At 40.2% G+C, this 284,671-nt stretch overlaps 17 protein-coding genes across 32 annotated transcripts; 10 read left to right on the top strand and 7 right to left on the bottom strand.

The window, feature by feature from the left end:
* Window positions 1-6,563: 6,563 nt before the first annotated feature.
* LOC142395969 (protocadherin 8) lies at window positions 6,564-9,918 on the bottom strand. Its single transcript, XM_075478517.1, has 4 exons — window positions 7,555-9,918; window positions 7,359-7,429; window positions 7,015-7,148; window positions 6,564-6,895 (listed from the first exon to the last, which is right to left on the bottom strand). Exons 1-4 carry the CDS (start codon window positions 9,916-9,918, stop codon window positions 6,564-6,566), a joined length of 2,901 nt encoding a protein of 966 aa, XP_075334632.1.
* A 31,640-nt stretch (window positions 9,919-41,558) lies between these two features.
* LOC142396151 (protocadherin 8) lies at window positions 41,559-45,303 on the top strand. The gene is made up of 3 exons (XM_075478697.1): window positions 41,559-44,044; window positions 44,150-44,348; window positions 44,631-45,303. Exons 1-3 carry the CDS (start codon window positions 41,579-41,581, stop codon window positions 44,942-44,944), a joined length of 2,979 nt encoding a protein of 992 aa, XP_075334812.1. The 5' UTR covers window positions 41,559-41,578; the 3' UTR covers window positions 44,945-45,303.
* A 1,655-nt stretch (window positions 45,304-46,958) lies between these two features.
* Window positions 46,959-49,811, top strand: cnmd (chondromodulin). The gene is made up of 8 exons (XM_075478516.1): window positions 46,959-47,018; window positions 47,166-47,309; window positions 47,773-47,913; window positions 48,029-48,142; window positions 48,256-48,409; window positions 48,840-48,882; window positions 48,958-49,018; window positions 49,584-49,811. Exons 1-8 carry the CDS (start codon window positions 46,959-46,961, stop codon window positions 49,809-49,811), a joined length of 945 nt encoding a protein of 314 aa, XP_075334631.1.
* An 8,225-nt stretch (window positions 49,812-58,036) lies between these two features.
* On the bottom strand, window positions 58,037-60,766 carry ednrbb (endothelin receptor type Bb). Its single transcript, XM_075478696.1, has 7 exons — window positions 60,350-60,766; window positions 60,121-60,233; window positions 59,728-59,932; window positions 59,326-59,466; window positions 59,093-59,226; window positions 58,897-59,005; window positions 58,037-58,201 (listed from the first exon to the last, which is right to left on the bottom strand). The coding sequence occupies exons 1-7, from the start codon at window positions 60,764-60,766 to the stop codon at window positions 58,037-58,039; spliced, it is 1,284 nt and encodes a 427-aa protein (XP_075334811.1).
* Window positions 60,767-61,631: 865 nt separating this feature from the next.
* On the top strand, window positions 61,632-68,104 carry LOC142395967 (glutamate-rich protein 6-like). The gene is given in 13 exon segments (XM_075478515.1): window positions 61,632-61,908; window positions 62,003-62,054; window positions 63,726-63,847; window positions 63,957-64,018; window positions 64,289-64,369; window positions 64,508-64,615; window positions 64,826-64,977; window positions 66,190-66,248; window positions 66,373-66,488; window positions 66,670-66,749; window positions 66,873-67,028; window positions 67,484-67,712; window positions 67,868-68,104. Coding segments are annotated over 13 exon segments (1,731 nt in total).
* A 10,665-nt stretch (window positions 68,105-78,769) lies between these two features.
* On the bottom strand, window positions 78,770-93,740 carry cog3 (component of oligomeric golgi complex 3). Its single transcript, XM_075479567.1, has 23 exons — window positions 93,545-93,740; window positions 93,113-93,259; window positions 92,906-92,967; window positions 92,284-92,449; window positions 91,977-92,051; window positions 91,611-91,703; window positions 91,229-91,354; window positions 89,945-90,025; window positions 89,807-89,850; window positions 89,568-89,694; window positions 89,060-89,151; window positions 88,786-88,925; window positions 84,895-85,055; window positions 83,845-83,953; window positions 83,631-83,749; window positions 83,418-83,507; window positions 82,042-82,162; window positions 81,665-81,753; window positions 81,400-81,534; window positions 80,971-81,046; window positions 80,694-80,821; window positions 79,951-80,049; window positions 78,770-79,782 (listed from the first exon to the last, which is right to left on the bottom strand). The coding sequence occupies exons 1-23, from the start codon at window positions 93,710-93,712 to the stop codon at window positions 79,753-79,755; spliced, it is 2,478 nt and encodes an 825-aa protein (XP_075335682.1). The 5' UTR covers window positions 93,713-93,740; the 3' UTR covers window positions 78,770-79,752.
* Window positions 93,741-96,724: 2,984 nt separating this feature from the next.
* mid1 (midline 1) lies at window positions 96,725-116,669 on the bottom strand. Of its 3 annotated transcripts, none has more exons than XM_075479564.1 (11): window positions 116,385-116,669; window positions 108,832-109,553; window positions 107,416-107,475; window positions 103,378-103,473; window positions 102,652-102,759; window positions 99,970-100,118; window positions 99,745-99,872; window positions 99,037-99,180; window positions 98,331-98,492; window positions 98,014-98,221; window positions 96,725-97,883 (listed from the first exon to the last, which is right to left on the bottom strand). In XM_075479564.1, the coding sequence occupies exons 2-11, from the start codon at window positions 109,495-109,497 to the stop codon at window positions 97,535-97,537; spliced, it is 2,070 nt and encodes a 689-aa protein (XP_075335679.1). In that variant the 5' UTR covers window positions 109,498-109,553; window positions 116,385-116,669; the 3' UTR covers window positions 96,725-97,534. The 3 variants fall into 3 exon arrangements, with proteins under 3 accessions (XP_075335679.1, XP_075335680.1, XP_075335681.1); XM_075479565.1 differs by lacking the exon at window positions 116,385-116,669 and adding an exon at window positions 114,891-114,992; XM_075479566.1 differs by lacking the exon at window positions 107,416-107,475 and having other exon boundaries at window positions 116,385-116,668.
* A 15,662-nt stretch (window positions 116,670-132,331) lies between these two features.
* Window positions 132,332-151,276, bottom strand: LOC142396625 (rho GTPase-activating protein 6). Of its 2 annotated transcripts, none has more exons than XM_075479562.1 (13): window positions 150,928-151,276; window positions 139,627-139,786; window positions 139,371-139,442; window positions 138,310-138,572; window positions 137,896-138,091; window positions 137,669-137,724; window positions 137,413-137,563; window positions 137,141-137,289; window positions 136,162-136,341; window positions 135,490-135,587; window positions 135,074-135,336; window positions 133,652-133,726; window positions 132,332-133,566 (listed from the first exon to the last, which is right to left on the bottom strand). In XM_075479562.1, the coding sequence occupies exons 1-13, from the start codon at window positions 151,072-151,074 to the stop codon at window positions 133,223-133,225; spliced, it is 2,154 nt and encodes a 717-aa protein (XP_075335677.1). In that variant the 5' UTR covers window positions 151,075-151,276; the 3' UTR covers window positions 132,332-133,222. The 2 variants fall into 2 exon arrangements, with proteins under 2 accessions (XP_075335677.1, XP_075335678.1); XM_075479563.1 differs by lacking the exon at window positions 150,928-151,276 and adding an exon at window positions 144,116-144,250.
* Window positions 151,277-162,209: 10,933 nt separating this feature from the next.
* On the top strand, window positions 162,210-189,617 carry LOC142396624 (FERM and PDZ domain-containing protein 4-like). 5 transcript variants are annotated; one of them, XM_075479556.1, is made up of 17 exons: window positions 162,210-162,616; window positions 169,346-169,462; window positions 175,303-175,460; window positions 175,732-175,834; window positions 176,504-176,549; window positions 177,523-177,627; window positions 179,104-179,211; window positions 179,589-179,720; window positions 180,978-181,097; window positions 181,302-181,438; window positions 181,745-181,871; window positions 182,098-182,187; window positions 182,293-182,475; window positions 182,594-182,714; window positions 182,815-183,783; window positions 185,416-186,591; window positions 187,897-189,617. In XM_075479556.1, exons 1-17 carry the CDS (start codon window positions 162,576-162,578, stop codon window positions 189,159-189,161), a joined length of 4,998 nt encoding a protein of 1,665 aa, XP_075335671.1. In that variant the 5' UTR covers window positions 162,210-162,575; the 3' UTR covers window positions 189,162-189,617. The 5 variants fall into 5 exon arrangements, with proteins under 5 accessions (XP_075335671.1, XP_075335676.1, XP_075335672.1 ...); XM_075479561.1 differs by having other exon boundaries at window positions 187,892-187,981; XM_075479557.1 differs by lacking the exons at window positions 162,210-162,616; window positions 169,346-169,462 and adding an exon at window positions 169,695-169,835.
* A 3,765-nt stretch (window positions 189,618-193,382) lies between these two features.
* LOC142396620 (toll-like receptor 7) lies at window positions 193,383-196,833 on the top strand. Its single transcript, XM_075479551.1, has 2 exons — window positions 193,383-193,414; window positions 193,676-196,833. Exons 1-2 carry the CDS (start codon window positions 193,400-193,402, stop codon window positions 196,820-196,822), a joined length of 3,162 nt encoding a protein of 1,053 aa, XP_075335666.1. The 5' UTR covers window positions 193,383-193,399; the 3' UTR covers window positions 196,823-196,833.
* Window positions 196,834-197,265: 432 nt separating this feature from the next.
* tlr8a (toll-like receptor 8a) lies at window positions 197,266-202,611 on the top strand. Its single transcript, XM_075479552.1, has 2 exons — window positions 197,266-197,346; window positions 199,104-202,611. The coding sequence occupies exons 1-2, from the start codon at window positions 197,344-197,346 to the stop codon at window positions 202,191-202,193; spliced, it is 3,093 nt and encodes a 1,030-aa protein (XP_075335667.1). The 5' UTR covers window positions 197,266-197,343; the 3' UTR covers window positions 202,194-202,611.
* A 2,470-nt stretch (window positions 202,612-205,081) lies between these two features.
* On the top strand, window positions 205,082-206,109 carry tmsb4x (thymosin beta 4 X-linked). The gene is made up of 3 exons (XM_075479555.1): window positions 205,082-205,162; window positions 205,553-205,665; window positions 205,750-206,109. The coding sequence occupies exons 2-3, from the start codon at window positions 205,566-205,568 to the stop codon at window positions 205,776-205,778; spliced, it is 129 nt and encodes a 42-aa protein (XP_075335670.1). The 5' UTR covers window positions 205,082-205,162; window positions 205,553-205,565; the 3' UTR covers window positions 205,779-206,109.
* Window positions 206,110-219,836: 13,727 nt separating this feature from the next.
* On the top strand, window positions 219,837-227,899 carry egfl6 (EGF-like-domain, multiple 6). Of its 2 annotated transcripts, XM_075479553.1 has the most exons (13): window positions 219,837-220,069; window positions 221,277-221,383; window positions 221,692-221,784; window positions 221,969-222,088; window positions 222,204-222,323; window positions 223,455-223,589; window positions 223,686-223,808; window positions 224,244-224,306; window positions 224,770-225,012; window positions 226,464-226,538; window positions 226,615-226,710; window positions 226,790-227,052; window positions 227,304-227,899. In XM_075479553.1, exons 1-13 carry the CDS (start codon window positions 219,996-219,998, stop codon window positions 227,409-227,411), a joined length of 1,620 nt encoding a protein of 539 aa, XP_075335668.1. In that variant the 5' UTR covers window positions 219,837-219,995; the 3' UTR covers window positions 227,412-227,899. The 2 variants fall into 2 exon arrangements, with proteins under 2 accessions (XP_075335668.1, XP_075335669.1); XM_075479554.1 differs by lacking the exon at window positions 224,244-224,306.
* Window positions 227,900-229,040: 1,141 nt separating this feature from the next.
* On the top strand, window positions 229,041-231,539 carry rab9a (RAB9A, member RAS oncogene family). Its single transcript, XM_075479547.1, has 3 exons — window positions 229,041-229,279; window positions 229,636-229,755; window positions 229,857-231,539. Exon 3 carries the CDS (start codon window positions 229,896-229,898, stop codon window positions 230,502-230,504), a length of 609 nt encoding a protein of 202 aa, XP_075335662.1. The 5' UTR covers window positions 229,041-229,279; window positions 229,636-229,755; window positions 229,857-229,895; the 3' UTR covers window positions 230,505-231,539.
* A 147-nt stretch (window positions 231,540-231,686) lies between these two features.
* trappc2 (trafficking protein particle complex subunit 2) lies at window positions 231,687-233,702 on the bottom strand. Of its 2 annotated transcripts, none has more exons than XM_075479548.1 (5): window positions 233,468-233,702; window positions 233,100-233,232; window positions 232,699-232,862; window positions 232,026-232,113; window positions 231,687-231,932 (listed from the first exon to the last, which is right to left on the bottom strand). In XM_075479548.1, exons 2-5 carry the CDS (start codon window positions 233,190-233,192, stop codon window positions 231,834-231,836), a joined length of 444 nt encoding a protein of 147 aa, XP_075335663.1. In that variant the 5' UTR covers window positions 233,193-233,232; window positions 233,468-233,702; the 3' UTR covers window positions 231,687-231,833. The 2 variants fall into 2 exon arrangements, with proteins under 2 accessions (XP_075335663.1, XP_075335664.1); XM_075479549.1 differs by having other exon boundaries at window positions 232,699-232,841; window positions 233,468-233,693.
* Window positions 233,697-242,685, top strand: ofd1 (OFD1 centriole and centriolar satellite protein). 6 transcript variants are annotated; one of them, XM_075479544.1, is made up of 22 exons: window positions 233,697-234,065; window positions 234,185-234,388; window positions 234,489-234,557; window positions 234,668-234,692; window positions 234,774-234,881; window positions 234,983-235,119; window positions 235,206-235,379; window positions 235,801-235,907; window positions 236,012-236,131; window positions 236,656-236,729; window positions 236,813-236,904; window positions 237,024-237,213; window positions 237,878-238,008; window positions 238,191-238,302; window positions 238,750-239,472; window positions 239,685-239,841; window positions 239,947-240,032; window positions 240,632-240,760; window positions 240,958-241,121; window positions 241,203-241,388; window positions 241,491-241,561; window positions 241,913-242,685. In XM_075479544.1, exons 1-22 carry the CDS (start codon window positions 233,970-233,972, stop codon window positions 241,956-241,958), a joined length of 3,201 nt encoding a protein of 1,066 aa, XP_075335659.1. In that variant the 5' UTR covers window positions 233,697-233,969; the 3' UTR covers window positions 241,959-242,685. The 6 variants fall into 6 exon arrangements, with proteins under 6 accessions (XP_075335659.1, XP_075335655.1, XP_075335654.1 ...); XM_075479540.1 differs by having other exon boundaries at window positions 240,919-241,121; XM_075479539.1 differs by having other exon boundaries at window positions 234,465-234,557; window positions 235,212-235,379; window positions 240,919-241,121.
* gpm6bb (glycoprotein M6Bb) lies at window positions 242,166-269,466 on the bottom strand. Of its 2 annotated transcripts, none has more exons than XM_075479545.1 (7): window positions 269,305-269,466; window positions 249,162-249,348; window positions 248,266-248,422; window positions 247,929-248,097; window positions 246,915-246,988; window positions 246,719-246,784; window positions 242,166-244,384 (listed from the first exon to the last, which is right to left on the bottom strand). In XM_075479545.1, the coding sequence occupies exons 1-7, from the start codon at window positions 269,306-269,308 to the stop codon at window positions 244,235-244,237; spliced, it is 807 nt and encodes a 268-aa protein (XP_075335660.1). In that variant the 5' UTR covers window positions 269,309-269,466; the 3' UTR covers window positions 242,166-244,234. The 2 variants fall into 2 exon arrangements, with proteins under 2 accessions (XP_075335660.1, XP_075335661.1); XM_075479546.1 differs by lacking the exon at window positions 242,166-244,384 and adding an exon at window positions 244,781-246,287 and having other exon boundaries at window positions 269,305-269,460.
* Window positions 269,467-284,671: the final 15,205 nt, after the last annotated feature.

Raw genomic sequence — 284,671 nt, 5'->3', positions numbered from 1 at the left:
TTTTCAAGGAAGGTGCAATTTGTGCAGCAGCATTACCAGTGCAACACCATGTTATTAGTTTTGACAATTTTCAGTCATGTTAATGTCAGGAAGGATGGAAGACTGCATGCCACCTAGTGCGATGTGAATAACCCATATATCTCGCCACCAATTAGTATTAGGCTTTACTGTAAAGTGACGGGAAACTAATTCATAAATACTGTAGGGACATGAAAGGGGAGGGAAGCCATCCACAGAAGAAAAATAAACTGTCAGTCCCATACAGATAGGAGAACATCAACAGAGGCTTTCCAATTACTTCAAGGTTAACTGTGAAGCACTAATAACTTCAGGGAGCTGAAGAAACAAAACATTGTTAGCTAATTACATAAGCAAGTCATTTAGACTGATTGATGCAACATATTACACTGTCCTCCCTTACTCTCTTATTCTCCATCTATAGCTCCCTCTTCCTAATTTGCTCCTCCATATAACGGAGAACAGCATAAAAGCTGTTTTTCGCTTGGCAGCTGTCTCTGACGGCCCACACTGACACAATGAGACACTCTCCCTACTCAGCTGTAAACCACAATCAACTGGTGAACAACTGGCACAGATTTATCATCATCAGCTCAGGACCAGAGCTCTTATGTGTGAACTGACACACTCGGCAGATAGAGAACTGCAGGCAGCGAGTGCCATTACTGTTTGAGACAGAGGTCAACTACTCTAGTGCCGAGGTGGAAAAGCAGCAGTCAATTCATGCATACATTTATTCAGTGATAAACTGATTTAATATGCTTGTAGGCTCGCATCAGATGAAACATTCTGTTTTTGGATTGCTTTATGTGGAAGCCTTAAGAGGCTTATAGGGAGATGAATTTGCCTTCATTATTTTGTCTTGTCGCCTGTGTTGTCACTGAGGCAACATTGTGTATTTTCTCTGTGGTCATGCAATGATATTTACTGTTAAAAGATTGACAATAACAACTCATCCTCAATACAAGCCAGATGGAGATTGAGCTTATGTTTTTCACGTTAAGATTATTATGCTCACTAGGAATGTTAATTAAGCAGCACACTGTTTCCACCGATTTGCGGATATGATTTAAAGTTGAAGCAAAATGAAAGAATATGAGTTTATTTCCACGTTGTGTGCTCGTTTAGTTCTTGGTTCTTCTTGTTTGAGATAAAGATGAAACAGCTGAATTCAAAGCGTTGGATTATTCGCAGATGTGCTTCAGCTGAAAATGAGCACTCCATGATCTGATTGCTGAGGCCTCTCAAATAGCGCTCATCCTTTGTTTCTTCATCAGACTTGAATGTAACACATCTTTAGCTCTGCAGATGATGCCAAACTGGACCGAGACAATTAAGGGAAAGGAGGCTCTTGACAAAATCAAGTAAACAGGACAATGGTACTGTTTGGTGAACATGTTTCTAAAAGCCCAAGCCATACAATAAAGGAACACGTCTGAAATGGCACTGAGAGTGTGAAAGTACTGCCATATTATCTCCACACTGCATGATGTTACTGTTGAACACAGGCTTCCCGTGGAACTCCATTAAAAACTGAGGTTTTGTAAAAGCACGGCAAGAGCTCATGAATAACCCTGCCCTGCTTTTTCAGAAAAAGACCTTTGAGATCCAGCGAGCCAGTCACAACAGAACCACATTAAACATGTAATTTATTTTATCATAGTATGTTTTTTTTCTTTCACCTTAGCCATATTTCTGCTTTTAAAATTGTGGTCCACAAGTGTAAGTGATGTTTGGACTGTTTGTAATTTCTCCAAGTTTCTATAGCTTGATGTTTCCCCCTAGTGGTATAAAAACTGAAACAGAAGCACACTGTTGTAATTTGGTGCTGCCATAAGCGCCTTAAAGGGCAGTGTCTTCAGATTAATCAGGTTTAATTTTTTTTTTTTGATAATCAGTAAGGGTCTTTGCATGACAATCCATTTGAAGGGGCAAATTTATACATAATGCATAGGGTTACTCCTGACATAATCAGGTTTACTTTCATTTATATTTAGGATTTATTTTAAATTTTCATTGAATTTTGGACATATTTTTGCTTGTCTGATTCCTACTTTAAACATATATAACTTTGAAAATATGAAAAAAGTAACAATATGAAAACATTACTGATGAGGGAGTGTAAATAGATTGGGGAGTTCTGTATCTTATCATCTAGCAACAATTCCCATGAAATAGGTTCCTTTTCATTTCTCTGATCTCTGTGTCATCTGACAGCAGACATGAGAAAGAACATCTTGCAGAAAATATACCAGATTAATCAAATCAAATTACTATGGCCAACGGCAACCTTTAAAAAAAAAAGGATGCGTATACAAAGATCAAATTTTGAAATATTTGCATTTTAATTTGTCTTTAGATGTCTCCACATTGCTAAAACTCAGCATTTTCCTAAAATGTTTTTATCAAAAACTAGGGCTCTAGCCCTATTTCAAACAAGTGATTGCAAAAAAAGAAAATCACACGAGCAAAAAGCCATATGCCACAAGGTGATTGCGGAGTTTAAGGACGACACTGAAATAATTCAGATTCAAGAGAAAGAAATGTGTGCAGAAGCAGCAGCGGTGAACTGAAGGAAGCGCCTTGTGATCACAGTCTGAGTCTCTGACGTTTGTAATCCGGTGGATGGTGGGCATTGGTGTTTGCTGAAACTCGTGCTGGCTGGGAAAGGCAGCCAGTGATATGGGATGTCATGTCAACACATAGGAGACAGGACTATCCTTGAGTGGTTTATTGTGAAAATGTAGATACACAGATGCACTAGCAGTATTATTGCCACTCCACACATTGTGGGACAATGGGTCTGAATCCTTTGTTTGTATCTGCACAGAAGGCATCAGGAGGGAAGGCATAATGGGGGGCCTTCTGACACATTTCCAGGTCAGTGATGGGAACATCCACCATTTGCTGCTCATAACCAGCATTTTTGAGTTTTGTGGAATGCAATCTATCTATGCTGCACATTTTACAGTCCCCTAGGGTTATTTGTGGACTTTGAATTGTTAGTTTTCTGCTGATGAAAATCCAGCTTTTGATGACAGTTCAAAGATCACGTCTCTCCACTGAGCCTTTTCGTGAAATGATTCGGATCCCATAATCGAGACTCAGATTCATACCTGAAAAGTGAAGAGGGGAGAATATTGTTCAGTTCAGATTTGAATACAAATATTCAGCCATTTCTCAATTTATTCAAGGCGGTCGTAAAACAAGGCGTGACTTTTTGACATGTAAATTCCTAAAGTCTGAAGAAATATGCTTGCATTTACTTCCTTATTAAAAGTCAGACGAGATGATTGATATTCAATATGCAGCTTGAAGCAACCAGTTATCTTAGCTTAGATAAACATTCTGGAAATGAGCTGGGCTTTCTCCAAATATAAAAGTATCAAGCCTTCGGTATCTTTTAAAGCTGGCCAACAAACAAAAGAAAAACTTTCTTGAGTCTCCAGGGACTACCTGGACACCCCAGATAACTCTGGACAGGCTACGTTAAGCTAACAGGCTGCTCGATCCATCTTCAAACAGAAAAACAAACTACATAGACATGAATAGGATTGATCTCCTCTTGCTTTAGGCAAGAGAGTAAACAACAGAATAAACAAGTATATTTTAACAAGGATGTGTTACAAAGTCTCTGATAGTCAAAGATCAGACAGAATACAAAATACAAACTCTTGTTTGTGAGTTCTTTCTAATTGCTACAGTTACATGCATGTGATGATATGACTGAAGTAAAAAGCAGGTCTTTGTTGTGCACACGTTTTGTCTGTGTTATGTATTCATAGAAGAAGATTAGAGTGGAATGACAAAGCCCTTGTGATAACATCCTATAATTAAGCAGAAATTGCGGCTTTTGCCCATGCCCAGGCTAAACTTGGTCCAATCAAACTTATAAATGACTCAGCTGACAACTTAATGGTAAATGAACACAAACAAAGCTTCAGCTTTAAGACAAACTGTCAAGTGGAAAACAAATGGTGTTATTTTTCCACACCAGCCCTACAATTCAAAGTATCCAAAAGTCAATATTCGCACTTGGCAGCTCAGACAAAGAAGAAGACAAGATGCAAGAAGTACAAAACATTGCACCGTGCTACAGGCCTGAAGCACCATATACCATCGATTCAGGAGGGCTCCATCTTTACATGCTGCATACACTGAGGGACTGTGTCTCAATCTTGACACACTAAGGGGCCATAACAACGTAATCGCAGGCATACGCATAGCTATTTGTCAAAAATAAACCTAACATCACACATGCAGAGGCTAGAAATGACGTGGACATATCTGACTCATTTGTCAGCAGACTTGTGATGAGCTGAAAAGTAGCTTGGCAACGCTTGCTTTCTATTACCTGGGGAGGTTTCAAATGGGCTGTGAGAGCTGCTGCTGGACATTAATGTGAAGTCCATTTGAAAACAAATTAACATAGTGTCTGCCAACGACAGTAGACGTGCATTTTACTCCAAACTATAAATGAATATACCTCATGGCATAAATTGTCAGGTCAGTGCACAGCTTATTTGACCTACAAGGAGAATATAAAGCAATGACAGAGGGGAACCATATTGTATTGATTGATAAATGCATTTTCCCTCTGTGTACAATTGGCTATCTGTCAGACCTGTGAACATCACTAGGGGCACAAATATGACCTTCTTTCTTATTGCTTGCCTTTTGTACTGAGTGGCCTTGAATCCTCAAGTTAATATATCTGCAATTTTCGAACTGTAGCGACTTTACCGGAAGAATCTAGTGAATAAAAAAAGGAGGAAAAAAACTGTGGTCAGGACAGCTTAGATATGGAATTAGTTTTATTCATGAGGCATATCGTGGTAATGTCTGAGAACTCTGTTTAGTGCTTTACAGTTATGTAAAAAGGTGTCTAATCCACTCTATTCCAGCTTTTATCACAGCTATCAAAAGCTTAAAAAAGCAGGTATTTATGAGCATGCAAATGAGCACTGCTCTTAGCCCCCAATATCTGCAGATGAACAAAAAACACACACATGCACACAGAAAAATGGTTAAGTCTGCCATGAAATTCCTCTGAAAGCTCTTCCTCTGCTTAGAAACGGTTCTATTTTCTCTTTTTGGGCTGTTCCTTATCTGGTTATTATTCAATTTGTAACAGCCCTCTGGTCTTGTCTCATTTTCTTCCATAAGTCAAACAATCATTTAAATTGACCTTAGAAATAATGAGGACAGAATACTGTGACAAAGTTTTGCATGAGCAGGTATTTAAAACTGTTTAAAATCATCATTCCGTGCCACACTTTCAGTTACACAAGTGGGGAACACATTTTGAAAATGTTGATGAAAGCAATATTAAAGCAGGCTTGCACATTTGAAGTTGTTGATGAAAACCCACACACTTCCCTGTGGACATGGTCCCTTGATTGAGAGATGTATGTAATTGATCTTTTTCTTGCATAATTCAGGGTTCTTGAGACCGTGTGTCCTGAATTTGCTTTCAGACATTATAGTTCTTTTTTGGAAGTGCAAGTGAAAATATAAGCGCTTTAAGACAGAAAAAGATTGAAAAGTTGGTCACTGTGTGTGCTCTACAACTCATAACCCCTCTAGCAACCAGTGTTGTTTGTCAACAGTGTTGGTTATGGATTTAAAACTCATCAGCACCACATCAATAAATCATTTAGGACCAGAACAGCCTGCACTTGCCCTGCATATTCACAGTTGAATTAAACTGAGAAATGGTATTCAGCCCTGCAAAATGTGACAGTAAAGCTAGGGAAGCTGATGTCTTCTCAGTGTCAGTGTATTTGAAGGAAGAGTTTTGATGAGCTACATAAAAAATTTCTTATTTCACCTTGTATGTATTCCCCTCCATTTTCAAGGCAGATTAAATCATTAAAGGCTGAATATTTGCCCTTCACTGACAAGCAGGAAATTTGTCAAGCAATCTTATATGTTTCACTGTGTTTTGTACAGTGAAGTAAATTATTTTAAAGAGCAGATACTGATATCACAGCACCCGGGATGATTTTGTCAGAATAATGGTTTATACTTCATGTGGCTCTACCCTCTCATCTGCATTCAAGAAACTCAACTGAACAACCTTGGACTCTTCAAAGCAAGTCTCTCAGGTAATGGAGCAGCGTCAAATTTTACATCTGATTTAGGTCCTGTAGATTTTAACTGGGGGAGGAGTTCTACATGTTTACAAATTCTGGTTGGTGTTAGGGTTTGGGATATTTATCTTATCTCCAAAATTTAATGTTTTTTTATTAAAACTATTCATTGTCAAATCATTAATTTTAATCCCAGCATCATATTTGAAAAAAAAGTTAAATTAATGACATTTTTCATTCTTTTAGTCAGGCTTTTATTGGAAAAAGACACACCAGTCAGCATCATGTAATGCAGTAGGCTGAAATTCAAGTAAAACAACATGAATGAACAATCAATTATATGATAATTCTGTCCATAAACCAATATATGCACTTGTTAGTTAACTATAAAAAGGGAAGTTCTGGATATTTACATCTTATAAGTACATCTCACTCAACTTATAAACAATTTTTTTAAAAGATAGTTGCAACTTCTGATTCTGTAGCCACCGTTACAATATTAGGACCCTGCTGGTGGACTGCAGCACCGCAAACACCAGCTTCATGCTGCTGCTGAGGGAAGTAAGACGGAAGAGTCCCAGATCTGGAGAAGGTCTGCATGCTGCCGCGTGATTTAGGCCAATTTGTGCTGTAACCACAGTCCTTCCTGTTGCCATTAGGATTGCAGAAGACAGGCACGGGAGAGAAGCCTATTGTGTATGCATTGTCTCTGGACACACTGAAGCTCTGTGGTGGTATCGCGCAATAGGTGCCTTGGCAATCCCCAGATAAGCTGCTTGCAGTACCTGAAAGTAAATTGATATGAATTGAAATAAGGGTGAGAGGTTGTTAGTGTAGATATTTACCACCACTTATCCTTTATGTCAACTCAGTTATGTATGGGATTAAGACGTGGAAAACTTACTTTTAAGCCTGGGCTGGAAGGTGCTAAAGTTTTTCTTGCCTCCGTCACCACTGATATCAGAGTCACTGTCATTGAAGTCGCTGTCCCCTTTTCCACTGTCCTTCACGCTCAGCTGGTCGTTGTTGCCCATGCCACTATAATCAACAAATACAGTATGAGCCACGACTACACCACATTAGCTTGATTATCGATCTCCTTCTTTTTCACATGTAGGGCCTGGCTCTTTGCTGCCCATCTAACCTAATTCTACAAGCATGCCACAAGCAACAACTTGTGCATGGCGCAAGCAGACTTTCTGATCAGTGGAAATTTGTTCATAGTGATGCATATCCTGTCTCTCTTACCTCACTTGCAAGCAGAATCTGTCGCCTTGCCACACAGAGGTTGGTTGGAAATGCTTGGAGGGCAGGAAGATCTAAAAGAACAAAGACAGTGACAGCAGAGAGCTTAGTTTCCATTTCTGGCACAAAGATTAAGGCAACACTATAGAACTTCATGAAAGTAAAAATAAAAAATAGTGAAAAATACTAGTTGTCTCACCTTTGTCTCTGAGTCCCCACTCCTCTCCTCGTACAGGCAGGAATCATCCAGTGACAAAGACGTCCTCTCGTGGAAGAATCCTCGCTGGCCTGTGTAAATGTTTGGTTCTGCTGAACTGAGCATGGGCAGAGGCCTGCCATCAAACAGGCTCTGGCACACTTCTCTCTTGCTATCACGGGTTCTCCCCCCACAGCTGACTTTGCATGTGACAGCCACAGCCACTATTGCAATTAACAACAATGCACAACCTCCACTGAGCATAATAATGATAATTAGTGAGCCATCAAAGCTGGAGCCTTCTTCATCACTTGACCGCAGCACAATGACAACTTGGTCTTCAGAGGGCTCTGTGTCAGAGACAACAAACCTAATAGTGGCAGTGCTAGAGAGCGGCGACCTGCCTTTGTCACTCACTGCTATTTTCATTTCCAGCACGTCCCCAATTTCAGCTGTCAGCCATTGTTTTAGAGCAATTTCTCCAGTGTCTTTGCTCATTGTAAACAGCTTTGGGTCACCTTGTACAATTTGGTAGCAGAGCTCGCCGTTCACTCCCTCGTCCTGATCTTCAGCTAACACTTGAAGGGCAAGATAGCCAGAGGGTGCGTTGTAAGGCAGAAGGATATCAGCAGAATGATTTACAAGGACTGGGAAGGTGAAGTAAGGATAGTTGTCATTCTGATCTACAACTCTAATCCTGATTGTTGAGGTGCTTGAAAGAGAAGGGGAGCCTTTGTCATCTGCTTGGATGACCAGCTCAATCTGCTGAAGTGTCTCATAGTCAAAAGACCTTAAAGTATACAAAGAGCCAGAGAGTGAATCTACAGAAACATACGTGGACATGAGGGATCCTCCTGGGACCTCTGAATCGATGAGTTTGTAAGAAACTTTGGCATTCTTTCCAACGTCTGGATCTCGAGCAACAACCGTGGTTATATATGAACCTGGAATGTTATTTTCAAGGACTGAAACTTCATACAGTGACTTACTGAAGAGAGGGCGGTTGTCATTCTCATCTGTGACACTGATAGTGTACTGCCTGACAGTTTTAAAAGGTGGGTTTCCCAGGTCTTCTGCAACCACAGTCAGGTTATACTCATGGATCTTCTCTCTGTCTAAAGTTGTGGTGGTAACAATCATAAAAGTGTCCCCATATGCCTGCTGGAGGGTGAAATGCTCGTGCCCGAGCAGGCTTACTCTTACGTATCCATTGGAGCCAGAGTCTCTGTCCGAGGTGCTGATCAGAGCCACGAAACTCTCTGCGGCCGCGGCTTCTGTGATGTAGGCGACTCCATCGCTGCTGGACGTCATCGGCTTGATGGTGATTTCAGGTGCGTTGTCATTCACGTCCACGATCTCTATCACAACTTTGCAGGTGGATGGGACAGAGTTCTCACCTAAATCTGAGGCTTTAATGTCCAGCTCGTATGACCTCCTCTTTTCAAAATCAACCAGCGTCTTCAGCGTCACGTCACCGGAATACGGGTCAATGTGGAAAATGCGTTCAGCTTCAAATGACAACCCTCCGGCAAACGCGTACAGCACTTCACCATTTATGCCGTCGTCGGGGTCAAACGCATGCACCTTGAGCACTCGGTGGCCCACTGGAGAGTCTTCTTTCACCTCAACTTTCAGAGAGCTGTGCTCAAATATCGGGCTGTTGTCATTAAAGTCCAGCACATTGATATTCACAGTCATTAACCCGGACTTTGCAGGCACTCCTCCGTCAGATGCTGTAACTTCGATGGTGTAGGAGTCCTCCACCTCCCTGTCCAGTTCCCTCACTAGCACCAGCTCTGCAAACTTCACTCCATCCTCCCCATCGCGCACATCAATGGCGAAATGACTACAAGGGGAAATGTTGTAGCTCTGTATGTAGTTTTCACCCACATCTTGGTCGAGAGCAATCTGTAGAGGGAATCTTGACTCCAAGGGAACATTTTCCACTATTTCCAGATTTGTCTCGTTGAGCGGAAAGCGAGGAGAGTGGTCGTTGATGTCTTTCACCTCTATCTCCACATGGATGAGTTGAAACTTTTCCCTGGAGTGGGCCACGATGTCAAAGGTGATGAAGCAACGGGGAGACCTGGGGCAGAGCTGCTCTCGATCAATTATCTCAGCGACACTCAGAAGTCCGTCATTCTCTCTCATATGAATCAGAGAAGAGTTGCTTTCTTGCATGAAGCGGAATGATGTGTCCGACTCTTCTGCCGGATCAATCTTTAAATCTTCAGACAAATTGCCTATCTCGGTCCCAGGTGTATCCTCTTCATGGGTGAAATATCTTGTAGTTGTACAGTGAATGGTGCATGAAAACACAGCAAGCACCACGCACAGTCCAGCTGACGAAATCTTGCAAAATCCCATGTTCGTGGTATGGAAAATGCGGCCCAAAACAGTCATAAATGGTGCAAGCGGTGTGTCACTCGTGCGAGGTCAAATCACATGTGCCTTCAACTCTAGCTGAGGGACTATAAATCCTGCTGTATGCAAATAGCCTGCCCAGTCAACCAATGGCCTTCTAGTGGAGCACCAAAAGGAAAACGTTTGGCGCTGAATAAAGCTGCAGCTCATTCTTTTGGATGCAAATGGCTCATTAGATAAACTGATTGTGGTGCTTCAAATGGGCTGATAAGGCTGTTACTTAATTTATTAAACTGCACATAGCAATTAATTAACTAACAAAATTACTTAGGGGACTGTATAATAGACTATAATATAATACACAGTCGCAGATTAAGTTGAGGTCTACTTGGAAGGATTTATGAAGCGAGTTTGGCACCAGGAGCAGGACACAGACACACGCCAGTGTTATTAGAACTGCTGCAAAAAGTTAACAGGGGCTTATGGCTTCACAAACAATTATTAATGAATGCCAGTCTAGGTGTAGCTTGTCTGTGCTGGTAATTTGTTTTGAAAATGTTAAATTGTTGGTGGAGGGAGATATTCAAGGTAGCCCTGCCATGACTAAAATGCATGGAAAAGCACACACACATCATTAGTATAATGCAATAAGAGTATGAAAAGGAGTGTTAGTGCAAAATGACCATTGTAAAATGATTTTGTAATAGATATTATATTGGCGGAAAACTTTACATTATCATTTTTCAAGTTTATATCCATAAGCAGTATTTATATGTTGTGCATGTGCCTCTTCTGTGTTATTGTTAGGTTATGCATTAGCCTACTTGTGATCAAAGATCATGATACATTTTTCCTCATGAATTCTCATTTTTCAGTGCTCAACTACAAAATAAAAAGAGTGGGCCAAAAATCTTTTTGTTCTATTAGAAAATAAATACATGCTCTTTTTAAACCAGAAGCCAGAAACAGGTTTATGATAGACTAAGACAGAAGCAGCAGGGGATTTTATGATCTACTGACACATAATGTCATTAAAAGATTTAGAAAATCCAGAGAAATCTCTGTTCGCAACAGACGAGGCTGAACACCAATACTTAATGGGAGTGCTCTTCGGGGCCGTCAGCCAAATAAAAACAGGCACATTTCTTCGATAGAAATCACTGCACAGCCTGAGGAATTTGATTTAGTGAAATAGGAAGCTGCCTTTTGAGAGTTAAAGAGGAGAAGGACCATCACACTTGTTTTCAATGCACACTTCAAAACTATTTTATTTCTTTTTTTCTGTGATTGATTTGTGAAGCGTGTTGGATTACATTTATGCTTGAAAAGTGCTATGTATAGTAATTAAATAAAGTTAAAGTCACTGGCAACTTTCACCTCCACAAAGATATTAAGCAACAAGTGCTGCCATGCTGACAAGTCTTCTTCAGGGAAATCCATGATTATTTCAGCAAGATATTGACCAATTATGATCTGCACACATTAAAACAGCTCCACAGAAAAAGAGCCTGTGTGCCATCCAGTCCAGAGAACATTTGGAGAATTTTGGAGAATGAAGACGATCTCACACTGTTGAGAAGCTGGAATCTTATATCAAGCAACAATCGGAAAGCATTTCACTTCCAAAGCTACAACTATCAGTGTTATTAAAAGTAGAAGTGATACAACACTTGGTAAAGATGAGCGTGTCTCAAATCTTGTAGAAAATGTCATCGAGTTCACATTTTCAACAAATAATGAAATTCTCAGATTCATTATTTCATATGTTCTTTTTGCATTATTTCAATCAATACATAATTTAAATTATTTGGATTTCAGTGAACTGTTTGTATATTTTACACAGCATCCCAACTTTTCATGCAAAACCGAATCAGAAATTGATATTGTAACCAAGTGCTTAAGCCTGAGCTAAAACTATGAATATTCATTCCATTCAACATTTTCTGTCCATCATGTTTATTCATTTAAAACATCCCCGATAAATAATTTCCAAAAGGAAAAGCATGAATCTTGTTTTTTTTCTAATGAGGAGCTGTAGACTCTCATCTGCTAAAATAGAGGAGGAGGAATTTTAATGTAATGTGGTTAAGGGAAAAAAAACAACACAAGAATGATTTGATTAGTGTTTTGTTTTGGACACCCACAATGTTAATTGCACATAGACTATCACTGTGGCTATGCATTAGAAGAAAAACCTGCCAGCACAATCAAGATCATCTTCAGTAATAAACACCCAGAAGCACTTAATTTAGCCCCTTCATAAACAGTTCTATTACAGGAGAGATGGAAGTTAGAAGAATAGAGAAAAAATGACTCCCACCCCACAGCACCACACACGCCAGCACACATACACACACAAACACAACAGATCTCACAGTGATAACAGAAGAGCATGAGTCAACCAGACCTTTGTCACCCACATGGCTGATTAGCTTCTGCTGATTAAAAGGTGTCTACAGCCCTTCAAAGGCCTCTTGACACCTCACAAAAGTTTGGGTTAAATCTGTCTGAGCCCCCCAAGAGGGCGCATACAGGAAGGTGTAAAAAAAAAGAGCGCACACAATGAAATCCCAGAGAGACCAAAGTTGTTTCACATCAAGAGGCATGATAAGGACGTCTGTGTTGCCATGCTTAAAGTCTTATACAAGCTCAATATCACTCATTCACTGAATGTGAAAATTGATTGTCTCTGTCAAATAACAGAGCCTGCTATTCTTGGCAAGGCTACCAGGCAGTATTGGAGAAAATGACAACAAAATGCTCAAATGCTGTAGCAGAGTGGACCAATTTAGAACACAAGTTACTAAAAGCTGCAGTACTACCATAATGAACTTGGAACACGTTTCAGTCAGATCACATTACAATAGACATCGATGCTTATAGTTTGTTCTCAAATCCAAGGGGCGCCAAGTCAACAAGTGGTTATCCTATGTGCTAAAGCTTGTGTTATGCCACAAGTCATCATATCAAGTAGTATTTGAGGCTAAACACCAAGGAGGAGTAAAAAAAAATCCAACATAAACTGTTTATGTGGCAGTAGAACCGCCTTTGCAACATACCCTGTGCTACTCAGCTCTCAGTGAGTTATTCTGATGTGGGGCTTGGTAAAAAAAAAATCTATATCTCATAATGTACTCTTCTGTGTTATTTGTATTTGTCCTCAGCTTTCTTCCTTCATTAAAAACAAGATCAAGCTGAATGTAGGAACCCCAAGCCAGCAGGGGATCAAAGACTTTTGGACAGTTACATGCCATTAGCAGACACACAAAGCCTTCAGCACTGCAGCACCATGCTGGCTGGGTGTTAAAATCCAGGATTTATATGGCAACGAGGAGTCAGAAGGTGATGCAGAATTATTAGCCAAATGAGTTGTTTGCCACTAAGAGGATTATGCTTTAATCTCATCAAATGTCTCAAACTAACCACTCTGTGTTTCAAAGTAACAGCTGGTGTTATAATATGTTTGTCTAGCACAGACATAACAATTAAACAAGAAGTCATGCAGGCGGTGATGATGTTCTCATTAGAGATTTTCTTTATGTGATTGAGCTAAGTGCCTCAATATAAAACTTCACCTGCCCGTGTCTAAAGTATTTTTCTAATCAATACATCTCTACAAGGTCAGCAGGGGTAAAGCCACAAACAAAGCAAGGCTAACACAGGAGTGATACTTGTTTGTCACTTAAGTCAGGTGATTAATGCAGATCACGGCCTGATTAAGACGTGTGTGGTGGCAGTAAGAGCCTTACCGCAGATTAATGGGTTTGGCCATCTGTTTTCTCACTGTGGTGATTTTAATTAATGTTAAGAATAATGTTAATCTTGCCTTGGCAGTCAGCATCACAGTAATCACAACAATGTTCAGAAATCAATCTGATATCAGCCATGCTTTTGACATCAATTGGAAGGGCATTTGAAGATTGTGTGTCCTCTGTCTGGCCCGTCTCCAGGCAGAAAAGGCATTTGGTAACACTTGGAGCAGTAATCCTGGCATATGTCACTAGGAACAAATGTCTCAAAAGCCCACCTTTTGGATAGCAGTCACCATGCCACCCACTGCTGGAAAATTCTGGCAGTTTTTCTGTCATGGTTCCAAGCTTTGCAAAATTGTTTTGTTTGGGCTTTGTCCTGTTGAGTTATTACATGACAGACATAAACAATTGCACGTCGAGCTGTGAATTAGTCAGCTTTACTCCTCTGTGCATTTTGTGCACGATGTTTGCTTCCCTTCTTTTTTTTTTCAATTAAATTGCTGCTATCCCTTTTGATTTTTGTAGTTACTGGCTTTTTTTTTTTTGTCCTTCTTTGTACAAGCTTCTTCTGTTATTTCCGGGTCAAAGCCCAGGAAGCGAACTGTAAGGAATGATTCCACCCATGACATGAGCAAAGGACATCTCCAGGCTGGTTTTCCAGTCTGGCTTCACAAAGACGATTGATGTGTGGTAGAGACAAAATATATTCAAGAGCCAGGGAAAGCGACAAGCTTTTGTATGACTGCATATATGGTGTTAAGAGGTCCAACTCATATCACAAATGTCTGTCATACCAGCTTGGTTGGTTTCCAGGGAGACAAGTCCCGCCCCAGGTGGTGGTGACGATAGTACAGCTTATTTGAGAGAGCTGGAAATGCATTCGTGACAAACCCTGTTTGGTGCATCAACTTAACCCTAATGGTTTTAACTAAATCTTTGCCCAGCCGATCACAGTCTGAGAACAGAAGGAAAAAGAGGCAAGAACTGAAAATTAAAGTGACAGTATCCTAAAAATCACAGAAAAGAAAGGAACAGAACGTTTATTCGTTCATTTTTTTCTTTTCATGGAGTTGTTTATGGTTTCAGCTTTGAATTTCAATATATCATCTGCCACCACCACGTAGCCTACTGCATTTTTGAGGGGCTGATTTTAGACCTTTTTTGTGAGAACAGGTTACAGTTTCGGTTGACCCCAGAAAATGAGTAGTTTATGTTCATGAGGACAGAGGATGTTATTAAAGACTTGAGACAACACAAACACATAGTCAGACAGATGTGCACAAATTGATTAAATACAAGACTATTGTTTCCTTCCTTACACCGGCCTCCTCCCACAGTCCAAGAACATGCATGTTAGGTTAACTGGTGATTTTAAATTGACCCTGTGACTGAGTGTTCATGGTTGTTTGTCTTATCTGTCCCTGGCGATCTGTTCAGGGTGCACCCGGCCTCTCGCTCGATGACAGCTTTGATAGGTTAGGCTCTAGCCCCATCCCTGCAACCCTGAATTGGATTAAGTGGGTAAAGAAAATGGATGCACGGATATTTCCTTTCTGAAGTTTGGTCAACATCATAGGCTTCAAAGTCACAAATGTAGATCACAAAAGAAAGGTGAACACAAAATACCATTGTCAGAAGCCTAAATCACCTGTAAGACAGACAAATTTTTTTGTATCATGGTTTGGGCCCGTTTTCCTGGGTCAGAGTAGTTTGCCATCATTGTTGGCACAATCATTTCTGAATTACACCAGCAAATCCTCAAGGGAATCTAATTTTATTTCTTTTTTCTTAATACAGAAATATTATCCGTTTCCCCATGTTTTGTCAGAAGAGATTTAATGAGGCTGCTTAGTCTTAGATTAAATGATGTCATTTATAGATTCTACTTATTATTCTTCCCCTCACAAGACCTTGGATGTTGTTTTTCATTCATCACACGTATTCATTACTAGAGACGCCTTCAACTCATCACCACGTGAAAAAACGGAATGGTCTTCTCAGGCTGTGAAACGTGACAGACAGTCACTGCTGTTCATCTATAAAGCCCTTATTCGAAAGTTCTCATCGTATTTAGACGTGTTGCTACATTGTTGTTCTGGGCCACGTCTGACTACTAATGACCAATTCTATTGAAAGTCCTTTAGGTCTCTACTGAGTTTGGAAAAATACTTTCATGCTCTGTTCTTGTGAAACTCCTTGTAAAGCACATTGAAATTGAATTCCTAAGTAACCCTTGATCAGTTCGTATTAATAATGGAAAATCATCTTTGCTTCTGTTTTTGCATTTGTATGTAATATCTTGCATTTTTTGTGCATCTTATGATATTCATTCATTTAGTTTTGTTTTGAGTTATTTTCTTGATTTTTGCACTTTTCATCATTCTAGTTGAATGCCACTTTTACCTTTTGATCAAATGTTTTTGTATTATTTCTTATGTTGCTTGAATTCGGTGTGAATGAAGGCCAGTCCTTAATGATTTTTGAGTTTTATTAGAAATGAAATGATGAAAGTTAAAAGAAAATTGACATTATAGTCATTTTTACTCTAAAGAAACTGAAAGGGCTTGTAAACATCTTTTAGACCCCGCTGTACTTTCAAATAGCTGAATCGAACGTGAAAGTCATAATAACTCAACGATTCAATTGTACTTTTATTGTTCCCTAGCAGTTGCAATCCCTTTCTTTTCTATTGAGCTTTCAGCAACAAATGATTAAGTTAAAGAGTGAGAAATACATGGTTAAGATGAGAATTCATGTACATAGTTAGATCGACATGTCACAAAAATACATGGTTGGAGAGTCACAAAAGTCCACAGGCTAACAGCTTACACATTTTACTATTCATAGGTCATGATTCCGGTCACGTGAACGCAGCCAGACGGAAAACAACAGCCTAGGGACACAATGCCATCTTCCCTACATTTTGTACATATGGACAAGCGTACCTATTGCACCCTTTCTGAGGGAACTGCACTGTGTGCGGTTTGTTTAACAAACAGGAAAATATTCTGACTTGTCATTAAAACATTTTTCCCTGATGCTAAATACGTCAGTGGGGTCTTTTTGATTTGTATTCATCACACGGCGTCTGCAAATTTAGACAGGCACTGATTTTTTGCTGCTGCTGGAGACTTATCCAGTCATTTCAGGCCACCCCCTTATCAGTTTCCTCATCTCACTTCAACCTTAGGCGCACTAATAAACTGGGGGTATACATGACAGTAGCCTGGCCATGAGGGTCATGTGGAAGGTTTAATCTCAGCCATTTGGGGTGTCTGAGAGGCAGATAAAACAAGATTATCCTGTGCTCGGTGCTGGCCCTTGGTGAAATGAGAGGATGGAGGCATGTGAGCAGCAGCTGTGGAGGTGCCAAATACTCAGACTGGTTAGTGGTCTTTGTGGCTTTTGGCACCTCCTCCGGTGTCACAGGCACAGATAACCCCCAACTGCAGCCCATCCTTATAGCTCTCCAACTGATTGCAACTGGCCAAATGTTTGACATACTGTCCCTAATCACACTTAGCGTTCTGTCTCAATATGCCTCTAAATAGGTTTTATGGCCATATAAATCACATTGGTATTTGTAGCTTTGATGTTATTAGGTCTAGGGTAATTGTTCTTTCTTCCTGTTTGGTTCACTTTCGGCTGCTGCTTTGTAACTTATGTATTAAGATCATTTCAGCAGGGAAGAAATCTCTTTTGCATCAATGCTGAATTTAGGACAAGTGAGGGCCGTCTTAAAAAGATATATTTGTAAAACAAAGACCAATTATGGAAAAAATAAAGCATAACATAAGGAAATCAGAAAAAAAGTCACACTATTTCACGATAAATTAATTAGTCTATTAGGGTAAAACATGAATAATAAAGGGTTTTCTTGTAATTAGATCTCAGTGGACTCAAACAAACCCAGAACATTAATATGGATGCCATGTAAACATGTTTCCAGGATTTCTTCATGTTGGCCACAAAAGACTGAGTCTATTAAGAAATTTGGAAAGACAGATTTTGTTGTTTAAATCTCCTAAAAGCCATGGCAGATCAAAAGAGGCATTAGTATGCAGAGACAAATCATGTTTGGCTAAGGTTCCTCTACCCCCACTCAACTCCAGCCATTCCTTCCTGTGTGGTAACTAATGCTTACTGCCTCACAACGATTGAAACAACAGTTGCTAGCTGCACTTCATTATGCAATAGCATTTTTGAATAAGCAGTGACCATATGTAAAATAAAACAACAATTAAATGATAATAAAAAAAAGATATCCTACTGATGCACAAGAATATCTGTCATTAGAATTTGAATACAGAGAGAATAGACAACAATCTGTCTCATTTTTTTGAAGAAATATCTGCCAATGGATCTTAATGACAAACAAAGCAAAGCAGGTCTTGGAATTGAGGCCAGGCATTTCAAAATGGGGAGTCACCCTACAGTTTTGGATTAAAACCAGGGATGAGAGTGCCATCTACAGGCTGAGACTTTGAGATAATCATAGAAATGACTTGCAATCAACAACAACTCCTGTGATGCTCACATTTCAGCATATTTTCTCCCTCACAAAATTACTAGTTGGTTTTACTTCCCTTTTAAGGCAATCTGTAGTCCTGAAGGTGAGTTTGATTCAAAACAATAGCTGCTCTCAAAATAGTAAAAGAAACAGTTGGCTTGTCCTTGAAATAAGCTCCCCTCCGCTTAGTGTGAAGTGTGGCCTTGCTGTGTGCTTTATATTTTATCTCAGTTAAGGCTACACAATGAATTCCAATCCAATTATGATGACTACTTTACATTTCATGCCTCATATTGAATTTCATCGCCATAAGCTACATAGATGAGGGTCCCAAAAGATCAGCAGGCCTGCATGCTAACCACCAGTGATATTCTGCACGTGGGAATCTGTATGTACATATTTGATGTGGCACATCCCTTTCAAACTTTCACTGTGATTTTCGTTTTCCTCGTCAACGCTAAAGTGGTCGGTGTAGATACAGCTGGGAAGAAAATCTCCTAGTTTCACTGCATTTGCAGCAAGGATGTAAACGCATGTCATCCATATTTCCATGGCATGTTGGCAGTTATCATACCAGGTGAGGTAAATAAGAAATAGCTCAGGAGGCCAGGCTGGGAACAAATTTGATTCTCCCTTGGACAGTTATGTTATTAAAAGCAGAGAAAATAAAGTATAGCCTCCTTGCTTGTGGGTTTGTCTATGATTGCATTTATATATGTGTGTGGGCATCAATGCTAATTTGTTCCTTTTCAAGGACTATAGTACATCTCTCTCCTCCTCCTCGAATACATTTCACGTCTCCAAATTACCATCCTAGAATGTCAGCTTCTCGAAGCAATTTCCTCTCAGCCATTATCTGATGAGTGAGGACGGCTTCCCATTGGCAGTTGCAGATGATGCTTGGGCTGAGCCGAAGCTGGCTGTTAAACGTGGTTCTGGCTCCTAACCAAGCTCCAGTCCACCTGGTCCTGACAGCCCCCACAGGGCTTGCCACTGGGGGCGGACTGTTGGGCCAACTGGCCACTGAGGGGTGTAATCACTCCCTCTGACATATTTGGCACAAGCTCTCCATTTGCACCACAACAGATATCCCTGAATGCCTGTATTGCTTAACCCTGTTAGGCCAGAAGATGGCAATATTGAGGCAGGAGACAAACATTTGAAACACCTCCACACTTTTATGTTTAAAGGACTTTGTTCTTAGCAGTGGACAAATTTGTTTAATGAGGTCATTTTTAGTCATTCTCCAGGGGCCCAAAATAACAAAGAATATCATACTACCTAAAATGGGATGCAAGCACGTAACAAAATATGACTATATTGCATGTTGTCTAAAAGGCATATATTCCCAGAACAACAAGTCTCGCAACCAGTGGCAGTGGAGGTTGATTCTGCATGGAGACAGTGCTCTCTTATTTTTCAGCCTTTGCTCACAAGAGTACACAATTAGGAATGCAAAACTGCAACAAAGGCACTAAAGAGGATGCCCACAATGTGTGTATGTGTGCAAGTGGAGCAGAGAGATAGATTAATGTTGAGGGGCATCAGCTTAGTGAATGTTTTGTTTCCCCACTGTGTGCCGAGTGCAGAGGGGAGTTAAAGGATTCCAATCTGGTCGTCGAGTCCTGCGGTGCGAAGAATGTTTGGAGTATGCTTGGTGATAGTGGACTCCATTACAGGGCTGAGTCTCAGGGTAACCTGCTATTGTGCTGGCAAGCGAGGAGGTTAATCAGATCCTGGCTATATTATGACTGCTTGGTATTTCTAAAGGGCTCTATGAATAGAAAACTGTAAGCTCTCATAGAAATGCATCTGGGCTGTGTGCTTTTTACAGAATATGTGATAAAGAATTGTCTTGGTGTACATTTGAAATGATTTTGCATCCTCCAGCAAAATCAAATGAGTGTTTTATGGAGGCCTAGTTTTTAATTATCTGTGATTAAGAAATTCTCTTCGAGCTCCTCAGCTATGTTTCCCATGTCTGCTTTGTTTGTTGTAAATGGCAGATTAGCTTAATTGATTTTTCAAGTATTAAATTGAATTCACATTGTGAGTCATTGACATCTGTTTGCATAAATTGGCTACTATGTTATCAGTCTCTCCTCATTACAGGACAAGGACATATTGCTGACCATACTTTTTAGCCAATGGTTTCTTTCAACTAATGTCTTTGTTTTTTTCTAAACTAAAGATATCTTATGAGCATTTCCTGATTTAGCCACATAGTGGCTTATTAAAGAAAGCTTTTAATCAGTTAGTTGATGGACTTTGAGTGTCCATCATTCCTGCGTTTAAGCTTTTTCATACTGTACATAAAATAAACCCACAGAGAAAACTCAAGCTTCCTGAAAAGCACAATTTGGTTTATTTGACTTCTTGTCAACTCAAGAAAGTATTAGGGAGGCTCTGACTTGATAAAACCAGCAACATGCCTGCACTCACACACTCAGCCAAAAAATCTTCTTGATTAGGAGGCTGCTGAATAGTGATGTCTGTCTGATGAGCCTGCAGATTTGTGACAGTGCCTGATGTCCTGTATGCTAGATATTTCAGGGTATTATCCAAGGCAGCCACTGACAGGCTTGTAAAAAGACACCAGGAAATTATAATTTCAAATGTTTTAATGTTGTTTTTTTTTTTACTTTTTTTAACATTAATTTGATTTTGCCTTTTTTTTTCTGACTTAATGTTGTTGTTTCATTCATCTGATTACAGCTGAAAGAGCCTTCAAATGTAATTTCAAATAGTGTACCATGAGTCAAATTTCATTATGGAGGCTGCAATTACATTACGCATTTGTGGGATTGAAAATTTGTACTATTACTCACAATCAAACTTGTGGTGTAGCACGACTGACAACAACACCGGAGGAAGTAGGTCTGACTTTCTGGGGGGGGGGGGGGGGCTTCAAACGGGAAATTCAACAGTTTGTCATTATTAAGACAATATACATTAACTGAGATTGAGAGAGCAATCAGTATTCGCCTAATAGGGCGGTTCAAATTTCACACAGTTTGTAGAAAATCTAATTTCTTTGTGAAGGCTCAGAAGCTGAAATTCAACTAAGCTCTGCAGAACAACAGAGCACTTGAACATGAGGAAATGTGTTAACAGGCCAGACAGTCCTGCTCTCGGCAAAGAGGTATTTAAGCATGGTAGATGAAGTGAGATGGAAAATCTCATTTCCATAACAGAACTACAAAAACAGTCTGGCAGAAGGTGTTTTTTTTTCTCTCTCTCTTCTTCTTCATTTTTTATTTCTCTGTTATATTGTCGGCGCACTCATAACCGAGCCAGAGCCAGGGCATCAGACTAAAAAACGTGGAGGGGTGGGCTGGGGTGGGGTTGATTGGCTGGGTGGGTGGGGTTGGTGGGGGTTGAGCCCTCTCTCGCAAAACACACAAATAAACTTGAACAACCTCATGCCTGCACACACACACAGCAGTAGATACACAAGGAAGCAGGGATGCACAAACATCGCTTAGTCTCAGAGGAGCAGACAGTGGGCGCATTATGCAAACAGAGGCTTTGTGTGTATGCTGCCGAACGTGCCTGTGTGCTGGAGTGAAAAACTTTACTGATTAAAAATCAGGAAAAATCACAAACTGTTAGATGAATCTCCCAGGGGCTAATTAGGATGTTGAATCCTGAGCCGAAAAAACGCTGTTCAACAAACGTGGCGATGTAGGTATAGTCATGATCTATTTTCTGAAATATGAGTCAAACGCTGGACGTGTTTGCATAGGAAATGCAAACTATAACTGGTTAAGAGCATTAGTTGCACCGAATTGTTTCCCCCCCTACACACAGTCAATAGGGCATGGTTCCTGTGTTTCACTTGAGTTTGAGCAGTTACAACATTACGTGGTGCTGAGCGAAGTGGAGGGTGTTGACAAAGAGCAGGGGTCAGTCAGCATACAGCTTTCATGTGGAAAGCCAGGTTATAGTGGAGTACATTTTTGCATGCTGGGAGCCGGAAATTAACTGTTGTTAGCTTTTCCATTGTGACTTGTGCAATAGAATGACGAGACGAGGCTGTAGGGCCAAAGATTGAAACGACCCTCCTCACAAAACCGAATAAATATTTAATTCAAGCCAAAGAACGGGCTATCGCTGAATGCTCTGACCATACGCCAAACCCAGAAGATATTAGTTTAAGGGCCTTTTGATCATTTATGTTCAATTTATTAAAGAAAAATCTAAAGCGATTGCTTAAATTTGTCTTTCAGAAATACCTGCTATCAGCACAGTCAGGAGACTCAATTAATATATTCAACTTCACACAGAGACGGTGAGCAGAGGGGGATCTGTTTAATGTTCAGCGTACAGGCAGACTTATATTTTTATATTCAAACCAGCTTCCCCAACCTGAAGCTTTCAGTATATTAGTATACTACTCAATTTGTCCTTGTCGTCCACATGTTAACAAAGCAATGGTGGCACAACAGGACAATCAAGTGCACAGATATATGAGACTATCAGCTTCCATACATAATCCGTTCAAATTCAGTTGCAATTATCCATTGCTGTAGACATAAAATGGAATGCATGTATAGTCAAATTTCTAATATTAATTCATTCTGGTTGTGCTGCAGATACTGTGTACGTTTTACTGACAGACGGATTAACTGAAACACCCATGAAAGAATAAAAGCACGAGTTATATTTTCAAGCATTGTTAAGCCTCTGGAGCTGTGGAGGGATACTATATTTCTCGAGAAAATCTGATGTTTGCAGAGTGTGATTTCACCGGCTGTCTCAATCTTTGGTGGGAGCTCATGTCTTGTGTTAAAGCTGTGTGGCCATCCGGGCACAGACTGAGCTCTGGAAAAAGCCACAGGCAATCCGGCAGGTCAGCAAAGCACACCTGTGCCTAATTAACCTTTGTGCGAGTGTATGTCTGTGAGTGCATGTGTGAGATGGCACAGGAGCAAACCACACGTGTATATGCCGGCGCACAATGCCATCATTAAAAAGAAGGAAAAAAAAAACAAAAAGAGTCCGCTTGACATGAAGAAGATTTGGTTGAAAAATGCTAAAGTCAATTAAAGGTAGATGAACAGGGGAATAAACCCATTTTGTGTAACCAGAAGCTATTTACTAGCATGAGCCTAGTAGCTCTGATCCTAATTCATTAATCTATTAATAGCACAGTATCTGAAGTTGTGTTATGATCAATTTCATTGCTTAAACGGAAGAGAAATCATCAGGTTGTTTTGTGAAATGGTGTTAATTAAAAAGGTGCCTGACACTGACGGGAGATATGCCAATACAAATCAAAACCCTCAACCGAAATGACTCAAACGTGCCGCCAAGCAACTCTTCTCAGTTAGTGCCATCTGCAAGACATAAATGGAAACTGTCTCTGGTGCACCCACAGTCTGCCACCAGGAAACAGCTGAACCAGTTTCAAAATATTAAAACCAGCAGTGTTAAAAAACAATCTAGCAGATAATGATCTGCGCTTGACTGGAAATAAAAGACACTGACAGTTAGACAGGAGTACAGCTCAAAAGTAAATTATTTCACATGCCCTCAGGCTTGTACATACTGTCTGTTTCACAGATATTCACCCAGCCCAGGCAGACACTGGTCTGTGTGTCTCCGAGGCACAGCTCTGGTCTACACCAATCACTACACAAGAACCGAAAACTATAAAGTAACCCATGTTTGATTTTAGCAACATGCTTCCAAACGTTATCCATGAATAAGCTATTGACCTGTTCCGCTCTCTGTTACTGATTTTATGTTGTTGCTTTAAGCTCTCTATAACTATTTGCTATAATGAGTGCTACAGGGACTAATATGATGCTTTATCAACAGTAATTGAGCTTCATTGCGTAAAATCTTAGCTTTTATTGGGAACAAAAATTTTACTTCACTATTCAAGCTTCGCTTCCCATGACTGTGTGATCTAATGCAAATCACTTCCTCTCATGCAGTGGGTGTCCTTCACAAACGGCTTGCATTACACCAAAGGTGTCTTCTTAACATTGCCTTTTCTAGCTTACATAATTCACCCTCTTGACCTTGTAGATCTTGCATTGGTCTTTGAACAGGCTTCCAGGTTTCCAAGAGAGACATGCTATGAGGTTGAGTGGCAAATAAAATTTTAAAAGAAACCACACATCTAAAACGATGAAGCGCTGTTGTGCAATTGACTGCCAACAGATTCAGAAAGGAGTTCAGGTTTCTTATAACAAAATTCTAGAAAACAAGGAGAGGAGAGCCAAATGGATTTCTCTTATTTTACAACTGGAATACAGGCTCATAAATGTAGATTTGCAGCGAATACTTTGACTGGTACGTTAGATTTCTGAATAAATGTTTTATTGTGCAACATAACAACGAATCACAGACCTGGGAAGCTATTTGGCATCCTTATAGTCTGTGAAACTGCTTCAAAGTTTTTGTTTTTGATGAAAAAAGACGTGTGTAACAACGCTCTTCTTGGTTTGCATCTTGGATGAGGGTTCGATGTTTGGTAATCAAGACAAAGCTTAACAAAAATACATCTTTTCTGCAAGTGAAATTTGTACAAAAAGTGACTTTGAATATAAGGTTAGCTGAATATAAATATGTTCAAATCAATTTAAACTTTTACATTTGAATGATGAATGGTTAATTCACATTCCTAACCTGCCTTCATAACCCTGATCCCCAGGTAGATAATTAGTGACCACAATAAAACGGCAAAAAGAAACTGTCTCGTGAGTCAGGACAAAAAGGACAACACGGCCCATTTGTACAATGATATATTTCATGCTCACAGTTTTCTTCACAAAAGTTTCAATAAAAACTGTTCAATCAAAAAAAAATTGATTGAGCTCTCAGACTACACCTCCACCTGCATGAGTCTTCTGCATGTTCAGAAAAAGCATTATGAGCAGAAGAATAACATGGATGCTTGTTATGAGTAGAGACTGCACTTATCTGCACTACTGCAATGCACTGCCTGCTATGTGCTATGTTGACATGGTCATGTTATCATCACCCTCTCATTCAGTTCACCCACCTTTATGTGCCTTATCAATCAGTGAACAATTGTGAAATTGGAAGTTTTGGAGTTGGCAGTAGACTTACAGTAGATATTTGCTCCTGCAATATGGACACCGTCATTTCAGTTTCTTGTCGGTCCCGTAGGAGACCATTCTTTCTGTTGTGTTTGTTTGTTAGCTTCTGTTCTCACACTCCTCATTTAGGTTCAGGCAACAAAATGTTACGATTAGAAAAACATCAAAAGTTGGGTTAGAAATGAAGTATTTTAAAACTCCAAGCGAAAACCTTCATCACGACGCCTGATGAAGTGGGAGAGACTCTGAGCAATTCTGGCTACTATACATATCCCCTGCTTTTAAAAACACGAAAAGCAGCTGGGCTGACCTCACCAATATCTCTGTGTAACAAACCACCTGGTGCATCAGATTACACTGCAGTAGAAAAGAGAACAAAACTGCAACTGAGACCAAAGCCAAATTGGAAAACTTTTTGAGGAGCATTTCTATTACTTTCTCTTGGGACGCTATTACTTTGGTTATGTGGTTTTCAATTTAAATCAGTGGAGACGTTTCCCCATTGGCACAGCTTTGCGATCAAGATTTCCTCTCTAGTTATCAGATATAGTTTACAAATGATGTTTTAGTTATGTGATACTTTGGATGATAAATGTCACGATTTAGGTAATGCATTCAGTTAGGTAGTAGTGTTGATTTTCAAAATTTTGTTTGTAGTTTTTGTGTTTGTTGTTTGTACCTTAGCAACTATTTAAGACGGCAGCGTCGTGACGATAAAACATGGCCATGTTTATATTTTTACAGATCACCTGATTGTCAGTTGACCAATTTGAAGATGTACTTGGGACATCCCCAAGTGTTGATTTGTCTGATGAGGACTGTATGCACTTGAAACTTTACTGTGTCCCAAGGAGCGGTCATCCTTGTGTGCAGACTTGATGTAATTTACTACTTGTCCCGCACCTAGAGTTAATACCACAGATCAGCGTGACAAGTCTAAAAAGACACATGCTGGATAGAACACAAACTTCTGTCTTCTATGAATGCCCTTTGAGTTCGCCACCACTACAGTCCCAAAATTAAAATGAGTTTTTCTTTTTGGATTATAAGACTAACTTGTCAGTCGTGAGACATGAACACGAGCCAATTGGAAAAAAGAAGAAGAGGAAAATAAATAAATGCTGCCACGTCTAAATATTGCAACCTTTATTGTCGTTATTAAATTCATTTGTTTTGCGATTTGGACCAAAGCATGACACATTTTGTTATGAGGCCTTTTATCTGAAGAAAGACTCCCGTCTTGAATGTCTGGCCTCCAGGCTGAGAGCTCCAGAGACAACTGTTGCTTACGGTCTTTCCTCGAAGATTGATGAGAAAAACAAAAACAAAAGATAGAATCAGCCTTAAAGCTGCAGTCTGCAGGATTTGTTGTTGTCATACGTAAAGTCCTAATTTTTGGCATTTTAAGAGTTTACATGATCTATCAGAACGCTTGAAGTTGAAAACGGTGACCTCCGTGGTCGCAAAATGCAAGAAATGCTTATTTTTTAACCGAAAAATAAAAAGTTATTCAAATTCCTGTCCCGCCCCATCAAAACACATGAGAACTCGTGCACGTCTACGTGCACGCCAGATGCGCCTACACGACTCCTCATTCATCAACTCACCTGTCATTTGCGATCATGGAAGACACAGTAAGTAGACTAGCCCGTAATGAAGTTCAATAGTCCAGATAAATAAGCGTGGGGACGAGCTTACCTTGTATCGCGCGTGCACAATCGGTGATTGACAGGCAGCAGAGCCCAGCTCATAACCTGATTGGTTACCTTTTACCGGTCCGGTCTGCAATTTTGTAAACAAACCTGCTGGCTTTGGAGGGACCTAGCGGGACATATAGGGGACCTAGAGAACTCATTTTTTTTTGTATTGGGGTATTTAATGTACTACTTTCAGAATCCCCGGACAGTTCCAGGCATTATGCTTGAAAAAGAGTTGCAGACTGCAGCTTTAAATAAGAGTAAGGAAAACCAACACCCGTAAAGAGCCACACGGTACTCCTGCACACCTGTACGTCAACCAATACAATTTCTCTTGTCAGGCTTCATCTCTTTCTCTAATTCTCCCTCATGTTCCCTGTCTTCTTCTCTTGGTCGAATGTTTCCATACAAACTGCTGTGCAGAGCTAGATGCCACTGAATCTGTGTATTTTGTCAGGTGATGTGGACACGCTGTCAGCAGTGATGTGCTGAATCAAACTGACAGCTCAGACACACAGAGACACACAATGTACAAATATATATATATATATATATATATATATGCATGTATATTTTTAATTACATAATTATTTATTTATATATATATATATATATATATATATAGAGAGAGAGAGAGAGAGAGAGGTCTTCAGTCATGTGGATAAAGGGGTCAACCCAGGCTGGACCGATATTTGTATAAACTTATATCTGTGTACTCTCTGATGCTGTCACTTGTAGATTTCCGAGGAGCACGCAAATTTTCTCAACACCAAAAGACATTTCAAATAAATTCTTCATTGGCCTGTCAAAATGCTTTTCCTCTCCCATCAACACCAGCAAGAGAGCACCGTGATCTAGTATGAAATGGCCTCATTGTGCGGGGCATCAAGGATTCTACGGCTCCATCTCCGGGTGTGCTCTGAACTGTGAATTTCAGATTCAGACAGCCCAAGGCCCAAGGCCATGAGCCGCCAGCACTGCTGAAGCACTCTGTTGCTTCACACATTTGAAATTGGCTGACATGTTTAAATTTGCCGTACCTTTGCTCAACTCTCGTGTGCTTGCTCCGTGGAAACCATGCAAAGCCAAGTGACTCGAGACCTACATGTGTCAGGGCAATGAAGTACTCACCTCTCTAATTTTACTCTGCATTCCTTGATATGCTATACGTGCACATTTTGATGAGATTTACGGTATACGCAGGGGCTGTTAGGCACATCAGCATGTAACGTGGTAATCTGAAAGAGGATATTTGACAGAGAGTTTTTTCATTCAGTCGCAGGATCCCATGATGCTGTAATCCTTTAATATTGCACCAATAACTATTAAGGACTTAATGTCATTCGTACTCTGCTGGGGTTTCACTTGATTCACTCCCGGTTTTCCTGAACTTGGGACACAGCGAAGATTGACTGAGCCCATAAAATCTTTAAAGTCTCTTCTTGTGGGTCACAGAATCAGCAGAGGGAGGATGTTCAGATCTTGTTAAACAGGAAGTCAAAGTAATCATTTCAAACCGTGTCAGTATATCCATGTCACGCTAACCTATTTGGCTTTCTTTGCTGAAACATGAGAAAAGAGGCATGAGGTAAAATTTGACTGTCACAAAGCTTATGACAAAAGAAATAACCTTCATAATCCTGTATGAAGTGAGGATTTTGTTTTTCATCCACATTGTTGCTGTTGATGTACTGAATTAAGGGTTCGTCAGGCAAATGGTCTGTATTCCAGACTGAACTCAGACTAATGCTAGTCACAGTGTGAAAAATGGAGCTCACACTAGCTGAGATGGATGAAAAAACTCCCCATTTTAAGGCTTCTCAAAAATCCTGCAGTTAATTTTTCATGGCCGTACCTTTTAAGAGACATGTCAGTTTGATTTAATGTTTGTCTGACAGTTATTGGTTTTTGGTGTTTACCTCTTATCACTTCAGCAAACTGGGTAGTCCAATTTATACTCTGGATGCACATGAAACGGCATCAAAAATTAAGATCTCGACGCCCTGGAAACATTATAAAAGCCCTCTATAATGCTGCTCTGTGTGTAATTGGTAATGATCTTTTTGTGAGCTTGTGTTAAGAGGATAGCAGCCTTGTTAAAATGTATCAGTATTTTTAATATTCTGTGTTTAGATTAACATGCTGCCACTCTTCTTCTTCCTACAGCCTCATCTGCAGCTTCACTTCACTCAGTAGACATCGGGCAGTTTGCATCAGAATGATGGAAGTGCAGCAAGTAAGTTTTTTGTTTTTTCTCTTTTTTTTCTAACTCCATTAGTGATCCCCTGAGTTTGCCTCTGTCAAGTTGGAATTTTCATGATAAACAACCTAGCTGCAATAAGTGTTCACTGACACACATTCTGCCACATTTGATAAAGAAAATCTTTAAAAGGGGGCTTACAGTAGAGAAATTGTCTCAAATGGTTCAAAGGATTTGAAGTGGAAGAAGAGAGGATTGATGTTTGCGCTGCAAGCCCCTGAGTAGAACTGGCCCAGGGTCTAATCAGAGACCAGCAACGCACCCCTTCCCAGCACCCCCTCCTTCCACACAGCCACAGGATTTTCTCTCACTATTCAGGGGCTGATAGATGAGCCTCTCTTTGTATTTCAGCCATGCACTTTCTTAAATCTCAAAAGCCAATTCATCTTGGGCAAGCGCATAAGGTGGAGGGAGTATGAGAAAAACTTAAAAATTCATTTTTTTCACTCCTTGCCAATACTCAAATGTCATTCACAGCCTCCCAAAACACTTTGTCTCCCCTGCATTAATTGCCTCTGCGCTCCACACGTCATGTGCCTTGACTACCACTGGAGAAGCAGGGGAGATCGTGCCTTGGCTCTTCCCCTCTGTGGCATTCGGTGCCCCTGATGTGCAAACATGACAACGTTGGACAAAATGGAACAACAAAAACAAAACAAATGACAATATTTCATTGGCCATATGAAACATATGAAACATTTTACAAAGCACAATGATAAAAAACATAATGACAATTTACAGTTTTACTTTACCGTTACTGTTTTTTATTATGTCAAGTTTGGGAAATGTCGTCTTTATTTGGTGATTTGTGCTGTTAAATGATGTCACAGCCTCACAAGAAAACATTTATTTGGTACATTTGTCCACATGTCCAAAATGTAGTATTCTAGCAGCTCATAGTTAAAGATCGCAAATTATTGTTACACTATTGTTTCGCATAGGGCAAAGTCAATATCGCTTAGCTGTAACCAATGAGTATTAAGCTGTGTAACCTATAACTGTTTATAACTTTCTTTCCCAAACCCAATTTTTTTCAAGATGTGTACCTATAGGAACATAATGAAAAAAGCATACATATTCAACAACACACATATATATATATATAAATATATAACATGTTAATCTAACCATGTACAACAACTCTAAGTCTGAACTTGAGATAGAAAGTAGAAAACTGAAAGAACTGTGGAAAAAGCTGTTCAAATGAGTGATGTCTTACATCAGCGTCAGTAGGGTAACATCACCCCCCCCACCTTCTAAGTGGTCATGGTCAAAATATTCTGTTTTTATTTTTTATAGGCCAGGTTGCAAATGTGGTTGTGTTTTATTTGAAATTGCTGTGTTTTCGGTTATGTTGTAGTTTTTTGGAGGTGTTATGTCCTCTGAAATGCTTCTGTGTTTTTGAAATGTGTTTTCCCAAACGCCGTGTTTTCTGCTATCTGTCGTGTTTACTGATTGATAGTTTGTCAAAATGCTGTTGTGTTGTGTCTTTAACGCTGCGTTACGGACTTTCTTGTGACATTTTCTGAAAAGCGGTTCAAAAATGTTATGTTTTCTGAAGTGTTTGTGGGTTTTCTGTGATCTGTGAGATGTTCTCTTTTCTGAAATTATGTGCAATTTTGTTTTCTGTGAAGTTTTCATGTTTTCGGAAATGTTGTTTTGATTATGATTTGCTGCTGTGTTGCGCACCCCTGGGTCACAGCCCTTAGTCTCATTCTCCAGATTAGACAGTTTGGGAAAATATCACAAAAAAAATAAGAAAATTCGCTTCTGCTTTGTGGTGAACTGGATTAATCTTTCCTTTTCGGGTACAATGCATTTCAGACATTCAAGCTGAGCAGTTTATCTAAGCTTTCTGTCAAATAGAATTCCAAATTTAGTGGGACAGACAAATAACCAGCGTAATAAATCATCCATTTTTGTGTAGTGAAGCATCAGAGAGGCTGCTGCACAGAAAGGCTGTTTGAAGTTTAGGCACTTTCATTACACACATGTCAACAACATGCCTAAAGTTTAATGGTCATGTTGTAAACTCCAGGGCAAATTTTTTTTTTACACTTCACTTAACAAAATGAAAGCCTATTTTTCCAAGAAGATTATTTGTCAGGCAGAGAGTCAACGTACACCACAGTGTTTTTTTAATCCCACAGCGTCTCACTGTGCCCATGTGTTGAGGGAGAAAGGGTGTCGAGTTTAATTAGCAAATTCTCATGGTGAATGTGGACACCTTGTTGACACATCCATTCCACATGAGCTATTGCTGAATTCTTTGAATGCAATTTACATAATTATACCTCATCCAACCCTGTGAAGCGCACGCCTCAAACACCATGTTGCTCGCAGCAAAAACCGCATGAGGAAATACAGCCATATTAATGCTAGTGGCAAGAAAACACTAAATGTTGAAGCTCCTTCCTCCATCTGCATTGTATTACACATGATGGTCTCTCTGAACAACAGACATGGCCCGCTTCCCACACTCAAACAGACACATTCACATATGAGCACACACATGCATTTACACCACTTTGCCTTAAAACGTGCACAAAAAGAGAGAAACTCCCTTTCTCTCTCACTCCCTGGGAAAGATGACCTACATTCCTACAATGCCTAGCACTTTCTGTGCACATTTAAGTTGATCTATTTTCAATATGCAAAACCCACAGTTTATCACCTCATTCCGAAACATAAATCCTCATTTACATGCACAGTATTGGCAAATGAGACACACTACCAGTGAGTTAAATCAAACAACGCCCATCCTCCCCACAGAACAATGAAGCACGACAGTCTAAATTGCCAGAGCACTCTGTCAGAGCGCTCTTCCAAAGCTCAGCACAGAATTTCCCCCTGAATCATGTCTACCTCATCTAATAACTTTGTTTATGTCTGCTATGGGACATGTCTGGAGAGACACCTTGAGTGCTGGGATATAGCTCTTAGTCCAAACATAAAGTGCAAAATGAAATATTCACCGGCATTATTGCTTCCAAACTCTAGGAGAAGAATCGATAAAACATAACATCTGGCGTTTTCTAAGTTTAAGACATCCAGTGGGGTTTGAAACCCCCCGTGTGACGTTGGAGGCTTTCTTCTCGCATATGAAAACACCAGAGCTTTAGTTTGATGGTTGAATTAATCAGCAGAGAGTATCTTCAGAACCAAAAAGATCTGATGTTGCCTGTGGGAGCTACGGCCATCTGAGATTTCACAGCCTGTATTTAAAAACATGTTTTGAAGAATGCATTTCAACAGCCTAAAATGGGCTATGACAGTCCATAGTGCCTCTTATTTGTAGTTTACAAAAGGCAACCTGCCTTCTTTTCTTTTGCGTTTTTTTTGTTATTTATTACAGTTAATAACATTTATTTCATAAATGCAAAAAACAGTATTTAATGACTTTTAATGACTTTTTAGGAAAATTTCGTAGTCGGTATTTGAAAATTGTCAGCTGATGACTAAAGATAATGGTGGCTTAGATGTCCTCTGATGTGTGGTTTGGCTCTTAGCCCCTCCACATGCTGGAGCATCTTTGGGGAAGACTCCAAACCTCTGTAATGCTTCTAAAAACATGTTTTGAAGAATGCATTTCAACAGCCTAAAATGGGCTACGACAGTCCATAGTGCCTCTTATTTGTAGTTTACAAATACCTGTCTTCTTTTCTTTTGCTTTTTTTTTTACCCCTTTACATACAGCATATTCTCAGTGTCCCGATCTATCCCCTCAGCGAGTAAAACATACTAACTTTGAAGACTTATAAAAATACATTTTGACTCAAACAACCTCACTGCATTGTATATTTAAACACCTATTTTATGTGAAGGTTAAAACCCTTGTGAAGTGTGTCAGTTCAAACAATACAATGGAGCAATTATGGCTAACAAGGTCAACATAAGTAGAGGATACTGGAAGACAAAGGATCCTGATAAATAGAAGGGGAGTGTGACCTCATTACCATGTGAGTCTCAGAGGTAAAAGAAATCCTCACAAAAAGAAATAAAAAAACAGAAAAGAAAGAGGTCAACAGAGATCTGAAAATATCTTTTTTTTCTCTTTTACGTGTATATCACCACCAGAAATAGCTTTTATTCTTATAAAATGCCTTAATGTGAAAAGGGAAAACACGATTATTAACTTTCTTGCTGAAAATTGGTTTGGAAGACTGGCACCACATATATACCTGTCTATTAGGGTGAAGCTACTTCCAAAACTGTCCTTCTCATTTGGGCATTTGTTCATGCAGACCAAAATGGCATTAATTACATTGGAAAAATATATGATATCTAGTATTCATCAGAGGAACTGCATGCAAAAGGTGAAACAGTGTCCATGAAGGTAATGGTTGCATTGTAAAAAGAATGCATTTCAGCCCAAACCATGATGGTTTTCTAATCTTAACAAAGTGATATTTTTACCAAAACACAACCAGGTGATTTAACACACATTTAGCACGCGATTTGTGAAGTAAACGATCACGTTGTAAAAAGAATGTATTTTAAATCAAACCACGATTTTAAACCTGACCAAGAAATGCTATTGCATAAACCCATCTAGGAAGTCTTCAGCTCATGTTTGACTTTATGTTCAACTAATTCACCTATAAAAACAGAAGTGGTAAGGACTGAAAACAGCTGTCATACTGTATGTCGGTCTAGAACACGCACTTCATGCTGTTTGTTTCATGCAAATGATTGAATGTCCTGCATGCAATGATCTATCCTGCGTCTTTATGAGCATCTTGCGGATTGTTGAAAATAAGACCTGAGAAGGACGTCTGTTCTGATGTAGAGATGTGCATAAGTTTTATTTCCCTCCTGTCGCTTGTAGGGGCAGTATTTACAGGAAGCATTTAATGGTCACATTGAATTGTATGAACAAGTAGTCTACATGGTCCTTTCAAGTACTTGATCTTCAAAGAGACAAAACACATCCAAGCAGCTTGTCTTCCCCGTCAAAACAGCAAAAATCTTACAAACCAAAACTCACTAATTAACACAAACTATCTCAGTTTTTTAAGAGTAAAAACAAGTTAGTTCCACCAAAGGTTATGTGTAAAACAGTTTATGGACAATGGGACATTTTCACACCTTTATGTGACAAAAACAAATAGCTATTGAAGTGTTATGAACAGGACTTTGTTATTTTTTAGTTTGGACAGAGCCTGGCTAGGTGTTTACAATACCTGCCTTGATTTTGTGTGCAATTATAACCTAACTGCCTGCCTACTGTTGAGAAAAGATGGAGTAGTATCTCATAGAAGTGAGTTAAATTCACACACCCCTCTGCAAAATATAGAGGGAGAGAGAAACAAACACGTATAGAGAAAGAGAAGAAAGTCTGTCTTCTCAAAGACTCTCAGTTCTTTAAGGCCAGTGATCTCCCACCAGAGCAATATTCAGCTGATCTGAGCTTTACCACAGTGTAATTTGCCCCTGATTTCTAATCTGTGTAAAAGAATGCAAAGTTAAATGCCTCGCACAAATGCAGACTATTGTGGCATTTCTTCGGGCACGTTATAGACTAGAGTGATTAGAGAACTTAAAATGCAAAGGCATCCCTTGAAACTGAATGCATTTACAATCCCATTAAATATGGAATTGTGTCTGTGGGCCAACACTAAATTTGAAATATCTTTCCCTGCCACTATTTTTTTTTTTCATACATTTTCGAATTGTCACTCGCTTCCCTCACTGTCTTTGTGAATGTGTTTGAGGCTGTGAATAATTTGCCAGTAACTTTCATGGAGTAGCTCTGCTCAGCATAATCATATAACATTAATCACAAAGTGTGGGCATTTGTTATGACTGATGATTCTGACAGTTGATTGCTTTTTCTGTGAATAAAAATAGTCATAAATTGCCATCTGCACAAAAATGTAAAATCAAACATTAATGTAAAATGTAGCTTGACTTGACAGCCTTTCACTGCTGTCCTCTTTCTGCAGAAGTGACCTTGAGCTAATGTATTAAAATATAAAATCACATTCTGCTGTCTGAATAAAAACTCAGATATCTTGCTTGAATCTTTGTCAGGTTACAATGGACTGAAAATCCATCTCTCTACAAACAGTACATTTTGTTTTCCCCAGGCAATCTTATCTTATCTATCTATCATTTCACTGTGGTGTACATATTCCTCAGTTTATTGTGGCTTCATTTACATATTACATTTAATTGTAATATGTAAATGAAACCACAATAAACTGGGAAAACAACCATCTACTAAATAAACGTTCTCAATCATAAACAGTCTTTTACTTATAAATTCATATAAACTCCTCCACGTCCCAGTTCAAACTAATGCTGCATTGTTTTATCATAATCCATCTATCAAAACAGCCATTTGACCTAGTTTAGTATCATCCAAAGAGAATCACAAACACTGAATCTATGATCACCTCTATCCTCATTAAAGTGGGAATCAGCCTGCGTAACATGTGGCTCTGCACTGAGCTGAAAGTTAATGTGACTCCGCCAATTCGGTGATCAATTCTTAATAGTTTCAGCTCCTTCTTTTGCTGCACTTAAGTACATTATGATGTTGTCTTGCCACATGTTGTTGTCGCTCATTTGTTTTGACAAGACCAAGTGAAGCATTATCAAAGAGCAAGGATATTCTCTCCTTTGGTGTGTCAGTCTAAATACACTAAGATATCTCAGCAAGCACCAAATGGAGTAATGAGACCAGACAGTCGTATGCAAATGTTTAGGCACCCCCAGGTAAATTCAACATCTTGTTGAAATTTTAATTGAAAAAAGTAAATACAAAGTGTCTGCCTTTAATTGTTATTTATTTCATAAATGCAAAAAACAGTATTTAATGACTTTTTAGGAAAATTTCGTAGTTGGTATTTGAAAATTGTCATTGCTGATGACTAAAGATAATGGTGGCTTAGATGTCCTCTGATGTGTGGTTTGGCTCTTAGCCCCTCCACATGCTGGAGCATCTTTGGGGAAGACTCCAAACCTCTGTAATGCTTCTGAAATTCCCTGAAATGCTGTGTAATTATAGAGTAAAAATCACTGCATATAAAGTGCAAATACATTATGAGTGCTATGAGTGTTTGTGTGAATGGATAAAAGAGAAAACACTTTGTAAAATGCTTTATAGAACCCAGATAAAGATATAAGGTATTATATAAGTAAAGCTTCTGCAATCTAATAACATATTTCTAATCATTTAGAATATGCAAATTTGCTGGATATTCAAGATATGGGTTTAACTAAGTACCTGACTGAATTTTAAGGCAGCTTAAGCTGTACTGAGTGAGTTACCTGAAAATGCTGATAACCAGTTGATTCCGGAGAGCATCTCTAAATATAAAAATTACAAAACAAGCTAGTTTTCCAAATGGGTTTGTTAGCTGGCTAAATGACTCACTTGATGCACAAAACTGCTAAGTGAAAGAATGTGGGCACTACTTCTACTGAGAGAAAGAAGACTTGTGGTGTCGAGGTCAAAACCACTTCAAAATGTAATTTATTCAGCCTCTGTCAAGTTACATGAAAGCAGCAGACTGTTATCGATGTGTTTCCTTGTGGAACGCAAAACTTTACTTTGCTTTAGTAATGCATCCATCCACTTTCTATACCCGCTGAATCCGTCGGTCGGGTCGCTGGGGGGCTGGAGCCTATCCCAGCGGTCAACGGGCGGGGTACACCCTGGACAGGTCGCCAGTCCATCACAGGGCCACACAGAAATAAACAAGACAAACAACCACGCTCACACTCACTCCAAGAACAATTTTAGAGACACCAATTAACCTACCATGCATGTTTTTGGACAGTGGGAGGAAGCCGGAGTACCCGGAGAGAACCCACACAAACACGGGGAGAAACATGCAAACTCATGGCAACACACAGAAAGGCTCCAGCCGGGAGTTGAACCTGGAAACCTCTTGCTGTGAGGCGTGTGTAAAACAGAGGAAGGAAAAAGAAAACAAAACAAAAAGAACTCTCAAAGCTTTAGCTATTTCTTATGTGCTAAAACATCTTAAAGAAATAGCACTTAGAGTAAGAGTAACTATCAGTGTGCATGAGCAAAAATTCCAAAATGGCTGCTGGAAGATTTGGTCAATCCAATAGTTTTAGTAAATGGTTGATATAAAAGAGGGTTCTGCAGGGGACATCGGAAAGAAGAAAGGAAAACCTTATTTGTGGCATTGCTTAAAGTCTGCACAGCCACGTCTTAATTACCCAGTCAAGGTGAAGACCATAAATACCAAAAGTATGTTTTCTGGGGAAAAAAGGAGCATTATTCAACAAAAAGAGCACCAAATAATAAATAATCAAATAATCTGTTAAGCATTGGATTGTAAATGTTCTGCTTTGAGGTTGTGTGACAGTAGAGTCACAAGAAGCAATTGACATATAGGAAGAAAAATGACTTCTACTAAATGTCAGCAAATTTTGGATGAAAATATCAATCAGTCATTCTATAACTGTGGCTGGCTTCCATGGCAGCACAATTATCTATTTGAATGTAAATTTGCGGTATACCCTAGTATTTACTTTAGCCACAAGATTAATTGTTAATTATATGAGTCGTTGTCAACCCACCTTACTATCTGTACAGTAAAATGCACCTCAGACCTCCATTAAAACTCAGAGTCCTGTCATCTCCGGATAAACTCAGAGGACTCTGTAGTTGTTGGGTTTATTAGTGATGGACAAGAAAATGAGTACAGGGAACTGGTCAATATTTCAAAACAAAAGATGACTGTAGATTTTAGTAGGACCAGGAATAAACCAAACCCCGTCTCCATTATAGGAAAAGAGGCGGAGGTTGTTGAGGGAAGTTTACCTGGACAGAAGACTGGACTGGAGGCTGTCTTCAAAAGGGACATAACAGACTGTATTTCATACAGAGGGTTAGGTCCTTCACGGTCTGTACCAAGATGTTGCATATCTTCTGTAAGTATGTGGTTGAGAGTGCAATCTGCTTTGCAGCTATCTGTTGGGGACAGAAACATCAGAGCCAGTCACTCAAAGAAACTGAACGAACTGATAAAGAAGGCTGGCTCTATGTTCGGGACTGCTTTGGAGTACCTGGAGATGATTGTAAAAAGAAGAATGCTGCGCAAGTTACGGAACATAAAAAACAACACTGCAGACCCTCTACATATCCCAATGTGTGATCAGTAAGAGGCGTCTTCATCTACGTTGTAACACTGGACAATACAGGAGGTCATTCCAGCCAGCAGCAATAGCTATGTATAATCACAGTTAATAAAGATTGAATTGAAAAAAAAGAAAGACTGCCAAAAAAATGTAAAAATCGGCCTTTCAGTTAATGACTGAAAAAAGAAAGATCTCAATCTGTTTAAATGAGTTTTGCCGCAGAGTAGCTCTGCTTACAGTCCAAGTTCAAGTGAGACATTTGCAAATCTGGAGGAACTCATAGTAAGCCCACTGCTCCTCTACACTGGATGTCACCTGGGCACTTCGCTTTGGAGTTTTACTGGAGGCTTCCAGATCAACCCAGGCTTACCTGATGAGATTATGTATCCCCAAGTTGACTTGGAAGCAGCTGCGGATGTTCTAGATGGAGCTGGAGGAGGTTGTTGACAACAGGGAGGCCAGGGCTTCTCTGCACCCACTGTTGTTTCTGCAATCCTGAAGCAGAGGGTTTGGGGGAGGACTGGCGGATTTTGGAGGAGGATGAGTGGCTGGATGGATGGATAGATGGATACAAGCACATCAAGGAATGTTGGAAGCCCCAGTGTTAATTGGATGAGAGGATAAACTAAAAAGTCTGTATTTGGAGATATTTTCATTTCAATTACACCAACACACGATGTTAACATAGTTTGTTTCATAAAGTGAGAAAATATAATGTCACAGTTGCTGTCCCAATTTAGGAACGTTAAAATGATTGAATTACCAAACTACCTTTGTCGCTTGCAGCAGCCTCCACTATTTGAATGTGTCCCTGTGGGCTCTACATAAAGTCTCCGATCTGTATTTCTATTGTTAGCAATATTGTATCAGATTATTCTTCTTATTAAATGTTCAAACCGCAGAAAGCTGTGCACCATGGCTGACTAATGAATCACTATGTGAGTGGAGACATGGAGTTGTGAGAAGTTAGATGTAAAATTCAGAGATGAATTGTTAGCAGCCCTCTAACCAGATGCAGAGTGAAAGAATAGTTATGCTCTGTGTTGTTCAGAAATCCTCCAATCTGTACAGAAGCCGAACAAAGATGTGTGAAAATATAATCATACTGCAAAAATCTAATCTCATAAAGTGCACAAGGGATTCGACAGAACATCTTAAAAGAACAAACAGGCATGCACACATACTTGATTGAAACTAAATCAGATCCTTAGAGAAAATCTACAGATTTGTTTTCTAGATTACTGCCAAAATGTTGTTTGCACAGCCAATTCCTGCTACCATATTTCAAAGGAGGGTTGACAGAAATCTGTGCCAACACTTTACTGAGTCAACAGCACTGGGTAATCCTTCGGTCTTGCAATAAATTCAACAAGGTGAGGTGGGTGATACAGTTTTTTGAGATTCTGTCAGAGAAGTGAAGACTCGGCTCTGTGAAGGAATGTTGAGGCTACAGATTGCGGTGTTGTATTGTGTTCAATCTGCGCACATTGTTTTTACGCAGTATGGTAGAAGGCCAAAAACAAACCAAAAAAAATGAAGATTATAGCAGTAAGTGGATCTTGAATGAAAACCATGTGTATTAATGCATTGCTTTTATCTCCCTCTGCCCTTCTGGGAAGGCTTTTCACAAGACTGTGGATTGAGAGAGGGATTTGCTCCCTTCCAGCCACACAATTATCAGTGAGGTCAGACACTGATGTTGAGCGATAAGGTCTGTTTCACAGTCGACACTCCATATTCACCCAAAAGCCACTGGAAGAGGTAGTGATGAGGGCTCTGTGCAGTCTGACCAAGTTCCTCCATGTCAAAACTGGAAACACTTCTTAATGGATTTCGATTTGTCATGCTGAACATGAAAAGACTCTTCCTCAAATTGTTGTGGCTTTGAATTATCTCATTGCCAGAATTGCGTGTTAAGCACTTAGATCTCCCTTAAGAAAAACCAAGGAGCAGCTGCCCAAACTACGAAACAGATGAATGCCAAAAAGGTGTGGGGGCGGGGGTGGTTACATTTATTGACAAGACTGTGAACTTTCTTGTGGTTTTATACTTAAAATGTTCTTAACAGCAACCATGCAAATGTGCTAAAAAATTGATAGATGAATAAATGGCTCATCTGGTATAGAGTAAAGAATGCTGGTTGAATGTTTGATGTGATTTGTAATTATAATATAATATATAGCAGCTGAAGATTGTGTTGTTGTTTTTTTATACCATAAGTAGATTAAACTCCCCACCTGTTACCACCTTCTTTGATAAAGTCATTAGAGAGGAACACCCCACCCTGAAAAAGATGGTTCTACATAATAAGGAGATGAGCTGGGTCATCAGTTGAAAGCTGAGAGTGTGCTGTTTATTTATTATATATTTTCTTTGGTTAACAAATAACAATATGTGTGTGTGAAAGTATATTGTCAAAATTAACCAAAGACAAGCAGGAATCACGATTGCATATGATGAAGATCTTCTGATGTTCAAATTGAGAGCTTTTCAAAGGAGGCTATCCCTAAATCTGGTTGAGACAGTAGTTATTTGGCGATAGCCACTGTTTTTCTTTTGCAGCACATAAATATCAAATATTTCCCAAAACAATTTGGCAACCATCCCTCTCTTATACATCAAGAAATATTCTCACTCGGGGTTGTCTCTAAAAAAATTGTTATTCTCTAGTTAATAACCCCACAAGAGAAACCTTGTTCTGTGCAACAGGAACAATCAAGCTGGTCTCGGGAGTGCGTGTACACATTCGTACACGTGCGCGTACTCATAGGCACACCTTAACGCGTGCATACAAATCATCAAGACAATGAACCCAACATCAAAAGAAAATAAATAAGCCTGTGCTCAATAAAACCACCACTGTGTAATGGCTGTAATAAGAAGATAAACAGTGCAGCAACTTATCTTCAAGCAACGCCAAATATCATTTTGCCCTTTTTTGTTTTCCAACTTCCCTCCGCTCGCTTTTCCTCTTTCTCTCAAGTGTAAAAAGGCTTACAGCTCTTTCTTTTTTTCCATAAGGATGTATTTTTAATTCTAAAGCGCTGGATTGGTCACACTTCGTCTCATTAGCATGAGGAGACGTATAAACCGCGCCACTGCAGGATTTTGAGCTGGCGAGGCAACAAGCGTATCTGACTGGCTGCGCGCGAGGAGTAACTTTCACTTTCAGCACAGTTCAGTTCATAAAAGCGGGAGCTGTATGGAGAGCCAGTTCCAGATGTGAACTGCTCTCAGCTGCGCAGCACACAATGAGGCTGGTCACCGAGGGAAAGATTACTACGAAGATGATAAGGTGCACATTTATAACTTATTGGCACCGGTGGATTTTTATTTTTACTCTCAATCTATTTTTATTTGCCTCATTGGCACAGTCCGAGGGAAATACTGTGAGATACCAGACCAGAGAGGAGGACGCACCCGGTACGGTGATCGGAAACCTTGCCAAGGACATGTCCTTGACTCTGTCTCATTCCTCAAAGAGCAATTTCAGGATGATGAAACAATTCAACGATTCATTCATTAGGGTGAGAGAAAGCGACGGGCAACTCACTGTCGGGGAACGAATTGACAGAGAGAGAATCTGCAGACACACTTCACAGTGCCTGATTACTTTTGACGTGGTTAATTTCTCCAAAGATCGCTACAAATTGATTCACGTTGAGGTGGAAATAAAGGACATCAATGACAACTCGCCAGGGTTTCCAAGCAAGGAATCTATAGTGGAAATTTCTGAGAATGCAGCAGTTGGGTCCCGTATTCCCTTAGACCCTGCCGTGGACGCTGATGTCGGGTCAAACTATATACAAAGCTATCAAATATCTGTAAACAGTCATTTTACCATTGATGTGCTTCTGCGAGCGGATGGGGTTAAATATGCGGAATTGGTCCTAATGAAAGAGCTAGACAGGGAGACACAATCCTCATACAATGTTGAGCTGGTGGCCACAGACGGAGGAAACCCATACAGATCAGGGTCAACAAAGATAACTGTCAAAGTGACTGACTTTAACGACAATAGTCCCGTTTTCGACCAGAATAGTTTCTCAGTTAGTCTGCCTGAGGACGCGCCGGTTGGCACTGTTATCCTGGACTTAAACGCAGTTGATGCTGATGAGGGTTTGAACGGAGAGGTCATCTACGGGTTCGGAAAACAGGTTTCTCATGAGGTCCGAGAACTTTTCCAAGTAGATAATAAATCGGGTCGTCTGACACTCAGGAGCCCCGTGGATTTTGAGGACAAAAGGACCTATGAGCTGGACGTGCAGGCGACTGATCTGGGAGCCAACCCGACCCCCTCTGTGTGCAAAATCATAATTCACGTCACAGACGTTAATGATAATGCCCCAGAAATCAGTATCACCCCGATGACCTCCATCTCGACAGGTATTGCATACATCAGCGAGGCGGCAGACAAGGACAGTCTGGTGGCGCTGATCAGCACCTTGGACAGAGACTCTGGCATAAACAGCCAGGTCCACTGCACGTTATACGGCCACGACCATTTCAAACTCCGACAGGCTCACGAGGACAGCTACATGATAGTTACGGCAGCAGTCCTAGACAGGGAGAGGATTAGTGAATATAACTTGACGGTCATGGCTGAGGATTTTGGGTCACCTCCACTGAGAAAAATCACTCAGTACACCATCAGACTCAGCGACGAGAACGACAACGCCCCCCACTTTGCTAAAGCTGTCTATGAAGTTTCGGTGGTGGAAAACAACGCCCCGGGGGCTTACATCACCACTGTTGAAGCCAGCGACGCGGATCTGGGCAACAATGGAAAAATTACTTACAGACTTGTGGACAGTGTTATCATGGGATCCCCTGTTAACACATTTGTGTCTCTTAATTCCGTGTCTGGCTCCATATATGCGCTGAGAAGTTTTAATTATGAATTAATGAAACAGCTAGACATACACATTCAAGCAAGCGACGGGGGGTCACCACAGCTGAAGAGCACAGCCATCATCAGATTGAAAATAGTTGATCAGAATGACAACCAGCCTTCTATCATAGAGCCTCCCCTTTATAAGGGGTCTGCTGAGGTTTTCCTGCCCAAAGATGCACCTGCAGGTTATGTGGTAACCCAGATTAAGGCCACCGATGCTGATGAAGGCATAAATGCACAGCTGTCCTATAAAATCACAGAGGGGGGGCACCTGGGTTTCTCTGTCAACAAAGACACAGGGAAGGTGCACGTGAGTCGACAGCTGACGTATGATCTCAACGACAATGTCAAAGTCACAGTGTCGGTCAGTGATAATGGATCCCCCTCACTAACCTCCACAGCCGTGATACTTTTCAGTTTTATTGAAGGAACTCTGCCTAGCCTGCCTTCTTTAGCTCAAAATGGCAGCGAGGAGCTCTTTGAATGGGACATGTCTATAGCTATAATAATCGTCCTGGCAGGGAGCTGCTCTCTCCTCCTGCTGGCTATCATTCTCATCACTACCATTTGCAGCCGGCGGAAAAAAGAGACGAGGGAGGGGGCGTTTGATGAAAAAGAAGACATACCAGATGTGGAGAAAGTGGAAAGTGGTCATATTGATTCATTGATTGCCAACCACAAAGGCAAAGCATTTGATACTCATCCATTTCCAGAGGATCTCCCATTGGCCAGCAGCAACACAACAGAGGCAGGCTGTGAGGATGGCAGACAGACCACAGGCATCTTTGAGTCTAACAGCAGGGTAGTGGAGGGGAAATTAAAGGTATGGAGATTTTATCAATTATTCAAGGTTCATTGCACAGTTACTTTGTTGCCTTTTCAGTACGTTGACTCAAAATTTGCATGGATAATGTTTGTATCTTTCTAGGGTTATTCTACACTGCCAGGATATGGGAAAGAAACTCTCAGACCTATAACAATATGGAAAGGCAATTCATTCACAACAATCTCAGCAAGAGATCCCCACATCAGCGGCAAGGACAGTGGAAAGGGGGACAGTGACTTCAATGACAGTGATTCTGACATCAGTGGAGATGTTCACAAGAAAGAGTCGCCACCAATGAACAGTAAGTGTTGTGAAAACTGAAAAAAAAAAGTTCAACAAGCGGATGTAAAGGAGACAAACATGATGTTTATTTAATTTTCCTAGTAACCTGCTTACACTATGGATTGCACACAGTTGCACATCTATTTCCAAGTACTAAGTATTTATTATGATTGATTCAGCTGCACACGAGATGCATTCCGACTGATTTAACTTGAGCTCACTGGAATCTCTTATCATCAAACATCCAGACGAGCCAGCAACTATTCATACTACATCCTGACAGCACTGTGATTTTTCACAGGTCTGTGGGCATGTACAAGCGAGTGCAAAGTGTTGGGACACTCAGACCGATGCTGGAGCCCATCAGCTACAAGGCCCAACACGAGCCTCGCCTGCGGACCGCATCTGTCAACATTCTCCAAGACAGCAACGCTTCCCCGGGACGCTAGAAGGGAAAACTATTACCCAGCTCACCTACCCAAAACCGGCGGTCTGCAAAGTGTGTACGAAAAGGTTCAACACCAGGAATTTGATTATATTCTTGTTGGCCCACCAACACCAGCCAGGATACAGGAAACAGATGAAATATCCATCCCAGAGTATACAAACTCCTAAAAAACACTTATATGATAGATCAAATTGTAAATAAGGGACATTTTGTCTTTGTTCTGTACAACACTTTCACCTGAATTGATTCTATGTTTGATTGTTGCTGTGTTTTGTAGTGTGTAGTGTCTTTTGGCTCATATAAGACTGTTCAGTGTATCATGTGTAATATGCAAGATTTTCTACATTAATAATATATTTTTCATATTGAATTAATGTAAAGAAAAATTTTATTATGAATTTTTAAGAGCATGTGTTACTGTTTAAGGGCATGACTTATGGACATTTAGGCTAAAAAAAAAGGCCTCTTTGCTGTGGAAAACAATCAATTGAAAGATTGTCATGTCTGTGGTAGATTTGATCACATTGTTGCACAAATAAACAGTTAAAAGAAATGCTGTTTTGCTGTTCAGTGATGGAAAAAATGGAGCAATCAGGACTCACTTGTTATGTTATTGTCAGATTACAACCTTATGCCCTCAGGAAATACCCATAAAGCATACCGAATAACCCCAATTAGCCAACTCAATGCATTCCATTTGCCTCAAAGGCTTATAAGCTGCAGTGAATAAGATGTGTTTCTCCAGTCATCACAGCTGAACTGATGGCTGCATAAGCACAAGCCAATCTCATTGTCTTTTCATTGTACACAATGTGGTTACTGCGCCACTTCAATTTGCATGCAAATATTGCACTGCTGATCAAATTCTCTCACAATTACATATTTTTCAAAGGTCAAAGAATCTCCTCACCTTCTGTGATTGCCTTGCAGCTTACCAATTATCCAAAAAATGGGATTTAATCTGTTTCCAAGCAACAGAGGCACAGCGTATTTGAATCTGTTTTCTTGCCATTTTTCTTCCATTTAAGTTAGGATAAAGACCAAAAAACTTTGACTACACAACTACCTTTCTCTCACTACGACGAGAGAAAATTCACAATTAAGCAATGGTTGTGTCTGTGTATTCCACTGTCTGTGCTGCCTACTCGTATGTGGTATGAATATAAAGAGCTAAAAAGTGGACTACTTACAAGTTTAACTACAGGTGAGTGCAATCTTCCTTTCCTGCTGACATGTAGGCAAGGAGCTTAAGCAAATCTGCAGCAGTCACAGAAAAAATGGATGTTACCGTGATGCTTGACAGTTTGTGAACCTTTTAGAATTTTTTATATTTCAACATGAATATGACCTAAAACTGAATCAGTTTTCATACAAATCCCAAAAGTATATATATAGAGTCCAACTAGATCAATGTGACAAATTATGTGACAAATTATGTGACAAATTATGTGACCTGGGCGTAGATGTATTGATGGCATTTTACATCTTAACCCTTTAATGTCCAAAATTGAGAAAAAAAAATTGCATTTCTTTTTTTCGGTTTATCAGGGCTATAAGAGTAATCTTTTCAATGGCATTGAAATGTGACAAAGTAATGGTAGAAAATAAACTCTCACTTTGTATTAGCCCTGCATACCTACACAGGTAGGGGGAAAAATGGCTCTGCCAGGTTTACTTTTACAGATAGAAAAAGATAGAGCGATGAAAATGGGCTAAAAGGATGCTAATCCAGATATGCAGAAAATTCTAGAATTCACACCCTTTATGCACTACAGCATGTCTGATATGCTATTAAAGTGAGTTATTAAATGAAAGCTCTAAAGATATTCTGTGAAAGCATAACTGGCCTACAAGGTTATGTATTTTCCTCGAAACAGTCACTGGCAGAAAGGTCTGACAGCGTTCTTTTTACAGACCAATACATTAGTATCTATAACACATGACAAGTCTCTCACGAGCTAAAAGCTGCTTTCAAATGTCTGTTTTAGTTTGGCACCACAGGATGGCCACCTTGCTTTGGGCAACTTGGAGATAAAGGTAACATTCAGATGAAGAATTTTGCAATTTTATATCAACTTTACGTCATTCACGTTGACTTGTCAAAATAGTCTTCTGGTGGATAACCCGACTCCCCAAAGACAAACAACCAGAGTGGGAATTACAGACATCACAAGAGAGATTATGGAGAAAGTGCAAGGTACAACTCATGGATCTTGCTGTTTTGCACCGTGCATCCCTGCGGTAAGACAGCCTCAGTTTTTGATCAGAATTCTACTTGACATGTGTGACATGTTAATAAAGCTAGAATCCTAAACTTCCAAGCAATGTTACTCTTGTTTTTGTCATTGTTTAACGCTTTCCTTTTCTTTGTGTACTCTGAACTTTAAGGGACAAAGCGTATCCAGCACACCAGCTTCTACTCCAGTCAGTCGTGTGCTGAGATTTGGAGCTGTGGCTCTTCTCGTTGGTGCAGTGTTCATGTTGTGCGCATCCGTGGCTGCTCTCTACCTGTGGAAAGTCAATGATAGGAATGTGAGTGTTGCCAAAAGACTGTAGTTTTTTATTGTATGGTGTATCCTCAAATGGCAAATATCAGGCATTCAATCAGTAACTGAAACTAAATGAAAAAAATCCCATTCATCACAAGTCAGACTTTAGATTTGATTTTCTTTCTGTCTTTAACACACAGAAACTGCAAAAAACGATCTTGGAGCTTTACTTCATCTCATAATAAAATCGTTCCAATGTTTTTTTTGTGGCAAATGTGGGGCAGAGCTCCTCATCAAGGTCTGCAACAACATCTCCTGTGGTGATTTTCTCAAATTCTCAGTGTGTTAAAACTACAAAGGTTTTCCTTCAACAAAAATGTCAGTGAGGGGGAATAATATAATCGACATGAAGCTTGTTTTCCATCTCTGTGATCATGTTTGCAACTGCGTGATTTACATAACTCAACTAATCAGTTGTTTTAATATTTTACTTTGAATGCTGCCAGGTTTATAATGTTCGTTACAGCTTGAACATCGATGGGGAGGTAAAGGAGGGCTCCATGGAAATAGATTCTGACAACAATCTGGAGAGATTTAAAACTGGGAGTGGAGCTGTGGAAGCTGTGGAGATTCATGACTTTCAAATTGTGAGTAAGTCTGGCCCTGATTTTTTCTTCTCTTGCTCAACTGAGACCTTCTATGTGCTTAGAAAAGTAGCAACGCTGTGAGGGTAAACATTGGCATCTTTCTGATTTGGTGCAGGGTATAACTGGAATCCGTTTCTTTGGAGGAGACAAGTGCTATATAAAACCCCAAATTAAAGCAAACCTTCAACTCATGGGAGCTCACAACAAAAAGACACTGATGTTTGACCTGGTATGTGCACAAATTTTGACGCACAATATTGAAAATTGGAGGGGTAAAAAAAGATGTTGCAGCGCTAATATTTGAGACTAATTCAAAGACATTTTCTTTATTTTTCTCGCCAGACAGATGAAATAATGCCTGTGAGGTATGATGCGGGGTTTCTCATATGGGTTGCAGCAGAACAGCCACTGAGGGACACCACATTTTTAAGCCACAAAATTCTGGATCTTTGTGGGGAACGTCCCATTTTCTGGCTCCAACCCATGTATCCTAAAGGTCCTTCTCTTACTTCCAGCTATTTCCCGTTGCTCCCCCCTTCCAACAGACGAAGAAAAAAACGTTCTAAAACTCAGCATGATCTATTCAGAGTGAACCATTGTGTGTGTTTTTCATAGCTTATTAAAATCTTAGCTGTGATTGCTCTTCTTATCTGCTGACACACTTGTAAAATTTACAGACTTGGCTGAGAATTTAGCGAACATCTTGAACATACACTAAATTTAGAATTGAGCAGCAGACCAACAAAGTCTTTTATTAAAAAAGAATGAACTTGAAATATGCAAAGCTGCTTGAGATCACTGCTGCTAATTGAATTATTCAGGACGTCTGAGACAGCTCCAGCTATGTAGGATTGAGCTCTGAGGACCTGTATGGCATCTTGTGGATGTTGACCCAATACTCTTGCCTCTTGTGGATATCGTAACAGATGGGGAGAGGAGAAAGAGAGACATTCAGCGAGCCAAGCGGCAGTTAAATATGGAGGAGCTTGAGGAAGCTGCACGGGAGAGTGAGTCGGTGAATCGCACAGAGCATGACACCTCCAGAGCTGAGGACGAAGAGGAGTCAGCTGCGGGATCAGCATACAACCCTGAAAACCCCTATCATGTGAGTAACAACTTAATCAACAACACTGTTTATGATAAGCAAGACTCCAGAGGTGGTGACATTTTTATTTACTATCCAGAGCCACAGATTGGGCCCTAAAGCGTTCCTTAAAGTAACATTTTGAAATGAGGTTTTGCTGTTTTGTCCAAACTTTTACAGATGACTTCATTACAGCAGCAGCCTGAAGTTGCAAGCCTCGTTAAAATATATATTTTCACACAGATAGAAGCACACAAAGAGGAAACATGTTAACCTGCATTTAGTTTTTCTGTCAGCAGTGGGTGGTACATGCTGCTGGTGCTGCTACTGCTGCTGTAAAGGTGTCATACTGGCAGCTTTAATTACAGGTCGCTGGGGTAAAAGCTGCCATTCCAAATTGAACTCATGAACTGAAGAGAAAACTCCCACCGGTTATAAAAATTCATGTTACCTCAAAGAAATTGAGTCACTTTCTTGGGTGGATGAGATTAAAAGGATTTGAATTGCAAATTAGTATGGATTCAAAAGATAATTTCCCAAACAATTTCTTGCTTTTGAAAACTGATCTTGCTTTACATAACTGCAGCGCAGCGGAGAGGCCAGAGAGGAGAGCGCCATGACCTTTGACACTATGTTGGATCACCAGGGAATCTGCTGCTCAGAATGCCAACGCAGCTACACTCACTGTCAAAGAGTGTGTGAGCCTCTGCGTGGCTACTGGCCTTGGCCCTACAACTACAGAGGGTGCCAGGTAGCTTGTCGGGTCATTATGCCTTGTCGCTGGTGGGTGGCACGCATTTTGGGTCTTGTGTAACACAACAAACTCGACATTTGAAAGGGGACATGTCTTTTATTTCCCCCTGCAAAGGTCTCTTATCTTTCAGCTTCTATTCTGATGCACATGCAGATGCTAATTTTCTGAGTTTGGTAAATACTGCCAAATAGCTACTCCATATATTGTGATGTGCAGATTGTTGAGTATGATAATAAGTACTACAACATTGATAGACTTTATTATTCATGGGCAGTGATTTTTGTATTATGATAGTTAGTCTTAATGCACTGTACTTTGTTCAGTGAAGGGCATTGGACTGAATCCAAAGGCTCAGCAGATCATGTACCTTCTCTGACTTAACAGGCTTCAATAAATTCTAATTACAGTATGTCAGCTTTGATGTTGATGTTTTTTTACATGTCACATCTTGTTCCCATGGTTACACTTGGTGTGTTTCTGATTAAGCTGAAGTGACAGCAACACTTGCCATAACTTCCATTCACAGCTCAGAATCAGTTTGAGGGCAACACAACTTGTGCATTCTGACATCTGCATTGATGTGAACTAATGCGAGTTGAGTGTCATGGCAATGATGGAAAATATTTCCACAAAGGTGACGTTTTTGTTAAATAAATAAATCTGTACTTTTTTTTTAAGCAAAGAGGAGTGGCAGAGTGCTAAGCCACAAAATAAGAGCTAGGCGCTTTTTTCATACATCTGCTTGTGGTGTCAGCTAGTCTGAATATCTCACAATCAAAATAAATCAGATTACAATCTCTGAGGCCATATGCCAACTTTCGAAATAATTGAAAGGAGCCATGTTGTGATCAAGACGATTTCACAGAGGGTGATCCAGGCACATCAAATTACAACAGATGTGAAATTACTCCGTGTCTGCCTCTAAAACTCCATTGAAACACTGAAGCAGTTCAAGGAAGCAGCACAAAGAGATGCTTGTCTTTTTTGCTTGGAGATTTTTCCTGGTTTTCATGGGGGTAGAGGTGCTTATCACATCTGCAGTGCCGATAAGACGGCCTCCGTGCTTCCGTAGGCTATATAATATTAATCCCTCTCCCACGTCTGCAGATACACTTAAAGGAAGGTGACAAGCATGACATATCCAGGACCTCCTGATGGCTCATGCTCTGGAGTGCAGCCGCTAAAAGAGCCCCAAGTACCCTCAAGTGATGTAAATTTGCAGGGGGAGTCCAATTTCCATCACAGTGCTGTCACTGCCATGGTCATTAAACTAAATCATCCCGCTGTGTGTCACACAGCTCCCATTTTAAAGTCCCCTCAATAATGGAGTCATACTTGGAGTGCAGACTGCAGCACAACAGTGAATGTCTGACCTGACAGCAGCTGCAGAAGTTAGCCGAACATTATTTCATCCGTAGAAATAACAGGAGGACAGCATGTATAGGTGTGAGGTAAACTTTAGAATGAGAAATCTTTTTGCTTTTGAGTGTGTGTGTATGTGTGTGTACCTGTAGCAGTATGAGGATATACTCCAAGTTACTCTAACTAAAATTAAAAAATGGTTTGTTATATGCATGTTTTTTTTTTCTTAAGTCTCACTCAAAATATATTGATATAGCAGCACAAGATAAAGAACTCTCAGTTTAAACAAAAGGAGATGAAGCACACAAAGCAAAAAAAGACCCACATCACCACAAGCAGTAACTCAAAATGGCATTTAACTGAGAGGGGAAAAAAACATAGTTCAGAACAACAGCAGTTTTGTTATCCTGAGGCCCTGTTTAGAAAAACTTGTCTCCTTTTGCCATTCCTCTATCTCTTCAGAAGAGAAATGTACCCCCGTTGAGAAGTTAAGACGAATGTGTTGGAGATCAGCTTCAGTGTGCGAGACAGTGTAGCCTTTTTGTTTGTCTCCCCTCTGGAGCCAAGCTTACCCTGGGAGCCCTGCAGGCCAGGGAACAAACAGAGCTTTGTGAGCACCGACCCACTGTGCCCAGCGGCCAGACTGCAATCCTCCACTCCTGTGCTAATAAGAAGCCACAGATGAGGAATCCGTGCAGCTGAGGAGGGAGGGGTGCTTTCTCGCATCCACCTGTGCTTTCATCATTGCCCATCAAAACAAGCATAGGCAGGCGGGGTGCTGTGCACGTTGAAAGCTTTTTCACCAACCATCCTCTTGGCACTAAAACTGAACATAATACATTTGGGAAACCTTAGCTGGTGATTTATTTTGTTGCATGAATTTGTACTAATCAGACCCATTCACTCTCTAGAGCTCTCGGTAAATAAGTCAATAGTCTGTCATAAATTTGCTTGTTGTTGCCCAAGAGACATTAAAAGTGTGAACAGGAGTGTAAAGTGAACCACTCTAGTCAACGTGTCCTACATTTGATTGCATGTTTTCCATTACTTCTAGACATGAATGCAATAAACAGTAGTGACAGTCCATTTTGCACCTTAACTATGAACACAGAAACCCTTTTAGACAAGCTCATTATGTTTGTCTGCAAGAAAGCACTGCAATACATTTATAGATGATGGCGCTGGAGGACCTGTTTCCCACAGTTTTGCACCAGCAGTAACCGCCCAAGCTCCTAACATTTGTCTTTTCTTTTCCTCTGAATGGTCAGAAATATATGGTTGGATGAAGGGTTGTTCTGGTACAAAGCTTAAATGCTTTTTAATCCCATGGTTCAGTGACCACTTGCAGTTCTGCCCAGTACTCTGCCTTCCATTTGCAGGTCCCTCTGAAGTTTTCTTGCCATAGGCTAGAGTGTTTGCTTGCTTCTCTCCCTCTTTCTCAATACTCCCTCCTGTTTTGTATGCAAGTCCTAAATAGCCATTAATCAAATGCCTGTAAGTATTGCATAAAGAAGTGTGACTTGTTTATTTCACTGAGTTAAAACTTCAAATAGTGGCTGAAGACCTGCCTGAATCCAGTGAATTATTTTCAGTGTTATGAAACATTACAGCAATTACTCTGCACACACTGCAGGGATATATATATATATATATATATATATATATATATATATATATATATTTTTTTTTTTTTCTCCTTGTATTGCACTTGGTTGCATGGTGTTCTTGTTGCACTCAAATAGAAAACCTGTAGTGTGGTGTGGGTGTAAATTGGACACAGTGCTGGAATTTGCACAACTGCTTTCATAAGGACATGCTGTATGTGTGACAGTAAGTGCGGTGGAGGCACCCAACCTGCCTAGATGCTGGATGTCAAGAGTTCCACTCAAACAATGGGCAGTATCTTTAAATCATAATAGGCATGGGCTTTGTAAGGATACTGCACAACCCAAGGCAAATATTATCTAGCTGTTTTATGAAGAAGAAAAACAGATCTGTCATAGATATGAAACAAAATGATTTGATTTTACAGTTGAACATACTGGCCAGTGAAAGACCTTGAAAAAAAATTGTTGTAAAGAATACCATGTATTTTTTTTAGGACAAGTAGAAGATAAACTTTTCTTTGTAGCATTACTATAACAAATACTTGCACAAAACTGAGCATGCAGGTTAGTCTGTAGTTAAAAGAAGTGCTTGCAGGCCTGAACAAGCTGTTGAACCTGGCTGATTGGTAGAAAGCATGGCCCCAACAAGACAGCTGTAAGTGGAAACAACGGAAAGGATTATTAAACTCCTTCAAGAAGGTAATTCAACTCAGAGTGTGGGAAGAGACATTGATTGTTCCCAGTCATGGGTCTCTAAAAGTTGGAGCGAGTACAAACAAAATGGGATGGTTGTAACAGGGAAACATACAGGCAGACCAAGGAAGACATCAATTCGTCAGGAAAGAAAACTCAAAGCAATATACTTGAAAATGGAAAATTCCCCAACAAAAGAGATGAAAAACAAAAGAACAGATAAAGAAGTCAATGTTTGTGACCAAACTGTGAGATATTTTCAGCAGGAAAAGCTAATTATATATAGTGATGATATGACATTCTCTCAGTGATGATTCCACATTTTTTTTGTCAGGGTTGTATATGGTAATCAACAACATAAATCATACTTTATCAAAGTTATCATTATCTCTCATCCACATATCAGTGTATTCAGTCTTAAAAGCTATGCCAAATGGGTCAATATAAAAAGACTAGAAATATGTCATGTGTCTGAAGTTAGTGTGGGAAGCTCCCAAGAAGTTCCACATCATCTGGTGGGTTGCTTAAAAAGAGCTAAAGATAGCTCAAAGAAGAATCAAATCAAGACTTCACATCTCCAAACCTTAAAAAAAAAAAGCAAAAAAAAGAAAACAACTCCTACACAAAGCAATGTCAAGAGGCTTGCCACATGAAAGGAGAAGTTGTCTTAAGAGTTGCAGGAAGTACTGACAAAGTTTATGAAGAAAAAAGTGAATGTGTTTTTAATCCTCAGCTGTACGGGCAACAATGAGGGAGCCTGCACGCTTAGATATGTCACCCTAGGGGCAGGCTCTGTACTTAAGGCTTACAACAGCCTCATTATCTCCTTCAACTCACATCAGATCCAAGTAGCAGTTTGTCACAGGCAGGCTCCTCTCTGCCACTAGGCATCAGACCAATTCTCCTGCAACACTACTGTACATAATTGCCATATGGACAGCATTTTGAGCCAGACTGAAGACTAAAAAGCCCTCCAGGCAGATTCCCCAGATAACTAAATGAATATTTTATCTCATTTCCATCTAATTTGCACCGCATTATTATACAGAACTCAAATTTTTAATTAATTGATAGAACGGATCAAACACAGGTTTACACTTTGATTTTTGGGAGCTCTTGTTTTGATAATTTGCATGACTTTTTTCCCATGCCAAGCTTTTTAATCTCTCAGAATTTCAGCATCTCCTTAAAGAAACTGTAATAAAGCATACACCAAATTAATAACTGTCAGTGCACATGAAATGCCTGTCTCGGTTGTGTGAGCAGCTCCAGTGAGAAGTCCTTTTACCTGCCACCCCACTGATTAATTAATTTCACACTGTTTAATTAAATCCACAGTCTGGGGAGCCCGGGCAGCACCGCTGGGAGCTGAATTTGAGCCTTGTGCGTACAAGGATTACTAAAAAGGGTCTGAGACTCCTGCTCCCTCGTTGATGTTGACACTGACGTCACCCTTCTGCAGATACCAGAGCCTGATTGTATCAGTGTCATCTGGCAGTTGTGCGCTTTTCCTGCTGGGGACATGATAGCATGGCACAATTTAGTGACTATCTGTATGCATTTCCTCTAACTAAGAAGAGTTGAGCATTTGACAACAACGTCATCAAATTAGTATTTGACAGGAGGAGCCAATGACGTGTGCTGCTACTGTATGGAAACTTTAGATTTACATTCAGTCAGTTACCTGCACATAAAAATAATAATGACAACAATCATTTAGAATGGAAAACGCAATCTAAAAGCGTAAAAAATAAGGAAAATAAAAAAAAGGGTTGATTTAAAAAATACATGGACCATTTTCTCAATCACAAACGGGAAAAATTGGCTTCAGCGTAAATTAGTATGTCTAACTCCAGTGTCTTATCCAGCGCTGTTGCATTTAACGGTCAAAGCCTCAGAGACACCATTCCTCTTATGTGAGCGCTGAAAGAGGTGCGTGAGTGTGTGACCACAGCAGGAAATATGGCTGTGTGGGCTGGTGTTACTTTCACTGTTCTCTCAAGAATTATTTTTGGCATCCCTAATCACAAACAGACACATTTCAAGTCAGATGACACAAAATTGTCATTACTGTGCAACCTCAAACTAAAACGGCATTTAAAAGTTACGCGACACCATGAACAATTCCGAGAAGAGTGATGTATCGACTGCATGCACAATTTTCTAGAAATAAACTATTCAGGCTTTATCATTACTTTTACAAACCGTTTGATCAGAATGCTTATTGGATTCAATAAAATGTTCAGTGATTTGTATTTTTGTTATGATGGAGGTAGATATCTAAATCTTTAACACCTTAGATCAAGGTGAGATTGAAGTGAGAGAAATGTAACACTTTTATGGTGATAAGGTATAAAGAAAAGAAGGTTTTTTGAGCAGAAAAGCTAATTTACTTGAAAAAGACTTGAGAGAAATTAAAGATGGAGCTACTAGGAAACCATTATCCTCGAGAACAATCATATTCCTGAGCTACAACCTGCCTGGAGTGCTTCAGAAGTACAAGGTGTTATAAGCGCTCAGAGATAGGGTCGACGTAAAGAAGCTGAAACATGTGTGACAAGATTGGGTCAAAAAATATCTGAAGACAGATATTTCAAATGTTTTATGGACAGATGGATGGACCCATCCTGAGTCACTAAGACAGGGTATCACCTCCAGTAAGGCACCATGTGGAGGAGAAGTATTGGTAGAGTTGCTGTTTTTAAGGATGAGCTGCTTGGACCTTTTCAGGTTGAAATTCAGTTGGAAAAACGAACTCTCCAACCTGCTGCCATTTTCTGAAAGATCTTTAAGAAGTGGTACAAGAAGATCGTGATCTTCATGCTCCATCTCTCTTCATCTCCCGAATTAAATACGATTAAGAACTTAAGGGAACAGGATTTGAAAATGACAAAAAGAAAAAATAACTTTTCTCAAAAAAAAATCAAAAAGCTGACAGACCCGACGAACCGAAGGCTTGTGGGAATCATTGAAGATAAGAGTGGCTTTGTTGGGTACAGAAAGGCCCTATGTTACTTTTTAATATTGAAAATGAACAAATTAATTGTGGGGGGTAAACACTGATTGGCTAATAACTGCACATGTATTTTTCTTAGTCTTACAAAACCCAGCTTTCCTTTATTAAGCATTTAAGTGTGATGTTCAATAATATTTTGCATGACTAGAAGATTGTACTTATTCATAGCTGAAATTAAAGCTAAAGACTAAAATTTGCCGCGTAACTGTAATTAAAATAATTGGGAAAAAAGAAAGCAAGGCTGTTATAAAGGTGGCAGTCAGCTTAACGGATGTGATATGGAACTATAGCTTTCTAATTCTATCTTGCAAAAATGATCAGGAAAATGTAATCTTGAAAACCAGTAGTTCGCTGCCACGAATAAAGAAGTTTGGGTAAAAAACAATGTTGACAATTTGAGGCCTTTGTTGTAGTCATTAAATGAAAAACAAAGAAATAATGGACAAAAGAGACTTTGCAGCATTCATAGGCTGTAAAAAATAGGATCGTTATCGAATGCGATTCAATATAAAGGGGTTTTACCTTTCTAAACTTTTGTTAGCATTATAAAAACAACATGAACTTCTTACATCGCACTTTTATACAACCATCACAAACATCTCAAGCATTCATCTGCTTTAACTCCATTTTTACAAACAGCTCAGTTTACTCAGACAAGATCAACTTTTAATAGGCATTCCAGCTCACAGCACCGAGACAGTTTTGCAGACTGATGCAGCATTAGCAGGAAGAACGGTGCTCTGTTTGTGCTTGCCTTGTCCTGTGACAGGAGGACCTATCAGGTGCCCCCCCTTCTTCCGCACCAACCCCCCCCCCCCCACTCCCACCATCGCTCTCTCTTCCTGACCTCATTCTGTCATCTTCATTTTCCTTCTTCCCCACTCTCAGGTCTTTTATAAAGTGTCTCCATGCATTACACATTTAACAATGCATTAAAAATAGGCCACCATCAATCAATTCATTCAGAGGCAGAGACAGAATCTCTATGTGGCATCAATTTGATATGATTCTCAAAGTTCAAGAAGGAAGGGAATGCTATAGACTTTTCCTATGCTGTGAACAGTAACTGTATGAAACTGGAATGAAACTAACATTTAAGAGCTAATAATACAGCTTCTCATAATACCTACAGCAATAATTTTGAGTTAGCATTTGCTTGTTCTCTTGCGGCACAGTGTCTTCCCAGAATCCAGAAAGAGAATTTTATAAATATATATGCAGGCCGTAAACTGTGACAAGATAACTGTTGATGGGTGCCAGGGTTAACATCGCACCCAAAACAGTGATTTGAGAACCGTGATGTATGATACAGGATAGGTACGAGGTAAAATCTGATGTAATGGTTGGAAGTGAGTCAAGCCTCGGGGGCAAATAACAGTCTGAAGAGTCTGACTCCAGGTTGCTCATGCCAAAGCAGATGTTCAACTGACGACAGCATTACAAAAGACGGTGTGATTCAGAAGGTATTTTTTTGTTATTGGGATGGCATGTCAAGGTTGCCAAGATACAGATAGAGCTGCGTTAGTTGATGTTTTGAAAGTCATACATATTTGTTAAAGAAATATTGACAGATCACAAAGTATTTTCACAGTTCCACATGAGTTTTGTTAACACAGTAAGGCGTTAACTGGTGGAGGTGTGGAAGTCTCCTTGTGAGCTTTGACGTCGCAACTCTGCTCTGAGGCTTGATCCTGCATTCTGGACTTCAATGCAGCCTGCGCCTCGTCACGCGTTGCAGCTTGAAGAGGTGGACACCAACTGCACAGACATGCCTGAAGGATCACACGCAAAATTTGACCAGAGCTTAAGACACATTTCTCATGGATTTCACAGGGAGAAAATCGTACTTTAATTTGTGCTATTTACAAATGAGCCTTTAGACGAGCCTTCAATAACTCAGTGAGGGCATGCAAGAGGAGGTCTTGTGGAAAATGGTCCAAGTTGGCATTTATATAAACTTGAGGTTTTCTTTTAATTGACATGGAGGAGGTAATCTAAACCAACAAGTGCAAAAATGGATACATAAATATGACATGAAAACAGAGGAAAAATGTTCCCTGTGGTGTTAACCTGATGTTCAAATAACCTGATGGTCCAAATAAATCAGATGATAATTCCAATATCTACCTCAGAGATTATAATGTAATAAAGACTTAAACATCTTCCCTTAAAAACTGCCTTGAAGCTATGTTTTCTTCTTCCACATGACACATCACACTGATTCAAGTGTCTGCTACATTGCCAAGTGTTTTTTTTCTTCTTTTCCCTTGATGGTGTTTTTCAGACCATTTTCACTTATTACCCCCCTTGGGGGCAGTTGCTGCAGTCTGGGCAGCGGTCTTTTCAGACATGACTCTTTTATGCCCATAATGACACACATGACAGCTCATCCAACATGAACCACAATGTTTTCAACATTCACCAGGTTTGTCTACAACGGAAAGGAGCAACTACAAAAAGCACTCACCTTGAAACATCTCTTGAATCTTTTGCTGACTATGTACAATGCAATTGGGTTGATGCATGAGTTCAGCGATGCCATGTTAATACCAAAGTAGTCGAGGACAAGAAAGGCACTGAAAAGTAAAACGCAGACATTATGAAAATCACACAAAAAACTCCACTTACAGAAAAATAAAGTTATCTCGGTCCTTTGTGCTCACCTAAGTAGCTGGCATCTGTTAGGGTCTTTCTCGTCATACATGGTTGATTTTAAGATTCTGCTCAGGTATAAAGGAAACCAGCACAGTGCAAACACAATCACCAAGCAGAAGACCGTTTTTGCGACTTCTCGCCTCTTTAAAAGAAAAGATAGAATTCACGTTAAACTCTAAACGTTGAAAACATGTCAAACAATTTTTTAAATGTGCCAAAAAGTGGAAGTTTATCTTCGAACCTGTTTGATGTGATCGCCTAATGTATTCTCAGTATTTTTCAGCATCTTCCTGGTCATCAGCGTGTAGAAAACTGCAGTCCAAGCCAGTGGCATGCAAAAGTAGAAGCCAAAGAGCCACCAGTCTTTTACAGCTTTATAAAACTGTTGATTAAACATGACAGAGGCCAACAGGCTGTCAGTGCTGGAGGTGACGTGGTGTTCTGGGGTTACTATCATGCAGCATCCAAGTAACAATATTTCATACATATTTGTGCGAGTAAACAGAAACATCAACTTAGCATCTGATGAAGTTATGAAAAAAAAAGAATTACATCATTATTATCTGTTTTCCTTTCAAAGATGACCTTCTCGCTTGATGTGTTTATTTTATCTGGTAGCTTTGGGTGCACAGCATTACATTACCTGCATGAACTGTGTGGTTTGCATGGGATGAAGCAGACATATTCTCAGATGTTTTTCTTTATAGTCCATTGTTATCATATCAAAGCCGACCACTTCAGGGACAGCCAGCAGGATAGAAATAACCCATATCAGGGTTATTTCAATTGTTGTCCACACAGAAACCCAAATTCCTTTGATTTGATTCCAGTATACAACAGCACGGTATCTGCAAAATCAATGAGAACATGATATAGCTTGGGGAACTTTTTGTCTGTAGCAATGATATATTCTTCCAATTGAAGCACACTTCAAGGACCAATGCTAAACAAATCTGTCTGCTAGATGAAATACAGATGGTAACAAGCAAAAACAATTTTCTCGGAGGGCACAGGACAGTGCACCTTATCTCCTTACCTGTCAACACTCAGAGCACATAAACTCAACACAGTAATCCCTACAGAAGTTTTCTGGATGAAAGGGACGAGTTTGCATAGAGCTAAACCGAAGGGCCAATCCTCCGCCATGAGCTGCAATAAAGACAAGGACATTTCTTTTAAGAAGAAAGAAATAAGAAGAAGAAATAAATAGATTGCAGAGACGCGGGATGCAACAATTTGACACAGCAGATGGGAAAATAACTCACCCTGTATGAGTTGACTGGAATGTCTATCACAATATGGATCAGATCCCCCAAAGCAAGGCTTGCTATGATGATGTTAGGTCCACTTCTCATGTTTTTGTTAACATATATGACTTTAAGTAAGGCTGAATTTCCCACTATTCCAACAACAAACACTAGCACTGATACCATGATATTGACATTTTTGAAGGTGCCTCTAATTCTGGTGGACTCTGAGCACATAGGAGGACGTGGTATTTTTGCTCCTGTTACTTGGGTTGGAAGAACTGAGCTGTTGGATTTCGGCGTTTCCTCTATTAAAAGACTAGGTGAGGCTGTTTCTAAGTGCTCAATTACAGGGAGCGGTTCTGAAAGCTGATCATTGGCCTGTAATCCGCAGAGGATATTTCCAAAAAACAGAAGGAGTGTCACGGTCCACATTGTTGATGATTTCCTCAGAAAAGCGTTTTTGCCAAATACGCACTGAAAACAAGAATTGCAAGAATTAGCATATTTGCCTTTAGATTTACAGCAATGCATTGAGGTGGCGTAAAGCATTCGTCCAATTTCCTTTTCATAAGAAATTAACAAACAGCGCTTACAGGGTGTGATGCAGTGAATTATTCCAGCTTACCTTCAGATGTACACACACACTGTGCAAGAAAGTCGCAGTAAAACCGGGAAAAATAGGCTCTATGTTTAATACACAGACGGACTCTTTGGCGCTGTGCTGTTGTAAATGTTTGAAAACCAGCTGAGGGAAATCAGACTTTTATAGACTAAGGTATTGTTGTCAGCATTAGTCATCGATCTGTCAGTACTGACTGTAATTACTTCCCTCGCTGCATCACCCTGAATGAAAGGATAGTGTTGAAGTGCACCGTCTATTATCACAGAGTGAGATCATTTCAGTCTTCTGTGGGTATATTATGTTACTGTTTTTATCTTCTTGAAAAAAAATTAAAAATAAATAAAAACAAGTCCATTTTCTTTTTTGGACATAGGTGTTTCTAAAAAAACTAATTGTGAAAATAAATAAATGAATAATCTATTATGGAGAGCTTTTTGTGTGCTGAAAGCAACAAAAGCCTCTATCACACTCTAAGACGTCATTTCTGATTAATGTGATGCATGTTGGAAAAGGATCTTCTGCAACTATGTGACATTTTGCATGAAACTGATGTACTGCTACTGCCAGGCAACCAAAGTTGAACAATAACAAATAGGATAGGAATGGAACTGTACAGTATTCAGTGAGTTTCCTCTGGAGATTTTTGCTTCATTTGACATACCAAGTTCTGAAAACATGAGTCTGTCCCCATCCTACCTTGGAGACACTGCCTCTGCCGCTCCCTCTCCTGAGAGTCCTAGAGAAGGTGACTTCTCCCCTCTACAGTTTTATGACAACCTGAAGAGCCTGGAGGAGCACGAGACATGTGACGACAAGAGAGATCCCATTGTTAATAACGTGCCTGACAACAACTCCAGCTCTCTCTTCAGTGCTCAGATCTGTGCTTCACTTGTGACAAATGACCTTGGGAAAGTATGTGCTGGCATTTTTCCCCAAGAGCAGACTGAGAGAAGTAAGTTGGAAATGAAAAAATATGAGAAATGTTCATAGTTAGGGCTGTCTGCAGATTCTATATGAATGCAATTTTCTGTTTCTTTTCCATGTAGGCCAACGGAGAGAATCACAAGGCTCAAGTATGCCATCAATGGAAAAGAATCTGTAAGAGACTGCAATTTGCAAAAGCTTGAGTGACAGACGTAAAGATGAAATGTAACACTCATTAATTCTTAAGTCACCCCTTGTATGTTTATCTTTAGCTGTAATTTATTTTTTTTTTAAATATGATGCTATGACATCAGCCTGCTGTACTGTTCAAAGTTGTTAAAAAGCTTTTCATCTTGAAAACTAAACATTAACTGCTGCTACTGCCTTCTAATTTTTGTCGCCGAAGCTGTCATTACAGCTGTGGTACTTGCAGTGCAAAAACAGCTTTCACATGAAAACTTGTTTTCACATGAAAACATAATGTTTTTTTTTTTCAAAACAGTTTGCAATCGCTACCTCCAATTGTGTGATGTGAAATGTTGTTTAGTCTCGAAACACTTGGATTATCACTGTGCTCTTAGGAGAAAATAACAGCAGCCACTTAATATGGAATTGAATGAAAGATTATATAATGTTGTCAAGATGCATTATATATTCTACAGTGGAAGTTAGATTATGTAATCCACTCCCCTAATGACTGTTACTTTTCAGATTTATTTTGTTGGATTAGTGTTACATGTGCAGTATTAATTAGAAAGCTTGTAACCCATGATTTGCAATAGCTCTATATACCCCCGTGCACTCAGTGTCCTTGTAGGACTGACAAAATATTCTTCTCTTATTGTGTGAATTTGGTTATTTTCTTTGTGCTTGATTGGTTTTTATTTTTTGATTTGTATTCCCTAGGTTTTTCTTCCTGTGCTTCTTTGCTCTATATCTGTGTTCAGGTGTTTCAGTTGTCTTTAACCTGCATTGCATTAGCATTAACCCAACCCCAAATAGGTTTAAGATATATATATATAAATATATATATATATATATATATATTCCTCATTTCCCTTTGTTCTCTACCATTTACTCGTCATTGTTCCCTGCTTCATGTCTGTTTTGCTCACGGGTCTGTTTTAATTTTCTGCTTTTGTATTTCTTGTAAATAGGAGTTCCTGTCCTTTGTGCCTTCTGTTTGTTAAGTGTTAAAAGTTCTTTTGTTACCTTGCTCGCCCTCTTACAGCATACCTGTATTTACATCCTTCTCTGATCTTAATCCTGACAATCCTGTGAAGGACTTTAATCGGGCCTCAAGCTCCACAAATGAAAAAGCACATATACTTTTCTTTATTATTCTTGAATAGGTTTTACTTCCAATCTGAAAGGCATCTTTACTTAGTAGAGGCATTTTTGGGAGTCCAAAACTTCAAACCAGTCATTCAGAAGTCAAGGCCTTCAGATGAGAGGTGAAAACTTTTCAGAAGTCAAGTGGCCTTTTATTCAAGCTGGTTGGATTAGTTTTACTCGCACTGCTGATAATCTACACCAACAGCGACACTGACTCACGGAAATAATAATAATATAATGAATTCAGCGGTCTACCACCTACCAAGCATGAATTAGCACACTGAAAAGTGAACAGACTCATAAATAAGTTGAACGTAAAATGTGCCTGAGTCAGCCAAGGGTCTAATTTTGATAGTCTAACACCACTGTTACGTCTAACAGTTACAGATACACTGCATTATTATAGATATTTAATAAAATCATACATGTGTATATATATTCCATTCAAATGTTTTATCTTAAACTCATTTAAATCAAATTCTTATTTTGCATTTTCGGTCTTCCAAACAGTGTGGCCTTGCCACATTTCATGGAGGTTTGCGGGTTGGATGGAAAATTTATAACTCTGGTGAGCGCTCAAACGCAGACAGATTGGGAGTGGGCGGAGCAGAACCTCTCTTTCAGCTGTCAAGGTAAGCTATGTAATCAGTCTGAGTGAGAATGGGTCAACTGCCCCTCCCCTTTTGCCTCTCCTGACTCGAAGACATCTGTCAGATTCCTAATTATTTCTCTCTGCTGCAGTTCAAAAGGAAGTTGAGGAACTCAAGTGGCAGGTAAAGATGAACATAGACAAGTAACTAACTGTATGTATATGAATAAATTACAGGGTTTTTTTAGGCCATTTGATGACTCTTAACTTTTGAAGTTCTACTCCAGTCAATTATTGTGCCTTTTATTGAACTTATTTTGTAGCTTTACGTACTGATGGTCATATCTATGTTTGAATGTCTTAAATGGACGATGCCTCTCGGTTATACATGTACATATATGTGCATCAAATAATATGTACAAGTCTTTTTTACTAATTTTCTGTTGTTCCATATTAGGAGACAGACGATGACAATACATCAGAGGACTATGATGTACTATGTCTGGGTCTACCTCGCCTCATAGCATACAAGCCAGAGCCTAAACAAACTCATCGCATTAGAAAGGTGCTGTTGACCGAGTCCAGTGCTCGGAAACAACAGTAATGTCATTTTCTTTTTTCATTAGCACATAGTAATAACCACAGGTGGAGGCTATACTATCTAAGGTGGAGAGGTGATTGTGAATCAGTTTTTTTGTTGCAGGCTGAATCTGAAAAAGATTTTCACCTCACTCGCTGTGACTACTGCCGGCAACTCTGTCAGCCCTTCACACTCGGGGAACCACTGGAAAATGAGACTCACTTTGAGAAGGTGAGTGTAGTTTGTTTGACTTAACATTAGTTCATTAGAAATAATGAACTGCTCGGATAACCTTTACAGAGAGACAGAATCACCCAATTTGTGGTTGGGCAAGGTTCATAGCCGAGGAGCGCAGCGAGTAAAAAGAAATTTGTACTATTGAATTCAGCTATTCGGTTGTAAGTGAAAAGAAATTTGTAGCATTGAAATTCTTTTATTCAGCTCTTCTGTTGTGAGGAAGCTAAAAAACTCAGAGACCTCATCCAGGAAGAGAGAGAGAAACTGGCACAGAAAGAGGCTGATAGAAAGATTGATGTGAACTCTCATGCAACCATCAGGGGTGAGGAGATGGAAGCTGCTAAAGAAAAGAAAAGGTAGGTAATCTACACTCCATGTCCCTTTTTATTCTTCTTTAACCTACATGTAACTGTATATCATGGCATACATTGAACAGTGTCCAGTAGCATCCAATAAAACAGCTCTACTTCTTTTTGTGGGGTGATTACAATAGCACTAAATATACAACGCTGTCACACAGCAGATTGTTTAAATTCCCTGTTGGTTACCAGGCTCAAACAGTAGGTCCTTATGCACTTATTGTTTCCTCCACCACTGGCACCCTCTATATTTTCATTACCCCCTACCCGAACCAGGGTTTGAATCCCATTCCTGCTTTTCTTACCTCTTTTATGTCTTCCCCTACCCGAACCAGGGTTTGCATCCCATTCCTGCTTTTCTTACCTCTTTTATGTCTTCCCCTACCCGAACCAGGGTTTGCATCCCCACCCCGCTGTGACTGGTGTGCAGTTGGTGAGAGGCTGAGGTATCTGACTTATCGCACTTACTCTAGCACTAGTTTTGCTCTTAGCTGTTTGGTATTGGAAGGAAATACACTTATGATTTCTTGTGACCTGAAGTTCTTTTGCCTACCGATGTTGAACGCACTTATTGTAAGTCGCTTTGGTTAAAAGCGTCTGCAAAATGACCGTAATGTAATGTAATGTAATGAAACTCCACGCTTCCTGGGTTCCAACAATATTGCACGCCCCCGTTTGCCTTTTAAAATCGCACCATGCCAAAGCTTTGCTTTTGTGTCACATATAATCAGAACTTTTAGATTGCTTCGTTTTCAATAACACATTTAAATGGCTGCAGTTTCCAACATCTTGCATTTTGTGAAACTGCCAAAAGCTATTCCATAAATATCACAAAAATGTTCATAAGGAGGTAAAGAGGTGTAGTTACACCATGGACAATCACACCAGTGACCAGTTAAAACACTCACAAACAAAAGGATTCAACCCCCGTGCAGAAGTGGTTGAATCAATTTGCTGTTGACTGAATATACATGATTACAGGTTGGCATCAACCCACATAAATGCTGTCCTCTACAAATGAAATAGCAAAGTATTGCATTACCATCCCACAATTTCAGTGCCTTTGCTGTGACTCTATGCGAAGAAGACGCCCATCACACTGTTCCATGCAAGATTCAGCTGAAGTATGGGGCGGTGCCTGAGTGTTGGCATCCTATCCTGCATCGTCCCATCTTCTGCAGAAAATAACTCAATCATTGTCTAATTTAGGTTGAGGTATTTGCGACCCCGGAGAAAACCGAGAAAAGTTAACTTGTACGAAAGCACCTGTAAGTATGCAACCTCAAGACTTGTCTAGATAAACAAGTACAAATGATAATGTTTAGTACGTCGCTTTTACTGCCTCTTATTGAGGAGATAGGAATAAACAGATATTCTCCTTTCTCTGCTCAGGCTGTGCTCAAATCAAACCTATAAGATATAGACTGTCAGAAGAGATCAGGGATGAGCCTCGCGTCCCTCTGAGTGGCATGTTTACACTACAGGAAGAGACAGATGGTGGACCAAAAGTATGTTTATGCTTTTGTAATGGCGAGGCTGTTGTTGTGGTCTTTCCCAAACCATAATTAGCGTTTGATCATCCGTCAAAGATGCAGGGAAAAAAGGATAAAGGCGCAGGCACATTGGCTGAGACAGTAGTATTTACCAGACACATTGGCTAATAAATAACTTGGCCATTTTGTGTCACAGATAAAAGAAGTAATCAAGAAGTTCTACAGGAGCGGGAAATGTTTCCTGACCCTATGTCCAGATGGAACGGGTAATGTTTGGTATCCTTTTAAGTCTTGCATAAAGTTGAAGGTAGAGGATTAGGTCAAAATATAAATGAGAGACTACATTTGTGTCTTTTGATAAAAGGTTTGCTCATTGTTAATGACCCTTAATAGAGAAAGTTATCCCTCTGGGAAAGCAGCCATTATAGTATCCTCAGCAGAAGCTGATGACCTCACTTACATAATCTTGGAGGACAAGGACACAGAACCTGGCATCAAAGGCATTTTCACAAATAAAGGCCACTCCACATGCTACCATCCCAATGGAATGATACGGTAACTGTTACTCCATTAAAGTCACGACTGTAATGTAAATGAAGGACTCAATTGGCAAAATTAGGCCTTGCTTCAGTTTGTAAGAAACATGCTTATACACTTTGCAGTGGAAAAATCAGATAAGAATTTTTGCTAAATCATAGTTAAGCTTAGCAAAATCAAACAATAAACCTGGTTGTGTTTTTTCAACATTAAATCCAACTGGAGTACAATTCCCCGTAAAACACATATTAAACTGCTATTTTTCTCAAGAAAATAAGAAATAATATATCAATAACTTGCCATTTAAGTAGCTTGTATGTATTTTGTTACCCTCTGCCAATGGCTAGCTGTTTCTAGGCAAAAACTTGCAAACTGTTGATTTTGTGTTTTCCGCATCAAATACTTAAGACCTCCCAGGTTCCCTCAGAGAGTTTCTGACCATCTGTATCTCCTATCTTCGTGCTGTGTTTAAGGTTGAATCTGACTCCTAATGGAGGTCTCTGCTTCAGTGAGTCAGGAGATCTGAGGAGGCGCTGGAACTGGTTGTATTTTGACCCACATGTGCGTAGCCTCCCCTTCAAGCCTCTCACCTTCACCCTTGGACCCCACATTAGTGTGCGCATATACTCACAAGAGCACATGTATGTCACCTTTGGGCATCAAGAGAACACGGTACGCTTCAGTGTGGGGTCAAAGCTTAAGGTAGGTCAGCACAGAGACACGTGAATTGTGCATGTTGTGATTTGATCTGTTTCTCATGGGTAAAAAACATTTTAAACTGTATGCAGAAATTTACACAAGACCATTAGAAACGCATTTGAAAAGGGTCGCCGTTGTTGCTTTGCTTTTTAATGCAGCACATTTGTCAAGAGAGCCATGACAAGCCAGGGCAAGGCGTTTTGGAACGATATGTCCAAATGAAGAGCGCAGAGATTTACTCTCTGCTTGACCAGATGCAGACCTGCATGTCCCATCCCTCTGCAAATCTGCACAACATTAAACCACATTATCGTTTCGCTGCCCAGAAGCAGCGGCTGAGCAAGCAAATGGAAAAGGAGAAGTCACCCGAAAAGATAAAGGCCCATGCAAATTAAGAGAGGAAATACACAACTGGCTTATCATTTATGGCAGTGCCAGAGTTTACATGATTACATTATTTCAGATCTGTTTACAATCTTGTGCTTAATGTCTTCCACGATTACTTTCAAAATACTTTGAACTATAGAGAGGATTTATAAAAGGTGTCTGATGATGGGGTCACAAAATGGTGAAAATCAGCTCCGTGTAAAATCGAGCACAAGAAATAAATATAGAAGTGAGAAAACCAACTTGTCAGTAGATTGTTTATATGAAAGTGAAAGCTACAATCCCACCACATACAGTCACCAGCACAATTATTCAAGCTCACATAGCATGGGGAATACAGTGGGGACTGAAACATTTTGTTGGTGACTGTAAAGGAATTTACACTCTCATTGCTTGTATAAGAACTTTAGTATCTGAGATGCCCTAATTATAAATCGCTCATTTCCTCAGTTTTCCAAATACAGACGCAAGAGTAGCTGAAACATGTTTTCTACTAAATAAGACAAGAAAAATGTCACCTAATTATAAACACTCTCCACCCAGCTACTCTGTATAACATCCACCCTATCCAAACTCGTCATGGGTTTACTGACAGTTTCATACAGTTAAGCCATCAATCCATATTGGATATTTGTTGATGATACATTTGTTAATAACAAATGATAACAAATTATTATTAACAATTATTGTTAATAATATTATTTCAAAATAGTACATGTTGAAAATTTCCTTATGTTGTTTTCACATTTTTACCACTGATATCACTCCCAAAATTATTAATTTAAGTTGAAGAAAATTAATACAATCTAAGTGATAATGATAAAAAAGTTATTCATTCATTTAAAGAACTGGTAAAATGTCACATTTTCAACTACTGATGTTGTCTATGTTCTATTGTGCATAAAATATTGATTTCTGACATTTGTAAATCATTGCATTCTGGGGTTTTTTTGTTTTTTTTCTGTTTTTTTCCATTTTACGCAGCATATTGACCTTTTTTGGAACTGTGGTCTTAAAATATCATTTAATTATTAAGACTCAAAAGAGACAGACCCGGAAGTAGAAGATACTGCTGATACTACAGTCTAATCATAATCAGCCTCCCGTCGTCATATCATTCTGTGAAAATCACAGTGATTACAAATGAATATAATCACTTTGAAAGATGTGGCCACAAGAAATTGTGGGACAGAATCAGTCCTTTCATGAAGGATGACCCAGTATTTTTCTATGCTTCAGGATGAAATGAGGGAACTATTGAAGCTCCTGTCCTTAACATTTAGATACAGAAATTCGACCTGTTCTTGTCATGGCTGCCACTTCAATAATTCCAGGCAAAAATTATTTTTTAAATCATTTTGAAAGGTTTTTGAAACCAAAAGACTCCCTTGTCATCAGTTGATCCCTCAAAAAATTATAGATGAGATTAAGGTCTGAACTTCACATTGTTAATGTTGTTTTCTCATCAGCATTTTCTTCTTTTGGAATGGAATTTAGTGTATTTCATTGTGCCACAGTCATGTCCTTGTGTCTTGGAAACAACATTTTTTCATGTCCAACATCTAAATTGATGACTAAAATTGAATTGTTTTCATTTTGAGTTATTAAATAGTCACTGAGTTCAACAGTCTTGCCTTAGCAAAGTTAAGCCCTCTTTGGAGGTCTCCATGTAAACCAGGATTGTGTAGTGTCTGTTGGAGAGTCTTGACTCAAGATGTTTTTGCTCACGCTGCCTTAGTGGTGGTTAAGGAAAACTCCTTGGAAAAGAAGATGACATTAAAATGAAATAAAGAAGAAAAGGCTGGTGTAAAGTAAAGTAAGCTCAAATATTGAATCATACAGACAAAGTGGTTAAGACATTGTTTGCTCTTTTTAATTTTGGCTGTTCTTTAGAGCAGGGGTCTTCAACGTTTTTCAGGCCAGGGACCCCCAAACTGATGGAGAGTTGGAGCAGGGACCCCCCTACTATTTATATGGCATACAATTGTGTTTTATATTTAACGGGGCCTAGTGCCATGTATAAACATAGCTACTCTGTTATTGTACATTCAATACTAAGCTATTCAAATAATACACAGGTTAATATATTCATGTTTTTATTTTAAACATGTGCAAGGTACAGGGTGGCCGTGCCACAAACATCTTGCATACAACACTAAGCTATTCAAATAATCCACAGATTTTAACTTTAAACATGCATGTAGATGGGACAATGAATCCTCAAACCATCTGTGGATGGCACACGTTTGCACACAATTTGTGAGAAAAAACAGTTTGAAAAAAAAAAAAAAAAAGAAATGTTGAAAATCGTCTAATCAACCAAAGATTTCGCGACCCCCCTGCAGTACCTCTGCGGACCCCCTTGAAGACCTCTGCTTTAGAGCATATATTTGTGAGTTGGAAGTCGATACCAGTTGAAAAACCCTGGAAAAAAATACAAACCTGGCATTTTGTTTTATGTCTCTCAGGCCTGAAGCTATCTCATTCAGTGACCCGTTCAGATTTTCATTGGAAACTTAACTCACTTTTCAAGTTCATCCCACCTCCTCCGCTTGGTCTCATCCTCGAAAATCCTCAATTTCATGCTTCCAATCAACCTGGTAGAATGATGAAGCCCACTTTGCATGTAAATGCTCTGTACTGTTCCGTATTGTACTGAGTAGTATGCATCTTATATCAGCCCCTGCCTCAGACGATATAAGCACTCAGTGGTTAAACCTTTTGTTTGAAGGTAGGTTCCAGCAAGAGTTAGCAAAAGTGTGAGTCGCAGCCACTTTTCATTGGACTGTTTTACCAAATTGGGTCAGTTCAATGCTGGACCATGAAGAAATTGTGCCTCTAAAAGGGATCAGTTATCTGTTGTGGGATCACACAAGTAACTATATCTATAAATAAAGAGAGGGCTTGACCAGTTTGACTGGAGGAATAGCTTCATCATGTTTGCATTTATTGCATTAAGTTGCACACCAGAGGCCCAGGTCTTGGTAACAGGTAAGATACTGAAACACACCGTATCATATAAATGTACAGTTCAGTGTATGACAGCCAGCATGACAGTATGTCTTCAGCCAACAATACAAACATATGAAAAAAATAACTATTCTACAAATGCCCTTTTGAAGCTTTGATAGTCAAATTTCTTAAGGAGCTCCTTCGTGTTCGGAGTAGGTGGCTGCTTACTTCCCCGCACCCTTAACCCTCAAACAGAGGAGTTTTCTGCCAACAGGGGGCAGAATATGGCTGCTGTGCTTAAGCTAAGTAATATTTGACCAGAGCATGTCTGATCTGTCTAAATAAGACCACAAGAAATTGTGCCAACTTGTTAAAAATAGATATGATGTGTCTCCTTTAACATTGCTGTGTTAACTGTAATGGCTACCTTATCTACACACCTTTGCCAGGTTAGCACCATCCTGTCCCAAAAGACAAGGCGACCTGTCCATTGGTCCAACGAGGCAGACATATAGCCAGTCAACACAGGTGAAGTGTCCCTGTTTTCAAACAGATCAGGAAAATCTAATGCTTAATTTGTGAATCAAGAGGTTTAAGAGGACAAAGAGTATTCTGATTCAGTGGATGTACACTTGCTGGGACTAAGAAAGCTGTTATCACAGAAATGATCACAGATATTTTTCATTTTGTCGATGCATAAGTTCCAGTAACTTCCACTTTTTTTGGGCAATCCAGAAGATGCTTGTTGTTCTCTGGCTACGTGGAAAGAAAAATGCCCCTTCTCCAGAATCACAGCTAAGCACACTCTGCATGTCAGGGAAAAAAATGTCATTGGGATAGGATGAACCACAGGAAAATAAATCAATCATAGCCTACGATTTGTCAGCACCTCTTTTCTTACATAAAACACACTTTTACCGACTGTAAGAGCATTGAGGCTCTGAAGCGAACAGCAACAACTAATGGGCAAAAAGATGAGATTGATTGATTTTACCTGACAGCAAGACCTCCCGTGGCTCACCCTCAGTCCCGGTGTGTGGGCTAAATTCTACTGCCCAGTCAAAAATAACAAACTAGTCTAATTATCAGAAATTGTCCAAGACAGCCTAGAGGATTAAGTGTAATACCAGGAAAGAGAAAAGGTGGTCCAGGGACTCCATATACTGAGCTGAAATTAAACTAGTGCACACAGATATCAAGAACCTGTGACTTGTGACCAACAATATGTTGCTGATTGTCAATATTTGATAAACCTGGTTTCTGATCCCCAGTCCTGAAAAGTTAGCCCTTTGCTATTAGTTTACGGGATTGGTTTTATGTAAAAAAACAGATCCAAAAACTAGAGTAATTTAGAAGCACACCGAATACATGCATAAGAACTATCAAAATGCTTTGAAATTACGATTTTTCATGGATTACTGAGAAACTATTTTTTTTGGCATGGCAAGACATATTCACTCACTTAAAATGCATCATAAATATTTTCAAGACAATCACATTTTCATTTGTTAGTTATATTTGTCCTAAGGACATGAAAACTGTAACAGTGGCTGGAATCCAGTGACCAACAAACACAGAACAGAAGCAGTAATAAGAACTGGTCTGGTCTTTTGACACTAATTTGTTTAATTTTTTCCATAGAGGTTGTCCAAAATACACTGACAAACAAGCAGAATCTGTTATGTTTTTTTTTTTTTTTTAACTGGCAGTTCAGTTTCTGTGAATCATTTCAAATTTACCAAGAGAGTCAACAGAGATGGGAGCTTACTGCACACAGATTGAACTGCATATATTAGACACAATTGTAAACAGTTCTAGATATAGAGACCATTTCAAGTTGATTTTCAGTGGATGCTGTTCCCCCATCCATTACGTTTTCTTTCATGCTGCCAAAAATTTGCAGGCTCGATTTTCATAAATAATCATTTTCCACTCACTTTCCTCAGCAACTCGAATGTCTGATGACATTTTCTCCTGTGTAGCTTAGAGCTTTTAGCTTGCTTAATGGATGTTCTAGAAAAGGGTAAAGATTGTGTTTTTCTGCTACACACCGAATCGAAATGAAACACCAGGATTCTTGTGATAAATAAACCACGTTATTAGCATACCTTAATTATATAAAACAGACACACATCATGGAGTGCATCAGTCTTCTCAGTCCTCATGCATATTCATGCTGTGTCAAAAGATTCCTGTATGTGTGCACTGATGAGACTGATGCTTTTCAAACATCAGTCTAAAAATTCATTTCAGTGCACTTTCAGCCTTGCTTGCAGCTGTTGGCAACATTCATTTTATTCTTTTATAATCTCGTCTCCCATCTAATAGCAGACTTCTATAATGAATAATCAAATGAATGACTTAAAAAAAAAAGGTTAAAAAGAAGAAGAATGGAGATATCTTATATCTCTCGTTTGAAGGATTTTGCAAGGATTGCATAATTAAAGAATATCCTTTAGAAAGGTGAATTACCAGAAATAACTAATCTTCCTAATTGACTTTTCATTCGACCCACTGGAAGACGGTGCAATTAGCTTTATTCCCTGACTTTTACATTAATGAGCTCACACAACTGTAGCTGTGGGACGCTTAAACATCTCTACAGCAGGAATTGCAAATATGGGAAAACACAGGATAATCAGTCTTTCCAAAGCAGATTCTTTGTATAATATTTGCACCATTATAATGATGACAACATATACAATGCGCAATTTTGTATCGTATAGAATACTAAGACAAATCATTGAAAACATCTAAAATGAATCTAGCCTAAAATAAAAATGAATCAAACACCCTCTTGAACGTTTAGTTCGATGGATGAGAATCTAAATAACTGAAGCGCTTACGTTTTTAGTTCAGAACTGGTACATGCTTGCATGATGCAGTGCAGGGACGGCTGCATAGTGAACAGCAGGAGAGAAGATATCAAGGAAAAGAAAAAGGCCAAATTTAAAGAACTTTCTCTCTTTGTGTGTACCAGGGACACAGTTACTCACTGTTCTATGGTTGCTATGTTACACTGGGGGCAAAACATGCTGTTTTTATTTGACCGTTCTGGATCTGATGCAATTTTTTGTGGTGTCTCTGCTCACTTCTGCTTCACAAGGAGTCGAGCGTTTCACAGAGATGATGCAAACACCTGACTCGCCAGGGAAATCAATTAAGATGGACAGCAAAACAAATCCTGGATCTGTAGACAAAGAGAGGTTTGAAAAGAATTGCCAAAAATTGCCAGACCTTTGCCACAGAATTACAGACACTAGACATTGTGCAGTTTAAGCAAAGAAAGTGAGACAAAGAAAAAAAAAAGAAATCGCCTTCATTGAATACAATCTCATCTGCATTGGTTGGATGCAAGACAAATTTGTCTCTTGTATCGGCTGCAACAAATTCAGCTTCACACACAGATTAATCAGAAAACTGAACTTGAATCCAACAAAATGCTTTACGTTGTGTGTGTGCTGGAGTTATCTTTTGAATGGGGTTTGGACTCACCAAACTGATAATGAGGATCTGGTTTCAGCGTAAACTCCTGTGAATTCCTGACAATCTGTGCATTCGATGGGAGACTTGTCAGCAGAATCAGCGTTGGCACTCAGACCGACTGGAAGCACAAGGATGTGTGCAGTCCAGGTAACTTTTCTTCATATTCCATTCTGATGAGCCTCTGATCTTGACTGATAAAGATTGATCTCTTTTCTCCTAATTGTCTGTAGACTGCGAACAGCCAGACCATGAAACGCCAAAGTCTCCAGAGAAGAATTTGGAGTTGTCAAGCGAGCAGCTGGGCGAGTTGAGTCGGGGTCCTAACCAAGAAGAATGTTTGCAGCAACAAGCTCACTATGAGGTATTCTGGCTCGTAAAATGCCTCGTTGTGTGAAGTGCAGCGATAAGAAGTCCCTTACAAAGTCGAAGGTTTCTTTTAAGTTGACTTTATTAAACTAACATTTGAGAAGCACTTTTTCGAGAGCTCCTTAGAAAAAAAAAAAAACTTTGACAGAATTATCACGTGTAAAGGGGCTTTTGTGTGTTTTTAGAAATGCTTTTCTTTTTGCCAAAGAAAATCTGAATTGGAGTTATCATAGCCTTGTCACAGTGTTTTAGTTTTATCCTGTGAAAGATGATACGACATGTTATCAAGAGACACGGAGTTTCGCGCTTTTGATTTATTCACGAGGCACAAGCTAAAGACCTCAAAGAATTTATTAAATTATTAAATGTCTTTGTTTGTTCTCTTCAGAGTGTTTTTAAAAACACGACGCCTGAGCCGGAGATATCCCCAGATAATGAAATGCTGGATTTGCTCGGGAAGAAAATTCCCCAAACTCAGACAGCTTGCCAAGGAGGAACTGAAGAGATTTTAACTAATCTTGACAAGGTATGAAAGAAAATGTCACTTACAGCTGCTTATTTTCCTCCTCTTTAATAAATATGAAACTATTTATGGAACACACCATTAGTTGGCTTTTGTGTTATATCAAAACTTACCTGTCACTGCTGCTGCTTCTTCTAAAACAAGGCAGGCACCGATTTAGCTTTTTGCATATTAATGCAGTATATGGATAGAACACGATTAGCATCTATTCCAGTGTTTTCAGATTTCATCTCCAAGTGGATCAGATGAGTTACCGCACACTGTGAAGAACATTCGCTCAGAGAACTGCCAGCGGGGGGAAAAATCCCCAGTGACCAGTGCTGAGACATTCACCAGTGTTGACCCAAAGGAGGTGAGAGTTCAATCTACGTGGTGCCAATTTATGCAAAGAAACTCATTCAAATTTGTTCATGGTCACTGAATGCGGCTGGTTGGAATGATTATGGAATCAATTAAGGAAATATCAGTGAATTTATATTTTTGCAAAGGATAACAACAAAGCAAGAAGCCAAACATCTGAAATAACCAAGTAGAAATTGTAAATAGTGCCGTTTCAAGCCTTTTAGCATTCTGGCCATGCTTGCACCTCAGCTGCAGGGGATGTTCGTGTCAGCTGGTCAATCACCACATCAAAGCTAAATGGGAGTTACAAGGGGATAAATATGACAAATCCTAAAGATCTTTTGAATCCTCCTACGTAAATGCCTCTTCACGGGGCTGATTACAATGAAATATCCTGACAACAATTGGATGAGCCGTTTTAAACTTCCATATAAATCTCAACGGAGTGCAGACTAGAAAAGGCAAATATTATTGACTTGCGTGACTCTTCTTCGGGGCAACATCGTCAGGAGGTCAAATTATTTGTCTTACACTCTATTTCAAGACTAAATATAGACTAAACTGATTACATTCCCATCAGCCACAAGTCTGTTTTACACACAAAACAAGGTTGGGGAATAAGGTACACATTAAAAAGAAAATACAATGTCTCCAGTTTCACTGTAGAGGTTGTCAAACGACGGCTGAGCCCCTCAGGGTTCAGAACGTGAATGACTGTTTTCAAATTCAACTATCTAGTGGTTCATGTTCCATGATAAGCAATCAAGGCAGACTGGAATGAATGAAAACAGGGCATAACCTTTAAGTCGTACACGATCGAATCATCAAAGCTTCGGAAATCACAAGGAAAAAGTGTCCTTGGCAGCCCAAATGTTCAACTCCGAATTTTACCAAACCAACGCTACCTGGTGATTTAAGGTCCCTTTGAGTCGTACTTATTTTTTCAACAACTTTTTTTTCCTTTCCTTTAAAAATCACCTCTTTTTCTATGCCCGTGAACTCCAAAATAAGATTTCTTTGAGCAACACCTGATATGTCCAAATGGAAACATTTAAAGAGGGGTTTGTAGGGTGCTTTGTTGCACACACATATCCAATAGAAAGAAATGTGAGTAAACAGAGACTGCAAACCAGAATTAATAAGAATTAAGAGTATTTACAGTATTCCTACGTTTACAGTGGCTTTTCTCTCAGTTGATCTGCAGCAAAAAGGCTTGGAACACATCGGCGACTTCACCTAATGGTTCAGAATTTACTGCTCATAAAACTAAGATCGATCGGGGCCCAGCAAAGCAGTTAGATCAAAGGTCAGGATTGCTTGTCTATTACCACCTACTGGCCACGGTTCAATCTTTTCTTTCTCTTTTTATTTTCTCATTTTAATTTACTCAATGTCTAATACCTGATATTCAATGACACTCTGCAGGCCGAAGGGTTTGGGCTCAAGAGAGGATTCAAACTGTCAGACACCTAAAGCAGGTTGCACAACCACAGATGTCATAAGCAGATTACAATGTTCTTTCATTCTTTTGTTCATCCATCTAAGGACACCTTAAACTACATTGCAGGACACAAACAAGCGTATGCCACATCACACGGTCAACTCTTGGATGATGCCGCAGCTGCCAGGACGGAGGCTTTGTTCCCTGAAATAGACACGATGGACTGCGAAAACGTGCTCTCTTTTAATGTTAAAAGCGCAGGACGAAAGGTATCGTCAAATATTCCAATCCCTTTCTTTCAATTCTGCTTCATACAAATTCCCCTACCTTACAAAGGCTAAGAGCATAGAAGGGTAACCGCTTCAAATTAATTGAAAAATAAATAATTCCATGCGGTTCAACAGAGAACAATGCCACTCGTCAAACACTACACCGGTGGCCAGACATTTTCTGTGATCTTCCCAGATGGAACAGGACAGGTGTGGTATCCTTTCAAGCGAATCCAAATTACAGTTTGCTGTACTTGACGTTTGATCCGTTGCCTTAATTACATTTAAAAGCTATCAATCAGGAAGACTGGCCATTCTCGTGGCTGCTGCACAGTCAGCTGACTGGTCTTGTGTGGTGGTCCTGGAGGACAAACATGAGCAGCCTCGCATTCAGGCAGTTTTCACCAACAGAGGACAGGGCACCTGTTATCATGACAATGGCAGCATCTGGTAGGATCGGTCTTAATTCAATATTACATTTTATATCAAAGGATATGTGAATTAGCTTTAAAAATAAAAAATTTGAGTCAGAAATGACAAAATATGAATGAGACCATAAAACCTCTTTGGGGCTTGTTTTCACAAGCTGCCTCTTTCTATTAGGGTCAACCTGACTTCACAGGGAGGCACTTATTGCAGTGAGACGGGAGATTTGAAGAAACACTGGAGCTGGCTGGACAATGAGTATCATGTTCATGCTCCACCCTGCCAGCCATTCAGCCTAACACTGAGCCCCAACCTCAACATCCGCATCAAATCCCAGGAGCACATCAGTATCACGTTCACCTCTGGTAACTGTTGTATACAGCTCAACGTAGGCACAAAATTGAAAGTAAGTTACCATGGCTTTTGGCTTCCGCACGCACGTGCTGCAACAGCAGAGATACAAGAGAGCATCTCCAATTTCAGATCAAATAATTGCCTCTGCTTTGCATATTTTTGCTGTTGCAGCTGAATCAAGGCAAAAGTCTAATGGTGCCGCGACCCCACATGCTTCAGAGGTATCTGAAGGAGAAGAGCGCAGAGATCAATGTCCTGCTCCAGAACATCCAGTCCCTCACCACTTATCAAAAGACCATCAGTCCACGGAAGGTCAAGTCCCAGCAAAGCTTCATCTCACGGATGGAAAGACGGCAGCTGCCAGCGAAACAGCAATCCTCTGCCAAGAAGACCCCCTAAAGCCGATGATGTCCTTCAATGGGCAGTTTCTCATTTGAGTGAAGCGACCAGAACCGCAGTGTCCCTTGAATTTGAATTTGACGACTAAGTGCTTTTTAGAAATAAAGCCAAAGAACATTATTAATCTTTTTTAATTAGAATGTCCATAAATAGAATACCCCCACACATCATTTTTACATGGGACGCATCAAAGCATATGTTACACTACTAATGTCTGGTTACTTTTGTAGCGCTGTGAGGACCAGACACATTCACACATCACGTACGGAACAAAAACTCATTATTGTGCCAGAGAAAAGTGCACACAGATCGAGCTCGTTATAAAAGAAGGAAAGTATAAAACACAAGATTTCTAGCACATTTGCAAGAGTAACAAATACATCCACAGGGGCGTGGTACAGTTTAGGAAAACAGACATGTGGACTCTGCTATGACAGGAGGAGACCTGCTGAGTCAGGTCATCATTGGGCTCCACTGAGTGCGTTACATTTTAAAATAAAGAAATAAAATATTTTGCAGCATTTCTCCCGCCATCCTTCCAAAACCAGGAGGGAAATGTGACTGTCGGCCCCCTTGCTGGCCGTTAGCTTCATGGCTGATGAGCAACAGCTGGGGCAGGTCTAGATGTGCATCAACCGTGTCCTCGTTACCCATCCCACTTTCAAACTAGAGTGCAAATTCTTTTTCTTTTTTTTTTTTTTAATTGCCAACAAGCTGGTGTTAAGAAACACGACTGTTGTCAAAAATCCACTCTTGTAATGGATTTCTCCGACATGAAAGCAACCCTAACCAAAACACCAGTCTTAATTTGTGAGCGAGTAGAACAAAGTGATCGGCTCAGTGCTCCAGAAAGTTTCTTTCCGCCTCCCATGTAGTTTTCGGACTTCAAAATGAGTGCCCAGACCTCTGACCAGAAAAAAACTATTTGGCCTTGTGTGGGATTCTTTTTGCCGCCCATGGTCCAGAAGGCGGCACAGGTGCAGCTTTTCTGGTCGTTCCGCCGACTCAACCTTAAAGCTCCGCGTTATGGCCGGAGCCGGAGCTGCAGCTTCGTGTTGCTATCCCAGAGAGTGTTCACCGGCATCGCTTTGCTGAACATTACTTATTCACAGAAAGCAGTAGGTTAATCTGAAAGAGAGTCACGAAAAAAAATCATGAGTGCTCGCTGTGCCGGAGCTGATGTATGTTATGTGATGTTTCTTTCTCGAAGTTGCTGGCAGCAGTTTTGGATGCTGCAGCAGAATTATGCAAACTATGAAAAGTGCCTAAAGGCTGCGCTAATCCCACAGTACCGACCTGCTCCATAGATGGACATGCGATGATTTGAAGGTCTTCTCCACTGTATTCCTCCTGAAGCAAGGCGTGCAGCCTTTGGAATACCTGCTGGATGTTATTCTGTGGAAAACACCATCATATTACTAAGAGCTGGAAGGTAATTAGACCACATTTCCATCTGGCCTCTGTCCCCCTCGCTGTCTTGTTTCCATGCAACCGCTGAATTTAGTTTCTTTCGCATTCAGTCTCACCTGGCACCTTGATAAACAGTACACAGGCAGCACAAAGATTCCTCTATTAAGAGTTCAATCACACTGACAATTTAGCTAAAGGTGCAATCTCCCTGCTACGTTTAAGCAAAATATAAACCGCAAAGAGTCAATTCTGAAAAGAATTGCCATCTTCCCAAAATTCACCGACAGGCTTCTCACGAGAATATATCAAGGATGAGATCTGACATCATGAGAAGTTTGCTTACATGACAGCAGAGCCCTCAGTACAATAGAGCCATTACATTAATATCTCAGAGAAGAGACAAAAACACAGCGAGTTCAGCTCTCCAGTGATACAAGTAAATAACACTTTGTATTATTAAAAAAAGGGAAAACAGATAGGACCTTGGAGTGCAACAACCCGGCACTCCAGGTCTGTAAATACATTAGCGCACAAATGGATTCGGGGATATTCTAATAGCTTTAACAACGACTTAAAAAGAAACCATGTCGGCACAGTACATGCTGTACCCTAGCTTTTCTGCCACCCACCCGGACGGGCTTGAAGAGGATGAACTCCGTGTCTCTATTGGCCAAGTACAAGGACATGCTCTGTAAAGTGCTTGGCAGCTTGCTCTTCATCACCCGGTAGGTGGCCGTCACTATTTCGTTGATCTTCGCTGAAAAGAGGAGGGGAAAAAATAATTAAAAAAAAATAGTGACTGGAAAAAGACAAAGAAAAACATTGACGTGCCCTCTAGCATTTACTATACGGGTTTTGATGAATTGCTGTGTGATGCTCATGGCGTTGTCCCGGAACAAATCTTACCTGGCTGCGCCCAAGGTTGCTGAGACAGACTATATGTGGGACCGCCCTGGATTGCCATTGTTTTAAGAGCCTCAACCTGAGCGAAAACAAAACATTTCACTTTGACAAACAATAGGATGCACTTTTAGGTCAGCCCATTCACTCGTCTTTCATTTGAAAATAAAGTCATATCTACATTAAAAACAAAAAAAGAAGAAGAAAACAAAAAAGTACTCCGAGAACACAAACATATGCAAACATGCATTATCACAAACGCCGAGCAACTGGATCAAATACCCTTGATGTGAAACACTGAGACCTTCAGTGATCACTAAACAAGCAAAAAAAAATTTTTTTTAAGATTTTTTTCAAAAGCTGAAAAAAAAAAAATTAAGGTCAGGATGTGCCATCTCCGCCTGAGGCTACATCTGCCTTCGCTCCAACAGTTACCTTGGTGAGAAACTCCTCAAGGTTCCCCACAAAGATCTGAGTCTGCTGCTGGATTAACTGCTCGCAGCTGAACTTCAGGTGTCGGTCCACATCCTTCTTTGAGTCAACGTAGTGCTCCTTTATCTCTGGTGTTCCCTGGAGGGGGCAAAGTAAAAGCCTTTAGCCCTATCGAGTGACGCTTCCCTTAGGCAGTGTGCTATCAAAGTATATATGAATGGTGTGTTTAGTATGAAAGATGAAGGAAAAAAATAGATATATACTTTACCTCCAACAGGAATTCAAGTATGGCATTGTGACTATTAAGTCGGAAGAAACTGGGAACAGCCTTAGGGTTCAGGATTTTGAAGGCAGCATCTTAACACAAAGCAGAGAGATTAAATCTGGGCTGGTGTAGAATTAGAGTGCCCTCTAGTGCTGCAAATTCAATTTGTCATGAGCTGAGATGAGGGTGATAGGAGGAGCCACTCTGCCCTGAGAGCCAGCGGTTAATGTACATTATGGTGTTGGATTACAATTTCCACATTAATTGTTGCCAGCCACCAGTGCATGTGATAGGCACAAGTTGCTTAATGAGCATGAAAATGTAATGAGTGGATTTATGGAGCATAACATCAACGTCCCCTCCGCCTTTAATTATCTTACCTCGCGTTTTTTTCAGGTCCAGTGAGATTTCCTTGATGGCAAAATCGGTGTGAAATGGGGCAATCTGTTCACGCATTATCAGCAGGTGCTTGATCAGGAAAAGTTGCCCGTCTATTTGTGTCTGCAGAAAGTGAGAGCACAAGCGTTATATCCACACTGCATGCTGTCAACACAAAAAGGGCATCTGCTGACTATCCAAACTCCAGAGAGCAGAAAAAAAAAAGCACAGGCTTGGTGGCGATAAGGGAACGCGTCTAATTAATAACTGCTGATTAACCACAGCCGGAAGGGGAATATCACTGAGATAAATAAAGGCAGCCCGAGTCATTTATTGCTCCGCAAGCAACTGAGAGATTGGAAAAGGACATCATCAAAATATGGTGAGAACTTATCCCCCTGAGAACAATGTTGCTCCTTTAATTTGAAATGTTAGGTTCAAATATGCCACTTCGCCAAAAATATCGACAAGCCCATAAATAAAGGATGGTTTGCTGATGCCTCTGTAGAGGATAATAGGTCATCTATTAAAACCAGATTAAATACATAAATCTAGTGTCATCAAAGCAGCTTCGTTGTGATCATTATCCCATAACAGAAACCATTCTCTTTTCCTCTTCAGCTTTTTTTTTTTTGCTCCTTACACTGTAATAGCAAGAAATTCGGGAAACAAAATTTGGTGAATCCACCCCCTGCATGAAATTCTCTACACCTGTTCTCTAAACATACCTTTACTTATTGTTCTCCATTTTCCTGTAGGTTCACAGTTACTGATTAATAAAATCCATCAGACGTGTTTAGACGCTCACTTGCACAGGTCATGCATTTCATTTCATGGACATAAATATGTAAATATTGTTTTTTTTCTCCTGAGGACTCTTTCATAAAAGGTGACACTGGTGCAGAATCACTCGGGAGTCCTTTAGTTTGCCTTACAAATAGTTTTTTAACAGATTTCTTGTCATCAATCCTGTCAACGACCATTTATTGATTATATTACAAACTAAAATGAAGATACAGTTTGGTGTGATACAAATTGAATAAAGGCATTGGTTATCTTAATTTTCATGGGGCAAGGTAGGTGCTAACAGGAGCCCATGGCAGCAGTTTCGATGAGTCCCTGTATGCAACAAAATCAACGGAACTGTCACAACGATGAGAGTGAACACGCCAAAATTACACAAAGCAACAGAAAAATATCTCAGTACTTTAGAGATTTGTTTATCTTCTAATCTGCCCCCCCCACCCAAAAAAAATATATTTTTTGGCGCCCAACCTCGAGCATGCCACTCATCCATTTTCATTTTTATCAGAATAAAAAAAGAAAATGAAAGGGGCATATATAAAACCAGATTCTCCGCTTAACCGTGTGTGCCAACCTTGTTTTTAAGGATGATATCAGAGGCTTTAAGCAGCGACTGGATGCAGGCTGATAAGGCTTCTTGAGATAAACCCTGGAACACTGCTCTCTGGAAAAAGATCAAGAGTTGGTGTAAGGAAACAGACGGATAAGAGACGCAAACGTGCTACATCTAAACACCGTGCATCCTGCCGTACAGTAAATGAGCCACTGATAAAAATGAGAGACTCACATCTATACATCTGTAGAGCTTGGACAGACAAACCAGCGTTCGCCTAACGGTAGGATACCACATGCCGTGCAGATCCGCAGGAGAGACAGATGCGTGCAGTCGGGATGCTTCCACGTTGCCTGTAAGTAGTGTATGTACGAGGAAGAAGCATCAGGCAAATTGTAGCAACAATCAATGGCTGAAAAAGCAAGAGTCACAATCTTGAGACACAGACCAGCATTACTGTTATTTCTCCCATCAGCATCTGCAAGTTGTACTTCAGAAAACACCGACTCTTGTGACATCTGCTTCATCTGCTCCTCTTTCAAACTCTGTGCGATTTTCTATTCATAAAAAGAGGAATAAAAGGAACGGGCAGACTGAATACAAATACATGCAATATGTAAGATTCTGTCAAGTAAAGTCCAGGTTTTTCCAAGGCTAGACGACTCAGATAAAATCCAACTTGCCAAAAAATAAAAAATAAATAAAATCTGTATCCAAACGCAAGGACAAATAAACATCCAAATGAATATCAACAGTATTTGGGGATTTGATGTAAAGCAAAAAAGTGCAGAAACAACACATGTTGAAGCTGTTAAAGACAAAACGATGACATTTTCCACAACACGTGCAGATATCTCGCAAAAAGAACAAAGGCTTTCTGTGGCTTTAAATATACATAAAGCTTAAAGCCTTACGACATCTTATGAAGCCGGAGATGGTGTTAGAAGTTGCAAGTCCCTTTTTTTCCTCAGCTACAGAAGAAGTTCACAGGTCTTTGAACACTGAACATAAAATGAAATTAAACTCATTGGGAGAGAAAAAAAAAAAAAAAAAAAGTCAAAAGGGAAACTTGATGTCTCATGAATATCTAAAGAATACCAAAGAAAGAAAAGCCTTTTTGAGAACCTGTGGACAATTGGGAATTTCGGGACTGTCAGCAGTGCTCTGGCATCTTGTGATTGGCAACTACCGTACATTTAATAGACTAAACAACAAATCAACATTTAAATAGATATTGGGAAAGTAAATGAGTCTACTGACACTGACACTGTGTAAAGCTGGTTGTACAGAAGCTGAAACAATTTTTTTTGACACAAATAGCATGAAACAACTCAGAAAACCACAAAATAAATGGATTGAACTGGTTTACATACTCCCACCTCTCACCCAGTGACATCTGGGATAGGCTCCAGCACCCCCCGGTTGGATGGATAGTTCGCAAACTATGCAATGGTGACATTTTATTATTTTTTTTTTTCCTTAAGCGCACAAGCCTTACCTCCATCATTTCCAGTTTTTCAGGGTAAGCCAGGTCACCCGGAGCTGGGTTGTAGCCTAAGATATCAGTCTGGATGTAAATGTGAGTCCTGTAGACCAGCCTCTCCTGAACATCTTCCAGCATCTGCTTCACTACAGCATCAAAGGCGCCCAGCTGAGCAGCTACATAAAAGCACACCGAGGTCAGTTAACGGTTCAACCAGACATCAAAATCACAACAAATATTGGCTTCTATTTTTCTGGGAAATATCATAAATGCGTAAAGGTTCTTCAGGGTCTGAACCATAGACATAGAATGAGAGACAGAAGAACCGAGTAAAAGCCTTTGAACAGCATGTCAAAAGATTTCCCATCATAAAGAAATGATTTAAACATCTGCGGTTTTCATAATGTCATATAAATAAGTAATAATGATGACGATTATCATACATCATCTCAACATATGCCTGTCAGAGGCAGTCTGGCCTTTACTACGGTCACTTGCAGTTAGTGCTGCTTGCTTGTGGGTCTCGTTGTTTTGTCTTCAGTCATTGAAAAAGAATATGTCTGAGGATGAGGTCAGAACTAGAGGCCTGCGCGGGACAGAATTTACACTGTGTGCACTCCCGCCTACCCAACATACCTACCAAAATCTACCGTGAATATTAAGAAAATACATTGTACATATGTTATATGCCACTCCTCACATTTCCATTCTTGGAAGTAAAAGTATATATTTCTAGTTAATATGATTTTAAACACAGCGTGATGGAGCCCCGCCCCCTACTTTGAGTGGATTTGAGCATAAATATCTAAGCCTACAGCTCACGTTACATTGATTTAAATGCAAACAAGTGGAATGAAAACAATATGTGTTATTAATTACCCTACCTTTTCTAAACCCAGAATGTTGAAAATGTAACATGTAATCCAATTATTATTTAAGTAGGTTAACCATGCCCTGTCCCTCGTTGTTGTGCAATGCGCATCTCCTGAATAAAAGGAGAGATGGATCGCGCTTTTGAACTTCTTTTAGTTAGGCTTTATTTCTTCTCAGTTGTTTTCAGCAGCAGGAGATCATTATAGCTTTTATATTAAACACGTTTTTAGTTAGTGGGACTGCAGCTTATCACCGCTCCCGCCCGCTCCCGCACGCTCCCCCACGCTCCCGCACGCTCCCGCACGCTCCCGCACGCTCCCGCACGCTCCCGCACTGGGCACTCCCCCTCCCGCCCGCGCCCGCAATGAACTCTCAAAATGTGTCCCGCGCCGCACTCCTTTGCGTTGGGTCCCGCGGGAGTCCCGCGGGAGTGCAGGGCTCTAGTCAGATCCTGCCATTCATTTGCCTCAACAAGCTTTTTTGTTGCCTCTGTGGTATGTTTTCATGCCTTTTCCATCTGTGAATGAGTGTCCTGTTAGCTTTTGTCCAATTCAGACAGAGTCTGAGCACGAAGCACAGGTCTGCACACTTCATCCCGCTACATCTTTCAGCATGTTTGACATGCCGTGCGCTATGCTTTGAACGGTGAACCTTTCCTGAACACAATCCTCCCTTTGCATCATTATCGTACACGTTCATTTTGATCTCATCTGTCCACAGAGTGTTGTTTCTCAAGCGCGTGGTCTATCTTTTAGATGTTTCTCTGGCTCGTTTGGAAGCACTTGTAGTGTTTTGGAACCTTGAAGTAAATCCTCTGCGTTTACATTCGTGAAGGCTTTCCTTGATCATAGATTTTTGATGATGATTAGCCTTGCTTACCCTCTCAAGAGAGCTCTTGACTTGGCGTTGTGAAGGAGGTTTTCTTCACCAAGGAAAGTATTCTGTAATCACCCACTTTAACGGGCTGTAATTGTATTCAAGGCCGTTCGGGGTTCTTGAGCTTAACCGTGCATTTCTTCTTAAAAATTGTACCTACAGCGTAGCGTGTTTGAGAAATCTTCAAATTTACGCCCTCTCTCTTCAGAAGTCAGCTTCGTTTTTTTCCCATCCTACAGCTTATTTAATGGGTCCTTGTTAGATCGACATGGAAGCCACATACGTTACTGACGCGAGGTGCGAGCCATTATCCTTGTAGGATGCGCGTCTGCTCCGAGCTTCGGTTTACCCCCAAACCCGGTGTTAACGTTGCCGTTTCTAAGCTGCACTTTAAAATAATAGCAACTGGAGAAAAAAAAAAGTTTGCGAATGGGACTCCGGCTGTGTGAGCACATGTGGAGCTCAGAGATGTTAAAAAGTCAATTTTACTGAAACTGCTGCAACACAGAAAAGGGGCGAGATTTTAAAGTAGATACTGTGTATAACAGTGGAATCGTGTAGCTGCAGGGAGTGTACTGCTAATTGTATTTAGCCTGATGATTAAACCTGCTATGATTAAAGCCCGTTACATTTTACAATGATTCGCAGGAAGGGGCATCATATTTGAGCAAAACAGTATATCTTACGTAAATCTTAAGTAAAGCGGATCAAGTAAACCAGAGCAGTATTTCTGGGGAAGTACACATCAAGCTACAGCATAGGCTTTGAAGTTGGGTAAACAGGAACACTACAGGCTCTGTGTACATTGGATGTTCAAGCACAAAGTGCCTTTAATGATGGCCTCACTCAATTGAATCATAGACTTGCTTGGGACACATGATGAGGGCTCGTAATTTAACACATGAAATAATCCAGACCTTTCGTCTCTAAGTTTTCATGAATTAAGCCTGATTTATGGTCGTCCGGAAAAGGCTACGGAGAGCCACGGAGACCCTTCCGGAGATGCTCTCCGTCTATCTATCCGTCGAGGCGACGGAGACTCGCGGAGACCGCAAGGGTTGTGATTGGTCGGTTAACAACATCATTTCCGGAATTACTTTTCCGGTTTAGCTCCTTCCTCTCAGAGCAACAACACCGCCATTTTTGAAAGAGTTTACTGTGTGCTGGTCAACATTTGATCAAAATTATTTGCATTTCAATATTTGCAACTCTCTCAGTCGCCATCGTTCACTGTGAGGAGTGGAACGGAGCCGGAAGGTAAACAATCAATCAACGACTTTCACGATAGACATCGCAAGATTGGTTTGCCTAGCGTAGCGACGCCTACTGATCGGGAGGTGAATTGCCTTGCGTATCCAACATCCCGACGGAGAACTTCGAAAGGTTTAATCGCCTCTGCGAGACCATGGAGTCTGATTGACGGATAGCGACGGAGTAGCATACCGAGGCCTTAAGAAAGAAACACCTGCTAAAGAAACTTGCCGTCGGTCAATATTCCAGCTACTTTTTGTCCCAAGAAAAATGGAGGGTTTGGAAAATGGCTGTAATTCCTAAACGTTTTAAAGACTGAAGAATGAAAGCGGAAAAAGCCACTACTTTGGGTTGACGCTTGCGCACACGGCATCGAAAACCTAGCTCCTTCTCCGATCGCCAAAAAAGAACGAGGTGGTCCAGCAGCCGAGTTCAAACAGTGAAAGTGACAGACTATAGCTAGTGGCATAACGAAGCACAATTCATCAGAAAAATAAGTTTCTTGCCAATTGTACTGTTGTTATAGTACTCTAGTTATGAGATACAAAAACAACAACAACAAAAAAAAAAAAAAAAAACACATCAACACCTCTATGAACCTCCAAACAACCCCACAGGAAGGTGATACACCAGCATTTGGTGGTACAGCTAATAAAAGGAAGCTTGTTAGCTGTTTTCACCCCGTTTTCACAACTTCAAGGAACACATTCAAGCCAACTAGTTAGCCAGAATTAAGGAGGCGCTGTCAACACTTCCAACTAACATGTAGAGGAAAGAAAACCACCTGTTGTAACCTCACCAGCTGTTTCCCATCAGAATTTCACCTTTACAGCAAAAAATATACCTGCACTTAGCACACACTACGGCATAAGAGAAGCTTCGAGAAGAGGAAAAGCTCGAACGTACCATTATTTTGAACGTGGTCCTCCAGCATCTCATTCTTAAGGATGCTGCAGAGCTCAGACAGGGTCTCCAGGTGGATGATGTGGATAATCAGCGGCCGGAGGACGTCGTACAGTGACACACATAGCGTCTCCAGCAGCTCACTGTCAGAGATTTAAAAACTAGTTCAGTCCTTTACAGAACTTAGAAAATGTTAAAAGCCATCGCTTTCTGTTGAAGCTTCAAATTTTCAACAGTCAGCTGTCATCACAGGTGGTGGGAGGGCGGTGCTACTCACTCAAGTTTGAGTGTAGGTTTGGAGAAGAACTCATTGTACAGTTGGTGTTCGTCCTGACACACGTGAACCATGAAAGCACAGCCACTGCGAACCTGCACGAAAACACACACACTGAGCACACACTTGCAAATGTTTTAAGAACAAACACAAATAAAATCATCCACCATTCTTTTTTTTTCTTTTTTTTTTGAGCCGACCTTCAGGTCAAGCCAATTTTCAGAAACAGAGGGGTGTAATAATTCACAGTTACATAGATTAGGTATGACGGAGGGGAATACTAACAACACACCCGGTGTCTGCACAGCAATTCACTTTGGAGCAAAACAGGACAAATCTCTCGACACCGGCCTGAGGTCAGGCTCATTTATCATGTGCGCAACTTTGTGTCTCTTCCAAACACTGCGGAAAAATATCCCCGAGGTCCCACGCTGTTTCATTCTATACAAACCAAAATGTCACCTTATTAAAACTAAAGGGCAGATGGAGCTTTGAACTACTCATGCCTTACCAGAGTACAGTGGTCTTTGATGTTCTGGTTGGTCAAGTCAGTAATGGTGGTTGTGATGCAGGGACTGAGCAGCTGCTCTCTCTGGTCAAGATAGCACTGGTGGATTTCATCGAGAAGCTGATTGTATCTGCTCACATCGAGAGACAGACGGGTCAATTTCGAACATTGGGAAAACACATCTACAGGAGGGAGCGCGGCGCTGTCGCCATGTTCCGGAGAAAAAAAACGATCGTACTCACTCTGGAATCTTCTCCGCCCGCTGCTCAATCTGTTCGATCAGTGACTGGATGGAAGGAATTTTAAGAGAAAATCATCAATAGGAAAAAAAAAAAGAATTAGCTGCATAAATTAAGTTAGTTGTGAATATTTATACTCACTCTAACTTTCGGTGCAGCTGCTCTAAACTTCACATAGTAGAGTGTAAATGCGTTGTCTGCATTAGTCAGACCCATAGGATCCTGATAGAAAGAAAGAAAGAAAACACACACACACGCGCGCACACAATCAAATGCTGATGTTTAACTGCACGTTTAATTCCTATGTTCCAGCATGTCATATTCAGGGTGATGCTGGCAGAAACCTTTTACACTGAATTTGTTTTCATTGGTGTAGAATCACAAGATCAGATCAAATTGGGGTTTTCATGACCTCTGACCCAACAATTAATATCCAAAAATACAAATCAACCTAACGGGGCACCACTTTTTTTTTTACTACCTGAGCCAAGGTATTAGGTTTGCCTTAGTTTTTTTTTTTTTCTCCCTACATTTATTTCCAGCGGACTCGGGGGACGTTAGTAACCTCCTAAGCTGTTTGCAATGTGCAGTTTGATTCCCTAGATGCCATTCCATTTATTTGCATAGCTACGTTTTCTATTATTTACATGTTATCGCACCGTCTACATCCATCCACTCCCAAAGAGTGCAATCTTGTTTTAAACGGAGACCCGATAAAATGGACTTCTGCATTCTTTTATAAACAACAAAACAGCAGCTTAAGTACCACTACAGCGAGCTATATCCAGTTGCTGGTTGCAATTAAAGCCCAAACTAACTCTGGATGTTTAGTTCAGCTCGAGTCAACGTGGCGGAGAGAGAGAGAGAGAGAGAGAGTTTGTTAACAACTCATGAGTATATAAAAGTTCAAACAACCTACAGAAACTTTCGCACAGGTGTTTGCTTGGAAACTGAATGGCGGAAAAGTAACATCCAACAGCTTCAGCGCCGGTCTGAAGAGTATTACAATGCATGAATTGACTCTGTAACTGTAACCTCGCAACAATAACGGTGCAACAGTTTAGAAAAACATATTCCTCGTGTCAGACAGGTAGCTCCTGGAAATGGATCATTTATGATACTAGCCAGCAACAGTTTTTTGTCAATTCAGATAACGATGCCATTGTCTTTTTAGTAAAAAAAAAAAAAGGGTTGAAGAAGAAGAAAGCCACCGGATGAGGGCTATATTCAAATTCTGGCATGTGTTTTCTTTTTCCCCAGTAAAACTGGCATGATATATGCAAAACCCACAAGAAACACCAAAATGATGGAAATTACATGCCAAACATCTCATAATGAAGAGTTGCAGATAGATACACACGCGCTTACATTCCTATTGTGGACCATTTTAAACTTCATAGAGGAGGAATCGTGCGTTGTCCTTACCCTTTTCGTTAACTGGCTGGTGAGATACTGCAGAGTGTTTACAATATGGACCTTCATGAAGTGCATTGCTTTGGAGAGACATTGTTTGAACTTGGCCAAATAAACCGGATAATCCATGAAATTGGGCTGTAATCAACAGAAATACGCAGATGTCAGACATCGTTAGGAGGGATCACATACACTTGTGCGCGGACTATAATACGTTGCAACGACAGCGCAATTCAGATGTTAATACAGACTTTTGGCACATTGGGTATAATAATGTACAACCTATACTAAAAACATTCAAATGCCAACTACCGTCTGCAAAAAGTATCTCAAAAGGGTACAAAGTGTTCAAATAAGATCTGCACACATAAAAAAAAAAGGATAGGCCACTTACATGAGAGGAAACGTATTCAACGCAGTCATCCAATTTGGACAGCATCGGAATAAAACCTTCGCTATTTACAGATAAAGTCGGGGAGTTCAGTTTCTGCAAATATATAAAAAAGAAAAGTTTAGTTTGAAGTGAATTTCAACACCGTCACAGCTCCGTTGCCCATACTTCCGAAGCTGGTTGAGAGACACGTGGGGGGAAAAAATAAATAAAAAGTTTCTGTTTATTTCTTTGTCATCTTGAACAAAAGCTTATATTTTGTGTTTCATAAGCAGGTGCATTTGCATGTAATCAACCATCTCCCTGACACAGGTGCTACATTGTCAGTGGTCGATTGTAGGAAGATGCAAAAAGGGAAGCGCAGCTCACCGTGTTTATGTTTTCCAACTCGTTAAAATACGACAGCTTCTGCTGAATGCTCTCTGCCAGGTCGACAAGCTCCGACTGCAAGGAGAGCAAACAGACCTCAGTTTAAAGCCACGGGTCATTTCGGCTCAGGCTTCCTGCTGAGTCACATTTACCCAAGATTATTCCAAGATCTGTCATTCTTACAAATAAAGAATACATGGGAGAAATCTATATTCTGATAAGCATTTATTCATGGCACTTGGTACATATTATCCACTGATCGGCAATCTGTTTATCATGTCGATAAACTGGCACTAAGTGACATCACCTGCTCTTTTAGAAGCTGTTCACAGGCCTCGTGTAGGGCGCCGGTCTTATTGGACACGAACAGGTACTGCTTCTGAAGGGAGTCCAAGTGCTCAAGAGCTGCATTGACATCTTTCAGAATAGCATCACACTGTTCCTGGTAGCAGTTCAGATCATCTCTGGTTCTCCTAAAGGGAAACACAGACCATTTGTTTGTTTTCTCCAAAACAAGAATACACAGTGAAGGAGGTGAGGATTACAACAGCACGTTGCATTTCAGAAATCAGATCTAAAAAGGGATTGTTTTTTGGCGCAGATTACGTTCGTTGGCTTGCAGAGGCAAAACAATTACTGTGGCGTCACTACTGGCGGATGTGGTCAAAGGCGGAGTGAGAAAGTTTAGCCGACAAAAGCGGCACAGCGTCGTACAGGACTGGGTTGACACATTTGCAGGTGGAGTCTGGGCACTATTTCCACGCTGCATCAAGAACACTGCGTTTACCAGTCCTGCCTGAGTGTTTGTTTCAGACTCACCCTTTTAAAAAAAACTTTTGTCTGACACACCCCTTCCAGAAACAAAGACCCAGCCAATGCACACAGCATGACACCTTAGCTTAAGTAAATCACATAAAAGTTTAAAGCACCTGTATTTCGAGTTGTCATCCTGGTCCATGTTTGCCTGTAACTTGGCAAACCAAGCAAAAAACTAAAGAAAAAGAAGGAAAAAAAGAAAGAAGAAGAAGAAGAAGAAGAAGAAGAAGAAAACGTCTTCATGTTAAAACCGTGCATCTTAATTTGGGAATATAAGTTTGACTGGCTGCATACTGTTCGCTTCTGGCATCGACAGTCACCTGCTGTGCAGTTTCTATCCTGTCACTTTCCATGTCGAGCATCTGAAAACCTTTCAGCAGGACGTCCTCTGTTGAAGCGGGCACAGTCGCTGTGAATGGGGACTGCAAGGACCGAGACGACAGGCTGCACAAGTCCTCAATGGGCAACTGCAACACAAAAACAGGGCTCGTTGGTCCCAAACCCACTAAACAAGCCTTCAACTGAAGCTAACGTGCTGGATAGCTTGATCTGGAGGTGCGAAATGCAAGCAAGCACAGAAGCATAACAGCTGAGATTCCGTCATATATTCTTTTGAAACGTTATCTTAACATGACAGAGAGGTAATTACGTTCACACAGAGGCCTCTTCTACATATACTTAACCTCTCCTTGGTTTTAGACTTTAAGTTAGCATTCTCGTTAGCCAGCTAGCTGTTAAGAGTCCCATTTCACCTCTGAAGGAACGGGGAGTATTTCAGCCGCAGCTCGGATCTCCAGGATAGAGTCCATTTGTTTCTCCGTGAGGGGAGCCGTTGCATCCGTGCGGCGGTCCCATAACGAGAGTTTTTCCCGGGTTTCCCTGTCTGTAAGGTCCAGGAGCGACTGATCTGTGGACGCCATCGTCACTTCAGACAGCACCAACGTCAGCAACAGCAAAACGCAGGTACTTCCTGTTCCGGGAACGTGGGAGGGGTTTGATGAAGGGGCTGGTCCAGAGCTATAGAGTAATACACTGGGCTGGTCCAATCGCAGTGCTGCGTTTCCCTCGTGCTACATGTACCTACAACAGAGTCCTGGGGGTCCAATTCATATTGAATAAAACGTGATTTGAAAGTGGTGGACGGTCACTGGAGGTATTTTCGTACCGTATTTCATTGTTATGCTTTCATTACTTCCACTACACTAAATTTGGAGGGGAATAAACAATTTCTTGCTCCAACATATTTATTTCCCATGCTTACATAAATCTATTCATTCAGTAGATGATGTAGCTTTAAAAAGAACTAGTAGTTTCTGCATTTCTCTGGACAGTTTGCCAGTCATTTTTAGGGCCAACACAGAGGCAAACAACCATGCACGCTCACACTCGTACTTTGGGTCAATTTAGAATCACCAATTCATCTTACATGTATGTTTCTGTTTTTTTGGACTGTGAGTGGTTGCAGGAGTAGAAAACCAGCACTGGCACAGAGAGAACGTGCAAACTCTCCAAAGAAAAGTCCCAGATGAGATTTAAACCAGGAACCTTCTTGCTGTGAGGAGCCGGTGCTAATCACCACCCTGCTGTGAAGCCCATCAAATTTGAAAGATTGGAGATAAGGCTCACAATGAAAAACAGATTTGAGTGTGACAATGTGTGCGATGCGTATTTTATGGACTTTTTGTTACAGCAACACTCAGGAACTCACAAGAGACGCCAGGTCAGAAGAAAGAGAAACAACTTTGTATTTTGCAAGTTGCCCAGTACGCGAGATGCATGCGGCCCACAAAAGAGCTCTGTCCTTGCAAAATCACTATCCGTGCATCATTTTTGTCCTGGAATCGAACATGTTCATCCCTCCTCCAGATTAGACACTTCATGTCAGTTTATCCCGATTCCCGGATCCATCCAGCAATTTTACACAGCTAATATACCCCTCGGAAAGGACTTCTCTGAAAGGAAGTTTACCCCTAATGCTTAAGCTGAACCCCAGTTAATGTTATACTAAATATAAGCTTAAAGAATGATTTTTTTTTTCTCAGTCATTTCATGATCCCTTGATCTGAAATTGTATAAAACTTAACTATATCTCCACTTGTAACATGTTGTTTACACACTATACTTCACTAGTAATAATTGAATATAGTTGTGCATTGTTTTCTGTTTAAAATATTTCCAGATTGTAGTAGTATATAAAAAACTATCATTAAAAATATGGAATGAGTAGAGGTATTAGGTGAATTCATAGCATATTTCCCTGCTTGGATTTAACACTTGGGCTGCTGTAGTGTTCCACACCGTTTTTTTGTGTAGTTTTGATTTTGCATGTTCAAATTACATGTTTCAACATCCTTTATCTATTTTAATTGAATTTACTTTCTATTACGTGTCCTTTCTTGAATATCATAGCATTATCAAATGAATTGGGTCATTTCATCATCGTAGCTGTTTTTCTATGAATTTCTTTAGCTCAATATTTGTGGAAGAGGAAGGCAGGAAAACAGTTAAGTACTGGAACAATCACGTTTTATATGCATTACTTATCGTAACCACAAAGGTTTGGCATTGCATAAGTTAGGGACTCTTGACTGATTGTCACTGATCATGTTGTATTTACTGAAGAGAGACCCGTCATTTATTCTCCATTTGCCTTGAGCTAAATTTACCTTTTGGATTGCAGCTGAAACCCATGATGGTATTATTGCAAAACAAACACACCGAGACAAATAGGCCTCTGTGACAGATGAAATTTCTCAGTGGGACAGAAATGGCAATATAACAGCTAATTTATTTATTGAAAAAAATAATAATAAAAAAAAAGAAAATAAAAATCCAGCAGGTGGAGCCCTGGGGAGCATTTGTCATATATGAAATAGAGACGTTCAGGTCATTGAGTCTGCAAATTTCCTTTGTTTCACAAAGCGTCATAGTAAACGCAAGTTTTCACCAATTCCCTAAAGGTAGCACCTCACATTTATAATCTGCAATCCCTGCTGTCTCTCCTCGTTTAGTCATGTAGAATATAGAGTGGTCAACAACAAAGAGTTTGTTTCTGTAGACCAAACACTTTTCCTTAAAAGTGGGGCAATAAATGTGAATGACTACTTATCGTTACTTGAAGAATCTCTGTAAATCACGGCAAACACTTCACAATAGCTTAAGGATGACAATCTTCTCTAAGATGCTTATGATGTAAAAAAAAGTAAAAACAAAAATAAACGTTGGACCTGTTGGATCTGTATTCTTAAAGTGTTTTTATCAACAAATTCATCACTAAATATATTTATATATATATATATATATATATATATATTTATACTCCACCTATCAATAATTACAATAAATGCATACATATACATTATAAAACCTAGAGAGCTGTTTATGAAAAATCATCTAGATTAGAAATAGGCTTACTTCAAACCTAATCTGTGTAGGATTAAGCAGCTTTTACACAAAAATGAAGACATCTCAAAATCTAGGACTGTGGCATCATATTGAGGAGGAGGTGGTGCTTATGTATTACAGTTTTTGTCTGCAGGGTGTCTCATGGGGAGGTCACAGAGAGTTCAGATTTCCCTTCCTCCCCCCCCCCCCTCATCTCCGTTGAAAGGAGACACTGCAGAAATCAAGCCACATTACTCTGGTACAAAAAGACATGTCATAGCGAATCTTGTCAGAGGTAGTATTTTGGCTCAGTTGTAGGTCAGAGAGGGTCCTGTTCAACAAAAAAAAGAAAAAAAAGTGACACTTCTCTTAATGCTGGTGGTGTTTTCTTTTTCCACCGTGTTGTGAAAACTTGTTCAAGCATGAATGAGAAATCCAAAATAAATGGATGTAAACAACAAGTTTGCATTGTCTGAAATTATCATCTCAGCGAGACTCTTTTGTAGCTATAGCAGCCCACCACAAAGCAAAGAAGGTCACGCAGGTGATCACATGGAGTCACTTTTATTAGATCTCGCCGAAGCAACTGAAATGAAAAAAAAAAAAAAACGAGGCGCAGCTTTCAAACCGCTGTAGTGAGCAGATGATTAATCCCACCTTTCTAAAGCAAAGTGAAACATTTACAGACAATAAATACTTAAAAACTGATGAAATGATTGAGTTCAGTTTAGAAGCTGTGAGTGAAACTGCTCTATCGTTAGTGGATCTACTTAAATGCCGTTTCCTGAAAGCAAGGAACAAGTAAAGAAGTGCTTAATGGCAGAGGTGGCTTAGAAATACAATTCATTGTGACAGCTTTGTCTTATCAAAGTGCTATGACGTAAAAAAAAAAAAAAAAAAGACATTACATTTAATAGTCTATAAACCAATGCTCCACAAACATGTGAGCTAAACAGTCCCTTTGTTACTTGTACTAAAAGGTTTATCACCGTCCTTAAAGGGAGTGGAATAGTCTGTAAAATAAAAAAAAGAAGAAAAAAAGAAACCCTCTTGACCTCACTGGAAAACATTTAAAATTCTGGACAAACTTCTAAAATCACCCAGCAGAGTACTAAACATAATTGTGCAAAGCAAGGAGAAATATTTACAATTGCCTGATTGTAGCTTTTTAAATAATCCCAATGAAATTCAACAAAAGCTTGCTTAAGAATGTAGACCAAGGCTATTGTATCTCATTCGGCTACAGTCTTCTTTTTTTTTCTTTTCCTTTCCACCATCATTTTAAAACGTGGTCATCACAGTTTAGCAGTCTGCTCCTTTTGGATACAAGATGAGAAATTCCAGTCAAGCAAATTCCTTCAGTGGTTGTAGTCCGCCCCCTCTAAGTGATCGGGGATGGGCAGTCCACTGAGGATTGTCAAACATCTGTTCCACACGTTGAACACAGGGCACACGGGCTGAGCGAAGGTGATGTCGAACGTATACAAGTGCTGAGAGCCAACGGCGTCGTAGAAGGACAGAGATCCAGAGTCATAGTCCAACAACACCCCGAGACGCCGCAGGTGTGGCGAAGGCTCGAAAGGAGTCTCCTTACTGTTGTGCCGCACCACCCACGAGTTGTTGCAGCGGGCCAGCACCCAGGAGGCTGAGTTTTTGCCAACCCACTCGTGCTTTGGTGCGGACTTGTAAGCGATCCCCACGGCAAACCTGGAAATGAAAACGAAAGGCGGAAAATAAGACGACAACAACCTATTTCCAACATAGAAAATCTGGAAGCCGTGATAAAAAATAAGCAAAAAGGTTACAGTTACGACATGTAATGTCACATTTATTTTACCATGTGCTCCCGCCTATCAGAGCCTCCCAGTAATGGCGGCCGCTGTCGATGTACACATTTCCTGTGACACCGTAGCTGCTGTTACTGGAGAAGCGGTCTTGACTATGGCTCTTCTTGGACGTTGTCTCGTCCCTCTCTACTGTCAGGTTGTCATGAGACACTTTCAGCTTCCGGTGAGCGGTCTTTGGGTCTAATTTGAATGGCTGACCTTAAAATGGAGCAGAATTCTTTCTTGAAGGTTAGTTTGTAAATTAGATTCACTAAAACATCTCTGATGATTCATAGCTAGAGCAAACCAGTAAACAATGTCGGCATACTGTTGGTTTTGAGTTTCCCTGGTTCACTGCTGCGGTTTCCAGCCTGGTTTATGGCTTTCACGATGAAAACGTACTTGGTGCCACACTGGAGTCCATGCACAGTGTAGTGGTTCTGCTTGATGTTTGGGACGATCATCCAGCTGTCAACAGAGTTACATAAACCTGCAGCGACGACACAAAGATGGTCACTGACAAAGAACGGACAATTCATCACGAACACTGCTAAGTTAGCAGAATCTGTGCGAGTGGTTCAATTTATTGCTGTTATTTTTGACTGATCAAACACAGTCTCATTATCACTCATGCGAGTTTGCATGGAGCACTGAGGCGGAAAAGAAATTTGATTGATTGGGCATGTTGTGACTATTTTAGGGGGATCAATTCAAGCAGCCTGCTTCTCATTTCAAAGCAGAGACAACATCAAACCCTTTGCATGATGTGCATCTGGATGTAAATCCTCTTGACTGGTGTTTTTATGTCCCTTCTGTCACAAAATTACATATTGCTTTGGTAATATTTCTTGTCAGAGCCTGGATATGGATCTGCTCCTGCTGCTGCAACACAATATCATGTTTGGATATTGTAACATAGCCCTCAATTTAAAGGCCCTCACAGGAATCCCTTTCAAATCCTTCAGTGACTCTCAATGTTTTCCAACACAAACATCACACAGCACTCCCGTAAGATAGCTTCATTGCAGACTTACTGACAACATTAGACTGGCTGGTGAAGATGGCGTACTGAAGTTCATATGATACAACAGAGAATTCATCGTCTGATGTCCAGTGAACTGTGATCGCGTCATATGAGGCTGTGCATAGTTCCTCGCGGATTGTTGGTGGATTTGGTGCTGCAAAGGAGAACAAAAGGCTAATGTCGTCCAAAGAGAGCTGAGTGGAATTTAGTCTTCCCACAGCAACATCAACATGACAAACCAAATAAAATATTTTCTAAGGACCAGCGGTGGATAAATAGCGCCATTTATGTGTTTTAGTCTGGCAAGTGTAATTAATATGCTCTCGAGTTCCTCTAGCTATTACTCCTACAAACCCCATGCAGAGTTAAATTCTCGCTGCACAACAGGAGCCACACGTAAACAATCAAACCTGTTTCATTCAGCAGAAAATAAAGCGACTGCAGCCCAGAATAGTGATCGTTTTATTTCTCTGTCACGAACTAACACAGCGAAATATAAACCGCCTGCTTCCATCACAGTTAGTCTTTTAATTGTAGGAATCCATAACTCAGGGACTTTCAGTGCATGCTTTGAATAAAAGACACAAACAAAAATGTATGAATATGAAGTGATAACTCTAAAGTTAGAAATATAAAGAGGAAAACAGTTTAAAAAGAAAAGCAAACGGTCAAATACAAGCTTTGTGCCAACCAACAGAATATTCAGTTTTACACTCACCTGTGAGGTAATCCAAACTTTCTAGCATCTTCTTCTCCCTTGTGAAGTCCAAAGCAAAAGTATCAAAGGTGTCATTCAGGTTAATTTCTGGTAAAAGGATTTGAGATGACGCCGTTGCCATAGACACTCTGTGAAAAAGAATGACAGGCATTAAGGGATTTCAACATTTCTCTCGACTGTATCTCCTGTTTTTGTTGTTCAGGTTGGCCTCCGTGGCTCTCTTACCTCTCACAGATGCTTTTAGCCGTCTGAAGGAAGCGCGTGTGATCAGTCTCCTTGAGGGTTTGGTCAGCCTGAGTGATAAGAGAGGAGGACCTTTCGATGCACTGCTTACAGCTGGCTATCTGTTGCGCTAACTTCCTCAGCCTCACTGCCTGGGCAGAAAATATGATACAGAAAGATGAATATCTTGGTAAATAACCTATCATCTATGAGGAGCAAACCTGCCAGATGTTGGACTGGATTTTTCATGTTGCCAAATTAGAAAATCCTGCAGGGGGAAAAAAAATCAGATTTTTCTGTCATCCTAATCTATACTTGCATTAGAGGTGTACTTGTGAAACATCCTTCATTACACTGTCAGAGGAACCACATCCTCTTAACTGGCTTAGCAGCTGAGAGCAAATTCACAACCTGTCATGAGGCACGAGGTGAGGAAGGAAAGAGTCCTCCTCTGGAGAGGGCCATCAAAGGAAGCAGGGCTGATCTTATTCTCACTGAACATGGCGCGGCTTGCCACCAGCTCTCTAAAGACATCTAACAGGGGAAGAGGGAAGGGAAATAATTCAAAAGGCATAGCGCATTTGCATCAGATTTAGAGAGACAGATGCAGTGCCCCAGAGCAGATTACTGATGGTGAAAACAATAAGAGGGAACACACTGTAGTATACTGTCACAGCGCAAGGAGCCTATAAGCAAGTTTAAACTAGTATAGAGAGCTCTATAAAAACACTGCAATGATTTTCTCTTAAAAACCAAAGGTAACATATTGTTTGTGACTGTTTCATAACCTAACCCATGTTTTTACTGTAACCATGATAAATAAATGCTCTATTTAAACGCAAATCCCAATCTTTTGTCTTACCAAGCAAAGTTGATTTTATGCCGAAACACCAGCCTTAAATGTTCTCGGGTCTACACTGTGACGAAAACAAACTCCAACCTATCCATGACCCCTCTGATGAATTGCAATCGCAGACATCAGCGAGGTTAGGGGACGTGTCCATGGGCCCAAGCACCTCTTTTAGATGTATTCCAGTCTTTTAAGATTTTTCGAAATTTATTACCTCCTTAGACTGTTCAGTCACATTTAAGAGTGGGTTACACAAATCTTTCTGCACATACACAATATGAAAATGCCAAAGGCCAAAATTAACACTAAATTTAGTTATTCCCATGTGCAGAAGACATTGCTGCTGAGCTGTCTGGAATGCCCGGTTTAGAATCTGGGCTTTCCCATCCTAACAAGTCTATATCACCAATTAACATTTATTTGCATGATGCCTGCCTAAAAACTAGTCCGGCTCAAACAAAGAATGAGCAGTAAATCACACAAATTTAATTTTGAACTTGAGGACAGCATGGCCTCCCTGAAAACATCACCATTAGGCAGACTGACTGAAAGTAGAAGAACCCTCACACAGGAAACAGCAAACATGTCTCCAAATAAAGTGTGCTCTGTTTTTGCTTGTGTCATCAAATGAAAATGGTTATATGAGACATGCTAAAATGTAGAGTAAAGGCAGCACGAGTGAAGATGAGTGATGCAGTTTGTGGAGTTAACTATTAATTATTAATTAACTAGCTATAAAAGATTATCTATTTAGACTTTGCTACAATTTTAGTCAGAGTTCTTATACATTTTCTATATCTAAATTCCATACATTGCCAAACTAATTCTACATTTCTTTTCTTTTTTGTGTGTTTGACAAGAGTACAAACAATTTGATGTTTATCAAATGGGTTCAAATCTAAAAGATAACACATATGTTATATTCTGACCATGTATGCTATTATGCTGGCAAATATTTGTCTGACAACAGCAGTCCTGTTGGCTGTACTTCATACAAATCACCATGATACCAATTTTCAGCATTTCATGTGAGCTGCAATGGTAAAACGGTGAGCAACACAGAACAGAAACAATTTTTCTGAGTCCTGTTACCTATTAATAACGTACTGAATAAAAAAATACTACATTTTGCTTTTGTGATGTATTTTTTAGTCTCTTTCACAAGTGATAATTTAAAATTCTGTTGTAAAGAGTTTCATTTCTGTTGGAATTTTTTTTCACTGTATCACAGAGTCTACGTTGAAGGCAACCTTGAAGCTTTAGACAACATCAAACTGATGACTGATTCAACTCTCCCACAGAATTTGCGGGGCTTTGCTAACTGTTGGCTCTAAACAATATGAAAAATCATAAACGGTAGGTAAAAAACTGAATTTTCTTATATATCTGAAAAGTGAGGCTGAAGCAAAAGGGCTTATAAAATGCATTCTTAAATGGTAAATGATCTGTACTATAAAATTCAAGAGGCCAATGACTAAAACACTAAACACTAAAGGCCACAAAGTGGTAGACAAGCCAAGAGGTGAGATCATGGCGTCTATTTCTCCTTGTTTTATTTGTGAATTTTAGAAATGAGAAATTTTCAGCAAAAAAGTCTGGAACTTTTCTTTTTTCCAATACCTTTGAAGACATGGAAACTACTGAAAACAAACAATTTTTTTCCCCTACAGTTTTCAAGACTGTGTATGAACCCTGTACAGCAAACATTAGCCACCTTAAGTTAATCGTCAAACTGCTCAACTCAACCCACAGGTGCTGAGTTGAGCTTGCCCAGGTTTCGGGAGGCAAGGTGAACAAACAAAGGTTACATCGATACAAAAGGTGATAGACAATACCTTTCCTTCCTTTATCTTGGTCGCTATAATTTGTCTTCTCTGCTGTATGATATTAATCAGCAGGTCGCACTCCTCCAGCAGCTTGTTTTCTTGCCGCGATGCATTTACCTGGACAGAACGGAGGTTTAAGATAAGAGACAGAAATTGATAGCGTTTCTACCATTTATTTGTTTGGAATGAATGCTGTGCAGCACGCTTAAATATGTGCAAGTTTGAATTCTTCACAGCATTTATCACGAGTAGCACAATCAATATCAGTCAAACAGAAACAGGCAGGAAACCTAATTAGACGATAATTCTGCTTTCTCGTGTGGGGTGGCACAGAATAACAATCAATTGGCCTTGTTAAGAGTCTCTCTATTTGCTCAAAACACATTTATGATCACAGGCAATTAAAGGTTCTTAAGTGACACTCAAATCTACAAAAACATGATTTATTGCTGACTTTTAACAAACCATATGAGGTAAAAGCTCTTGAAACTTCATAGTGAGGTGAAAAAAACATACCAACCGTATGCCACATGTAAACTACTATTTACAGTCTTCTGAAAAGACTTTTCATTTGCTCTCATATTAACTAAATCACCAGTCCATAGCCTTGTAAAAAAAACTCAATCTGGCAGATACGATAAAATGCTGCTTTCAAACACAACAATTCATCACGGTAATAATTTGCCTCAGTAGCTAATAACATCCACCCCAGAAGAGACAGATTAAAAATCTTACCTCCACACGTTGGCAGGTTTGGATGAGTTTGCCCATCAAGCTTTCCAACTCACTGGTCCTCTTGATTAGATTGCTGAGGTTTGAATCCAAGGCTTGCTGCAAAAACAAAATTGAAAGGGAATATCTAATTACACACTTTCCACTGTCAAACTGCCCAATAAACCTCGGAGAGCTGTCTGAGTAGGTGAATGAGAATATACAGCAAAGACATATCAGGCTCAAATGTAGTGAGTGTATCCTGCAACTGAATCCAACTGTCCACTTTTGGGCTCTGATTAGTATGAAGCTCCCCAGAGTCCTCCCTGCGGTGCGCCAAAGATCCCACCATACTGCCTGCTGAGGCCGTGGAGCTTAGCGGAGCATCTGCCAGCGATTTGGACAACTAAACCCAGGCTGTGTTAATCACTGACTGGGATCAAAGGCTTATGGTTCAAACTTAATCTTTCACTGTAATTGGGTAACATGAGGATGGTTTAATCTGGGGGTGAGAAATGTCCTGCTAGATTGTAAATGCTATTCTTCCAAAACAAAAGTTGGTGCAAACTTAAATCAAAGTATTCTGTATTCAGTATTCAGTTCCAAATGAGTGGGCGACTTCTGCAATTAACATCTAAAAAAATATTTTTATATATATATTTCAAAAAACATGGGACAATCACATTTTTATCACTGTGTTGTATCACAGTGTTTTTTATTTTAAAAACATTCTGGAATAAATAAGCTCGGCCTGAAAAAACACACGGTCTTCATGACTGCATATTTGGATAAAGCACCGAACTTTGTTAATCTATAAAGGTGTTTACTGATTTTGGTACAGAGATTTTCTTCGAGATCTTCAAGAAGGCTTTAATGTTCTGCTTATTAATATAATTTGAAGTTGCGTTTACAACAATAAAAAAAGAAAAAAAGAAAAACTCCCTCCCTGGAAAAAATTGTTTCACCAATGCTAAAAATATCATTTTGAGCATCATGCAAGATTTATTCTGGTCTAATACGAAAACTTTTAACGGTCAAAGATTAGAGCAAAGAGGTAAGAGAAGGCAGGAAAGATTCAAAGCTCGAAGCAAGCAGCAGTGAGACCACTTTCATGTTAGATGTTTCACATTGTGATTTTATAAGGTAAGAGCGTCACCGTATACCAAAATAGCAAAGGTTTTATTGTACTGCTTCCATAAATATGATTTATTCATACTGAAAAGAATGGAATGAAAGCCATTTCAGATGCTGCACTGCAGGTAGAGGTGAGGAGAGTTCAAAATTCAAAAGTGGAGAAAGGAGCATAACATATTAATCAAACTGCCTTCAAATGCAGCCAAATATATGCACTTTAAAGACTTCAGTGTTTCAGCTGTTTATTTATGTCAAGAGACCCACTAATAAAGTCATAAAGAGCAAATGGAAAAGAGAGGAAACATGAACCGCAGCGTGAGTTCATCTCTGCAAACATTTTTGATGTACTCATTTACCCAGTGCTCCTAAAATATAGTTCCTTCAACAACATGAATCTTCCTCACGTGTTTAGACATCTCTCTCTTTAACGGGGTCTCTTTCCTAAAATCATTTAAACCTGATGAGAGGAAAGAATAGCAGCCTTCCTTTCGTGTGGGAATGCTTCCGGTCCCACACCTTTGCATTGGCCAGACGCTCTTCCTTCCTCTCATAGTCCTGAAAGGTCCCTGTCAGGACCAAGAGTTTTATCCTGTTTCAACATTAGACATTTTATCCATTGGCTGCCACTTCATCCTGTGAGTAGCACGGATCCAGTTACACATCTGTCATTTTTGTTGGAGTTTTAAGTTTTATTTCAATCAGAGTGGTTCAGCGGCGCGGTACTCCATGTACACCCTGCTAACTCAGCTCTTCATTTGTCCTGTATTAAATGCTCATTTGGACATGTGGGTTTTTACTTTAAGAATAATTTCATGTACAGTATATACTGTAGACCTGCCACTTATAGGTGAGGTAAATAGCATTGATCTTGTCACAGAATTATGTTGGTTTCTGGCATTCGAGTAGAATTTATTGTGACACATAACAGCCCAACTAAGATTGTAAAAAAATCCACCATCGCAAACACGATTCCCCGACAGCAGCAGACTGCTCCAGCGGGACAATGGACATAACATAAAAATTGCTAAGGAATGGCCACAGAAACACAAGAAATAGCTCTAGAAGTTGACTTCATACTCACAAAATACTAATCTGATCGACTAAACATTTACAAGATGTGCCAGAACAAGCCCGATATAGAGGCAATGACCCACAATCCACAGGACCCTAAGGATTCCCTAACACCATCATCCCACTGTCAGACACTGAATAGCACCCTCCGACATCCTCTGTCCATACCGTGACTTTGTTTGAGCTATTTTGGTTCGACAAGTTGTTAGACGGTTAACGTTGATGCCGTGACTAATCAGTTTCCGATCTTACAAACGCTGCTGTTTGTATTCTTTTTAATGAAAGAAGCATTGTTGCTTTAAAGTAGTGATACTTGGATTCATTGCTATCATTAGACATTTGGGATTCTCAAATTATTTTTCGAAAATACGGTTTTTCTTTCTTTGACGCATAAAAATGTTGATTTGAGAAAAGTCGGCTCACAAGACTCATCAGCGGAAGTGAGGGTTGATTCCAAATCAGTTTTGAATCTTAATGGTTTGGATTGGATTCAAATTAGAGATTGCACCCAAATTACAATCATCGATCACATCGAATGCTTTATGCAACATATCTGCACCCAGTGGATAGCATAATATGCCTTGAATAGTATACTGCAATATTTCTTTTTTCAACATATTGGATGGTGTAGATGCAAAGACGCATATTTGCATCTATTGAAAAGCTTTCGATTAATGTTCGCCAAGTCTACTGACTGTTAGGTTTTCACAGTATGTCAACCAGAATTTATATTTTTGATCAATTTGGAATGTACTGACCATCAACTGACCATCTGACCTTGCAGGATACTTGCATACAGCCAAGGATACAGCCAAGACGCTCATTTCTGATACTAACGTTTGGAAAATTATGACAAAAGGTCATGTGAAAGTATGTAAAAGAAACAAGTATCTGACCGTGAATTTGAAATGCTTTAATCATTCTGGAAAATCGGCTATTCAAATGAGTGTGGCCATGTCACTTTTTATTGGGTTTGCATTTGTTTAGACTTGTTTCTCCCCGTGGTTTAAATGATTTCATTTGAATTATGGGGTATGGCTGTTTCTATAGAAGCTCTGTGACTGACTAGAGAACTGGGTTTTTCCCCTTAATGGCTGCAGTCACTCCTCTGATCTTCAATCGTAATATATTGACAGAAAATAATTACAGATATGGTGCCAAACCAGGGTTTGCGTCACAAAATGCTCAGTTCAAAGGGACTTTCAAAGAAATGTGCAGTACATTGGCTTTAAAAGTATTAGAAAAATGATGGAAGCTAACACAAAGCTTAGCTAAATGCTGCCGGGGTCGTGTCCTGTATGACATAAGAAAAATCTTTTTGTTTTCTTTTGGACTGGAGTTTCCATTTCCACTTTCACCGAAGGCTTCTAACAATGGAAGTGTAACAACGTACAATGGGGGTCAACAGGGTTTAAAGATAAATATGTGAATAAGTGGAATATAACACATAAAAGGACACCAAGCATGTGTATTCTGGACATAAGTAATAAGTTAATCTTTTTCAACGGAGAAAATGTATGATAGTTCAAAAGGCTGCAATAATGTACAAGATGAAGTGGATTCTGTACATTTTTACCTCTTGAACTTCATCTCATTAATCATCTGAAGGATGTTATTCAACTTTAATGCAGACATTAAAGACTAGATGACATAATGAATACACAACAGACTCAAAAGCTAAACACGATAACGGGGGCATTAATAACCACCAAGGACACATCGCCACCCGTCTTTGGAACATTTTTCACTTTAATTTGCCTCATTTTTAAAAGGAAAAAAAAAAAAACTTTCAGGATGTGGCAGATGGATACAACAAACCTGTCCCGATTGCATAGTTAAAGAAATCATGCCCATCACCTGGTCTGCCTCCTGGTGTGAAAGATCACGCCCCACAGAGGGAAAGCGGCCAGGAGATATCTGCCCAACGACAGCATGATCAGACAAGGGAGAGAAGTTAAGACTGGTCCTCTGACCTAACGTCCCAAAATGCTGCAAAAAACTGTTTGCATCCAAATTCCACTGTGACCAAGCATTGTGAAAGAAAGCGATGGGCACAGAGAGGGTTTCGAGTTTTATCTATGATGCAGAAATCCATCCTTTTGTGAGTCATGCATGAAGACTGTGAGCGTTGGTGGAAAGAGAGGGCATACTTTTTTTCATGCAGTCCTTGCCATGCAGTTTATCGGATAAGATTTAGGAAGGACTGGGGCGGATTTTTTCATCCAACAATCTGAAACCATCGTTTACAGTTAACTTACTATCCCTGTGTCAAAGGCTCCACGATAAAGTTCCATAGCACTGCTCCTTTTATATTAGACCATAAAACAGTCTTAAGATAATGCTGAAGCTGTGATAAGATGCCCAGTGAGTGAGCAAAATTTCTTGGGACGGCAGCTCGTTCAAATTTACAATGAAAAGGATGCAGAGAAACCTTTCTACGCGGCTGGCCAACAGCATCATCTTATGTTTTATTGATGTCAGTCTAGCTGTTGAAAGTGAGCAGTTCCACTTTACCTGAAACCGTGAGAGTGGCCTTCAACACATTACAGTCAAGTATATCCGTGCAAAGAAGCAATTTTCTGTAGTTATTTCTTCCCTGCTGTTTATCATAGAAAGCTGATAATGTTTGTAAAGGGCTACTTTGGGTTTACGTAAACATAAGACGAGCAGTACAAATTGATGCCAACAACAAAACTAACATAAAGCAGTATCATCTTATTCCTCTATCAAGATGAGAGTCTTCTTTCTGCTTTTCAGCAGGAATATGCAAAAACTACAAAAGTGCTGATTTTTCATCAAATTTGCAAGAGAAGTGGCTCGTGTCCAAAGCGGGGAAAAAAAGGAACTATTATGGTGGAGATTCACATAACTTCCCTTAAAATCATGAAATTAGGGACTAGCCACGGAGGAAGATAAGCTCTCAAATTGCTCTGCAAGTTTCAACTTGCACTGTAAATTCATGCATTGTATTGTGTATGCTTCTTTAAAGCATTTGTTTCAGATAAAGTGCACATAAAAGGCCATTTATAATTGGGACTGTACACAATTATACGATGCTAAAATCATGCAGCACCAGTGCAAATATTTATCATAAAATGGGAATTTTAAATATTCATCAGCAGCTTGTGTACCTGTTGTACTGAGATACAATGAGCTGAAAAGAGGTTTTTGATAAATGCAGACATTGTACTTGAATTCCATCAGCACAATAGTTGTGGGAATGCTTGCATCATAACTCCTCAAACATTCCTCAAACAATAAATCATTTCTTACCTTGAGTTTGTCATATCGGTCACTGAGGGCTGCTACTTGGTGGTCTCGATGTCGGCCAACGAGCTTGCACAATGCACAGATCAGCTGTTCATCCGTCACACAGTACATGTTGACCTTCTCATCCTCGTGCTCCAGACACATAAGCCCTCGCAGATGAGAGTCCAGCAACGGCTCAATCAGTCGGTGGCCTGTGAAAGGCTTCTTGTTTGGGTGGGTGGCCTTGAGACATTCCTCGCAATACGACACCTCGCAGGTGACGCAGGTCTTCACAGCATCCTGTGGCGGGTCCTGCTCGCAGAACTGACACTGCACCCGGTTGGCAGGAGATGTCATGGCTTTGCTGTCAGGGACGGCTCGCTGCCGGCGAGTCTCGTTAGGAGAGTTAGGTCCGCTTAAAGAGGCTTTCTGGTAGCGGTCGATGATGTTCTGCAGTGTCACGTTGCGTTTGAGTCCCTCTAGGCCCTTCTGGTTGAGGGTGATGACATAGCGACAGGTTGGGCACTGAAAGGCGCTGATGGACTGAATAGGCTCACTGGGGGTGCAGTGGGAGATCAGGATTCGGTGGGCACAGTTGAAACAAAGACTATGAGCACAAGGCAAGAGCAGTGGGTCCTCAAAAAGCTCCAGACAGATTGGGCAGGTCAGCTCTGACTCCAGTGTTTCCATTTTCAGGCAAAACAAAATCGGATTGCCAGCGAAATCCAGGGAAGCTGATCAGCTATCTGAGAAGATGACAAAGAGACAAAATAGAGCCTTATAACAGCAATAAAAGAAGTTCAGCACTGGGGGGTTGTAGACACCCCTTAAATAAGAGTTAGCTTATTAAAAAACATTTTCTGGAGATTAAATAATATAACATGTAATAGCAAGTCTAGTATGTTTATTAGGCTGCAACCTTATAGTCTGTCTAGATTCAGACACGAAGCCAACATAGCCTGAATAAAACAGCCATCATGTGCACTCTGTCTTAATTATCAAATATCTACGATAATAAACACAAAATTATTCATCTCTGTCTTGAGTTTCAATTGATTTCTTTTGCATGCTGAATACAAATCTAAATATTATGTAAATACTGTGGAGAGATATAAATATGAAGCAAACTGTAAAATGAAAGAAGTGAGGAGGTGAACACTAGCGAAAACATGTGTTTGCATATAATGCATAAACTTAAACTGGGTCTATTTGGCTGAACTTAAAGAATGCAGCGGTGGCTCATTTTAATTTGGCACAGAAACAGTCTGCATGTGTTCTTTTCTATACTGTAGTCTGCAGGCGAGCCAGCCGGTGAGGACTGACAACTCAGCCAAGCAGAAGTCTATTGGCCTGCTTGCTGATGGCTGGGGCTCTACACCATCACAGACACTAAGCCTTTGTTCCCGGCCAGTCAGACACCCCAGCTGCGAGTGGACACACTGTGCTCACAGCGTCTCTCTATGTGAACCCTCTACCTCCACTCATTATGTGTGAAGAGGGCAAAAGCTCATTATCAGGACAGTCGGGCACAAGCAGCCTTTTGAAGTTGCAAAGATACAGCAATTACCCCTGAGCAAAAGACCTGGGTTTGTTCTTCCCGTTCTATTCAAATCTTCAGACTTTCGGCTACCCCGCTGTACTGTATAAGACAAGAAGCAATTGTTGCACTTGTCTCCTGTGACTGGGATGCATCTGTGGGCCTTTGTTTCTGTGGTATTTTGTTCGTCTACACACAAAGCGACAAATGCAGGTGCCTGGGAATTGCTTTTGTGGATAAAACATGATCTCTTCACCATCACTCTTGAACAAAACGTGTAAAACATAAAGCCTTTCATCAGAAATATTGTTTGAAAGTTGACATTCTAATCTCTCGAAATATTCAAATACTATTAATCTCAAATGATTTCAAACTCAACAACATTACATCATATGAGCAAAACTGCAACCTATAGCCTTTGCAGATCTTGTCAAACTGGTAATGGCTACTGGTTCAAGCAGACTGTCCTAAATACAAAAGTGAATAAAGCTTTGTGTAATAAACACAATGCAAAGAGGCTAATCCTCTGATGTCATCACCTACAGTATAAAATACCCTGAACTTACAAAAAGCTTGTAAAATAACACTGTGGCAAAGAGCCACTACAAACAGTTACAGCCCCAAGTACATTACACACTCCTGAAAGCTCTCCCATTCATACATAGTTTACTTTACCCACCGATGGATTTCGCCCCACTTTGCACTGCCGAGACATTTTTGCTGAAGAAAAACTTCTGATCTGAATCATAAAAATGTGTTTATAATGAATGCATCAGTCAGAAAACCCATCATGCTGTAGAGATATGCATCCAGATGTCACAAGTCTGCGCGACCCCAGTAATCCTGCAGCAGAGCTGTCATTAAGCAAGAGATTGAGCAAGAGGTAGCAAGCACAACAGGAAAAGTTGCCCGACAATTCCAGGAAAGCCAGCTCCACCTACAGCAGGAGCTCTGGCCAGTACTGGAAGAAGAGGGAGAGCAGACAACAGTGTGGAGCAGAGAGGGAGTTCAAATCAGCAAACAAGCGGAGGGACGGGATCATGCAGAGCCCACGTCCTCACAGGCAGGTCAGTGTCCAACCAGCCCTGCCCATTCAGAAACTCAAAGCATTAGGATCAGTTTCAGGCTTCCTTGTGTAACTGTCCCACTGCTTTAAGCAGCACAATGCCGTGGACTGGAACTTTTCTTGGCATTCCCAACAGGGAGTTTGAAAACTGAAAACACAATCACAGATGAGAGAGCAGCAAGACACAGGAAGGACAGAGGTCTGAGAGTCCCCCACCATCCAACCGACAAGGTGATGTGGAATCATTGTGCAATCCCTTTGAACGTTTCTGATTTATGACAAGGAACGATTCAAAACCATATGTCTTTACAGACTGTAAAACAACTGTACAGTCCCTCAGGAAAACTAGAAAGACACTTAACATCCGCTGTAAGACTACAAATGAAGCCAAACGTGATAAACCATCGTCTGCGAAATCCACATCTGTCCCAGCCAGCCCAGATGTAGGAATCACTGTGGTACCATCTGCTAAGCATGTGCCTCTATTTCCAGACAAACCCCTGTTGAGCTCCGTTTTGATTCTCCTGTCATTCAAAGGAGTCTCCAGAGTGACTATCTGCACTCAGGTACAGATAGACACTGTAAAAACTGAACTAAAGTTCAGACAAATATGGGTGTGCAAGCTACAATTCATGGGAAGTACACATGGAAATGTGACTGGTTCCCCCTGAGTGCTTTCTAGACTCTCCAACTGGAAAATATTCTCTTACACAAGATTAGTGAGGGAACTTATCGGTTAAATCTTTTAGGAAACCCAAAAGAAATGGAGAATATGATGATGATGTTAAAATAGTCCTGCTTCTTAATCTCTTTAGGCAAGGGAGTTTATGCAGCCATTTTATGAGGAGGGAAGCAGTCTTCCCTTGGTTGCAAAGTCACATGCAAAATTTTACCTTCAGGGCACTGTGATTTTGTATAGATGAAGCCTGATTATCATGTTAGGCCATATGGCGAACCCAAACCAACTGGAGCCAATCAGTATTTATACAATGTATTGATATGCTGTTGCTTTAAAACTTTCCTTGTGTTAATGAGCACAGAAATCCATACATAATTGATCTTAACCACAACAATCAGATAAGCTTGAGAGCATCAAAGGAAACTGCATAGGCTGTATCACAGTACTAACACCCAGAATCACATGTAAAATCTTAAAACAGACCACAAAGCCATCACTATATCTGTGCATAACTTTCACAAGAATGTTTCTTCAACTGTTTCCATTCCCTCTTTTTATGCAAAACTTGCACTGACATTTAATTGCATTTATCGGCTTAAAAGTTTCAAGTCTGAGGTAAAATTCAAGGTGCTTAATGCTGAGTATTAGCAGATAAATGTGGGATGCAAGCACTTAACTGTGATTCATTCTCAAAAGACGAACCCGGGCAGTAAATTAACATTTAGAGTTTTATTTGATTAGGAAAGTAATAGGTCATTTAGAGATTAAACAATTACGGAATCACAGATATGAAGGCAATTTCCTGTTCAAGCACTCTCTAATCCTTTCGGTTATGGTCTTTTATAACCCTTAATGATAGCTCTGAACCATGTAGCCTATTCAGAGTCTGAAAGAGTGCGATTGTTCTTTGTCTTCTTTCCTGGGGCTGACACCTAACATATTTATCTGTAATCCTGTCTTCACAGCGTAGCTGTGACCAATGTGTGGCCAGTTGCAGCTCCCCGCGTAGCAGCCAGCTCAGCAGCGGCCCACTCAGGCCTAATGTGATTTACAGCTGCGGCGGCACAAGCCAGCTGATTACACTGACAAATCTACCTGATCTGCAGTTGTACACATTACACAGATTAGCCTAATGGAGCCTGGCCCTGACTAACAGCCACCGATGCTGTTGTATAAATTGTTTTAGAAGACATGTTAATTACTAAACTAAACATCTTGGCAACTTAATCTAAAACACATATGTCAAACACGATGGCATAAACGGAATGATAGCAATGGCCATAGTTTTTTTTTTTTTTTTTTTGCTGGGACAATAAAAGCTTTGGCTCGATGGTCCCTCTGGAGAAAAGGGGGGTGGTTGAAAAACTATCTCTAATTGGAACGTAAACCGCTCATAATGTGCGTAATACAACATTTTTCATGGAAGCAGAGGTCTAGTGGGCAGTAACGAGTTCTTTCCCCCAGTATTTGCTCTACAGGCTTTTTGTCTGTACTGTACCACACGGGTCATCCTGGTCAGCATCAGAAGTTGCACTGAACTCTCATTTCCTCTCCGCGGCTTGGCAGGTGGCATCAGCGGGGAAAACACCGTATCCTTTCCACAACCACAGGAACTTCGCAGAATGTGACTTTCCAAGCAAGCAATCATAACCTGCTCCCCACAGGTCCAGATGGAGGAAATGTATCGCTGAGCACCAAAATATATATTAAAAATATATATATATATCGATGTAAGCTTTATATTAGAACACCAAATGTCAAAACTTGCCCTTGTTTATCCATCGTCGTTGTCCAAGTAATTAGCAGACGTCATACACTGAGAATACTTCACTGCTGCAGAAAACACTCAAAGAGCGACATCGTGCGGCCGATCAGTTTAAGAGCATAGTGCAAGTTTCTCTGCACGAATTCAGAAACATACCAAGAAAATGTCAAAGGGACATGCTGCCACTGATTCGATTACAGTCATTCCAAAGGTGATGCAGATTTGATTTAACCAATCATAAAAAAAAGGTTTGGTTCAAATCCATCCATTTTCTATACCCGCTTTATCCAAAAGGTGCCAACCACCACACCACCGTGCAGCGTTTGGTTCAAATATTTCCCCAAAAATGTTACTCATCCAATGCAGAGATTCACTCAGTGCTGTGAAGACCTCCACATGTGTTGCCACGGTGACAGTTTGTTATCTGTTAGTCACACTAGTGATCAGGAGCTGTGCTGTGGATAGGAGATGTCTGACATTCCTCCTCGCAAGGACATGTTACTTATTAAGAAGGGCAACCACAGGGGGGTTTGTCTTCCTTGGTGCTTTAGAGGAGCGCCTAGAGTCTGACTAATGATGAATGAAAAACTATTATTGATCAAGAAAAGATAGAAGACAAGTTCACTGTAACTGTATGTTAGAAAATAAGGTTTAGAATTAAACTACAAGCATTAAGCTAACATTTTCTTTTCAAGACAACACCTGGAGGAGTACGCATTTTAGAAAATGTTACAAAGAATACGCTTAATGAGTGCTTTGACACAGGAAATCTACTTTGTCTACACCCACTCTTTCTGGCGCTGTTTAATTACAACCCCCCCCCTCTGTCTTCTCACTGAGTCATCTTATCCCCTAAGTATTATCCCTGGTTCAAAACATGAAGAAAAAAGAAAAAAACACAGCCAAACAAACCCAGGCACTCAAACAGATCCCTGCCTGGAGGCTTGGAAACGCATGACTCACTGTTTTAGTAGAAAAACACAGATGCACAGTAACATGAAATACAGACTGAGTTTAGAGTGACCCTCTAACTTACCTGCCTCATGATTCTAGCCATAAACAAGCAGGAAAATGAAAGAGCCACCTTTAAAGTCAGTCAGTGTTGATATTTAGGCTCTGAAAAGCTGATCCAGTGCAATGGGTCTGAACTCAAAGCAAAGCGACTTGTCTCTTTAACTCTCTCTGAGTTTCTGAGCCTCTAAGCCGCTCCTCTAAGCCCACAGGAGGATCAAAACTTCCCACCTTTTTCTTTGCTCAAACTCAGAACTATCCCATCTCGATGGAGTGGGATGCAAATCGTTCTATAAGCCAATCATATGAAAGGGGCTGGACTTTTTCTGGTTTAGTGTATCACTCAGGGCTATCAGAGCATTGCACGCTGCCACAATTCTCAACAAAGCTTTGTTGTCAAGCTCAAATAGACGCGTGGAATGGAACACCACGAAACCTGCATTTAGTCAAAATTTGACCTGGCTTCTCATTGTTCTCACCAAACTTAGTCACTGTTATTGAAGTTGGAAAAGTTTTTCATGCCTAAGGCAAGATTCGGTAAAGCCAAATCAAATATGGGAGTCAATTATAATTATACTATCCGGAGAGCGATGCTCTGTCAGTTGCCCAATGCAAATTCCATCCTGGCTAAACTGAGGTGTATTAATGTGCTGTCAGTTGTTTTTATTTCTCTAAGCAATCACAAGTCTTTGCTTCTCGACGTGGACACATTCACTGAAACAGAAACGTACAGGAAAATACTGAGGTTGCGACAGCTGCCTCATAAAGTGTTGAAAGTTGTTTCAGATTGCTGGCATCTTCTCACCAGTTCTCAGCTGCATGGAAAATGCTCCCAAAGCTAAGCATGTGCAGGCTGACACGGATACCGAGAAGCTGATCACATGAAGTTTGATCAGTTTCTCAGCTCGCTTTTAAACCATTAGGTTTGAGAGGGACATTACCTGAAATGACCTTGTCAGCAGCATCAGGTATGAGGTTTTTAAAATGCTATCTGTGTGCAAGTCAAATGTTTATACAAAGGGGTAAAACCACAAAGCATAAGGCATGAATTCATTTGGATTAAGCCAAAGCCCCTGCCAGGAGTCCTTGTGTTTCAGTTTAGCCTGCAGCGTTCAAAGAAGTATGAGAAGTAATGTGAGAGGAAGTAAGGCAACTCAGATTCCTGGGTACACGACAGCAAATTTTGACATAAACGTGCTACTATCTTGCAGGAGAACCAATGCAAATCCAGCAGTTGGGTCAGCATAATGTGCAGCATGGAAGCATAAGCAACAGAGCGTGAAAGTATTGTGTTGCTGAGAAAATTCACGGGAATGGAAGCAGCATCACCACGTTATTTGTTTACATCCATTCCCCTGTCCAAGAAAACATTTGCTACATATCAAACAGTATGAAAAAGTATGCAGAATCCTGTGAAGCGTGTATAATTTAGCCCACTAATTCTGTCCAAAAGCTTGAATATAAGGTCTAAAAGAGACTTTCAGGGGACTTCTCAAGTGTCACCCAGAGTGTACCTTACCTCACAGTCTGTTTGTCAGTCAACCAGACAGTCCTCAGTCAGGGTGACACTTCAAAACAGAAAGAAAACCCATGAAGAGAGTTTTCTAAAAATGCCAGCTTTCCTCAGATGCCTCCCATTACCTCTTACTTTCTGTCAGGGTTCTTCTGCTTCATCTGCCTCGCTGCTATCTCTGAAATTTTCCTAGCACAGCCTACTCTTCTCTAATCCCTTCTAAAGGAAGCCGAAACTGCTCCAAATGGTTCAACCAGGCGCCGACTTCTCAGGCTTTTCCCCCTTTGTTTCATTTTTTTGGCTGGGATCATTAACTTAGTCCCATGAGAACATGAAGAAGTAAATAACCCCCCTCCTTCTTATGGGAGGCTGTCAATCACATGTGACGATGAGGTGGTGAGGGGCTGCTTTTAGCCACCAAGGAAACACTCCTGATTGGTCACCAGGGAACAGAGGTGCCCCGCGTGACAAATGGGAGTTGGATGGATGGGATTGTAGAGAAGCTCCGCTAAGGTTACATGCACATTTATAATAGACTTTTCTACAGCTTACTCATTTACATGTCATTTAAAAGAAAGCCACAGAAATGAGGGATTAATCAGACATGACAGCAAATGCCTATTTCATGCAGCTGGATTTAGGGAAATGCAATTCATGTTGTAAACGGGCAACAGGCTAAACGTTGGGGTCAACCTGAATATTCTCAAGATCTTTAAATGAATCTTTGGTCCAGTCTGGACACTCAGGGGGGCAGCGAGGGAAGCATAAAGCTTCCGTTGCCATGGCAGTGTGGCAAGAGCAATGATGCATCCTGGGTCTTGAGCCAAATGCCACTCTAATCTTTTCACTGGCAAACCTTCGGCTCTCTCTTCACAGCTTGTTTGTTTCTCAGTCAAGCCTACTGCTGTCTGTCACTACCCACTTCCTTCCAACATCCCATGCCAAAGTGAAGTTGACTGCATTTTGTAAGGAAACAGAATGTGTAAAGACACTGTGAGCCAGACAACAATACCTGAGAGAGGTCACTCTCCTCCCGTGACCACAGCTAAACTCTTTAACTGAGAGGCAATGTGAAACAATGAGCAAATTAAGCACGACTTCTAGAGTGGCTCCCATGCTTTGGCCCATTTTGCACACATTAACAGCATGCTAATGGATTTGTAAACACCAAATCAATTTTCTATGTAAAACATACAGAAAGCAAAGCTGAATTAGTCTTACATCAGTTCCTAAATGTACACCACCTCTCTGGTATTTACAGCAGCAAGGTAATCAAAAAAGGAGTTGTTATTGCCCTGCCCGAGGCAATACAACCCGTCTATAAATTGCCTTTGATAAAGATTACTTTAGTTCTTGCTTTCACACCGAGATTCATTTCAGTGCAATACGAAGCAATAAAACTCGAGGCATTTACATGGATTTTAGAGTCACTCTGACATTTGATGCCAGCGAAAATGGTATGCTGCTCTCGGGTCAATCCAAAGTCACGCCCTTCTCTGAACTGCAATAAACATCAAATGGAAAAAATGTCTGTTTCTGTTTTTATCATTCCATAAAAGAAAACTTGTCTGGGTTGTGGTTTTAGCAACAGTACCCAACTCGCCCACTGGAAACTGAACATAATCCTCGATCCAGTCTGACACACAAATCCTCTGTGGCTTTCTCTCCAAAAATTGATCAAGCATGTTTGTTTTTGTGTATTTCTGTTACTTAGTAGCTCAGCTCCCAAGGACAAGAAAAAACATTTTACCTCAATTATGTCGTGATGAAAAAGAACAATTCAGCGAATTGCTAAAATTGCTCCCCAACCCTGTAGCATTGTTGAAAACAATCATGGTTATGTAGGATTTGTTTAAGACATATATTTCTTGTGTAATCTTAGTAAGATTGCCACCAGAAAACACATTAAAATATACTGTAAATTAATTCCCTTATCAATAATTAACAGCAATGTCGAAACAATTATTCAAAATAAATGAATATTCATCCCCATTAAACAAGGCCGTTTGCTGCCTGAGGCAGTTTCTCTGAATGTTGGCTGGTACATCAAGCTGCATTAATTGGAAAAAGACCTGCAAAGGGCCAGAAATGCCCTCCTGAAAAGGCAGATAAGAAGTTGAAACAAAATAGGTTATGAAATGTAATGTTACATAAACTTTGATTGCTGAAAAAGTAAACAAGAAATCTCCCAGGAAGAAGCAGAGATTTGTCTACTTTATCATCATTGTGACTCATGGTTATATTTAACCTTGGTGTTTAGCTACTTTCTAAGGTGCAAACTTGTCTTACTAAACAAAGACATCTTAGAATATGCATGTTAACATACTTGATACATGAACTAAATCATATCATAGAGTAGACACCTATAAGGCTACTGGGTTAGCAGGACAAACTGCACAAGGCTAAAAGCAACCGAACAACAACTGGAACTGCATCTTTCTTGTTTATTCTGGAGCCAAAGAAATAAGAAGTAAAACTGACTTACAGTACATGCTACAGTCCAGAGTGATCTTCTAAAACACAGGTGTAAAATGCAACTCCCATTGACAGCTCGGCTCTCTATTTCAGTAGCACATGGGTGAGAGAACAAACAAAACCCACAGTAGCATCCCGACTGGTCTCTTTCCACACACCCTCCCTCATTGCTAAAGCTCCCACCCAACCCCAGCCCCAGCCGTATGCTCATGCAAGCATAAATCATGTCCAGGAAGCGTCACTTCCACTGGGCCATTTCACGGATACTGTCTCCATTAATGCTTGGGCCTATCATCCTCCCCCTTCAGGGGTTGAGCAGTTGCCCCTGACTGCCCACCCTCTCAGCAATGAGACAAAGAGGTAACAAATGGAGAGACAATGGGGGTGGTCGCATAAACCTTGGGGGACACATTTTGATGAGTTTCTAAGTACAGAGGCAGGAATCGAACAGATGGGACCAGTCTCCAGGGCTATGCTGCGTCGCTGCATTTAATACGCAGCTATACATCCTCACAATAAACGTTGTATTCCTCTGCTCGCTAAATGACACTCAGCAGATCATAGATCACGCACAAGTGAAGGGCAACACAAAACAGAATATGTTTACAATATTATGTTTGCCGTCGAGCCCCGAGAAATGACAGTAATTAAAGTCTGAAAGTACATGCCTAATTGAGTTAGCATGTGTTTTGGCATCAAGATAGTCTTTTTCATTGCAAACAGCGATCTAAGCGGCAATAATTATTTTCCTAACTAGGACAGTGCAGAGCACTCCTCCTTTTGCCAATAAACAATAAGTTGAAGGCAAAGGCTGCCCTCATCCTGGCAAAAGTTCAAGATTTTAATTGCTATCATTTTTCGAGGCATCGTGCCCATAAAAAAGTGACTCACGATCAATCCAAACATCACATCACCCAAACGGTGGGACACGTTACAACAAAGCCAATTAACACTGACTGCAGTTTATCTTCTCCCTTCAAGAGAAGTCTTATTTAATGCAGGTAAAGAAGGCATATCCAGCCTTCTCTGTATATCACATCGTGAAGCCAATGTCTAGATGCATTTAGCATGGTTTATGATTAGCTGGCAGAACATATAGGATTGTTATGGGCATTGACCTGAAACTGATTTGCTTCCTGTGGTATTAATGTGTTCACAGTTATGGCATCAGCAGAATCAGCTGTCTACCTTGTTGTCCTCTCTTCCATCTCTTAATATATAAAGCTTACATGTACTTTTATCTTAAATGGTTGGACTGGAATTTGTTTAAAATACTGGTATAAATTCAAGAGCACTGCATGGTTTTCTTCAAGAGCTTTGCTTCAAAGACGCCGTTAATGTTTAATGTGCCTTATTCGGTTCATACAGAATATGGTTCAATGGTCATTTTCAATTTGCTCTCATGAGATCACTTCCGTGAAATTACAATATGAGAATCATGACAGAAGATGAAAAGAAAAAAAATCAAGGCCAAAAGAAACATTCATGTATCATTCACTAAGAAAGCCAGTTATACTTTGTGGCTGAAAGCAGCTCAGTGAAACACTGTACCGTCTGCTGCTTTCTCACAGAAACAAATATATGTGAAGGGGTTTTGGAAAACTAAGGTCATATGTTATGTTTAGTCCCTGCCACAGCCCCATCACAGAGAAGACTTGGCTTTTGTTTTTTTCATTTTAAAAAAGGGGAAAAAAGATGTGTCCTTTTGAAAGGGTGCGGTGAAAGGCTGCTACATTCTTCACTACTTCGGGGAGTCTGTAATTGCTTCCAGCTTCTGTGGGATCTAATGTAGAGAACTATTGTCACAGCTTCATCAGGAATCTACCACCAACTCTGAGCTTATCTTATCAGAGATGATGCTGGTGTAGCACTCAACCACTCAGCCTCATGTGGTAGTACATCCCAAAACCCAACCTCAAACAAACAGCAGCAGCTATTAAACAGGCAGATATAAAGTTTCTTTCTCAACTCTCCTAAAAAGAGGCTTAAGATGGTGTTGTGCCTCACTTTTCGGTTACACACTAAATCACAGTGCTCAGCTAAAGTCTATACTCCCAAGATTTTGCTGGAGGAGGTGTAAACATCTGTTGTGGTGTACTGTGTCAAAAGAGACTGTTAGAGCCAAAGGCGGAAGCCCAGCTGTTGGGATATGGGTCAGCTGAATGTGGGTTCATGCATGTTTTCTTTATAAGACTATCTGCTTAGGTTGAGGCATTATTGACACTGTCATTGGCACAATAAGCACTACTGATGATCATCTCAAGATTTTTGAAGCACATAGACATTAAAGGCCCGTCGTTGCTGTTACAGCTCTCCTTAAAGTTAAAAAACTAAAGCCATTGCCTTTTCTGCTTCCTCTGTGAATATTGGCTCACTGTGTCGATACTAAATATCCTCACTTACTCTCCATCAACAAGTCAACAAGGCATTCCTTCAAGACAGCGTAGGGCGCATTCCTCAGTTTTGGCGGGTATAGCACATTCTCTGGAGTTTAACAGAGACAAAAAAAATTGCAGCGGTATCGCTGACAAACTAATGCTCAGCTGCAGAGTGTACCCATGATTTCACAAAATGTTACATTGATTAATTTCCTATATATTTCCTCTTACCATAAGCATAACTTGAACTTGATTTACCCTAACCCTTCACTTTAGATAATGGGGACTGGTCCTTTGTCCATATTAAAGATAAATCCCCATAAAGTGACTGTGCACATGCACTTACAGCCCCCAATTTCCTCACAAGACCCCGTTTCCACACACAGCTATTGGCTCTGACAATGAGATCGACCTGTTAAAAGCTCTTGCCCTGTCACAACAGTACGACCCAGAGAACTCACAGCTGCTAGTGGAGCTGGCACTGCTGATTCTGGTTTGCAGTGGACTCTGGTTTGTTTATTATTTGGAATGAAGATTGAAGAACCAGAGCCATGTAATGACATCAAGAGTGAGTTTTAGATAACAAATCCAAATCACCAGACATCCAAAGCACTGAGATGTAATAATCCGTTTAAACTGTCTTCTCTGACCAGTTCATAATTCTGCAAAAAGGATAGAAAGATTAATGCTGGTTGCTTCGGGCATTAAAGAATAGTATCAAAGAACAAAAGTTTGATTCGGTCTTCTAAAAGTGAAGCAAGGAGGGTGTTCAGAGAAATAGCACATCCAGATGCTTGTATGAAGGAAAGAACAGAAAACCTAAATGAGTTCACCAGAGTTATTTGGCAAAACCACACAAACAGTTCTCTCTTAGAAAAACGAGGCATCTCTGTGGATCCCACCAAAACAAAAAATATGAGGAGAGAAAGCCTGCTAATTAAAAACCATAACGACCCTGTAAAGATAGAAAAACTCAAAGAGTTGGAAAACAAAAGTGTGATAACAAGTCTGTTCCTGTGAGCAGGAAATGCGGGATGGATAATTCTTCCAGCAGCTGTTTTATGAGGAAGCTGATATATCAGAGCTATACGCAGCTGTCAGCAGATGTGATGCATGTGCAAATAAGAGTGTGCATATTATCAAGGCAGTATATCTGGCTCCCCTTTGGATCAACTTAGAAGGATAAACAAGACTCGTAATGGGTTACACAAAAAGTTTAATGTGTCTTCCTGTTTTTGCACTATTGTTCATGCATGAAGACTGCAGTGTGTTGCTTCCTCATTGACTAAATTAGCATCCAGGTAAGACACCTAATGTGCAATGATCGATATTCTGAAATCATTCTAGTCTATTACAAGAGGACTTTAAGTTGCCCCATTGTTTAGCCTGAGATTATTAGCATTGACTCTATGTACAACAGAAACAAAATGTAAGACTTTGCACCAAATAAACTTCCAACACCACTAAATGCTTCTTGATTCTGTCTTACCTGCTTCCCCATGGCTGTGGTGGTACGTGTCACTCCCTGGTGAAAAAGGCTAAAACTGTATACTACTTTGAGGCAGCTGGTGCTTACTCCCCTGAGGTAAGACAGACAGGAGACAGAAGACTGAAGGTGTTCTGTCTACATGTACACTCCTCTTTACTGGGGTGTGTATTCACACATACCTCATTGACACACACACTGCTTCTCATCTGCTTTACAGGTTTATACAGGAGAATGGAAAGCTCCTGAGTGGAATACTTAACCCTTTGGTAAGCTGGAATTGAACAGTATGGAAGATATGTATTGTCATGTAGATCAGCCAAAAAGCCCACCTACTTTTCCTCCAACAAAGGCAGTGGCAACAGTGCTTTTTCTTGGTGGTAATGACGAGAGATTAATAAAAATGTCAGTCTAAGATGGGACCTGACACCAGATGATACTGACAAAGGGCGTATATTCATTACCTCAGTTGGCTTGATTGTGTTACCATGCACAGGCAAACAAGGCTCAAGGGTAAGACTCACAGAAGCCAGGAGACAGGGAGAAGCAAGGGGAGGAAAAAGAACGTGCTATTAAGCAAGAGAGAATTGGTTCTCTCCACCCTAATGAGAATTCATCCTGTGAGATAGATGAGTCAGTGTGAAAACAATTCTCTACTTGTAATAATGAGATCACATTTTAGGTATTGGGTGTATATCCCTCAAGTGAAAAAGTTACAGCCAACCTTAACCTCACTTTAAGGCATTTAAGCTTTTCAACTCTTGTTGAAGTAAATCCATGCTTTTTAACATTCGTAGCAGGCTTTAAAGCAGGGAAGGAAAAATGTTCTAGATGAACAGCAAAAGGAGGAACTTTTTTTTTTCTTAAATCAGAGCTACTCAGTGTCAGTTTTAAAAGCCTGTGTGGCCAGCACCTGAATAATTACAAGCTGAACGTCTCTCTGAAACTAAAACTGAGAAATGGATGGGAAAGCTCCAGACATTCAGACACCTGAGGCTCCAGTCAGAGCAGGCTATTTTGGATCAGAAAAAGCTAAATTACAGACCACAAGGTCAAAGTTAAAGCTACGTTATCACAAAAGTAATGGAACAGGGACGGAGGTGCTCAATTAGCTTGTGCATCTTGGGGAAAAGTAATTACATAACATAGACATCTGTGAAAACAACCAGATGTCAATAGTAACCTTGCTTTTGGATGCTTTGGGACTGTATGAAAACAGGTAGAACTAGTTTCTTTCCGCTTCCACACAATCTCTGACTACGACTTCCCTGTCAGCTCCGGTTTCTGCCAGTAATTGTCTCCAAAATTGAAGTAGTAGCTGTAGGAGTAAAAAACTGCTGACAATGTACAGACAAAGGAAATTTTAAAAAAAAATTAAAAACTGTGATCCAATTGCATGGTTTGCCTGTGACACAAGAACAAACATGTTCAGGTTTCTTAAGAGGCAAAAACATCAAAACCTCAGCTTACTTTATGCTTTCTCGATTGTTATGTAACCATTATTCATGAGGAAAAGTTGATTATCGTGAAAGTCGATGATGTGGTGAATTTGATATAATCTAGGACTGGTCATAATTGAGAACATTTGTGTTTAAGTCTTTAGCCAAGAATTTCTGAGGAAAATGTCGAGCTGGATGAGGTTAATAGAAAGAACCCATTTCTCGCCGAAAGTGTCCTCAGTTTAAGTTTGGCCTTTCACTCTGTCATTGCATGCCATCTTCTGATTGCCTTTCTTAAAAGAGGAGATGGAAAAAGCTTTTGGATTAGAGTTGGAATTTGTACTCCACTCGTGTCTTGTTCCATCTTGTTGATGAGTTTTATTTGGAGCTCATAGCACAATGTTTGAAACTCAGTTCAGAGTCAATCTTGAATTGATCAGGCTTGAGGGACCTCTGGATCTATTTGAACTTTCTAAGAGCTCCAGGAAAACAATGAATTTTTATTAAATCTGTATGGACGAAAATCCCCGGTTCTATTACTGTAACATACGAGCAGTACGCACAGCATGCTATCTTTAAAGAGAAAAGACAGTATTTTGTTATCTTTTCTCCAGAGATTTATTTTCACAGGTAAACTAGCTCTGCCCACATTTGGTGTAACCGGAAAAGAAAGTTTGGTTTCATAAGAAGGGACTTTTCACACACCTGTTGAGGTGGGATGATTACACCTTTATGATTCCTTCCAGCATAAAGGAGTTGCATGACTTCAGCAAATTTCCAGCATACAGCAGCCAGCTCACAGATTAACTCAACACATGTGGATGTGCAGAACATTCATTGCAGATGTGCTGTATCAAACCACAGCAGCCAGCAGTGTCAAAATGTGGTCAAGAAAGTTATCATGTGTCTTATTCTGTTCTAAGCAATTCATGTTTTTACTGATAGTAATAATGGAATAATGATAAAAATAATGATGATAATAATAAGAATGAAATGAACACTGAGCTATACTTTAAGAGTGGGATTGGGTTTCATTCTGCTGAGGGAGTTCAAACATTGTTGTCTTTCATGATCCTAACACGTCTACGAAGTAACTCCACAGGGGACAGTACTTTCTGGGTACAAATAAAAGACAGAAAGTTTCTGGAATGTCAAAAATCTGCTTTGTGGGAAAATTATTTCATTCTATGTGTAGCAATATGACCTAACATGACCTGTCCAGGGTGCCCAATGACTGCTGGGATGGCTTCAGCCCCCCCGCGACCCGACAGTTGGATTAAGTGTGTATAGAAAATGGATGGATGGATGGATGGATGGATGGATGGGTTGCAAATATCCAAATGATAGCTCCTCAAAATCCATCAACAATCAAATCAAAAGCAGTAGTGATTGATCCTGAATTCAGACCCTTTTCATACACAGCTTCAATCTGTTAAAAGCACTGCTACTTCAGAGGAGCTTATAACTAATAAAGAAAGCTTTTGAATCATAAACTAGACCTATTCTAAGATCAGATTTGATTAGAGATACACAGGAATTTCAAAGCACTTTGCTCAGACTGTTGGTCTTCTGCATTTCAAACTTACATGACCGTGTAATTAGTGGCAAAACTTTTATTGCGTTTCACGGCAAGTTATTACAACTGACATATTCTTCTTGTAATAAATCTACTGTATGTAGTTTTTCTGAGATGTAACAACAGATTTACTGTTAAACTAAATTAAATCACTGTGTGACTTTGAAGGATATTGAATCTAACTATAAATCTACCTTAAAATTAAGAAAATAAATACTTTGAACCTTGATTCAATTTGGTTTCACTGAGTCGCAATTTTGAAATCCAAATGAGGTTAAACATTTTAAATGGCATCTTTTTCGTATGAATTGAGCTAAAAATCAGGTTCCTCACAGACGGACTCAACCGTTTCACTTTTAGTGGGCCAGAACAGGAAAACTGTCATGAATCTGAATAGGAAGAATTAGGAATCTTCCTGTTTCATAAATGGCCAGTAGTTTTCATTTTCTTGTGGTACAAGGTGGTCACGCCATTGGTTGTACCCAGAGGTGGACATGCAGGCACCTGTTTGATTCAAGCAACTACTCTCCGCTGAACTGTCATCAGAGGGTCTTGGGCAGCCAAACTTAAAGGGGTTTCCTCCCTTTCTGCTTACTGGATCTCAACAGCATGTACAGTATATGTATTTTTAACAATTCATTAAATTTTGATAAAACTTCTACATCATTTTACATCGATGAACTTGGATTTAATAAACATATATTAGTCTTTGATTGGAAGGGATAGCTTTAGTTCATATCAAATCTGGATTTTCTCATTTTAAACCTAGTTTCACTGAACTAATTAGAACTCATTGTTGATTGAATCTAACTCACAAAAGCTATTTAACTTTGGATGTTGGCCACTTTGCTCAGCAGTTATGGCATGGCATTGATGGTTGTTCTTAAGTGGCTGATAGGGTGCTCACAGAGCTTTCCAAAGTACTTTCGCAAATTGCACACATCAGTTCACCAAATCGATAACATATTTCTGATTAAATGGCATTCATGATGACTCACATAAGAAAACACATCTGAAGAGGTAGACCGAAAGTAATACAGATGCAACCAAAGTAGAAGAAAAAAGCTTCCAGAAGTAAAATTGGAGGAAACATAGAGAGCTTGCCTTGAAGCTGCTGCTCTGTAGTCTTCTGTTCAGAAAACTGTAAGATTAATTTTCTTTTTGCAGCACAACACAATACCAGTCTTTATTTCAGTCAAATTACTTACTGATGTCAATCATCTGCTTTAAATGCAGCCAAGAGTACCAAGAACTGAAATATTTTCTGGTAACGGTCAGTTGTATTTAGCTACAAAACAATTGTTGGACATGTTTAAACTTTACTGCCAACTTTTTTTCATCATATTCCCAAAATAAGAAACACATTTCAGATTGTGTTGCTAGGACTCACTGGCTGAGATGTTTTAATACACCATATGTCTCTCTATCACACACATATTGTCTCATAACACTCCAAATAACACATCTCTGAGCACTTGCTTGGTTATTGCTAAATGGCAGGCTGACAGTCTCAGCAAAGAGGTAGACAGAATTATTACGTTCATGGCCGCCTCATAAAACAAGCTTGATAACAGCACGCTTTGGAGGAAAACATCTGGTTGCTCTAACTTCTGATGTTGCATGGGAGTCATTTTTCAGCCACATAGTTTTCTGCCTGTTGCGCAAGTTTGAAGACGGAGCAAAAGCTGCATGTTGAAAGCTGTCTTTCAGTGTCCTGAAGAGTCCCACAAATGTAATTCAAACAGGAAATCATTTGCTGCTCTGCCTTGCCAGAAAAACTGACACGATCAGGTTGACCAAGCTTGACCCAAAACCCCACCCTCATTCTGTCCGCAGGCTGCCTATTGACTGAGCTGCTCTGGTGCTGTCTATGATGAGTTATCTCGAGAAGTGAGAAGGAAGACGTTGTTGGCATTATGCACGCTGAAAGCTGTGTTGCATTTGAGATGTTGCAACCACATGTCTAAACCTGCATATGCTGAGCATTTTGAAAAAAATTATCAAAATAAATGAATTATGTGTGTTTTTCACCATTTTTCTTGGTACAGTGGGATCTCTGTTTCAAAATGTTAATCTCATTTATCCCAATTGGAGCACGAGGCGGAACAGATGGCATGAATGAAATGAGATTTCTTAGGCTGCATGAGCTCGGCTCTCCTTGCTGCTGCTCTGAGACTGTAGAAAGAGAGGAAATGTTTCTCAGTGCACTGGCCTGATAGTTTCAAACAGATAAGAGTGAATTGATTTGGAAAGCGTTGACTCTGAAGTACAAATTCAAAAAGTCTTACTGGAGAGTATCACTTCAAGAATTACCCTCCCACAGTAAGAAATGAAGTGTTGCTCACAATCCAAAGTAAGTCGGAAATTGCCCAAATTGTGCTGTTGATAAAGTGTTGAAGTTGTCAAAGCCGTGAGGCTTCATGCAACCACTGATAATCCTGTAATTTTTTTTTCCTAAATCAAACTTCATTACCCCATCATGAATCTGACCCTCGTGAGCCACTCTTATTAACATTTGGGTCACGTGTCGCTCTTGCTTTCATTAACTGTCTCCTTTCTGTTGGGATGGGCACCGTGGTCATTGCTCTCATATACTATTATGAATGTATAGTTCTGTTCCTTTACAAAAGATGTCACAATACATTTCCTCAACATTTAGAAATCTCAAAGGTGCACATCAACATGGGTCATTAATGACAAATGTTCATTTTGAATTTATGATAGACTGAAGTTGATTTAAAAAATGACAGAACTTTGAATATCTTCAGAAATAGACACAAAAGAACCTGTTTGTATAATTAAAATATATAATTTAAATGTCCCAGGTTATTGAACAACAACGAGGATAGGCTTTTATCAAGTGAATTTAAAGAAACAAAGATAATATCTATCCCCAGACGCAGCCATTTGCATCTGGGGGAAACATTTGTTTTGACCCCCAAAACAAAATGAAAGATAAGATTCACTCGCATAATGCTTAATCTTAAAGCACATTGAGTTGCCTGTGGTATGAAATGCGCTATATAAATAAAGATGTCTTGCCTTGCCTTGCCTTAATCTTCAGAGCTCATGTGACCCAAATGAAAAATAGACAAGGTGAAAAGGGGATTATATTTTTTCTCACAATTGTGAGGACTAAAAGAGCTGTCTGAAGGCATCAGAAACACTGTTATCAAAAAGCACAACAATACCAAACGACGACAAGATAGTTGCCAGTGATACTGAAATGCCTGTGTTACTTTATCAGTTACAGCAAAGATAACTGGTAACATTGTGGAATGAGACATTAATAGATGCGTGTGATGCTAGTGGCAGATTGGGACCAAAAAGAAAAAAAAAAATCTGGAGTGTTATTTTCAGTGAGTACCATATGCTGTATGCTGTGCTCCGTGGGCAAAGGCCAAGGATGACACCTCTTCTAAAGAATGGCACAAAATAACAAGACTAATATTTGCAACAGCTTTCATGTACAAGCCAAGCTTCTATTGAGGTAATGATCTCTGGACAGATTCAACCAAAGCAGTTTCCCTCCTTGGGAAAGCAGAGAATCGGTTTGTTTGTTTACTACTGATTACATTTAGCCCATAAGGAACGCTTTACTGGGGTTTTGACATGCTGTGGGAACGCTTTGCTGTCTCAAACACTGGGTTGAGGCAAATATTTACTTTCTTTAGTGATCTGAAGTACACATCCAACAGTTCAAACGGATGGCTGGAAAGGAAAAGATGGTCGATCTGAAACTACATAGCTGCTGAGTCCTGACCTAAATCCCAACGAAAACCTTCACAGAAAGCTGAAATCTGCCAAGACGTGAGCTTAACTGCAAAGCGATGCCAGAGTGACAGAAACCACCAAGAAGCTTATAGATGACTACGGGAAATATTCAGAGGCTGTCCTTCTGCAAACAAATATGACTGAAGAGTTGTGGTTCATGTTTTTTTCTTTAGTTTTCATTTAACTACATGGAGGCACTATATCATCTGATGCAATCATTCCAGTTCTTAAAGGAAAAGACTCATTTGTCTTATTCTGTACTATATTACACTTACACCTCAGGTATTCTGACACTCCTGACGCAGACTGCTGTGGTTTAACAAATCAGGGAGTAAATCCTTGGGGTAAGTAAGCACTCAAGAAGTATGGTGAGTCAGTCAGTGTGCTGCTGCATATTAAGTAGTTCAAAGTTGGTGCTCAAAATGACAGCAAAAGGACTGAGGCTTTGTAGCATTTGATTTGAAAGCGATTGTGCATGACTAACACCTTAATGAGCTCCGCTGTGCTTTATTTTAGCTCTGCAGAGATTTGTGTATCAATCCTGCCCTTGAAACCGCAGGGCCTGGGCTCTTTTGTTTCTTAATATTCTGTCTCATTTCGGTTGTGACCTTCCTCTGTCCTCCCTGCAGCTGCTCCTGATGCTCAGAAGTGAACGGATGGACCTCCTGCTGGGAGCAGCGGCAACACTCTGCCACAGGATCAATTTACATCCATCAACGCCGCGAAGACACAAAATTAAATATCACATCTCGGTTGTTTGCTTTTAGGAAACAGGTCACATGAAAGCAGCATCTTCCGTCTGTTTTTCTTTTTGTTTGTTTGCTTCTTTGTTTTGCCTGGCCAGTTACTGTTTGGAATAATGAATGGCTCGATCTGCAGCACAGATTAAAGAAAAGAAAACGTGAAGGCAGCATGTGTGGTTGTATTCTCCGTAAAATACATCCAGACATCCTGTTCGGTTTCTTTGGTCTCGTCAGAGTGGTGGTAGGTGCTGACTGACCCACACAGCTGTGGAGGGCTGAAAGTTTAACCACAGCTCATGGTGTGGCGGAAATGTGTGTCTTTGCTTTACGAGCAAAGACTTTATCTGGGTAATAGTAACCACTGTTACCACTATCATACTGAGGCACCCTCCAACTACAGAACTAGCTATCTCAGTTATACAATCTCTTATTTTCAAAAAACAAGATGTGAAAGGACATGAAAAGCCTACATCATAGAGCAGTGTTTCCCAAAGCTGATCCTCAAGGTACACAACCCTGCGTGTGTTCCATGTGTCCTTGCTCCAACACACCTGATTCAAATAAATGGGTCATCCCTTCAGCTCTTTAAGCTCTAAAGAAGGCTGATGAAAACCCATTCATTTGAATAAGGTGGGTTGAAGCAGGAACACATGGAAAACCTGCAAGGCAGTCTGCCTTTAGGACCAGGGCTGGGAAACACAGTCATAGACTGTAAAATTCAATCTATACAAACACGAAAAAGTGATTATACCCAGCGCATAAACAACTACTATCCTGGTAATGGTGAAGAACTAAACGTGCCAAACAACAAAATAAAATGCAATGAATGATAAAAACCTATATGCAGAGCCACAATGTTGGCTCACTGGAAGGCTCAACCTAAAAAAAAAAACTTGTTCCTGGTCTCATACTCCCCCCTTGTGTCCAGTTTAGGTAATTCAATTATTTTATAATAAACCAGACTTCTGGGCTCCCCACTACAAACAGGTAATCAGGCATATAACTTGATTCTCGATCTAATTGCGAAGCAAAGGGTTCACTGACATTATCGGGCTCCGTGAAACAGATTTTCGATGGGCGTTTGATATGCGCCGTTCAGCCTTTTCTTTCTTTCTTCATTGTTTTTCCACATTACTGGTAAAATATTTGTGGAAAAAAGAACTGAAAAATCAAGGCAATCTTTAAGTTTCCTTGCAATCAGTGCCATTTATGCAACTGTCCATCAAAGGACATAGATAAATTGTATGGAATGAAATTGTTGAATGTTGAAATAAGCTGTGTTTGTCCATTTGTTATATTATGTGCATTTACTGACTAACGTTTCGCACATCTTTAGCTTACACCGAAAGTGTCCTTTGGTGCAGGGAAAATTTTGAAAACTTAAAAAGAAAATTCAAACTGCATAGTAAATGAAAGGTCAGTGTACAGTGTAAAAAAAAAAAAAAACAGAAAACTTGTTCAGGGTTCATACTCAAAAGAAAAAAATTAAAAAGCATAAAGAAAAAAATCTCAGAATGTCACTGTCTGTGTTACTCTCACCTTACATAGCACTAAAGTAAAAAATGTTTGCTTTTCTTAGTGGAGCTAGTCAGGGTCATGTATTCACTCAAGTGTAGCCATGGTATTGTTCCTCAAGCTAAGATTTGAGGGCTTTATCCATGACTACGCTATCGCTGTGTGAGCACTGAGTAGGACCAGCCCTTTTTGCGCTTCCACACAAAGGTCAAGTCAGTGTGTGGTGTTGGCTCCCTGTTAAAATGCATTGCCTTCACAGCGATCAGGATCAAAGAAAAGAGGGAGCTGCTCAAAGTCGGTACCATTACTGTAGAGATGAAATGAAAAAAAATATGTACAAATATTTTTGTACTTTTGTGGTTCAGGTTTTTCTTGTAGTTCTGGCATCAAACTAAACAAATGTGTCAAAAAAGCAATTGAATGACTCGAATCACGATGCAGTGACCATCAATCTTTTAAAGTGGAACCACAGTCTCACATTGGCAGCTTTGGTCACTGGATGGAAGAATGATTGCCTTGTGAGATTGGAAAGACGGGGGTTGGTTTAACAAAGGGGGGAGGGAAGGATCAATCTGAATCGGTTTATTAAGTGGCATTAACAATAACAATGTCCATTTTCAAATAAGATAGATATATTCAACTCTACACAAACCAGAAAAATATTCTTTTTTTTCTAACACAAAGCATTGGGGTGTCAATAAGCAGAACATTAGTGTCGAAACATGACAATGTACTTCGTAAATCGTGACTCATTCTTCAAGACATACAAACCAGCTTAGAACTTCTGTAAAAAAAAAACAATCATGAACTGTAACACAGATTGCAGCATTTCCACCAGTGCACCTGAAACAAAACACTTTACGTAATGTAACTGCAATGCATACATCAAGATACTGTACAGTTAAAGCTATATCACAAAATAAAGAGGAATTTTGTTTTTACGTTCAGCATAAAAAACATTCAAGTTCAATTCTGACATTCAAGTCTGAATATAAGTTTTTGATGGTTGACTGCAAATAATTTCTCTATATTTAATTATTCCACAACATATCCAATGAAACAGTAGCACAGAATGCAGCATACAAGATCAGGATTCAAATAGAACCGTCAGGTCCCTTTAGTGTTGTAAATTTTCCTCAGCATATAAAATACAGTCATTACAGACGACTGATCGGATGATGTTACAAGCGGTGGGCCCCCAATTCTGAAACTCACCATTCAGTTTATCAGTGAAGGATGCGTCACACCAGAGTTTCCGGCAGGGCTTGGGGCTTTTCATTTGACACCACCTGCCATACATGCCACCTCTCTGTCTGCCAGTTTGAGGGATGAGAGCCCTTTTTTCTCTCCAGACCTTGAGGTGTTTGTCATATCTACAGGGTAGAGCTTTGTTGGGGTAGTTGTGGGGACGGGGGGGTCAGACTGACGAGTGAAAACCGAGGGTGGGGAGTGAGACTTTTAAGTTTCTCTTAGAGGTCCAGAGCACCGAAGGGGAGACAAACTATCAGTACTGTCTGTAAGCAATGGACATGCAGGGCATCCTGTCCTTTGTGCTAGGTCGTCTGAGCTAATGACTCCTGATTGGCCGCTCAGTGACTGATGCAATGAGGATTCTGGCTGTCTCTGCTCTGTCTGGTCACGAGGACCACTGCTGCTGCGAGTCACCGGGAGGTGTGGCCTGCATTCCAAAACACCCAATGATGTTTGTGTTGGCCTGACGGGCAGCTTGTTGTTGCCTTGGTGACTGCTCAGCCCCTCTGATGAGCCATACGAGTCACACTCTGATGCGTCTCCAAGAGAGCCTGGGAGAAACAATTCATTAACATCCTGCCTTCGTTTCATATCGTCAGACCATCTGGAGCAACATGTAAAAGAGGATTCTGTTACCAGTAATGTGATGGCCAATAAAATCCTTCCCAAACAGTTCATGCCAGGTTTCCCAAAAACAGTCACTCGAGGGCTCTGAGAGACACAACAGAATTAAGGAGAATTAGACTCTTTGGTTTAATATGTGATTATAGGTGAGTGAAATATAGACAGAACCAAACTCATGCCCCACTTTATAAGCTTGCTTTTGCTTTCCTTCTTCCTTGGTGACATCCTATTCACAAAAGTATTCAAGTTTATTGTTTCTCATTCATCCATTGACAGACACTCATACAGTGCCTATTATATTTGCACTCTACAGTATATGTGCAATCCCTTTTTCCTATGATAAATCATCGATGAGCACATCCGGGGTGATAGGGGGCTCAGCGTCCTGCCTTAGGACACTTTGACACATGTGGGGGCTGAGGTATCAGTACGAGCCCTCAAAAAGAAAAGCCCAAAGACAAAAAAAAAATACACAAAGATGCAGTGTCATCTCCTGTTGTCACCATTTGGTTTAAGGCTTGGTTTCAGGTTTAAGTCATTAATAGAAGGCTGAATCTGACTGAGAACGCGCACATATCAGGCACATGGGGAAGCCATGCCTCGAAGTTTACCTACTCTTTCGTGAATTTCACTCTCCATTTGTTTGTATTTTCCAAATTAAAGTCTTGCTGGACTGAAGAAGATATGACTTTAGTCATAAACCCATAGAGATTATGTTAACTGAAGTCACAAATAGTAAGCAGTGGGGTTATTTTGTCTATTTTTAATCGACTTCTGCAGTCTCACTTTTATTTGCAACTGAGCATCTGCCTGCTGCTGGCCAGAGGCTACACGCATAGTTAACATACAGTTTATCGATTAGTTCAAAGCCTAGATAGGCCATTAGCTGCTTGTCCACTCTATCTGAAGGTCATGAAATTGGAAATTGTTCTCAAATGCACATATTTTGTGTGAACACACATGAAGCTGTTTCTAATACATATTTGAAGAATAAAAATGGAACCTAAATGCTGTCATTACATTTATACAAAACAAACTGCTGAACCATCCGATTTCTAGTCTTTCTTCTGAGTTATGCAAATGATGTCTCTGGCTCAGGTGGAGTGGGTTATCCATCGTTTGGGAGGTGATTTGTTTGATCACATGTTGAGGTGTCTTCTGAAGGCCACAGTGTCTCTAATGTGTGATAATAACAATGATGGATTCAGTCTCTGTGTGTGCATGTGAAAGGTTGCAGTGTAAACTGCTTAGAGTACCCAACGATGCCTAAAATGCTCTTAATAAATTCTGTTCACATTCCTTTTAATCAGCTGCTGGCTCCAGCGACAAACAGGAAAGAAAAATCTCAGCAATTCATAACCATTTCCTAAAACGTCAAACTAACTGTTTAAATAATACTTTAAATTACCACATGGTGAAATCAATTTAGATTACCTTTGTCAGTAGAGAGGGTGGGAGAAGTGCTGCCCGATCGGTCTTTTGAATCACAGCGGAGTGTGCACCGCCTGGATTCCCTGGAACACCTGTCTGAGACTGAACTGCTGTATTCTGGGTATTTACACAGCAGACGAGCTGATAGTACAGGGGAGTTATTGTCGTAAGGAGACACCTCTCCACTGGATGCTTTGAGGGAGTCGTTGGACAAGCGTCTCTCAGTAAGAGAGAATGAGTCCTTTGGTCTAAGAAGGCTTTGCTCTCTGCACAGAGAAAGAAAACACAATTCTTTTCAACTTTCTGCTGCTAAAAGAATTGGTGATATGGATCGCTATGTTTTGGGAAAAGTGCCAATGAACAGGTCTATTTCATTGGGTCTTTTTGAGTGGGCCAATGAGACACAAGGTGGAACTCACGCGCACTGAGAGGCCTTCCTCCGTAGCAAATAATCGACAACATCAGGATCGGTTTCTAGCAAACTCATCAGAACCTCGTTCTGCAGGTCAGCAGGAACCTAGGAGAGACAAAAGTCTGCTTACCTTCATGAGTAAGTGCTTTAAAACTTAACATTACTATCAAATACATACTTGTCCATACCAGATAATGTTTAACTACAACAGCATTATTGTTATGCAGCAGTTGTGTGCCTTTCTTTTTAAAGTTTGAGTTTTTAAGTGTGCCACATTTGGTGAATTGCATTTTTTCCGTATAGAATTTTGCTAACACAATGGAGAGATAGATCTTGTAATGTATAAACAATGCAGAGGCTGGAATAAAACTAACTGACCCCTCCAGGGAGGCTTTTCATTTGCTAAGCACTGAAAAATGTGTAGATGAAACATAATTTTACAAGGTTGAGAGAGGAAAATACTTTCCTGTGGCAACTAGCGTCCATAAAAGGTTCTCATAACCTATTAAGTGAATGCTTACATTTCATTAAGTGGCTTTACCTTATTAAGCTTAAGAACTCCACATAGAATGTAAATAGAACATAAACGTAAGAGCCTGACATTGTTCGGATTAATGTGTGGGTTATCTTTAACTGTTTTATGGTCTTTTAGTTTGCACTGATGGTGAGTGAAGCTTACCATAAATAGCATGTCATACATATCAATCATGCTTTGGACCACAGTGATGATGGCGGCACTCTCCTCTGCACGGGCAAAACTCTGGACAGCAAACTCTTTGTCTGAGTTTTTTTGCTTGTGTAGAAGGTTGGGCCCAAAGATGGTGGCTAAATTAAGTGACGTCATCTTGTTTCCTGAAATCTAAACAAAACAGGACATGGAAATCACTGGTGTGCTTTGCACGCAAAACCTAAAGATTAAGAGCAAGTCTTTTGCTGCGGTTCCCAGGAGAGGTTGGGAATGAACACCTCCATCAAACCTGTCGTCCTCGATAAGACTGGCTGTCTCTGCCTCCTTTTGTTCAAAGTAACTCAGATTTACACATTTTTCTTTGTGATGACTAATAGTCCAAACGTAACATTAACAAAAAAGATAATTATATCATTAAGGTACTTTGGGCTGTAAGGACAGTGAGTTTAATCCAACACACAGCCATAATTTTATTCCCAAATCCAATAAAATACTTATTAAAAGGTCTTAGACTAAAAGTAAAGCAGTGGCGAGATGAAAATGAATCTACGCTGAGCGCTGATAACCACAGGTGCCACGTGTATTAACAGGTTCTATGCTCTGCATCACACATAGTACAAAGCAAATTGGGACAGGACTGTCTGGACTTTATTTATGTTCTTGTAGTAAAGAATGATGAGAGTAATCATGAATCATTTAGTTAAAAAAAAAACCTTCGGAATCATCATGCATTATGGTGCTGCATGTCAGCACAGCTCTTTCTTCAAAAACGAGGCTGCAGATGGACACACATCTGCGCCGCTGCCCTTTTCAAAGTTTTTCTGGGATGGCAGATTGTGTTCATTTTTTTTTTTTCATTGTTCTTTATGCAAGAAGTTATCAAAAAGATGGCCCCTGAAAGGCCTGATGCTACTTCATAAACCTTGTCTTTTCTACAAAAACGCCAAAACAGCCGATGCCGTATCTTTACCTCGCGTCCCTTACTGTCCAGGCTGTCTTCAGCATGTGTGGACACAGTGGACAGCAAGTAGAAGAGGTGCTGCAGCGTGTCGCTGTTACAAGGAGGAAGCAGAAAAATCAGGAGCTGGATGGCACTCTGTTGGTCTGAATAATCCAGCACTGCAGAAAAAAAAGTTCATCAGTTTACATCGGCTTCCAATAAAAAGGCCATTCAAACAGTTACCTGGTTAAAACAACAAAAACAGTGAGGTGTTTTATTCAGTATGTGTGTGTGCCCCTTACAAAGTGTGTTGATGAAGGCTGTGTAGAGTTCTCTTGTCAGGAGTGGGTCAGGCATGTCTCTGAGGAACTCTTTCAGCAAAGCAGCTACATCGTGGACGCTGTGCTCCTCATCCATGTGTACCTCCAACCCCTGGTCAAACTCCTCTCGTAGCTGATGAAATATTGTGACGTTTAATGCTGAAAAATGTTGCATATATCTAATGCAATTTACCAAAGTGCACAGGTGTTTTAAGGTTCCCTGGCTGTGTTAAGTTACCTGTCGTACTCTCTTCTTGGAGCTCCCAACGCGGAAGATTCCAACTGTCTGCAAGCCTGAACAAAGACAAAGATGTTTCACGCTATTGTGACGAATATTGAGCAACAACAACAAAAAAGAACATCACATGAAATGACTGATCCCGCACTCCTGGCCAGGTTTCTGCAGTACATTGCATGCAGGTGAGTATTTTTCCGACGCTATGCTTCAGTCGTTCCACTTTGTACCGTATTTTTCCAGGTGCTGACAGCACAGATCCACTATCCTCGGCACCTGTCTGAAAATAGGGTTGAGGCTGAGCTTTTTGTCACGCCGCTTCTTCCTGTTACCGGCTGCCTCATCTGGCAGAGACAGCTGAAGGGCCTCCAATAGCCGAGACTGGTTATCATCAAGGTCAGTGATGCAGTCCACAGACACTCCACCCTGTCAAGCAAATGGGTCACAGCCGCAAAGTTTGAGAAAAGCCAACTGCGAGTGAATTTTTGTGCCACATTCATCTAAAGGCTGCATCATCGTCTGTACACCAAGCGAATATCTAAAAAGGTCAGAAATTTCGGCAGAAAACCAACATGCATGTATAATTAGACTGACGCCCTGTTGCTCTGCATCAGAGTTGACGGTTTATTGACAGAAAAGCCTACCCTCCTGCGTGTCGGTGGGGCAATGTCTGGTGTGCTGGGCAGACTGGATTCATTAGGCGTCTCAGAGGTGGAGCTCAGGGAAGAGTTGCTGCTGGACAGCTCTTTGTTAGCCCTTTTCAAGCTGGAGGACAGGTGAAGGAAGGATAGCATCAATTCTGTGGGGTTACTGTGCTCCTCCCGCGGGTGATCGTGCCTCAGCTTGTGTATGCGGTCGTTGGATATGACATGTGACAGCGGTATGCCAAACGCCTGTGGCGTAGTCTCTGAGAGAGAGAAAAAGAGCAAGACAGAAAGATTTAAAGTTCACATGTTTTCGTTAGCTTCAAGTAAACAGAGACATTCTGAATGGCTCTTTACTCTTTCGTCACGTCTATTGTACTGTAGGGAGCATCTAAGCTGAGTTGCAATGGAGTCATTCAATTTTTAACTTTTAAACAAATCCTCCTTAAAGCAAAGATGACAAGAGAAACTCAAGAACAGCGCTCTCCGGCGTCCACTTAATATTCAGACTGCGCATACTTTCCCAAGTGCCTTTGTAAACAAAAGGGGAAAAGAGGAAAGAGGGGGCTGGGCATGCCGGAGGACAGGCTGCAGCGAATAAGCCGCCACTTAAGATTGTTTTAGTTATTTCCCTCGACTCCCTCTGTCTGACAGAGAACATCACTTTCCTGCCACATTGTTGCAGCGGGCGGGGCAGCGCGGTGGTTGAAGATCACAGCTTCCCCTGTACTGTAAGATTCAGATCACTCAGAGCTCTGTGGCTATAAACAGTTAAGAGTCTGCTTCAGTCAGTGTACACAGCTTCAGCAAAAAAAAAAAGAATAAAAGAGTATAAGTGTCAGAGGCTGACAAGAAGCCTAACAAGAATCAGTGACTCCCTCACAGAACTATGAGAAAAAATGTGTTCACCTTCACTGGTTTGAGAAGTTTACTGTAGATTGCTATTACATCAAGCTGTAATACAACTAAAATCTCAATGGAAGGCAGACTGGAACAACACTGATCTGTTCTTAACACATTGTAAATGGATACAGTTAGGAGTATGTCACCAGCAACATTACCTTTGTCTTTACTCTTCTCCTTTGATAATGAATCAAACTTACTCCGGAGAGACTTCTTGTGCTTGTGGCCATCTGAAAAAGGTAAATGCAGAAATGCAGTTCATGCTTGCTCCATTTCTCGGTCTCATTTTCCAAATGATTACACTATTTGAAGGAGTTTACAAAAGACAACTAGCGCAAAAAGCAAAGTGGCGAGACAAAGGTTATTTAACCAAAAATGTTCATGCAACGGGGTGGTAAAAAGGGAGAGTCATACATTTAGGGATGGTGATGTGGCAGCGCAGGTCATGACACTGAAGCAGACGCCTGAAGGCAACATCCTGAAGACGAACCCTCTCCAACTCCGAGAGGCTCTGCAGGGGGACGGGCTTCAGGCAAACGCTGTGTCCTAGCGCGCTGTTCCAGGTGAAGTCACCCTGAGGACACACACAATGTATTCCCGCAACACATCAGATACAGCTAGAGTTGGTGTCGCATTAAGGTCATAACACGCCGTCAAGCATGCACAAAATGACAGACATTTCTGCCTCACTTGTCAGTTGAAAGTGTCAGCTGTTTTTGATGGGCTGGCAGCTGTAAAGACATCTGATGTTTAACCGGTATTATCTTTTCAATGTCGGCCTGCCACATTCGTACTTAACATTTCACATGTGCATTTTTTTCTGATTGTATCAGCAATAATTATGTTTAGTTGACATGATTGATGATGCTTGGCTAAAATCATTCTCAAGGTATTTTTTTTACAAGCATTTAGCGCAAAACCAAAGGCCGACTTAGACAAGCTATTCTATCACAAATGCTGACTCAGAAAACTCATTGTGGAGATCATCCGTTTGTACAATTAGCATACAGATGGTTGAGCATACACACTTTAGCATAACCCTTGAAAGTAAAAAAGTCATCTTAATTCTAATCCCTAATTCTATCCCTGCTTCAGTGGGTATAATTTTGGTGCACACTTTTCCACAATTCATAAGAATCTATTATTCAAACAAATCAAAAGGCATGTCACAGACATTCTGAAGATTTACCAGTGCAATAATAACGGAGCAAATAATCTTTAATCTGAAATTCTCAACCTTTCAGCATCTCCATGCTGGAGAATACAGTGCTTTGATCCACTAATGTTGGGCCAATCATATGAGCCATGTTCCAAAGAGGCTTAGTAACTCATTATCAGGATAAGGCTTACCCTAAAGTGGCTTGCCTCCATTAAATGAGAATTAGGGCTGTTCCACAGTAGCATGCTGTGATCTAGTACACACATGGTATGAGAAAGTCCTGTATAAATACAGTGCACTATAAGGGAGGCGCCAAATTAATTCTGCTGCATCCCAATATCCCACAAACTGAGTCAGAAAGAACTATTTTCAGCTACTACACTTTATACTTTGAACTATTTTGCAACAAGTGGTATGGCCCACACAGTCTTTGTGGGCCTGTCAGCATCACCGTGTCAGTCTGGGATTACAAATCCTCCTTGAGGTGGTACAACAAACCCGTCAAGCACTTTGGCAAACTGTGTTTCGAAGAGCGTCGGCGTCGTTTTAGTGGCTAAAGGTTGACTACATCTCATGAACTTCTCATCGGCGTCTTTTCTGTTTACAGTACTTTACGATGTTAACCGAAAAATAAACAGCTTAAGTAAGTTTACTCTTATGGGCTGCATGATGACGTGGTGGTATTCACTCTCGTCTCACAGCAAGAAGATTCCTGGTTTCATATTCTGTGTGGAGTTTGCACGTTCTCTCCGTGCATGCATGGGTTCTCTCCGGGTGCTCCTGCTTCCTCCCGCCATCCAAAAACACACATGTCAGGTGAACTGGTCATTCCAAATTGGCCTTAGAAGTGAGGGTGTCCAGGGGGTACTCCGGCTCCCCCCAGATGACAGCTGCTCTTTTTTTTTTTTTTTTAATTTTGTCATTAGTAATTTAGTCAAAAAAATCAAAATGTAATTTTTGTTTTTTGTTTTTCTTTGCAAACCCAAAGATCATCAATAGTGACGCACAGCACATAATCAAATATTTTCAATTTGTTTGTTTTGTTTTGGGGGGGGTTGTACTTTTTCACTGTTTTGCCTTGGAAAACACTCGAATAATTATTGAGTTGGCAAACCTCTCGCAATTTCATCTGAAAAAAACTTTCTGCATAAAACACCAGACGATACATAATGTTCTAAAACTCACAGACACTCAATTTACTGTCAAAGACACACCGTTTAATCTTCCTTGCTGCGTCAATAAACATGAAACAGCACTCCACCCAAATGCTCAGCTATCAGTTACCGAAGCCAAAGTGCTGTTGTGCAATCTGCATGTTGCAAGGCCTTTCAGCACACCTTCTTTTTTGTGCCTTTATCAAAAAACTGCGAGAGATGCTGTTACATGTTTGGCAGATGGAACACAGGGTGGCTTGGCTCACACGCCAGGAGTCTGCTGGTTCTGCACTCTATGACAACAGATGAACAAAGCCGTACAAGTATGGTGTGACAACCATCTAAAGAAAAAGCAAAAATAAAGAATAAATTAAAAAAAAAACATTGTGGCAGTCTTTGTATATCACCCTTTAGATTAGGATTACGTAAACTGCAGTGAGTGTGTCACGCTTGCTGTAACTATATCAACCCGTGTTGCTCAAACATTCCTCTGGTGTGACTTCACGGGAGTGGAAACTTTCCCTATATCTGATGTAAGGGTGAGCTGAGTTCCCACACTTCCTTTCCCTGCAGTAAAGGAACGTCTGCAAATAAAATGCAATTGCTTTCTTTGCGGAGTACGAGGTGCTTTGCTTCAGCATTTTGATGCAATCCTTTAGCTATCACACCACAGGTTTATGAAACATTTCATGCGGAGGACGAGTCATTCAGGTGAAGTTTGAGCCGGTAACTTCTTCATACTTTGAGGGGACTTTGAAGATGACTTTTTATCGTTTTCCTGTGGTGACACTTTTCCAAATAACCGTTTATAATTTCCTTAATTTGTTACACTGAAAGGAATTCAGACCCAAACAGCTGTTCCCAGTTGTCACAGAGCAGTCACTGCCAAAGCTGGACAGGGACGCAGTTTCATAGCTCAGTGAGCTTGTGGTTGTGGCTTTAATTGTTAAAGTTACATCAAATGAAGTGTCCTGACCAACAAAATTTGAATTTCAAAATCCTGTCAAGTTTGAAACTTGATATTGCAAGTTAACAGCTATGATTCATTTTCCTGGGCTAAAAGGGCCCTTCTGTTTTCGTTGCATTTTTGCACATCATTCCCAACAGCACCAGCAACGAACTAAGAAATACTGTTGAAATATATTGAATGGTAAGTCATCTAAACCCCGTCCTGTTGCAGCGAGCGCACGCCACTTGGATACAGGTGCACTCGGCTGCGGGCTAATTTTAATTCAAAGTCTTGCTGATACACAACAGCACTTCCTAGAAGACAATGAGAGGAAACCTGCTAGGTAGTTCATACAATATGGCGAGATCGAAAGCTCAGATTACACTGATCGAGCACACTTGAGCGAGATCCAGAGAGGTGATGAATATTCCTCGGTGCTCAGGAAGCCATTCTATGGGACATTACAGGAAGAGGTTTCCAAAGGAACACTAGCACTCCAGCCCACTTCATTTGTTTCAGAGGTCCACAGTTAATTCTGTGTAAGATGAGAAAAAAAAAAAAAAAAACAGGCTTTCACCAGCAGACCTGTACTTGATCTTTTTTTTCTTTTTATATACGCAGCAAATAGAAACTTACCAAACACTCTCAAGTGCTCATATTTGTTGTTCTTTTAATAAATTAATGCCATATAAATAACAAACAAAAAAAAAAAAAAGTAGGCTTTCACAAACACAACAGTGCATAATGTAGGGTGGGAACACATTACACCAGTTTTAAAATCACTGCATTGACTCCCCGTGCGTTTCAGGACTGATTTTAAGGTTATTTTAGTTGTTTATAAATGTCTGAATGGTCTTGGGCCTCCTTATTTGTCTGATCTGCTTTTAAATTATGAGACCTCGCGGACCCCGAGGTCCTCTGGTACCGGCCTTTGAGTTGTTCCAAAAGTTTGAACCAAAACTTATGGTGAGATGTCGTTCCACTATTATGGACCTCATCTGTGGAGCAGCCTACCAGAGAATCTCAGCCTCTGTGGTCATTGGTGGGCTGGCTCCCGGTGTGGACAGATCCCCAAGATATCGTGTCTTCACCTCAGCGTCAAGCCTGATGTTAATGTTTATTGTTGTTGATGTTGATGGTGTGGTTGTCAGCGTGATGTTGTCTGTATGTGTGAGCTAATGTATGTATTGATTTTATTACATAAAGCACTTTGTGCTGCTTTTTTCTATAAAAAGTGCTATGTAAATAAAGTTTGATTTGATGATTTGATTTGAATTACAATATTGTTTAATTAAAAAAACAACAACAACAAAAAAAAAACAAACAAAAAAAAACGAGCCAACATTAATATTGGCCGAGATCTGGGGATAAGTGCAGGTGCATCAATATGCATAGGCTACAGCATAAGCCCTGGCAGGTTTACTGTCAACCAAATTACACGAATGAAAAAAAGAACGGTTTTAACTTCTTCCAAGCATATTTAAGACATCTTAATGCTTCACAGTCTGGCTGTGCATATCCTGAACACCACTGTGTTTCTACCCGCATATCATTCCATCCACTTTAGTCAACTTTAACTTCCAGGCAGCCAAGTTTGTTTCTGCCCGCTACGTTTATTGAGACAAACCAACAGTTACTCACGAGATAAATGACGCTTCGCTCGACGAAAGGATCCTCCATCACAAAACAAAAAATACTCCGCTCTCTGAATCCTCAGATGCTCACACACGGACTTGCTTCCAAATTAACCGACGCCAGTCGAACCCGATTTTACATAGCAAGACACGGCCATACGGTGTCGCTGCGTGCATTCCCAACACACGAAGGGTCCTCACACCGGAGAGCCGCATGAATAAACGTGGTGGAGTTCAAGCATAATCTTTATACTACATTACCCATGAGCCTCGGCATAACCCTGAGCCGTTGCTTCAGAGAGACGCAAATTACAGGGCAATGGCTTAAAAGACCCAAAAACATCTTTGCTAATTGAATGAAAACTAATTTTGTAGTGTTGGAGTAGAGTCTTTAGATAGCTGTACATAACATATAGTTATGGTATTATTAATTAAATGACTAAATTTCAGCAAGAGTTGAAAAGATAAAAAAGAAAAGCAAGACATTTTGCCTTGCATGTTGTTCTACTGGTGGATCCTGTCACTGTGTATTTGTTTTAACTTCTAGCTTACCAAATGCTAATTGTATGAGTATGTATACATATGTATACATTGAGAGTGTGTGTCTGTGTGTATTATTGTAGAAAATCTTAAAAACACATCATCACACCTTCTGCTACTTTATGATGAGTCCAAATCAGCACTGTGAAAAAGTCTCAAATGTGTAACAAAAGTGAAGAGCTATGGCAAGAAACAATATGAATACCCATACGGAAGCTTCCAGCTATTGTTATTTGATCACTGCTAAGTTATAAGTGACAGTAGACACATTGCAATCAGAATGAAAGAAACGCAGGCAAACATAACTTCAACTACCCTGAGGTTGGAGCTAGCACAGCCGCAACAACCTCATCCTGTCAGGTTTTCCTAAAATGACCAAAACTAACTTTCTCCTCAGTGACGAAGTCAAGTAGCCTCCTATGCTCCGTAGTACTTCGACTTTGGGATTTGCAGTCAATGCCCTTTTAGCATAGTGATGCAACTTCCACCTAAACCGTTCAAAGCCTCATACAGCTCTGTTCAGTGACTTGCTCATGATGCATTTATGAACAGAGATGTTGAGCTGTTCAAATAGTTCTTTTAAATTTCAAGCTGCTCTTCTGGGCTTCTTTCTTAACTCACTATTCGTGTTATGCCTCTGCGGTCACCTTAGCTGGGTCTCAACTCTAATGCAGAATAGTCACAATACTAACATGCCCCCACTTTCTGTAGCTCGGGAGGAGGGGTCGTCTGCTTGTTGGAAGGTTGGTCAAATCCATTGCTTTCCCTGACCACATTTTGAAGTGTCCTTGGGCAACACAGTGACACCCCACATTGCTTCATATGCACTCATCAGCGTGTGAATTGTGAGACGAAAAAAAGCCCTGCTACGCCTGTACCAATGTATAGACTAAGAGGTGCTGTAGCATAAAAGAGCTTTGAGTGGTCAACAAGACCCAAAAAAAACCACGACTGCAATCGTTAATTGATCTTCTATGTTCTCTGCGTTCTGTCTCAACTTTTTTCCTTTTTCCACAGAGCATGCATACGCTGTCAGTCATTCGATAATGAATCATTCAATTATGCAGTCAGTAGGGACAAGATTGATTTGTACATCAGAAAAGATTGCAACCTAGAGACCAAAAGAACTTCAAAGCTGACAGAATTTGATCACAAACGGCTGGCTCATTTACTGTTTCCACAACTTCATTTTTCAATTAAATTTAGTGAAAACATTTTTTTTATTCATTAATCCCAATGAGAAGTTATACTGTATATTTATACATTCATGTTAAATCCACGTGTTTTGTGGGGTATTCTCTGTAAGACATTATTAATATTGTTATGTGCACTGTTTGAGTGGAGAAATCCCTCATGTGAACACAGTTCATTTATCAATAATTGAAAACACTCTACAATGAGAAATGCTGTTTCACAGCTCTTTCATCACATTTTAATACAATGTCATTATCAATAACAAGAATGTATTAAAAGGTCTCATGCATAGCTGCTGGGGCAAGTCCCGACTTATATCATATCATTTGAAACTGTTATTAGGCAAACAACTGCCTCACCCTGCAGGCAGGGTTAAACATCCATTCAGTTAACAGCCTTCAGAATATGACTTTTACATTTTTTACAGCAAGAGTTTGAGAATCCTCCGTAATGCACAGCTTCGCTCAAGTGATGAATGCTCTACATTTCTATTTTCTGAAAGCCACTGGCTAAATTCCAATGTTTAACGGTGGTACTAAAAGCACTGAGCACAGTCAGAAGTACACTGCCTGGCAAAAAGAAAAGTGAGATACTCCAATATTTTGTTGACCATCCTTAGCTTTAGCCACAGCACGCATTCACTGTGAAATACGTGCATGTTTATGCAATATCAGGACATTTATTTCCACCTGGAGTCAGTCAATAAAAAATCCATTAATGGGAAAACCTGGTCACTTGGCATATTCAGGTTGTCAGTTGACCAAATGTTTTATCCACATTACCATGCGTAATTACCACATAATGCACTTAACCTGACCAACTGAATCAACTTCAAATCATAGAGCTACCCCCACACACTCGTGCAGTCGGGTCAAGGAATGACGGGTGCAATTCAACTAAATTAAGTTCAGTTTTATTTACATAACGCCAAATCACAAGAAATGTCATGTCGAGGCCCTTCAAAGAGAAGCACTTCATCCACCTCTCTTCTTACTCTGGTGCACCCATCACTCTGGAACAGTATAAATCTGGACTCATAAGACCACATGAGCTTTTATCCATAGCTACAGAATCCAATCTCTATGCTCTCAAGCAAACTAAATACTTTTCTTTGCCTCACCAAAAAGTGGTTTTCTTAAGGCTCCACAGCTGTTTAGTCCCAGTACTTCTTCACATCTCTATCGGATACACGTTAGTGACTGCAGCACTTTTCATTTGGAAGGCACCCGCCCATTTCATTAGTCAAATCCTGGTAGTGACTGTGTGTCAGCCTTCATAAACTCTAAATTGAATCCTAATGTTTGCAATGCATGTCATTTGTTTTTTAAACTTTATTACCACTGGAAGCAAGAAAGCAGGAGACAAAGAACTGCTAACTGCACTTTTAGAAGTCTCTCAAACTAAGTTGTTATCATAAGTTATTTTGCAGCTCCATGAGATCCCTGAGAGCACGGTTGCCTCCACGCTCTTTCTGCTTCAGGCCATCTTCCCTCGTTGTGCTCAGAGGAATGCAAGATGATAGATTGCCTGAACCCTCCAGAAGCACAGCACTCACAAACGTCTCTTTCTCCACAACATATTGTTCAAACAGTATATCCGGAGAGCATGAGAGCATTTGGATGTGATTTGTATTTCTCTTACAAAATTAAGGGCTATTAACTAGCATACAGAACAAGGGAATTCAAAATATGATCCCATTCAAGTCCTTATTTTAGTCAACAACGCTACAAAGTCCTTTTTAAACTTAATGGCTGCTCACATGTTTGGATACTATCTCCTATCCACCCTTAAATCTTTGTTAAGGGTGGTTGTTATCCTCACTTTGCCACTACATAATTCAAACCAAATGATTAACGGCTCCATCTAAAGGTCAGATACGTTTCTACAATTCTTATGAGAAATTTAATGGGAATACCCTCTGTAGCTGTATATCTAATCTGGATTTTCTGGATCTAATCTGGAGTCACATAGAACTACTTCTTCGATGCATTCATAATCACTTTTGTCCTCAGACTAGGTTTCAGGAGATATTCAGACAGACTGAGGAAAATGGAACACACGCCGAATGAAAATTAACACATTTGGTTTTCACCTAAAAGATTCAACCGCAAAACATTTTTCGCATTTATATCTCACAAAGTCACAAGCAGAGGCTATTCCAGAAACACAGCCAAACGAAAAGCAAAACAGTCTTCAATGAACTGCATACAGGATTGTAAACAATGCTGGGAACTTATGTGGATCAAAGACAGGATTAGTGTTGCATTAACCAGTAACCGACTTAGAGTAGAGCAGTCGTACTTGTCAAAACATCAGAGAGTGCAGAATTGCAGAGAGAGTGCAGAAAAAGTCAGTGCCACTGTGTAACGGGCTGGAAAGATGTGCACAGGTGATCAGTGCAGATCAATGTCACCTCAGATTCTTAGGTAAATTATATGATTTCATGAAACTTGAGTGTGATACACAGAGAAGGACAAAGAAAGAGACACAAACTCCTTTCTTCTAGCTTATCTGGCATTTTGATAACTGAGCTAATAATTCTCCAACATACTATGCCTCCGTTGTCTTACTGTTTTCTAAGCGAGTAACTACATTTGGTTTTTAAATGGAAGTATCTAGCACTTTAAGTCAGAGAGCACGTTGACAACACAGATCCTGTCTGTTATGTAACCACACAAAGGCAGCTTAAAACAGAGGTTTAAATGAACTGATTCAAAACAATGATTTTACACTTAAACACTTAAACTAAACATTAGAGGTTTTTTTTTTTCATTTATAAAACATTCATACTTGATGGTACAGTGCTGCACTTGCAAGCCTTCAGATTCAGCCTTATGCCATGCAAATGGACAGTCTCTGGTGGGAAGAAATATGTGCACGAGGGACTGTAGCCAAGGATCAGGTCATGCTGCTGCACTGTGAGAAATAAGACTTGAGGCCTTCTTCACGTAAACCAGATGTCTCTGCTTTCCATCTCAGCCCCGACTGCTGTGATTCAAAGTAAGTAATCTCTTATTAAGGCACAAAGATTCTCAACCTATGGAAAATATGAGGCAATTTATTAAAAAAAAAAAAGAAAAAAGAAAAGAAAAATACCACTCTGACAGGCAGATTTAAACAAAGGAAAGGATATGCTGTTATGACCAAGAACAAACTTACAAAAACAAGGCAGTGCTAGCCAGGTTACACCTTGATTGTGACACATCAACTGTGGCATGGCACAATTTCCACAAAATTACAGACATTAGAACACCAAGACAGACAGCATATTGTTTATATTGGATGTCTTTCAAGAAACTAAATAGAGCAAATTTCTACATTTATGAAATGATTATAGAATAATAAGACATATTGTACATCAGAGTCTGGCAGTATTGGGGTCATTACTGGGCGGAGATGCAGCACTGTTTTGTGCAAAGCCCCCCTCCCCCCAAAAAAACAAGCATACTGCATCCCACTACTGTTGTAACAACAGTCTCATAGATACTATTGTCCCCGATTGAAGCACTGCCTGAATATGTGCACACCCACAAAATGTGACTTTGATTACTGAGTTGGCGAAAGGTTTGCATTAAAGGCACTTCAGTTGCTGTGACTGTAAGCTGACAGCACGGTCATGTGAGACTCCAGATCGGCTCTCAGAGCACAGCTTTCAGCTCAAGTCGCTAGAATTCTTCTTACTTTTTTTATTGGAACATTTTTTTTTACAGCTGCACCCTCTATAAATACCTCCACAAATCTAAGAAATAGGAAGAATATCAATGACAAATGATTCATTATGTCTAGAACAACATCATTTTTAGCTATCTGCGATGGAGGCGGAACTTTCCAGCTTAGCAATTCTTGACGATTAATGTGTGTACTTGTTGATGCCAATTCATGAATCACATTAAACAGCTTCTCTGACATGAAATTGTGTCTTGCAATAATCTGCTTCATTCAGATTTTCTGAAGAGCTCTGGCTGTCGGATCAGTTATTGTTGATACCTTTGGACACCAGATACTTGGCATTCATTAAAAGCCTTTTACAGTGTCAGGTCTGCATTACATTTTCATTATAATAACCAACGTAACCAAGCAGCTCATTTTATGCTAAACACTGCATGTTGTCTAAATCACTGGCTCTAATATTCAGTGCTTTATTTCATTTGGCATTATAAGATAGCTTCCGGTGCATTTTCTGAACTGCAGCTATTGCTGGTAATTTTGCTTTCCCCTATACTTCAAAGCGTCCCTGTTGTGTTGAGTAGTTATCTAAGAAGTCCATTAAGAAAATACACAATTTTACAATGTATGACTCTAAAGAATTGCATAATATTTCTGTGTGCCACATTGACAGGTTGTAACCTTGAACCTGCACAGAATAAATAAATAAATAAATAAATAAATGCATACCAGACATGCATGCATTCTACCAGAAATCAGCCTTGGCATTAAGGGTGTGTGAAAACGCACTTTCTTGAGTTCAGTCTTGCCAAACGTGACACATCTTCCAGGACCTCAATCACATCAAAGGCTGAAGACATCATGTCTTACATAGGGGAGCCAGGTGAATCACGTCTGGTGACGCAGATGGCTGCCAGACGGGCTTTAAAAGTCCACACAAAGATGTCAGTCACAGACTTGGTGATGTTGCAAGAACAGGACACTATGATCCCCTCTTGATTTTTCAGCGCTTAATCATCACATGTAAACTGCACGGCAAGCCAGCAATTTTTCAAACTTGTGTATTTTATTCATTTTATTTATTCATGAAAGGAAAATTCCAACAATTCTACTTGCCAACAAACATAATCCACAAGGGAATGGAAACAGTAAGTGGGGCGAAAAGACGCCAGTTATCCCATTAACTTTTCAATCTTGTAAATAGTTTATTTAACCAATGAAATTAGCAAACTAAAGTTGTGGTATGCGAAGTTTTAGGACATTTGCATCCCCATGCGTCATGGAGATTCTTGTCAATATTACCTGAAAAAATATAACATCTGTAACCCTGATCGCTCTCTGGGTGATCTAATACCAAACCCGGTTATATGTGTGCTGTCTGGCACTGAAAGCAATTAGATTAACGGTAAAGTGACAAACCTTATACGATGTCTCCTCGGCTTCGGTACCAGAGTGTCGCATCAACCCAGAGTCCAAGCTCCTGGTCTGCCTCAGTGTCCGCTTGGAAATACTTTTAGGGCTTAGTGAACACGAGAAAACACTGCTTAACAGTCCTTGAGCGGACATGTCTCGTTTAGTTGGTTACGTATTGGATAAAGACGAGTAAAAACAGATTCATATCCTGTCACAGCAAGAGGGAGAGAGTTTCACAGTTCTAAGCACTTGGTCTCCACCGCGTTCAACCCTCAGTATCCCAGCCATAGATTATGAAATACGCGCTCGTCTCCACAGGTCCTTCCTCTACCTCCCAATTTTGTGACTCGGTACTTCCTGCTTCCAGCATTTTAACAACGACTGCAAGTATGTTAATTTACCAAAAACACAAACAAAACGCCGAGGGATTAGGGTTAGGCTTTTATCTATGTGAGCTATGTGTGACTCAGACCATTTAAAGTCCTGATGTGCAAATCAAAATATCCATTTCAGATGTTAGTTGTAAAAAAAAAAACACACTCATTAAAGAAGAATCCATTTGAAAACCAATAAAATGCTATTCACTCATTGTGGAATTTGTTTACGATAACTGATCATAATCAAAACAAGACAAAGCCAATCGCTCGTATATGATTTATTAAGCATTTATCTGAAGCTGTGTATTAAGTGTTTATGTGACATTACATGTTTAAGATGAACTGAACCAGTAACTGTTAAACAATGTTAAACAACTAAGTGAATGTCTGCAAATAGTATGGCAGATGCTGATTACTATTAATATTCACTTTCTGAACTTCTTTGCATGTTCCAAACCACAAGATGAACTAACGTTTCAGTGAAGCTCTCCTATGCAACACTAATATTGCAGAAACCTTGCCCGTATCAACTGGCCTCACTTAATCGCACTGCATTTTTTCACCATAAGCAATTGAGATACATGGCATGCAATGCCCTCTGAACGGGGGCTTCCTGTGGGAGCCCTGGGGAAGGGACCAGTGTGATAACATGACATGTGAGCCAGCACTGTATGGCCTCGATAAGGATTCATCAGATACCAGAGTCCACCAAACAGACAGGGGAAGTGGTGATAAGTGGGCGGCTTTAAGTTTGATCCACTCAGTGGTGGGGTTAGGAGTAAAAACTCCTGGAAGATTCTCATCAGACTTCCCGTTTATCATTTCTCAGAGGGATAGGTGCAGCAACCTCATGAAGGATGACAGAGAGAACGCTGTTTTTTGGAATATCTCGTAAAATAAATTTGGATTTGGTTTCAGGTATTTGCATTCACACATGAAAAAGAAAACAGTTTTAGCCTTGGTAGAATCTCTCATCTTTAAACGAAAATGACAGTTTCTCGCTTGGTCCGTGGGAAAGAGAAGGGCATTTACAGTAGGAACATAATGAGCTGTATAATCTTCAGTCAGCTCATAGGGATATTATCAACACCTCTTTCTAGGTTCCCTGGGATGTATGTGGGAGGTCATTTTCCCTGTTGATTTTTTTTTAGCTCGGGCCTCGACTGTCATTAGATTTCTGCAAAACAAGGCTCTGTTGTATAATTTCCAATATTACATTCCTAAACCACTGGGGGTCTTCCACATAAGGTATAATATTTGTGAAAGGCTTGGGGCTTATGAGCAATTTCAGAAAAACATTAAATTGAAAATCTTTTTTCACCAGATTATGAGTCGTCAAGGCTTCAGTCTAGAAACAGCAACATCTATTCGTGACAGGGGAGACAAAGGCCACTAGATGGCATTAGCAGGCCTACTTTGAGTCTTATTCATCAACTCAGTAAAGACGTGATGGGTAAAGCTAATTCTTCATTTGGAGTATTAAGCAAAAAATGGTCTTCTGGGCTCCTTCCCTGCCACCCCTCTCTTTTTACAGCGTCTTTGTGCCGGAACATCTCATAGCCTCAGGTTTGTTGCAGGTAAATTGATTATGCACAACTGGAAATACTAATATTATATAAGCACATTCATCATAAAATATTAAACTAGAGTTGAACACAGTATCTCTCTTCAAAGTAGGGTTTCAAAATAAGGTAATACGATAGGATCCATAGGATCTATGTAATGCCTAGCATCTTTGCTTAAGTGATGGATAGGTTAATAACCTCAGAGTTTCGTGACTGAGACATAGATTGGCAACACAATGCAATCAGTTGCAATAGAAGCAAACAACTCCTTTGCTAAGCTTTTACTGACTTGTCTTCAGTACACTTGCTGTTGCGGATGCATTGATTTTCCATTTTTCAAGTTTATTGTCCAGGAATGTGCATTAATGAAACCAGTTTGGTTTAATGTCGTAAAGGTCCCGAGTTCCTGGCATGGTTCAAGAATTCCCGACCCCTGTTCTATGTGTGTTAGTGGACAGATCCCAGATAACAAGTCAAATTTCTGTTGCTATGGCTGGTTTGAATGCACCTGCCACAAATAAATTGAGACAATAAAAGGGGCAAAAACTCTTTTAAAAGACTTAAAAGACCGCATCTTCTGACTCTAGCATGATAGAAAGGCAATATTGAGGATGGGGCAGGTGTTTAGGATTTATTTTGGAATTGCATAAAAGATAAAGACTGATTAAGACTCTGGAACACACATTTAGAGCTACAACACACAACATGACTGAGACAATTCTTACCAAAAGTCAGAGTTTTCGATAAGAAACAGCTATTAAAAAAGTGTAAATGTGTTGCGTTAAGTATATCTAATTGACTCACAGGCCTAACTTGGCTTCATGCAGTGTTTCCTTTCTGTCACTTGTCTGTGCTGGCGCACTGTGAAGCAGTGCAAGCAGCTCGTGGCGCCATAGTGTTATGAACCTTTGTTAATACACATGAGAGTGAGAGTCTGAAATAACAGGGAATCTCCTTTCCTTTATGAAGTTACAGCAAAAGGATGGGGTGCACAGATGAAAAATTTTAACACTGTGACTCATTGCAGACAACACATGATTTCCAGGAGACTGTAGGCTGCACTCTGACATTCAGACGTGTATTGCCTATGTGCATGCAACTATCAGTGCATTCAGTACAAAATTGACACTTGGTGCATTTGTCTTTTGAAAGCTGAGAAGTGAAACCAAAAGACCATCTTCAGTGCCACACGAGGAGTGCATCTCTATCGGATTGGTGGGTGCTATTATTTCTCTGATTCCCATCTATTGCATTTGATAGCACATCTTCCCTACAGTCAGGGAGGAAAATGGGAGTAATGGTGAGAAGAAAATGCAATCTGGATGTCAGACAAGCACTTGATTAACCACTTACAGACGCAGTCTCGGGCTAAGCTATGCCATCTTACCCCTCCCCACCAACCTGGTCCTTCAAACATTACTGGCCTGAAGATATTGACTTTTCACCCATCTCAATATCCCCTTGCCGTTAATCGAATTTACACCAGACTATCAACGTTTCAAAGAGGCCTCCCCTCCCCTTACAGTAGTGCCAGGATCTTCTAAGCCCCAAAGAGGGCACACTCTAAGCTTGTCTTCCACTAGCTCCAGTTGTGAATGCCTACCTGAGAGAGAAGACATGGAACTTAACAACAGAGGGAAAAATGACATTTGTGTTGCCAGCTGTTTGGATAAAAGCCAAGAGCAGCAGAGGTGAGTCTGGAGCTGTTTCACTTCCTTTTTTATTCTAAAATTAGTTCATGTCTAGCATCTGAGACATGAGCCGTTCACAGAGGAGAATTTTGTGTTACTCTGGGTCAAATTTGTATTTCATATGATTGGTTTTGCCTTTCTCAGAGGAATATATGTAGCAAATTAAATCCATTGCATAACTTTTTTTTAAATTCGACTCCACAATGTGGAACCTGAGGTGTAAAATAACAACATGATGAAGTTCTATTTCAAGCAAAAATTTCAAAAAGGCAGTTAAATCTAAGAGCGATTTCCCAAGAACAGTGGGAACAAAATGTAATTAACAATATTTCATATAAAGCGATGCTTTCTTCTGCATTAACGGATGGCTGAAATCTGAGATAATTTTCCATTCTTCCATGTTCACATGAACAAAGCAATTATGTTCCGTATTATCAGGCTAATAACTGCCATAATCCAAGGAATTAGACATGATGCGTGCTTTTGCAGATTTTCACTGAGAGGCTTGGAGCCCAGCCTACAGCAGCACAGTGCTTTTGATTCAAATGACAGCCTCGACTTGGTGACCTTAGCAGCTTTCCATGGGCACATTGATTTTTCTCCCACATTACAGATAATTGCTGGATGCTGTGAATCCTATCCTCCCAGGGCAGCAGGGAGGAGCGTCTGTAGTTTGTTGACACAAGAGTGGCTATCTTATTTGAGGAATGTGATATCCTGGGATCTCATTGACTGCGATTGACTTCTGTGCACTTCCTGTCAATGGTGGATGACTATATTCAACAGCTTGGTTTTTAAGCTTTGTGTTCTGTATTGTTAACTGTTAATAATGTCCATGAAAATATAAGGATGAACTATCTTCAGAATCCTTGTAATGGCTTCACAACTTGTTCAGTTATTCATGACTAATCACCTATTGGCCATTCTTCTGATGGCAAGATAGATAATTAGTGTAAATCACAGTATTGGAATAAATGTAGTACCTGTATTCTGTGTGCTCCAAGCAGGAGCTCTTATATTAATGCATTTCCCGGCTCTGCATGGAGCGACTCATCATCATTTTATGCAAATGACTGCATCTACTGTTTGTTGTGCTCCATAAAGTAATGAAAAAGTCACTTCCAGTGTTATTATGTGAGGCACAAATCTGCTTCGATGACCTGAAAAATAGCCTTCGTGTCTACTTGCTTTATTTTCAGGTCTCTTACATGCAGAGATAAACGCATGTATTGCTTTGGGTTTTTGTTTTAGCCCCTGTTTATTACCCACATTAGAGCATTGTGACGTTTTGGTTCATGCACCCATAAGTGTACTTAACTAATTAATCAGAAATTCAAACGAAGTGTTGCAGTCATATAAGCAGATAGGGAGAGTTTTCCAGGGAGTATTGGGCTTTACATTCTTCTAAGGAAACAAATGAGCTCTCCTCCCACACCCAGTGAGCAACACATTAAATCAGATGAGTCTTGGAACGCACTCTGCTTATCATCACCATCCTAAATCATTGCTGCTGTAACCCTCAAGACAACATGCTAAATGTGATTCTCAGCTGTGTATACAGTGCATGGTTATTGCTCTCTGCGCAACCCCTTTCCTCACTCTAAGCGCTGCGACCTGTGTGACACAGAAAAACAGGCCACCGATTCAGCCTGCTTCAGCCTATTGGCTAGTGATAGGCCACATGATTGGATGGACTAATGTGCAATTTTATCTCACAGAAAGGTCTGCTTTGACCTCTCTCAGCTCTTTATTGTGGCGATATGGTCATGCCTACCAGTGGACACATAAACAGACTTGGTGTATGTGATTAGCAGACTGCACAAATGACTGTTTGGACATACTGCTGCAGTGCACGCGTTGCAAGAAATGTTATACCGTCTTGCTCTAGTATAGCAAGCTGAACTTTCACTTGTCATACATTGCTGTGTTTGCATGGCATAGGGTGTGTTATGCAAGCAGCTCCATTTGCTGGCAGAGGCAGACACGTGCTGCAGTTCATAACTAAGGGACTACTGTGTATGTAACTCATGCATGAGAGAATCAGCATGCTTTAATTCAGTGTCAACTATCATGATCCTAAAATAGCATGGCATAAAAACGCACAAAAAAATGTATAAAAGCATTTGAAATATTAATGCTTTCATGGGCTTGAAAATACAGGGTGACAAGCGGATGTACGTTTGCAAAAACAGTAAAAACACAGATTGTAAAATAGTGCATTAAAAATTAACTGTTTAACAGGTCTGCTGTTTAACATAAAGGTTAAAACCTAATTCTGTGGTTTATATAGGACTTAGTTTTGGCTGTGTTTGGGATGACAGTTGGCAGGCAGACAATGATACAGTAGAAGCTGGATTATGAGTAAAGCTTCATTTCTAAGCTCTCGTGATTGACAAAACACATGGCATTTCCCTAAATGCCTGCACACAGTTGATCATGCAAATGTGTCAGATGTTGTCATTTAGTTGTATGCTAACATGTGGTTTATAATACCATGAACAGTGATGTTTATCATTTTGTTTTAGAAGTCCTTCAGCATATTTCAACTCCTGCAAAAAGCATTGAAAAAGGAGAGACCCCAAACTTGAATTTTCACTCAAACTGAACATGTTTTTCATGAGAGCTTTACTTACTGAGGTACCAGCATGGCAATCCATTGAAGTCCAGCTGTTCCACATTGATCTCTCTGTGTTTTCTGACGCACTGGCCTGGAATGTGATGTTATTTCATTACTGAGGCAGAAGCGACAAGCTCGGTCTCTTCCCTCAGGGCAATGACCACTCACTTGGACAGGGGAACTATATGTAATAATAACTGAATGGCTTAGTCTGACAAGCTCAGTTGACTATTGAGTCAAAATCAAGCAACAAGAAACTTTGGAGTCAGGAGGAAAGACACGAGCACTCATCAGTGAAGAAGATTTAAAAAGGCCTGGACAGGAAAGACAGAAACAAGTCCTGCTTCAAACTTTATTTGACTAGTCATCAACAATGGACCCAGATGACAATGATCTCGGCATCTTCACAGTCATTCAGTGAGTAGTGTGCTGTCAATTGATGCTCTGTGCTTACTTTAATAGTTCAGTCAGATCTGATGACTCATAACTGTCATAACTCTTAGAATGGGGGCACTGATGCTAGTTACTGTGCAATTGCTTTGACATAAATGCATTAGGGGGTATTTTATGCTACTAGTCTTATAGCTTCTCATTTCAGCCTTACAGAATAATGATTCTTTCATTTAACGCCTGTGAAAAATGAAGAATTGATTGTGCCTTTTGTTGTGATGCAAATCACTGACTGAAGGTCGTGGGTTATCCAACAAATTCTTTACCGCTGATTTGCAATAATGGTGTCGGTTGGTCTGGACTCGGTGAGGCTGGAAACAACTTTCGTTTACAGCTTTCACAACAACTCTTTATTTTGTGTCTTCACACCTGAGTGACAAGATGCAGGAAGTGCTGTGTGGGTTTCTTAAACTGATTATTCGCTACATGTTTTCACATGTGCCACAGCATTGGGACAGCCCGAATGAAAAACTGATCGGTTGATGGCTGCTTGCCATTCACATGTGTCAGTTTACTGGTCCAGTTATTGATTACTGCGTTGGTGTCCTTTATAGTTATGTAATGTAAATATTTACAGGATGCATTGATTTTCAAACCAAATACAATATTTAGTTCAAGAAAACGGAAGGAACCACCCTGTACGGTTCTGAATTTAAAATAAGTAACTCGACCTTCATCGGGCAAAACCAAAAAGGTTTTGTATGTGGGGGATGGTGTGATCCACAATCCAGTCTGAGCTTCAAATGCGGACTTTGTGGCTTGTAAGAAAGGATGCAACAGCCAAAATGTGACTATTTCCAAAAATGCTTCGAAATTGTATTACTTTATGGAGTTATTTTCTAGGTCAGAAGTAAAAAAGAAAAACTGCGTATATGTAATCTATCAAATTAACCATGCCAACTAACGTTAGAGTTGGACTGGACTGTTCATATTTTCTGCGTGGCTCTTACATAAACATTAGTCATTTTATAATTAGCTATTGCTGCAAGCCAACAGTCTTCTGACAACTTAAGAGGTGGCTAATGTAGCTATCAGCTAATTCCTAATAGTTACAGTCACGGCTATCCCTCATAAGTGCCATGTATGTCACCAAGTTGGTCTTGTTTTGTACATTCTTTCAGCTTTTTTTATTGTATCCTCTTAGCCACCATTAATATATTCATTACAGCCATGTAAATTGTATCTTGAAGTGCCTCTATCTTACAGCACTAGCAGCCTCGTTTGTTCACTCTCCAAACCTGATAATAGATAGATACCTGTACATTTTGTATTTGGGTCATTTCAAATGTTTGTTCCATTGGAACAGATCTTGGGAGACTCCATGGATTTATAGCTCAGTAATCTAAGAACATTTAAGAGTAAGGACCGTTTCCTCCGTCATCAACAGAACATGCACAATGTGATTAAAAGCTAAAAAGAATCTTGAGAAATCTTTGTCCACAAAGGACAGGGCGGAAAAATGATACTAAATAGCTGTGATGGTGATTGGCCCTCAGATGATTGCCTCTGGGAAATAGAGGTGCACCATCCTATTTGTTATCGGCACACAGTTCAAAAGGCAGATACCGTATCTAGGTGCATTAGTGCACATGTAATGAGTAAGATGCACATATGTGAGGGTAACATTAATTCTGAACAACACAGGTTGTGGAGCAACATATGCTCACATCCAAATAGTTGATTTAAGCAAGGCAAACTGCCAGTCTATATTCTGCACATCTTACAACAACATGGCTCCATAGCAAACGACTCCAGGTGCTCTGCTGCCTAGCTGAGAGTCCAGACCTGTCATCCATGAAATTAAACTACACAACCGGCCTTGAAATGTTGAGTGCCTGAAATCATATTCCAAATGAAGATGAGGGGAAACATGTTGATGTCAAAAGTACTTCAATTGGTCAACTGTGAAACTGTGCACTGTGCACCTGTTAAAATTTTTTGAAAAGTAATCAAAATTCAAATGAACTTGAGTCTGGGCAGATATACTTCAAAAACTTGGTTATGTTGTCTTTGTTCTGTTTTCAATTACATAGTGCAAATAATTGAATTTTGAGCCACGATAGACTGGTAATTGTCAACTTGTGTAAACAGCTAACTGCCCAGTGGATGCTGGGAAAAATTCAACCTGTCGCAACCGTGTACAGAATATGTGGCCTTAGAGGATAAATGGATGAATGCACGCTGTAGACATGACCAGCCATTGACCTCCATGGTTATGTTTGATAACCTGCAGGTTCCCCAGGCACACAGTTGCAACAGTGTCAAGCATCTTGGCAGTGTCCCCTTCACAGATTTTATTCACTCCACACAAAATGGGCTGCTGCCTCCCAGTATTACTGAATGCTATCAGCAGGTGTAATGAAACTAGAAAACCCAATCCATAATCTTTTCCAAGCGGAGCATAACTTAGCTAGGTAACACTTCACTTCTTATCCCAATTAGTCGCACTGCTGAATATTCATAACAGCACACTGCTCAGATCTTTAAACTGTCTCCTAAAAGCCATTTAATTCACTGAATAAATCAGCCACAGCCTTGGCATAATTAGTGTCGCACTGTGAGACTGGGAAAAGTGAGGTGCTGAGGTGGCTCACAGGCAGATACAGGTTCAGAAAGACACAACTCGGGCGAGGGGACAGTTCAGGCTTTTGCCTGGTGGTTACTCAAAAGCGTCTGGTGTGTGTCCAGGAGCCCCTTACCTGGGTCGGAAATGCTATAGAGTCCCATCACTGTACTGTACAATCAAGCCTATGATGGATCCAGTATATGATAAAATTTCCCAGTCTCTTTTTGTGAGCTTTACAGCTAAAATATAACGTTTTGACAAATGCTTTGCCAATGCATCTTTAAAGGTAACTGTGCCAAGCGTTTGCTCTCTGCTTGATGCAAGCAGCTGGATCCAAAAGTACTTGCAAAACTTCAGCACTGCTGAGTTTTATGTGGCGGAGTGAGACAAAATGACTGAAATCAGATGATTTAAAAGGGACTCAGAGAGATGACAGATTGGGATCAGCAGAGGGGTTTTATCAGTCAAAGCTTCAGCCATAGTCGCCTTAGATCACGCTTCTGTTTGACCCTAATATCCTCTGCTGCTCATGCTGGCCTCTGGGCCACAAACCCAAATGGACAAACATAACTGTCCAAAATACTCTGAGCCTCTCAATCCTCCAGCCACGGGCCACCGTGGTCGCAAATCGTGTTCTCCTGCTCTTCAGTGTGCCCTGTCTTATGTGTACGCCTAAAAATAGAAACACATCGATTAATAAAAAAAAAGCTCAGGGTTGTTTTTACAGAATGTGATTAACATCATGCTTAACTTTGCTTTTTTAAAGATAATTAGATCGTCTCAAAACACAGATTCAGACATTCTTTATTTTCTGTATCACTCTCAGCAAAGGCGCAGTGACTCACACGACAGAGCTTTGCATGTTGTGGCGTTTTTAACAAGGAGTGGTTGTGGCTTAGCGGTGGATACAGTATCAAAGTGTAGCTTGAAATTCCTCAACTAGAATCAACAAATATTTATATTCTTTGTATTTGTAGTTATTCATTCATTCCCACCTGGCATGTTTAATCATGACCTGGTCCCTTTTCTGTCATGTTTCAAACTGAGAATCAAACAACTTTGTTTTTTTGTTTTTTCTAGAAAATTCAATTAATGGAAGTTGGCTACATTCAAATACGTTGTTTGAGAGGTGGAGCAGATTCCTTTATCGAATAGGTTTGATGTTAGTCCTGTTGTCTGGCCTTGTGTTTCACAGATCAGCATATCACAGTACAGTCTGATTGTATTGAAGCTCTTTCATCCAAAACGGTCACAGCCACATGAAAAAGTATCAAACCTCCATGGATCAGAGATGAGGATAATTGGCTCTTAGTGGTTTTCGACAGTGATGCCTCATCTCTGGTGTTTGATTTATGAAAGGTGATTCTTCATGTTTGGGGGCCTTACATCTTTAACAAGATGTCTATCAAAAGAAATATCAGAAAAGAAATTAGATGCTTAGATGCCCCCCCCCTTGAAAAGTCTTATAATCCGTTTTTTATGTCCACATTGTATATGTTGATCTAACTATCCTGCTTTTCCTTTGGTGCCCTTGCATCAGCTTTGTGTTTGTTTGTGTGATGTGGACTGCTAAAATGTTTGCAGGCCTCTCACGAATGGCGTCATTGAGAGCGAGCATTTAGCGGCTGAACTGTTTTGAAAGGTCAAAACAAACGTACTGTACAGTATGGGTATCCTAATGTGCTGCTGTGAGGCAGGGACTTCAGCTGTGGAGGGAGCATTTTAGATCCTCCTGTCTCTCCAGCTGCTCTTGTTGCTCCTCTGTTGCTTTTGCATAAACATTTGTGTGTCATCCTTCCTGCTCTTTTCATCATTGTCTTTCTTCCTTGAAAGATACCACATGAATTGATCCGAGAATTTTTTTGGGGGGGTGATTCCTGGAGGCTGGATTCATTGCTTTTTTTGCAATTACTGTGCCTTTCATATAAATACAAGCCCAACATCCTCTCACATTCCTGTTTCTTTCCTCCACTCTCATCTCCCATCAGCATCGCCACCCCTGTCCCTCCCTCCCTTTCACTCGGGCTCTCTGCCTCTCTCCAAAGCTGTTTTTACTGTGCGGCTCCTGCACATCATTCCACTGCGATGGAAATTAAATGAAGGTGGCTTAACGCAGCTAACAGAGGCATGCTTTGAAGGATGTAACCAGGGGAAGCTGCGCTGCCAGATCCTTTTCCATGGGCTGTGGATTTGCGCTGCTGAGGCGAGGACACAGCAATCACTCAGCCATGCAGAGGCTCAGACAACAGGACTAATCTCTCCACCTGACTTGTGGAAGCGCCACTTTTATTTTTCTGAATTATTCATTCCCCTTTGCCAAAGAAAGTGTAGGACAATGGAGTCAGAGTGAATTTCTGTGTGTAGCCTTGCCTGCAGTCTGCAGCACACATGGATGTGTTCAGCTTTGTGAAGATGCCAAAGCTGTCAGGGTGAGTCCAACGGATGCCGCTATGTAATTGCCTGCTCGTGGATGTGTCTGTATGTTTTCTGGGCAAAGATGTTTTGTATGTTTGAAGACATCGACAGCGACATGAGAATCACAGGTGGAACTGCGGGATTAAAAATGCTGAGTTATTGATCGCTCAAGGGAGCAAGTTGTGCAGTCATGTATGATGTGAAATGAATGAGCAAGTGAGGAAGATAGGAGTGGGGGTGGAAAAGCTGATGCGACTCATGGATCTAAACTGTCTGCATCTAAGTTGACATCTTTCTTATATACTACATATGGCGGTTATGGTTTTGTTGCTTAAGTATTTAGCAGAGTCACAATAACCTACATATATTAAAGTATAAAAATAAACTTATGCTCTGCATGTCTTATCTTAAATCAGCGCAGTTGGTGGACCAAGGGGAATGATTATCAAGCAAATAGAGATGTCATTCATTTGGAAAGATCATATTACAGTCGCATAACTTAAACATATATTCCTCACATTGATGCATATGTGTGATCAGCTCATGGGTATCTGTGTTGACATAGAAAATGATCCATGAAGTTCCCATACTTTGGTCTGAATAGGAGGATGAACACCTACAGCTGACACAGAACACTTTAAACAGTTGATTTAAAAAAAAAAGGAAAGCAAGCATATTTTCCTCTATTGTTTTTCTTTTTATATCTTCTTATTTTTTAAATGTTAGTGTTTGAGAAAACTTAAAAAAAAACATTACATGAAAAGCAGTCCTGAAGAATTCCTTCACTGACAGGGCTAGCAACTGATTTTATGAACCTCAGGGTCTACTTGTGGACATTAATCCATTCAGGGGATTTGCCCCCATCAGAAACACAGCAGACCACTGCTGGTGGGGAGCAGCTGATCACAAGCAGGAGTTATTATATGTGGCATGTATACTATGTGTCACAGGAATGCCCATTCGGAACATATAATCTCACTTGTGACTCATCAGCACGCTGCACTAGCAATGTTTCAGTGTTTATTCATTTATTTATTTATTTATTTCAGACATAAAGACGGGAGAGCGTGATTTAAAAGAAAGAGCAAACATTTTTCCCCAACTGTTCATATATCTATTGTCTGCAAGTCCCAGCTCCTTTTTATAACATTCCTGTAACAGGTAGCAGTGATTTTCCATCATGTGATTGGAGCATCGCTTCCCGGTTAGCTTCCCTCCATGGCAGCAGGGATGCTGATGTGACTCCCATGTGTATGATGTGGCTCCCAGTGGACCACCAACGTCACTGCAACCTGTCACTGTTAATAAAGCCACACATCGCTGTCCCTGATTATGAGTTGCCACTGCTACACTGGCGTTTTTTTCATTTTTTGTTTGTCTCCCTTACAGCTGTCAGCAAGAATTTAACTCAGTTTCCTGCTGGAATGCTGAGCTCGATAGAACATTTTACAGAAAAGGCCGTTGTATATATACGGAGAGCTACAATGAAGCTCACATTTCCCATCACTGTCTCCGCCTCCTGCCTCTAAACACCCCCAGATGTGTCTGCTGTAAAAAAAAACACAATCATGGTCTCACTTTCATTTGCTTCTTTGTCCTAAAATCTAGCCAGTATTTCCATGGTTGAAGTAAATTTATTTAAAAATAACAAACTCACCCTTTATATCTTCTTTTCTCTGACAAATACAATTTGAACCATTTGGCTAAAGTTGTTTAAGCTGCTTTGTTCTTTCAATGTAGAACTTGGGCTTATCTACCCTCTAAGTACTGTGGGTATTATAATTGGTTTGTCAGCAACAGCCGCACGGTGATAATAAGCATCATGGATTAACACAGAAACTGTCAGTTATCTTTTTCACACTGGGCTTGCCAAACTCAAATGGATTGGTGAGATGTGTCTGTGTTTGTGATTGCTGGGCATCCGTGCAAAAAAAAAATGGGGAAAAAACAAAACTATTTTTAGTCAACCTTACATAAATGATAGCATTGCTCATTAAATATTTGTGCAGAACAGTAGAAAAGTGGTTTACCTAAACAATAATGTGGAAGAAAAGTTAAAGGGATTTTAGCTGGAGTGTTTACTTCCTACCGGTGGTGCTTGCTTGGTTCACTCTTCTTTTTTTGAAAAAAAAATTCTATCATCTTATCCATTGTTCTACATTCTTTGACAACACAGTTTTTTTTACACAGGAAATCACTGGTCTGGATGGAAATTGATTCGCCTAAATGTTCATCGGAGTACACACAAACCAAAAGATCTGTCATACTTTGCTGCTGAAATCTGACGCTATCAGAGAAGAGTAAATCAGAAATTACTCTGGGTCAGAAACAGGAGCCAGCTGGCTGTTGGATGAGGTCCCAACCATTAATTTTGTTCCGCCTTTGGCGCTTTTAGCATAAAAGCAGTGAGGAGCACAAAGGGGTGCAGGAGAACTCATGTCTAGTTCAGTGCCCAGAGGGTATTTCATCACTATATTTGGTAATGTTTTGTGCCGTAGAGTCGAGGAGGCCTGGACAGAATGCACTTTAATAATGAAATTATAATGATAACACAGATGTCTATCTTTAGGTTTGCACCACTTTTTACAGCCCGATATAGAAATAACAATCCAGTATTAGTTAAATGGGGGAAGTTCTACTACTGCGGTAATGAGACTTGTTTGTGCAATTATGCACATCTAGTTTCTGGTTTGCTTTGTATCCTATGTAGGGTTACAGCAGGCTGAACAATATGTCAAGGTTTCAATTGGTAACTGTTTTGTTGGATGATGGTGTTTTGCTGCTTGTCAGGTGAACTGAGGCTCCCTCGCTCATCATAAAAATGCAGGAGGATCATTGTGGGTGGGCTGTTTCCCAGATGCTGTTTTATTTTCTTCCCAGAAGAGATTAACAAACCAAAAACCTTTATATATAGAGGCACCAGAGAGCTGCTCAGGATAGTGCGGTTGCCCATGGCAACTATATCAGTGCTTACCAAGACAAACACAGAAATACAATATTCTGTTTGAATAATGGGAAACACTCTAAATCTGAAGTGAGGGTTGCTGTGCAGAAGATTCCAGATTAATTGTGTATTGAGTACAAAATTTTATATCTAGACATCTGAAATGGATGTGTTGATGTTGATCCTTTTGCAGGGTCGTATCATTCTCCTCGTCTTGAGTTCATACAGTGTGAAATTTGCAAAGTCAACATGTTTGATTCAGAAGATGCACATGAAGAGCGGCACAAAATGGAGCAGTCTAGTGTAACTACATGCTCAGTAGCCTTCACATTTACAGTGACATTTAAATAGCAGTGCACAATGTAAATAGCAGTGTGGACCATGTTGTGTTGCGCTGCCATATTGACCCAAGGCTTAGAGCCATGGTGGTGGTTGGAGAAGTCAAGCAGGGGGCAGATGCTCTCTTGAAACAAAAGGCAGTGTCAACGTGCCATCAACAGGATGGAGGCAGTCTCTAAGAGAGGAGCAGGGGAAGAAAGCCTTTAATCAGAGAGGTTCCTCTCTGTCTGAGCCATTTCTCTGCACATCTCCCCAGCCTCCTCCTAGGAGATGGTCATCTCTGTTCCGCAGCAGATTTCATATCCAAACAGAATCACATTAGCAGTCTGTCTCTGCATAAATGTCTGTTTAATTCAAGAGCGCCGAGATAGTAGCATCATGGCCTTCTCACAAAGTATCTCTAGTCATATTTGAATGGTAAAAGCACTATAATTTATTATTTAGCTTTGAGAACATTCATCACAGAGTGATACGAATCTGAGGATATTGCTTATACTATCCTTAAACTCCATATAAAAAAAGAAAATGCTGGTTATGTAATTATGACAGTGTGACTGTATGAAGTGTGTCTATACATGTGTGTATTTAAACAGCAGAGGCCGAATGTTGTGCTTAAACATAGAATCCCCTCATTCAGTCACAACAAAGTAGCAGCATCAGATAGGAACAATGTGATGTTTCATACATGATGGCATATGCAAAGGAACATTGAAATTATATTGGCTCTCTTGGCCCGGGGTCATTCCCTATGTGCATGCTGGTGAAAGCTGTAAAATCCTAAAAGGGATTGCAGAGTCTGGTCCTCTAGCATTCAGCACATAAACATCACTTGCAGTCACGTGCAAATGGAGTTACTGCCCCAGCACACTTGTCAAAGGAAATGATGTGCTGAGCACCTCGTGAAAAAAACGCATTTCTTGTATACTGTCTGCGTGATAGCAGGCATGTGGTGCTGGGATGTGGTTTCATTTGGCCAACTCTCGTGGAGATTGTCAATGTAAATTATTCAAACTAACTTGAGTGTCTGTGTTGGAATACGCTCTTCTTAGGCGTGGCATTGTCCATAATGGATAGTCACATCCCTCATTATCAGGGTTTCAACGGAGTGCGTCTTTGTGACCAGCGTGTTTTCAGAGAGGAGGAAGTGAAAGACTTTGATAAGGCAACGATCCCACTGTTCATGCAGTTTGCGATTAAACTCCTGACTGTAATATCTGTTCATCTTGATGGTGATATGAAGACTGATGCAGACTGATGATGAAGTGTGGAAAATTGCTTGGTTGTCGGCCAGTTTGAATCATAAAATGCTGTTAGTTTCTGTGGTAGTGAAGGCGTAGTGGTCATGTACTTTTTTAATCGTTAATTTAACAAGCTATGAGGTTCTATTCCTTCTTTTGGTGTAAATGTCTTTTGAAGATTACTCTTTCCTTTTTCCAGCTAGCAGAGCAAGACAAATCTAAAGATGTTTAGAATATAGAAAATCGATGGTGCATTTTGTAGTTTTAAGTGAATTTTGCTTTATGAAGTCCGACATTTGCCTCCCATATATTCTTCTAATTGTCGTGGTTCTAACTCTTGGATAACCTGTTCATGAATTGTGCAGCATGGCTTACCTACTTGGCTCTTGATTACTTAGTCCGATGTGACCCAGCAGGAATTACTTATTAATGCGTGATGAGGAAGATCAGTTTCACTGTCCACCAGCGGGTGAACCCTTTCAGCCTCACTGTTAAACAGGAATGCTGCGACTCAGCGGCATAATGCACCTCCCATTTGCAGACAGAAGAAATCAAAGATCATACTATCAGTGCATGTTTTGCTAATACAGAGACATTGTGAATGAGAGACAGAAAATGCTTTTTTTTGGAACAGTTTGAAAGTTCAGAAACATATCTTGAAGGCACAGCATCTGAAACTGTAAGTATAATACACTATATTATGCTGTAGATCTCGGGAGAAACGTCCACTATGTCAGTGCTGAAGGTGTAATCTTAAAAAATACTGCTGTTAGGATATTGCATTCATAACCGAGAGTTAGTTTACTGTTTATATCTTGACTAAAATGCTGTAAAAGCTGTAAAATCGAAACACTGCTTGCTTTAGCCAGGCTGTTGGTTGGGACTCATGAAAGAGATTAACATAGCTCCGGTGTCAGAGAGCATCATTTGAGCTGCGGGAAATGTTCTAAATATACAACATTGAAGCCTCTACCCAGTTAATGTACTGTAGGTCAAATAAATCCATATCCATGTGGAAACATTAATATCCCCCAAACACACGTTGGGAAAGAAATCAAATTGCTTCCTATGTTCAAAGGCCTTGAAATGTCATGCACAAAAGGGAGAAAAAGCATTTTTCACAACAGCGCTTGTTCTTTCATGAATTAATAATGACTTAATGCATCTACTAGAACTCACATGCCTTTTTTTGGCTTATTCTCAGTAATTTAAGATTAGGTTATATCCTCTTATGGTTTACTAGAACTGTACTGAAAATAGTTCCTTACTTCTTTTAAGCTTGTAGATTGAGTTGATGACTTGTCGAGATTTCGTTCATATCTTATGTGGTGTACACGTGAGTCCATACAAACACACTGTCATGCAGCTATACAGGCACGATTCAAAAAACTTTTATCATCACTGTAACTGGGGAAACATTTTGAGGGAAAGAAAGAGGGGCTTTGAATAATGAATGCCAAGAGCCCCGTTACACAGTCGACAAGCCTTTGAAGTGACATAACTTACTGCCACTGCTTTCATAGCATTGCCTGTGTGCAGACACAAAGACAAAGATAAAGGGAACAAAAGAAGGGGTGGGGGGGCAGGCATGAAGACATGAAAATGTTTTAACCAATCACAGTTTTCCAGAATACCTGCACTCTGCTAACTTGTGGCACAGGGAAATGACTGTGCAGAACAGTGTTTTGTCGGTGAAATCAGAAAATCAGCTGAAACCGAGATTTAGACGGTTGCTGCCTTTGGAACAAAAGGCTACAATTAATAGTTTTTTGTGGTTGACGGCTCTGGTTGTATTGTCTAAACAAATTGTTTAACAGAGCATCTTGGCAATAAGAAACCCAAATTAGTACTTTATGAAATAATTCCTTTGAGCTTCTTCTCTTCACAATCTGCTGACATCTGGAAATAAAACCAATTTCATGCCTCTCAAAGCACAAGAGTGAGGCATGACAACTTTGTCTGTGTGTCTAGGTTATGTAATTAATTTGATTTGTATTCACTGAGTAAACTGTGCCTATGGAACATTGTTTATCACGCTGGAATTGGACAATCTCTTATAACTTGACTTGAATCGCTTCATAGTGCACGTTATTTATAGCTACAGTGATTCAAAGATCTCTTGGGCAAATGCTATTTGGAAGTTATTCTTATTATATGGCCGTGTAGTTTCATAAGGCATTCAAGACCTATACATGAATCCTCTCTCCTTTCTAACCCTGCAGCCACAGGACCAAATCCTCAGGCTGGCCACCCCCTTCAGGGACCTGGAGTGCTGCACAGGGACCCCCAAATGGATGGGACATGGGCACCAATAGAGAGGGGCGTGACTGCTACATCAAGTAAGTGCCCTGTGTTTAAAGACACTGAGGGGGAGCTCTCTCCATCCCAGATGTTTTAGATACTTTGCCAACCTGTGATTATTCCAGCCACGTCACTGCTTCCGACAGAGCATTCAGAATACTGATTTTCTGCTCCCTTCACTGCTGCGCACACTCTGCCCCTGCTGACTCTCTCTCATGCTCTCATACACCCACAATACTCCTCCTGCAGCCTCCCAAATGCAGACGAGGACTTTAAGACAGTGAGAGTGTGTGTGCTGCTGAGGCCAATGTAATTCACCTGCACAGGGGCTTGTATTTTACCGAGAGTCACCACGTTCCTCAGAGGATGCTTGGCTATTGTGTGATCATCCGAACTGATCCTTCGCAAGAGGTACTTTTGGAAATCTGAGCAAGCAGGTAGCAAGACTGCTGGTTCTTCCTATGTTTGTGTGCATAGCAGTGTAACAAGTGAGTGTTTGCTTTAACCGCTGCGTTGATGTTCTTTTTTCTTTTCACTCTAAATGTTGAAAATCCAATATATTAGTGAGTGTTGCTGTGGCTTCTGTCTCTGCTGAAAGCAGCAAAAAAGATTTGCTGCTTTCATTTTTTCCACAAGATTGTTAATTGTTTGTATTGACAAGTTTGAATGCACCTGCAACCCAAAACTACTGCAGTCGGGTACTTTACATTCTAAACAGATTATTTGACTGGTGCACAGAGTGGGAGAAGAGCACTTGTCATACGAGGGTTAGAGCACGAGAAGCGTGATGTCAGAGGAGTTATATAAGGAGTACGGAGCAGTGAAAGCGCTGGATGCAGAGTGTGTCTGCATGAGGAAGATCGTGGAGGCTGTTTGGCTTCAGCTTTTCCCTTCTAAATTGGAAAAAGACTCATGAATAATCAAATGTCTCTTCCTGTGACTGTCTGTGGCTATCTAAATTTGTGCTGTTTTGGCTCCAGGGGGCTGATACTGAATTGCAGTGTTTGTCAGTAGAACACATGCCTCGTATGCGTGACAGGAGCACATGAATAAAGCAGTAGGCATTTAATATTTACCGTATGACAAACAGGCTTTTAGAAATGTCACTGTACTTTATACTTTAATGGACTATTGTAAAAAAAAAAAAAGAAAAAAAAAAAGGTGCATTTAGTAAAAAAAGGTGCCAAGCAAAATGGGTTCATATAAGACGAAAGGAAAATGTATATATATTTTTTTTTTTTACCAAATTTTCAAAGTTTGAGATGGCAGTATATATTTATCTTATATATATGTTACAATAATGTCAACAAAAGGTCATGCCTTCAACTGCATTTACAGCATTTAAAGAGATTTGGGAGGTTTAGATGGTTGTTTTTTCAAGGAGGACAAATACAGCCTCCCACCAAATTATTAACTTCATCATAGCAGGCTTTTGGTACAGGAGCAACAGGATATTGGTTTTGATAATAGGCTTACTCCACTTCATTCAAAACATGCTGCAAGAAAACATTTGCAAACACTCTTCATACAATGAGAATCAGGCCGGCATATCTTGCTGCCCGTTGTTGTTCATCTCGTTCCCTGGAAAGCTCTCCGCATGTCTTGTGATTTCTATATTGAGTGTTGTGGAGCTACACTCACAGCTAATGAGTATTATTAGGGAGCATTAGATGCATGGCTGTCTGCATAATGGGAATCTAGCCATGTTTAGCAGGTGGCCATGCAGGGAAGGGGACAGTACTCTTCCTGAATGCACAGGTCCATATGGTTTAGATTTGTGCACAATCTGTTGAGTTTGTTATTCTAAAGCAAAAAAGACACACAAACTAAATGTGACTTAAAGGGACCTTCCAAAAACGTAAAGACAATTTGGTGCAGTATGCACAGAGAAAATATTTGGGATGGTGTTGAAATTGTTTTATGTCGCGGTGATAAAAGGACAAAACGTCACTTTCACAGAACAATGAATTAATTCATCAATCACTATGGTCATCGGATAGGTTTATTTAAATGCATCCCTCTATAATTTACTATATGCTGGGCTCTAGTTTCTTGGCACTAAACTGGGAGTCACATGTCGCTATAAATTGTTATTTTTGCTGACTGTAATTAAATTTGTTTCAGAAAAAACACGCAGATTACTGCACATCTATCTTAAATAAGCCATTTGACAATGAAGAAGATACCTGTCCTTATTTTTGCTGCAAAACTCACGGAATGGGTGTTTCTCTTATGATTACCAGGGGTAAACATGGTGTGTTTGTGCTGAGGTAAATGGATTTCAGTGAAACCATGCTAAAGGATGGTATCTTAATACCAGCAGTTTACATTGTGGTACAGGGAATTATAAGTTTTAGCTGATTACTACTTTTCAGTTATGCTAGATCTAAATGTTCACATATTATCTACATACTTTCTTCTTGCCATTATCGCTATATGATGGCATGGTGGCATCAATATATGCAAATGTTTGTCACTTTCATGATGAAATAATCATTTTTTTAAGTCACTTTTTAAATGCTCATTTTTCTCATCAAAATTTGAAACCATTTGATTGAAAACAACTCTATTTTATGTGATAATATTACAAAAAAAAGTATTTTTTACTTTGATGAATACATTACGAAGCATAAGATGGGAGAAATGATAAAACACTACCCAAAGTGGCGTGTTGTTCTCACTTTGAATTTAAAATTGTATCATTCTGCTGCTCATACAATACAGTGGAAAATTTCCTTATAGATTAATAAAGTATTATTCAGTTCAATTCCATTTACCTCAATCGGTGCACATGGGCAACTTGCAAATCTGTGAAGCCAAAATTAATTCTGACTGATACACAAAGGTTTAAGATGTTGCTGGCAACAGTCTTTTTTAGTGAAGGCCTTGCTTAATCGAGAAAAATAATGCCAAACTGCATTATGACAACAGCGTGGCTTCTTATTGAAAGAGTCTGGATGCTAATCTGGCCAACCAGCATTCTAGACCTACGTTTGAACTGTTGAGCTGCTTAAATCCTCGATCAGGCAAGAATAAGAAAATGTTTTGGTTCAAGAATTACTCAGTTTCCAGATGATTACAGATCATTGTTAAAAGAAAAAGGTGGTGCGACACGTTAGCCCTGATTGATTTGTAAATTTATGTGAGTTTTGGTTCTAAAAAGTTTCCCTCAAACCAGCATTAGTCACAGATTTTGAACACATATGCTCATTCAAAATGAAAGGGGTGGGAGTTTCCAATCTTTTAACTGTTACTGTCCAGCTGGCAGAGAAGGTGTGAAGCATTGTAAAAGTTCTTGAAATTTGTATGCAAGAGTGAAAGTATGCATATGCTTATGAATTTAAGCAGAAGGCAGATGGGTTATCAATGTGGATCACTTGAGGCTGTGTAATTTTCATTGAAACAAAGAGTATATTTATTAATTGCATGCACTATGGCCTGATCGTATCACTCATGCAATGCATAATATATTAACATGCATTATCACTTATCTTGAGTAGCACATTACCTTTGAGGCATTTAATTACTGTGAGAAAAAATACTGACCTACTCATAGCTTGCCAGCATCCACGTGCCAGCAAGCTACATTTTGCTCTTCTCTGTACGAAATGGACTATCTTTTCAATCAAGGTTTAATATATAAAGAGGGAGTGGTAGGGGGGATAAGAGCATTGTAGTTTGTAAACCGAGCCGACTGGAATTATGTAAAGCATCTTAATTGTAGAAGATTGTGGTGATAGAGAGATACCAAAATATTTTTGCATAATACAATGTTTTTGTTTTCTTTTTCAAATCCTGCCTGATGAGATTTGCTCAGTTTGTACTTTGCATGAAGCTAATGGAAGTAACCATATGGCTCAAGTAAAGCATCTTTGCGCTGTTTGACATATGTAGAGTCAATTTTGAAGCTTTCCCTGGAATGACATTTATGTTTTCTTAACACCTATTTAAACAGTTAAAGGTTATATTGGGGGTTATTGAAAGATGGAAAATTTGGGTTTATATATCTGTTTAGCTTTGTCTATATTCTAAATCCAAACGGCTGATCGCAGGGCTTTTGGTCTTGGAAGTAGCAGCTGAATCATCCTCCAAAGTAATATCTGACAATCACTTAACATTTTTGACCTTGTTATCCTCGTGTCAGGTTTTCATGGTACTGTGAATGCGACCGACAGATCTCACTGTGCCTTTGTGCCATGAAAGATTAATTGTTGGTATTTAGCGGTGAATAGAACATTTGTCAAGAATAACTGTGAATTACACTGTGTCTGCCCACGGCTTTAATTAATCAACATTGTTGGCACCATACGGAGTTGCCGCCGCTGCTGCTGCTTTTGCAGCCGAGGGGGAAGTGAAGAAACACTGTGAAAATTAAATTCACCCAATATGCAAAAAGTTGCATGTAGTTTGTGCACATCTTTAGAGCTCAAAATGGTAACAGTTGATATCCTAATTTCTTTATATTTTGCCAGGTTTAAGAAAATGTGCTGAATCCTTGTTTGCCATGAAGAACATAGAGATAGTAAATTCCAGGCAATTAATGACACATACACCTACATCATACCTGTACTGCCCCTTAAAGAGTATTATTTGATGATGTGCACATGTGTGGGTGCATGTACAACATCTTCTTTCTTTGTTATAATTCATGTTATTAGGAGGACAATCTTTCTTGCATTAAGTAGCCCTTATTTATTCATTTATTTATCTATTTGAACAGCTGTTTCTAATATGACCTGTTACTGTTTTTTCTTTGGAGCGAACACGTTCGCTCGGTTGTGAATTTTGGCTTAGTTTTTGCTAAACAAATAATGACACTATCAGGGTGGGTGCGAGGGGATGAGAGAAACCAAATGCAGACCTTGATTTATTAACAACTTGAACAAAAAGCGCGACAAAGCCGGAAGCACCAATAGCTCTAAACTTTGAAAGACAAAAACCCTAACAACTGACAAAAATCTGCCTGCCACCAAACACGAGAACACGAAACAATGAAGCCTCACCATGGGTGAGACGACGGCAAAGATCTGACAATGACTGAAACAACCAGGGAGCTTAAATACAGGGAGAAGTGACTGGTGAATGAACAGCGGCTGAGACAATTGGACACATATGAAAAGAGTGGAACTAAATTACCAGAACATGAAGACTGAGGAAACATGTGAGAGAGCTAGAAACTAAACTGAACAGAGGCTAGACAAGACCAACAGACAAAAGCAAGAATAACAAAGACCAACCATGAGACAAATAAAGACTAGACTAACACTAACAGAATAAAACTTAAAAAAAATCTATAAACTAGTAACATGAAAACAGATATGAAACAAAAACCCAGAGAGCCTAAGTCCACAAACCCAACAGACACAGTATAATATGCTATGTTGTTTTTCATCCGAGGCAGTATTTACCCAATTTCAAGATCATATTTTTTTATATTTTCTTTACTATGCAGTCATAACAAAACCTTAAAACTGAAACAGGGTATACATTTTTCATATGACTGTGTTTTCTAAACAATTAGCCTGTATAAATCTCTCAATTAACTCTCAGTCATTCAATTGGTCTGAATATCATAAAATTGTTTTACAAATACATATATAAATAGGGAGAGGGACATTTTCAGTTTTCTTGATATATCTGTGAAACAGCACAGAACGGTTTAAAACAACATAGAAGCAACTTTAAAGGGCATTAAAAAAGGGAAACAACAAACGAATGTGTGAAACTTTTTATGGAAACAATGAATTAATTGATCTATATGACCAAGTAATTTGCTAAAACATGGCTTAACAATGTTAAGAAACAGGCAACAGTTTTAACGGCACCACACAGAAAATGAACAAAAATGACCAAGAAATATTATCTATCATTCCCTCAGCTACTCCTCGAGCAACTCCCTGGAGGAAGTTCGTCTGGACGCAGACAAGTTTGTGCCACCGGCGCCCCGGAAGGTGGAGATGAGGCGGGACCCCGTTCTTGGCTTTGGATTTGTGGCCGGCAGTGAGAAACCTGTAGTGGTCCGCTCAGTCACACCAGGTCAGGTGATCCAGCGGCACTGTGAGCTCTACAAAAGTGACTCACTCACTCGATCCACAGCTATTACTAGGTCAACGAGAGAAAAAAAATTCTCCTTAAAAGTAGTTTGGCTGTAGATTATGTGGATGATTCACTGATTTCAACAGCCCTTGATGAGTAAGCGTTTATTAGAGCTCTGAGCCACAAGACAGGGAAACGAAGAAAATCAAGAGAAATGTTCAGGCTGTGTACAATATGCGTGCCTGAAGTGTGATTTGTTTTGTTTTGGCAGGGGGTCCATCAGAAGGCAAGCTGGTCCCAGGGGACGAGATCATGATGATTAATGATGAGCCAGTCAGCTCCGCACCCAGAGAGAGAGTTATTGACCTTGTCAGGTAAGACAGTTGGCTGACATTAAACCTGTTGTGGATGATAACTATGAAACAGAGCCATTTAGTGACAAGTCTAATTTCATCTAGTTTTGAACACCCATGGGAGATATATACTTTATGCCTGCATGTTAACTGTTAAAGGTCTATTGACAAGTTTCTAATGGCCACAGCGATCCCTGAATTTAATCTATTTTATTCTGGAGTACTACAGTATGAAACTGAATATTTCAGCTTGATAGATAGCCTTCTAGCCACCTGCTCCGTCCACTGTGGTTTAAGCTGTATGATGTTGTCGATGTGTTGTCAAGCATCTCATTAGATTAATTTCACAGGCACAGCAGAGTAGCTGGCTGTGAGCATTTGGTCTTTGCACGACCTGTGTGGCAATGTGTAAACGGTACAGGGAAAAGTGCCCACGTGGCCACCCCTTCCCGGCTCTCGTGGCCTCGAATGGGCTCCGTCTCTGCAGCACAGCTCATCACTACAATGGCAAGAAGGGGTTGCCGGGAGCTCCACTGGAACACAGTGTTCCTCCTGCTACTGTACACCCTGACAAATCTAACTGCATCCATCAACTACATCCATTTTTTTTATCATTATTTGTCGGTCTCTTATTTAGAATTGTTAATAGGAAAAAAAAAAGTTTCATTGATTTTCTTTTGTGTCCCGCAGGACCTGCAAGGAGTCCATATTACTAACTGTCGTTCAGCCGTATCCAGTAAGTTTCTCCTCAATTAATGGAATCGAGTCAATTCCAATAGGCTATTTGCGCGTTTGGAGATGATTATTTTGTTTACTCTATGAAAGCGAGTAATTAACCGTGCCATATGTCTGTGCTGGCACAGTATCAGTTATGTCTTAGCTCCATATTAAAGCCTGGGTAACTCAAAGGAAGAACAATTGCTTGAGATTTTTTCGAGTCCTCTTATGTTCGAAAGAGCTAGGTCGTCACGAGACCTCGTTTGATCCTTCCACAAAAACATTTCCTCGAGTCACAGAGCACCAGATGGCGGTGAACACACAGTGCCAGGAGCATACACTCTATGTGGCCTTTGTTTGCAGTTCACATAATAAGTCAGTGGAAATGGAATTATGCTTGAATTCCCTCCGAAAATAGACAAACATCAATGCGTGCTCATAGAAAAGAAAATCTAGTCTACGCTATTCCCTCTGTGGCTGGAAACCCCTGACAAAGTTTGATAACTCTTATAACTGTGATATTAATCAAAGCGTTTTATACCAGGCAACAGTCGTTTTTTGTTGATTTTATTTCTTTGTTTTGTTCACTGCCAGTGTTTCAGATTATCAGCAGGATGAATGTTAGGACTCGAAAAAACAGCCACTGAGTAAATGTGCAGAACTTGAAAAAGGATTTCGATGCAGGAAAATACACAAGTATATTGTACATAAAATGCATGTACAAAATACAAAAGTATTTATAATCCAGCCTGCAATTACTTGTGATAATGAGGAGGTTTCTACACTCAATGATATAACAGCGGGGGGATTTCCACTCTCTTACAGAGTGCCACCTTAATTGCATCATAGAGTAATGGGAGGCTGACATGTTTCAAGAGAGAAATGTGTCCTTGAATTGTGTGATAAAAAAATGAAAAAAACATGCATCATCATCTGTGATGAAGCTGATTGTCCTTTAAATCCCTGTCTTCTCCTTATTTTCCCTCCCAAAGTCACCCAAATCAGCATTCATCAGCGCAGCCAAGAAGGCCAAGTTAAAGACAAATCCCGTTAAAGTCCGCTTCGCTGAAGAGGTCATCATCAACGGACAGGTCCCTGTAAGTCATGGTGGACACTGATTCATTCCGTGCACATCAAGCACTGAACAGATGGCAGATGCAGGGCTTGAATTCATAAAGCTGGTAAACAGTAAAGAGAAGACACGCATAACCAAAAGTAAACCTTTGCTTTCTATCTCCTTTCACCGCACTACATTCATTTTAATGGCATATTCAAATAACAACATGCAACATTGAAAGAAAAAGCAGAACCACTCGGAAAGAGCTTCCCGAAATTACAGGGTGAGTCACAAAGAAATGAAAAAAAAGGGGCTTTTGAGAGAGCAACTGAAAAAAGCAGGAAGTGATTATGACAGAGAATATAACCATGTGCTGGTTTGTATTACTTTCACTAGTATCGTGGCAAAAAAAAAATGTCATTGAAATTAAATCAAATACAAAAGATATAAAGTAAAACAAAAAATAAAGAAAACAGGTAAGATAAATGTTATAGCAATTAGTTGCTTTGTTTCCAAGACTGAGAATGAAGGATCAATACAATTTCTCATGTAGGACCATTGGATATGTTTATTCTACTTGTAGATTGGTCCAAAGCTTTTAAGCCTAATAATTAAATAATTTGCAAAGATTCATCTTTTTTGTTTAATTCTTTCAAACAGGGAAGTGTTAAATAATCCACAAGTTGTGTTTTTTTGTAGTCTGTTGTGTTTATTTCCCTGTTACAGAGGACTTACTTACTCAAGTCTCGTTATGGTGGTGAGATATTTAGCGGTGTTCAATAAGAGTTAATGTCAGGTAGATGGTGTTACCTTGTGTTTAAGCTTTTATTCAAGCAGAAAAATCTCAAGAAACTTTTGCAATTTAGAAGCTCTTTCCCAAAAATGTCAGGTCAGCAGAAACAACAAAATACACATAATAACATGTAGATATCTCATGAAGGAACTATAAAACACTACAAAACAAAAATATCTTAAGTTTAACCAGCTTGAGAAATCATGAACCTCAGAATATTTATTCACCACAGTCACTGCAGACCAAATGGGGCCTGCATGGTCGATCCCAACTTTTACAACCAGGTATACAGTATACAGTGACTCCAGTATGTTTATGAGTGGCTCCAGGAGATTCAGGTGATTTTGTAGCTGATTCCAACTGACATATTTAAATGTCTTTCTACAGATATGAGAGTAGCACTAATCTCTAGTAGCACTAAAGTATCTATCTATCTATCTATCTATCTATCTATCTATCTATCTATCTATCTATCTATCTATCTATCTATCTATCTATCTATCTATCTATCTATCTATCTATCTATCTATCTATCTATCTGTTCCTCTTGGCAATCCAGCCTTTAAATTATCCCTTTAACTTCACTTCCACTTCTAACTGTATTGTATTGTCTTTTATGATTAAAGGATTTTCCATATTCCACTGATGCACGACAGTAAATAAATGGCATCCAAGTAGAAAAAGGGAGATTTGTTGATCATTTGGTTCCTTTTCTATCCTCAGGAAACAGTGAAGGATAACTCCCTTCTTTTCATGCCAAATGTTCTGAAGGTGTACCTGGAGAACGGGCAGACTAAATCATTTAAATTTGACAGCAACACATCCATTAAGGTAGGTGCCGGGAAGAATCTCCTTTTACTGTGAAATGCTGTTATGTAATCTAAAATGATTTTTACATGAAGGACTGCTACGCCCTTCCCGGTGGCATTAAGAACTTTGTCTAAATTGAAATCACGATTTGAATAAAAAAGACATTGGAGCATATTTTACTGTGGAACGGGGGGAAATTACCACGTTAACATTTGGACTGTTTTTCTTCCATTGCGATTGAAATTCTGATTATTTTCTAAAGAATGCCCATGCTTTAACATACTGTATGCGCAGCCTTGAGAATGACTTGTGGTTATGGCATTAAGCTGAACACAAGGAAGCTGCTGCATCTGCACAGTTCTCAGTTTGTATTAACTATGACTTTGTCTATGTGAAAGGACGTCATCTTGACCCTGCAAGAAAAGCTATCCATTAAAAGCATCGAGCACTTCTCGCTGATGCTGGAGCAAAGAGCTGAGGGATCTGCCAGCAAACTCATGCTCCTGCATGAACAGGAGATGCTAACTCAGGTGAGACCGCCCTCTTGGATGTCACTCAACACAAACGAGAAAAAAAAATAGCTTTATGGCTACCTCTGAATCCATACTTTTGTACAATTGGATACAATTGTTGGCCTTTTATGAGCATGAATGCCCAATATACAGATTCATTATACAATTCAGAATTTAGAGAAGATAAATGCATCTCTTTTAAACCAACATTAATTTAAAAGATGAATTCATCAGACATCAGCTTAGCTAATTCTGCCATGTCAAGAAATGCCTACTCAACTCAAACTGCTTCAGAAAACAGACATTTTTGATCACTCCGGGTATGTAGAAACGAAACAAAATTTGTTTAAAAACTGAACACATTAATTTATTAATTTAAAATCGTCTATAGGTAATGAGTGGATATGTTACACCGGGTTGTATGCTAGAACATAATGAATGCTTTACCTCTGTTTAAGATCATTGCCGCCTGGTTAGATTTAGTTTTATTCAGATGGGAAAAGAAAAAAGGATAATGAAGATGGATATTACTGAATTGCACTACTAAAAAGCATGATCTGCTAATTAATAAGCTAGTATTGTGCCAAAATCTGATCCCCCGTTAAAATCCAACCTTTGTTTTTTTTTGGCAAATTTATCAAAATAGATGAATCACTCTACTTCTAACTACATTCAGCAATGAGTTCATTTTATGCAGCTATGTGGTGGATTTTATGAGTCACTATATCGATAATAAAGATGTGTGTTTTTACTTGCAGTGGACAGATATGTTTAACATTTGGTTTTGAGGAATAGAAACAGACTGACATATGATTTTCAAATCCTACATTTGAGTGTAGAAACACTATCCTGATGTTAGAATTTGGAGTGTGAACATACGAGAGACAACCTTAGAGCAAGAGACAAACGAATCCAAACAAACTGGCACATAACATCAACTTCCCATTTTCTATAGAGACACGGGAGGCTGGTGTTTCGGAGCTGTTTCCAGCTCTTTAGCTAAGCTAAACTCAACTGCATTATTGTAATGATATGAGTGGTATTGATCTTTTCATCTAATGTAAGTTTCATAGAATTCAATATTTATAGGATTATCCCCAAGTGAGATTGTGAATTAATTCTGACAGACTTTTAGGAATCCTAAACCAGTGTCAGATGTTGCACGTAATGCGCTTTTCCTGTTCATAACACCACAGAAAGCTTTTGTTAGACATACTGCAGATGCATGCACCTCACGACTAATGGGACCCTCCTTATCTTTGGCTCGCGCTCTAGGTGACACAGAGGCCAGGGTCACACAAGATGAAGTGCTTTTTCCGCATCACATTTGTCCCAAAGGATCCGGTGGACCTGCTACGGAGAGATGCTGTAGCCTTTGAGTATCTCTATGTTCAGGTGATTACCGATTCACACATAGCAGTTTGTAGTGGAATGAATTGTTTCTTATGTCATGTTTGCAAAAAGAGGCAATACTGTTCATCAGGGCTAATCCTAGATTGAGCAAACACTTGCTAAAAAGTTTTTCGTCTCTGAGTTCATGACAAGGAGATTGACTGGTGTTTAACATCTTCCTGTGTTCTGCCCCTCTGCCTCACTCAGAGCTGTAATGATGTGGTACTAGAGAGATTTGGGTCGGAGCTGAAATACGACACGGCCCTTCGTCTGGCTGCCTTGCAAATGTATATTTTAACCATCAATACCAAGCAGTCCCAGAAAGTTTCCCTGAAGTATATTGAGTAAGTAGATTGGATTTCACAGTTTGCTGTGCCGCAGGAACCGAGACCTAATGTCTCCTTTCCCTGAGCAGTTTTGTTGTTTCTAATCACTTATTTGAGCTGTAAAGGATACTGCTAAATATCTTAGATCCATAACAACGTCATCCCTCTTGTTTTAACACTTGGTTATGAGATCATCCTGCATCCTGATTGTGCCAAGTTAATCAATGCGTCAACTTTTGGCGAAGTAAATTGAGAATCAGTTCAGAAAGATTGCTTAGCCGTTTTTCATGGTGTCTGATATTTTTTTTGATTGTTCATCTGCAGGAAGGAATGGGGTCTTGCACTGTTCCTCCCTCCTGCGGTGCTATCTAGCATGAAAGAAAAGAATATCAAAAAAGCCCTCACCCACATCCTCAAAACCAACCAAAACCTGGTGCCACCTGGTAAAAAGGTAGAGAGAGCTACTTCTTCCTTTTTCTCATTTCATCGTTGTACACCTTTTATTGTTTTTTTCTTCCTTACTCTTGGCTACCCCCTAGTGGAGACATAAGCTTCAAAATAACGGTGCAAGGTGGTTGCTTTAACAGATTCTGTTACACTTTTGTCTGCAGTAAATACATCAGTAAAGCCTTTCAGCTTGTGCTTCATCCGATGCTTATCACTTTCCTCTCCTCCAGCTGACTGCCTTGCAAGCAAAGGTCCATTATCTGAAGTATCTCAGTGATTTGAGGCTTTATGGCGGACGTGTGTTTAAAGCCACACTAATTGTGAGTAAAACATTCTTGCTACCTCACATGTATGCAGCTAGTATCACATTTTGTACAGTTAAACACACAGAAGATAATACATTCGGTGTCTCTTCCCTGTTACAGCAAGGCGAGAAGCACACTGAAGTGACTTTGCTGGTGGGACCCAAATACGGCATCAGTCATGTAATAAACACTAAAACAAACCTTGTAGCGCTTCTGGCTGATTTCAGTCATGTTAACCGCATCGAGATGTACACAGAAGATGAGAACAGGGTTAGGGTGGAGCTACATGTTCTGGATGTTAAGGTTAATAAACTTTTCTACAGTTTTACCTCAACACAAGCAAGTGTGTTCAGCAGTCATTATAACCTCACTGTACAACCTCATTGTATCATTGTCACCCAATTATCTGCCTCCTTCACAGCCCATCACTCTCTTAATGGAGTCTGTTGATGCAATGAATTTGGCCTGTTTGACTGCTGGGTACTACAGATTACTTGTGGACTCGCGGCGCTCCATCTTCAATGTGGCCAAAAACGCAGACGGTATGGAGACAGTGCATCTAAAATCCTTACACGGTGACTCAGCAGACTGTACTGTGTTTAAAAATACTTGTTTCGTTTCTTTTTTGGTTCCTCTTTGCAGGACACGCAGCAAGAATGAAGCAAAACTATCAGGCCATTGAGTGTGCATACAGCATACCACATAAAGGATGTGAAGACAGAAACAACCAGAGGTGCAGCCAAGATTATTCCGACCACGAGTTTGAATACCTCGACCACAGCAGATGTGAAGGCCAACCCGTATACATAACTGAGATCCACCAGCCCCAGCACTCAGCTCATATGACAGAGAGGGCGGAGTGCTGCAGAGGTCCTTACTCCCAAACTTATCTCAACATCCCGAGGGCCAAACCCCAGGACTCCTCTAGGAATGCAAAGGTCTCCTTCATATTTGGGGATCTTCCCTTTGACAGTGTAAACCCCCAAAATCTGGGCTACCAGAGACTGATGGACGAAGGCGCAGAGATTGCAGACAATCACAGCCCCATGTACAGGCGCCTAGAGGAGGACTATAAGATGATGGATGCCATAGAGGAAGGGTATCAATACTCCTCCAAAATCTTTGGTCCTACTGAGTGCATCGAAGAGCCGCTGCTGCACGATATCTGCTATGCAGAGACAACAGATGATGCAGAGGATGAGGATGACATCAGCTGTGAGGAAGACATGGCAATGAGTGACATTGACAAGCCTACATTGCTCTCACTCTCAGGGTCCAGCGATGACATCATTGACTTGACTTCCCTCCCTCCTCCGCCGGAGGTTAATGACGAGGAGGACAATGACGTGCTGCTGCATTCTCTGAACATGGCCATTGCTGCTCCTCCTCCTGGTTTCAGGGACAGCTCAGATGAGGATGAGCAGCAGGCTGGGTTCCGGGCCCAGGGGGCCTGCAATGATATCCCAGTGTCTCTAATAGATTCAGTGCCCACCCACGGAGCAGAGGGTCCAGGGGAGCCTTTGGACGATGCAATGGTGTCTACCTTACAGGCACTTGAGGCCCTTGCTGCTTCCGAGGAACAGAGTCCAGCACAATCAGAGAGTAGCGCAGGTTCTTCTTATACTATTGTAACATTCATCCATTAACATCACACATGCTCTTGCCATTCATTTTTGATTTGCTGTTTTTTTTTGTTTTTTTTTTCAATAAAGCACATTTTGTTCTAGGTTTCCATCTGTGAGTACATTTTTGTTCATCGCTGTGTCATTCATATTATTTTGTGGATTCTTTATTTTCTCATTTGCACTTTGCACTTTATTACTACTATTTAAAAAAATGAATGCCAAATAAACATTTAGAATAGCCATCGACAGATATGACCAAAATCTTTGGTACCTAGTCATCTAAATGAGAAAGAAATTCTGTGACATCTGTTGTCACTTTCAGTAGCTTTTTTAAGAGACATTTCTCAACTGGTTTGACTCCTGAGAAAACAGCTCAAGTTCCCTCAGGTCTAATGGGTGCCCTCCTGCAATTCTGAACCTTAACTCTGCAGCAGGCCACTTCTCATCTGCTCTTGTTGCTTAAAAATGTATGTTGTGGGGCATTAAGCTGCTGATAGACCTGAAAATGAGAAAGTAAGCTTTTTTCAAATGAGGAAAAGAGGCAGATATTGTTGTTCAATGCTTTGATTATTTTCTGATTCCATGCCCTGTGGCTCCATTACACAACTAGGTTTCTCTCATATCTCACAGAGTTGTTGATGTTCTCTCCTTTGATTAATCAGTATTTCATTTGTCATTCTCCAGGCTGACTTGTTAACACAATATATGGTTGAATATATCTATGTCTCTCTTTAACAGATGATTTGATGAGGCACCATCACTCTTAAATTTCCTGATATTAACAAGTGTAGTAATGGAATTAGTGATTTCCAATTTCAATAGTCTGAATAATAGCATGAGTGACTGATGAAGACTCTTACTAAAGTAACTGAAGACAATCATTTGCTTTAAAAGTAGTAGTGGAGTATTGATAAATATATCCAGATCGTATCAAAAATGTAAAATCTTCTTGGAAAAAGCAAGTATCACCCACTGCTTTTTCCCTTTTCTATAGGTTGACATAAGGATTACAAGTCTGTATGACATAATAGCTTAAACTTATAACACCTAAAGCCTCAACGTCCATTTTTTAGAGCACATTTTTCGGTGAATATGCTGTACCTCATTCAAAATTGTGCAAGCAAGCTTGCTTGAGCCACCTCTAACATTAAGTTTGGGTAGAAATAATGTTAGAATAAAGTATATTTTATGCCATTGCTTTTTGTTTATACTTTTGCCATGAAGCATCATCCCGAACATTTGCGAAAAAGAAAACAAACTTGAATTTAACTATCTTTGCCACAAGGACAAGGAAAAAAAAAAGACACTTCAAAAAAACATGTTTCATTGATGGGGTTTTTTTCAGTGAAAACATTAAAAAGTCAGAGAAACAATTGGGTAATGTTTCCGTGAGGTGTAAGGTTGCCAAAACCTTAATATTCTATTGATTATACCTTTTTTAAACTAAATTTCGGGTGGAATCATACTATGCATCGACTCCCATTTGTTATTGTCAGTGTCATCTACATGTTGATTTACATTGTCATTACCATGAATTACAGCTGACTCACTCTGATATTTTTCCCTGTTCTTCAATTGAAATTGTTAATGAGGTTTTTGTCTTTCTGTGGTTACACAGGTGTAGAAATATCACGAGCATTTAGTCCCGAGTCTTCAGATTCTGGCAATGAGACAAACTCCTCTGAAATGACAGAGAGCTCCGAGTTGGCCACCGCTCAGAGACAATCGGAGAACCACCTGAGAATGCATGTAGCCATGGCAGAAGGATACCACGGCATGAATGAAGAAAAGACAGAGGTGAGCGTACCTCGTGATGTAAATCAGGAGGAGGAGGCGAAATCCTCTGCTGTCGCCTCCTCACAGATTTTTCACTCAGGTGGCGGCGAAATGGAACCAGAGACCATGGAAACAAAATCAGTTTGTGAATACTTCACAAAGATGCACATGGGCTCATTGATGAATAGACCGAGAGGAAAACAGAGGGAGATGGAGAACAGAATCCAAGGAGACTCATGCGATTCCTCCACTAAATCACACATGACTTCTCAAGACTCCGCTAAAGAGGAGCTCCCTCATCTTGTTGGGAAGTATAACTCTTTCACTGTGAGAGACTCCTATTACATGAATCAACTTGATCTGGGGCGAACTCACTGTAAAGACAGGCATCAAACATGGCAGCAGAGAGCACCGGGAAACAAAATGGCAGAGAATCTCGCTCCAGAATGTGTGAGTGACTCACAGGCTTCCCACGCAGACAGGCTGACAGCAAAGGGAGAGAAGCAAAACTTAGATGAAATAAGCCAACAGCTAAATGCCCATCATCTCTCCCCGGCCAAAGGGCCCGTCCCCGCAGAGAGTGATCCCACTTCGCAAGATAATGAGCAGCAGCAGATAAAGCTTCCACAGTCTGAGCCAGATGTCGCACGGTTATATGAATACCATGTGAGCAAGCGAATGTCATCAATGCAAAGTGAAGGAGTTAATTCGCTCCAAAGCTCACAGTGCTCCTCTATAGATGCTGGTTGCAGCACTGGCAGCAGCAGCTGTGTCACTCCTATGGATTCTCCTCTCTGTGCCACGGACAGTATGCATGTACTGTCAGAGTCCCCGCTCAAGGGGCTGAGTTATGTTACTGCTGAGGAGAAGGCTTACGGGCCCTCAGTGCAGGGGAAAGCTGGCCATCCAATAGATCCCACCCTGCTGAGGAAGATCCATGCGGCTACCAGTGCTGAGCCCAGTTTCGGGAGCCAACGGGACAGCAGTCATAGAATGCCCAAGATAAAAGAGACCACAGGTAAGATTAAACAGGACAGTGCTCCATGTAATCTGTGTTTGACTGTATATACAGAGTAAATAAAATCCATCGTTCCAAGAATACATGCAACAAATACAAACATAGATTCTCTCACTTTGGTATCCAGCTGGATAAACAACACAAGGGAATAAAGTTTTACTTGTGTGTATTGATTCAACAGTGAGTTTTTGAGGCGCTTGAGTGCAGATTTCAGTCCAGCTGGCACAGCAAAATGTTGCTATTTTACATATAGAAAAACCCAAATCAAATCAGATACACAAATCAAGGTAATTCCTACTGTGTTACATACTGACACTGTGAGGAACAAACAGAAAATTGAAGGACCATATTGGATGCTTTCATACACTGAAGCAGGTCAATTTGGTAAACAAAAAAGAATGGGGGGGTGTAAGATTAAAAAAAAACTGATACTGTGTTGTTAAAGGCAAGAAAGAGAGAAAAAAGATGGTCTTAAAACTTATTTTTTAGTTAAGGCACACACTTGTATCCTGCTGAGAGATAAAATTTTGTACATGTATCTTTTGGAATAGCAGTAAAATATGAGTATTTTACTCTGGCAGCTGGGGTGCAGTTACTGGTTCCTAGGCAGAACAAGGCAAGCTGTGCTCCTCTGTCTTCAATCTTTTTTGCCAGGCAAAGCCAACCAGCTACTGGCAAAGCCTCTTATTTAAGAACGATAATGATATCATCATCTGCCTGGAAGTTCCAAAATGTGAAAATCTATGTAATTATCCCTTTTTACTTGCACCAGGAATCAGGATATCTGCTATTATGGATAATAAATCATTTATGTTTTTTTCTGTTAGAACACAAAGACCAGAAATATAAAAGCACTTTAACCATGTGCTAATGTCAGCAACTGACTCTGTCATGGGTGGAATTGTTCCCATACTCTCGTATTTACTATGTCTGCTTCCAAAGGACTACACTATGGGAATCACCTGAGCACTCCAGCCATTAGGACACTTCAAAATTTGATTTCTGTAAACAAAAAAAATAGCCCACAATTAAGAAAGTTATACGGTATTTGGTTAATATTCAGACCATAGCAGAAAAAGTAGCAGTAGCAGTTAGAATTGATGGTATGTTAGGCCACTAAAATGATGTTGGATCCCTTATTTGCTCCTACTGCTCACCAGTATATTATATTGGATACATTTAAGCATTATCTTAATTTCAAAGTGTATTTCTGGCCTAAGAGAGAGGAATGAAAAGAAACATTTCATTATCATAAGGGAGATGCTTAACGATTCTTTCTGTTTTCCTGCTACCCCCCTAGTGTAGCTTGCACAAAGCTGAAGGAGGCTGGGAAAGAGTCATCTTTAGCTCTCTGTAATGAGACCAGTTCCACCACCACAATCATGTCACCTTCATCTATGCGAAGTAGCACAGAGCCCAGAGGGCAAACACTGGCCAGTCCTGAGCCTGACCCACATGCCCTGGCGTTCCCCTCAAGTGGATCCTCATGTGACCCTACAACAGGCAACCTCAGGATGCCACGCAGGGTTCGGATGCTCAGGAGGAGCTGGAGCACCTTAATGCCAGGTTCCAGGAGTTTAGAAGCACTGATAGAAAAGACCAAAGCTACACTTACTTGGAAGATTGATAATCAGAACATGCAGTCTCAAGATCCCCCAAATGCGCAGAGGGCAGTCTCTGCCAAAACCTTACCCAAGAGCGTGTCCCACGGTTCAGTCGCCTCTAATTCGTCTGGTAGACGGCTGCTAACAGAAGCCTCGCTGTTGCCGCCGGAGTCAACAGCTCTGAGGCTGGATGCAGGAACTTTGAGATGCCATGGGCCGTTCAGTAACTGCTTTCTCAGGAGAAAGTTAAACACTCAGAGTAGTGATGAAGACAGAGAGATGCCTTCCCATGCTCTGCTCTCTGAGAGCTCAAATTCTTTCACTGGCAAGGAAATTCTGGTCCTGAAAGCTAAACACAAAGGTAAACAGAGCAGCATGCCCTCATCACTGAAAAGTATGAGCCTCAAAGAAAGGCTCGCTCATATAAATTCAATGAAGGGAAAAACCTATAGCCTTCACACAGGGTTTGCGCTTGCACGCAAGGATGCCTTAGAGATGATCAGCGTGTTGCGTTGCAGCGTGAGACATAAGTCCAGAGGTGATGTACCTGAGGTCAACAAATCAGATATGGAAACGTTCTCCCAGCTGTTTTTCATGCAGGCCAAAGTACTGAATGGCGCCTGCAGTCAGATGGCCATGGAGTACAGCAGCCCGGAGGAACTGCTGCTCACTCTGACTCACAGCTTCCACACACTCTGTTGCTTAACACAAGCCAGCATGTCACTGGTGGAAGGCCTGAGCAGCGAGAGCGAACGCCGTGAGGTGATAGCCAAGGTGGATGAGGTCGTCATGAACTATGCCTGTCTGCTGAAAGCTGCTGAGGCGGCTGCAGGAGGCTCGCCCGGTGACCAAAGTGTGAATGCATTGACACATTACTCTGCCACCATGTCTGCTATTATAAACACACTAACTCACTCACTGAAAACACTGCTCAACAGAAAACTGTTATTTTGTCCTGATTATTGATTTTAAAGCCATATATAAGAGACATGGGTTTAACAACCAATGTGAACTGCTGTGAAAAAAAATTGCCTTGTGTATACAATATTTTATTATGTAAAGAAAATATAATATTATATGAATTCAAGTTTGAAATAGATTACATTAAGGCTTCTATTAAAAACATAGGACTCTCCTCACAAGTATATTATCTAAGGATTATAATGATTATTTTAATGATTTACTAGTTATATTAGGAGTTCAACATGTAAATTATTATAATCTTATGAGTACTTTGTTCATAAATTGTAAAAATATATATGTTAGAGAAATGCATAAACTATTTAAAGCTCAAGACAAATCATTGCACAGGACTAGACGTTATAAAAAGAAAGTAACACATAAAACATTTTCATTTGCTGATTCACTTAATTTAATGAATACTTTGCACACAAACACTGAGTACTTTACTGTTATTTTTGTCAGCATCATTAAAGAAATTAAAACTTTTGAAAAATCTTCTCCCATGACTTTGTCAGTTTATGTTTCACTCCACTTGTAGTTCTTCTCATTACAGATCTCTCATACAATACATTTCAATTTGAATGGCACTTGGAAATTAACAGCCACTTCCATAAATTCTCCATGAAAGTTCCTCTTCCTGGATACGTTTTTTTTATGTTTAAACATAAATGTTTCATGATGTCAGGACTCATTCGAGTCAGAGTGGTGCTGCTTTTTGCATTAGTGATGATGATGGTCTGTCTCACTTGTCAAGTTGAACAGCATTTGCAATGTACCGTGCAAAAAAGCAGTAAAAAAAACATGTTGAATCATGCATATGAGAAAAACAAGTCATTCTAGCAGCTATGCAAGGATTTAAGCACAGGGCTTTGAGCGAAGTGCTAACATTAGCATAACGCTACAGTATACTAACCATGCCATTGCTCATATGCAGATATTTAGCAGATATAATGTTACTTATATTAATATTTTCTGTTTAGTATGAGTAGAACAAGCTAATGAAAATGTTGTAAGTTTGACATATTGAACAACTTCAACTTTCCCTGATTTGGCCTACTTGCTTGGGTGCACTTTGTGCAAGGCACGTTTATTTGTATAGCACAATTCAACAACAAGGCGATTCAAAGTGCTTTACAGAGACATTAAAACAGTAGAAATAAAAAGCACGATTTAAATCTTAAACAAAAAAGAAAGATAAAATCAGTAGTTAAAATATGATTAAGTTTTGAAACTCAAGCTTCAGATTTGGCGCTTTATTCAAATGCAGCTGAAAATAGGTGTGTCTTCAACCTGGACTTAAATACACTGAGTGTTTCAGCTGATCTGAGGCTTTCTGGGAGTTTGTTCCAGACATGTGGAGCATAGAAGCTGATTGAAAGCTTCTCCATGTCTGGTTCTGATAAAAGGCCGAATCCAGATGACCTGAGGGGTAGAAGGTTCATACTGGGTCAGAAGGTCACTGATGTATTTTGGTCCTAGACCATCAGAACTTTAAAGTCTATGATGGACAGATAGCATTTCATTCTGTGTACTCTCTTGTGTTTCCATTGGCACATGGCTGCCAGTCTCCCAGTGTGGGAGATCAGGATATTGACAATGATGAAGTGCTGCAATACAGCTCTACAGACACTTCTTAGAAGAGTCTCCTTTTCCAATCTAATAATAATTAGTCTTACTTATTCATAATTTACCTTCTGTTCGCAACTGGTGTCTCAGGCACAGTACCGTTGCTTTCTTGTACGATGTGTGATATGATTAAAAGCCCACCAGCTGTTGCTTTGGCATTACGTTGTTTTGTCGTTGTAATGTCTGATACTCCAACACTAAAACATCCCCTCTAGTTGTTTCTATATACTTAAAAAATGTGAGGGCAAACACACTACTGAGAGCACAAAGAGTATGTGTGCATGACTCTTCTGAAAAACAAATTATCGTGTAATTCCAACCAAAACCAGATTTTTAAAATATATAAACATGTGTTTTCTCAACTGAAATTGTACCAAATCAAACTTCTCAAAGCTGGATTTCTGAAAACTGGCTTAAAGCGATACTCCGGAGTAGATTCAACCTGGGGTCATTTGAACCGTGATATCCAGCCAAGTAGCCCACCCGCAGTTTTTTCGATATTGGCTGAACATCAGCTGAGTTACTGAGTTATCCCGAATAGCTTCGTATAAAGGGTTAATGGATCCTGGCAGTATCTCCAAAATTACCACACTAAAATCACACGCCATGACACCAAACTTCTACAGCAGTACAAATATGGTCTGTACTCACAAAACGATGCATTTGGAAATTTGAAAATAGTCCAGGAGTTTATTATTATCAACACAAGCCTGATGGCTTTTCTGCTGCTAAAGCTGCGTCGACGTCACTTCTGGGAGCTGGGAGCTTCAAAGTAAGATGAGGGTTCATCTACTACTGTAGACAAAAAAGCATATGCTATATTCTACATGTTTTTTTATTAATTTTTATGTTGTAGAGTTGTGAAATTATTTTATCAATGGAGAAATTGAGCAGCCTTGCTTTTTTATTTGTAGAGCACAATTCGTACACAAGGCAATTCAAAGTGCAGACTGTAGAATAGGGATGCTGGATTAAACTCGGATATTGAGGATGCAAAAACATGAACTGAAATTGTGGCTCTATTTCCCCCAAACTCTAAACACAACTCCATAACAAATCCTCACTCAACTCCAAAACTTACAAGTCTTATGTCAGATTTTAACTTACATCTCCCAAAACCTAATTCTCTGGTTAAACACACAATCATGCAGAAAATCCTATACTTTGCCGTCAGACACGACACAAAATCTCTCAAAAACACATAAACACATAAAATCTGACACACCATGAAGATTGATGTAAAATAAATGCGTAACAGCCTGTAATGAGTGTTGCTGAGTCTCGCTAATGGCTCAGTCCCATAAAGAAATAAGAAACAGAAGAAAAAAAATATTTAATCCTAAATGAACATTTGGTGTAGGCATTGAAATATAATGCAATTTTTTTGTTTAGAATTGAGCTCAACAAATCAGAGCCCTCTGTCAAAAATGGAGAATACTATTAATAGTTGTTTTTTGTATCTTCTTTTGTTGTTGTCTGTTTTTGGTGATAGTGTGTGTAAACGATTGAGAAAAACCGTAACATGACTCCCACAAAAGATGTGAGTGTATCTATATGATCTGTCATGTTCTATAAATCCTTTACATACCAGTATGTAGCCCAAGAATGACAACAACAACAAAAAAGTAGCTTTGTAGTTAACATAATTGTTCTTGAAAATAATCTCAAAATCTTGTTGGCTGGATTTTTCCAGATGTGGGTCCCTCCCAGCATCTGTTTCAGATGAAACAGTAAAAAACGTTAAAGCAAGTAAGTCTCACCAAGCGTTTTCATCCAGACTTTATGCTTATCTCTTCACCGGGGAGACAACATATGTAGGTAACTTCATTGCAAATGAAAATGTATTGTATTTATTTGTTTCCTAATTATCCTAGTATGTTCTCGGATGGAAAAGAATGATGTAACGATGGATGTGGGGATCATGATTGAAAGAAATGTGAAAGTGGGTGCGTACAGTTGAGGGTGGGTGTTCGGGAGTATCCTTAGGGAACTATGAATGTCTGCAAATTAAGTTGTGCTTGTCATTTTCGGAAATGTCAAAGAAGAAGGACAACTTGGAAGGAAAAGTGGATGACCAGAGTTGTATTCATCCTCCATGCACCATAGATATTACAGAAAAAAATGTTTGCTTGGTTAACCATGCAAGTCTGCAAAACTAAACCCTGCACATAGGTTTCACTTTCCCCCTGTAGTTTAAACAGAAATGAAACCAGTCTTGGCACTGATGGGAGGCAGTTGATAACCCACAAGTCCTAAATTTGTGCTATTATACTATCCAAACAGAGCAAGATCCTCAAATCCAGGAGTTTAGAAGCACTAAACTCTATGATAACTGAATTACTGTCTCGATGATCTCAGCATGGAGCATGTGTCTATAAAACAAACAGCACTCTGTCAAGCATTACAGATGTATCAAAAGTCTTGTATGCGTGTGGTTTGTAACAATTAAGGAAGCGATGCCAGCTAAAATTATACAAACACTGGGTTAACACAGACACCTGTTACTTTCATACCATCTCCTTAGAATTGATTGTGAGTGCTACGACTCTTTCATTACTCTACTCTGCTTGATGACAGATCTCAAAGCGGGACCTCTTCACATTCTCAGAAAAATAATGTCTTACCACTTGGTGAGTGTAAGCTATATTTGTCCATATAATCCGTAATATTATGATTCTTATGCAGTTAAATGAGGGGTGATTTGGTCAGAAGGGCTGTATACTACAAGCAGATGTTGAAAATGAGATGTTAGCCTGTGCCATGTTGTTGTTAAACCATGAAGTGGAAGATTCTTTACTTAACTTGCTCAAAACATTGATTTTGATGGCTCTATTTGCCATATACATTAGCTTTTCACTCATTTCTCATAAGGTGACTATGTCTTTGTACAGATGTGTATGGTGCTGCTCGGCCTGTGGCCTTGTTTCATTATGACATCAACTGGAATTTCGTACCCAAAAACCCTGCCATGCGACGTCAGCGAGGTCAACAACGGGAGTGAGGTGACAGTGGACTGTACCGAGAGACGCCTCAAGGAAATTCCCCGTGGCATCCCGAGAGACACAACCAATCTGACTCTCACCATCAACCACATTCCAAAATTAAACTCAACGTCCTTCCGTGATCTGGAGAACCTGACTGAGATCGACATGAGGTGCAACTGTGTGCCAATCAAAATTGGCCCCAAGGACAACATGTGCACAAAGAGTGTTATGATCGAGGAAAATACTTTTACTACACTGAGGAATCTGCGAGCACTGTATCTGGATGGAAATCAGCTCTACAGTATACCTAAAGGCTTGCCTTCGAATCTGATCCTGCTGAGTTTGGAAGTTAATCATATTTATTATCTTTCGAAAGCAAACCTCTCTGAGATCAGAAACATTCAAGTGCTTTACCTCGGTCAAAACTGCTACTATCGTAACCCCTGTAATGTCTCCTATTACATAGATGACGGCGCATTTTTACAGGTTAACAATTTGACATTATTGTCTCTTAAGTCTAACAACTTGTCCTTTATTCCACATCGGTTACCCACAAGTTTAAAAGAGCTGTACCTCTACAACAACAACATTCAAAAGGTCACGGATGAGGATTTCAAAAACTTAACAAACCTCGAAATTCTTGACATTAGTGGAAACTGTCCTCGATGTTACAATGCCCCTTTCCCGTGTAGCCCATGCCCAAATAATGCCCCACTTGATATCAGCAAGACAGCGTTTAAAATGTTGACTAAACTAAAGACGTTACGTATGCACAGTAACTCCCTGACAAGTGTGCCATCTGAATGGTTTGTCAGCACAAAAGAGCTCAGAGTGCTTGATCTCTCATCAAACTTTTTAGCAAGAGAGATAGGATTCACTTCCTTCCCTCTGTTCCTGGGCAAACTAGAGGAGCTCGACCTGTCATTTAACTACGAGCTTCAGAGGTATCCTCAGACACTGAGTCTGAGCTGCAGTTTCTCCTATCTCAAGTCACTCAGAATTCTCAGGCTGAAGGGTTATGTGTTTCAGCAGCTAAAGAGAGAGAGCATTGATCCTTTAAAACTTCTACCAAACCTGGAGGTCATAGATCTCGGAACAAACTTCATAAAAATGGCAAATCTTAGCATCCTGATGGAGTTGAAAAATTTTAAAATAATCAGTCTGTCTGACAACAAAATATCTTCTCCTTCGGATGGCCAAGATACTGTCGGTTTCACTGGAGCCGAACCCTCACTCTGGTCTCCCATGTCAGCTACCGATCAGTACCGAAATAAGGACGTGAGAGAGATTCATTACTTTCGATATGATGAATATGCACGTAGCTGCAAATACAAAGATAAGGAACTTGGAATAATTACATCCTTTGTCAACAAGGAATGCAGTAAGTTTGGTAAAACCTTAGATGTTAGCCGAAACAACATATTCTTCTTGCATTCGCGATTTTTAAATCTGAAAGAGCTGAGATGCCTCAATCTGTCCGGAAACGCAATGAGCCAAAGCCTGAATGGTTCTGAATTTACCAATCTGAGAGAGTTACAGTATCTGGACTTCTCGTGGAATCGTCTGGACTTGCTCTACGCAACCGCTTTTAAAGAGCTGCAAAATCTGGTCATCTTGGATATAAGTAATAACAACCATTATTTTGAGTCAGAGGGCTTGACTCACTTGCTTAATTTTACTAAGAATTTAAAGAAGCTCAAGGTACTACTCATGAACCACAACAAAATTTCTACTTCCACCAACACAGAGCTGGAAAGCGAATCCCTTGAAAGGTTAGAATTCAGAGATAACCGCTTAGATATGTTGTGGCGAGATGGGGATACTAGATATGTCAACTATTTCAAGAAATTGATCAATCTGACTGTCCTCGATATCTCCCACAACAACCTTAATGTTATTCTACCAGATGTCTTCAGTGGTCTGCCAGACAAGCTATCTGAGCTCTACATCAAAAACAACAAACTGAAGTCTTTCGACTGGGGGAAATTACAACTTCTACATAATTTGAGTGTCTTGGATCTCAGTGGAAATCACCTAACTACTGTTCCACGCATGCTGTCAACCTGTACAACATCACTTGTAAAACTTATATTGCATAAAAACCAAATCCAAAAACTCACAGCAAATCTACTCAAGGATGCCTTCAGCTTAAGATATCTGGATCTTAGTTTTAACCACATACAGTACATTGAAAAATCCAGCTTTCCAGATGATGTCATCGAAAAGATGAACATGTTGCTCCTCCACAAAAACAATTTTCTGTGCACCTGCAATGCCACTTGGTTTGTCACGTGGCTCAACAAGACAACGGTGACCATCCCTCAGCTGGGCACAGATGTTACCTGTGCCGCTCCAGGTGCACAAAGAGGACATCCTGTGGTCTCAGTGGACTTGTTGGCCTGCCAGCATCCCTTCCTGTCCATCATCCTCTACACCCTCATGACTTCCCTTGTCCTCAGCTTCCTCGCCCTGTCCATCTCCAGCCATCTCTTCCTGTGGGACGTGTGGTACATCTACCACTTCTGCTGGGCGAAGCTGAAAGGCTATGGCCGCCTGTACTCCCAGAGTGCTGTCTACGATGCATTTGTGATCTACGACAAAGAGGATCCCGCAGTGTCGGAGTGGGTGATGAAGGAGATGTGCGTTCACCTGGAGGAGCGCGGAGACCGCCGCCTGACGCTGTGTCTGGAAGAACGAGACTGGGTTCCTGGTTGTCCCCTGATTGACAACCTCTCCCAGAGCATCCACAAGAGCAAGAGGACTGTGTTTATACTCACTAAAAAGTACATCAAAGGGGGGAATTTCAGGACAGCCTTCTACATGGCCAACCAAAGACTGATGGATGAAAAAGACGATGTAATAGTGCTGATTTTCTTGGAGAAGGTGCCTTGCAATTCAAAGTATCTACGGTTACGGAAGAGACTGTATAAGAGGTCTGTACTAGAGTGGTCAACAAACCCTCAGGTACAGCCATACTTCTGGTTCAGCCTGAAGAGTGTATTAGCTACTGAGAGCCACAAACAATACAACAATCTCTTCAAAGAGACACTGTAAAAAGAACAATACACTGAAATACACACTTCCCCCTTCATTGTTCCTCTGAATGTACTTCTGTATAGGCATTGTAACATGGAACTAGTGTGTTATTCAAATGTAAGAGGAAGTTTTTGCTAATTTTAAATGTATTAATTTCTACTAATTTGCACTCCTTCCCAACCTTTTATAGGATTTTGATGTCATTTCAATACGAGATGGCTGTGAAACAACATTTTTTCGAAAACAAGGAACTGAAACGTGTACTTCTGCAATTCACTTGCTACTTCTCTCCAACAGATCTTCTTGTGTGAACCAGTGTGCCACTTTAATGTGCGGCTTTGGCCATGTGGGTACTTGTTTAAAGAACAAGGGCATAAAGTAGGCTTGCTTTGACTCACGGTGTCCTGGGGATACAACAAAAGTGCATTTTTTTTACGAGAATATATTTTTCCCGATCTGAACTGTTCCAAAGTGCTGAAGTCAACTGGTTTAAAAGTTATTATTCAGAGATTACGAGGGATTAGTACAGCCTATGTACAATGGTGAGTTCACTTATTTTTATTATTTTGTGTGTCAGACTAAAATGATAATCAGGGATTTCATATTGCAGGTTTTTGGTATATATATAACTTTGTTTCTTCTGATTTTGTGCTAAACGTTTATACAACTTAATAAGACACTGTACATATATTTTGACTAAAAAAACTGTTTCTTTTTATGTTATTTGTTGGAAGTTACTTTGGCTTATTGAAAACATATTAAACAGTAAATAAAATATACCAAAACTGAGTAATCAGGTTGTTTTTATTCTGCCAGTTTACTTTCCATTGTCATAGAACAACAACAACAGTTGGATTTCAAGGGATGGCAAAGTATGCAGCCACACATTTTTTTAAACGAATATTATCATGGTTTAGATTAAAAATCGCAGTGCATTTGACATAACTGCGTCAGTTCATGGACTTTCTGGCTTTTCTACCTGTGGGTGTTTTTGCAGTAACTTTTAGCATGAACAGTTTTTGACTGTTACATCATCACATGTTATACAGTCTTGCTCCAAAGGATTAACGCTAACAAAGCTCACAGTTAGACAAAATCAAAGAAGACCAGTTATGCCAGTTGGAGTGTTGTTTTACTCATTTTAGATTACTTGCCATATTGTGCAGCAATGTCTAACAATTGAAAGACGGGTTAAGTATCGAAGTCTACCCTTAGCTGTAAGTAAGGCCAGATGCATTAGATGTGTATTGCGCTTCCAGACCTGCGGCTTTGATCTATCTTCATCATTTGAAGACACATTAATGTTTTTCTTGCCAATAAAGATTAGGTCACAGTCAGTTATTAACAATAAAATCTAAATGTTCTGTTCAAAATCTGTTCAAAATCCTCGGATTTTGGGAGATTGTTCGAAAACAATGCGTAGGTTTTCAGACTTTTTTTTATGTCTTTTAAGTCTGAATATTAATAAAAGCTATATACGCATACACAGGTTTTGGTTGAGTAAAAAGTTGCCTCTTTTTTGCATGACGGTAATACTGAATGAGCCAGCCAGACCTAGGCCCAGGGGTCCGTGGGGTCAGAGCAGCCCAGACCATTTTGGTTCTAACTTAACAATTGAAAAGTTAATCAAAAAACCACAACGCAGTGTTAATAATCACAAAGAGACAAATAATTACTAAATGCATGCAAAGGGCAATAAAGAGTAGCATATTTTATCATTTCAGAGGGATTAAAGGTTCTTAAATAAATGTAAAAGTACCAGAAACGAAAAATCCCCACCAAGACATTCAAAATGACCACAAAGGGATGCAAATTGACCATACTTCAGTTACCTAAATTGCAAAATTATTACAAATGACCTCAACATTAATGATAAATCTGACACGATGATAATCATCGCTGGCATAATGATGAGTATCTGCTGTTGAAAAACTGTGTTTGCTCGATGTGATCATTCCTCTATTCCTTATTTTTCAAATCAGTTGGCTGAGGCCTCATATTAACTTCAGATAAACTTTATATTTACTTTAATACTAAAACTTTCTCTGCAAACAAAGGCAGTAGGTAGTGTTACTTTTGTGCATTATTACATTTTGAAAGGAGACTAAGAGATGAACTCTTAATGTCTATTATGAACCAGAGAAATTGGCTTAGAAAGCAAAACTGAGCTCAAGGTATATGGGTATTAGACTAGCATTAAAACACATTTATAAAAAGTTGTGATTTGGATATAACTCATGCAGAAAACAATTACATGTCCAAGTTACAGAATCTGACTGATTTAATCATTTGCCTACAGAACATCACGTGTTGGATTCACCTCCTGCTTCTCTGTCTGTGCTGCCATCATGAGATCACACCTGCTGCAGGCAAACCTTCCTGGATGTTACCACAGTTCCCCTGTGATGTCACAGCCATCAATGCTTCTGGGGTCCAATTTAATTGTAAAGGACGTCATCTGCATAAAGTACCTTATGGTATAACTAGTAATGCCACTGATCTTGACTTATCAGAAAATTTCATAAAGAACATTACCGTCCAGCCCTTTTCCAAACTGCTGAACCTGACTCAGCTCAATCTCAGCTGGGCAAACAAGAACAACAAAGTGATCATTGCTGCAAATGTTTTTAAAAACCTAACAAAACTGCACAAGCTGAGACTGGCCGGTAATTGTCTGAAAGGAATTCCAGATCATCTTCCCGTCAGTGTGGGAGTCCTTGACCTAAAGAATAACAAGATTATTTTCCTGGATAACAACAGCTTTGCTTACTTAACAAACTTGACAGAACTCTACTTATCAAAAAACTGCTACACGTGGAACCCGTGTGGGGAGCGTGTCAAAATTATGGACAACAGTTTTGCTGCCCTGACCAAACTTCAAGCTCTGGACTTGTCGTTTAACAACTTAAGCAATGTTCCCAAAGGATTACCCAAATCATTAACAATGTTGAATGTTGCCTCTAACAAAATACAGTACATGCATAAAGAGTATTTCCATGGGCTGCATAACTTAAAAGTCCTTAGACTACAAGGGAACTGTCAAAGATGTCAAAATGCTCCATATCCTTGTGTTGCTTGCGTCAACACTTCTCTTGGTATTGACGATGATGCATTTCAGAATCTAACACAGCTTGAGTCACTGAACCTGGGCGGAAACTCACTGCATTACCTGAATCCATCTTGGTTTAAAAGTCTGAACAAGCTTAAAAGGCTGTACCTGTCATTTAACTTCTTACTAAAAGCGATTACTGAGGAGGCCACATTTCTACGATACCTTCCCAGGCTTGAGGAGATACATTTGGCTTTCAACTTTGCTCTAAAGCTTTATCCTACAACAGTAAATCTTTCAAAAGAGTTTTCAAATCTCATATCATTACGAACTTTGAACATAGAGGGTTTGGTCTTCCAGAATATTGGGCCGAACACGCTCGAACCCCTGTATGAGCTCAAAAATCTTTCAGTGTTGAATTTGGGGACTAATTTTATCATTCATACTGATGTCAATGCATTCAGAAAATTCCGCCACTTGAAAATGATATATCTTGAAGAAAACAGGCTGTATCCCATTCCAGGGACAACCCCCCCAGTTCTAAGAAGGGGAATATCAAATAAAATATCTGACCTTTCTATTTCACCGTTCATAAAACCCCATCCAGACGACATTGCTTATGAGAAATCCCGTATCCTTGTAAAGCAGGACTGCTTTGACTCCGGAAGAGTTGTTGTCCTCAGCTCAAATAACCTGTTTTTTATTTCTCCGAAGCAGTTTGAGGGCTATGGCGATATCGCATGTCTCAACCTCTCGGGGAATGGATTTTCAGCAGCACTTAATGGCACAGAGTTCTCCGTGCTGCCTAATCTGACATACCTGGACCTGTCGTTCAACAAGATTGATCTGGCCTATGACAACGCCTTCAAAGAACTGCAGAATTTACAAGTGCTCGACCTCAGTCACAATGCGCACTACTTTAAAGCATATGGGATAACACATAATTTAGATTTCATAAAAAACCTGCCTGTTCTGAGAGTGCTGAATATGAGTTATAACTCCATTTCCACCTTAACAACAAAACAGATGCAGAGCAACTCATTGGCAGAACTTCAGTTCACACACAACGTCCTTGGAACTCTTTGGAAAGAAAGGGATGGCTCATATGAGAGACTTTTCACTAACCTTACTAATTTGACAGTTTTAGATATATCCTACAACTACATTTCAAAGATTCCACAAAGTGTTTTTGCGTATTTGCCCCATAACCTCACCAAACTACGCATCAGTCATAACTCACTGACTGACTTTTCGTGGGAGGCGCTACAGTTTTTCAATCAACTTCAAATTTTAGACCTGAGCTTCAATTCTTTGTCTCACCTGGCAGGTATTAACTCAAACATGACCCACACTTTGGCTTTCCTTGATCTGAGCCATAACAACATTTTTCACTTGGAAAAGGGATTTTTTAAGGGGCCAAAAAGCCTTGGGACTCTCAGCCTGAGCTACAACAAACTGACTACCATCAATCAATCTACCTTCCCGACAGGACCTGAAAATCAAATCAAGACTTTATTCTTAGAGAAAAACCCTTTCCAATGTACTTGCGATTCGTTAGATTTTATTGTATGGATTGAAAAAAGTAATGTAAAGATCCCGAGATTGACAACTAAAGTGACATGTGACACACCAGTAGACAAAAAGGGTAACGCACTGATAAACTTTGACATTAGACAGTGTGTAAACGATGATCAGGCATTCCAGATGTACATTCTCACAACTTTCTTCATTATTGTTTTCATGTTTGTGGCAACAGTTTCTCACTTATTCTACTGGGATGCTTCCTATGTTCTGCACTATATGAAAGCTAAGCTGAAGGGTTACCGATCTCTGCATTCAACAGATAACGTTTATGACGTCTTTGTCACATACGACACCAATGACCCACATGTCTCTGAATGGGTGATGAGGAATCTCCGCATGAAACTGGAAGAGGAAGGAGAGAAGCATCTGCCTTTGTGCCTGGAGGAAAGAGACTGGCCCCCTGGCGTCCCTTTAGTTGACAATCTCACTCACAGCATCCAATATAGTCGCAAAACTATGTTTGTCTTGACAGAGGGCTACGTTAAGACGGGTGTCTTCAAGCTGGCAATGTATCTGGCCCACCAAAGACTGCTGGATGAAAATATGGATGTGATCGTGCTGCTGATGCTGGAGCCCGTCCTGCAGCATTCACACTTCCTGCGCCTGAGGAGGAGGCTGTGTGGGAAAAGTGTTGTTGAGTGGCCGAAAACTGCAGCCGCTGAGCCCTGGTTCTGGCAAAACCTGAGGAATGTCATTAGAGTGGATAATCAAGTGATGTACAACAAGACATATTCAATTTACTTCACCAGCAAGTAAAGCGGGGTGACAACCTGACTTTTATTTGTAATGTTATTTTGTTGAACAAAGTTCTGGGCTTGGTCCTCCACAATTTGACTCTTTAGAAAATACGAAACAATTAATGATTTTGTCAGTTTACTGATACTGAATAATAACTGAAGTCTTTTGAATGTGTGTAGAAATAATACATTATGTAAATAAATCAATTTCAAATGTGTGCTTTTTTTTGCAGATTTTGGCTAAATACGAAGTGTTCATTTAACCAACAAGACGGTCTATGTAACTCTTTTACAAATGTTTTTTGTTGCTTGTCTGGAGTCAGGAAAACTGCTGAGGCAGGCAGACGCATCCTAAATTTACCGCACAAACTATGGAGTTAAATTTGTCTCAATAATATTTGTATATACGCAGAAGGGGATCCACAAATATGTCTTGATTTGCATGTGTGTTTTGATATCTACAAATAAAAAAATCATATTTGTAACTCGTATATTGATTTTTACAAATATAGATGTGCATTTGTAAATAAAATGCCATTTGTAAAACCAAAAAAATCATTTGTGAAATGTGATTCTGCATTTGTGAATCACCAGCACACACATTTTTCGCTTTCCAGTTACGTGTTTTTGAGACGTTCTTCGCATGAAAGTCGCACAAATCCACACGTAAATATTTCTTGACTTGCATTCGTGTTTTGATATCCACAAATAAAAAAAAACATATTTGTAACTTGTAAATTGGTTTTCACAATTGTAGATGTGTATTTGTAAATGAGATGGCATTTGTAAAACTGAAAATTGCCTTTGTGATATCTAATTTTGCATTTGTGCATTAACAGCACACGTAGGTTTCGTTTTCGCATTTGTGAATCAGCACGATCAGTGCACGTATTTTTGAGACAATCTTTGCGGCAGAGGGAGCCACCCAGATTCACAAATAGCCTACCTCTACTTTCTAATCCAGTAGATGGCAGTGTTGTTCTATAAAGCTCATAACGGCTATGCTTCACTTGACTTTCAACGAATTTTTCAATTCATTCAAATTCAACCATGGCCGAACAAAGAGAGCATGATGAGCAGCTACCGCCAACTTCAGTAGGCCCTAAGTACAATTCCCTCGCCCCAAATTATGATAGTTATGATAGTAAAATGTAAATGTAAATAGTTCAGAGACTCTCTATTTTTCATATGTTTTATTTTTTCTGACAGTATTCAGAGTGAGAGCAATATGGTAACACGCAATAGATTAAGAACAACACTAAAAAAATTAAAAAAAATTTATCACAAAGGCAATTTTCAGTTTTACAAATGGTTGTCATTTACAAATACACATCTACAATTGTGAAAACCAATTTACAAGTTACAAATATGTTTTTTTTTATTTGTGGATATCAAAACACGAATGCAAGTCAAGAAATATTTACGTGTGGATTTGTGCGACTTTCATGCGAAGAACGTCTCAAAAACACGTAACTGTAAAGCGAAAAATGTGTGTGCTGGTGATTCACAAATGCAGAATCACATTTCACAAATGATTTTTTTGGTTTTACAAATGGCATTTTGACCAGGCTTAAAACTTTCCTTTTTATAAAGCTTATAGTTAGGTCTGTTGAATCTGATAGTGTATCTGCTAGTGTGTCTTGTTCTGCCTCCACCTCTGGCACCCTCTATACTTTCATTACCCCCTACCCATAGTTAAGCTGCTATAGGCCTAGACTGCTGGGGGGCCTCATCTGTCACACCTTTCCTCACTTTACTCTCTTTATGTATATGTGATATTATTGTGGTCATTAACTCGTGTTTCCCTGTTCCAACAGATATCCTTTGAATGGTGTTACAGTGCCGCCGCCGCTGCGGCCCTCCCCCCCTTTCTGTCTTCTCAAACCCCAGCTGGTCGAGGCGGATGGCCACCCTTCCTGAGTCTGGTTCTGCCAGAGGTTTCTTCCTGTTAAAAGGGAGTCGTTTCTCTCCACAGTCGCCTCAGGCACGCTCAGGCCGGGAGATTGGACCGAAAAACAAAAAGTTTTCAGTGCAATCTGTTGGTTTTCTTAGCTAGGAAATTGTTTTTGAATTGGCTCTATATGAACGAATTGGATTATTTTATGAATTATGATTATTATTAATTAATTGAATTCCAATTGGCTTGAATTGGACTTACTATCTAAGTGCCTTGAGATGACATTTGTTGTATTTGGCGCTATATAAATAAAAATGAATTGAATTGAATTGAATTGAATTTACAAATGCACATCTATATTTGTAAAAATCGATATACGAGTTACAAATATGATTTTTTTATTTGTAGATATCAAAACACACATGCAAATCAAGACATATTTGTGGATCCCCTTCTGCGTATATACAAATATTATTGAGACAAATTTAGTTCCATAACAAACCTTTCATTTTCACGCATTTGACCTCACCTTCGGCATGCTGCTTTTCATGCAGTTGCTGTTCTCAACCGCATGGGGTCGCAGCTGTTAAAGTTTAAACAAAGTGCTGTGTTCACTTACACTACAAACTCATCGTCCCACTTTGAAATTCAATCAGAAATCTCTTTAAATATCTCTTTGTAGACCACATCATGGTCGCTTTTTGGCGTGTCAAAAACATCTATAACCACCTCTGTGGTATGCACAGCCTCCTAATGTCCCGAGACAACGACTCGTGTCAATAATTAATAAGATAGGCTACAGCTGGTTATTTTTTTGTTTATTTTAAATATACACGTATACTTTTCGAGTTTTTTTTTTTTTTTTAATATTATTGTCTGGGCTTGTTCGACGTTTGCCTCTTATCACGCTAAAGAGTGGAAAGGGGGGGTGCAATGCATTTTGTGTAAAAAAAAAAAAGTACAAAAGACGTGACGTCATGGACTCATTAACATACTGAGGGGTATTTAAAGGATGATTGACGCACCAAACGTCACTCTGCTCCTGCTTGAACGAGTTGAATAGTTGTGTGATTTTTCTGAGTCGAAAACTGGTAAGTGGCAGTTTTATTTTACTATTAGACATCACGGTTCCGTCTTTTCGTTTCATTATTTTGTTTTTTGCGGTGTCTTTGTTAAACATCAAACTACTATAGTGTTTTTAAAAAGTCGGTTGTTTTTTTTTAACTGTCTCTGTCCTTTTCACCGCAACAAATGTGTAACTGGATGAATAGACTCGATATTTGAGTTGTGCTCTTCGAGTCAAGACCTGTAGAATGCATAAAAGGGCGGCCCCCAGGCTGCACAGTTGTAACAAGCCAGAATTGTTTATATTTGCGTGGCTGAACCGTTTAAGCTTTTGGGTGCCGCTAACTAATGCTAATGTGTGCTACTTGACTTCATTTGAGGCGAAATTAATATTGGTAAGTTTCTTGTCTGTTTAGAACATCTGCAAGCATGTCTGACAAACCCGACATCACCGAGGTCACTACCTTTGACAAAACAAAGCTGAAGAAGACTGACACCGAAGTGAAGAACATACTGCCAACTAAAGAAGGTATGTATTGCTCAAAGTTGCTTTCAATGCACATTTTGTCACTGTGGTCCACCTTTGGCTTTGACTCTTCCTATTCCTTTACAGTCATTGAACAGGAGAAGGCAGCGTCGTAAGGACCGGTCGTCCCATGCTGAACATTCCACAAGCTTTGCCTATTTCTACCTTTTCCAACATGCACCTAAGTTCCAGTTCATGCATTCAACAGTACTTGCACATCTATCACCATTCAACTTGACCTGATGGCTCTCTGTACAGGATAGTGGGGCTTCATGTCAGGATGGGATCTCGGTCACTTTTTGCTAGGTTTGCGTTCCCAGTGTGTCGCTGGCGTGCTGTGACACAAACTAGCACTGAATGAGTTTTGAAGCCCTGCTCTGGCCACAAGTTGTCTTTGTAAATTTGGAATGCACAAGTTTGAATATGCACAATAAACTGCAGAATGAATGCCTGCCTTGCACTGCGTCTCTTTCATCCCTTATGAAATGGTTCCGTTTTTAAATTGAGCTAATCCCAAACTTTGTCTCTTGGAACTTTAACTCTTCAGGACTTAAATATGTATAAAACTTCCTTGCATTGCACAGATGCAATGTTCAGAAATCACTAACACTATCTAAACTATAATTTGTCAGACTAGATTAAATTATGGCCATAAACTGCCCTGTGATGGTGCAAAGTTGTGACTTGACTGTTGCAAGCTGCCATGTGCTCACTAAAGGGCACAATAGGGCCTCAAACTAGACTAAGCTGAGGTAAATTGAGACTGGTCAATACAGTGGAGCATTCCTTTGCACAGAGACAGCTGTATATTTGACTACATGAGATTATATAACAGCTGTGCTGAGACAAGTCTCTGCTCAGGGATTGGCACAAGTTCACATTCATCCCTTTTCCCATGAGGCTGCATTTATTGTAGCCTTGTAGTCATTTTTAGTTTGGGAAAATTACATGTTTATATTTTGTTTCATGGGAAACCGAGCAAGATAATCTAGAGCGCACACATCGGTGACGTGAACCCCACATCACTCTAAATTGGCTACCATTCGTGTGGCTAGTCTGGTTGGACGACGACTTCTCAGTGTCCTGAGAAAGCACACGCTGCTTTTGGGAAGATGTCAGCCAGTAATGCGTGTTGCTAGGCTATTCTATCCTATTGCACTCACAGCACACATTGCTCAAAGTATCTCCAAGATAGACTTGAGAACGGCAAGGGTTTGGCAAGGACACAGAAGATTTGTTGGATTTGGACTACAGTATTTATTATTTTTAATAACACAAAGTTACCCCACTTTATCTAAATGCAGCTTGTTTGAGTTTGCATTCCATGATGGTGTCAGAGACCTGATAATGTCAATGAAAAGGAATGCAAATGACACCACATAGACAACACTATGCACCGATTGTGGTGAGCTTGGCGTAAGATGCTGTGAGGCCATCTGTCACTGTTGTGACGGGCTGTGACTCGGGCTGACTGCAGCCCACTACGAAGAACACAGATGCCTCTGAGGCTGCATACGGTACGTAATGTGCTTTGAGCATGAGACCACACTGGCACTGCTGCTGCCCTCTGGGGTGGGTTTATACTGTACATCAACAGCTGCATTGTTGGGTTAGCTTGACTCAGTGACAAGAGATAACTTATGAAATGACAAGCAGGATGGCACAGCTGATATCTGATTTAAGCCAAAAAAGCATTTCCTTAACTTACTTTCATTTAAATGTCATGATTATAATGTAATTTAAAGAAAACCAAACAGAGCCAGAAGGAGTTCAGCAAGTTTTTATCATGAGCTCTGTGGCGTGTGGTCATACGGTGTATTGATGTGCCTTTTGAGCCCATGTGATCTGACAAGCTTGTCTTTTTTAACATGAAATGCTAGAGGTGCAAACCACGGCCTACAGCTTATTATTTATAAATGCAAGAGGAAGTGACGTGACCTCCTAGCTGTTAGCAGCAACATGGGAAAACTTATTGCTCGAGTTTTTGCTGTTTTCTCATGTGCAACCTAAAACCTGAAAACCTTGTCCATCTTGCTTGTTCTCTGTTTCCATGGTAACAAACAAGAGTTTCCCCCATTTTCACATGATCGGAGACTGTTACTCAAAGCTCTAATTCTCTGACTGTAATCGGTTAATCAATGCAATAGTGATTCAAGAAATAAGCTGTAGCTCTTTGCATCGTGCTCGGCTCCCTGTGCGTTCAGTGTTTTCACAATGCTCGAATATGTTACATCATACATCAGCAGTGCATGCTATCACTGACAAAAGAGTAAGCTGGTGCGGAAACAAATGTTTGGGAATAAAGGCAAACGTTCTAGTTTTTCACAAATCCTGTCGTGAGAACCTGCAAAGTGACACGAAACAAAAGAAAGTCGACGCCCCAGTGAAGTAGTTTCCACTCATATAGCTCACAATGATAGAGGATATCAACTAACAGCTCGACACTTGCCCTCTGGGAAAATGATTTCAACTGTCCTCCTGCCACAACATACTTTTCATGTTTAGACACAGTGTTTTTCAGGGGTTTTGGCAACCCATAGACAATAAAGTGGGCCTTCATAGAAGCTTTGCTTTGGTGCGATGGTGAATCACTTGCAGCTGTTGCATGCTCATGGCAGCCAGCGATCACCTTATTGTTGTGTAACCCACCAGATAAAATGACATATGAAATCTCAATAATGATAGTCGTAATAGTTATAAAGACTAGGGATAGTTTGCTGTACTGGAAAATGTTTGTCTTTACCCGTTATTGCATGTATGGACTATTTTAACAGAACTTTCTTGATAGAGTGGAACGATTATACATTATGGAGTGTTAGAACAGCAAACATTATTGTTGGGTTTTCTTTGAAACGACTCCAGTGGATTCATAGGGTTACATATATTTAAGAAACAAAAATCCTCCTGTGTGCAAATAATTTGTGCAAGACGCATTCATTCAGTTTTCACCAGCAACTAAAAAAATCGGGAGCTGGGACAAAAGGTTTCATTATTCTGTCTGCTTGTGTTCTTGAGTGCACACAATTCGTCTCTTGTCTTCTTTTTCGTAGACGTGGTGGGAAAAAAAGCAGCTCTGCCACTGTGTGAAAGGTAGACAAAAGCTGAGGGTGTGATCTGGCCGAGCAACTGACAACAAAGAACGCCCCACAAACACGCGATATGCTACATTTAAGATTTGTAACCAAGAGGGGATATCCACCACTGAATCTGCCAAACCAAGTACGTAGAAGACTTGTGGAAAACATCTGTATATTTGTGCTGATATGGAAAGAAGTCTTTAGAACAACATCAGTGTCATTCAAAATGTAAAGCAGTTATTTAAAAAAAACAATAAAAGACAGACCTGCTTGACCTGTTCTTATTCTCTGAAGGCATTTAATTTCTAGTTTGAGTTTTGAACAACAAAGTCTAATGCAGCAGAGAACTTATCTTACGGTTATGAGTTTAGTCTCGCAGAAAAAACAAGGCCTGCCACTCCGAATACATATGGCTCATTTTGAAGGAACTCTCTGGCTAAATACAAAGACAAGCACAACTAAAAACCACAAGAGTAAAATGGCAAGGCCATCTCGTACATGCAACCTTCTACGTATCACTCCACAGATTTTCATATAGATTCAGGTCTGGAGTCAGGCAATGTCATTGCTGAATATCATTTTTGTGCCATTCCTTTGTTGATATGAGTGTATGTTTGGGGTTATTTCATTACTAAAAGGCACAATTCCTCTTTATCCTCAGCTTCCTACCAGGACTGTTTTGTGCAAGTAGGTATTTCCAGCTATTCACAACCCCTTTATCTTAACTAAGGCCCCAGTTCCAGCTTAAGGGAAGCAGACTCGAAGCTCTATACCTCACAATGGTTAGGAACTATGTTGCTTTTGTGCCAAACTTGCGTTTTGGAATCATCACCAAAAAAATTCAAGCTTCGTCTCGTGTTAAAACACTACAACATGGGTTTGGGAGAGTGACTGCATCTTTTAGTGACATTTAGCTGGTCCTGAATTATTTATATATACTTAAACACCATTCTTGTTTAACAAATCGTGTAAACAAGAATGCTGCATTAATATGTTTTTCTTTATTTCAAGTACATCAAAAACTACATTTTAATGCAATTTCTGTTTATTTTTGTCTGTTTCATTTCGGAAGTGCACAAACATTTAAAAAACTAATATGACTCAACACTAATTTTGACACTGCCAACAACAAAATCACTGTTAGTGGCCATGTTATGACATATTAGACATTGGGCTGACCAGTGTTTCTGAAATACATTCATTTAGATCTAATTTTCAGTTAGTTCTGAGTCTGATGCTGTTTCCCGATGCTCTGCCAGGTTAACTGTCATTTTACCAAGGATGTGGGAGGCAGATGGTTCAGTGGTTACCTCTGCTGATGCTGTGGGGTCAAATGTGGAGCCCTCAGTGTCAGGATCAGGGATATGTGTAACAACCAGCACAAGTATCCACATTTCTCTTCATCTTGAGTTATCAGTGTCTCTGAGAATAGCCAACGACCTGCAGTTCCAAAAGTTCACACATCAGAGTCGAAGTATCTCTGAGTTAGAGCCCCTCCTCAGCCTTTGGTTGGCCTTTGGAAGCACATTTTTCTTCTTGATTCTTGATATTCTTCTATGGAGAAGCACACATTGACCGATGCACTCAAAACCCACGCAAACAAAGGATACAAAAGGCCATTGTCAACACGAAGTGAATAACCACTACTTTCCAGAAAGACCTGCTGCTCCTTTAATGTTGTTACCTGGCCAGTTCTCTCCTTGTCTTCTTATTAGTTTTAGAAGGACGTCACGAACCTGCGAGGATTTTATTTACGCCAAACTTTCTCCATTTGTGAATATATCTATTCTCGCTGTACTGGATGGTATATCTAAAGTCCTTCATGTTCTTTTGTAACTCTATCCTGATCAATGCATATCAACAAATAGATCCCATTCATGAGCTTTCACTGAGCTCTACGGCATTTAATCAGAGGCAATAAGTTGTCATGATAATTTCACAGGAATATCTGAAATGTTCTTGCTGTCATACTTACTTGTATTTTTGGCAACTAAATGTACTGTACTAATGTACTGTATGTGAATGGTTTATTCTGAATACAGCTACATGTCGACACTAATGCTAGATGTTTGACAGATTTTAATCATTGTTTTCCCCTTCCAAATAGTTTCTGACTTCTTTCCACCTTTTTCAAGATTTCATCATTTCACAGTCAAGTGTAGCTTGACAGGAACTTTAACCACACAGCCGATTGAAGTCTCGAGTGTTTTGGTCTCAGCATCAACCAAAAACTGGGATTTCAGAAGGTGAATGAGTTATTATAAAATGTCTTATTGTATGACATAGTTCAAAGTTACTTCAATGTGTGTATGTAAGCTAAACAGCAGCGGAGAAAAAAAACATTAAAATTTGTGAAGCAGACGGACTGCATTGAAAAGGAGGAACAGGAAGTCGAAACTGACAAACTTTTCAGCAGTCAATATCTGCTGTAGTCTATCAGGAGTTATGAGTCTAAATTATCTTTCATCAGCTTTAATGTTGTTTGAAAGATTTCCAAGCAGTCCAAGGAAGACGATTCTGAAATATCACATACATTAAATATTCCATCTATCATTTTACAACAACAGACCAAGAAACATGAATGTCTGAATTACATGAGGCTATATCAAAAGAAACTTAGACAGCTTATTTCTTCTGAGACCAGCTAGCTGCAATCTGTTTAGCTGCCTGAGAGATGTGGTGGGATTCAAATGTGACATGTGCATGCAGCCTTATACCTGCAAGACAGTCACCCTAGTGTGCACAGTAGCACACCAGCTGTGAGTCTAGCAGCACAAATACCCCCCCCCCCCCCCCCCCCCGATAGCTTCAGTCTCATTGTGTGTTAGAACAGACTGACTTCGTAACTTTTGTATCGAAGCCAGTTTTATACATCACATATGCAGAACGTTGAAAAGAAGGCGAGGATGTGAGCTAGCAAGATAACAGTGATTGCGCTGAGGTTGGCATCATGTGCGACATCTGAGAACAGGAAGCGAGAGGAGTGAGCGTGAAGTGAGATGTTAGTCGTGTGCTCTTAAAGGTGGAGACAGAATTTTTGTGGCAGTAATCATGAGATGTGCCTTTTTGATAAAGAGCAGAAATGGGGAGAGAATGAGGGTGGAGTGCAGATGTCTCTTCCATGGTATTTTTACACCTACATGCTGTGTGCCACATCAGTTCATGTTGGTCATGCTTTGTCACAGTTGCAAATTTAGACTTTAGAATGTTTCTGGTCATAGTTCAGACCACAAGGGAGTTTGCAACAGTGATCAGAACACTATAAGTTAAGTCAGACATCTTGCTTTGTGAAGAAAGAACCAGGGTCCGTGATGGACTCAAAGACCCAAAGCCTTAGAAAGGATGTTGCTATACAATTAAGACCTTTCGGCAATTTACGGTGACGCCGAATGTTTCAGCAACTTGCTTGTGAGCTTGTGTGAGCCCAGAAGTTTCAAATCTGAGCAACAGGATGTGGTTTAAGAGCTGCAGTGCCGTACAAGACTCCACAGCTGAATTCTATGCACAGACTTGCAGCAGAAAAATATGGCAACGTTGAAAGAAAACTTATCTTATCTTAACTTAACTTATCTAAATCTTATTTTTAAACAGGTTGGTCAATGATTTGAAAATATCACAGCCTCAAACACTGCTTGTAACTAAGTTTGACATGTTCGACAAGTGTTTAAGGCATTAGTGTTGAGCACTAATGTCGTATGTTGCCTGTCAAATCATAAAATATCACAGATGTTAGTGGCAAAAAAAAAACTTGTACAACTTAGTGATCCTGCATATATGAGTAATATGTGAAATTTGATGTAGCAGTCTGCTAGTACCATGTCAAAGCTAATGATCCCGACAAACTTTATCATGACTTTGCATCGATATCTCATGTATTGTATTGGCATACATGCATAATGTCAGCGTCCTGGTCAAGCAAAAGGCCAACTGAAAGCTGAAAACTCTGACAGAGACGCATAAGGCCTGCAGGGGGATTCAGACAGCTTGATCAAAACTGTCTGAGGAATGTGCTTAGCTCTCAGGGCTCTTATAATCCTCATCATATACATCATGTCTCAACTGGATGCACAGTATATTGTGGCAAAATGCAGGGATTTATATGTTGATCCATCATAAAAGCTTGCAGCTATGCTTAAATTTGTACACACAAACTCTCAATAAACCGATGTGTACTCTGCACACATGTTTGCAGCGGTTTAAAAAGCTTGTCGTGAAACAATGGGACTAAATCTCGGGCATTCTGATTTGGCCTCGTTAAACCTCCCCTTCATGAATGTGGATCAAACTGGAAGTTCTGTGTGTGTGTGTGTGTGTGTGTGTGTGTGTGTGTTTTTTTATGTGTGTGTACAGCTCAAAATGGGTCAGTGTAGGCCGTCAAGACAGAGCATGGTTGAAGTTTCTCAAGTGTAACTTCCGACTTCTGCTTTTTGTGACATTTACTCTCTTCCCTTTGTTGTGGGCTGTTTCCACTTCATGCAGAGTATCGCTGCACAGTGTTTTCACATACAGGCCTCACTGCTGTCTGGCTCAGACATGTACCAAACATAACAAATCATCCAAATGTGTGTATAAACAACTGCAATTACGGCAGTTTAAAATGCCATGTCTGGATATTTATTATCCCTGTCTTAAGTGTATCCCTGCAGCTATGGCTACAGCAACAGAGCTCAATCTAACTAGAAACAGGAAATGAAATCTGGTTGTTTTCATTTTCATCGACTTCTGCTCGTAACAGCACAAGTCTTTAATAACAGCACGAACATCTCTAAAGCAGGAACCTTTAATTCCCACAATTGAGCAGGGATCCATAAATGTCTTGTGCTCAGACATGGTGGAAGGCAAAGGTAATGCTGCGGCATGTCTTATCCTGTTAGGCACGCTTTCTACATGATCACTGCACTAATGCGAGGTGGAGCCTCTTTAGGGGGACACAGTTGAGTAATTACACACAAACCTTACCAGTAAAGCAGGACTGAAGGACAGCTTTAGACTACCACTTTCAAAGTTTAATTTCAAACTGAATCGCCTCCAACGTGACCTTAAAAGAGGCTTGAGTGCTTTAAACTTTAGCTTCAATAAAAGAATACATAAAAAAAAGATGTTTTTTTTTAAATATCATGGAAAATAATCATTTTTACACTACGGATGCATGAAATTGCAAGTTATGTACATCAAGAAAAAACAGAGCAAGGGTGACTAGGTTTCATTCTGAAACTAATGTTGGCAAAAATGACGCCTTTATCTCCAAAATGTTGGTGTTGCACCAACCCCAGCAAACATTCGGGGAACAACAGTGAAAGCATTTAGGACTTCAGGAAGACGGATTTTAAACTGGTTTGAATATAGTCACATGGCAGGAAATACAAGGGGGAAGTTCTATATTAACTAAAAAGAGTTGAAGAATCAGGAGAAATGCTAAATAAAGGAGCTGCTCGTTGGCACCGGCCAGTGGAAAATCCCTCATAAGAAGACATAGCAATACATTTCTAAGCTTATTTAAAAGTCAGCATTACCGAAACATACAGAAGCAGACCAGTGACATCCTCTAATACAGGAAGTATGTGGCCCAGCTATGACAAAGCAACGGATTTAGTTTAGTGAAGCACATCTGTGAGGCCCCTGCATCAGACTGGTGGCAAACTAATATTCTTCTGTAAGGTCTCAGACCAGGCAAGCTCATAAATAAATATAAATATCAAGAGGCCTGGTGCTTTCTCTTAAAGCCACCCTAACAGCATTGGCACAACTGTCTCTGCATCATCAATGAGAGGGGAACGTTTGGGTCCAGCTAAAACACTGCATCTAGCTCATCACCCTAATTAAGCTGAGGTGCATAAGTGTATGTGTGAATGCTACTCTCGGGTGGCTCGAGTCCCCAGAGGTCTACCTGTCTAATTGCACTTGGTTCAACCTGACTTTGCAGTAGCCTGCCATTGGGTTCAGTAGGCTGAAGGCATTCAAGGACAAGTATGTACAACACGACTCTTCTGTGTATGAACGATACAATGCATCTGTTGGGCCCTGAAGTGGACAGAATCGCATAATTACAACTATGAAATCACAATGAATTAATCATTTTGATCACTTCTGTTATTGCTGAGGGAGGTGACAGTTTCCCTCTTCGAACCATCGCAGAACTTCAAGTGTAATGCAGTTTCAGGAAGGCCCCGTTTTTATGTAACAGTTTTCTTGAACTACCTACTTAAGCCGATCTAATGTGAAGCTCAGCGATTAAAGCTGAACACGGCTTTTTCAAATGTGACTGTTGCGCTTGTAGTGCTTGGAACATTACATCGAGCTGTACACTACACTATCTTCGAAGAGCATTAGCCCATTTTCATAGCAGTTAGTATCGTCTGCAGTGCATTCCTTGCTCAAGACATGCCTCTGTTGGGGCAGGATGTGGTTCTGTACACACATTGCTTTCAAAATAACTCTTCAACAGCCTTGTCTCTCCTTTTATAGTAAAGGTATTGCTTATTGCACCCACAGTGAATAACTCTGAGTAGATGAGTATAAATGCCCACACCTTACAGTAAGGAACTGGGTGGGGATTAAACAGCACACATGGTTGATATCAACTATCTGCTGTTTTTGGCATGATTGAGCTATAGGAAGTGGTCCTGCACAAATTTCAGCTTTAGTATACTGCCTGTTTTAATAAACAAAAGAGCCGTATATTAGTTTTTAAGTCTTTTTAGTCCTCAAGTCTTGATCTGTCTTGATCTGTCTTGATCTAACAGGATTAAGTTAAAGGAGGCAGCAAAGAAAACTCATGACCAATCAAGAGACACTTGTTTTTTTTGTTTTTTTTTTACGTTTAGTTACCACAGTCTGTACTCTCATTCAGGATATGATGAAGCTTGCTTCAGTCAACTCAAATGACTTGTAGACAGAGACCTCTGGTGACGGACACAAATAACAACATGGCAAAACACAATAAACCGGGCCTCCTGGTTAACGTTTATCTGGATGTGTTAATAATACGGGTGAAATTCCAAATCGATTGCTTTTTGGTTTCAGGCAAAGCAAATGTCAACACATATTTTTATCATAGGTAATGAACTCTCTCTCCGACCTCTGGAAGAGGAAAGAAAAAAAATAAGATTCTCATCTCTGTCGTACTTGAGCAAGAATTCACTGATAAATCTATTCCAATATGTTAATGTAAGAAAGACACAATCACATCAATATAAAAAAAAAAAGCTTTTTTTTTTTCAGGCCTTTGTAAACTCCCCAAGCTGCTAATCCTAATCCTAGGGTAATGGCTTCTAGAGTACTGTTAAATAGTCAAAAAATCAACCATCTCCATATATTCGTGTGCATCCACCATCTCAAATAAATTAAGAAGATAAAGTAACTACATGAACTTTGATTGCCTGTATGAAAATAAGAGAGTGTTCCTTTACATGTTGCATCTGTAAGGAACTAAAGGACACTGTTATCTCCTTGGCTGCTGTACAAAATTGTCAATATAGCTAATGCAAAATAGCAAAATAAAGGCAGCATTAAAGCACCTATCCTGAATGTTTAGAGCTCTCAACATGACTGCCACACAAAAAGACTTCCCCACAGTACCCTTGGTCCAAAAGCAAAGTTTTTCTCCAGGACAGTTGAGGGCGCTGTTGATGTGGCAATAATGCCTTGTCAGATTCACCCACCATCGACCTGAGTGTCGCACACACAGTCAGCACCAAGGAAACAGTTCTAATGTATAGTATGCAGGACCTGCATGCCTTGGATGCCAGCCATACAGAGTCAGATTGCAAACTAGAAATGGCAGGCTGTGTGTGTGCATGTGTTTATGTGTTATCTTGTGGCAAAGTAGCTTTTCCAAGAGCTGTCAGATGTGGCAAAGCGACCATGTATCCAATAAAACAAGGACTAATCATTAAAAAAGTGCCCTCTGACGGTGGAGAACTATCACTGTACACAATGTAAATCACTGTGCTGTCTGTAATCTACTACAACAAGATTGCAAATACAAACTACAGACAGATAAAAACACCCTCCTCTAGTGTCTTTAGCAGTGTTGCCATAGTTACTTTGAAACAGTAATCCGACTACTGACTACTGATTACTTCTTTAAAAAGTAACTTAGTTAAGTTACTGACTACTTGCTTTCAAAAGTAACTAAGTTAGATTACTTTTAGTTACTTTCAGCCGAGGCTGATCCCCCGCCCCTATAACATGAAAATGACTACCAGTTCTGCCAATACTCACTTTATTGACATGTATTTTAACCGGAACATCAAAAATGACACTGGCATTTGCAAACGTTTTCTTGAAATAGGCTTACATGTTTTTTAAATTAAAAAAAATAAGACAGTCTTTCTTGACTTTACTTAAAATATAAAAAAACCTCTTACGTAAAAAAGTAATACATATTGAACATCCCTTGAACCTGTAGTTGTCTAACATTAGAGCAGCAAGAAGTGGTTTTATGAAACAAAAACAGTATAAAAAAATCAAAATACTCTTTCTTCACTTCATTTAACTGAAATACTTATTACAAATTAAATGCTTTTTTGACTTCATTAAATCTAACTTAAATACTTCTTATAAAAAATAAAGTAGCGTTTCTTGACTCAATTTAACATAAACACTTCTTTTAAAAAAAAAAATACAATAGACATTCTTGACTCCATGCATTTAACTCTGATTGCATCTATCTATGAATTACGGTAACACTTAAGTTATATTGAACATGTAGTTGTCCCGCATTAGAGCAGCAAGGAGTGGTTTTACAAAACAAATCAGAACAAAACCCGTATCTGTATTTATGACTTGGCTTTTAGTTGCATTTATGCGAGAAACTGTGGAGTAACCAGTGATTCAGTGACCATCAGTCATTCACTCGCAGCGATGCAGACAAACGGACGGTCATAACACGTAACCTGCTGATAATTATTGGCCCAAGCCAGTATGACAGTCAAGTTTTTGACCGAAAAATGTCACGTTTATCCACTCGTTGACCAATAAAAGTTTAAACAAACCTGATTGATCGTCAGACCCGTCGCTTTGCAGAAATGTTTGTATGCTAGTCGCCTACAACTGCAGCTGTTACTGGATTACCCAAAGCTACACCTGACGAAGTATACATAGATAAACACCCGTACACTCATTCAGATATCATAGAGGATGTAATACAGTACAAAGACGTTAACAAGTCATCTTTGAGTCATCAATTGCGACCAGGTAAGATAAACAGCTAGCTAGCCCTCTCCATAGCACTGCCTGAAACGTATATGTTATAAAGTTAGCACGAATAGCTAAACCTATCAACTATCGTCTGTGACAGGCACTGATGAAAACTGTGGTTTAGATTGGTGTATTTATTTAAAATGATTAGGGAAAGTGAGTAAAATGTAACAAATGATATCGCTGGTGTTTAACATTTTAGTGGGACAGATCAGTTTTACTGGGTAGGTAGATGTAAAATAACGAGTGACTTCAGGCGACCCCGCTCCCGTCGCGGACACTGATATAACTCATAAGAAAACGAAATTATCCCAAATTATTTCAATACAAATGTATGGTTGTAATAATCGTGAATATATGTTGACAAAAGCCAAATATATGTTCCCCTGAAATGCAGAAATAGTAACGCACGATGTTTTAGATAAGTAACTTCAATCTGACTACTAGTTTTGAAATAGTAGTTGCGTTAGACTACTCGTTACTGTAAAAAGTAGTCCGACTACAGTAACGCGTTACTAATTAACGCGTTACCGGCATCACTGGTCTTTAGTGTTACTAATAGCGGTCCTACTTTATCACAAGTCAAAAGCTCAGCTGTGACAAGGTCCTTTAGGGTTGTTGACTATTTTAAGATTGTTATTTCAAAACTTGAAAATGATTGTCACATTCATCATTATTACCACTTAAAACAATCAAGATAAGATGCTCACCACACAGGCTCTGTAAAAACCCTTTGATTCAAGTGTATTAAATCAAGATAACACAAAGGCAACTTGACAAAACTGCTTTTCCAAGAACAGAAAGACTAGAGATAGTCAATTGTCAGCCACCCAATGATGGATATGACCTATTTCTGCTTAGCACCATCGTCTATTCCAAACCACTACAAGCTCAAATGTGTATTGTTTTTGCAACAGATGGGTGGAACAATGGGAGCATCCATGCCAAAAATGTTATTATATTAAACTAAACGAGATATAACCACCATTTAGCTAGCTGAAGCATTTCTCCTTCCAGACAGGAGAATGAACTGAATGTCTGGCAGAATAATCACTCCCGTATACTAGAGTGTTTAACCACAGTCTTCCTTTTCATCCGAAAGTTATTTCCATTGCAATTTTCTGATCGTTATGTTAAGTCTCTTTTCCCGGAGTTGCGCTGAACAGATGCCACATTTCACAGCGAAAAGTTAACGCTCGAGACAATACATGAAAGAAACATTTCGACAACAAATGCATACTGAATCCTGCAGCTTCCCGAAGTAACATGACCTGCTCATTTGTGAGGGGACGAATAAGCAGGACCAGATGTCAGGGCTGACTCTGAAAGTGTGCAAACTCATTAAACGCATTTTATGGCTGAGCGTAGAATAAACATGTGTGAGAAAGCAAGGCTTTATGTGCTACCTGTAAGCAAGACATCAAAGAGTGCTGCAGCTTCTAATGGCAGGCCTAAACATGGCTGAGTACAACAATTAGCTGATGCAACTAATTATTAAAAAGAACGGCCGAGGTAAACCCTCAAGCACAAATTACACGTAACGTTTGTGACAAAAAGAAGTGGATCACTAGCCTGTTCTGGCTTTAACACTTGTAAAACAGAATTTTTCCTTCTGTTTCCACCAAGTTTCATGTGGTCTTGTATAGGGTTTAAGTGAAGAAAGGAGAATCCCAAACATAATCCCCACCCCCACTTACAAACTGACTCCTACCTCCTAAAGTCACCACCTATCTGTCTCAGAGCAGTGTCATTTCACAGTGTCAACCCACCTCTGGAATTTCAGGGGGGAAGAAGGAGAAGCAAATTATGGGACACGTATTGTAGCTGCAGCACTGAAAAGAGTACGAGAGATTTTCTTGAACCCTGGATAAAACTTTGGCTTTTGTGTTCGGGGAATACATGAAATCCTGCGCGCCTTCTGTGAAAGCTCAACTGAGACCTGTGCGTGTCTCAGCAATTTAATGAGAGCAAATCCCTGAGAGGAATAGCGAGAACTCTCAGACCAAAGCCAGCCCCGTGGGATACAATTCAGTTTGGCTGCTAACAGTGTCAGACATGCAGCCTTTTACTTTGATCGGTGCACTTTTTCTCCTGCTCCACATCTCCTCTGGTAGCTCAGAAGCTCGTAGGTAAGTCAGTCGAGTACAGCAACAGAGTGTGTGATGCTGTGTGCTGCTGTGTGCTGTGTCTCAGCCCCTGAGACGTGCACCAAGTGTAAACTTCATGTGGATTAATTAATCAAGAGTTAAAAAATGTTTAAGCATGATGTCAGACCGACTGCTATGCTCTGTAAAGTCACTGTTTGATTGCAGGAAGCCTGGAGTTTAACAGTTAGATCCTCCACATACTAGAATTTTAAGTGGGGCTTAACACAAACTCCCATACTTTACAGTCATGCACACATGTACTTTAATTTTCTTTCTTGGCAAAATGTTGTTTTGATGGCATGCTCACACTGCTGCTGCTACAAACAGAAGCCGATAAGTGTCTGACGGCTAAATGTGGCACAGCAACTGTTAATAACTGAAGAACACCTGTCACGCTTAGGAGCCGCTCTCCTGCGGGCTATTCTGGTTGATTTCTATCAAGTCTCAGATTCCTCCAGTCCCACTGGAGCCAAAGCTGTTTTTAGGATTCTAACCACTACAAAACCTGAACATCTGGGATATTAGAGCTCCGCTATGAGCCTAAAGGTGAAGACAATGGCGCTTAAAGCTGCATTCAGATTTCACTGAGCAATTCTTAGATCCTTCGATTTATCTCACTCAAGTCAACGGCACAGAAGAATCTTAATCTAACGAATAGGTTTAAAATACACACCTTCAATGTAACCCCGACTTACTGTTGGTTATTTTGAGTGACAGGTTAACTCGTTACTGAAAAGTCAGGAAAACTTTTACGCAAGATTCACAAAACGCACACAAAGATCAAAGTAGAGATGAAAATAGAGTCGTGCGTGCAGGATCAACGAGCCGCACGGGAAGTGTCTGAGTAGTGTTCTCCATATGCAGCCTACATCCTGTCAGCTGGCTGTTGCACCACAGGGAGCCCGACTTCCATCATTAAACAAGACCGCGAGGAGACACTTTATATTGGCTGTTTGTTTTCAGGGCCTTAATTCAAAATGGATGTTAGCCTGCGTTTAGGAGAGCTTAACAAGTTTGTGAACGTGCGGGTCCAGAGCATGAATTTGCAATAAGCTACAACTGTCATCAGTGTTTCATTATTGCTACTGAGAAAAAGATTTTGTTTACAGTGAAAGCCCAATTTGTTCAGCAGAGTGAATAACAAGACAGATACGTTGCCCATCTTCTTCTCCTCTCTTCTTCTGCAAAGGCATTATCGACAAGTCCTATCTGGAAACCAACCAGGCGTGTGTCGCTATGGCAGGAGACTGGAGTGTTGCTATGGCTGGAAGAAAAACAATAAAGGGCAGTGTGAGGGTAAGGACCATCCACAATCAAAGGCTGCTTTTCATAAACACACCACTACTTTCATACTTAGAAATTAATGACCAACACGTTAACATTTGTGTTACAAAAAAAACATCCTGTCAATTGTTATTCCATTGATGAAATTTTCCAAACCCAGAAAAAAAACGAGGAGGAAATGATAGTCTAGATAAAAAAAAGAAAAAAAAGAAAAAAAAGAAAAAAATCGTCTGCATAATAGTGTGGTTTGACTACAATCCATCCCTCTCCACTGCTGATATTTCTTGTGGTACTTTCTTCACGTTAAATGTCTTTACCAGCTCAGTGTGAGCACGGCTGCAGGCACGGAGAGTGTGTTGGCCCCAACAAATGCAAGTGTTTCCCCGGATACACCGGAAAGACGTGTAATCAAGGTGGGTATCTGAGGTCAGTAAAGGAGGTCAGGAGAATGGGAGTCAAAGTAGGTGCAGAACAATTTCATTTCCAGTCGATTAGGTCACTTTACCTATAGTATTTCAGTTAAGTTTTAACATAAATCTTTGACTGTATACAGTGTGGTGTTGCAGGTAAAAAGGAATATATAACTTTTATTTCTAGATCTGAATGAGTGTGGCTTGAAACCTCGTCCCTGTGAGCATCGCTGCATGAACACCTACGGTAGCTACAAGTGCTACTGCCTCAACGGATACACCTTAATGCCCGATGGATCCTGCACCAGTGAGTCCATAGTGTGGGCAGCAATCCATGCACACCCTGAGTGGCACCTTTGAAAACAAAGCCTCGGCTGGTATGCATATTTGATAATGTGAGTTCATTGTGTTGGTGCATGTAGATTCCAGGACGTGCTCTCTTGCTCACTGTCAGTATGGTTGTGAGGAAGTGGAAGGGGAGATCCGCTGCCTCTGCCCATCTGGGGGTCTGCAACTGGGGCAAGATGAGCGAACATGTGTAGGTGAGCAGCCAAACTCACACAAGAACAACTTTTAAACACTGTAGATGGATATATTGCAATACAAGAAAGCCTTAATCTAATACAATACATGATAAGGAAGCAAAGTTATGAGTGTAGCTACGGCTTTGTTTTTATGGATAAGAAGTAGTTGAAAGAGACTGACTTCGGTTTTTAACATCACATAGATTGGGGAGTATTTATGTACTGGAAAAATCCTGTAAGGATTATATTTCGTGGCTTTTTGCATGCTTGGCTTGTAGATGGCGTCTGGAATTAGGTTTTCATGTCTTCCCACAAAAGTGCTTGAGCTGTGACTGAGCCAAAATGACATGATCACTCGGGAGAGCGAATATACTGGTTCCAGGGCACTAACTTTCAAGACTGCCATCGATCCAAAACGTTGAAAAGAGAAATTTGTAACAAAAGTAGAGCTTTACTTTAGAAATTCACTTCAATAAGAAGTTACATCCAGATCTACTGCACTAAAAGATGAACCCTGATGACACAAAAACATGCTGACAAGATTTCCTCTGGAGTTGATCCAGAGGAAATTTTAAAGCATTCTAAATTGCAGACTGTGGTGGACCCCTCGGTGGTCCATATTGTCTGATGTTGACCACAAATAGAGGCTTTGCGACTGAGTGAAAAAACAAAAAAGTACTTTTCCTTATTAAGTCACCATCTGTCCAGTTGAGGGTTGAACACAAGCCTTTTTTTTTGTATTATATTTTGCTCAAAAACTTTAGTAAGAAAGTTATTGTCAAAAAAAAAAAGAAAAAAAAGCCCCTTAGTAATTAACTGTGTTCACACCAATGCGTATGATTAATTCAATGATTACCGGGATTGTGAAGCTGCCACTTACAAATAGCAGCTAATGACTCCTTGGTGGCACACCGTTGGCTCGGACAGTAGGAAACATCTGTAGCTGAAGGGAGTGGGAATTCCATAATAACAATAATAATAACAATGATAATAATAATTATAATAATGATAATGGTGATGTTTTTGAAGTTGTGCTACGATCACTTAAGGTATATTTCGTAATTGTACTTGGTGCAAATGGTTGAAAATGCTATGTACTCACATTTGTATGTACATTTTCAATTTCATCCTTGTTTCGTTTCACCTCAGATATCGATGAATGCACAACAGGGAAGAACCTCTGCCCATACAACAGACAATGCGTGAATACCTTCGGCAGCTACTACTGCAAGTGCCAGGATGGCTACGATCTGAAATATGTCGACGGCAAATATGACTGTGTAGGTAAGGTACACGAGTTTGGTAAGGGGAAACATTTTGCAATCAATTCTACTCCTGAAGGCACATGTAGGATTTTTATTGGGTTTTTTTCAATTCCAGATCTTGACGAGTGTGCATCCGGCACCCACAAGTGCAGCCACCATGCTGTCTGCTTGAACACTCAGGGATCCTACAAGTGCAGGTGCAAGTCTGGTTTCAGAGGCAATGGCTTTGAATGCTCTGGTGAGATCCAAGATCTGCTACGCAGAATTATGAAACAATTCATTTTCAATGTGAACAAAAACATTTTAAGAACACCTGCGTCAGGGCTTTTCCAGATGAACGTAGACGGTTACATAGGTCAGGGGCAGTTTTACAGCTGCCTTTTTCATTTCATGACTCTTTAACCATCAGCAAACAGAAGTCCTGGCAAGGCTAGTTTCCTGCTTTTGGACTCCTCTTTCGCTTTTTTTCGCATTAAATCGACACAGATTGAAAACACACCTGTGTAAATATGCCACTGCTTTGTATCGTGGCAAAAGGAGAGAGGGAGAAATAGAACAGTACTCTTTGAACCAGGTCCAGAAGACAACAGGAGAAGCTTTGTGTAGCCAAGTGACATCAAGACTGCAGGTCCGGGGTTTCAGCATTAAATGAAGGTGCATTTATTTTTTGTAGCCAAGCCGTTTTATCAGAGGTCGTGGGATGGAGACAAAGGCAGTGCGGATGATTCCCTCAATGGTGAGATTGTGCGGAATCCAGCTTGAGCAGTTCACTCCCTAACCCTATTCGTTCATCCCTTCCTCGTGACTACTTTAATGCACACTTCCCGACCTTTCTTTCTTGCTCATGGCTGGAAATATTATATGTCTACAGCATCCACAGCTTGACACAAGAGTTGGAATCCTCAGCATGATAAAATGCTTGTGCATTTAAATCACTAATTTAAGTTGTGCGGAATGAACGCATCATCTGCATGCAGTCTAGTAGCCCTAAATGTTGTCTTGGCATGTATATTTGTTATGGTTATGCTCATGTGGAAAAGTACTTTATCTATGAGCTCGTGAGTAACTGCAAGGAAGTAATTCATTAGAACTGCAGCTGCAAAGTACATACAAACAAAGAAACACACCTAAGTCCTGGTAAAATAATGTTCATAATGGTGGCTCCATATGTTTAACCTGATTCATTTTCCTGCCTGCAGCCATCCCAGACTCCCCAGTGAGGCATGGGATTCTGGAAGGTGAGGACATCAGAAATGCCATCCCCGAACCAGTCGCAACGCCGCCTCCCAAGATCCGCCAGCAACCGTTTGACTATGACGGAGAGGTCTACATTGGCAGCCCGACAGAGAAACAAGAAGAAGAAAAACAAGAGGAATTTCCTGAGGAAGAAGAGGAGGTGGGAGAGGAAGACAACCAGCTTAATCCAAGAGGTGATGTTTTCAGTAAGTGTCTTTTTATTTGGTTGTCTTGCAATAAATCTGCCCTGGGTGGTCCACAGTCCATGAACTCGGTATGTTTCTACAAAGGTTTTGTGTCTCGTGTCTACATAGCATCTGGCAGCTGAAATAAACATAAACTCAGCGCTAAGTCCTTGACCAAAGAATTGGGGGACTTGTTGCTTCAGTGTCCCTGTTTGACTCTTTTTGGGTTCCTGTTAGTGACCAGCTTGCTTAGAAACACTGAAGTCAGACATGCCACAAATCACTCATATAAGGAATCAGCGTTGGAAAACAGATAAAGAAGCAATACTCACTTCCATAGTATTTTATCCTCACTCCAACTCTCACAGAAAAACCCAACAGTACACAAAATAGAATTATCTAATTGACTATGATATATTAATGCTTGGGGCAGTTAGGTCACTCGCTGTATTTCACTTCACTGAGAAACATCATAGCTGAGGTTGCCTTCACCTCTAACCGTGATCCTTTTGAAAACACAAGAGTCTGTGTTAGAACTGAGACAGCAAGAGGAGACAGGCCCCGAGACATCCATCACCTCCAGGGAGGAATTTTACTCTTCTGGCATGTGAGAGCCCCAAGATAAAACTCATCCTGTGCCTGCTTCCCATCCCCTGAGAGAAGGGTGAGGGAGGTTACAAAGCCTCCCAGCCTTTTATTATGTTTTCCCCCCAAACAGCTGCTGTGCTAACAGACTTCACCCCTTGTAGGAAAGTCTGTCATCAGTGATCTAGACCTCTCTTACACCAGACCAATCTGACTGAAGAGGTTCAATAACCCCAGGTGTCACTCGTCTGAGTGTCAAAGGCAGCTTTTCATGGAGGTGATTTGTTGCAGGAGTTCTAAAATTCTTGGGAAGGGGGGTTGGTGTTGTATCCTAAAGTTGTAGTTCCATTCCAAGACTTTAGCAACAGGAGGGCAGGTCTGCACCTGTTGGTTAAAAACCCCTTTCTAGCTTTTGTATCATCGTGGAAAAATCTCTCATACTGACAGGCTTTTTCATAGCAGCATAATGATACATCTGAGTCCGACTTTTACCGATTATCACAGAGATGCATTTTAGGATACGAGGTACGCTTTGCCACTATTAATGCTGCCAAATACAGCAGTCCTGCAACCTGCTGTGGAAGAGACGAGCTCATTTTTAAGTCATGGAAGTAAAAAAATTATTTCTGTAATATTGTGTAATATCAGCAAAATTCATTGCAAACCTCTTCTATCTTTGTGTTATATTGTTTTGTCATATCTGACTGAGGTAGAGCTGACTTCAATTTTTGTTCAAACTTCACAATATAACAGAACTTATGAGGATTTACAGCAGGATTATTGTATTAGACTGCAACACTGCAACAGGATGTGCACTTATCTGAAAATCTACGTGTACAAATTCCTAAAAGGGTTTTTTTTTTCTCCACATTGCATTTTCAACCCAGTATCAGAGGACTTTGAGTCAGTGTTCGGCCCGGCCACAGAAGTCAAAGAAATCCATATCATACCACCTCAGGAAGGTAATCGAATATATGTTTAAGTGTCACAGCTACTTTAGACTGTTTATGTGACCAATGACGCGTGTTTACTGTCTAGAATACTTCATGGACTGCAACTTTGATCAGGGAGCATGCGAATGGGTCCAAGACAAGGCTGATGACATGGACTGGATCGTGGCTTTCCGTGATAGTGGTAACGAAGAAGCGATATGTGGTGAATACTCTTTTCCTGTTCAGATACAATTACTTACCGAAGCGTCGAACTCTCCCAGGTGCTGAGTACTACATGGCCCTGAGTGGGCTGCTCGGGGAGCAGGACGATGTGGCCAAGTTGAAGTTGCTTCTCAGCGACCGGGCCCAGCAGGGCAGCTTTTGCCTCACCTTTGACTACCGTGTTATGGGCCATAATGTGGGTGCACTCAGGGTGCTGCTGGATAACAATGCTTACCCAGTGTGGGAGCAGAGCCAAAGCAAAGATCAGGTCTGGCAGACAGAGCTCCTCACCGTGGCCTGGAAAGAGGAGGCGCCACAGTCTGTGAGTATTCCAGTCACTCTTTAAGACATTTTATTGATGGGTTATCTCAAAACATTGAAGTAACTGCAACTAAGGGGACATAAATGTTGCATCAAAAGTCTACGTAATACTTGCCATCACCAATTATGGACACTGTTTGAAAATTTTTAACAAATTTGACTGAAGTGTGTTCAGAGAATTCCATCCATTTATTCACCCACTACTAGATTCCGTAACTCGAACATGTAATGGTTTCACTAAATATCTTTCAGATTATCTTCGAAGCTCAACGTGGGAAAGGTGTCGGAGGTGAGATAGGGCTGGACAATGTTGTGCTGACCTCAGGGCCCTGTCAAGAGAATTCAGGTCCGATCTTTTAAGAATCTCCACCTCAGACCAACACATCTGCCCTAAATGGCACGTCGAGGACTCCCGTTTCCTGTCGACAGGACCGTGCCTTCCATGTGGAGTTGCTCAATGTTCTCAAACGGCAAAGTACACAGTCGAAAGGATTATGTACAATAAGTGCATGCGAGTTTCATTTAACACTATGCTGCTACGTCAATCCATTCTGCCAGACTCTTAATTCTAGTTTCTTAAAACAGTCTCGGACTATACAAATAACTCGGGATCTCAGGAACAGGGGGAGGAGCCAACTTGGTCGGTTTGGTTGAAAAGTGTTGTGCTTTAACCCTTGTTGTGCATGCGACAATGCATTGCTGAAGCAAGCAAAAAAAAAGAAGAAAATATCAAATGCCATGTAATGCGAGTTCCTTCGTGAAAACGTATCTAAAATCTTAGAGGAGTAACAACTTTGAAGGCTGTTTTTTTTTTTCTTAAATGCTATAAAGTATCAGTACATAAATGTGCAACATTTCAATTGAAACTATTCTGTATTAGTACATTAAACCTGTTTTTTTTTTCTAATCTCGCCTGCTGTTCCTTTATTTTTTTTCCACACACCGGGTTTAAGGGAATAAATAAGTTTGGATTGGTTTTTTTTTTAACATTCTGTTCTAGCTACACACAGTTATGTGAAAAAGAAAGTGCACCCTTGATAAATCCTTAGGTTTTACATTTTCGGGACATAATAAAAAAAAAGGTTTACCTCATTTGAAATGAGGTAAACCCGATGAACAACTACACATGGCAAATGACATCGTTTTTTCTTTATTCAAGCCAAAATGCAGAAGAAATGTGACGAAAAACTAAGTCCACTTTTACTCCTTTTGTAGGAATTAAGACGGGTAAGTAGTAGCCAGGCTTATCAAGTTGTATTGACTATTGACTTGACGATTTGAAAACTCAACCCCAACATATCAGCACAAACATCTAGTGACAACCTAGTGTCCAGCATGGTGGTGGAGAGTGATGATTTGGGCTTGTTGCAGCCACAGGACCTGGGCACCTTGCAGTCACTGAGCTAACCAGGAACTCCCCTGTATTCCAAAATATTCTAGAGTTAGATCTGAGGCCATCTGTCTGACACATAATGTTTGACTGAAATTGGGTCATCTGGAACAATGATCCAAAGCACAAAAGCAAAGATACTGATAATGTTAAGTAGAAAATCATCTGTTTCTGAACACAGTGGTTTTGTGTGTTGTTCATCTGCAGTCTTTTTTATGAAATAAATATCTAAATCAAAGAGGGTGCAATTTCTTTTTCACATGGCTGTATACAGCTTGCTAATTAAATTTACTAAATTAACTAAGCTGTAAGTAACGACATCCTGTGTGTATTTGCTTAGCGATAAAGCTGGTGTACTCAGTAACAGTTAAATGTGGCCCCCTGGTGGTAGAGCTTATTTAATACAAAAATGTAACTGTTTAGTCGTTTATGTTTTGTTATTAGGTAGACGATAAAGCAGAGTAACGCCATCCGTGTTCATTTTTCTTTTTTTTTAAAAGTCGTATCAAGAGTTTCTTCTGAAAAGTATTAACTTTACATGCAGAAGTCGTATGAGCCCGATACGTTACCCCAGCGCTCGTTGGTTGTGTTTCTGTGGTACGATCACATGATCCCCTGATGTCCATTGTAGCTATCGTTGGCTAGTTATTAGCTGCTGCAGCCGGCCTGCGTTAGCACCACTGTGTCGTCGGAGTTCAACAGGAAACACTGCGACCTGACGTTATCTCCAGCCGAGCCAAAGCGAGGAAACGTCAAGCGAATGCAAAAAAATATTGTCCCTGCTCCGTGGCTGATTATTTTACTGTTGGCTCACCAATTGCTAGGCTTAAACCGTAAGGTACGTTAGCAGCAGTCGTGTCGGTTAGAAAACCTAGCTTGCTAATTTAGGAATTTACATTAATCAAATTCCAGATGTTACCTTGTTTTTACGCTAGCCTAGCACAGCTAACAACTAGCAAGCTGTTAAACTCATAGCAATTTAGATTCCCGAGAGTTAAGTGCTAGTATGTTACAGCGATTTCATTAAGTGTACGTTAAGCTAAACGTTAATGTCTTGTTAATGTTGCAAAGGTTGTGTCCTGTGTTTTCAGTTGGGGGCAGGTAGTGTTTAGTCGCCACGGGACTTTTCATCTGTAACTGCTGTCCCGTACGAACTGTTAATCAGGAAACTGATTGCTTGTTGGTGTGTTTCAGCCGGTTGAATGTTATCTACATGGCTGCACACATCAACATTAAACAAATGAGCATGTGACCTAAGACTGGGGCTTGCAGCACATGATCCGGAGAAGTGAAGGAGGTCAAAATTAATCTGAGGTGAGAGGAAAAGGCACAGCACAGACGCCCAAACTTTATGTTTCTGTTTACTAAGTGTTGGATTGTGTTAAAGTATCTGTGACATTGCATCTCTCCATTAGGAAAGTCATTTCAGAGTGGTCGACTGGGAGTGAATAGCCATGACAACAAAGACGTCCCTGCTGAAAGTCATCCTGCTGGGTGATGGAGGTGTAGGAAAGAGCTCCATTATGAATCGCTATGTCACAAACAAGTTTGACGCCCACCTTTTCCACACCATCGGTGTCGAGTTCCTTAACAAGGACCTGGAAGTAGACGGCCACCAGGTTACCCTACAGATCTGGGACACCGCTGGCCAGGAGCGATTCCGCAGCTTGAGGACTCCTTTTTATCGTGGCTCTGATTGCTGCCTTCTTACCTTCAGTGTGGATGATAACCAGAGTTTTCTCAACCTGGGCAACTGGAAGAAGGAGTTCATCTACTACGCAGATGTCAAGGAGCCAGAGAAGTTCCCATTCGTGATCTTAGGCAACAAATTGGATGTGACGGAGAGGCAGGTGTCGACTGAAGAGGCCCGACAGTGGTGTCAGGAGAATGGTGACTACCCCTATTATGAGACCAGTGCCAAGGATGCTACCAATGTAGCGGTGGCCTTTGAGGAAGCAGTTCGTAGAGTGTTGGCAATAGATGAACGAACGGACCACCTCATCCCTACGGACACAGTCAAGCTCCACAGAAAGCCCCGCTCTGCTAGCAGTTGCTGTTCATAACACCCAGGACTATAATAATAATTCTGTCACGCCCGATATCTGATGAGGCTGAAGGTGTACAGTGCTGTAGTAACATCTTATTTAAACAAAATCTGCTACTGGCCTTTTGATTTGTTGAAGGTTTGATTGTGCTCTTTTTTTTTGGGAACTTCATCTTAAAATACAGAATAACACTAAATCCACCCGCGTCTGACTGCAAATGAAAACTCGCAGCACCGGCGGCTCCACAACAATTCGAAAGCCGGGCTTTGAAAGAATGAAAACAAATTGACGCCATTTGTTTCGGCCAGAGGTTACAGGTGGAAAGCAGAACTTCTTTCTTTTGGAATGGTTTAAATTGCTCAAGGAAAAGGATGTTTGGAAATGTACTACTTGCTGAGTGCAGTTATCAGAGGGTTTCTACACTTGACTCCCAAATTTGATTGTGTCGAGTGATTGCTGATATTTATATTTAGAGTTTAATTACATAATTGAAGTAATATATACCTCCCAATAACCTTTATTTCTGAGAGTTCTGAAGTAGTTGTTAATAATACTTTGTATTATTAACAAAATGAGGCTTGTGATTGCTGCACCTTTGTCTGCGCACATTATTGCATCGTGAATCCATTATGGCTGTGCTGGAAGCACTGTGAGGTTAAAAAGAAAATGAATAAACATGAAAGCAAACTTAACATGCATGGCATTTTTGGTATATTTAAGTTTCTGGAAACCTTTGTAAGTTGTTTTTAACTTGAAAAATATAATAAATAAATCGCAGAGGACCCCTGTAGAAATTTTCACTTGACGAAGGTGTAATGAAGTCGAGGTCGCGATCGAGTTGTCCCCCTCATTGCTGGGTTTATTTTTTTTATTTTTTAAGAATAATGACCTTTAAAGCACTCCTAACATTTGTTTTATATTTACAGCTGAAAGTCTTTAGCCACAACGGAACGATTAAAAGTGACCAGTCCTCAACCTTAACTGTCTCTCATTCACATTGACTAAATTGTATGACTGCTATGCTAAATGATGAATAAAAAAAACACATTAGAATTGTCTGGTCGTCTTGTTTTAAAGCCTGAAGGACTACTGATAAGACCATTTATTATTCTGGGGCTGAACCTGAATCGTGGTCTATCTTGGTACACCTGTTCCCTCTGCACTGCGGGGACGCTTCAATACAACGAATGTCAAGAGAAGTGACTTAAGACGCAACATTTAATAGAAACCAGCATTTTTCTGTTCAATACATTTTTACATTTTGTGCAAAAAGAAAAAAAAAACACCGACAACAATGTCAAGTATATACACAACAAACAGACTATGCATTCAAATCGTGGGAAGTAATTAACTCAGGAGATGTTTCTTTCCAAGAAACTGGACTTTCCTCTCGAAGGCCGTCGAGCGAATCGGCGCATTGATTTCGTAGAAAGGGTTCATTGCAAACTGGGGGGCAAAAGAGATGATTAGATCAAAATGTCTTGGCAGACCAAACCATGCAGTGTGCTTGGTTATTTGATCACGAGGAAGACGACTTACTTTGATGTATAAATCGTACACATCGTTGAAAAAGTTTTTGATGCCGTCTTCTTGTCGCACATCATGCAGCATGATGAATCTCACATGTATGGCGGTTAGTCAAAGAAATCAAAGCCAGGAAGGTAAAGCGACTGAAAAAGGCTACAAAGAATCGAAAACAACTTCCCTGATATCTAAAATAAGTGCACCTATCGTCTGTGAATCTATAATCGTGTTCTTATCTGTAAAATTGTCCAGAGCTTAAGGTAGCATCTTCAAAGAGATTGTTTTGCTTAGACTGGCGTATAGTGTAAGACCAAATCTATGATGACCCAAAAAGCAATATATCTCTATGTCAAGGATGGATCGAGGGAACATTTGCTAGATAAATGATTAAATACTTATTCAGTTATTACAAACACTACTTTTCTTTTGCTTAATCAACAGATTATTTCAGTTACACTATCTTATAACATTCCCAAGTACAAACTACATACTGTATGTACGCCCATACGCCCTCTTATCTGTATTTACAGCAGGACTAGCGTGTACTGATACTGAAACAGTGGCAACCACAAAATAAATGTATGTACTGGATATGTTTGCAACAGTGTACATGGTCATTCTATGAGTCATACATACAGAATTACTGAAAATACAGGAGAAAAAACTATTTTAAAGAAAAAGGATATGTCCTGCTGTGACAAAGGCTGAAACAAACCACTCGTTGAACTTGTCCACAGTTTTCAAGTACATACTGTTGGACAGCCACATGTTTTCATCCACCAAATCCAAGGCTGCGTGTGCAATGAACTGGTTCAGGTGGCGGTGGTCATCCTGTGGTCGGTGAAACAAAATCTAATTGCACACGATAATACATTAAAAGACAAGATGATTTGCCATTAAATAAATGCAAATGTCCTGCACCACTTAAATGACAGCTTAGTGTGGTAGACTGCTTTCTGAAATGTATGTTGTAGAATAGCACACCCAGTCGTGGATTGTTGACCACTGTGGTGATTCTGAAACATTTATAACTACCTTCGATGGACTTTACAAGTGAAATGTACTGAGTTCACAACAACACAACATTACCTTTGATTCAGATTTCCCAGTTGGTAAGAACTCCATCTCAAACACAGGGTTGTCATGATGACCCACCATGACAAAGTAAAAGCTTCCAGACATCGCTTCCTTTCCTTCTTAGCGGAGCTAGAGTGCCCGGATACTTAAGAACAAACGAAATGTGGCAAATTATTAAATATTCAAGATGTTAAAGTCAATATCGCCAAAATTATTGTAAGCCTTTCGGCTAGCGAGCTAATGCTAACCGCACAGCCCAATGGAAGCTTAAAGCGATTGCTGTGAGACGAAAGTAATTGTCATTCGAAAAGAAAAATGTCAAAATATGTAGTAATCATCACAAAAACATAGTTAAAATGGATAATCCGAAGTTTGTTTACCAGGTAATTTGCTTCCTGAAAAGCCGAAAGTGCAGTCGCTGAAAGATGACGAAACTGACAAATAGGCAAACGTACTAATCGGTATTTGTTTTATGAAGACTTAGTGACAGGTGTTTTTAGAAACACCCTCATGATAAAAAGTACAACACAAATAATATATTAAAAACATTTAGTTATAATAAGTTATCCACAAGTATGCCATCGTTGCGTCATAATTGTGAGCCCGGAACAGAAATTTCCGTTGATGGATTTAAATGTATCAGGCACACCTCCTCGAAACGGACACCGAGACGCTTTCTGGTCGTCAAGCAGCTAAGAAGTGCAAGTTTTCTTGTTTTGTTTTTTATATGTGTGCGGTATCAGGATTCGCTTTCCAAGATAGCGAAATTAACCTCTTCTGTCAGTTGAGAATGTGCTGAAAGTTCAGTTCAAAGCATTCAGTTTGTAAGCGCGCCGTGCTGTAGTCTGCTCCTCTGGCAGTACTGCGCGATAGTCATGAGTTATGTCCTCGTCCAAGGAAGATGCGTTATCCTCGGAGGAGCTGAGGAAAAGACTTTATCAAACTTTTAAGAACAAAGGAGTGCTTGATACACTCAAAGTAAGTAGCCTACTACTGACGTCGTTGTTGTTGTAGTCATAGTCAACTCCGCTTACCTTCACGTTAGAAAAAGTTTGATCATCGTCTCATTTCGTTGTCTTTCTTTGGATCCGGTGCAGGCGCAGCTGCGAAATCAGCTCATCCAGGAGTTAAAGCACCCACCTTTGACGGGACACGAACCAGTTCCCAGGCCAGTGCCTGTGAAATCTGAACCCCTCGTAGTTTCAGCCTGTAACAGCATAGTGGCAGATCATCTCCGCGCGTCAGGATACGAGTACACGCTTTCTGTTTTCTCCCCCGAAGGCGGCCTATGCAAGGACAAGGTGTGTATGACTCTTCATTTTTAATGGCAAAAATTAAAAAAAAAAAAAGGCAGGATCGTAACTGTAGTTGAAGAAGGTGGTCTCTGTTTCATTTTGGCAGATTTTTAAGAAAGAAGATCTTCTCCACCTTCTTGAAATTAATCCAGCGTCGCCTCTTTACACATTCTTGGTAAATAATGATGATTTGGACTATGAGTAAGAGAGAAATCTCCCAAAGCATGAATCTATGTTGTAATAACAATATGATTATTATTATTTGTTTTGTTTTTTTTCTCACAGTCAGACAAAGAAAACGGTGCTAAAGGTATGCGCCATATCCTGTTTCTTCAAATAACACTGCTTCCATTTCCAAGTCTTGTCTTTGATATATTGACTGTCCCCGCAGGGGTCCTGTTCAGCCTTTTAACACACCTGGCGCACCATTATACTCACAGCATGGGCCATGATGTGGACACCCAAACAACCAGCTTTTCAAAATATGGAGAGTCACTTGGTATGATGAACTGATGTTTAGAACAGATTTTTTTTTTTCTTTTTGTCATTCCCAAATCATAGCCTTCATCCCAGTTGAAAGTTTTCTTTTTCCATTCACAGTCGAAAAGATGAAGATGATTGATAAGGAATATGAGAACTTCAGCACCAGTGAGGACAAAATGTTCTCGTTCCAGTCAAAACTGGCTGCATACAGAAAAGAAACGAAAGCACAGATGGAAGTGGAAATGAGCACGAAGGTAAATGCACGTGCGTGCTCGTAAGCAGTGTCTTGTGATGACGTGCTTAAACGGCGTGCCTTTTCTTTTCTTTTCTTTTTTTTAAGCTGCAGCATTTTAAAGAAGTTGAAGTTGCCAAGGTGCGAATGGAAGAAAAATCCAAGTTTCACAAAGAGTTCGACAGGCTGAAGCAAGAACTGGAGAGGACGTACGAAATGAAGGCGAAAGCGCTGATGGAGCGAGAAAAAAATGCCATTGATCGGTTACAAAAGCAGCAAGAGGTAAAGCGTTGCTTGTGTTTTGTGCTTCGCTATTTCTTTTTCTAGAAAAAAAGTGGGGGTCTGAAAGTTTGAGTCGGCGCTGGAGTTGCCTTCATTTCGCTTTTGTTTTGAACTGAATGAAAGCATTTTCTTTGCCAGCTGAACATCCCCTGTGATACACTGGTACTTTCATGTCAGAAGTGTCCCATTATCCCAGCCTTGTTTTGAAAATACTTTTTCTAATTCGAGTCTTACGTTCCTTATTCAGCAAATTCTATATTTGTCATAAAGTCACTCTTGCGTCTCTCAGCGAGCAAAGCTCGATGCTCTGATCTCCTGGTCAATTTCATTGGGCCCGACGCCGCTTTTGTTACGACCGCTGCAGTCAGCTTAGAGTTCTACTCAACTGATGCTGTTTCTTTCCAATTCTCTTTTTATTAAGATTGAAGAAAAAAACGTCTACATGCAGAGACAGTCGGTGCTGAAAGAGATCGAAACGCTACGTAACAAAGAAAACGAGCTGAGGATGAGAAACGAGGCTTTAGAAAAGTAAGATGTTTTTTTGATAGCAATTTTTTTTTCTTTTTTTTCCCCTGCTCTCTCACCGTATTCACTTGTTCATAGAGATCGTTTCTGTGTGTTTACGATGACAGGACTTGCCAGATCCACGCGGAGAAGGTCAAGACCACCGAAGAGCTGTTCAGGAGGAGAGAGCTGGCTGTAAAGACGATGGAGGACACATACGACCAAAAGCTCAAGAACGAACTTTCCAGGTATTTCATAAGTCGGGCACGCAACATCTGACTTGTTCAGCTTTTGTTTCAGCTCGTATCCTCAAACAAAACTAGTCCTCGGCCTCAGTCTTTCTGTTTCCTTTACTCCCTTTTAAACGCAAGGCGGGATAGTATTTTTAATGATGGTCTTGTGACCAGAGGATGTCACTGTTGTGTAGAGTTTAAAGTTGTAACACTGTTGTATGCACAAAGCAAAGTGCAGTGTCAAGCTTCATCAGGCCAAAATCTAAACCTCCATCATTCTATTATATTAAGTTGCTGAATAAACGTACATCGTTGACACTCATAAGGTAATTTATGTCTTGATGAACTTACATGCCATTGAAACTATTGCTCATTGAGTTATTTGATGATCTTTTCACAAGCCGATGGGCTGATTAGCTATCGGGGGCAGTGGTTACCTTGTATGATACAATAGGGTGTCTGGTCATCCACATGACTAAACGATACATTTGTTTTTACAAAAATGTTAAGATTTGACTGTTTTGTTTTTATGACATTAGGTATCAGCTCGAACTGAAAGAAGAATTCATCAAAAGAACAGAAAAACTCACAGAAAGTGAAAATAGAAACAAAGGTGCGTGTTTATAGCTGATGCGAGATTACAGACCCTTCTTTTCCATGTCTTCACTTTTATCTCTTTTTTTTTTTTTTTTTTAGTGGAAACTATACAAATCCAAAAGGATTCAGCCGTTATTAACGCCAGATTAGAAGATCACAACAGAGCACGTTCAGAGCTGAAACGGCTGCAGGTGAACGTCACCGCCTCATTCTTCCGGCATCTTTCATTTTACCTTCCTCAGTGGTGACAAATGTGATTATTAACGAAAGCCTCAGTTCTTATTTTCGTCACTCCTGTTTGTCTTTCCAGGTTGAGCTCGACACGGCACAGCAGCAGATTTCTCTGCTGACTCAACAGAAGGAACTGTTGGGCGAAAGACTGGAGAGCACAAGAGACTACCCCAGCTTGAGAAGAGAGGGAGCAGAGCTGCAGGGGCAGCTGCGGCTGCTACAGAAACAGCTGGAGGAAGCCCAAGAGGAGAACCGGCGCCTCCGTGCAGGTGAGGACTGACTGCAGAATCTCACAGGAGCCAGCTTTATTTTTCACATCCACTTTACACTAGTAGTAATAGTAAGAATTGGGAATTATCACTCGAGAGTAAATAATCGGAGCAAATGTTTGTTAGTATTTGTCGCCTTTCACTTTCTTCATAACTGTGATAAATCCAACTCCTGTGTTGCATTCAGAGTGCCGGAGTCTGGCTCCATTGTGACTGTGAGGTTGAGTGTACTGTGAAGCATTCATGCTAGTCCGTCCCGCTGACTCTGACTGAGTCTTTTTGAGTGTGCCTTGCCTGCCAATGTGGGGCCTCTGGGCTGTGATTGAACTTTTGTGGACAGCCAGTGAGGGAAGCCAGTTGAGAAGTGCAGTGAATGTGAGCAGAGACAGAAGGCTCCCTTTACCAGCAGCAAAGAAAGATGCTCCTCTCTCTCAGGGATACAGTAGTTCTCCTGTTTAAGGACGGGATAAGGGAGCAGTGAGCCTCACTCTCTTTGTCACTAACAAAAGTAGCAACAGGGTGATAAGCAGCATTTTGATAAACCTCATGCTGGTTGGTGCCGTAGAGCCAAAAAAGTCCAATCTTGCATCAGAATGGGGGGGCATATGGTAAAAATTAGCTATGTTTTGAGTTCACGTTCTGAATCTGATTACTTCTTTCCCAGAAATGGTCAAACCATCCAAAGAGCAACTGGCCTTGCAGACGGAGCTTCGGCGGCTGCAAAACGCTCGCAGATTGGACGAAGAAGAGTTTGACAACCAGAAGCAGGTGCTGCAGGCACAGCTCCAGAATGAGGTCAATGCAGACGCATCACATCGTGGGAAACTGCAATCTTTCTTTTTTTTTTTTTTTTTTTTAATGCAGCTTTGTGGAGTGTGTTCTTATACCTATACTCAGCCTAAATTTCCACAAACCTTCCAAAGTGTACAAACAGTAACATGTTAAATGTCCTTGTCTTGTTTTGTTTTTTTTTGCAGATGGAGCGCTGCGCTCAGCTCAAGGCTCAGCTGATAGAGTCTGAAGAGAGGTCACAGTGGTTGAATAAGCACGTCGAGGACATCAAGATGCAGCTTCGCCAAACTCAACAAGGTACCCTGTGATGGCACACGCATGTTCTCCACGTCTTAATGTGACTAGTCCCTGTGAGTCGTTGTAGTTTCACTTATGCATGATACTATGGGTAACTTATAACTCGTGTAGTTCACTTGATTTCATGCAGAGGCTTTCTTTCTTTCCCAAATCATATTGTTCTGTAGACCAGCAAGTCATGAGGGGAAAATGTTATGTGGATGTCAGGCATGCTCCCAGTGAATAGTGACTTTATGTATAAAAAAAATAAAAAATGAAGAAAGAAAGCCACTTTCCAGTTGTAGCAACTAGATTTTAGGCATGTAAATGTTTTTTTCTAGACGTTCGCTTAGCCAACCTTTACTCAGATCTTTTATGGTGGTCGGTCCTCTGTATTAGTGCTCAACACCCCTCTTGTTTGCCTTTCTTCTTTCCCTTTCTTCTTTATGATTCAATCAATGATGGCAGCTCTTGAAAACGAAGTGCTGCGTAACCCCAAGCCGTCTCTTGTCGATCGCTCCGTGCTGGAGCTCAGCGCTGACAAGCTGGTTCCTCCTGACATTTATGTGGACAGAGCTCTGCTTAGGGCCAGGGTGGGTTATGTTGATATTTGTGAAGCAGGTGGGCCCTCACAAGGACGCAAGTCCCCTTGGAGTGAATCTCCTGACTCTGACATGGAGCTGGTGGCAGAAGCCAAGGCTCGGATCCAGGAGCTGCAGAGGGAGGCTGAGCACTTGGAGGAAGCCTACAGGAACTACCAGCAGAGGGCAGTGAACTCCACCATCTCACACATGCTTACCCCAAGACCGCTCTCCCCAGAACAAACATATCCTTCATATCAGCCCAACTCCCCTCTTAGAAAACGAGACTCTCACCATTCACACATCCATTCAGCCCACAAACCAAAGCCATCACTCAGACCACTCTCTCCTCAAAGTGTCCAGTCCCCCATCCTGGTGTCCCACGACACCAGAAACACCTTAACTCATGCACAGCACAGAGTCACTTTCTCAGAGGAGCACGACCAGTCCCGTGCGACCGTTTTCATTGACCACAGTCGCCACTCATTGACTGAACCTTTAGTTCTGCAAGATGAACATCTTCGGGATGAAAGTTTCCCATCACCCAGCCACTTATCCAGCACACCACAGTCCTCTTCCAGGAAGAAACTTCAAAGAGAGACCACAGAAGGTACCTTTTATAAAATGCTTTGTCCTGTCCAAACACTTCAAAAGGGATAAGCTAATAAAGTGCTTTTTTTTTTTTTAATGTGAAATACCAACTGAAATAGTTTCAAGTGCTTTTTATCAGTGCTCCACAAAATTAAACTGGATTAATCAGTCCAAATTCTGTCCGTTTCTGCCTCAGTATGGCTATACTAATGCAAGTATCTGCCCCGTTAGAGGCTGTTGAGTATTTGGGTGCAGTCCGTAAGCCACCGTCTGACAGGCAGATCTCTCATGGCCCTTTCAATGAGGATGCGACCACAAGTGACTTTTCTCCTGAACTCAGTCCACCTCAGAGTCCCCAGCTCAAGAGCACCGTGCGAGACCAGTCCAGGTACCATCTGGGTCCTCATTGGAAAGGACATTTCAACATGCATAATACATTTTTTTTAAACAAAGGTGGTGAATACTAATGCCCTCATGTTTGCCCTTCTTTCAGTCCACCAAAGTTGCAGCCTGCGTTCTCCAGCTCAGAGTCTTCTCCACAGCCTGAGAAGATAAACCTCGAAGATCTCACCTTGTCAGGTATTCTTAACTAGCAGTATAACCATGTAATTACACATTTTGGAAACCTGTTTTTACAGTTGGATCTTCTCTGGTCTGTCCACTCTTTTTATTGCTACAGACCTTGAATTGCTATGGATTAGATTTGCTGTGAAGGCCTATTTCCTCATTGTGTCGGCACAAAAAGTACCCCTGTAGTACTTTCTTCCTACAACAGAACACCTTGCGCTGTATCGTATGATTAAGAGCCAGATGGGCATAATATACAGTTTAAGACTGCTGTACGTGGAGTGAAAGGTGCAGAAAACTAAAAAGCAGTTTGTGTAATATATTTATGTGTGTGACGTCTATCAAAAGGAAATATTTTTTTTACAACAAACGTATTTGTTGTTTAATAATTAATCCCACCGAAATGGGGCATATCCAGGAGGGAGATCACAGTTTTTGGACTGGCTGTTTTTTTTTTTAATGAGTGTGTGTGACTGGCCAGAGTGTCCTTTCAGCAGCCCTCTACAATGGTGAAGATGAAGGACGGCTGATTATGTATTCTGTGCCTGTCCTCTGGCCCTGTTGCATTATGGTGGAGCATAAAAGATCTCTTTGTGCATGTCTCCCTCCAGAGCCCAGCCACATTCCAGAGCTTCTCCTGGACACTGCTGTCCCTCTCTCCGAGGAGCCCCCTGATGGCCCCGTCGCCTCCCACCCACAGGACCTCCCAGAACACCCAACAGACTTGCGGGGTCAGCCGGGTAAGTCGTTAGTCCTCCATAAAAATGCCCCTTGATCTTGGTTGACCCCAAAAGGCGAGATCAGCCATCTTTTACTGTATGCCATCAGTCTGACTCCAACAGTCTGTTATATTTGACTCGTATTGTAGTGATCCTGGAATTTGCTGCATCTTAAACAGACGAATCATCTCTCTTCTGTTGGCCAATATGTTTACCAGACGTCCCACAGACTTCAGGTGAGTCTGCCAGGGTGGAGGAGAAAGAGGACGACGAGCAAAGGTGGGAAAGGGAGCGAAAAGAAAGGCAAGAACGAAGGCAGAGGGAGCAAGAAGAAGCCCAGGAGCGAGAGCGGCAAGAACTCGAACGACTGGAGAAAGAGATGGTAATGCTCAACTTTCTCATTCTGAACAATGCGAATTGATGTCTACCAAACAAAAAAATAAACCTGTCTCTGTCTAACCAGTTTTTGGAAGAGGTGGAGCAACCAGAAAAGGAAGATGAAGAAGACACAGAGGTTAAGAAAGGAGAGGGAGAGGCTGAGGGGAAGAGGGAAGAAGCTGATAGTTCTATGGAGGAGTCAAAAGGTGAAAATCCACTGGATAAATACATGAAGATGGTCCTGGAAGCAAGAGAGAAGCAGCACATACAAGCAAGTTGCACCCACATTTTTTTTTTTTTTTTCAAGCTGCCTTAAAACTTTTAGATTGACAGGGCAGATGCCCTGAATATTTGCCTTTTTTTATTTCCATAGAGCCCCGCGAGAGAGGAGACGGGACAAACGAGCCCAGAGGACAAGAGTTTGTTGGAGGAGAAAGAAGGAAGGTAACTGTTGACTTTGGTAGATGGAATATTAATAGATCAATGGCTTCTTCTTCTTTTTTCTTTTTTTGTTTGTTTTATCAACACAACAACTCCAGTTTCCTAATTGAAATGCTTTGCGGTTACTCAAGGAAAGTTCAATAAAAGCGTGCAGCCACATAATCCTCTTTCAATAACATTTAATTGCTTTTGTGGTTACTCATCTCCTGGTATCTTTTTTTTTTTTTTTTTTTTAATGTTGTTATTTGCTCTGGAATTGCACTGAGTTCATTTAAACAAATACTTATCTATTTTGGGATTTGTTGTTTTTGTCCCCGGAGGCTTTTGCTAATTGACTCCATTTGGCTTTCACAGCATTGCAGCATATTCACCCAAGGAGGAGGAAGATGATTTCTGGTGAGCTGATTCCCCCCCCCAACAGAGTCATAAGCTGCAGCCTCTGTAAACTTAAGTGGCGCACACTTTATTCGTTTATTAAGATTTATCTTGTTATTGTATTTTTAAATGATTATTTTTGTATTTATTTCACATGTACAAATTAATGTTTGGATTTTTCTTCTTGAACTGTACACCATCTACCAAGAAAGATACACATCGCAACAAAAAATGACTTTTAATTTGATTTATTTCCATAAAAACAGTCAACAGGCCAGTTGTATCGTGTCATAAAGGGGTTTCCAGTCAGACAGAGTGCTTGTTGGTTGATTGACGTCCTCCTGGTGATTGATAGACAGCCTTTTCTTTACTTTTTGGTTTATTCAATAGGAAACACAACATACAATGACGAGACATGACGTGCATCATCTTCATGTCTGTCATTTCTCTGCTCGGCCACTGTACAATTGCACCCTGTGTTACACAGTCCAATGTCATTTTTGTGTCCCAAAGATATCATTTAATACACTTGGCAGCACTGGGATTCATACTTTGGCTAAATTTGCTGTTTATATTTCTGTACAACTGTTTAATTGACTTGTTGTGACACTTGAAATTGAAATAAAAAGGTATCGGAGGGGGAAAAATCCTTAGGAAGCCCTTGACATTAATACAAAACACATGACTACTATCAAGCAACAAAATAATACGTTTTAAAAGGATTAAAATTATCTAAAAAAAAAAAAAAAAAACATTTCAACTGATACACTATAGAAAAGGAGTTAATTTGAATTCAGTTAGAAAAAAAGGAAAAGGGGCAAACGCTGCCTACTACTGATGTCAGCACACATTACTGTACATCACGCGTGTCTCCGTGGAAACGGATGTCTTCATGCAACAATGAAACTTCAAGTTATCCCTGTAATTCAACTAACAGAAATAAAAGATTACATGAGTAACTTTTTTTTTTTCAAAAACATTGTGACAACTGCACATAAAAAAAAAAATACAGTTTTAGAAAATTAAGAAAAAAAGAAGTTTTCCAAATCCTGTACACTGTGTTAAACAATGCACATGGGACATAGTTATGCTTTCAAGAATTCTTAAAAAAAAAAGACGAAACCTTGATTGCATGTAATATATATTACAATATGCAACAGCTAACAACTGCATTAGCATTAAGAGAGGTCTTAGTCTCTTTATTGGCGGCTTATTTTTTCTCTCTCTTTTTTTCAAATTTGTCTGAAATGCAAATGGGACGATTTCATTTAGGATATTAAATACATTAAACATTCTATCTCATTATTGGCAGCATCCACATTTAATAAGCAACTTATTCTAATGGCATTTACTGTAACAGTTAAATTCTATAATACTGGGACGCAGAGGAGAACCTGAGGAGTGTGCTTCGTGTGTGTTGTTGCTACCCAAAGACATGCCGTGTGTCCGAGACGTGATTTTCAAACCACTGTTTTATGTTGAGAAGTGTTGTTTGTGCTGCATTGTCCATAAGCCCAAGTGCACACCTGAGGTAGCGTTAATTTAGGCCACTAATGTTTTGAATCTCTTAAGTGGCTGTACAGTGGAAGTGGCATTCAAGTCCAAAAACCAATCAACACTGAAATGATTAGTTGAGATGGTTTAGGGAGTCAACTCTTATATATAAAGGACTTGAGCTTTAAAGAGCACATATAACCAACTCTTACCTGGTGTACATAATACATTTTCCTTACTGTAAAACATTTTGTCATATTGGTATAATGTCAATACAGTGGGACACCAATTTAAATTGGATGCAAGGCCTTTCATGTTGCGTATACCTTAGCATTTTCTTTATGTGGGAAAAGGGCAAAAATTAGCCACTGAGGGTCAGATGAAAGACAGAGCAAGACTGTAAAATATCATGTTGTTGGTGTGCACCGTCTAGGAATAATAGTGCAACATCTCAAGATCCACCAGCAAAAGCTGGTTGCAAAAAAAAAAAAAAAAAAAAAAAGGGGCAGAGAGCACCAACAAACATGAGTTTCAGAACTCAACTGTATTCTCCTACAAAATGGAAAATAAAAATCAGCATGAAAGAGCCTTTATGTGGCAGTTCTGAAACACTTCTCGGTGAGTTAGCACAGAAAGCAGCACTGATGCATTAGTTTGTTAGGAGCCGGGTTAGTGGTGCACAGTGTACACAGTTGGCAGGTTATTTTAGCTGAGTGTCACCTTGGTCCAAAGTGGCCACGGTGGTTGGCCACGGTGTCTATGTATGTCTTCATGTGTGTCTGTGTAAATGGCGCGTGCGTAATATCCTTATGTGTAGGAATTGAGGCATTCCTTTGAGCGTGAGGTGATGTCCTGCAGCTCCCGCTCTTCCTTCATTTTGATGTCTTGGTAGGTATGCATATGACTGGCATCCTTAAGGTAGGCCCAGTTTGCTGAGAGAATCATGAGGAAGTGGATCTGGAAGAGAAGGGTGAGGTGGATGGCCGGTGAGCATGTCAGAGATGCAAAGCAAGCTACAGGAGTCAGAGCTACAGTACACAAATCATGGACATACGCAAACACACAGTTAAGATTTGAAACGGACAAAAGACTTCACTGAAAAAAAAGACAACTGTTAAAGAGTTATTGTAACTGTTAAGTCGCGGTCTTTACTGGAGTTACTACCTCGCTACGTCGAGTTTGTCAGAAGGCAAAAGTGGTGAGTGATGGAAAGGAGGCAGAGATGTTGCATGCAAAGCTGGATGTTAGTGCAAAGCATGAGGACCTGCGTTTTGTAAACCTGACTGTGCTCTAGAAAGTACCCATTTCATATTATATTGCTGCGGGCTGTGTAAGAAATAGACCAGGTGGGGATACTTTTGTAAACAAAGATTGTTTATTTTATATAGAAAGTAAAAGCTACAGTTTTGTAAAACTTAGGAGAAAATTAAATATATGAAATATGGAGTATAAGTAACTATAAACAGATCAAAGAATCCGAAAAAAAAACTGGTAAGCATGCAGGCTCAGTGTTAAGATTAACAAATGGCACTTTGATAAAGAATAAAGGAAACTGTATGAAATGAAACAACTTCGCAGCTGATGCAACAACAGCATCAGCTCCCATAGGAAGAAAAAATAATACATTTATGCTACACTGAAATAGGAGAATCTCTTTTTTTCATTTTATAAAATACAGGAAATTAAACTGAGGCTTAGGACCTCATGCAGAAGTACACCCCTTGTACTGGCCTAACATCTCATGTTTGCAATGCTACTGTAGGGAGGTGCAGTTACTTTGAAATCTGCAATACACAGCTGGTCAACATAATACTTATCAGCATAATATAGTGGCTCACAGCATTTTTTTTTTTTTTTTCTAGTTAAGCTTAGAGTGTAATTTGTGAGAAAAGTAAAATACTGAAGGTTTTCTGAGTTCATGGGATGGCACCAATATCACAAGGCTGCGTAGTAAACCAAAAAAAAAATAAAAAAATAAAAAAAGACGAGGCAACTGGCCACTGCTAACCTTACCCTGCCTCGCACCCTGTCCTTTTACAGATGTAGAATCGCTAGAATGAACCTTCTGCTAAATCGCTACAATGGCAATCAGAAACATTAAGCCTGAGATCACCTCGAATACGTCCACATGGATTAAACTCAGCTTTATACTGTACATCTATACGAGCTCGGTGCGGCCTCTGTGTTTCGATAAGCCCTTAATGCCAATATAGGTGACTTATTTTTTTTAAATACTATAGTGTAATAAAAACCTGCACAAGTATCTTACGGTTACGTTTCACGTGCCTCAAATGTTCATGCACAAATTAGCATATTTCAGCTTTGACTGCAGCCTACTAGCTGTTTTTGTTTTTCTCGTCCAAATTACTCGTGCAGTCGACGCCTTTTTGCAGGCCAAAACCAGCTTCACATATGACAAATATAAATAACACTGTGGCGGGTTTCTAATTGCGCATGTTTCTTTCAATTCCAATGATGGCATATTTCTAGAAGCGGGCATAAAAACAGGAAGGAAAACAAAAAAGAAAAAAAAAAGTCAACTAAGGGCCACCCCACTCCTAGGACAACTTTCATGAAGTGTCCTGAGACAAACAAAATCACTGCATACCAAATACTAAAAGAAGCATACAATCAGCTATTTACACATCATGTGATTACTAATGGAGAAATATTGACTTTTCTACTCTCAGACTTTTTTTTTTTCTTCTTAGTTTGTCATCAGTGGCAACTTGTCTCTACTCAGCACAGCCAACTGGTTGCACTGTGCTCTTCAACCAGTTTAAAACTTAGTGCAGCAGTCTTCCCGACTCTTAAACTTCAAAACAGCAAAGTTATAAGTTGTTGCCATCATGTAGATCAGCTGGTGGAAGAGAACAGAAAAGGTGGTAAGAGCACATGCCGGTGACCTCCTCGTCACAAAATTTTGTGACAAGTTAGTGAAGTGACCCATCAGTTTTCAGCTGTAAAATGTCAGTTAGTATCATTTTACAATATCTTACTTGTGGATCATGGAAGTGTTATGTCTAAAGATTATCATGAAAGCAAAACAACAAGCCAATACTGCACACTGTCCCACCCACCCTGAAATAAAAACACAGCCATGTGCATCTAAGCAGATGGTGAACAGCAAATGGATTTGGAGCCGAGGAGAAGCCAATGTGTAATCATCCTTTGTGTGGTTACATAAACCATGTAAGAATGAGAAGAGCAGCATTGACACATGATCTGCTGATACAAACCGTGCAAAGATAGACTAAAGGGAGAGGACGGAGACACTGAGGGGAAGCTTACCAGAGCGATCACAGTGGCTCCTGCCCCGGCACACGCCACGATGTACAGGTGGTAAGACAGATAGAACTGAAAAAAAAAAAAGACACATAACAACGATTCATGTTGAAATCATTTATTCCCGTTGCATCCCAGGCTGCACAACTCCACTGCAATGGGTTTGTATAAATGTGTGCGTGTGGAAAGAACAGCACCTTACCTCACTGGTGTTACAGATGTCATCTAGCGTAGATCCACAGGCCTTGCCTGGAGTGGCATTCCACGGGATAATTCCTGTGGCCATTGAATTCAAAGGTTTACTTTGGAAGCCAAAGAAAAAAAAAATCCCCTTTGTCTTGCCAATCATGACAAAACCTACAAAGTGCAAACCTTGAGCTAAAGTCTACTGAGTTACTGTCAACTGAGTTCAGTGCTAAATGGTGATGACATTTCAAAGGGGAATTCTACTGATTTCACACATGAAGACACCTTTATCTTCACAGCTTGCAGCACACAGGCTGCGAAAATAGCTGTCAGCAGGTTTTTTTTTCAGCTTGGGTACCTCAAATTATAATGAAGTTTGTATTGTCAACCGGGCATATTGAAAAACAAAATTGCCTTTGGCAGTTGGGCAGGGTCTAATGAGAGAATCAATCAACTTGTGAGATACCGTATCCCGTGTTTTTATAGACTGACGTATAGAATAGTTTTTCCTCACAGAAAAAAACCTCCACAAACAATCTTTTTGCCATTTTAACTAAGTTTAGTTTACACATTTGCTAATATATCAAAGTGATCAAATAAAATTTGTAAATGTAATTAATTATGTCGTTCTTTGTCGCTGATCACCATTATTCCGGCACTGATTTAATTTTGTAGTCTCTTAAATTTAATACAAATGAAACACTTTACTGTTACTGGCCAAGCTAAGAAAATTGCAGCAAAGTGATACAATTTGAAATTACGATTGATAACTTAAGAGCACTAGAATAGCTACATAAACCTGCCTGTCCAAAAAAAAGAAAGAAAGAAACAATAAAACAAGACTTCACAGCATGCTTTTACGATTACGATAAGATTACGCAGAGTCACAATATCCAGATTTTTTCAGGCAAAGTTTTCCCTGTTTGGACCTTTCAAAATTGTATTGGCTTTAATTAGTAGCAGGCTGAAGGAGTAACAAACAGAAAACTTAAACTGAAAATGGAAAGGAGTGCGACAGAGTTCCTCTTACCGTACTGACGAACATCCACACAGATGGAGTCAATGTTTGTAATGTTGGCCATGGAAGACCTCATGGTATTACAGGTAGACCACATGTTGTAGAAAAGGAAGACGGGCACTGCAGAGAAGCCAAACACGCCAAGCCAGGCCACACCCAGGATGTATGTAAGGAACACAAACTGAGGACACAGAATTGTCACAATGTTAGCATAACCAGATAACCTTAAAACTCGTCCGTGTTAATTTACTCATATAAAGAATGTTTTTTAAAAGTTTGGCGTACGCCATAAAACAGTTTTCAAGCATGTGTTCAGTGTCGACATAGCAGTGAGGGTTTGTTAACATACCATTCCACTGATGCAGCGTCCACAGATGGTGGTCTTGAACTCGCTGTGAAGTTCCTTGACGGCGCTAGTTGTGTAAAAGCCCTCGGCAAGCAGAATGATTCCATACAGGAAGAAAAACGAAGCAATGCCATAGATGACATACTGCATCAGCTGTATTCTGTTAAAGAGCAATGTCACAGTTAGGCTTTGTTGAGCAGGGAGAGAGCAAAAACCTCCAACATCACACCTGGAGAGCGCTACTAAAAATGTCAGGTACACTCTTGTGTTAGCAGAGGCTACCGCTGTCTGCTGTGGAGCATTGCTGCAGACAGAATTTTATTTTGGGTGCAAAACAGTAACCTGGGTTGGTTAAACATAAACAGGTGGCTGTGATACAGCAAATGTCGACACTTCCCTAAAAAGTGAAGAGGGATGCAAGCCCAAATGTGGAGATAACAGGTGACGGATGTCTCTGGAAATCATCCACCAGAAGACAAACTGCCTTTTTGGACATCCTAAATTAAACAGGGCCCTTCAAATCCACCCCAACATAAAACACATGTGCAGCCCTGCCTTATGTCATTCGTCTTTTATTATTTGGACTAATGGATGTGTTGCAAAAATTAAATGTCCATATTAGGACTGTTCTCAAGGATCAGATGAATGTAGGAGACAATGTCAGCTAAAAATAGCCAACATAAAAGTCCACCTCGTTAAGAGTTATCTGTATAAAGTTTGGACGTCTACTTTATTGACCTACGTGCACATTTTCCAGTGAGTACATTGGGTAATGGATCCTATTATGACCCTAAAGAGTTTACAATCATTTCTTTCTTATCAGTTTTATCTGTCTCTCAGAGTCTGGCAAGCATTACAAGCTGCTTTGTAGAATACATTTAGAGTATAAGGTCACTTACACATCAGTGAGCATGGCATGATCAGTTGTGACCTTGGAGAAGTGGGTTTCCAGGATGGTCACTGTGCCAGTGAGAGCCACATGGCCACATCCACAGAACAGGGCGACACCAGAGAAGCAGAGGATCGTTGCCACCAGCGACGCGTAGGGCACTCCGCCTAAACATTTAATGCAGCACTCAAAGCAGCCTGTGGAAAAAGAGGAAAAAGAGTCAACTTCTAATTAAAACCATGAAATAATGCACATGCTTAGTTGTTTTTCATTAAATGGCCATGAGGTTAACTGATGTCAACCTCAGCCACTAGCTCTGTGAAACAGACCATGTTTCAACACAAATTGTGTCTGTAATCACGCTTTATAAGATGTGCTTCCTATCCAAATCAAAATGTAAAGCACCAGGAGAAGCACGTTCCAATGTGCCCCTGAGGAATTCAAATTTAAATCGCCTTTATGTTTCATTTGACAATTCATCACCGCACTTTATGGGCACTAATGGCTGTCCAAGAGGTCAGAGCAGTGGGTGTCTGACAAGCTGTAAAGGAAATCTATGGTAGCTAACCATGAGGGGAGTGAAGTGACCCAGATGGTTCTGTCTCGTCAAATGTAGGCTTTAAAATAGAGCCGTGCACCACAATGCAGTGTCTGTGCGAAACCAGCAAACAAGCTGCAGTGCGTTTCCAATCAAATCCACATCTGTCTGACAGGATGTTCCAGAGTCATAGGACAACGAGGTCAAGACCCACTTATGATTGTGAGTCACACCTGTGACATACGTCCCACTGAGGTATCTAAATAATATCCTTTACAAAATTCTCCATCAGAACTGCCACATGCTGTGATGCTTTAGCATTTCCCATTCAGAAGCATTTAAACATATACACACTCTTTTCCATATCAACCACTTAATACACCATCTTATGCACCCTAAAATTTGGGATGTTAAAAGTCATTTCCAAATTATATAGAAGCTAAGGTAGATACTGTGAGAGTTTATTCTCAAACCTGCCACATCCACACTCATTGGACTTTATCAGCCTATTTCTGCACGAAGCAGGAAAAAGAAGACGGTGCATCACCAGAAGACACAACCACACCTCAGTTCAAAACCACAAATCTGCCCCACTTGCTTGCCTCTTCCATGAGGCGAGGACACTCAAAGTTCATCTGTGTTTGCTCTTTGTCACGACAAATAAAATCCGATATACTGCTGCTGCTGGACCAATACTTTTGCAGTACGAGGCCTTGCACCGACTGTTTGTGTAGTACTGGGAGATAAAAAACATTTCTGTTCCATGGCGAGAGAACAGGAGTTGCCATGGCGGCATGTTAACCACAACTCAATGAGAAGGCCCTCTGGAGTGTTGCTAACTTTAACCACAGCCCACATTTCTCAGACGAACACGTCGTGGAATGGCGAGTGCGGATCACAGAGCTCCACAGGATATTGAGCCCAGCTCTAAAGTAAATACAGTCCATTTAAAGTAAGAGCTACTCTTGTTGTAGATGGTGCTGTCAGGTAGCTCTGATCCAGCGGGAGATGTTAGCTCAAAGTCAACTCACTTTCACTGTTCTATGAGGCACTGATTGCATAACGGTACAGCATACTTTGTTCGCAATAAGATTGTTATGTTTCCATGTGTGGTAAGGGTTTATATTTATCACCCAATTAAATGGCTCAAGAATGGCTGAGGATTTAACGACTGCCATGCCAGATATGTGAATCAAAGTGACATATCATGGAAGAAAATCATCACAATGCCCAATTCAGTATCTCTATGGTTTTAAATCGCTTTGAAATGAATCAACAGTTCAATTAAAATGCTGGAAGCTCAGTGCTGGTTGTCAGATGTCATCAAATGAGTCTGCATTCATTGTCCGGATATTACTAGATCGGAAATGAAACTAAAATATATCAAATGAACAAAAACATTGGTACTGGCGCATCCAGCCAGTCCATCTTGAGATGTAATGTTTCAAATATAGAGTTGATCGTGTTGCACCCATTCTGTTCAACCTGTCATGGAGACGGTCAAGCTTACATGCCTACCTCTGTCATTCCTGTCTACATTGGTGCACTTAAAGATAGAAAACAAATCTGATCAGTACTTCTCAATCTCGATCAAGATTTTTCCAGATTGTTTTTAAATCTAAGTGTAGAAAACACTCTTTAGTCACTCTTTGGGTGGCATGCTTAATAACTCAATAAATCCAGGGTGGTCCTCTCACAGCTGGACTGGTCGTGTTGTCGGGTTTGTGTAACTGCGACTCGGACCATCTGACATGCTTCAATCATTAGCAGCAGGAACATGACAGGAGGGCTTCTAACACCACCGTTAAGCAGTCCTTAAAGGTTTTTAAATCAAGACAACTGGTAGGTGGAAGCATCAATGACATAATTTCATCTCTTTTTTTTCATAAATACGCTCAAAAAATGAGGAACCGAGAGCAAACTTATAAGATCAAGATGACAATCACATATTTTTGTTCAATTTATAACTAGAACCGATAACTGGACACATGCTTAGAAAATAAAGATTTAAAAAAAGATCTCTTTTTCAGCACCATGACAAGGCCTCAACAATCCATTCAATATTTCTACTATGCGATCCATAAAATATTTTATAAACACTAGTGAAAGTAGTGTTTATAACGTTGCTTAAAAATGTTAAGTTGAATCATGTAAGGAATAAAAAATTGTTCAAGTTTATTGTAACGATAATTATATGAACAAATATTTCAGTATATGGTGATAAACTCACTGTATTAAGGATGGCTGCTTTCTACCTCTGCATCTGTGCATGCTGAATAGTTGTAAAACATGCACAAAAGAAATGCCGCCGTCATTAGTGAACCTGGCCCTTTGCAACTATTTCATGCAAAAATGTCTGCAGAGAAAAATGTCTGCAGCCTATTTATTGCAGTCCAAATAGTCTATGGCAATATTGACACAGGGAATTTTGATTACAATAACACACGAGTAGCAGAATGGTTCATATTGTGTGCATAGAGACACACGTGATGACATCACAGCCACACACATGCTGAACATGTTGTCACCTTGGAAATTCTTCAGGAGTAAAGATGACAAAAAAAGCCCAAAAATATGAAAATTAAATAAATACATTTTTAGAAAGTAGGCAGTCACATGCAGGGTTGAGTCGAGCCGCAGTTAGAATTTGACTTGCCCATATGATTGGACCATTTTCCTCCTTCCAGTATACATGCACAAGAGGGGAATCAAGTTACTCACTGAAGTGAGTCTGATGCCGCAACACTGTGGACTCTGTGATGAACGTTCAAAACAATCTGCCGTTGCACTTTCTCTGTGGAAGAGCCTCATACATTTAAGTACGGCCGCATTTACTGAAGAAACTTTGTCTTTAAGTACAAAAGAAAGCTCTGTAGGAGCTGTTGAATCTGAACAAAAAGCTCGCTGACATAGATCCTGTAGAATACATGACTCATTTGTTTCGAAATGAGTGATCAGAAAATGTTTAAATAAATGAACTATCTATTGCTTTGTTGTTAACTTACCAATCCATCACAGCTTATTTTTACACTAAAAGAATCATAAAAATAACAAAAAGTCATCTTTTCCATTTCAAACATGATAATATGAACATGTTCTGCTGTCTATTCTCTGAACAGAGCACCATAAATGAAAATCACATTGTACCCTCTGATGACTTTCACATGCTCGCAGTCCCTGACTAATACTCCCCAGTCAGACCTCTGGCCACTTCAAGAGACTCTGTTCTCTATCTTTCTCCAATACAGAGAATATGAGTGACAAAAAGAACAGAATGCAAAATAGAGTACGAGCGAGAAACACAGACAAGTTAGTAACTGTTTGCCATGACAATGTCTGGTCTTACAGCAGAAGCTAGATTTGCCACATTCGGATCACGAGGAGAGAAGAGGGGAAAAAGTTGCTTGTGTGAAAAAAAAGGAAAAAAGTGTGTGAAAGTGTGACTGTGTGACATTGTGTAAAAAAAGAGACAGGGAAAAAAAATGAAACAGAAAGAGAGTCCAAGAAGCCTTGATACAAAGGGCCAGTGTGTGGAGCCCCAGACTGTCCATCACACTGGCCTCTCAGGGGCTATTCAGAATAGCAGTGAGCTCTTCCGGCCCACAGGCTGCAGGCCGGGGACAAGCCCACCACTGAGCCTCATCCTGTGTGTGCCTCCAGCACAGCGAACAGTGGAGCCACAATGGGCCATAATGGCCTCTTAACACTCCAGGAGGATCCTGTTTGTCAAATCAGCCAGTGTGTGGATGAGTCTGCTCATTAAGGCCGATATGAGATGAAGGCAAGCTCACATACAGTCACAAGACAGGCAGAGAGAGGCAAAATCAAAAAGTAGTCAGAAAACACAGCAACAAAACAGAAAAAAAAAGCGTAAAAAAAAAAAAATAAATAAATAAATAAATCAACCAAAACATAACAAAAGCGGAACAGTTAAAAAAAAAAATAAAAAAAAATATATCTATGGTGTGGGGGTTAGGGATGTCTGACACGTTGCATTTTGTTTAGTTGTCATAATTTTTCCCCCTTGTTGTGCTTTGAGAAAATTATGGGAATATTTGTCTCGGTGCTTCCAAACAGGTTAGCACGACCACACATCCCAACGGCCCGCTTGATCTCAGACTCATCGCTAACCCCTGCAGCTGGTCCTGGTTCTTGTCGGACGTCACATGAACCCAGCCTCTCAACACCACAACTTGCGGTGATTGCTCAAATGGATGTTTGCTGGAAAGTGGAAAAATGTGTACAGTTTTTCCATATCTACTTTGAGAAACACCAAAAACATGGAATTGAGGGAGCTGCAGATTTTTCTTAAAGCAAACTGTTTAACCTGATGACCATGGCAGACGCAAACACAGATATAACGTCCCAAACAAAGAGCCTCGTGGAACACAAACAAATACAAGTTCCACGTTATCATATGGAAAAGTGTGTCTACGACAGTCTAACAGCTCTCACTCACAAATAAACATGTCTCGACACACACAATTTGGGATAAAGATACAGCAACCCTTCCATTTCCTCTGAGCACCGAACAACAATCTGGCTTCCTGCTCCATTAAACACATTCTAGTTCCAATCTGAAACCTAGGCTTATTGCTAACAGATGTGATGGTTTGCAGCCGATGCAAAGTGTTGTTGTTTGTTGCTCCATTGGGGCAAGCTGCCGGAACATTTATGAGGTTCATTTTCCACACTCTGGTGAGAGGAGAGATACTTTTAAAATGCAATAGAGGATGTAATGGCAGGTCTCACGGCTTGAGGGGAATCTGAGCCTGCAAATTTATAAAAAATTAAATTTAAACTCATAAAACATAAAACAGCTGACAGCAGCTCAGTCAAGGCTGTTTGAAATTTGTTGGCCTGTGGAAGACTCGCATGCAGTGAACATTCAATGTCAATAAGACAAGAGGCAACAATGGCACTAATGGATAATGACATCTTAATGCAAGTGAAGGGACATGAAGAATAAAGCTGTGAAGACGACCCGTGTGATGTTAAGTACAAAAAGAAAAGGGATGAAGAGCAGTCAAGTCGGTTTAATCTATAATCATACAGTGGGGACTTCATTGTTCTTTCATTTATCAAACCAGTCTTAGAAAGGCAGTTTCTTTAAAAAAAAAAGATTTCCCATGATCCCGACCACGTTGCCATATTTTTGCTCATTGTTACCAAAGTCTCTTTCTCTTCATGTCTTTCTAGCTCTAAACTGCTTTCATAAAGATCTAAGGTCTCCAAAAAAAATCTAATACATACAATAACTGAAACAATGCAACATCATCTGAAATAAAAAAAAAAACACCGATATGACCACGAACAGGCAAATTAAGAAATATCTCGTTAAAACGGCACCTGGCAGTAGGTGGCGTGTGTCACTCAGATCCTGAACATTGCGTTTTTGAAGTTGATGGGTTGGAAGCTGAAAGAATGGGCTCGAGTGTCGCCACAACGCAGCTTTCTTTGGATGTTCCCGGTCTGCAGTGGTCAAGACCTTCCAGTGGTCCCAGAGAGGAAACTGGTTATAAGTGGACGAGGTTGTTCCATGTTTACCAGTCAAATAAAAGACAAAGCCATAGAAAATACATAGCATCACAGTTTGTTGCTTAATAGGGCTATGTAGCAGCAGACTGGTCCGGGTGCCCCTGCTGATCCGTGTCCAAACCACAATGGTCACATGAGCATCAGAACCGGACCCCAAAGCAAAGGCTGAAGGTGATCTGATTAATCATGTTGTTGACAACATTCCTCCTCCTGCTGTGAAGGTTGTCAAACACATCGACTTAACCTAATTATATCCTTAAACAAGCGCAATGCACACACACAAAAGACAGTGAAGGCATGACTGCAGCAATGCACAAACTGAAAATAAACTGAGCTCTTTAAGGTATATAAACATGAAAATGAAGACAGCTGAATACAGACATTTGAAATTTCCTCACTGAGCAACATCGACTCAACTATGGGGGAATGAAACCAAGCAAGCTGGAGAAGGTTAAAGCCCCAGTAAACACAGAGTTGAAAAGAACAGAAACCGGCTCTTTGTAAGTGCTCATTGGTACCTCTTTTGTTCTGCCTCTCGTCTTGGTTTTCTTCTGATGGAGTTTCCATGGCTGTTTTTCTTCCATCCAGCAAAAATGCTTTCTTTCAGCAAATTCCCTCTTCCTTTCTCCCACTCTACCCTCGCTTTAACCCCTCTTTCGCTCCCTCTCCTTCCCCCGTCTCTGCTTACTCTCTCTCTTACTCTCACCTTCACGTTCACCTTCTATTAACTTCGCCTCATGACGGCACTACTTTGCTGACTGTCACAGTTCCTGTCCAAGGAACAGAAATCTTGTTATGTAATTTTATTGAGCTTGGTCTGTTCCCATTCCACAAAGTGGATTTATTCTGTTTGCACTGACTATTCTGGGAGTAAGTTTCAGGTGGGGAAATAATATTGTCCTCTTTATAACATGCAAGTCTTTTCCTATTATGCTCAGAAAACTCAAAGAGCTCAGGGAAAGCTGCCTGTTGGGAGCAGGAAATTCAGTAGCTCTGCTTCAGTTGCAGATAAAAACTACTTTGTACGCCTGAGCATCAAGCACATAGGCACACAATTGCCTTTGTCTATATCCCATCTGACCACAGTCCGAGAGCGGGGGAGTGTGCGGACGAGGGTTAGCCCTTCATCTTCTGATGTGCACCATATGCTCTCTGCTCTTGCAGCATACATTTGCAACCCCTGACCGCTGTCTTCCTCCCAGCTGGTGACTTCTAAATCACGAAGAGGACGCATAAAAAAGGGAAAATCTACATTTCCTAAACAACGAAGCAGAGCATCCTCTGAGCTGACACAGACAACAGAGGAAACGGCATGTGAAAATGGGAAAACCAGAGACACGTACAGGAAGAAAAAAAAAGCTAAATCTAAGATGGAATGAAAGAGCTGATAAAGGAGAGAGATACAAGAGCAAAGAGGAGGATAGAATGAGAAACAACTTGCATGAATAACAGAGACGGAGAAGATGGATGATGAGAGATGACCGGACAAAAGATAGCGAGGGAGACAGGGAAGAAGAACTTGGCTGTGTTTGTTTGGCAACAACAGACTAAGGAGCCCCAGGGGCATGCTAATGAGAGAAAGACTTTTCAGCAGAGAGGGGGCACCACTGAAGCTGAGCTGGAGTGGGCTCTTCTCACGGATACTAGACCTCAGAGATGAGGGGGATCAGCAGGGGAGGGGAGCCTCGGGGGTCAGGGAAGTGAACTTAGCAGGGATCCCACAACAACAATTGTCCCACTAATCTTTAAGGGTTTCTACCATGAGCCCAGTAAAAGCCAGGAGAGCTGACATTGGGACATTGGGAAAATCAGCCTATGTGTTTTCACCGCTCATTTAGTGTTAGCCGGACTTGTGAGTTCCATTGAAGTACATTTAAAGCTCCAGCAAAGCACCAAATGTGACAGATTATGCACACAACTTCATGTTTCATACTGAAGCATAGAATGTGATTCATGTTGCTGGCATGTTACAAAATCAAAAGCATTCCAGTGAACCATCTGAAAACCTTTAAGAGTTCATTGACAACAACATGTTTATTGCTCTTGTGTGAGAGAAAATTCAAAGCATATGATCATGCGCGGTCAAAAAAGTGTTTTCATTCTTACTTTAGTGTGTTTTCAGTTCATAAAGAAATAACCAGCTTTTGATTAAAAATAACTATAACTGTACCTTGTAAATAAAGTCATATTTCTGGCATTTATAGAAAGGTGTTGCAATCATTTCTTTTTAGGATAATGAAGCACAGGGGTCCCAAAGATAAACTTTATGAAAGTTCACATTTGCAACCTTTACACATCTGATAATTGTGCTTTATAGGACAAAAGGTGTTTGAGCAGCAGGAGATTTTTCAGTTGTAATACCTCGAGCCATCACTAGACAAAAAAAAAAAATAGCAGCAAGAATTGCAGTGAGTTCAGTGATAGTCTTGTCTGACGCAGACTTTGAACATAGACCGGGGTATATGTCATTTGCTCTAAAGAGCGGTTATTATTGGATTCTTTTTGCGGGTCACTGGTCCTCACATCACGCACAATAAAGCACACAGAGCCCCCGTGGATATTTCCAAAAAGCCGATTGTGACTTTGCACTACAGTATCTTTGCAGCAAGGCACATGAGCTAGTTACAGGCTGGCTTATGACAAATAATCTAATATCAGGTAAACATTAGATATAATCATAAGGTGTGGATTAGCGTGCAGCTGGAGGTTGCACCGTGGGCAAATTTGAAAAAACTGTCTCACCAGGAGATTAAGTCTATTGTGTTGTCCTTGTGCTTTTAGAAATTAAAAAAAAAGAGGTACATGAAGGCACATCTCCTCTTTTAGCCTTTCTTCCAGATTTTTTTTCATGGTGCATGCACAATCCTCGTATTTCCAGTCCAAACACTGGCAAATTTTGGGTTGCACAAGCACCTTCATGGATTTGTTCACATGTTTAATGCACCCTCGTGATGATGAAGATGTGAAAAGGCATGATCTGAGAACCTTGAGGTGCACTAAAAGCAACTAGTGGTGAACATTCAGAAAAGCTGAGTTAAATCATATAAATGCATCCGACTGGGCTCCAAGCCACCTTTCGTACAGCTTGATCAGCACAGCGTAGGCTGTGCTTCTCATAAAAGTGACACAAAAACTTGTTTGTGGGACTTTTTAATCCTAACTGGGCACCGACAAATTATTTTGTAAAGTTAAACTAAATGCATAAACTGAAAGAAAGAAAAAAAGAACGACTGGACTCAGATTCACCAAAAACAATGACCGCATCACCGGCTCTGGGAATGATCATATGAATGCAGGAGTGCTGCATGCTCAAGACTCAGAGCTGAGACAGGGACACTCCCCTACTTGAGGACACAATCTGAATGACGATGAAGCTCATACAAATGAAGAAGGCTTCATTGTGGGTCAACCTTTCACGCTGTGAGACTGGGGGCCCTGAAAGCTCCTCAGTGTTAAGTCACCCATGAAGACCTGCACCCTGCCTGGCTTACACAGTAGAAGGTGCCCAGGCCCAAGCACCACTTACACCCAAAAACAGCCTGAGAAAGCAAACTCACCCCACCAGAGGAAAGGAGGACAGACTGAGCCAAATGGGTGTGTGGAGCGGACCATATGAGGGATGACTCATTATGAATGTCAATGTCTGTTGAAAAAGAGAAGTAAGCCAAAACTACAGAGCAAACTGATCATCTAAGTATCCTGGAACATTTTTTACTGCACTCATGGAAAAAAACATTCCTCGTCTTGGGGCTTGGGATTCTTGTAAACATTGTTTTGGCAATTTGTTGCACTCAGTCAGTTTCATTCCTGTGGACTGTTACTGACCTAGTTTTTTGACTGCAGTCCCTCTTTATAGGTCAATCTGCTGTATGTCTCCCTACATGTTTGGCATGAATGCGACTTATTGATTGGTTTACAGCAACTCACTCCACAGCGAACCCATTATACAGATCTATTCATTTGTCTGCTGACCCCCTTTTTCCCTGCAAGTCCACCAAAGAACATAAGCTTTATAAATTCTGTGAGAGGTTTTTTCGAATAATATACGATGTGATTTGTTGAAAACTGCAACAATACATTGAAACCTATAGCTTCAATCCATCCTGAAAGTAAAGTTCTATAAGCCATATGTTGAATTAGAAAAAACTATTCCAATCCATGTCAGGCTCTGGGTTGTTTTGGTATGAAACAAAAAGAAGTCATGGAAAAAATGATTATGCTAACCAATCTCATTCATTATAGTAAGACATATGGAGAGTGAGAGGGAAAACCACAGCGGACTGACTAATACTGAGCCTCGTGTTTCCTTTTGGCTCAGTCAAAAAATTATGAGCATTGAAAAAAAATACTTTTTTTTTTTCCCCCAGTCACATTGTGTACACAACAGAAAGAAGAAGAGGAAATACGCTCAGTCTTTGACCAGTGTAAAGGTTAAAGGCTAAGTAGAGGCTTTTCAAGCGTCTACTCAAAGTTTAACAACTTCCTTGGAGGTTTTACTTTCATTGCAGATGTTTGGAACCCTCAAATAAGACAAGATATGTGCACAGGGCTTCGACTAATAATTACTTTCTTTTTCAGTGAATTGAGATTGTTTTCCTGATCCTGTAAATGTCTAAAATGGTAGACCCCAGATGATTTGTCTGACCACCGGTCCAAAAGCTCCTTGAAATACGATGTGTGGAAATTCAACATACCCCGAGATCTCATTTAAAACCCGGATTCAGAATTTATATGATATCTATCAATGTTTAAAAAGATATCCTTACCAGATGTGGCTGAAGTTGAGATCTTATTTGTGGACCATATAAACCCAAGATCATGTCTCTCTAACCTACAATTACCAGACCTAAAAAAATATCATCTTAAAACCAACCCCGACATCTGTCTGCGATGCAATATATCATCCCATTATCAACACATTGTTCATCATGCTAAGGAATTCGACCACAAGTAGAAATGCTACACTGAATTCATACAGTACAGTAAGAAAACTTCTAAAGACTCGCTGCCATTGTACACTTTACAGATTTAGTTTGTCTTCCCAGTGTTTGACCAAACAATGACCAGCGTATCTGACTCAGCACTTCTAATTGCATGTTTGCGTTTCTATCGTGTTAGGTCTGGAAATGGAGCAACACTCATTCGGAGATGCCTGGCAGCCATTGATTCGCCTCTAAAATTGACTTCACAGCCCTGACTCTCTGGCACCTCTGCAGCCACTGCGGTTTTGGCCAAATTGTGTTGTGAGTACGACGCACACATGCTTCCCATTATCCAGCCCCTGTAACTTACAAGACTTTGGGTACTGCCATCATGGCTTGGTTGGACGGAAAACAGTCGTATCAAAATCTAAAGGCACAACACAAAGTATTTTGTCATTTGAGTCTAGAAGTCAAAAGAGTGAAACAGTGCTTGGAAACAAAGAAAAAAAAACTAAAATAGAAAGAAACGGAGAGAGCGATGAGGGGTTTGTAGTTGTACTTTACCATCCCCCCACACATTTAATAAACTGCCATTTTGGAGAAAATTAAAGGTCTTTGTGTAACAGTTTGTTTCTCTTTCAGTCTGCACTAATTATTTTAATGATGCCTCAGGTTTGAAAGAGTCTTTGTTGTCTTTGTGGTCCGCTACACTGAGATTATGGAGTCAACCAACCAGTAGGAGATACAGTACTGCAGGAAATTGCCTGTCCTTCAGAATGACAAACAACCTGTTGCATTTTCTTCTATAGCTTGTGTTGACGTCGTAGCACCTTTTGATACGTTCAAAAAAAGGTAAAGAGGAAACCCTGTAAGCATCGTCTGATTACTGACGATTCTGGACAGCTAATGGCATTAAAATGCTGCTTCGTACAAAGGTTATTATACCTTACATCGACAAAAAAACTACTGGTTTAGAAGACATTTTGGAGATTTTATGAAACATGTCATGCTCTTATTTTACTCTAAATGACGATGGTACCCATTAGAGCAAAAAACTGTTTGGATAAAGCTCAGCACAGAGTTGTCTCTTCTGAAAACAGTCAGTTACAGAACTGATGTAAGTATTGTTTGATATCGATAACAGATGTCCATCTGATATGTAAACCGAAATGAGAAAACCGAATACTCAACCAGCAATTAATGAAAAATGTGCCCTTTATAGTTAACTAGGTATGAGAAAGCCTTTGTAATATTTGTATTTTAGTGAATTCATGGTTGCCAATATCCCCAAAACAATAAAGCACATAAGAATTAATAAATGAAAAGTTTCCCATATCAAGTGGCACAGATGTCAACCCCACACCGATGAGGGTCCATACAAATTAAAAAGTTCTCACACTCCAGCTGCCTGGACAGCAAATAACACGATGGCTGCAGACTTTCATTTCCCCACTTGTTGCACAGTGCATAAGCATGTGAACACACACCCACACAATAGAGACATAATGAAGCACAGAGACATGGAGACAGCAGACGAAGGGCTCCAGCTAATCTTGGGGTTTCTTCCCATGAACAGCCCCAACCCTCCCGTTCGTCTACCCCAGCTGCTGGGATCTCTTTCTCTGCGTCACTCCCGTCTGTCCTATTGTCCTTCGCCTCACGCTGCCAACCTCTCACCCTTGACCCAAGACTTTAACCCTTTTCAAAACCTCCAGCGCTGTTCCCCCAACCTTTATTAAATGGAGCCCCCTCCTCTGAGCCGGTGAGAACCCTCTGTGTCAGGACTCGCTGTCAGCACTATGACAACAGATCGGCTAACACGCAGATCGCTTTAATGCTATTGTCTCACAAGGTTCCTCTGGTGTCTCAAGGCCCCGCATCCTGCGGCTGGATCCTGAAAGCACATGAGAGCTGGTTGTAACCTGAACCTGACACTTCCACCCCTGCAGAGACGAGTTTGTCCCTTAGATCCGCAACTAAGTGCTTAATAAGTGGCAAATACAGGAAAAAGGATGGAGGCTAATCTCTCTAGTGGTTGGTACTGTGCACACTCCATTACTTTATTGCTTTAAGCACTGATAGGAAATTCTCCGGCAGCAGACTTTAATATCCTGTCCATCAAAGCAATATGTAGAATTATTTCATGGCACCGTCTGATGTTATGAAGTTTCAACATGATTTGTAGTGTCTAGATATTGACATAATAAATTATGTATTATGTGCATAGGCCACCACTCAGTGATACATAATGCACACATTTCATATCTTAACTGGGCATGCAAGGGCAGGGCTCTTTGGCCCCTGAAAATACTTCCTATGAAAAAGGATTTACACAAATCCGACCTGTTCGACACATATGCAAAAGAGTGCATCTTCAGCTGCAGACAGCTCGCTCTCTGCTCCAGATGCTCCACTCCTTTACATTTCTTTTCAGCTGTCATCTCTTTACTGTTACAGTATTGTTTTCCCATACACTAAAGGCCAAAAGTTAAGAGGACTTTAGGAGACCTCTGAGTGGCGCAGCTACAATATCCATACTTCTAACTGATCTCTCTTCTGGTCTGCGTGTGGTTATGGGGCCACGCTGTTTTTCAGACAAGAAACATCTGGGATTTCCTCTCGACTGAAGCTGCTGTTAGCTGGTATTTTTCTCCTTTCCCCTGTAGTAAGCCTACACTGAGTGACACAAAAGCCTAAAAAAAACATTGAACACGCACATGGTAGAAGCATTACACATTACTGAACCACATAGTCCCAGCTGAATGGATTTTTTTCCTTATCAAGTATTTAGTAATTTAGTTAAATCCATCTTGTTAAACCTCCAAACAGTCTCTGTCTGAGGAAAACAAGCTCCCAAAATATTCTCCCCGAGCTATTGGGTTTCCTGCAGCTGTCACTTTATAAAAGCTCAGGCATTTCAGATTTTCATCTGCTTGGCAGAAGTGCCTCTTCCTGTCTATCAAGCTTTTCTCTGGAGGACAATAAGCAGACAATGCAAACTCTCACTTGGAAAGCTTTTTTCTTGGTTGGGAAAATGATTCCTGGGAGGAGAGAATGACTCCCATTGCTGCTATAATGTGGCACCACAATCAACAACATAAGAGAAAAAAAAATGAGCCATGTGCCTTTTTTCTTCACCTCAAGGGAGCCAAGCGACAAGCTTTGAGGAAATATCTTCACAAGAAACGGAACGTTGTCGTGACAGAAAGTTGAATTATTCTCAGTAGGATTTTACATGCAATTCTCTGTATACGGTACGTTAAACAGTCAGAAGGGGTTACATGGGTATTCGTTTAAATTGCTGCTTAATTCATCCCACTTGTTGCATTTGGCTCCTACCCAATGGTCCGGGGCAGTCTGGCACAGCTCTTCATATGAAGACCATTTCTCATTGGTGTGCTGGGGTACCCCAGATGCTTTTGTCTTACGGTTGTTTAGCAGCTGCGTTAAAGGGCTGAGCACAAAGACCTATCTGTGGAGAGTTGAATACACTCAGTGGGCACACAGCCAATGACTCAATCCTATAGGCTCCCACAGTTGAAAAGCAGAGTAATGCATTCTGCTCTCACTCCTGACAGAGTATCTTGCAAGGAAATAAGTAGAGGGGCCCCTTCATTTTTTCTTAGATCACCTAAGTAATTTTACATGTGAGCTGCACTCATGTCAAGCACCAGCGTAATTTCCTTTTTTTCTCTTAAAATGGGAAGAAGCGATACATTGTGCTGACAGCAACAATCATCTTAGTAACACCGCCTCACCATTATCTCTGAATACACACTAACGCATATTTGTACAGATACATATATATTTATGTGACAACATTCCCAAGTGTTTGTTGGGAAATTTAGTAGCCTGTATCTGGGCGGAGCACTTGCTTGCATCGTTGTCAGTCAAACAAGAGCTTTGTAGAAATGGGAGAAAAGTAAACCTAAAGCCCTTTTTACACTGGTCAACAAAACAACTAACACCCACTAACATCTGGCTTTTAAGTGCACTGGGAAAATGTTTAAGTCCTGTGTCAAATGCAGCGGTTGTGGATGGGTTATTTTTCGGGTTAGTCTCACCATGGATGGTTAACTCCGGAAGTAGGGTTTAAAACAATAAATAAAATGTAATCTCAGATACGTTATGCGTGGTTACTCGCAGTATTGAGTGGAGCTATGGTTACAGCTTGACCTGGCCATTTAACTGGACCACCGCCGTTCAAAACCGATTCCATGCGCAGAAGTCTTATGGAGTTATCGACTGAAATATGTCTGAAACCACGAAACAACTGACCTTGTAAGAAAACATTCAAGACATTCTGTCTTGGTTAGACTTTGACAATTATTTGTTTGTTTTGGTTTGCTTTTCTTTTTTTTTTTTCAGTAAACCTGCTTAATGTAATACAATCCCCTCGTGTTGTCCTAGTTACAGGCTTGTCTCCTGGGAGCTAGGGGTAGTTACTGGACTGATTCTGAGAACACTGTATCCCCCAGAGCGCAGAGGGTAAACACACAACTACAAGCAATGAGAAAGCATTTATTTGGCTTGTCTCAGCAAGTGCACTCACATTTAAAAAAGAAAAAAAAAACACTATATTTGTTGTATATAGTCAACTTAGACATCTGTCAATCAACCAAACGTGTCCAAGTATTATCTTGCTGTCAAGGACCAACATTTACTCTTTAACCAAAACTTTTAAAAAGTAGTTTTCCCAAAAGTCTGAAAACATCTAACGATTCCCGTGGTTAGGGTCCTCAAACCAAATTCATACGATGAGTCATGAGACAACTGACAGGATTGACAGAGCTGAATTATTTAGAACTAGTCCACGTGGCCACACTGGATGCAACGGTATAAAGACGCACAACCATCTGAACGTCGCTCATTTTGTCCCCAGCCTGCAAAAACCTTAAATCTGCAGTGACGCAACGGATGTAGAATGCACTGCCTTCAGCAACTGATGAGACCTAAAGTCCTGTTTGAGTGACAAATCTGTGGGTTTCAGATTGGCAAAAATCGGTTAACCTAACAACCCTTCGCTTTCTGCTTTCTCCTCATCACTAAAGTGCATACCGATGCTCTGATGCTTCAGATAGACTCGATGTTTAAGCAACAGTGTGCTCTAATCTCTGCACTCGTATCCTGTCCATCACAGAATGGAAACATCAGATAATGTGGTTTCTCTGCTAATGTTGGGGCACAATTTTGTATCGAGCCCTGATCGATAACTGCTCAGCACTACACGCATTATGATCCGTACGCGCTTACCCTAAAGCGGCAAAGAAAGCCGGCCATTCAGGGAAAACATAATTGATAATTCAATCAAAAACGTGTCGGTGCATATACAATATCTTTATTCATCTCTTCATTTTGATGCTGTGGAAAATGTGGCTGCGCAGAGTGGCACAGAAAATACTACAGCAAGGCTGAATGCCTGTTGGACCAACGGGTAAATGTTCATCAACTGCAGCCTCTCTTTACTCACCCTGACCCATTATTTCCCCAGGCCTTCTGGAACAATCATTCGACTGCAAACAAAAGTCTGATGCAGACTGCTACTCCACTAGCAAGCATAACCATTTTACTCCACATATAGGAACTGATGCTGACATGATGCTAAACTGAAGAGGAAACTGGATTTGTTGGTTTGACTTTGATAATCACAACTGCTCTGCAGTCTGCAGATATGATAAAGGCCAGACTTTATCCTTGTTGGACTATCTTATCCAACACAAGGGTTCAGCTGCTTGTGCATATCATAAAAGTTGTTTTTTTCCCCACATATTGGGAGTATTTTCAAAAGTCATCCCGTATCTTAGTGTGGCAGGGTGACCGTGACATGTCTCGAACAAGGGTGAACTCACGCACGCACCATGTTACAACCCTCCTGTTCAGAATGCCTTTAGTTAAAGAGACGGTTAATGACACATGCTTGAGCACGCATCCCCACCAAGGAACTTAACTCTTAATACTCAGTGGCTTGCTTTGTTGTCAGAGGAGCCATAAGCTCGGCAAATTAACAAGACTGCTCTGGCAGACCTGCAGGGCTGGAGGAAAGCATGAGAGAAACCCATGGAGTGGAGGAAGGGAGCCTTCAGGTGAAATAAAAGTGGAGCAGGAGGGGGCGATAAATAGCATTTTGATTGAAATTAAGAAGGTTCTTTTCTAGAGCTGCACAGTTAAAAAGAGTACTGTATGGGACTCATCTGCTACACGATCACCAAAGATGCTCGGTCATATGCGATGCCAAATGGAACGAAGCCCAGAAATCATGTAATTATGACAGCAACTACCTCATTATGGAAAATATTCACTGCAATTAATAATTGCAAACCAAAGAAAAAAGCAATTTAGGGATTATTGATGATGACATAAAAATGTGGACTAGGTTTTGAAAAGTTAGCTCATATTTCATATGGAGATAAAAAAAATGGAAAATTCAAAGACGGCATCTTTTTTTAGAGTCAACAAATATTCCGCTTGCTTTGATTTATGTAAACAACCACAATCCATTTTACTCCCAGAAACCACTGGACATCCCTCCAGTGCCTTTTTTTTTTGCACTCCACTGTTTTTTCTCCGCATATCTTGGGGTCAGAAGCACACGCTTCTGACTTCCAGTTTGCCTCTGAGCAGAACAATCACGAGTCAACCAAAAGTACGAAAAACTTATCTGACTCTGTTATTGTTCTGCCATCAGTTGACAAGTTTTTGATTCCATGATGGCCAAAACACCTCTGCTGGTCAGGCTTTGGCAGTCATGGGTATTTCCTCTCTTCAGACTCAGGATGCAGGGTCGAAGCACATACAGTTCACCACATGACTCTGTGACAGTGATCACTGATGTGACAATTTTCAGACATCCTAGTTCGGACGTAGCAGAAATGCTCAAAATTAAAGACAACAAGTGAGAGACACTAAAATACAACGCCTGTGTTTGTAGGTCATCACAGGATCTGATTAATTCATGGAACTGTTTTATGCTCTTAAATGTACAGAAGCATTGAATGACTGAAAAACACTGAGGTAACATTTGGATCTGGTTGGATCCAGCCTTGATGACCTATTCCACATGACCAAAACGGTGAATACAAAACACTCTGACAAGGAGGTTCAGGAGTTTCCACAAGGAAGAGCAGCCCTCAAATATTTTGTAATTAGGATCTGGCTCAAAGTAAAGCAAAAACCCAGTGTCCATAATTTGATGTATTTGATTCAATTAAACTCCTGTCAAAGATGTTAAGCACATGATGAAACTTTCCAGAGACATAAATTGCAAAAGAATCTTTATTTTTCAAGAAAAGAGATATTCTAAGCTGTTTTTTTTTTGTTTTTTTTTTCCACTGACAGGTTGAGTCAAAAATAAAGAGAAAAACCTTTGCTTATGTATAATCCACGGGAAAGAAAAAGTACTTGCCAAAATAAGAATGATCATCACATGCAAGAAAAGATAATCTCCAGGCCAGAACTTTCTCTTCAGGTATTTGGCTGGATTCTAGAAAATCAGTTGCTCTGGAGCCACACATTTCTTTCAAAGACTGCCGACTGGGTTCAGGGAACTCACACAAAATGCCTTCCCTGACAACAGACTGAAGCCAAATTATCCATTCAGGCCCATGCACTGCTAAATCATTCAGGGCATGCATGGAGGAGAATCTCCCGGACAAGCATGCAAGGTAAGGGGTTGCTATAAAATCAAATCAGAAGTAAATTGTTTAATCTCTGAATGACATCTTGACTTGAATGGTCCACACAGCGATGGCATCCTGTATAGTTTGGGCTGGACTACTTTATGCACAAAGTTAATCCATTTTTCTGTTTTGGGAGCTATTTCACATTTAACACGTCAGTATGATATCCATAATGAGCTTTAAAAGCAACAAATGAATCTCCTCATACGCTCAACAGGTTACATTTTTTTTCATGACAGGGCTTTAGGGAATATTTGAAAACACAATGGGAGCCTTAACAAGCAGACAATGTACAAAGGTTGATTGCTATGCAGAGTAATATCCTCTATGAGACAGTCAATAAGGGTCTGTGGGGAATTAGTTCACAGTGCATCCGCTATGAAACTTGCAATTCAGTGAACTTCACTCTCTACATTAAGAGCCGCTGAAGTCGCACAAAGGAGCAGCTCCAAATTAGGAGCACAAAGGCGCTTCTGTGAGAGCTTCAGAGCGAATTAATGAGCATTGATACACTTTCTCACAGAGTGTTCTTCCATGGCCACAGCTCCAGTGGGGCAGACAACACAAGCTGCTAAATGATGCCCAAACCCGGTCGGACACCTCAAAATGGTAGAATTACAATTATTAAATCAATTTGTTCCATTTCTCTGTGTCATTATCCAGTGCAGAGATAAAATTGACTGTGACTGTGTGTGGTTGCCCATCTGGTTATCAATTTGGGATAGTTGGGAAAAAGTCTTAAGACTTGTGAGAAGTTGCTGAACATCCACAGCACCTCCTTCCTCCCTTGAATCTCATCAGAAACATCAGCTTTGGAGCACAGATGGTCAACACTTGGAACTCATTAAAGATGGGACGGCCTAAGCTCAGTCCTTCACGTTGCATTTACACGCTCTGGCATGACACATCCACAGCATGCAGGGCTTCAGTCACGGAGCCTGTTGATTCCAGTAACTTTTCATCTGTTTTTAACCAGAAAAACATGCTGTGCTGTTTGTTGAGGAGATAGCACCACATAACTTTCGCCTCCATGACAATCACATGATCAATCGGTTTGACCACAAATGATCAATAGAGGCTGATCATGAAGGGTGTGACCGATCCGAAAACAATTTTTTGGAAAAACGGTTAAGGGAAACAGTCGAGACAATTCTAAAGGAAGACAATACGACAGTGAGCTGACCTGGACTAAACACCTCCACAGACTCGCTCAGAGTTGACTGGAGGAGGAATCCCCATAATCTCCCTAATCGCTTTCCCCAGGTCGCTTCAGCAGGCTGTTCTAATGCCGATTCTTAGGAAACCGGGTCAAGTAAACAGCCTGCTTCTGCATCCCAATGAGTAGTAAAAGTTCAGCCCAGATTAAAACAATCTGCGCGCCCCAAAAAGTTGGAGCGGCGTAGCTTTCTGTGCTGTAAACAGGAAAAATGAACATGAGTCCGTCAGCTGTGCGAGGTCATTTTGTCGGTAAAAACTTACCCATTTTTTTTTCTGAAAGTTTCCGAAAACGCACGAAGTTCAAAACGATCAGTTGAAAGTTGAGCCCCCGCTACGCTGATGCCGCGTCCTGGGATGCACACTGGCCGCAGGCTGCTCCAACTCTCGCTGCTGCGTCCCTGTGGAGGAGGCAGCCTGGCTGACGTCACCACAGAGGGGATTACTGATGGGAGGACGGCGCTCGCGCAGCCTGCCCCCTTCCTCACCTCCTCGGTCCTTCTCAAGAGGTTTGACTCATCATCTTTCCATCATGCGCGCAAAGTCCAGTTAAGATAAGAAACCTATGCACCGGAATGATCGCAAACGTTGTCACAAAGTTGAGTAAATAAACTGGTTTCAGTCAAGATTACAAAATGCAACTCAAGCAAACTCTGTCAGAGCTATTGGGTCGAACAACAGAGAAATGTCCTTATTACAGGGTTAGGATCACCACATTTGAACCAACGTTATTTGAAATATCTCCTAAGCTCCTTAACTCCACTGTTCTGAAGGTATTTGTCTACATCCTCAAAGCCTCTTCTTCCCATCTGGATTTCAAATTATTCCTCTCATGGACATATGACTGTGCAGGTCTGCTGGGCACAGACCCAAGGGCCCTGTGGCTCTTTGTCTGCTGGCCCCTCGTTTTATCCCAGAGACAAGATTTACATTCCAGGAAGAGGCAGAAAAATACACAAACTATGGTCTCAGATGAGTCATGAATTAAGAAACATGGAATGGCCACCAAAAGACAAAACAGCAACAGCTATGTATGGTAAATCAGCCAAAAAGTAATACAAAATAACCACAAAGAGCTATAAAATCAACCAAATGAGACCAAAAAATTGTCATATAGTTATTCAAGTTTATCACAAAGAGACACAGAAAGACTAAAGAGGCTAAAGTGAATATTGAGCAAGTATTGATCCAATGAACAAGATGTATAAAGTTAAAACAACCATCAAGATCTTCAAAACAAAAAAAATAGACAAAATGTCCACAAACTGACACAAAATTAATGTAATACAACAAAAACATAATTAAGTGTGACACAAACCTATTAAATCAATCTCAAAATGACTCAGAACATTCTAAATGGAAACAGTTTATAAAAATTAGAATAATTGACCAAAATGAAACAGAAAAAGACAGAATTGAGGGCAAAAAAAACCCTACATAACCTTAAAGAACAGTGTAATGATGCAACATTTTCCAAGATAGACAGTTGCAAGCATAAAACGATACCACAAATTGCATCCAAATGCTTTGTGGGTGTTTTGTGACTCTTTAAGTCTGGATGTTCTGGTTCTCTGTGATATAATTGGGGGACCTATTCACACATCTGTGGCCAGGTGCCTGCTCTTTCCCAATCTGTCCATGATTCCACTGAATACTATAAAAATTTGTAAAGCAATTTTCCACATTTTGACTACTTCTGGGAACGTAATGATGGTTAATTCTGTTCCCATTAAGTTTCTTATGTAAAAAGGAAAAAGACACCACCACCTTCCCTCGAGATATTTATTCAGCAACACATAAACTGATTTGATTAGTGCATCTTTACAACTTAGGATGTGCAAACTGCGGCGAAGAGCCCCAAAAGTGATTATTTTTCTAAGCACATTTGCCTGAATGCATGAGTTTTCTGACTTTAACGATATCTCTCATGCTTGATGTTTCTTCTAAAGGCAGGCTTTCACAAAGATGGGGCCTTTAAAGAAACAATACCAATCACCATCAATCCAGTGCACTGGTATCCGGTATCCAAGGAGGTCTGAGCACCCCCTAATCCAATCCAGTCTTTTCATTGCTGGCCAAGTGGGCAATTCTCAATGGTTTGTTTCATGGTCAAACAGGGCATCCTCCCAACATGACAAATACAAGAGTGTCTGAAAGGCAAATATTTAACTAGTCAACGTCAGTGTCACAAAGACAGCATCATGCTTTATTATGAGGTTTATGTTTATTTTCATCTCTGTGTGCGCATATCGTCTTCTTTTTTGTTGCTGTCTTGGGTTATGACAGAAGACGAAGTCACGGAGTTGGGATTTCATTTTGTCACTTGTGTTGCTTTCACATGTAAATCTGCTTGAGTGAATGCCTTAATATTCCAGCTCTGCAAATACGCTGTGTGTTAAAATCAGGGCAACCATGACAAACTAATCTATTTGTGTCAGATATATTTCTTTCTGTATAGTCTGGTAGTTTGTGCGTGTGTGTGTGAACACACTAGATGTCCAACAAGTGTTGATTTGTTTTCATCATGTAGAGTGTAGACCTACTGTTGCTGCTGCTATAGCGTGAGTTTGTTTTAGAAATATGCATTATCATAAATCTACAGGGCCACAGTCGTCCTGTGCGTGCCTTCTTTCCGTTTGTGTACATGAGCTACAGCACTTCAATACGTGTGTGTGTGTGTGTGTGTGTGTGTGTGTGTGTGTGTGTGTGTGTGTGTGTGTGTGTGTGTGTATGTGTGAATAGAGGATCTGCATGGGAACGTTCCAGCAATGCACTGGCTGTTACAGCAGGCACAGCAGCTGGCAGACAGCAGGCATGCAACTGTCACTAGAGTGAACCATAGAAAAACAAAACACTTCAGACGAAGCCATTTCTTCTGACTTTATAGTTTACATATGGCCACGTACATGAGTCTTTTTAATTCTTACTATTATGTGAAATAGAAAAGTACAACCTCATTTAATTCTAAGGTTTTATGTAATGGGACACAATAAAAAGAAGTCATCTGGTCCTCACCAGTTCTTTAGATTAGGGATTTAAGAATCAGAGATGAACAACAACACATTGCAGATTACACCGTATCATTATTTATTTAGCTAAACTTTTTCAGCCATTCTGTTGTTGGTTTACTGCATTGTTTGGGATAATTGCCTTTAGTATCAGCCCACATTCAACTATCTCATATAAGCAAAGCATCAGACACAGTGATGCTGTCCGAGTTATTTATACACAGCACCGAGGATTTACAGCTGAAGACTAAACATTTTATCTGCAATGTTCCCTGCCCTACTTTATGTTATGTTCCTAATTAAGAATAAGTACTGTGAAACAGGGATGATAGCAGGCAGTGGAGGCAAATTGAGGTAATCCTGTGGCGTCGAATTGCAAACAAAGAAAAGCTGCCGAAGCGCTGCACTAAACACAACAGCCACCATGGTTACAAACTACTGAGAAAATGGCAGACACTTTGAATGGGCTCAAAAAGAGAGGCAGTTTAAAGCGTACTTAGGGGAAAGTTGGCATCAAATCAAATTCTGCATGATTCGGTTCAACAGTTCTGGCCTGCAGGCATTCCTTAATGTGTCAGGTCATTATGCGGCAAAAACAGAACTTGAATTCATGGCAAAACTCCCTGTTCACGTTTGCAATAAAAATTAAAAAAAAAAAAGGATAAATTTGAGTTTCATAAAACCAAATGAGCAGCCGCATTTGAAACAACCTCTGAAGCTTTTGAACAACACTTGGTGCTTTTTCTTTTTTACAGAATCCCAAACAAAGACTTTTCTAACTATATGAATGCATAATACGGATAAAGCTGAGCTTATGTCCAGGGGCACAAATAGTGGGTTTCCCTATTCATATACAAATAGACATGCTAATCAAAATGGAATGCAAAGTGACCAGAAAGGTGGGAAAAAAACATTGAGTCATGGCAGCAAGGCTTTGTCTGAGAACGATGGAACATCAATTACAAAACTCACTGTCTTTTAATTAAAATCGAAAGCATTACAAAGTTTCCCTTCTTCAAGAAATAGTCCAGAGTTGAATGTTAGAAAAGATCATTTGATTGATAGCTTTAGGTTTCCCGAATACCTCTCGTCGTGTCAACAGGTAATTTGTTCCTGAATTTAGTGCAGACAAACTTTTTTCCAGCTCAGATGTTTTGTGGCCCGTTTTGACAGATACGCTGCTTTTAAAGAATGGATGCAGCATAAAAGTGCCAACTCTCAACTCCCACTTGAGTTGGCTTACTTCAGTTGTGTGTGAGATATATGTTACAAGCTTTACACACATTGCCTACATTGCAAAGGCTTGAAAAGTAATCCGATCGAGCTATTGGTTGCTAAATGCTTTTGGACAGCTATGTGTTATTTCAGTGTCAGTTCATGCACAGTAAATCTGAAAGGAAGGGGACCCTCTTGTTGAATCTGAAGACGGAGTCCCACAACAACTGAGAGATAAATGGCTGAGAAATAGCTTTAAAAAGCATCTTATATCTGTGGGTTGAGTATAATGATTTTGACACATTGACTGCGTTCACGCTTAACGTTAGATTTATATATTAGAAATTCCGAGAAACTCATCAAATAATGTTGGAGATGGGTTAACACAGTCTGTATTTAAACATGAGCAAACAACTAATTTGAAACTGAGGGAGAATTAAGAACCCATGAACTCCTAGAACAACACTGTTTCCAAGACTATGACCTCTTGTGAGGTTTAGTAGTGGAATCAACATCTGGTTTAGTATTTGAAAAGAGGTGGAAAGTAAAATTCATTGCCATCTCAGGGGGGGGGGGGGGGGGGGGGATATGCTGTTTACCACTGCTCACAAAAAGCTTTCAAAAGAGTTCAAGCTATTCCGCTTGGCTGTAAAACAAGTACTTGTTTACAAGTCAAAAACATGACACAGGTTGAAAGACAAAGCACGCTTGCTTCATTTTTCAGTGTTTCTTTTGAACTAATCCCCAACAAACGGAGTTGAACATAATAAAAGTCACGTCTTGGAAAGGTTCCGTGAATAGGTCTCTGCAGGAGACTCTGTAAACACAATGCATCACTGGTGAGTCAAAACAGACAGTGGAAAAGCGGCGGTGACCAACTCCAGCAACTCGTGGGGAGTGATGAACATGTAAACAGCACTAAGCTAATATGATTTATAGCCCTCGAGGCTCCAGTCAGAGGGCAGTCACAAAACGGCTTCGCACACTGCTTGGAGCTGTGCACAAAGTCACATCCAAGGACCTTAAAAAGATTAATATTACCATGAGATCACTATGGATTGGTTCTCAGGATACAACATAAAAAAAAACATCAGTTGTAGTTTTTTGGATGTTTGGAGACTAAAGAAGCCATTCTTGCACACATAAGACTGAATTGGACCCAACTCCCAACATCTGTCTCCTGACATTAGGTGCCACAAACAGAGACTACATTACCGTAAATAACTCATTCCAGCAGATCAAAGTTGTGTGTTAGACCACGAATACATGTTACGAGAGATTGTCTCCCTAATAGATATTATTTATGAGTACTTATTTCTTGGAAAACAACCACTTGAATTTACCAGTACACTTACTAAACATATAGCAACAATACTGTGCTGCCATCTAGTGGGCTAAAGTATGACTTCAAAGGTGCAACGTATAAAAGCAACAACAAAAAAAACATGGTGTTTTTGGGTTTTTTAGCTGATGTGCATGTTCTGCCAGATAACACAGCAGTTTGTATTAAAAAAAAACCCAGGTGTGCTTACCTAGCCTTTGATGATATCTCATACTGATGTAACAACAAGAACAAAAACATGGTTTTAAGCAGATTTCATATCTGAGGTCTGCTGGATACAAACTGACACGCAGATCTAAAATAACATCTGTGCTTTTCAAGGTGTCTGCTGCATGGTGTCATTAGTCAAAGTAAAGCCCCAACACTGCAGGTTCAGGAGACTATCCTGTTCTTTAGCAAGATTTAGTGACAGTTTATTTTCCAATACAGACTCAATGTCTAAAAGGGAGGTATTTAGTATGTTGGTTTAAAGTTGAAAAACTCTTGGAATCATCACATGGAGAATGGCAGGCTGATTTCCCATAATGCCAAACCTAAATTTATCCAAGATGAATTTAACAACCCATTTTTAAAGTCCAACTACTAGATGAGGGTTGCCAGAAATGCAGGTAGGCTACAGGTATTTCATGTATGAAGTAATAATAGTGACTACTGGTCCTGACTAGACTATCATGTACATAGATTTTTGATGCAGTGATTTTAAATATATGATCCTAGTTTTTAGTTTCAGCTCAACTGCTCAACTGAAGCAGCTAATGTTTGTATCCTGCTTGTTTTGTGACAAATGTGTGATTTAATTCATGTAATACTATGACTTCATTTTGGGATTCAAGGCCCTCTCACTAACTATCCCGTTTTCTACTGTGCTTAGCCTGTCAAGATGATTTTATTATCTGGATTTTGTTGTTGAGTGTTTTTCATTAGCCATTCTCACCCCAGTTATTTTTTTTTTTTTAAATGCCTGTTTTCTTCTCTTTTTTTTTTGTCATAATGCAGTACGGTGCTGGTAAAAGTTAAACCTGAACAATTCTGTGTTCCACCCAAATGTTCAGACAGGCCTGCTGTGCGTTTATCCACTGATTAATTGTCTTTTTTTTTTAATTGACAAATAGCATTGATATGGGCTGAACGGTGGTGTGGTGGTTGGCACTGTCACCTCACAGCCAGAGGGTTCCAGGTTCAATTCCCAGCTGGGGCTTTTCTGTGTGGCTTTTGCATGTTCTCCCCGTGTATGTGTGGGTTCTCTCTGGGTACGCCAGCTTCTTCCCACTGTCCAAAAACATGCATGTTAGGTTCATTAAAACTAAACTGACTGTAGGAATGAGTGTGCCTGGTTGTGTGTCTCGTGTGACCCTGTGATGGACTGGTGACATGTCCAGGGTGTACCCCGCCTCTCACCCAATGACAGCTGGGATATAAGCTCCTGACGACCCTAAATTGGAATAAGTGAGTATAGAAAATGGATGGATGAATTAGCATTAATATGTTTTTTTTTTCTTGCCACAAATGTGGCAATGAAGTCATATTTCTCCCAGGACACCTGTTATGTTACTTGTCAGATTAAGTGGTGTGTGCAGGTGTACCTGCGGGAAATTATGAATTTATTGGATAACAGACCACTTGTGTTACTTGAATGGTATCACCTCCAAACAGCTGCAAGTCTGTTGACTCCCCTGAGTCAAGAATGAAAGCATCTAGTTTATTGTGTATGCGAGTAATTGCTGTACATGTCAGTCCTATTGGAACTCTTTCGATCCTCAGAATGAATTGAAAACTTTTAATATAATTTTCAAGGAGCCGATCGTTGGATCTAAAAGCATTTGCCAGCATTCGCATCTATATTTTGGATAATTATAAAACTATTCTTGAAAGCTGCAAAATCAGATATCTTTTAAAATTGTGAGAGAAAGAGTAAAAGCATTCAAAAGATAGCAAAATATTGTTAAGAATATAAAATGAGATTAGCCAGACCATGCAGTTTCTGCAGAAACTTGCTTAGACTGTCCTTCCTCTTTCTCTTGATGAAAAGTGATTAAATGTGTATGAATGTGTATAATAGTGGGCATAAAAACAACAGAGAAGATGGAACTGATTAATGAAGCTGTTAAATATACATTGGTTGTTATCTCCAAGTGGCAGTTAAGTGCACATTTCTGAGCGAAAATTTACAAAAAATGTTGTCCTCAACTACAGCTATTTCAGGAAGAGCCAGAACTGATACGATTTTGCCACCATAAGCACCAGAAAGCTTTCTCACACGCATCAGTTTAATATTTGGTTTTCTGGTCTAAAAAATACGGACATTGCTTTTGGTTATCTCTGAAAATCACACTTTGTGACCTAGAAGGTTAAAGAAAAAAAATTCAGTGAAGTTTTTATTAGCCTTCCCAACTCCTACAACTGAATTCCAGTGACACCCTGGCTCATTTGTTTCTACAGGGTATTGTTTTTCAGCAATTTTATGATATTTTTGGAGGGAGTAAAACATGCATTTGGGAGAAGTCATGACAACCGTCACATGAACAACTTTGAACAGGTTCAGCATTTGAACTGCATTTGTATGTTCAGCGCAACTAGTTAGTGGGCGAAAGAAGAAGGAGGAATATCCAGCAACAGACATGGGATTGTGCTTTCCAGCATCGCAAACAATTAAACATAAAAGTCTTATTTGTGTCAAATAGTCCAATTTAGTAAGGGAGGTTATTGCTGTATTAGTTTGCTTAAACTAGAACATTAATGGCTGTATTTCATGGAGAACCACCTGCTGCCAAATTAATGAGAATTTTTAATAATTCATTACTTTCGTGTCTTTCATTATCACTGCAGATTACTTTCTGTTTCTCCTCCTCCAATGAAACAGCAGGAGTGTTCCTCTAGCTCATAAGAATGGTATGCTCTCAGTGTATAGGCGTGTGCTCACATTAACAAATCAATATGTCAAGTGGATAAACCTCAATATCTGTTCTGTAAACATTTGTCATCCATGAAGGCAAGTGTGTCAAGATTAACTGTCGCATCATTCCGGTTATATATCTGAATAATAATAGCACCCATTAACAGCCTGATTGCTCCACATCATCCACAAATATGATTTCCCAGCTTTATCTTTCCCCTAACAAAATGTCGATACCAGATAGACTTGAACACATCTCATATCTTGTTTTTTTTTTTTTTTCCTCCAGATTTTCCTGCAAAAAAACTGCGACTTCTATTAGGTGGTTTCGTACTCACCTCAACGAACGGGGCACGATTCCCAGAGAAGCCATTAGCCCTGTGATTACTTCTGTACCAAATGGGTTTTGTCAACAAGCTCTGGCGATTGCTGCTACACTTCTAGCTCTCTGTTTTTAAAAGAGCAACTGAGGTGGTGCTGTTATGGTGGGAGCTTGTGAGATTCGCCACATTAATGGGTTTATTTCAATGTGACACAGACAAACCCATTATATTACAAATGACTCCCTCTCCTTTTTCGTTATTATCTCAGTAAATCAACTTGTGATTAACATGATTTACTGTACATACTCTGCATTTTTGCCGCGATAATATTTGGTGTTTATGTTGATTGTGCTGTTTATGCATTCTTGCCTGCAGCTCCTCTGCATCAGGGGAAACTGGGCTTTTACATTTTGAACAGGATGGTAGATTGTCTTTCGCTGACCTGGTAATAGCAGGCATTCATTACCATATTCAATTATTTCACGAGTGGCCTGCTGAAGCTTTTGAACGCCGCACAGACGTTTGAGTGTCTGGCGCTAGTTCGTCCCAAATTTCCTTGCTGTGGAAATGATCATTTGGAATATGGATTTTTGAAGACGTTATTTATGACATTTCAACTTTCACAGACACGCACACCACCCCTGCACTTTTGGTTTAGCAGCACAACGTGTCTTTCCTGGATGTTTTCCACCTTCGTGTCTCACTCACAGCTCCTTCTCAAGAGGACAGGAGATTGACTCGCTGTCAGAGGACAGTAGAGTGTCATTATTTCTCTTGATGGCTCTGTTGCATTAATAAACGGACCTTTCAGATGGTCAGTGCAGCGAGTTCATCACTGAGACTCAACTTTATTGATCCAAAGGTAATACAGCAGCAGGTTGACGAATGTATAAATGTTAAATGTGTCAGAGTTTCTCGGGTTAAGTCTTAGATACTGACATACTTTACCCTTTCTGTGCAGCAATTTACCCAATTTCTCTACTTATCATTACTTAACATTATAAACTTGACCTTGGAATTCCACCATCTGGTTCGCAGGTATTCCTTAAGATAATCAATGCGCATTCTCCAAGCTTTGCAGAGAAAAGTCTGTTTTTTAGGTCAGTCCTCTCTGACTTTCTGAGCAGCCCTCGTAGGACCACAAAAGCCACAGAGAGAGAAGAGCTGCTGTCAAAGCCGCTCTCATGGCACCATTCTGCAGTCGCAGTCTAGTTGTTTTCCCGCTGAACAGCTGAGTCTCAGAACATAACCCTTCAAGATAGTTTCAGCAAATATATCTCATAAGAGGACCTGAACCGAAATGCAAAGTCTGAAAAATACATCTATTCCTTTTTCTTCGTTGTAAAAGTCTAAATCCATAATTATGCACACATATTATCAATCATTACAGAGATTTGATGAATGAAGACATCTTAAAGATACAAATTGTGAACAGCCATCATTTTTGCTCGGACTTATGTAAGGTGGTCCTGACATGAAAAACAAGTCATCATTAGTCCAAATGACAAACGCAACAGAGTTTCAAAATACAAAACTGAAAAGAAAAAGGGGAAATAAGTTGTGTTTTCACATTTTTTCACTCACAGCAACAAGATGCCTGCTTAGAATCTTGGCTTTGGCCTCTCTGTGTGGAGTTTGCACGTTCTCTTTGTGCATGCGTTGGTTCTAAACCCAAAAACATGCACGTTCAGTTAATTGGTTATTGTCTCAGTTGTCTCTGTGTTGGCCTTGTGATGTACAGGTGAACATGTCCACGGCGTACCCTTCCTCTCAGCCCAATGGTCGGTAGGATAGTCTCCAGCACCCCTGTGACCCTGAATAGGATGAAGTGGGTATGGGAAATAGAGAGAGGATGTTTTTCTTTCTTTTTTAATATTTTTCTGTTGGTGTTCAGGTCTTAGTTTTGTTTTTATCTTTTATCCAGTGTTGTTGTGTTTTGCACCTCAGGGCCACCATACTTATGAGTTCCAGCTACCAAACGACACATGATGAACATTTGCAAAATGAGCAAAGTAGTGATATCATTTGCAGATAATTGCATCAGGAATTGAATGCAAAATTGGATGAAAATGTATGCAAAAACACAATGAAATTCTATCACACAGATTTTTTTTCTTTCTTTTTGATTATTTGAAAAACATGTCTGGTCCTTGCATCTTCTTTGTCTGCTTCAGACTATTGACTGATGCCAAATGAAACCGTGCCTGATTGTTTCTCTCCAACTTGATGAGAACAGCTGCAGCAGATCAATATATCCATTCGTAAGGTAAAATCTAATTGGAAATTCTTGCCCATTTGCAACTACTCTCAGACACACAAGCAGACTGGCTGGCTGGTAATGCAGACCCGGTGGGTGCTTGTGGCCAAACCAGATAAGAGTCGTTTGTTATCTCCCTCATAAAGAGAAATCAAACAGATTCCGCTGCTTATTTGGATCCCTCTTCCCCAATATATGCCCAGTGTTTAATTGTGTTCGCCAGCTGAAGCCCTCGCAGCTTTTGAGGTTTCATTCGTCATCAGAGAAATACAGCTGCTCCAATCCGCTTATCAATGTGTGTCTCGGTGATGTTTCCATGGAAACTGTGTTTACTGCCCCACAGTGTTCTAAAATTGGTTCCAAAGTGATAACGGTGCCAGAGTAGGGAAAGCAGTGCGAAGATGTGATGAACAATGACAATGGCTGACATTGTAACCAGCATACATTTAAATGATTGCTTATGCTGTTTATAGAATCAATTCAGCCTCTATATATTCTGACTTAACATTCAAAGACACCAAATGATTTGCTGGTTCCAGTCCTGGTCTTGTTTAAAGGTTTAAAACACATAGAAATAGAAAAATCTCTCTCCCCTTCCACTCCATCTCCTCTTCATAAATCTCACCAGCAGCTCTGCAGAGGTGCTAAAAAGGCTCTGTTAGCTGATGAGTCCAATCTAGAAATACAAATTACTAGTCGTAAATGAGGTTGACCTTGTGGCAGACAGCGCTCAGTGTGAAGTCCAAATGGTGGAATTAAAATAAACTAATGTCATCATTTCTCTTTCTTCCTTCGAATAAGGTGGGTTTTGTTGGCTAATTAGCCATACCTGGATACGTTGAGATAGCTCCTTTTGTGCAGTGGGAGGATCTTTTGTGGGTCTGTTTCTGCAGCTGTAACAGCGCTTTCCTCATTTCAGCTCGCTGATTATTCTCCATCTGTGCTGTCACTCGAGGGCAACAGGCATGACTGAACTTTTCAAGGAATTTTGCTTTTTCTATAGATGAAAGAAGACGCACACAAACCGACTTTATACACACAGTTATTTAGTCGTTGCGTGTTGCTCATCTGTAGATTTTAGTCATACAAGGTTCTTATTTCCCACATAAAGAACGGTGTAATCTGTCTTTTGAAAGAAGCAACTATTAACTCTGAGGAGACAGTTACAGCCCTGTTCCCATGGTGATGGACTTGGTAATAACTTCAAGTAGAATCAAACTAAAGTTTAACACTGGTAAAAAAGCTCTGCTTCAGTTAGGCTCTGATACTCATTTTGGTGTGACACAGCTTTTGGTGTTCTCAGGATACCAAGTTTTTTCACTTTCATTTTAGCAAGAACATGTAATTTGTTACGAAGCAGGACACAGAGTATGGTAACAAATAAATGAATAGGTAATCAAATTTCATATGTTCTTAGTTGTGGTCGGATGAAAGAAAATGTTGAGGAATGCATATATAAGATGTGAAAGCTGTCAGGCACCCACAGTCATTACTGTATCATTTAGCACATTGTAAGCACTTTGGTACATCGTAAGGATTGTCTGTAAAGGGCTGTATAAATAAAATACATTTACATTTACATTTACATTTAACTGCATGTTTTTTGACCCAAGGATACTTCAACAGGTGGACTGGGGACATCTGGGACTGAACCAATTGAAAGCCGACCTCTGCCTACTGAGCTACAGCCGCCACAGAGGCAAGGCAAGGCAAGGCAAGGCATCTTTATTTATATAGCGCATTTCATACCACAGGCAACTCAATGTGCTTTACATAAAGACAAGGCATTTAAAAGAACAGCATAAAGCAGCAATTTAAAGAGGGAAAAAAAATAAATAAATAAATAGAATAAAAATTAAAAAGGCAGCTTCCTCAATGACATAATTTCCAACAGTTTATCAGTCTGGAAGATCACTGAGATCCTCCAGCTCTTCTCTTTTAGCTGTTCCACAAAGCAGAACAAAAACATTGGGTGACGCTGCATTTACTTTTAATGCTGAAAAGTGCTGGAACAAGCTTCCAGAAGAGTTGAGAGGATCTGAAAGTTCTGATATCTTTCAGCATAAAATAAAAACCTAATAATTTAGTCTGGCTGAATACAGTCTATGTGCTCTCTAATGTAGTTAAATGTTTTCTTTCTTCTCTGTTTTTTTTCTTATCATAATTTTAACCAATTTTTGTAAATATATTTTTTACATTTTATCTCACATTTATGATATTATGCATACGTCATTCTATTTATCATAATGGTCTATATATTTTACTTATTCTATCTGTCTTTTTTTTACTCTATTGTCTTTTAATCTTAATTGTGTCATGATGTTATTTTAAACTTGGTCTTCTTTCACCATATGATGCATTATCTATTCTTCTTACTACTGTTTTAAAGCTTTGCTTTATCTAAGTGGCAGCATTACACTTAAAATGCCTTTTCATAAACATTCGAAGAGCACTTTGAATGACAGTGAATTGTTTGAAAGGTGCTGTATGAATAAAGTTTGATTGATTGTTTTAATATTGCTTTCATGAGAGTGGCAATGCCCATGTTCAAACATTCCAAGCTTTCGTATTACAGCACCCTTTCCTGCAAATGATATGCAGTATTATTCACATGAAAAAATATGGTTCGAATTTTAAATGCACAAATAAAAACACGACAATTTCAGGAAGATTTGAGAAGTTTTGGTGGGGCTGCTAACATCAGTCTCACACTGGAAAAAATAGCATCAGTTTTGAGAGAAAATTTTAGCTGAAGACAGATAAAGCTGGGATTCTTGTGATTCACTCTGACGATTTACAAAAAAAAAAAAAGGCAAACATGAGGAGTAAGAGAAGACGCAAGGCTCAAGCTCATTCAATAGATATTGATGCTTGATAACAGCAAACATTGCTTCTGATGCCTGCCAGCAATTTCTCACCAGCTCAGGTGACAATCTGGAAATGAAACGTTGGAACTGTTTTTAGTTTTGAATGCACTGCTGGGAAGGAACATATCAAACACAAACCTCTTTACAGCAGTACATGACTTCCACATAAATGACAGTCAGTTACATTTAATGTGTTTTTGTGTCTGACAGGCTACATGCTAGCAACGTTTATGAAGCCACGTTTATGCAAGCACGAGGTGTCTTGTATTTCAACAGTGAGCCTTTGACTGTGTACCTGCACATACTCCTCTCTGTGGCATGAATCTCAATGTCCACCCATTTATTTTGACAAAGCTGGTGAAATGTTGCAATCATCTACATTTAAAAGTCTAACCTGCCACAGGAATTTTCCTACCACAGAGTAAAAACTATCACATAGTTGTAGAAACGCATCTAACATTAAAATTCAACACAACACTTTGCATTGGGGGAAATTAGTTTTTCCGTAAAAATCCCCCCAAAGGAAAAAGAAAAAGAAGAGCAGGGATGAAGCGCTGCTGCCACATCTCAGCCAGTGTCCCTCTCTGGGATAATTGGTCTCATAACATACATCTAAGCTCCTCTGAAAGGAAAAAACTGATGGAAACCAGTTAAGCAATTGAGCTGCATTCAGTCTTCAATCTATTCCTGCATCACTTTGACAGCTGCAGAGCCCCTGTGACAGCGTTCAGCGAGACGAGCCTGCAAGCTAGAAATAGAAGAATTGTGAGCCAGTGTCAACACGAAGTCAAAGTTGGACGGGAAAAATGCACGCACATTTGTGCTTTTTAGGGTTTGGGTGATGGCAGAGAAACCTGAACTCAGGGGAGCCATCCAGACATGTAGATGTGAGCTAAAGCAAGATGGATTTACTGTCGCTTGAAGAGTAATTGCTTAACAAACTGGACAGAGTCGCCAGCATTCAAGATGATGTATACACCCTGTAAACACGCCATGGCATTATTTTTTTAGTGTGTGAATGTGTAGAGACGGGGTGGCTGTGGAGGATATATGGGAGGTCTAGACTGGGGATCAGTGGGTTTTCTGTGCTCAGTGATGGAGAAAGGCTCTGTGGCTGTCAGTGTGCTCCCACTGATAAGGGGAAAGCTGTGATTGACAGATGAGTCTCAGTAAAGACCACTGTTGCTCTCTTCCACTTAGCCTGCGGGGGAAAGGGTCTTATAAGGACCAGCATCCTCAAGAGCCTTTAGGCTGTAGTTCCTGTGACTTTATAGCTCCTACATTATCAATTGTGCATGTGGCTGTGTCGCAGCCAGGATATGTGTACTGTATAATAAAAATCGAAGTGAGTTTATCATTCTCCTGAGTGTTACGTAGAAGCCTAAAAATAGCTTTATTTTGCGATGACAGAGAGCTTATGATAATTGTGTTGGGTGTTTTGGCACAAGAGAGTTCTCAAATCCTTTCTTCTCTTCAAGAATCCCTTCATTAAATCCTTTACACTCTTCCTTCGGCATGCTGCCATCAGAGCAGCTTCCACCACATGTTACTTCTCTGTATCCCTGCTAGGCCTGAGACTGGCTTCATGAGTTGAATTATAGAGCCAAAAAGTCATTAAGTGGGATAAAGATACAAGGAATCGATGGAGCGATGGATCCTTTGCAGCTCTCAATTGTCTCCAGTTCAGCGCACATGAGCATCTGGGTGGTAAAGCCTGCTTGTTGTT

This window comes from Odontesthes bonariensis, chromosome 12 (assembly GCF_027942865.1).
Source record: "Odontesthes bonariensis isolate fOdoBon6 chromosome 12, fOdoBon6.hap1, whole genome shotgun sequence".
NCBI classification, from domain to species: domain Eukaryota; kingdom Metazoa; phylum Chordata; class Actinopteri; order Atheriniformes; family Atherinopsidae; genus Odontesthes; species Odontesthes bonariensis.
Note: the sequence above shows the minus strand (reverse complement) of the source record. Positions and strands in the feature narration are given on the sequence as shown.

Excerpts from the sequence above, each read along its gene's own strand:
- trappc2 (XM_075479548.1), bottom strand. The coding sequence starts at position 233,192 with ATGTCTGGAAGCTTTTACTTTGTCATGGTGGGTCATCATGACAACCCT. Across the intron at positions 232,863-233,099 it reads CTGGGAAATCTGAATCAAAG|ATTTTGTTTCACCGACCACA; the intron begins GTAATGTTGTGT and ends GTGTGCAATTAG. Across the intron at positions 231,933-232,025 it reads TGTACGATTTATACATCAAA|TTTGCAATGAACCCTTTCTA; the intron begins GTAAGTCGTCTT and ends TTTGCCCCCCAG.
- ofd1 (XM_075479538.1), top strand. The coding sequence starts at position 233,970 with ATGTCCTCGTCCAAGGAAGATGCGTTATCCTCGGAGGAGCTGAGGAAA. Across the intron at positions 236,132-236,655 it reads CTCAAGAACGAACTTTCCAG|GTATCAGCTCGAACTGAAAG; the intron begins GTATTTCATAAG and ends TTATGACATTAG. Across the intron at positions 241,389-241,490 it reads GAGAGAAGCAGCACATACAA|AGCCCCGCGAGAGAGGAGAC; the intron begins GCAAGTTGCACC and ends TTATTTCCATAG.
- rab9a (XM_075479547.1), top strand. The coding sequence starts at position 229,896 with ATGACAACAAAGACGTCCCTGCTGAAAGTCATCCTGCTGGGTGATGGA.
- egfl6 (XM_075479553.1), top strand. The coding sequence starts at position 219,996 with ATGCAGCCTTTTACTTTGATCGGTGCACTTTTTCTCCTGCTCCACATC. Across the intron at positions 222,089-222,203 it reads GCCCGATGGATCCTGCACCA|ATTCCAGGACGTGCTCTCTT; the intron begins GTGAGTCCATAG and ends TGGTGCATGTAG. Across the intron at positions 223,809-224,243 it reads CAATGGCTTTGAATGCTCTG|CCAAGCCGTTTTATCAGAGG; the intron begins GTGAGATCCAAG and ends TATTTTTTGTAG.
- tmsb4x (XM_075479555.1), top strand. The coding sequence starts at position 205,566 with ATGTCTGACAAACCCGACATCACCGAGGTCACTACCTTTGACAAAACA. Across the intron at positions 205,666-205,749 it reads CATACTGCCAACTAAAGAAG|TCATTGAACAGGAGAAGGCA; the intron begins GTATGTATTGCT and ends ATTCCTTTACAG.
- ednrbb (XM_075478696.1), bottom strand. The coding sequence starts at position 60,766 with ATGTGGACCGTGACACTCCTTCTGTTTTTTGGAAATATCCTCTGCGGA. Across the intron at positions 59,933-60,120 it reads TGTGCTCTGAGTGTTGACAG|ATACCGTGCTGTTGTATACT; the intron begins GTAAGGAGATAA and ends TTGATTTTGCAG. Across the intron at positions 59,227-59,325 it reads TAGGCGATCACATCAAACAG|AGGCGAGAAGTCGCAAAAAC; the intron begins GTTCGAAGATAA and ends TTTCTTTTAAAG.
- gpm6bb (XM_075479545.1), bottom strand. Across the intron at positions 246,785-246,914 it reads ACATCTGTAACACCAGTGAG|TTCTATCTGTCTTACCACCT; the intron begins GTAAGGTGCTGT and ends TTTTTTTTTCAG. Across the intron at positions 244,385-246,718 it reads GAGCCACTGTGATCGCTCTG|ATCCACTTCCTCATGATTCT; the intron begins GTAAGCTTCCCC and ends CTTCTCTTCCAG.
- LOC142396624 (XM_075479556.1), top strand. The coding sequence starts at position 162,576 with ATGGATGTGTTCAGCTTTGTGAAGATGCCAAAGCTGTCAGG. Across the intron at positions 182,715-182,814 it reads TGTGGCCAAAAACGCAGACG|GACACGCAGCAAGAATGAAG; the intron begins GTATGGAGACAG and ends TCCTCTTTGCAG. Across the intron at positions 186,592-187,896 it reads CAAGATAAAAGAGACCACAG|CTTGCACAAAGCTGAAGGAG; the intron begins GTAAGATTAAAC and ends CCCCTAGTGTAG.
- cog3 (XM_075479567.1), bottom strand. The coding sequence starts at position 93,712 with ATGGCGTCCACAGATCAGTCGCTCCTGGACCTTACAGACAGGGAAACC. Across the intron at positions 93,260-93,544 it reads TACTCCCCGTTCCTTCAGAG|TTGCCCATTGAGGACTTGTG; the intron begins GTGAAATGGGAC and ends TTTGTGTTGCAG. Across the intron at positions 81,047-81,399 it reads TTGAGGAGTTTCTCACCAAG|GTTGAGGCTCTTAAAACAAT; the intron begins GTAACTGTTGGA and ends GTTTTCGCTCAG.
- LOC142396625 (XM_075479562.1), bottom strand. The coding sequence starts at position 151,074 with ATGTCCGCTCAAGGACTGTTAAGCAGTGTTTTCTCGTGTTCACTAAGC. Across the intron at positions 139,443-139,626 it reads CCACATCACCATCCCTAAAT|ATGGCCACAAGCACAAGAAG; the intron begins GTATGACTCTCC and ends TACCTTTTTCAG. Across the intron at positions 135,588-136,161 it reads TGTATGACATGCTATTTATG|GTTCCTGCTGACCTGCAGAA; the intron begins GTAAGCTTCACT and ends TGTCTCTCCTAG.
- LOC142395969 (XM_075478517.1), bottom strand. The coding sequence starts at position 9,918 with ATGGGATTTTGCAAGATTTCGTCAGCTGGACTGTGCGTGGTGCTTGCT. Across the intron at positions 7,430-7,554 it reads GTGGGGACTCAGAGACAAAG|ATCTTCCTGCCCTCCAAGCA; the intron begins GTGAGACAACTA and ends TTGTTCTTTTAG. Across the intron at positions 7,149-7,358 it reads AGATTCTGCTTGCAAGTGAG|TGGCATGGGCAACAACGACC; the intron begins GTAAGAGAGACA and ends TGTTGATTATAG.
- mid1 (XM_075479564.1), bottom strand. The coding sequence starts at position 109,497 with ATGGAAACACTGGAGTCAGAGCTGACCTGCCCAATCTGTCTGGAGCTT. Across the intron at positions 103,474-107,415 it reads CACACCAGGAGGCAGACCAG|CAAGCCTTGGATTCAAACCT; the intron begins GTGATGGGCATG and ends TTGTTTTTGCAG. Across the intron at positions 100,119-102,651 it reads CCAAGATAAAGGAAGGAAAG|GCAGTGAGGCTGAGGAAGTT; the intron begins GTATTGTCTATC and ends TTTTCTGCCCAG.
- cnmd (XM_075478516.1), top strand. The coding sequence starts at position 46,959 with ATGGAGAAAGTGCAAGGTACAACTCATGGATCTTGCTGTTTTGCACCG. Across the intron at positions 48,143-48,255 it reads AGACACTGATGTTTGACCTG|ACAGATGAAATAATGCCTGT; the intron begins GTATGTGCACAA and ends TTTTCTCGCCAG. Across the intron at positions 48,883-48,957 it reads ATTCAGCGAGCCAAGCGGCA|AGCTGAGGACGAAGAGGAGT; the intron begins GTTAAATATGGA and ends TGACACCTCCAG.
- LOC142396151 (XM_075478697.1), top strand. The coding sequence starts at position 41,579 with ATGAGGCTGGTCACCGAGGGAAAGATTACTACGAAGATGATAAGGTGC. Across the intron at positions 44,045-44,149 it reads TAGTGGAGGGGAAATTAAAG|GGTTATTCTACACTGCCAGG; the intron begins GTATGGAGATTT and ends GTATCTTTCTAG. Across the intron at positions 44,349-44,630 it reads AGAGTCGCCACCAATGAACA|GTCTGTGGGCATGTACAAGC; the intron begins GTAAGTGTTGTG and ends GATTTTTCACAG.